This window comes from Bubalus kerabau, chromosome X (assembly GCF_029407905.1).
Source record: "Bubalus kerabau isolate K-KA32 ecotype Philippines breed swamp buffalo chromosome X, PCC_UOA_SB_1v2, whole genome shotgun sequence".
In the NCBI taxonomy this organism is placed as follows: Eukaryota; Metazoa; Chordata; class Mammalia; order Artiodactyla; family Bovidae; genus Bubalus; species Bubalus kerabau.
This window is the reverse complement of record NC_073647.1, coordinates 85,727,155-86,015,512: the sequence shown is the minus strand read 5'-3', so window position 1 is coordinate 86,015,512 and position 288,358 is coordinate 85,727,155. Positions and strand designations below refer to the sequence as shown.

The 288,358-nt window shown below is 38.3% G+C and overlaps 2 protein-coding genes and 1 non-coding gene across 6 annotated transcripts; 1 reads left to right on the top strand and 2 right to left on the bottom strand.

The window, feature by feature from the left end:
- Positions 1-31,586: 31,586 nt before the first annotated feature.
- LOC129640543 (U6 spliceosomal RNA) lies at positions 31,587-31,696 on the bottom strand. Its single transcript, XR_008708899.1, has one exon. It is a non-coding gene; the product is annotated as a U6 spliceosomal RNA (small nuclear RNA).
- Positions 31,697-51,084: 19,388 nt separating this feature from the next.
- Positions 51,085-61,014, bottom strand: HMGN5 (high mobility group nucleosome binding domain 5). The gene is made up of 6 exons (XM_055563360.1): positions 60,865-61,014; positions 58,384-58,413; positions 57,806-57,835; positions 57,471-57,524; positions 54,928-55,062; positions 51,085-52,327 (listed from the first exon to the last, which is right to left on the bottom strand). The coding sequence occupies exons 1-6, from the start codon at positions 60,877-60,879 to the stop codon at positions 51,683-51,685; spliced, it is 909 nt and encodes a 302-aa protein (XP_055419335.1). The 5' UTR covers positions 60,880-61,014; the 3' UTR covers positions 51,085-51,682.
- Positions 61,015-151,466: 90,452 nt separating this feature from the next.
- Positions 151,467-278,962, top strand: SH3BGRL (SH3 domain binding glutamate rich protein like). Of its 4 annotated transcripts, none has more exons than XM_055563548.1 (5): positions 151,467-151,735; positions 201,218-201,403; positions 267,303-267,488; positions 270,284-270,364; positions 273,339-273,380. In XM_055563548.1, the coding sequence occupies exons 1-5, from the start codon at positions 151,691-151,693 to the stop codon at positions 273,363-273,365; spliced, it is 525 nt and encodes a 174-aa protein (XP_055419523.1). In that variant the 5' UTR covers positions 151,467-151,690; the 3' UTR covers positions 273,366-273,380. The 4 variants fall into 4 exon arrangements, with proteins under 4 accessions (XP_055419523.1, XP_055419524.1, XP_055419522.1 ...); XM_055563547.1 differs by lacking the exon at positions 273,339-273,380 and adding an exon at positions 277,649-278,962 and having other exon boundaries at positions 151,473-151,735; XM_055563549.1 differs by lacking the exons at positions 270,284-270,364; positions 273,339-273,380 and adding an exon at positions 277,649-278,962.
- Positions 278,963-288,358: the final 9,396 nt, after the last annotated feature.

The window sequence follows — 288,358 nt, the reverse complement described above, 5'->3', positions numbered from 1 at the left end:
AGAGATGAGAGTAGACGCCTTAGAAGAGGCAATAATGCATATTGGGACTGATTTACAGGCTTTAAAAGTGAAAATGGCTTTGTCTTGCCACGCTGATTACCGGTGGATATGCGTGACATCTTTAAAGGTAAACGGGACAGATTATGAATGGGAAAAAATCAAAAATCATATCTCAGGTGTTTGGAACAGCCCTGACATTGGCCTGGACTTAGGGAAACTTCATAATCAAATCTAGACCCTGAAACACTCTCGACTGGATTTTACCGCAGCTAATGACTTTTTTCACACCTTCTCTAACTTTCATTTCAGGAAAAAACATTCTGTCTAATATCCTTAGATACATCGCTGCTGGTGCTTTAATTTTGCTTCTCATATTCATTCTTCCTTGTATTGTCAGGATTCTTCGGCAGAACATTCAGAAGCTCGCGACTGAGCTGCCTCTGGCTGTTTTAAGAAATAAAAAAGGGGGAGATGCTGGGAGCCGGCACATTGCATATTGAGTGAGGATCTGGAATAGCTCAACTGGAATTCTATCACTTCCGGGAGCCAGCGTGAGGCACTCCGCCCATGACAAAGGTCATGAGGAAGGAGGCTCGGCTTACGCAAAGGCGGGATCGAGCCTCAGGAGTCCCCCTGGAAATTCTCGAGCATCTACCCCCAAAACCAGAGTCTGCCTACTTTCTGCTTTGTGCTTTCACCTACACCTCTGACTTTACGGGGGGCTGTCCCCCACTACCTCTCTCTGAAAAAAGAGTTAGCTCACAGCTCCAGTTAATAATTCCTGGGTGTGACAGTGTTTAACCTACAAACTCCTTTGGAAATCCTCTAGCCTGCCTGAATGGGTTTTTCCGGCCACATGTGATTGTTCAGAGCCTCCCAACTGTGAGAGGCAGGAGATGTTCTAAACTGCCTAAACACAGATTCCTTTGAGTAGTTAAAAGATTGATTAGAAAATGTATTGGTGAAGGGTTTTTCACTTGTTGGGCCAATGTTTGCTGCTAAGTCTCCATACTCCTACTGTGTCCTTGGCAGTGTATTGATTGATATAATGGGTGTATAGAAATGTAAAATGCAGCTTTGTTCAATGCTTTTTGGAAGGCTGGCGCCTGACTTTGGAATAATCACCTTTAGAGAAAGATAAGTTTCTTAAAATGTTAACAGGCCTCCGGGCCAGAAGATGATGTCTATCACCTGAACTTTTGCATATGATAAGTTTACAGGAAAAAAGCCTGGCTTGCTGCATGACTCTACCCCTTCCCCCATTATCCTCTATGCATAACTTAAGGTATAAAAACTACTTTGGAAAATAAAGTGCGGGCCTTGTTCACTGAAACTTGGTCTCCCCATGTCACTATCTCTCCCAAATTCCGGCTGAGCGTCCATCTGGAGCGTGGATGTCCTCTGCGACCATTTATTTGCCTGGGCTTCTAAGACCCACTCGAGAAGGTGTCTAAGGTGGGGCACCTTCCGCTATTCGAGAGGGCGCCTGCGGCCTCCGTGGTCAGAGCTAACCTGGTGTCACGGGTTATATTGATTTTCCGCGTAAACCAAGCCACTCAGCTTCTTTTCTCCACTGAATTTTCCTACTGAGCTATCCTTATTTCAGCCGCTTTTCTCCACTGAATTTCCTCACTGAGCTATCCTTATTCTATTACTCTTTATATCTTTGATGAATAAATAATTAAATAAGTCGCCGACGCCGTCCCCGCTTCGAATACCCTGGATCAGCCGGGGCTGGACCCCGGCAACCACCTTCCTTTTGATTTGAATATATACTATGATAATCATAGTTTCAGTGAGGGACAGGGAAGTCTGGCACACTGCAGTTCATGGGATTTTGAAGATTCAGACAAAACTTGGAAACTGAGCAATAACAAAGCTTAATTTGACCCCACAGGGTCAGACACTCTCCTGCCTGATAAGAAAGGGGAGGTGATGTAAGCCTGAAGTATACTCAAAGAAGGTGGTCTTTTCTCCCTTCCCTACTTTCCTTTGATTATAAAACTGTAGCCCACTTAATCCTCAGGGCAGAGCCCCCTCTACTGCCCACTTGCATCTCCCACAAGCATCCTTTATTAGTAAATCTACTTCTTGCCTATCACTTTGCCTCTCACTGAATTCTTTCTATGCTGAGACACAAAGAACCTGAGCTTCAGTAAGTCCAGACACCACGTGAGTGATTTTAGTTAGAAGACTGTGTGTTCAAGTCCCAATCAGGATTTGTTGGGTTTTAGTCCTGGTCACATGAGTTCAAGTCCCAATCAGTGTTTTAACTGGGTTTGACTTCTGACTGACTGGATTCGAGTCTCAATCTGAGTTTTGGCCAGGTTTAAGTCCCAATATGAGGTGCAGTTTCAGGTGCACATACCAGTCATGGATTGTCCTGTTCCTCTGACTCTCCCAGGCTGCAATTGCACAAGTGTCTCTACTAGTTTGGGGTTTCAGGGATTGACTTGTCTGTTTACCTGTGGATCCTCTGGATAGTATCCTAGTGAAAATTCTCTGTGATAACCATGTCACTATAGTGATCCTCTGCTGGGGTTGTGTGCCTGGAGCCCTTTGTGATTCAATCCTTGAAATTTAGGATGAGAAAGTCACACCCCTGGGTTCTGAAAACTGCACCTGGTATAATTGAGGAACATGGAACTGGAATTTAGGGATCATAAGTCTCAATGTGAGGTGGCACCTGACAGGGATGACTCACTTTTTGAAATGGTTCTGTCCTGCAAGCACTAGCATTCTGGACCTATGGTAGAAGGGGTAGTCCAAAAGATCTCTAAAATGCCCTGGGGATAATTTTCCATTGTCTTGAACAATAAGTCCTAGATTCTGTCTGTGTGCATGCTAGGTTGCTTCAGTCATGTCCGACTCTTTGCAACCCTATGGACTGTAGCCAGCCAGGCTCTTCTGTCCATGGGATTCTCCAGGCAAGAATACTAGAGTGGGTTGTCATAACTGCCTCCAAGGGATCTTCCCAACCCAGTGATCTAACCCACTTCTCTTATGTCTCCTGCATTGACAGGTGGGTTCTTTACCACTAGCATCACCTGGGAAGCCTGGATTCTGTTTAGAAAGCAAATCAATCTACATTATCTTGATGAATAGCTCCTAGTTTCCATTGAAATGATCAATCTGTACCAATCTCTTCATTAAATTTGGCACACCCCTTGTGTTCTCTGTGAACAAACTTTCTTATTTCTTTCAATAGGAATAGATCCAGAATTTTCCAATTTTTAAAGTCAACTTCCTTTTTGATTAACAATTCCACCTTCTAATAGTTTATGTCTTCTCAAATTATATTATAAACATTCAAGAGAAACCAGACTCCCCTTCAACACTTTGATTAAAATTCCTTCAGTTAAATATTCAATTTCATTGATCAGAATTTCTACCTTCCACAACATACTAGGACATGAACAAAATTCAGCCTAGCTCTTTGCCACTTTATGACAAAGATTGCCTTTCCTCCATTTTCCAATAACATATTATTCATTTTCATCTGAAACCTCATCAGAATGCCCTTTACTATCTATTTTTATGCCAACATTTATTTACTACCATTCAGGTATTCTCTAAGAAGACTGAAGATTTCTTTATAGCTATCTTACTCTGCATGTGAGCCATCATGAGAATTATCTTTAACAGTTCATACGGGGATGACAGAGGATGAGATGTTTAGATTGCATCACTGACTCGATGGACATGAATTTGAGAAAGCTACAGGAGTTGCTGATGGACAGGGAAGCATGGTGTGCTGCAGTCTATGGGATCACAAAGAGTCCGACACGACTGAGTGACTGAACTGAACTGAACAGTCCATTTATGGCAATGTAGACTTTTCTTAGCATGTACAGCTAGCCCTCAGTGGGGGAACCCTCAAATGTGGAACCTGAAAAAAAATTTTTTTTAATCCAGAAATTTCCAAAATGCAAAACTTGAGTATAGCATATGCCAGCAACTACTTACGTTGTATTAAGTACTATAAGTAATCTAGAGGTGATTTAAAGTATATGGGAGGATATGCACAGTTCAGTTCAGTTCAGTCGCTCAGTCGTGTCTGACTCTTTGCGAACCCATGAGTTGCAGCACGCCAGGCCTCCCTGTCAATCACCAACTCCCGGAGTTCATCCAAACTCTTGTCCATTGAGTCAGTGATGCCATCCAGCCTTCTCATCCTCTGTCGTCCCCTTCTCCTCCTGCCCCTAATCCCTCCCAGCATCAGAGTCTTCCAGTGAGTCAACTCTTTGCATGAGGTGGCCAAAGTACTGGAGTTTCAGCTTTAGCATCAGGTTATATGCAAATACCATGCCACTTGAACATTTTTGGATTTTGGTATCTGCAGGGTGTTCTTGAACCAATTCCACAGATGTCAAGGATGGATGTACCTCAAAATTCTTAGAGCCTCTGCCCATCTCTCAGTTTCAAAGACACTTGCACATTTTTAGGCATTTGTTATAGCAGTATCCCCACTTCTCAGCACCAATTTTCTGTCTTAGCCTATTCAGGCTGCTATAACAAAATGTCACAGACTGAGTAGCTTGTAAACAATGGAAATTTATTTCTTACACTTTTGGAGACTGGAAGCCCAAGATCAAGGTATTATCATGGTTGCAGTCCAGTAAAAGCTGTAAACAAAAAGTGTTGCCCACCATTCCAATTTCTTTAAACATCAAGTCATTAGTGACTGCAGTTGCCCACTGACAGTATACCCTCAGGGGAATTCAGGGTGGAAAAAACAAGACTATGCATCATGTGGTTTTAGACATATGGACCCCTAAATACTTAAGATGAGTATCTAGTGGAGCATTTCAATGTTCACAGATTCTTGCATCTTCCCATACATAGAAAAGAACTAAAATTATTAACTAAGGGTCACAAGGATCACTGGCATCTGATCCTTGTGACTAAGAATAATACTAAGCATACCAAGATGTATGCTTTGATAGACTAAGCCTACCAAGATGCATGCTTGATTATGTGTATTGGTTTGGCCAAAAAGTTACTTCTGGTTTTATACCAGCTTATGGAAAACCCAGAGGAACTTTTTGGCCAACCAAATATTTCCCAATCCCCCAGCCCAAAATTTTATATATTACTTGCTCCTACCCTACTTCTGTGAAAGAGTTCCTTGGAACTAACTGAAAGACTCTCCCAGGCTATATTTTTCTGTAAGTCCCCAAATAAAACTGAAATGTACAGCTCTCATGTGATTTTCTTTTCCAGTTGACAATTTTGGAGACCATGAAGGGACCCAGAACAGGCTTTTGACCTCTATCTGAACTCTACAAGGACTCACATATCAGTATGCATTCTTTGTACCTGCCCACCTCCTCACTGAGTCTGGAAAAATTTGGGTAAGTCTATCATGGTCTTGGGTCTCCCAATTATTGGTTAAAGATTCTAAGCTTTATTTGGTGATAAATAAAAGATAACTTACTCTTCAGTTGAGAGACATTGAAAAGACTTGTTCAGATAAAATACATTGAATGGTTTGGACTAGGTGATTAGATAGGAGACTGGCTTAGTACCTTTCCTCAATTTGACTACCTTAATAGAACTTGTTAAAATAGAAGTGAAGATAACACATGAGAGCTCACTGCTCCAAAGAAAAGGGACTCAGCTCCGCCTGGCCAGTTACAGATTTTTCAGGCAACTGAGAAATTTGTGGGAGTGGCAGAAGTGTACTCATACTGTCCAACAGTCCTATAGGGAAACATATTCATTAACTTAAAATGTATCCATCCAGGGATGTACAATACAAAAGCTGGCTACTCAGTGCTTCGAGCACCCATGGTGATTTTAGACTGCTGGAGAGGGAAGCCAAGACATACAAAAAAGCTGAAATGACTCTAGAGTGAGACCTAGAGTAGTTAAGTTCACAAACAGCACAACAGGTCCCCACACAATATTATTAGTAATTTTATTTCAACAAACATTAATATGGGAAATAGAGTTTCTCAAATAGAGAAATGAAGGATACTAGATAACCTCTGACCGGAGAAGGCAATGGCAACCCACTCCAGTACTCTTGCCTGGAGAATCCCAGGGATGGGGGAGCCTGGTGGGCTGCCGTCTATGGGGTCGTACAGAGTCGGACATGAGTGAAGTGACTTAGCAGCAGCAGCAGCAGATAACCTCTGACTAATGCCCCATCTGGGTTTATATATGAACAGAAGTTATACTCGCAAGTACTTACTTAATTGAGACAGATTTTATTTTCTTGGTCTCCAAAATCACTCCAGATTGTGACTGTAGCCTTGAAATTAAAAGACTCTTGTTCCTTGGAAGGAAAGCTATGATAAACATAGACAGTGTATTAAAGAGCAGAGACCACTTTGCTGGCAAAGGTCCATATATTCAAAGCTATGGTTTTTCCAATAGTCATGTATGGATGTGAGAGTTGGACCATAAAGAAAGATGAGCACCAAAGAATTGATGATTTGCATTTGTGGTGCTGGGAAAGACTCTTGAGAGTCCCTTGAACTGCAAGGAGAACAAACCAGTTAATCCTAAAGGAAATCAACCCTGAATATTCATTGGAAGGACTGATGCTGAAGCTGAAGCTCCAATACTTTGGCCATCTAATGTGAAGAGCTGACTCATTGGAAAAGACCTGATGCTGGGAAACATAGAACGCAAAAGAAAGGAAGAAAGGGTTGGCAGAGGATGAGATGGTTAGATAGCATCACTGACTCAATGGACATGAATTTGAGCAAACTCCAGGAAATAGTGGAGGACAGAGGAGTGTGGCATGCTGCAGTCCATGGGATTTCAAAGAGTTGGACATGACTTGGTGAGAGAATGACACCAACTTCCTTGAGAAGTAAAGGAAGTCCTGTCCTGAAGTGGCCAATATGGGGCTCTTTTGACAGTCCAAAACTGTCTTTTGTGTACACAGTTAGAGAAAGCCAGCAGAAGGTATGCATTCTTACCATGTCAGTCAGTCTCCTGGAAATCAGTCTGCAGGATCTGTTGGGAACAGTGTTAAGTTTTTCATCTTTTCTAAAATTAGATTAGTGGGAGAAAATATCTGTAGGACCAACTCCTTGGACTCAGATATTCTTGGTTTGAAATTTGGTAGGGTACACTAGGTTTGTTGGTCCTTTTACTCACAAAATTCATCACTGTTTTTCTTTGTATCTATATTTTGTGTTCTTTGTCATGACGAAGAAAACCATTGGTCTAAATAGATTTTCCTTCTGTCTTGTCATATGTCCAGAGAACATGACTTGACTCAGTCTGCATGAGGCCTTTATCATCTCAACTTTTGTTGTTTCTGCTTGTACAATAAAGATCTCTACTTTCTTAGACTAACTTTGGGAGTGAATTTTCTGCATCTTGTGAGAGCTGCATCCTTTTCACTCTCTTGAGGGACACCACTTGTGGCCTTAGTTAAGCTGTGAAAGGGCTAATTGGTTTGAGCTACTATTAAGATCCTACTTGTCAATCGCTATCCTTTGAATTGGAATGACTTTTAAGTTATTAAAATTTTAGACAGCACTCATCTTAAACAATTGTACCTATTTTAATTTGCATGCAAAACCTCAAAGTCTTCAAAATTTCAAAATAACCTCACTAAACTTCACTTTATTGTGGAAAGCTAATGGAAGATTAAAGATACAAAATGTACCTCAAACAAAAAACAATAGATCCACTCTATCTTCCTTTTATCTGAGTGATTATTCTAGTTATCCTCTGTCTGGATTGCCTTTCAACTCTGAAGAGACTCTTAAACTGTTGCCTTTAGAAACAGGACCACCTGAGATGGGTCTTCTTCAAGTCAAAAGCCAAGCTGAGGGCCATAATTAAATAAAAACATAAATTTTCTTAAGTTTTCAACAGTGGATTTACAATATAAGAGGCCACTAATCTGAGTAAACTTATGACCAAAGCTAATCTTCAGCATTACATAGGAATTTTTTTTGTCTTCTCCCTTAAAATAACTGTAACCAGAGGGAGAGAAAAATATCCCAGCATAGGTGGATGGGTATGTTATTTGGGTGGTCACCCAACCCTTTGGAGAATTAAAAACTGCTGTCTGAAACTACAGACAGTATATTCTTTGACATACATCACAGAAAGATACTCTTTGACCCAGCTCATAGGGTAGTGGAAATAAAAACAAAAATGAACAAGTGGGACCTAATTAAGCTTAAAAGCTTTTGCACAGCAAAGGAAGTTATAAACAAGAGGAAACTCACTTCAGTTCAGTTGCTCAGTCATGTCCAACCCTTTGCGAACCCATGAATTGCAGCACACCAGGCCTCCCTGTCCATCACCAACTCCTGGAGTTCACTCAGACTCACGTCCATCGAGTCAGTGATGCCATCCAGCCATCTCATCCTCTGTCGTCCCCTTCTCCTTCAGCCCCCAATCCCCCCCAGCTTCAGAGTCTTTTCCAAAGAGTCAACTCTTCGCATGAGGTGGCCAAAGTACTGGAGTTTCAGCTTTAGCATCATTCCTTCCAAGAAATCCCAGGGCTGATCTCCTTCAGAATGGGCTGGTTGGATCGTCTTGCAGTCCAAGGGATTCTCAAGAGTCTTCTCCAACATCACAGTTCAAAGGCATCAATTCTTTGGTGCTCAGCCTTCTTCACAGTCCAACTCTCACATCCATATATGACCACAGGAAAAACCATAGCCTTGACTAGACAGACCATTGTTGGAAAAGTAATGTCTCTGCTTTTGAATATGCTATCTAGGTTGGTCATAACTTTCCTTCCAAGGAGTAAGCGTCTTTTAATTTCATGGCTGCAGTCACCATCTGCAGTGATTTTGGAGCCCAGAAAAATAAAGTCTGACACTGTTTCCACTGTTTCCCCATCTATTTCCCATGAAGTGATGGGACTGGATGCCATGATCTTTGTTTTCTAAATGTTGAACTTTAAGCCAACTTTTTCACTCTCCAATTTCACTTTCATCAAGAAGCTTTTTAGTTCCTCTTCACTTTCTGCCATAAGGGTGGTGTCATCTGCATATCTGAGGCTATTGATATTTCTCCCGGCAATCTTGATTCCAGCTTGTGTTTCTTCAAGTCCAGAGTTTCTCATGATGTACTTTGCATATAAGTTAAATAAGCAGGGTGACAATATACGGCATTGACGTACCCCTTTTCCTATTTGGAATCAGTCTGTTGTTCCATGTCCATTTCTAACTCTTGCTTCTTGACCTGCATACAGATTTCTCAAGAGGCAGATCAGGTGGTCTGGTATTCCCATCTCTTTCAGAATTTTCCACAGTTTATTGTGATCCACACAGTCAAAGGCTTTGGCATAGTCAATAAAGCAGAAATAGATATTTTTCTGGAATTCTCTTGCTTTTTCCATGATCTAGCGGATGTTGGCTGTTTGATCTCTGGTTCCTCTGCCTTTTCTAAAACCAGCGTGAACATCAGGAAGTTCACGGTTCACATATTGGTGAAGCCTGGCTTGGAGAATTTTGAGCATTACGTTACTAGCGTGTGAGATGGGTGCAATTGTGCAGTAGTTTGATCATTCTTTGGCATTGCCTTTCTTTGGGATTGGAATGAAAACTGACCTTTTCCAGTCCTGTGGCCACTGCTGAGTTTTCCAAATTTGCTGGCATATTGAGTGCAGCACTTTCACAGCATTGTCTTTCAGGATTTGAAATAGCTCCACTGGAATTCCATCACCTCCACTAGCTTTGTTCGTAGTGATGCTTTCTAAGGCCCACTTGACTTCACATTCCAGGATGTCTGGCTCTAGGTGAGTGATCACACCATCGTGATTATCTGGTTCATGAAGATCTTTTTTGTATAGTTCTTCTGTGTAATCTTGCCATCTCTTCTTAATATCTTCTGCTTCTGTTAGGTCCATAGCATTTCTGTCCTATATCAAGCCCATCTTTGCATGAAGTGTTCCCTTGGTATCTCTAATTTTCTTGAAGAGATCTCTAGTCTTTCCCATTCTGTTGTTTTCCTCTATTTCTTTGCATTGATCGCTGAGGAAGACTTTCTTATCTCTTCTTGCTATTCTTTGAAACTCTGCATTCACATGCTTATATCTTTCCTTTTCTCCTTTGCTTTTCACTTCTCTTCTTTTCACAGCTATTTGTAAGGCCTCCCCAGATATCCATTTTGCTTTTTTGCATTTCTTTTCCATGTGGATGGTCTTGATCCCTGTCTCCTGTTCAATGTCACGAACCTCCATCTATAGTTCATCAGGCACTCTATCTATCAAATCTAGGCCCTTAAATCTATTTCTCACTTCCACTGTATAATCATAAGGGCTTTGATTTAGGTCATACCTGAATGGTCTAGTGGTTTTCCCTACTTTCTTCAATTTAAGTCTGAATTTGGCAATAAGCAGTTCATGGTCTGAGCCACAGTCAGCTCCTGGTCTTATTTTTGCTGACTGTATAGAGCTTCTCCATCTTTGGCTGCAAAGAATATAATCAATCTGATTTCAGTTGACCATCTGGTGATTTCCATGTATAGAGTCTTCTCTTGTGTTGTTGGAAGAGGGTGCTTGCTATGACCAGTGCATTTTCTTGGCAAAACTCTATTAGTCTTTCCGTGCTTCATTCTGTATTCCAAGGCCAAATTTGCCTGTTACTCCAGGTGTTTCTTGACTTCCTACTTTTGCATTCCTGTCCCCTATAATGAAAAGGAACATCTTTTTTGCGTGTTAGTTCTTTAAAAGTTCTTGTAGGTCTTCATAGAACCATTCAACTTCAGCTTCTTCAGCATTACTGGTTGGGGCATAGACTTGGATTACTGTGATATTGAATGGTTTGCCTTGGAAACGAACAGAGATCATTCTGTCGTTTTTGAGATTGCATCCAAGTACTGCATTTCAGACTCTTTTGTTGACCATGATGGCTACTCCATTTCTTCTGAGAGATTCCTGCTTGCAGTAGTAGATATAATGGTCATCTGAATTAAATTCACCCATTCCAGTCCATTTTAGTTCGCTGATTCCTAGAATGTTGGCATTCACTCTTGCTATCTCTTGCTTGACCGCTTCCAATATGCCTTGATTGATGGACCTGACATTCCAGGTTCCTATGCAATATTGCTCTTTACAGCATCAGACCTTGCTTCTATCACCAGTCACATCCACAGCTGGGTATTGTTTTTGCTTTGGCTCCATCCCTTCCTTCTTTTTGGAGTTATTTCTCCACTGATCTCCAGTAGCATACTGGGCACCTACTGACCTGGGGAGTTCCTCTTTCAGTATCCTATCATTTTGCCTTTTCATACTGTTCATGGGGTTCTCAAGGCAAGAATACTGAAGTGGTTTGCCATTCCCTTCTCTAGTGGACCACATTCTGTCAGTTCAGAATGGGAGAAAATAACAGCAAATGAACAAAGGTTTAATCTGCAAAATATGCAAGCAGTTTATGCAGCTCAATACCAGAAAAACAAACAACCCTATCAAAACTGGGAGGAAGGCCTAAACAGACAGTTCTCCATAGGAGACATATAGATGACGAACAAGCACATGAAAGGATGCTCAACATTGCTTATTATTAGAGAAATGCAAATCAAAACTACACTGAGAAATCACCTCACACCGGTCAGAATGGTCATCATCAGAAATCTACACAATAAGTGCTGGAGAGGGTGTCGAGAAGAGGGAGCTCTCTTATGCTATAGGTGGGAATGTAAATTGATACAGCCATTATGGAGAACAGTATGGAGAGTCCTTAAAAAACTAGGGATAATATTACCCCATGACTCAACAATCCTATTCCTAGGATACCCTGAGAAAACCATATTTGAGAAAGACGCATTCCCAAAATTCATTGCAGCACTATTTACAATAACTAGGACATGGAAGCAACCTAGGTGTCCATTGACAGATGAATGGATAAAGATAATAAAGATAATGTGGTACATATACACAATGGAAAATTACTCAGCCATAAAAAAGGAATGCATTTCAGTCAATTCTAGTGAGGTGGATAAACCTAGAGCCTGTTATACAAAATGAAGTAAATCAGAAATAAAAAAACAAATTTTGGGTATTAATGCATATACATGGAATCTATAAAAATGGTACTGATGAACCGATTTGCAGAGTAGGCATAGAAACACAGACATAGAATACAGAAATTGGATACAACAGGTAAATGAGAAAGAAATCAAGCATTAGTCCTTCAGTCATGTCCAACTCTTTGCAACCCCATGGACTGTAGCCCATCAGGCCTCTCTGTCCATGGAATTCTCTAGGAAAGAATACTGGAGTGGGTTACCATTCCCTTCTCCAGGGGTTCTTCCTGACCCAGGGATTGAACCTAGATCTCCTGCATTGTAGGCAGATTCTTTATCAGCTGAGCTACCAGGGAAGCCCTGGTGAAGGAAAGGAGAGAGTTGGACAAATTGAGAGAGTAGCACGGGTGTATATACACTACCATGGGTAAAATAGATAGCCAGTATGAAGCTGCTGTATAGGCACAGGGAGCTAAACCCGGTGCTCTGTTACCACCTAGTGGGATAGGATGGGGTGAGGGGGAGGTTCAGGTGGGAGGGGATATATGTGTACTTGTGGCTGATTCACATTGCTGTATGGCAGAAGCCAACACAATATTGTAATGCAATTATATTCTAATTAAAAATAAAAAGAAACAATTCAAACCTATCAATCTTTTTTTACCACTCCCCAAAACTCTCCAATTTATCTTAAATGACTTCAAAATATTTTTTAAAAATTCTGGCTTAAGGGGGGAAAAGCCCTCTTAGTAGAAACTTGCATTTCTCCTCCTGTGCCTTGGAGATGTAAATTTTCCACCTGGTCTTCTTCAGTACCATTTACCTTGGACACTTTTAAAGGCACATTTCAGGAAAGTGACTCTTACTGAAAGAAAAAACAAAAGGAGGATAGGTCATTTGGAACTTAACTTGTTAGAGCAAATAAAGATCTTATGTATCTTCTCTGTAAATATTGTAAAAATGATTTAGCCATCTTGTGACAGTGATTTGTTTCATCTACCAGAAACCTAATTTGAATTAGACCTCTTTTGTAATCTATGGGTTTTGTATAATCATACCTGACTTATTGCTGAAGTTTGGATTGGAAACTCTGAAATCTCTGTGTCTGTATGTTTGCATGTCTATACTCATGTGTTTGTGTGTTGCAGATGTGTGGTATTGCCAAAGTTAATTTGTAAAAGAGCTTTATTTAGTTGGCTTAAAGAAAATTGAGTGTGCATGGTGGTACACATGCCAATGCTACTCTCTCAGTTCATCCCACCTTCTCCTCATTCATATTTCTATTCCTGCCCTACAAAATGCTTCATTAGTATCATTTTTTCTAGATTCCATATATGAGTGTTAATATACAATATTTGTCTTTCTCTTTCTGACTTCACTCTGTAAAACAGATAGCTAGTGGGAAGCTGCATAAGGAGCTACCTCTGTTCTCTGTGATAAGCTAAAGGGATGGGATGGGGGGCGGCGGTTGGAGGGAGGCTCAAGAGGGAGGATATATTTGTATACATGTAGCTAATTTATGTTGTTGTATAGCAGAAACTAATATAACATTGTAAAGCAATTATACTCCAATTTAAAAAAATAAAAAAGAAAATTGAGTGCTTATATAAATTCTCAGATATATAAAAGAAACAAAGGTGAATTTCAAATTTATATTATTTAAAAAATATCCAGTTAATATTTTTATTGAATTTAGTTTAAATTTCTTAGTTTAATTAATACAGATAAGTCTTCAGAGTCATCAGAATTAATACTCTTACTGTGCCTAGGTTAAGTAGGTTAAGACAAATAAGGTCTTATTATATTTTTGCAAGAAAATTGATTTGATATTATGAAATGGTTATAAGTAAATTAAAAGTGGATTAAGAGATTTTAAGTGAATTCCTTAAGAATAATAATGTTTTATGGTATCTGTACTTAAAAGTAGTTCCACCAAATCTTTTGATAGCTTTAAATTTTAGTGTTTAGCTAAATTAAGTTAAATGATGAAACTTTATTAAATATCTAGATCATTTTCTAATAATAAGATGCTGAAATATTAATTACTGAGCATAGGTTTCCTTTTACAAAGAAACTAAAGTTATATGCTTATATATTAATAAATATGTTTGATACTACACTGACACATTTTCTATAAGAAAGCACATTTTTTAAATTAAAAATACTGTTTGCAATTTTGCCAATCTACAGAGTGCTAATATAAAAGTTAGTTCATAATTGCTTGCTTCTTAGGTTTTGCTAGAAATTAAGGCTTTTAAGAGTTGAGAATTATAATTAAAATACATACTTAAAACCATTAAAATTAACAAGAAAACATATTTATATGTAAGGTTAAAGATGTAAGGAATGGAAACACAATTAGGGAAAGGTAAAGAAAATAATTTTGTTCTTAAGAAAGGTTAAAGGCTTCTCTAGTGGTCTAGTGGTAAAGAATCCACTTGCTAATATAGGGGACACCAGTTCAATCTTTACTCCAGGAAGATCCCACATGTCACGGGGCAACTAAGCCTGTGCACGACTACTACTGAACCCGTGCTCTAGAGCTCACATGGCAAGTCCTTGGTGTGGCTCTTCTGGCCTTGTGAGGCATTTTAAAAGTTCAGTCTGAGATTCCTTATGGCAAATTCCAGCACAGCCAATTTGAAAGAGCCTATATGATCAATTATATTTACAAAAATTATCAGGCCAAGTTTACTGAAGCTAGGCTTATTTTGAAAACAAAATAGCCTGAAATTCGTTACATTTGGTAGAAATGAGAGTAACTTTAGAGAAAGAAAACTGCTTATGTTTTAGTGGATATTGAGTTCTGGTTTTGTTATTTGTCTTTTTATTCATTGCCAAAGACTTCAAGATGGCTCCATGTTGCTATGTTACATTATTGTAAAATTTAATTGAATTATTAAAAGGACATTCTAAGTTTCTGAAGCTTATCACAATAATCTATTTTGGATGAAGATCAGGTGCTCCAAGCTCTACAACCAGGAGATTATACATCCTGGGAAAGACATCATTTAAAGGGCTCTCTCCAACCTAGATGGAAGGGTCCTTATCAGGTACTCTTGACTTGCTCATAAACAGCATGAAAGGGATTGATTTTTACATCCATATTTCCCACTGAAAAGGGGCCCTGACCTGGACTGGTCTATAGACAAGACTGCTGACCACAAAATCACATTATAACAATGCTCAAAAAGAGGAGAAATTATACACACCCTAGGATGAGAAGAAGACAACATCCGAAGTAGACAGCTATCCCAAGATGCCAGCCCTAACCCATATGCTTATTTACAGTATTTTTTAAATTATTATTTCTTGGGCTTCTGCACCCGAATCAAATGTTTTTCTATCATGGGCACAATATTATTCAATTTTTAGAGTGAATTCAATTGTTGGGTTTATGGTCAATTACCTAAATCCTACACTTTGGTGTTATCTTAGTGGATTTCTACTTTCAAAGGCTCTAATTGGATGGCACTTAGGAAGCTTGTTTTGGGACCCCATCACCTGGCCAAACAATCATACTTCTTTGACATAGCTATATATATGAATTTTCTTTAAAGATTACTCAAGCACAATCAAAACAATGAGATAAGTTTAAGTCAAAGAATACAATTTCCTGATTACTAGAAAGGACTCTCAGTTATGGGATGGATTCACATGTCTAAAACCATGCTATGATCCTTTCCCGCCATGTTGGGAGAAACTAAATCATATTAAAGATAATCAGCCTAACAACACAACCTAGAAAAGTAGGCTGACTGCCATATGAACAAGGTCAGTATATCGTTACCAGTTTTAAAAATTGAAATATAGTTGATTTACAACATTGTGTTAGTTTCTGGTATACAGCAAAGTAACTCATATATATATATATATATATATATTGGCTTCTCTGGTGGCTCAGATGGTAAAGAATCTGTCTGCAATGTGGGAGACCTGGGTTTGATCCTTGGGTTGGGAAGATCCACTGGAAGAGGGCATGGCAACCCACTCTAGTATTCTGGCTTGGAGAATCCTATGGACTGAAGAACCTGGTGGACTACATTGTCCATGGGGTCACAAAGACAAAGACAAAAACATATATGTATATATTTTCAGAGCTTCCCTGGTGGCTCAGATGGTAAAGAATCCACCTTCAATGAGGGAGACCTGTGTTTGATCCCTGAGTTGGAAAGATCCCTGGACGAGGGCATGGCAACCCACTCCAGTATTCTTGCCAGGAGAATTCCATGGACAGAGGAGCCTGGTGGGCTACAATCTATGGGATTGCAGAGTCAGACACAACTGAGAAACTAACACACACACACACACACAAACATGTATATTTTCAGATTATTTTCCATTATACATTATTACAAGATATTAAATATAGTTTCTTGTGCTATAGAGTAAATCCTTGTTGATCATATATTTCATGTATAATATTTTGTACCTGTCAAACTCATATTCCTAATTTATACCTCATTTGTACTTTGATAGCCATAAGTTTGCTTTGTTATATCTGTGAGTCTGTTTCTCTTTTGTATACAGAGTCATTTGCATTATATTTTAAATTCAACATACAACTGATATCATATAACATTTTATACTTTGGGTCCGTCCATGTTGCTACAAATGGCAATATTTCATTGTTTTTTATAGCATAAAAACATACCATGTATGATCTTCTTAAGCCAATTATCTGTTGATGGGCACTTGGGTTATTTCCATGTCTTGATTCTTGTAAATGGTGAAGCTATGAAAACTGGAGTGCATGTATCTTTTCAAATTAGAGTTTTCTCTTTTCTGGATATACACCTAAGCATGGAATAGCTGAATCATATGGTAGCTCTATTTTTAGTTTTGGAAGCAACCTCCATACTTTTTTCCATTGTGGTTATATCAGTTTACACTCCCACAGTGTAAACAGTGTAGGAAAAGTTCCCTTTTCTCTACACTCTAACATTTACTATTCGTAGACTTTTTGATGACAGCAATGATTATGAGTGTTTGGCAATACCTCATTGTGGTTTAGATTTGTGTTTCTCTAATAATTAGTGATGCTCAGTATTTCTTTATCTGCCTGTTAATAATATCTATGTCTTCTTTGGAGAAAGGTCTAATTTCAACTCAGTCACTCAGTTGTGTCCAACTCTTTGTGACCCCATGGACTGCAGCATGCCAGGCTTCTCTGTCCATCACCAGCTCTTGGAACTTGCTCAAACTCATTTCTATTGAGTCCATGATGCCATCCAACCATCTCATCCTCTGTAATCCCCTTCTCCTCTTGCCTTCAATCTCTCTCAGCATCAGGGTCTTTTCCAGTGAGCTGGCACTTCGCATCAGGTGGCCAAAGTACTAGAGCTTCAGCTTCAAAATCAGTCCCTCCAATTAATATTCAGGACTGATTTCATTTAGGGTGGACTGGTTTGATCTCCTTGCTGTCCAAGGGACTCTCAAGAGCCTTCTCCAACACCACAGCTCAAAAACATCAATTCTTCAGCCCTCAGTCTTTATGGTCCAACTCTCACATCCATACATGACTACTGGAAAAACCATAGTTTGACTAGAAGGATATTTGTCAGCAAAATAATGTCTCTGCTTTTCAATATGTTGTCTAGGTTTGTAAAAACTTTTCTTCCAAGAGCAGATATCTTTTAATTTCATGACTGCAGTCACCATTGCAGTGATTTTGGAGCCCAAGAAAATAAAATCTGTCACTGTTTCCATTCTTTCTCCATTTGTCTGCCATGAAGTGATGGAGCCAGATGCCATGATCTCAGTTTTTTGAATGTAGAATTTTAAGCCAGCTTTTTCACTCTCCACTTTCACTCTTTAAAGCGGCTCTTTAGTTACCCTTCACATTTTGCCATAAGGGTTGGGTCATCTGCATATCTGATGTTATTGGTATTTCTCCCTGCAATCTTGATTCCAACTTGTGCTTCATCCAGCCTGGCATTTCACATGATGTACTCTGCATATAAGTTAAATAAGCAAGGTGACAATATACAGCCTTGACGTACTCCTTTCCCAGTTTGGAACCAGCCCATTGCTCCATGTCTGCTTCTAACTATTGTTTCATGACCTGCATCCAGGTTTCTCAAGAGGCAGGTATGGTGGTCTGGTATTTTCATCTCTTGAGGAATTTTCCACAGCTTGCTGTAATCCACACAATCAAAGGCTTTAGCATAGTCAATGAATCAGAAGTAGGTGTTCTTCTGGATTTCTCTTGCTTTTTCTATGATTCAATGGATGTTGGCAATTTTATCTCTGGTTCTTCTGCCTTTTCTAAATCCAGCTTGTACATCTGGAAGTTCTCAGTTCATGTACTGGTGAAGCCTAGCTTGGAGAATTTTGAGCATTTGCTTTGCTAGTGTGTGAGATGAGTGAAATTGTGCAATAGTTTGATAATTCTTTAACACTGCCTTTCTTTGCGATTGGAATGAAAACTAAACTTTTCCAGTCCTGTGGCCACTGCTAGGTTTTCCAAATTTGCTGGCATATTGAGTGCAGCACTTTCGCAGCATCATCTCAGGATTTGAAATAGCTCAGCTGGAATTCCATCACCTCCACTAGCTTTGTTCATAGTGATGCTTCCTAAGGCCCACTTGACTTCACACTCCAGAATATCTGGCTCTCATTGAGTGATCACACCATTGTGGTTATCTGGGTCATTAAGATCTTTTAAATATAGTTCTTCTGTGTATTCTTGCCACCTCTTCTTAACATCTTCTGTTTTTGTTAGGTCCATACCATTTCTTTCCTTTATTGTGCCCATCTTTGAATGAAATTTTCCCTTGGTATCTCTAACTTCCTTGAAGAGATATCTAGTCTTTCCCATTCTATTTTTTTCCATCTATTTGTTTTCCTTGATCACTTAGGAAAGCTTTCTTGTCTCTCCTTGCTATTTCTTTGGAACTCTGCATTCAGATTCATATATCTTTCCTTTTCTCCTTTGCATTTTTGCTTCTCTTCTCTCAACTATTTGTAAGGCTTCCTCAGACAGCCATTTTGCCTCTTTGCATTTCTTCTTCTTGGAGATGATTTTGATCATGCCTCCTGTACAGTGTTAAAAACCTCCATCCATAGTTCTTCAGGCACTCTATCAGATCTAATTCCTTGAATCTATTTGTCACTTTCACTGTATAATCTGCAAGGGATTTGATTTAGGTCATACCTGAATGGTCTAGTGGTTTTCCCTACTTTCTTCAATTTAAGTCTGAATTTTGCAATAAGGAGTTCACGATCTGAGCCACAGTCAGCTCCTGGTCTTGTTTTTGCTGACTGTATAGAGCTTCTCCATCTTCAGCTGCAAAGAATATAATCAATCTGATTTCGGTATTGACCATCTGTTGATATCCATGTGTAGATTCATCTCTTGTGTTGTTGGAAGAGGGTGTTTCCTTTGACCAGTGCATTCTCTTTGCAAAACTCTGTTAGCCTTTGCCTTGCTTCATTTTGTACTCAAAGGCCAAACTTTCCTGTTATTCCATGTATGTCTTGACTTCCTACTTTTGCATTTCAGTCCCCTTTGGTGAATCAAAGGATACATTTTTTAGTGTTAGTTCTAGAAGATCTGCTAGGCCTTCATAGAACCATTAAAACTTCGCTTCTTTCCCATTTGTGGATGAGACAAAGACTTGGATTACTGTGATATTGGATGTTTGCCTTGGAAACAAACAAAGATCATTCTGTAACTGTGGTTTCCATTCTTTCTGCCCTCTGATGGATAAGCTTAAGAGGCTTATGGAAGCTGATGGGAGGGAATGGCTGTAGGGGAATCTGGATGTTGTTCTGATGAGCAGTGCCATGCTAAGTAAATCTTTAATCTAATTTTCTGTTGATGAATGGGGCTGAGTTCACTCCCTGTAGTTTGGCCTGGGGTAAAACTATGGTAGGGTTAATGATGGTAGTGGTGACCTCCTTCAGAAGGACTTATGAAAGGTCTCCACTGGAGACTCCTGTACACTCACTGGGGAGTCTGGCTCAGTCTCTTGTGGGGTCACCGCTCCTTTCTCCTGGGTCCTGGTGCACACAAGGTTTTGTTTGCTCCATCCAAGAGTCTGTTTCCCCAGTCCTGTGGAAAGTGAAAGTGAAAGCGAAAGTAGCTCAGTCATGTCCAGCTATTTGCAACCCCATGGACTATACAGTTCATGGAATTCTCCAAGCCAGACTACTGGAGTGGGGAGCTTTTCACTTCTCCAGGGGATCTTCCCAACCCAGGGATAGAACCCAGGTCTCCCACATTGCAGGCAGATTCTTTACCAGCTGTGCCACAAGGGAAGTCCCGTGTAAATTCTGTATATAAATCCAAACTGGCCTTCAATGTAAAATTTCCTAGGAGTTCTCAGTTCTTTTGCCATATCCCCAGGTTAGGGAACCTGCTGTGGACCCTAGAACTTTCACAAAAGTGCAAGAACTTCTTTGGTATGATTGTTTTGCAGTTTGTGGGTTGCCTGCTTGGTGGCTCTATGGTGGAGCTCACATGCTGAACCTCCCAGTTATGCTGAAGCCAGAGCCCCTGTTCCCACGGCAGGTCACTGCTGATCCATGCCCTCCACAGAATACACTCAAACACTCAAAGGCAGGTCTCCCTCAGTCTCTTGTGAAGTCCCTGGATTCTGATGTGCCCCAGGTTTTGTTTGAGCCTTCCAAGTGTCTTTGGCAAGTATAGGGTTTGATTCTAAACATGATTTAGCCAACTATGGGGTTGCAGAGTTGGACACGACTGAAGCGACTTAGCAGCAGCAGCAGAATAAGCAACCATCTTGCTGGGGCTTCTCCTTTGCCCTTGGACATGGGGTATCTTTTTTTGGTGGTATTCAACATTCTCCTGTCAGTGGTTGTTCAGCAGTTACTTACAACTTTGGAATTCTCACAGGAGAATATGAGCACACATCCTTCTACTGTGTCATCTTGTTGTAATAGTTGGAGAAATGTCTATTTAAGTCTTATGTTTATTTTTTTAATTGGGTTTTTTGTTTTTTTAATATTGAGTTGTGTGAACTGTTAGTTTATTTGGGATATTAACCCATTGTTGGTTTCGTTGTTTGCAAATATTTTCTTCATTTCTGTACATTGTCTTTTTGTTTTGTTCATCGTTTCCTTTGATGTGCAAAAACTTTTAAGTTTGAGTCTCATTTTATTTGGCAAAACCAATACAATATTGTAAAGTTAAAAAATAAAATAAAATAATTTAAAAAAGTGAACCTTTTAAATTTTCATTAGGACACAATTGCAAAAAAAATAATTAATTTGTTTATATAATTGGAGGCTAATTACTTTTAAAACTTTTCAATCTTGTCTTGGGGGACTTATCTAAAAAAAATATTGATAGGATTTATGTCTGAGAATGTTTTGCCTATTTCTCTTCCAGGAGCTTTATGTGTCATGTCTTATATTTGTTTCTTTAAACAGTTTTGAGTTTCTTTTTGAATATGGTGTGACAGTGTCCTAATTTCATTGATTTACATGTAGTTGTTCAGCTTTCCCTACACCACTTGTTGAAGAGATTGTCTTTTCTCCCTTGAATAGCATTACCTTTAAATATAAGGGTTGGTATGAAACAGACTGCATCAGATGATTGGGGATATATTGGGCACACTTGATGGATGTTTTTTGCTTCAATACTTATGACTTTATGAGTGCTACTAACTATATTACTTATATGTTGCTTATTTTATAATATTATTGTTCCTTATATTACCTGATGTGCATATGAGCCTCTGGCAAAGGTAATAATGGCTAAAGGTGTTGAGGTAATTGATCATATATATAGCTTTATATATAATTAATTGTAATAGTACAATTCTAGATATGGAAGAATCAACAAGGGGAAACCATTTCTGGATAACAATAGACTAATAAGAGAGATGATCTAGATGTTTTAAAAGTTATTAACATGGCTTATTCCAGAAATACCCCATTGAGTGGCCTATCAAATGATTTCTTGTCTGACCTAGGAATGAGCTTTCTGAGTTCCATGGGACAAATTGGTCATGAAATGCCTCCCAAATTTGGTTGAATTTATGATAAACAGGGGGCACTGTAAACCAAACAGTTTTACCTGCCATTTTAGTTCTATAAGGATAGTGTCATTAGACACCACAGTCACCGACCAATAGTGAACCCTGAAAGGAATTCAGGATGGAAAAAAATAGGATGAAGCATTCTGTGCTTTTGGATATATAGGCCTCTAAATAGCTAAGATGCATATCTGGGGAGGCATTTCAATGCCTTCAGATTCTTGCACCTTCCCATACATGGAAAAGCAGTAAAATCATTAACTGAGATATCTGATAGTCATTGCATTTTATCAAGATATATGCTTCTTGGCTACAGGTATTTCCCAGCCAAAAGACTTTGTGTGTTTACTGACTCCTCTCTTATCTCCTTGATTTGAAGCAGTTCCTCAGAACTGTTTGAGAGGTTTTCTTCCAGGCTATCAGTTCAGTTCCAAGCTATAGTCTTTTTTAAATAGTAGAAATAGGATTTTAATATAATGTTCAAGTCTAGCATTTCCTATTTTTAAGAAATAAATATTTCCCCTCCCCAACTGGTAAACTTTTTTTTTTTTCACCTTTTATACAAATGACTTCTCTGGTGGCTCAGACGATAAAGCATCTGCCTACAATGCAGAAGACCCGGGTTCGATTCCTGGGTGGGGAAGATCCCCTGGAGAAGGAAATGGCAACCCACTCCAGTACTCTCGCATGGAAAATCCCATGGATGAAGGAGTCTGGTGGGCTACAGTCCGTGGGGTCTCAAAGAGTCAGACATGACTAAGCAACTTCCCTTTCTTTTTTTCTTTCCCTTTGTACAAATAGTCAACCCCTTAGCCTCCCCCCAAACTCTCCTTTCCTACTAACTCCCATTGTAGTCTTGTCAAGCCCAGGATGCAGTTGTAAATGCCACTTGAAGTGTCATGAGATCTGACATCAGTGGGACTTGGTTGAGACTGTCTTCACTCACCAGTTAAGAGTGTGGACTGTGAAGGGAGTCTCTTTCTCTCCTCTATTGGGGGAGGACTGGAGTGGGCAGTGGACAAGACTCCCTCACTTTCTGTTGGCCTTGATAAAGGAATCTTTGGTGCAACCTGAGAAAGGCCAGAGTGGTCAGGGGAGAGAACTGCGTGGTCAGACTCAGTGGATGAGTGGGTGCCCTGAGGTGTCTACAGGCACAAGTGGCAGTGACCCACACCTGGAAAGGCGTGAGGGAAGTGTACAGAGGACAGCGGCCAGTGGCATGCAGGGCTCCATATCCACTGGCAGCACTCCTTGGAAAAAGTCAGCTAGCCCTCTGGTTCCAGAGAGCAGAAGGCACCTAAGGCAGTGAGAGGTCCATGGGAGACCAGGTAGCCCATTGACAGGCAGGCATCAACTCCAGCAGCAGGAGAGGTTCAGAATGAAACTAGAGTTGGCAGATGGCCTGGGCTGGCAGGTTGAGCAGAGGTGCTTGCCTGGCCTGGGCCACTAGTCTGTAAGTGCTTAGTTGCCCCACCAGACAGACCCTGGAAAGGACTGCTCTGTGGCTGGCCAGCTAATGATAAATCAGAAGATGCCCTTTGCAATCTTGACTCTCTTCTGCTTCATGCAGGGGAGGGGAAGCCTGGCTCCATGCCTGACCTTTGCACCCTTGGTGAAGTTTCATTTCTTTAAGACAAAGTCATGGTTATGAGTAGAGTTCATGTCTTAGAACACATTGGCATTGTCAGGGAGCTTCAGCTTTCGATCATCCTAAATAACCCGCACCTGCTCCTAGTCTCCTGGCTCATCCTAATCCAGATTGTATTTGTCCATTGCTTTGCAGTTTGTCTTGGCTGGTCACCTGGATGCTTTTGTACATATTGCCACTGTCCATCTCCAGGCTAACCTGGATGATGCAGGGGTCACCGACGTGCTGGTTGTAGAGGGGCAGAGAGGAGCCGTAGCTGTAGACCCTTGACACAGAGCACTTGTGGTTGCTTGTGATGGCCATGGGCATCGTGGAGGCTTAGAAGAAGGATGTGCTGCTGGAGGCCAAGCTGATACTGGACGTTTCTGAGGACAACTGGGAAGTGAACTCCCAGAACTTCTCCTGGCTGTCCAGGGGCTCTGGGACAAAGCTCATGGTGATCTAACTCTACGTCAGACCTAGAGGAGCCAACTGATTGGACACTAAATCAACAGTGTCCAGGTTACAGTCTTTAGTATGTCCCAAAATACAACTTAATCTTGAAACTCTCACATTGTGTTTCTTTTCTGTTTTGTTTTTTTTTTTTCAGTCAACAGAGCTCTATTTCTAGTTCATAGATAGGGCATTCTTGCCAGTGTCCTCACATGGTGGAAGGGAAAGGCATCTCTCTGATGCTGCTTCTCTGAAGACACTAATCTCACTCATAAGGGCTACATTCTTATGATCTAATTATTTCTCAAAGGCCCTGCCTCTTATATCCTCATATTGGACACTAGGATTTCAACATACAAATTTTGCGAGAATGAAGACTTTCAGACCATAGCACCCTCCACTTTTATTTATAGCTCTAAAAATCTATCTCTAAATACAAAGATGAAATTAAGTAAATGTGTTCCTGAATTCATGCAACTTTAAATGCCTTTGGGTTATATTCTCATGCTTATTTTACTCTTAAAGCTCATTAAAATAGGATGACATATTTAATGAGTTCAAAATTAGAATGCAGTATGGGCAGTATGCTTTTGATGCTGCTCTTTTACCTTCAAGCCTGGGAAAAATAACATCCCAAGGACAGGCATATGCCACATTCTCTGTTCCTGCCTAGAACAGAGCCAGAGCAGTGATAGGAACACTTTGTACTGAGAACAGGGGCTTCCTTCGACTAAACAGTGCCACTGGATATTCTTTGCTCTGCCTCTTGGCCCTTTCCAGTGCAAACCTTTCCTAGCTAATCCCTGGGATTAGTCAGGTGGCCAGAAGCAGGACTGCTTCTTTCTAATGCCAGAATGAATAAGCCAATCAAGGCACAGGGGATTGCAACTGAATGATGCAGAGCCCTTCATTTATGGTGGGAGGGCAACTCAGGGTTCTTTGCCCCTCTAGTTATTTGAAACCTGGAGAAAACTGTATTGTGTCATTCTACTTTCCTGGGAAACATGCCCACCTTTCCAGCCTAGCTCCTGTTATCAGTTCAGTTCAGTTAAGTCACTCAATCATGTCTGAATCTTTGCAACTCCATGGACTGCAGCACACCAGGCATACCTGTCAATCACCAACTCCCCGAGTTTACCCAAACTCATGTCCATTGAGTCGGTGATGCCATTCAGCCATTTCATCCTCTGTCGTCCCCTTCTCCTACTGCCTTCAATCTTTCCCAGCATCAGGGTCTTTTCTTTTTTTTTTTTTTTAAGATTTGTCTCCATATTCTTTCTTTCTTTCTTTATTTTTTTTAATTTTATTTTATTTTTAAACTTTACATAATTGTATTAGTTTTGCCAAATATCAAAATGAATCCGCCACAGGTATACATGTGTTCCCCATCCTGAACCCTCGTCCCTCCTCCCTCCCCATTCCATCCCTCTGGGTCGTCCCAGTGCACCAGCCCCAAGCATCCAGTATCGTGCATCGAACCTGGACTGGCAACTCGTTTCATACATGATATCTTACATGTTTCAATGCCATTCTCCCAAATCTTCCCACCCTCTCCCTCTCCCACAGAGTCCATAAGACTGTTCTATACATCAGTGTCTCTTTTGCTGTCTTGTACACATCAAGGTCTTTTCTAACGAATCAGTTCTTCGCATCCAGTGGACAAAGTATTGAAGTTTCAGCTTCAGCATCAGACCTTCCAATGAATATTCAGGACTGATTTCCTTTAGGAAGGACTGGTTGGATATTTTTGTTGTCTGAGGGTCTCTCAAGAGTCTTCCCCAACATCACTGTTCAAAAGCATCAATTCTTTGGCACTCAGCTTTCTTTATAGTCCAACTCTCACATCCATTCATGACTACTGGAAAAACCATAGCCTTGACTAGATGTATGCTTGTTGGCAAAGTAATGTCTCTGCTTTTTAATATGCTGTCTAGGTTGGTCATAGCTTTTCTTCCAAGGAGCAAGTGCCTTTTAATTTCATGGCTGCAGTCACCATCTGCAGTGATTCTGGAGCCCATAGAAATAAAATCTGCCACACTTTCCACTATTTCCCCATCTATTTGCCTTGAAGTGATGGAACCAGATGCCATGATCTTAGTTTTCTGAATGTTTAGCTTTAAACGAACTTTTTCACTCTCCTCTTTCACTTTCATCAAGAGGCTCTTAAGTTCTTCTTCACTTTCTGCCATAAGGGTGGTGTCATCTGCATATCTGAGGTTATTGATATTTCTCCCAGTAATCTTTATTCCAGCTTGTGCTTCATTAAGCCCAGCATTTCTCATGATGTACTCTGCATACAAGTTAAATAAGCAGGGTGACAATGTACAGCCTTGACGTACTCCTTTCCCAATTTGCAACCAGTCTGTTATTCCATGCCCAGTTTTAACTGTTGCTTCCTGAGCTGCATACAGATTTCTCAAGAGGCAGGTCAGGTGATCTGGTATTCCCATGTCTTTAAGAATTTTCCAGAGTTTGTTGTGGTCCACACAGTCAAATGTTTTGACACAGTCAATAAAGCAGAAGTAGATATTTATCTGGAACTCTTTTGCTTTTTCTATGATCTAACGGATGTTGGCAAATCTCTGGTTCCCTCTACCTTTTATAATTCCAGCTTGGACATCTGGAAGTTGACTGTTCACCTATTGTTGAAGCCTGGCTTGAAGAATTTTGAGAATTACTTTACTAGCATGTGAGATGAGTGCAATTGTCCGGTAGTTTGAGCATTCTTCAGAATAGCCTTTCTTTGGGATTAGAATGAAAGCTCTCCTTTTCCAGTCCTGTGGTCACTTCTGAGGTTTCCAAATTTGCTGGCATATTGAGTGCAGCACTTTCACAGCATTATCATCTAGGATTTGAAGTAGCTCAACTGGAATTCCAACACTTCCAGTAGCTTTGTTCGTAGTGATGCTTCCTAAGACCCACTTGACTTAACATTCCAGGATGTCTGACTCAAGATGAGTGATCACATCATTGTGATTATCTAGGTGGTAAAGATCTTTTTTGTATAGTTCTTCTGTGTATTCTTGCCACCTCTTCTTAATATCTTCTGCTTCTGTTAGGTCCATACCATTTCTGTTCCTTTATGAGCCCACCTTTGCATGAAACATTCCCTTAGTATCCCTAATTTTTTTAAAGAGATCTCTAGTCTTTCCCATTCTATTGTTTTCCTCTATTTCTGTGCATTGATTGCTTAGGAAGGCTTTCTTGTCTCTCCTTGGTATTCTTTGGAACTCTGCATTCAAATGGGTATATCTTTCCTTTTCTCCTTTGCCTTTCACTTCTCTTCTATTGTCAAATATTTGTAAGGCCTCCTCAGACAACCATTTTGCCTTTTTGCATTTTTTCTCCTCAGAGATGGTCTTGATCCCTGCTTCTTGTACAATGTCACAAACCTCCATCCATAATTCTTCAGGCACTCTGTCTGTCAGATCTAATGCCTTGAATCTATTTGGCACTTCTGCTGTATAATCAGAAGGGATTTGATTTAGGTCATACCTGAATGGTCTAGTGGTTTTCCCTACTTTCTTCAATTTAAGTCTGAATTTGGCAATAAGGTGTTCATGGTCTTTGCTACAGTCAGCTTCCAGTCTTGTTTTGGCTGACTGTATAGAACTTCTCCATCTTTGGCTGAAACTAATATAATCAATTTGATTTCAGTATTGACCATTTGGTGATGTTCATGTGGAGAGTCTTCTCTTGTGTTGTTGGAAGAGGGCTTTTGCTATGACCAGTGCATTCTCTTGGCAAAATTCTATTAGCCTTTGCCCTGCTTCATTCTGTACTCCAAGGCCAAATTTACCTGTTACTCTAGGTATTTCTTGACTCCCTACTTTTACATTCCAGTCCCCTATAATGAAAAGGACATCTTTTTTTGGTGTTAGTTCTAGAAGGTCTTGTATGTCTTCATAGAACTGTTCAGCTTCTGCTTCTTCAATATTGCCAGTTGGGGCATGGACTTGGATTACTGTGATATTGAATGGTTTGCCTTGGAAATGAACAGGGTTTATTCTGTCATTTTTGAGATTGCATCCAACTACTGCATTTCAGACTCTTTTGTTGACTATGTTGGCTACTCCATTTCTTCTAAGGAATTTTTGCCCACAGTAGCAGATATAACGGTCATCAGAGTTAAATTCACCCATTCCAGTCCATGTTAGTTTTCTGATTCCTAAAATGTCAATGTTCACTCTTCCCATCTCCTGTTTGACCACTTCCAATTTGCCTTGATTCATGGACTTAACATTTCGGGTTCTATGCAATATTGCTCTTTACAGCATCAGACTTTACTTCCATTACCAGTCACATCCACAGCTTGGTGCTGTTTTTACTTTGGCTCTGTATCTTCATTCTTTCTGGAGTTATTTCTCTACTGATCTCCAGTAGCATATTAGGCACCTACTGACCTAGAGATTTCATCTTTCAGTGGCCTATCTTTTTGACTTTTCATACTGTTCATGGGGTTCTCAAAGCAAGAATACTGAAGTGATTTACCATTCCTTTCTCCAGTGGACCACGTTTTGTCAGAACTCTCCACCATGACCCGTCCATCTTGGGTGGCCCTACATGGCATAGCTCATAGTTTCATTGAGTTAGACAAGTCTGTGTTCCATGTGATCAGATTGGTTAGTTTCCTGTGATTGTGGTTTTCAGTCTGTCTGCCCTCTGATGGAGAAGGGTAAGAGGCTTATGGAAGCTTCCTGATGGGAGAGACTGAGGAGGAAACTGGGTCTTGTTCTGATTGACAGGGCCATGTTCAGTAAATCTTTAATCCAATTTTATGTTGATGGCTGTGTTCCCTCTCTATTATTTACCTGGTCCAAACTATGGTCAAGGTAATGAAGATAATGGCAACCTCCTTCAAAAGGTCCCATGCATGGATTGCTACACTCAGTGACCTCAGCCCTGCAGCAGACCACTGCTGATGCATGCCACTGCCAGAGACTTCTGGACACTTACAGACCAGTCTGGGTCAGTCTTTTGTGGGGTCACTGCTCCTTTCTCCTGGGTCCTGGTGCACATAAGATTCTGTTTGTGCCCACCAAGAGTTTGTTTCCCAGTCCTGTGTAAGTTCTGGTGGCTCTTTGGGGGTGTTAATGGTGACCTCCTCCAAGTAGGCTTATGCCATAGCCAACTCTTCTGCAGCCAGAGCCCCTGTCCCTGTGGCAATCCACTGCTAACCCATACCTCCACAGGAGACACTCAAACACAGTTCTGTCTTAGTCTCCGTGGGGGTCTCTGTGTTCTGGTGTGCACAAGGTTTGTTTGAGCCCTCTGAGCATCTCTGGCGGATATGGGGTTTGATTCTAAACATGATTTCACCCCTCCTACCATCTTGCTGGGGCTTATCTTTTGTTCTTGGATGTGGGGTATCTCCTCACAGTCGCTCATATACTGTTCAGCCACCACTCCAGTGCCTAGCATCTTGCTGGGGCTTCTCTGCCCTTGGACATGGGGTATCTCCTCACAGCTGCTCCCATGCCAGGCACCCAAGCTATATCTCCAATGGACATCCCTGGATATGACTTAGCTCTGTATGTTTGGACTTAAAAGGATAAGCTCAGGCCTTCCTCTTTTAGAATTACACCTCTTACACCACACCCATAGGAAATAGCATGTGCCAGTAAATGAACTCAGACTTTTTCAAAAAACAAAATTAACGTAGAGAATAAATATGTAAGCACACAGAATTTAATGGATATTTTGATATTTCAAACATAGTAAAGGGTTTTTTTTTTGTTTTGTTTTTGATTTTCCTTTTCTGTTTGGATACTTCAAAACCAATTTTCTATAAAAAGTATTAATTTTTCCCAGTTTTATTGAGGAACAATTTACATACATTACTATATAACTTTAGGTAGTATAGCATGTATTAATTTCAAATGTACTCAGATGCTTTCACACTGTGGTGTTGGAGAAGACTCTTGAGAGTCTCTTGGACTGCAAGGAGATCAAACAAGTCAATCCTAAAGGAAATCAATCCTGAATATCCACTGGAAGGACTGATGCTGAAGCTGAAACTCCAATACTTTGGCCACCAGATGCAGAGAAGTGACTCATTGGAAAAGACCCTGATGCTGAGAAAGATTGAAGGCAGGAGGAGAAGGGGATGACAGAGGATGAGATGGTTGGATGGCATCACTGACTCAATAGATATGTGTTTGAGCAAGCTGTGGGAGATAGTTAAGGACAGGAAAGCTTGTCGTGCTGTAGTCCATGGGGTTGCAAAAAGTCAGACACAACTGAGCAACTGAATGGCAACAAAAGCAAACAAACCCATCTTTGACAAATAAATAATTAAAAATATTTTAAATTTGAATGGTGAACAGTTATAGAAAATTGATTTTCTTTATACACATCTAAGCAAAAGTATAAATTTGTATGTGTAGACAGTTGTAAAGAGGTAATACTATTTGAGAACATTTAATACGATTAGCATGTCTCATAGAAAATCTGTAGACTTTCAGAAAACTTTTAGTAAAAGTAATTTTAATCTTTTTTCTTTCCCTTTTATCTCCTCTATAGCCATTTATTAAATGTTTAAGTAAATGACGTAAAAATGAAAAATGATGCTATTGCAGCTGCACCATAGGATGAATAAATTCTGCTGTCAAAGTATGTTATAATGAAGTGATATCATGTGAGTGCTTCAAAGCACATTATCTATACTAGCATCAAATATGAGGAAACTGAAATAAAATACATGGTACCATATGCTTTCATTTTCAAAAATAAAAAATATCAGTCTAATAAAGCATGCACATCATATGTATGCTGAAAAGGACATAATGCTGATAAAATAAATCAAAGATAAATGGAGGGGCATATTGTGTTCATAAATTGGAAGACTCAGCATAGTAAAGATGCCAGTTTTCCCCAGTATAATCTCTAGGTTTAATGTAATGCCTATTAAAATCCCAGCATGTTTCTGTAGATGTTGAAAAGCTGATGCTATAATTTATGCAAAAAGGCAAAGGAATAGTCAATTTTGAAAAGTAGAATAAAATGGGAATAATCACTCTATCTTATGTTAAGTATTATTTATACTGCTATAGTAATCAAAAGAGTATGATATTGGTGGAGGGATAGACATATAGATGAATGGAACAAAATAGAAATCAAGGAGTAGAACTAAAAAGTTATGCCCAGATGATTTTTTTTCTAAGAAAGATGCAAGCGATTTAATGCAAGAATGATAATTTTTTTCACAAATGGTGATAGAATAAATGGACTTCTATAGGCGAAAAAAAAAAAAGATAACCTTGACTTCAACCTTACATTTCATACAAAAATTAGCCTAATTAGTATCATGGATTTAATTATAAAATGTAAAAGTATGAAACTTTTAGAAAAACTATGACACAGTTTTCAGGATCTTGGGCCACGTGGAGTTCTTAGACTTGACATCAAATTAATGCCCTATAAAAGGTAAAATTGATGTTAGACTTCATCATACTTTACAAATTTTGCTCTATGAAATGCTCTGTTAATAGGGTGAAAAGATAAGCTACAGACTGGGAGAAATATTTGCAAACCATATATTCTGAAAGTCCTTATATTTATAATGCTTCACGAATTTGCATGTCATCCTTGCACAGGGGCCATGCTAATCTTCTCTGTATCATTCCAACTTTAGTACATGTGCTGCTGAAGTGAGCAGCACATATACTATGCTATATAGCTCATATACTTTGTATATTTAGAGCAGATAGAGAATTATGTGTGTGTGTTCAGTCACTCAGTTGTGTTCAATTCTTTGTGACCCCGTCCACTATACCCCACCAGGCTTCTCTGTCCATGGAATTCTCCAGGCAAGAATACTGGATTGGCTTGCCATTTCCTATTCCAAGGCATCTTTCCGACTCAGGGATCAAACTCGCTCTTCTGCATTGACACGTGGATTTTTTACCACTGTGTCACCTCTGAAGCTTCACAAAGAACTGCATAAAGTCTCAAATGTCTATTATACAAAGTGAAGTAAATCAGAAAGAGAAAAACACACATATATGGAATCTAGAAAGATGATATTGATGAACCTATTTCCAGGGAATGAAAAAGAGATGCAGACATAAAGAACACACTTACAGACATGAGGGGTGGGGGAGGAAGAAGAGGGTGGAACAAATGGAAAGAATAACACGGAAACATATAAACTGTGTGTGCATGTGTGCAAAATCTTTCCATCATGCCTGACACTTTGCAACCCCATGGTCTGTAACCCACCAGACTCCTTTGTCCATGGGATTCTCCAGGCAAGAATACTGGAGTGGGTTGTAATGTTCTCCTCCAGGGGATCTTCCGGGCCCAGGGATCAAACCCTCATCTTTTATATTTGCAGTACTGGAAGGCAGGTTCTTTACCACAATCACCACCTGGAAAGCCTCTAATATATACAGTACCATATGTAAAATAGATAGCCAATGGGGATTTTCTGTGTGACTCAGGGAACTCAAACCAGGGCTCTATAACAACCTAAAGGAGTGGGATGGGGCAGCAAGTGGGAGGGAGGTTCGAGAGGGAGGCAATATATGTATACCTATGATTCATATTGACGCATGGCAGAAACCAACACAGTGTTTTAAAGCAACTCTCCTTCAATTAAAAATAAATAAAATTTAAAAATCTGTTTAGAAGACATAAAAAGACATTTCATAGAAGGACATAGAGAGATGAAAAATAAGCACATGAGGAGATATTCAACATCATAGAAGAGAATTGTGAATTAAAACTATAATGCAGTATCACTGATTGCATGTCAGGTTGGCCTTAAAAAAACAATGACAACACCAAATTCTTGGAAGAATGTGGACAAACTGGATAACCCATACTTTGTTGGTGGGAATGTAAAATGGTAGATCCACTTTGAAAAACAGTTTGTCAGTTTCTTAAAAAAAATTAAACATGCAACAACCATACAACCCGACAATCACAATCTTGACCATTTGTCCCAGAGAAATAAAAGCCTATGTTCAGTCAAAAATATGTATATGAATATTATGAACAGCTTTGTTCATAATATACAAAAGATGGAAAAATATTAAAATAAGCGCCTTGTTTTTAAATTTTCTATTTAATTTATTTAAACTAAAAAGAAAAGGTTAGCCATTTCTCCCATCTTCCCCTATCACTATCTTTCCCCCACCCACAACCTCTTAAAATTACCAGTCTGTTCTCTGTATCTATAAACTTGCTTTATATAGCTTTTTCCTTCCAAAATAAGAGATATTATATGGTAACTCCTTTTCTCTGTCTGACATTTCACTCAGTATAATGTCCTCCTGATTTATCCATTTTGTTACAAATGGCAGGATTTTCTTCTTTCCTATCAAGTCAAGTCATGTTAGTCATTTGTGTCCTACTCTGCAACCCCATGGATGGTAGCTCATGAGACTTCTCTATTCATGGGATTCTCCAAGCAAGAATACTGGAGCAGGTTGCCATTCCCTTCTCCAGGGGATCTTCACAACAGAGAGATCAAACCTGGATCTCCTGAATTGCAGGCAGATTCTTTATTGTCTGCGTCTCCAGGGAAGCCTTCTTTTCTATGGCTGAATAACATTCCACTGTATGTATGTGGAATTCATCCATTCATCCACTGATAGACACTTAGATGTTTCCATATTTTGGCTACTATAAATAATGTTGCAATGTACATGTAGGTGCATATATATATTTTGAATTAGTGTTTTAATTTTTTTCTGATAAATATCAGAAGTGGAATTGCTGTATGATACGGTAGCTCTATTTTCACTTTTAGAGGAAGTTTCACTAATTATATTTCTATCAAAGGTATACTAGGGTTTCCTTTCACAGGTGTACGAGGGTTTTCTTTTCTCCATAACTTCCTAAAGCTTGTTTTTGTTGTCCTTTTGATAATAGCCATTCTGACAAGTATAAGGATATATCTCATGGTTTTGGTTTGCATTTCCCTGATAATTAGGGAATTTGAGCATTTTCATGTATCTGTTGGCAATCTGTATGCCTTCCTTGGAAAAAATGTCTATTCAGACCTTCTGTCCATTTTCTAATTGGATTGTTTGGGTTTTTTTGGATATTGAGTTGCATGAGTTTTTAATATATTTTGCATATCAGCCTTTATAAAATATATCCTTTGTAAATATTTTTGAACATTCATTAAGTTGCCATTTTGTTTCACTGATAATTTCATTTGCTTTACAAAAGCTTTTTAGTTTGATGTGGGCCATTTATATTTGGTTTTGTAGCTCTTGCCAGAGGAGACAGATCCTCCCCCACATAAAACAAAATAACTATGACTGATGTTAAAGAGTGTACTTCCTTTTAGAAGTTTTATGATTTCAGCCCTTACATTTAAGTTTTTATTTTTAAATAATATGATTATTAAAATCATTTATGCAGCCTTTGTGGTTCCATATAAATTTTAGGATTATTTGTTCCAGATCTGTGAAATGTGCACTTGGTATATTATATTGATAGAGATTTCACTGAATCTGTAGATTGCTTTCGACATTATGAACATTGGAACATTATTAATTCTTCCAATCCTTTAACATGATATATCTTTCCAGTTATTTGTGCTGTCTTCAATTTCTTTCATCGATATCTTATAGTTGTTTTGAGTACAGGTATTTTGACTCCTTGGTTAGATTTATTCTTTTTGATACAAGTGTAAGCAAAATTATTTTACTAATTTCTCTTTCTGATAATTTTTATTAGTGTGTAGAAACATAAGAAATTTTTGTATATTAATACTGCATCCTGTGGCTTTAATGGATTCTTAATTAATTATAAACATTTTTGCTGACGTCTTTGGGACTTTCTACATATAGTATCACATATTGCAAATAGTGACAATTTGTAAGTTGCTTTAATAATTTTGAGGTCATGATTCATTGTTTTCCAGCTTCCAGTGTTGTTGAAAAGTCCTTTGTCATTCTTATTCTTTGTCCCTTTTATGTGAACTGATTGTTAATACTTTTTTGTGTGTACACACACACGTGTGTGCTCATGCAAATAGGCATGCATGCATGTATGCACCTGCACAAAAGCCAGAAATGTGTAAGGAGAGAAGGAAGGGAGAGAAAATGAGAATTGTAAACTTTTAAGCTGTTCTTTTAATCCACAATATTCTAAAATTTCCAAAGGATGTCTTTTGACATTTTTCATTTTTAATTCATTATGATAGGTCATTTAAATCTGGAATTCTTGTCTTAAAAATGTTCTTGCATTTTTCCTTTGATAATTGATGCCCCATCTGTTTTTTATTTTATGACAAACTATCCCCAAACTTAATAGAATAAAGTAAATATTTATTATTATTTATGAAGGTTCTATTAGTTGGCAGAGATCACTCGTTTTTGTTCAGTATGAACAATATTGTTCAGTATGAACGATATATTTAGTTGTCTCTCAGTCGTGTCTGACATTTTGCGACCCCATGGACTGAAGCACGCCAGACTTCCCTGTCCTTCACCATCTCCCGGAATGGGCTCAAACTCATGTCCTTTGAGTCAATGATGCCATCCAACCATCTCAGCCTCTGTTGCCCTGTTCTCCTCCAACCTTTAAACTTTTCCAGCATCAGCGTCTTTTCCAATGAGTCAGCTCTTCGCATCAGATGGCCAAAGTATTGGAGCTTTAGCATCAGTCCTTCCAGTGAATATTCAGGATTGATTTCCTTTAGGATTGACTGGTTTGATTTCCTTACCGTCCATGGGACTCTCAAGAGTCCTCTCTAGCACTAGTTTGAAGCATCAATTCTTTGGTGTTCAGCCTTCTTTATGGTCCAGCTTTCACATCTCCTGGAAAAACCAGAGCTTTGACTATACGGACCTATATTAACAAAGTGATGTCTCTGCTTTTCAATATGCTGTCTAGGTCTGTCATAGCTTTTCTTCCAAGGAGCAAGCGTCTTTTAATTTCATGGCTGTAGTCACCATCCATAGTGATTTTGGAGCCCAAGAAAATAAAGTCTGTCATTTTTTCCATTGTTTCCCCATCTATTTGCCATGAAATGATGGGGCCGGATGCCATGATCTTAACTTTTTGAATGTTAAGTTCTGAGCCAGCTTTTTCACTCTGCAATTTCACCTTCATGAAGAGGCTCTTTAGTTCCTCTGAGTGGTTCTCATTTGTTGTCTTTCATGTGGCTGCAGTCAAATGGCAGTAGTGGCTGGAGTCATCTAAAAACTTTACTGGCTGACTGTCCATGATGACTTCTTCATATATGTTTCTGGTACCTTAGCTGAAATGGCTGAAATAGCTGAGGGTCAGTCAGCATTTCCCTCCATACATGGTCTTCCTCATAGCATGGTTATTTCAAGGTAGTCAGATCTTTCACATGGAGGCTGGATGTCCCCGGAGAGTACATTCCAAAGATGAGTGTTCCAAGACTTAGAAATAAGAACCTGCTCATCTTTTAAAATCAGTGGTTCTCAGCTGCTTTTTTTTTTTTTTTTTTGCCCATACACCAGAGGATATTTGGTTATGTCTGACAATATATTTAGTTGTCAAAAGTGTATGTAGGAGGGAAGATACAACTGGCACTTAGCTAGTAGATGCAAAGGATACTATTAAACAGCCTAAAGTGTACAGCACAGCCTCACATAGCAAAGAATTAATTTCAGATCAGATCAGTCGCTCAGTCGTGTCCGACTCTTTGCGACCCCATGAATCTCAGCACCCCAGGCCTCCATATCCATCACCAACTCCCGGAGTTCACTCAGACTCACGTCCATCAAGTCAATGAGGCCATCCAGCCATCTCATCCTCTATCGTCCCCTTCTCCTCTTGCCCTCAGTCCCTCCCAAGCATCAGAGTCTTTTCCAATGAGTCAACACTTCGCATGAGGTGGCCAAAGAACTGGAGTTTCAGCTTTAGCATCATTCCTTCCAAAGAAATCCCAGGGCTCATCTCCTTCAGAATGGACTGGTTGGATCTCCTTGCAGTCCAAGGGACTCTCAAGAGTCTTCTCCAACACCACAGTTCAAAAGCAGCAATTCTTCAGCACTCAGCCTTCTTCACAGTCCAACTCTCACATCCATACATGACCACAGAAAAAACCATAGCCTTGACTAGCCAGACCTTTGTTGGAAAAGTAATGTCTCTGCTTTTGAATATGCTATCTAGGTTGGTCATAATTTTCCTTCCAAGGAGTAAGCGTCCTTTTTTTTTTTTTTTTTCAAACTTTTATTTTCTTTTAATTTCATGGCTGCAGTCACCAACTGCAGTGATTTTGAAGCCCAGAAAAATAAAGTCTGACACTGTTTCCACTGTTTCCCTATCTATTTCCCATGAAGTGATGGGACCAGATTCCATGATCTTCGTTTTCTGAATGTTGAGCTTTAAGCCAACTTTTTCACTCTCCTCTTTCACTTTTATCAAGAGGCTTTTTAGTTCCTCTTCACTTTCTGCCATAAGGGTGGTGTCATCTGCATATCTGAGGTTATTGATATTTCTCCCAGCAATTTTGATTCCAGCTTGTGTTTCTTTCAGTCCAGCCTTTCTCATGATGTACTCTACATATAAGTTAAATAAACAGGGTGACAATATACAGCCTTGACGTACTCCTTTTCCTATTTGGAACCAGTCTGTTGTTCCATGTCCAGTTCTAACTCTTGCTTCCTGACCTGCATACAGATTTCTAAAGAGGCAGGTCAGGTGGTCTGGTATTACCATCTCTTGAAGAATTTCCCGCAGTCTATTGTGATCCACACAGTCAAAGGCTTTGGCATAGTCAATAAAGCAGAAATTGATGTTTTTCTGAAACTCTCTTGCTTTTTCCATGACCCAGCGGATGTTGGCAATTTGATCTCTGGTTCCTCTGCCTTTTCTAAAACCAGCTTGAACATCTGGAAGTTCACGGTTCACATATTGCTGAAGCCTGGCTTGGAGAATTTTGAGCATTACTTTACTAGTGTGTGAGATGAGTGCAATTGTGCGGTAGTTTAAGCATTCTTTGGCATTGCCTTTCTTTGGGATTGGAATGAAAACAGACCTTTTCCAGTCCTGTGGCCACTGCTGAGTTTTCCAAATTTTGTAGCATATTGAGTGCAGGACTTTCATAGCATCATCTTTCAGGGTTTGGAATAGCTCAACTGGAATTCCATCACCTCCACTAGCTTTGTTCGCAGTGATGCTTTCTAAGGCCCACTTGACTTCACATTCCAGGATGTCTGGTTCTAGGTCAGTGATCACATCATCGTGAATATCTGGGTCGTGAAGATATTTTTTGTACAGTTCTTCTGTGTATTCTTGCTACCTCTTCTTAATATCTTCTGCTTCTGTTAGGTCCATACCATTTCTGTCTTTTATCGAGCCCATCTTTGCATGAAATGTTCCCTTGGTATCTCTAATTTTCTTGAAGAGATCTCTAGTCTTTCCCATTCTGTTGTTTTCCTCTATTTCTTTGCATTGATCACTGAGGAAGGCTTTCTTATCTCTTCTTGCTATTCTTTGGAACTCTGCATTCAGATGTTTATATCTTTCCTTTTCTCCTTTGCTTTTCACTTCTCTTCTTTTCACAGCTATTTGTAAGGCCATTTTTCTTTTTTTCATTTCTTTTCCATGGGGATGGTCTTGATTCCTGTCTCCTGTACAATGTCACAAACCTCAGTCCATATTTCATCAGGCACTCTATCAGATCTAGGCCCTTAAATCTATTTCTCACTTCCACTGTATAATCATAAGGGATTTGATTTAAGTCATATCTGAATGGTCTAGTGGTTTTCCCTACTTTCTTCAATTTAAGTCTGAATTTGGCAATAAGGAGTTCATGATCTGAGCCACAGTCAGCTCCTGGTCTTGTTTTTGCTGACTGTATAGAGCTTCTCCATCTTTGGCTGCAAAGAATATAATCAATCTAATTTGGTGTTGACCATCTGGTGATGTCCATGTGTAGAGTCTTCTCTTGTGTTGTTGGAAGAGGGTGTTTGTTATGACCAGTGCATTTTCTTTGCAAAACTCTATTAGTCTTTGCCCTGCTTCATTCCGTATTCCAAGGCCAAATTTGCCTGTTACTCCAGGTGTTTCTGACTTCCTACTTTGGCATTCCATTCCCCTATAATGAAAATGACATCTTTTTTGGGTGTTAGTTCTAAAAGTGCTTGTAGGTCTTCATAGAACCATTCAACTTCAGCTTCTTCAGTGTTACTGGTTGGGGCATAGACTTGGATTACTGTGATATTGAATGGTTTGCCTTGGAAACGAACAGAGATCATTCTGTCATTTTTGAGATTGCATCCAGGTACTGCATTTCGGACTCTTTTGTTGACTATGATGGCCACTCCATTTCTTCTGAGGGATTCCTGCCTGCAGTAGTAGATATAATGGTCATCTGAGTTAAATTCACCCATTCCAGTCCATTTCAGTTCGCTGATTCCTAGAATGTCGACATTCACTCTTGCCATCTCCTGTTTGACCACTTCCAATTTGCCTTGATTCATGGACCTAACATTCCAGGTTCCTATGCAATATTGCTCTTTACAGCATCAGACATTGCTTCTATCACCAGTCACATCCACAGCTGGGTACTGTTTTTGCTTTGGCTCCATCCCTTTATTCTTTCTGAAGTTATTTCTCCACTGATCTCCAGTAGCATATTGGGCACCTACTGACCTGCATAGCAAAGAATTATTCAAACTCAAATGTCAATAATGCCAAATTTGAGAAATTTTGTCTTAATCTTTATTCTCAGAAGTGGCAAAGTGTCACTTCTGCTACATTCTATTGGTTAAAGCAGCCATAGGCTAGAAGTTTAGTCACTAGAGACTTTGGCACAAAAGGGCTCTGTGTTCAATGACATCAGTTACACCTAAAGATGAAGGGTAAGGTGGTTTTTTAAAACATCACAGCGAATTATTTGAATGTGTACATACTAATCAATGAAATCATTGTATTTAAATTTATGTGTCAAATTTGAGGTATTTTTGGATGAGCTTAACATTAAACTATGAATTTTGAGTTATCAGACTGCCCTTTATAATTAAAATGGACTTGTTCCAATCAGCTGAAGGCCTGAATTGAACAAGAAGACTGTTTTCCCCAGGAAAAAGGATATTCTCTGACTGTCTTTATCTGCACTATTGGCTTTTCTGGTTTTCCAAGCTGCTTGCCTTCACACTGGGATTGCAATGTTGACTCTTAGATCTTGAGCCTATCAGCTCATACTACAGATTTCGACTTACCAGTTCCCATAATCATGTGAGTCAATTCCTTATCTCTCAGTCATTCTCTAATTATATCTATATATCTATATATTCTTTCCTACAGATTCTGTTTCTCTGGAGAACCATGACTAATTCCGAGGCACACAGCGCCCCTTTATCTTGGGTTTTCAGAAAATCTGTAGTCAAACTTATGTATCCAGACAGGAGTTTGAATGATTTGTCTCTAGAGAAACTCACTCAGCTCAAAGAGAATGACATTGGTAGATCTTGCTCACGAAAGGGCCAGACTCCTACAAACCATCTCACAGTGCCATTAGTTGACAAACTCCACCTAACCAGCCTTTTTTAGTGTCTCATTCTTAAATATGTATTACATATTTTAAATCACCAGAAATTTGAGAAAAGACTCTAACATTAAAGGCAGATACCAAAATAAGCCAAAATAAGGAGGAAAGGACCTTGGAGGAAATATAACAACCCAAGGGAAAAAAAAAAATTGTTGTAAAATTGATACCAGAGGACAGTTCAGTCCCTCAGTCGTGTCTGACTCTTTGCCACCCTATGGACTGCAGAACGCCAGGTTTCCCTGTCCATCACCAACTCCCTGAGCTTGCTCAAACTCATGTCTATTGCATCAGTGATGCCATCCGACCATCTCATCCTCTGTCGTCCCCTTCTCCTCCTGCCTTCAATCTTTCCCAGCATCAGGATCTTTTCCACAGTCTTTTACCAGAGGACAGAAAATGTTACACTAAGAAATAAGAACACCATGATATGAACAAAGGAAAGAACAAGAAAATAAAAAAAGAAGTACAAAATTCAATAGCCACATTGAGATATAAGGATATATCTGAAAAAGAGAGAAGCAAAATAAGGGAGAAAGGTTTTAAAAAAAAATAGGAGTGGCAACATGTGGCCAGCTGCTGAAGTCCCCTCCCTGCTGTGTGGTTCCCCTTCAGGGAGTTGCCTCTCAAATCTGTATTTGTCCCATTTCTCTTCTTGCAGAGCTAGCCTGGGTTGGAAGTTCTGTTGAAAATGACCTTTGAGCACCAAAGACACTTGGGTACTTGTACTTTGTACTGTTCTGTGATGACTGGGAAATGCAGATTTCAAGAAATCTGGCTCTTCCTGCTCGAAAAGTGAACCAGACTTAAGACAAACAAATCACCAGGACAGGAGTGGTTCAGTGCTGGAGTCAGACACTCTGTCCTCTAGCTATGCTCTCCACTGGAACCACCAGCACATATCTGGCTAGTGATCTTCCACACACATCCAACCTGCTGTTCACCATTTCTCCAGCACAGTTAGGTAACCTCCAAGATGGCAGCAGTGTCCCGGGGCCCTGCCTTCAACATGTTATTCCATTGTGTAAAGGGGATAGTGTACTCCAAGCTTTTGACCTCATGCCTTACATAGTAAAAAGCATTTGAGTAATTTTGTTGTTCTTGAGAGGGCTGTCTTTTGTTTTTGTTTCCTTTTGATCTTATTTTGACCTTTCCCCTCTTTGTCTTTTCACGTAGACCAGATATTTGAAAGGGCAGATAATGGCTACAGGTGTAACATGCAGCTTGCTTCTACTTTGTTTGGGTGAGCTTTTGCCTTGGATGGGAAATGGAACCTTCATTTCACTAGACCGTCATGGCACCCTCGCCTTTCACCCTTCCCTCCAGTTCAATACCTGTTGTTTCTCCTTTCAAATATGTTATTGTACTAGCTCTTTCCATATGAAAGAATTGTCCTTATTTAAATAAAAAAGTAAAAAGAAAATAGGGTAATCAATTCAGAAGATCCAACATCCATGTAGTAGGAATTCTGGAAACAGAAAATGAGGAAAAAGAGAATTATGGTAGCTAATCTCAAAAACAGCTCCCCAGTGAGCCATGCCTCCTTGTATTCATGTCCTTGTTTACATTTCTCAGATTTGGGCTGATATTTTTTAAATTTCTTTTTGACTAATAAAATGTTGGGAAAATAATACATAGCTTCCCAGGTTAGGTCATTAGAAACCTTGCAACTTGTATCTGGGTCTCTTGGAACACATATTTTCTGGGTAGCTAGCCACCTTGTAAGAAATTAGGCTACTCTGAAATCACCAAGTTGCATAGGTTAAAAAAAAAAAAAATCAAACCATGTGAAAAACCATCCAAGCTGAATTAAAGCTAAAATTCTAGACAGGTGATTGAAGAAACCATCTTAAATATCTATCCAGTTAAGCTTTCAGTTGACTCAAACTTCAATCATTACATGCCTATAGTTACATGAGAAACCTTAAGTGAGGACTCCCTAGCTGAGTTCAATCAACTTATGTGTCTGTTTTGAGTTGACTGGCACCTCTAAACATCCATTAGTACTAACGTCCCCCAGGCCTCAATCATACCACCGTTTAGCCACCTTCAGTTCAGTTCAGTTCAGTTCAGTCGCTCAGTCGTGTCCGACTCTTTGCGACCGCATGAATCACAGCACGCCAGGCCTCCCTGTCCATCACCAACTCCCAGAGTTCACTCAGACTCACATCCATCGAGTCAGTGATGCCATCAAGTCATCTCATCCTCTGTCGTCCCCTTCTCCTCCTGCCCCCAATCCCTCCCAGCATCAGAGTCTTTTCCAATCAGTCAACTCTTTGCATGAGGTGGCCAAAGTACTGGAGTTTCAGCTTTAGCATCATTCCTTCCAAAGATATCCCAGGGCTGATCTCCTTCAGAATGGACTGGTTGGATCTCCTTGCAGTCCAAGGGACTCTCAAGAGTCTTCTCCAACACCACAGTTCAAAAGCATCAATTCTTTGGCACTCAGTCTTCTTCACAGTCCAACTCTCATATCCATACGTGACCACAGGAAAAACCATAGCCTTGACTAGACGGACCTTTGTTGACAAAGTAATGTCTCTGCTTTTGAATATGCTATGTAGGTTGGCCTTAATTTTCCTTCCAAGGAGTAAGCGTCTCTTAATTTCATGGCTGCAGTCACCATCTGCAGTGATTTTGGAGCCCCCCAAAATAAAGTCTGACACTGTTTCCACTGTTTCCCCATCTATTTCCCATGAAGTGATGGGACCAGATGCCATGATCTTTGTTTTCTGAATGTTGAATTTTAAGCCAACTTTTTCACTCTCCTCTTTCACCTTCATCAAGAGACTTTTTAATTCCTCTTCACTTTCTGCCATAAGGGTGGTGTCACAACAAAAAATTGTAATTATATAATTATTAATTTGATTAAAAGTATATTTATTTCCTCAGCTGGATGTAAGATATATGAGGGCAAAGAAGATCCATATTTTCTTCACAAATATAATTGCCATAACCTAATTAACACATAGTAGGTACTTAGAAATATTTATTGACTAAATGAATTAAAGAATCTAAATTGTAACACTGGTGAATGACTTACATTTCTCACTGAATTTTTAAGATTCTTTTTACAAAACAAACAAAAAATCTTATTATGTGGAAGTTGCTTATAAGTTAAGCCTATTTTGAGAGATGGTATAACCTAGATCAAATCCTGGAAACCATTCTGAAGGCTGTCTTCTCACCTTGCTTATAGTTTCCTTTGTTGTGCAGAAGCTTTTAAGATTAATTAGGTCCCATTTGTTTATTTTTGCTTTTATTTCCAACATTCTGGGAGGTGGGTCATAGAGGATCCTGCTGTGATGTATGTTGGAGAGTGTTTTGCCTATGTTCTCCTCTAGGAGTTTTATAGTTTCTGGTCTTATGTTGAGATCTTTAATCCATTTTGAGTTTAACTTTGTGTATGGTGTTAGAAAGCGCTCTAATTTCATTCTTTTACAAGTGGTTTACCAGTTTCCCCAGCACCACTTGTTAAAGAGATTATCTTTAATCCATTGTATATTCTTGCCTCCTTTGTCAAAGATAAGGTGTACATATGTGCGTGGATTTATCTCTGGGCTTTCTATTTTGTTCCATTGATCTATATTTCTGTCTTTGTGCCAGTGCCAAACTGTCTTGATGACTGTGGCTTTGTAGTAGAGCCTGAAGTCAGGCAGGTTGACTCCTCCAGTTCCATTATTCTTTCTCAAGATAGCTTTGGCTATTCGAGGTTTTTTGTATTTCAATACAAATTGTGAAATTATTTGTTCTAGCTCTGTGAAGAATACCATTGGTAGCTTGATAGGGATTGCATTGAATCTATAAATTGCTTTGGGTAGTATACTCGTTTTCACTATATTGATTCTTCCAATCCATGGTGAAAAGACAGCCTTCAGAATGGGAGAAAATAATAGCAAATGAAGCAACAGACAAACAACTAATCTCAAAAATATACAAGCAACTCCTACAGCTCAATTCCAGAAAAATAAATGACCCAATCAAAAAATGGGCCAAAGAACTAAACAGACATTTCTCCAAAGAAGACATACAGATGGCTAACAAACACATGAAAAGATGCTCAACATCACTCATTATCAGAGAAATGCAAATCAAAACCACTACGAGGTACCATTTCACGCCAGTCAGAATGGCTGCAATCCAAAAGTCTACAAGCAATAAATGCTGGACAGGGTGTGGAGAAAAGGGAACCCTCTTACACTGTTGGTGGGAATGCAAACTAGTACAGCCACTACGGAGAACAGTGTGGAGATTTCTTAAAAAACCTGAAATAGAACTGCCTTATGGTCCAGCAATCCCACTGCTGGGCATACACACTGAGGAAACCAGAAGGGAAAGAGACACGTGTACCCAAATGTTCATCACAGCACTGTTTATAATAGACAGGACATGGAAGCAACCTAGATGTCCTTCAGCAGATGAATGGATAAGAAAGCTGTGGTACATATACAAAATGGAGTATTACTCAGCCATTAAAAAGAATACATTTGAATCAGTTCTAATGAAGTGGATGAAACTGGAGCTGATTATATAGAGTGAAGTAAGCCAGAAAGAAAAACACCAATACAGTATACTAACACATATATATGGAATTTAGAAAGATGGTAATAATAATCCTGTATACAAGACAGCAAAAGAGACACTGATGTATAGAACAGTCCTTTGGACTCTGTGAGAGAGGGAGAGGGTGGGATGATTTGGGAGAATGGCATTGAAATATGTATAACATCATATATGAAACAAGTCGCCAGTCCAGGTTCAATGCATGATACTGGATGCTTGGGGCTGGTGCACTGGGGCGACCCAGAGGGATGGTATGGGGAGGGAGGAGGGTTCAGGATGGGAAACACATGTATACCTGTGGCAGATTCATTTTTATATATGGCAAAACCAATACAATATTGTAAAGTTAAATAAAATAAAATTTAAAAAAATCCCAGAAACCATGGATTGCCACAAATAAAACAAATTGATTGACCTTTGTGCTTAGTTTCCTCATATATTAAAATGAAAATAATGATAGCACTTGTCTTGTAGGGTTGTTATATGTAAATATGTTTATATATATATATATATATATATATATATATATATATATATATGTGTGTGTGTGTGTGTGTGTGTGTGTTTGGGCTCCAAAATCACTGCAGATGGTGATTGCAGCCATGAAATTAAAAGATGCTTACTCCTTGGAAGGAAAGTTATGAACAACCTAGATAGCATATTCAAAAGCAGAGACATTACTTTGCCAACAAAGGTCCGTCTAGTCAAGGCTATGGTTTTTCCTGTGGTCATGTATGGATGTGAAAGTTGGACTGTGAAGAAGGCTGAGCGCCAAAGAATTGATGCTTTTGAACTGTGGTGTTGGAGAAGACTATTGAGAGTACCTTGGACAGCAAGGAGATCCAAGCAGTCCATTCTTAAAGAGATAGTCCTGGGTGTTCTTTGGAAGGACTGATGCTGAGGCTGAAACTCCAATACTTTGGCCACCTCATGTGAAGAGTTGACTCATTGGAAAAGACTCTGATGCTGGGAGGGATTGGGGGCAGGAGGAGAAGGGGATGACAGAGGATGAGATGGCTGGATGCCATCACCAACTCGATGGAAGTGAGTTTGAATGAACTCTGGGAGTTGGTGATGGACAGGGAGGCCTGGCGTGCTGCAATTCATGGGGTCACAAAGAGTCGGACACGACTGAGCGACTGAACTGAACTGAACTGAACATATATAACATGCTTTAGAAAGTGCCTGGCACATAGTAAACACTTTTATATGTGTTAAGTGTTTGAAGAAGTTGCTTCCCTCTTGGTCAGAATTCCTAATCTATGTGGAAAAAAACTCCTCAAGCCACTGATACGAAAATATTTCAAAATTATTCATCTCACTCTGTGATTTCCCCTTCCTCTTTCCTTTAGAACACACACACACACACACTTCCCCACTATTTGATCTGGAACCCGATTTCTATAGCCATCAGAGTCAGTGGCTATAGAAATTTATATTATTTAGTAAATTCCATCAAGCCTGGACTGCATAATGCAGTTGCTAAGGATTTAAAGGCATATGTTGTCAAGTAACATACTAAATCATAATTTTGTTTTTTAAAGGATACTTAACTTTTCTGAATTTAATGTTTAATTCTTCTAAAGAAAGGAAAGCAATTTCGGTCTTCAATATGATGTACTTGATATAAATATGTACAATGTTCATGGGAAAAATAACATTTAAAAAATGAGTTTATAAAATTTGTAATAAACAACCAGAGCCAACTGTAGTTACAGAGAAAATATGTGAAAGAAAATGATTGTTACTCTATATAAAGTTGGATTTATTCCTACTTACTATTTTCCAACCTAAGGAAGTGAACATAATTCGAAAGACTATTCAGATTAGGTAAATGAATCATTATTGATAGGTGATAGTCTTAAATCCACTATTTTAAGATAAAAATAATCATTTATTGTGTGAATATCACATTAAAAAGCCTCTTCTGTGTTCTAGAAAAGTACTTTCACACAAGTCATCTACTAACTGCATGGTTTAGATTTAACATAGTTTACACAGGAGGCTCTAAATTATAGCTGATTTGGTGGGTTTCTTCTCTGTTTCTTATATGCTAAGCAATTTGTTTCAACAATTCTGTATTTAATTATGGAAAATGGACACAATAACATCTTGAAGACACATTTTTATATTAGGACCAAAACAATATTATTTGAGGATTTTCAACACCTGATTTTAAAGATAATGTCAAGATTTATCTGAGTGATCTTATTTGGTCATTAATCATATGTTATAATACAGTTTACGAGATTAGACTCCAGCTCCGACATGCCTTTGTTCTATGCTTCCTTTTTCTTATGGAATTTTTTTTATAGTATTAATAATGTTCAGCATCAGTTCAGTTCAGTCGCTCAGTCGTGTCCGACTCTTTGCGACCTTATGAATCGCAGCACGCCAGGCCTCCCTGTCCATCACCAACTCCCGGAGTTCACTCAGACTCACGTCCATCAAGTCAGTGAGGCCATCCAGCCATCTCATCCTCTGTCGTCCCCTTCTCCTCCTGCCCCCAATCCCTCCCAGCATCAGAGTCTTTTCCAATCAGTCAACTCTTTGCATGAGGTGGCCAAAGTACTGGAGTTTCAGCTTTAGCATCATTTCTTTCAAAGAAATCCCAGGGCTGATATCCTTCAGAATGGACTGGTTGGATCTCCTTGCAGCCCAAGGGACTCTCAAGAGTCTTCTCCAACACCACAGTTCAAAAGCATCAATTCTTCGGTGCTCAGCCTTCTTCACAGTCCAACTCTCACATCCATACATGACCACAGGAAAAACCATAGCCTTGACTAGATGGACCTTTGTTGGCAAAGTAATGTCTCTGCTTTTGAATATGCTATCTATATTGGTCATAACTTTCCTTCCAAGGAACATATTAAATATTAAAGGGAAATATTTTTAATTTAACTTTAATTTTTAACACCAAAACCTTTTTGTGTTGGGGTATAGCCAATTAACAATATTGTGATAGCTTCAGGTAAACAGTGAAGGGACTCAGCCATACATATACATGTATCCATTCTCCTCAGTGGAAATATTAAAGGCAATCCTTATGCAGCAGATATGACCCTGAAGATGTGTATAGATAATCTTTTTCTCCTTGGTAGACCAATAAACTGAAACATAATTTCCCATCTAATTACAATATGATTTCAAAGTTTACTCCCATTAAAATATTTTTATTCTGAGGCATGCCCTCAAGCTTATGAATGGGGAAAAGCCTTTAAAGTAACAACAGAAAAGTTTAGATTAAAGCTTCAGCACTATATACTAAGAAAATCAATTATTGTGATGACTCAGTAATATATATTACCAAAAACTTGTGTTTCAAGGTAATACTTAACAAAAGATGCTTCATATTACTAAAGAAACTTCAAGTGTACTTTTTGAACAACTTTTCTCTGTGGGGTTTCCTGAAGATTTTTTTATAGCCTTGTTTGTTTATTTCTCCCCATCTTTAGTAAAGATTGTTCTGTTTTGTAGATTTAAAATTTATATTCACTTTCACTTACAGTCGTGGTGTGCTCTCTCTATAAATTAGTACTCCCTTACTTCATTCCTCCCTCAGACATGTTACTATTGTTCAATCTTTTAGAAGAGAAATTGTGTGAAGCAAAGTTTTGATGATAAAGGGAAAGCAGCATCCAGTTAAAACATCAAAAAAAAAAATACAATACCCAAGGAAGAAAATTTACTTTGGTACCAATATTATAGTATGAAGCAATGATTCTCCTGTATGTATGTGTAATTAGTTGCTCAGTCTTGTCCAACTCTTTGTGACCCCATAGACTGTAGCCTGCCAGGCTCCTCTGTCCATGGGATTCTCCAGACAAGTATACTGGAGTGGGTTGCCATTTCCTACTCCAGGAGATCTTCCTGACTCAGGTACTGAACCTGAATCTCTTGTGTCTCCTGCATTGGCAGGCAGATTCTTTATCTCCAAATAACCTAGGAAGCTCATCCTCCTGTATGAGCACTTTATTATAGTTAAGATAATGTTGTAAGGTGAAGGTGGCTACCATTCTTCTTTATGTAGAGGGTATAATCTCACATGAAAAATTAAGATTGCTCATTACCACAGTTCTGCCAGTCACCGGGGATGAGTTTTTAAAGAGGAACCCAGGATTGTTATTTTTATTTTAACCTTGGCAATAAAGGAGATCAAGGTGCTTAAAATAGCAAATTCTGTGCTAGAAGTTGAACACATTTTTTGTGGTTGCAGTATCTGGCTAGGAAGTGGGGATCTAGGCAAGTTACCTAGATATTTAACCAGCCCCTTTAAGTTTGTTTTGATTACTATAACATTGTTCTGAGACAGGGTAGGAAATGGTGCAGGCCCTGCCAGCCTTGGGAAAGATGTAGAGTCAGAAGCCTATGCTTTGAAAGCTGGACTTCTGAATTTGTGCATTTTCTTTTTTATTCTTAATATTTGTGAAGCCAAGGAAATTAGGCAGGAAAAAAAGACATAAAGACATCCAAGTTGGAAAGAAAGAGGTAAAATAATCTCTATTTGCAGATGACATGATTTTATAAACAGAGGAAACTATAAGGAAGCCAAAAAATACCTGGTAATTCTAATATATAAGTTTAGAAAAAATGCAGATAAGAGATCAATATTAAAAACTCAGTTGTATTTCTATACACTAGCAGTAAACAATACTAAATTGAAATCAAGAAAACAATTCATTATAGCTTCAAAAATGATAAAACACTTAGGAATAAATTTGATCAAGGAAGTGCAAAATGTGTACATGAAGAATTATAAATACTATGGAAAGAAATTGCTCTTGGGTATAGATTCACATTTGCAAGATGAAAAACTTCTGGAGAACTATTTCATAGCATTACAAATAAACTTAGAACCACGAAACTTTAGACTTAAAAAATGAATAAGATGACAAATTTTACATTATTTTATTTTTACCTCAATAAAAATACTGTATTATTTAAAAAAGAAATTAAAGACACCTTAAATAAAAGGAAAGACATCCGTGTTCATGGATTGGAAGGAAATTTTGTTAATATGGCAATGTTCCTCAAATTTATTTTCATACTATTATGATCTCTATCAAATTCCAACTGCCTTTTATTTTGTAGAAACATACATGATGATTCTAAAACTCATAAAAATTATAAGGGACTGGGAACAAAGTCGAAGAACATATACTTTCTAATGTCAAAACTTAATATAATGTTATAGTAGTCAAAAGTGTGGTACTGACATGATGAAAGACATATAGATCAATGGTATAAAATTGAGAGTCCAAAAATAAATCAGTGCACTTATGGTCTATTGATTTTTGAACAGTGCCAGGATCATCCAAAGGGGAAATAGTCTTTTCAAGAAATGGCATTGAAACATGTAAAATATCATGTATGAAACGAGTTGCCAGTCCAGGTTCGATGCACGATACTGGATGCTTGGGGCTGGTGCACTGGGACGACCCAGAGGGATGGAATGGGGAGGGAGGAGGGAGGAGGGTTCAGGATGGGGAACACATGTATACCTGTGGCGGATTCATTTTGATATTTGGCAAAACTAATACAGTTATGTAAAGTTTAAAAATAAAATAAAATTTAAAAAAAAAAAGAAATAGTGCTTGCAAATGAATTAATCTGGGATCCTACTTCACACCATACACAAAATTTAACACAAGATGTATCAAAAGCCTAAATGCAAAAGATAAAATTATAAAACTCTTTATATAGGTATATATCTTTGTGACCTGGAGTTTGGCAACTCCAGATTCTTATATATGTCACCAATTATTTTGGTGATGAAAATATCATGGGATTAGACAGTGGATAGTGATAGTGGTTGCACAACATTGTGAATATATTAAAACCATAGAATCATACATTTTGAAATGTCTGAAATGGTGAATTTTATGCTTATTTTATCTCAGTGAAAATTCTTAAAAATATTTTCATGAACATCACAATAGAAGAAAAAGCATTATAATATTTCACTAACTGCAATTTTGGCGATATAACAAACTACGATCATCTTTGAAGATAATTTTATTAAGATAAATCCAATAAAATGTTGTGAATACACATATTATCAGAACTTCCGTTCTGAAATAAACATTTGTATTTCTTTTAAAAATGGAATTTCACTTGCATTTTTCCCAAGTAATATCACAGTTATATTTGGGAAAGATAATTCTCTTACCATTACATGAAAATAGTTCACTTTCTTTATAAAAACAACCTAGAGAACCACAAGAATTTTTGGGGAAATTTTCTTTTGGGATCTCTCCAATTTTTGAAATTATTACATATAGGAGTAAAATTAAAATTCAAAGATTTAACATATAAATTACAGAAAAGGGTATTCACTGACAAAGCATATTTTGAAAGCATATTTTTTCTATATATTCCACCATTATAATCACAAAGTTTATAGATAATAATTCAATGTTAGGAACTTTGCGACTAATGAACAGTATGAAGATGAAACTAAATTGAAACTAAATTGATGTTAAAGAAAAGCTGTGTCTATAAAATATTTGATAAAAATATTCATCTGTATTAACATTATAACATAGAGGTATATATTACCAAACTATGAAACCATATAGGGCAGCTTTAAGCAATACTCTAAGACTCTTTTTTTCCATCTTCTTTTTTGACCTCTTCTCTTTTGGTTATTTCTTTTCCAATTTCAGCCTTGCTTTCATCTTTTACATCTTCTCCATCTTCTTTTCCATTTTCTTTCTCTTTTCCTTTTTTCTTTTTTTCATCTTCCTTCTCATTTCCACCATCATCCCTTTTTCTATCTTCATCCTTTTTTCCAGCTTCTCCCTTTTTTCCATCTCTTTTATCTTTTCCATCTTCAGATTCTTTGCCATCTTCTCCTTTCCCTTTCCCATCTTCATTCTCTTTTTTATCTGTTTTTTCTTTTTCATCTTCTTCCTCTTTACCATCTTCTCCTTTCCCTTTCCTATCTTTACCCTTTTTTCCATCTCCAGTTTCTTTCTTGTCTTCTTCCTCTTTTCCATCTTCTTCTTTCTCTTTTCTCCCTTCATCTTTTTTTTCATCTTCTTTCCCTTTTCCATCTTTGTCCTCCTCTACATCTTTTCCTTTCACTTCTTCCTTATTTTGATCTCCATCTCCTTTTTGATCTTCTTTTTCATCTTCTTTTCCATCTTTTGCCATTGCCTCTTTCTTTTCTTCTCCTTCTTCTTTGATATCTTCAATTTTTTCTTCTTTTATTTCCTCTATTTCTCTTTCAGGAACTGGTGCCTATAATGAATATAGAACAAAAAACAAGATTATATTTGTAAATATGGAACCAAGACAGAATTATAGCTATCTTATTAAAGAAAGTACTTTCCCTGTGGAAAAGGCCTCCTAAACAACATGTCATAAGGAAGTATTATATGAAATAGGATTAATTAAAGTATCTCTACATAATCATGCACAAATAGATATTTGGAACAATAAATTTGGAAAAACCTATTCATATAAATAATTTTCATTACAAATATGAGGAAACAGTAAATACAGAAAAAAAATGACATTCTCTATCAATAATTCTCAATGAGTGGTATACACATATACAAAATATATTTCTTGAAGAAATAATATATTTTATTTCTATATTGGTGATATTTAGTTTTACTTTGTAAAAAATTAGTTGAAAGTCTTTTAACAGATATCATAGGATCAGTTACAAAGATTTTCCCTATATGCACCGGTATGCTTTATAGATTTGGCATTAAATCCCATTTTCATTGTTTTAACTATAATATTGAAAAATGTGATAAGATAAATATGCAAAGCAAGATCTATTGGAAACATAAACATACTGATTTGCTTTGCAATCTGAAGAGGGAAAAAGACTCATATGATCTCGAAAAGGCATTTACAAATAGCCCATGTACTTACAAAAGGAATAGAGGATCAGTCTATATTTAATAAGACAGTCATTAGATTATCAAGTCATGATCACTGGCATTGTTCTATTAATATCAGTGCTAACCCACTGCTCCCATACCCATTCCTGAAAATTCTCAAATATTAAATTCATTTTCTTTCTTTTTCTCTTATTTACCACTATACTATATGCTGTACACAGAATGTATGTGTCCCTCAAAATTCATATGATGAAACCTAATTTCCAATGTGATGGTATTTGGAAGTGAGGTCAATGGGAGGTGATTAGGTTAGGAGGGTAGAGCCCTCATGAAAGGGATTTATATCCTTATAAAAGAGGCCCCAGAGAGCTCTCTCACTCTTTCTATGGTGTCAGGACACAGCAAGAAGACTGCTATCCATAGACCACGAAGCAGGTCCTCTGTTCAGTTCAGTTCAGTTAAGTCATTCAGTCGTGTCTGACTCTTTGCGACCCCATGAACCGCAGCACACCAGGCTTCCCTGTCCATCACCAACTCCTGGAGGTTACCCAAAATCATGTCCATTGAATCAGTGATATCATCCAACCATTTCATCCTCTGTTGTCCCCTTCTCCTCCTGCCTTCAATCTTTCCCAGCATCAGGGTCTTTTCAAATGAGTCAGCACTTTGCATCAGGTGGCCAAAGTATTGGAGTTTCAGCTTCAACGTCAGTCCTTCCAATGAACAGCCAGGACTGATCTCCTTTAGGATGGACTGGTTGGATCTCCTTGCAGTCCAAGGGACTCTCAAGAGTCTTCTCCAACACCACAGTTCAAAAGCATCAATTCTTCAGCACTCAGCTTTCCTTATAGTTCAGCTCTCACACCCATACATGACCACTGGAAAACCTATAACCTTGACTAGATGGACCTTTGTTGATGAAGTAACGTCTCTGCTTTTTAATATGCTTTCTAGGTTGGTCAAAACTTTCTTTCCAAGGAGTAAGAGTCATAATTTCATGGCTGCAATCACCATCTGCAGTGATTTTGGAGCCCCCAAAAATAAAGTCAGCCACTGTTTCTACTGTTTCCCCATCTATTTGCCATGAAGTGATGGGACTGTATGCCATGATCTTAGTTTTCTGAATGTTGAGCTTTAAGCCAACTTTTTCACTCTTCTCTTTCACTTTCATCAAGAGGCTTTTAGTTCTTCTTCTTCACTTTCTGCAATAAGGGTGGTGTCATTGGCATATCTGAGGTTATTGATATTTCTCCCGGCAGTCTTTATTCCAGCTTGTGTTTCTTCCAGCCCAGCATTTCTCATGATGTACTCTGCATATAAGTTAAATAAGCAGGGTGACAATATACAGCCTTGACGTACTCCTTTTCCTATTTGGAACCAGTCTGTTGGTCCATGTCCAGTTCTAACTGTTGCTTCCTGACCTGCATACAGATTTCTCAAGAGGCAGGTCAGGTGGTCTGGTATTCCCATCTCTTGAAGAATTTTCCACAGTTTATTGTGATCCACATGTCAAAGGCTTTGGCATAGTCAATAAAGCAGAAATAGATATTTTTCTGGAACTCTCTTGCTTTTTTGATGATCCAGCAGATGTTGGCAATTTGATCTCTGGTTCCTCTGCCTTTTCTAAAACCAGCTTGAACATCTGGAAGTTCACAGTTAACCTACTATTGAAGCCGGGCTTGGAGAATTTTGAGCATTACTTTACTAGTGTGTGAGATGAGTGCAATTGTGCAGGTCCTCAGCAGATACCAAAAATGTTGGTACCTTGATCTTGGACTTCCCAGCCTTTAGAACTAAAGGAGAAATAAATTTCTGCTATTTATAAGCCACCCAGTCTGTGGTGTTTTGTTACAGCAGCCTAAACAGACTAAGACACTATGGAGACATACTCATTTAATGTTTCTCAGCTTTTAAACTACAAGGCAAACAAGATTTATTTTAGTTGAACCCATTGTTAAACTTTCAAATGGACAAATTGGAATATACCTCTATAATTTTGGCCCCTCCATTTTCAGCAGTTTCATTGTTGTGTTCTTTAACAACTTCTTTCTTGGTTTCAGCTATGGTTTTGGCACTTGCATCTGTGTTTTTTCCCATCATATCATTTTTGGTCTTCATTTTCTGTCCAGCAATGCACAAAAAATAAAAAGATAAACACACAATTTAATTGGTATGTTGATTAAATGGCACAATTATTTTACCAACTGTTGTAACAGTTTATGGAAAAGCTTTAAAATACTTTCAGTGCCATTATAAACTTGAAATGGCATTAAAACAAATACTATTCCTCTTATATAAATCAAAGTTTCTCTCAGATGAAAAGCAACAAGTTAGAATGCTTACCAGTAGCTGCTGCTGCTGCTGCTAAGTCACTTCAGTCCTGTCCGACTCTGTGAGACCCCATAGATGGCAGCCCACCAGGCTCCCCTGTCCCTGGGATTCTCCACGCAAGAACACTGGAGTGGGTTGCCATTTCCTTCTCCAATGCATGAAAGTGAAAAGTGAAAGTGAAGTCGCTCAGTCGTGTCTGACTCTGAGCGACCCCATGGACTGCAGCCTACCAGTCTCCTCCATTCATAGGATTTTCCAGGCAAGAGTAGGGTACTCAGGGCCAATTGCCAGCATCGGGTTAAAATTTGATAAATTAATTATCTTTGATTAGAGGGGACCAGTTTATCCCTGTCATGTCTAATAATTAGCAACAGGGTTTTTGATTGCAGAGCCTCCATTCGTAATAATTATGAAAAATACTAACTTAGGGACAGCACCAATTTAAAGACATTTAAAAGAGATCACTTGGGGATATTAGTGATACAATATTTAGGGCTACACGTTTTAGAATGATTTGAATCATAATTTCTTTGCAAGAAAGCTCTTTGCCCTACGTGTGTATGTGGTAGAAAGAGCACTGGATTAAGGGGCCAGCAAACATGTGCTTTAAATCTGGATCTGTTTCTTGCTTGATGTGACCTTGAGCAAAAGCATAAATTTCTCTGTGTTTATTTTTTCAAATGTAAGAGAGAGCAATACCACCTACCTACCAGGATGTTGTAAGAAGCAAATGATAAAATATATGTGAAATTACTTTGGAAACTGTAAAATGCAATATAGATATATTATTATCCTTTTAACATATGAGAAACTGAGAGCCAAGGAGGGTGAAGTGTTTTTATATTATGTTTTATTCTAGCACTTTTTTTAAAAGAAGAAATAAACAGTGTTTACTATTTTAACAACTTATAAGTTGAGTATTTAATTTTATAAATAGTGATCTTGAAATGTGAAATAGAGAAAAACCAAATAGAAACTTTCTCTTCTGTTGTCATTTACTGTGATTAATAAAACTATGGCCATAGTTTTAGCAAGGTCTCTTAATCAAGGATTTTAAAGCATTTTATGAATACAACTGTAATGTAGTTTCTTCAATTACAAAATTATGAGATTAGATGATTTCTAACGTTTCTGCTAGCCTTAATGTTTCATGATGTTAAGAATTCAACCCAAAGCCAGTGCTCTATTTCAACCCAGAGGAGTGAGATGGGGAAGGAGGGGGGTTTAAGAGGGAGGGGACATATATCATATATATTCCTATGGCTGATTCATGTTAATGTATGGCAGAAAACAACACTATATCATAATGTAATTGTACTCCAATAAAAATAAAATTAAATTAAAGAATTCCACCTATCCTTAAAACATCAACAATGCCTCAATAAAGAATTCTAAAAAGAAATAAAATCATATTATATTCACAAACATTTACATGTAAATAAAAGTAAATATAGGGGGAAAAGTAAGCTTAATATTGAGGCTATCTCTATTTTTAATATTTTTCTAGCCACAACACCAGAGCATAGAAGCCTATATAAAATCAATTGTGTGCATTTGAAAATAATGTATGTGAAAGCACTTTGCAAATTGTTCAGTATTATCAAATGTTAGTTACTATTATTATCACAAAACATTACTTTGGTTACTACAGTTTATACCTTGTGTTTTCCCAGGAATATTGGTATTGTAACTGTATGAATTCAAAAGCATGTACATTTTATGGCCCTATCCAACTAAATTTTTGTTTTGTCTCTTCCTAGGGAAAATGTTAATATACAATAGACAACCACAGAACACAAATATTTCCTACTCAAAGGGCTGACATGTACCATATGGTATGATGTATAATGTAATATGGGGCTTCCCTGGTGGTTTAGTGGTAAAGTATCTGCCTGCTGATGTTGGAGAGGCAGGTTTGATCCGTGGATTGGGAAGATCCCCTGGAGAAGCAAATGGCAACCCACTCCAGTACTCTTGCCTGGGAAATCCCATGGATAGAGGACCCTGGCGAGCTACAGCCCATGGTATTGCAAAATAGTCGGACACGACCTAGCAACCAAATCACAACAACAACAAATAATGTAATATATGACTAACTGAAAAGAAAACAAAGCAAAATGATCAACTTGTATGCCTTTCCAAAAAACTATTTCTGAAGAAAAGCAAGTTTCTCTCAATATTGCTTGCTGAATACTTACCCTTGGAGTTGATGTTCTTTTGGACTTCAAATCTGGTATAATGGGCACAGGCAACTGAAAAAAAAAAAAAAAAAAGAAGAAGTGCAAATCATGGGGGAAGAAAGAGAAGACATCATAATTGAAGAAAGATCACTAACTGAAATTCAACTTTGTGATTAAAATAAACGAGTGTAGTTCAAACTGAAAACTAGGACAAAAATATTTCCTTGGTGAGAAAGTTTTTCTTAAAACATCAAAAATAAATCTTGTATTAAATGACTCACATTGTCCAGGATCCTCTGAAGTCTAAAATTACATTTTACTATACAGGGAAAATTTTTATAAAGACTACTTACAGCAGACAATCTGGCTGATCTTCTCTTTGGCTATAAATTAAAAATAATTATCAGTTAAGAGAATTATGGATACACAAAACTAGAAATATTTATATTGTGGTGAAAATATTTAGTGTAACACTATATATATGTTGTCATTAACAAGTATTGTGAGCTTGATTAGAATGTATCATTGCACTAATAAAAATACAAGTTTTGATTTTTTCCCTTCTCTGGACCCTTCATATGCTTAAGAAAAAAATTCCAAATTAAATTTCAATTGCTAGGCTAAATTAACACAATGGCTAGTAACAGTATATTTAGAAATGAAAATAAAGCCCTTTCTTGGAAACCGACAAAGCAATTATTTAGTTAAAAGGAAGAAGCTCTCTCCAGATCTTAAACACAATACCATGCCAAGTCCCAAGAAGTTTGGAGTTTTTAATACCTACTATTTATGAGAGATACCACTGGCATACCATATTGGTACTCATATGGTACAAATACACTAACAAGCATTTAGGTTTTAGTTGCTTATGTGTCAATTTTATAAAACAAGTGAATTTTTTCAGACAGACTCTAAAACTAAAGAAACTCACCTCTTGCTTCATATCACCTTGACCTGCAGCCTATACAGGGGAGAAAACCACACAGAATTAAGGTCATTGATATAAATGTATAGATCTGAAAATATTGCCTATAGATTGCAGTCTGCAATGTAACAGCTTATGACTTTTTCCTGAACTTCTGCTCAAGTAGCCACCCGTTATTGCCTAGTAGCATGCTGTCTCAGTTCAGTTCAGTTCAGTTCAGTCGCTCAGTCGTGTCTGATTCTTTGCGACCCCATGAAAGGCAGCACGCCAGGCCTCCCTGTCCATCACCAACTCCTAGAGTTCACCCAGACTCACGTCCATCGAGTCAGTGATGCCATCCAGCCATCTCATCCTCTGTCGTCCCCTTCTCCTCCTGCCCCCAATCCCTCCCAGCATCAGTCTTTTCCAATGAGTCAGCTCTTCACATGAGGTGGCCAAAGTACTGGAGTTTCAGCTTCAGTATCATTCCCTCCAAAGAAATCCCAGGGCTGATCTCCTTCAGAATGGGCTGGTTGGATCTCCTTGCAGTCCAAGGGACTCTCAAGAGTCTTCTCCAACACCACAGTTCAAAAGCATCAATTCTTTGGCGCTCAGCCTTCTTCACAGTCCAACTCTCACATCCATACATGACCACAGGAAAAACCATAGCCTTGACTAGCCGGACCTTTGTTGGCAAAGTAATGTCTCTGCTTTTGAATATGCTATCTAGGTGCAAATGTACACCAAGATGCAAATGAATTCCCAAGACATGTTTATACAACTGATAGTCAATTTCATCCTTTTGTATAAACTATCTCCTAAAAACAAACTTTAATTTTAAAATCCACCTGTTGTAGCCCGTGTTAAAGCCAAACAGGATGAGGGAGGGCGAGCAGAATGTAGGGCGGAGCTTCATGCAATTTTCCCGTCTGTTTAGCCTCATGCTTGAGATATAATTGTACTTATCTGACGCTCGCTTATCGCCTCCACGTTCTGGAGACAAGAACTACAATCCCCACAATGCTTTGCGGCGGAGCGGGGGGGTTACCTCTTTGTTACAACGTCAGTGCATTTTATTGAGAAGCCGGCTGCGGATTTTAAAACTTCCCGCCACTACCTGCTACAAGGTTGCTGTCAGCTCTGTAAAATCGCAAGATCCATCGCACAAGCCTAGAAAAGCGCAGCGGCGGGAATCACAGGAAGGGGGTTGGTGATTAGAAACCATTGCTTTCTGTCCTTTTAGACTGGGAATTACTAAGCTAGTGCATGAGTCATACAGCCTCAGAGCACCGGGGAATTTCAGTCTTATTCCTATTTCTAAAAATAGGGAAGACAAACGAATAGAGAGGAATGATACTTAAAATCATAACGCCTTACAATAGCACAGTATTTTACAATTTTATCAAGCAACAAAACAGCTATCGATTTCACTTCTAAGGGACCCCGCTCCCCAACAAACAAACAAATCAACACCGAATGTGATTTCTTTCTTGTCCAAGGCAGGAGTCATGATTTTTTAAGTGAGGGTTTGCAGGAGACCAGGAGGAGCCTGGTAGGCTGCAGTCCATGGGGTCGCTCAGAGTCGGGCACGACTGAGCGACTTCACTTTCACTTTTCACTTTCATGCATTGGAGAAGGAAATGGCAACCCACTCCAGTGTTCTTGCCTGGAGAATCCCAGGGACAGAGGAGCCTAGTGGGCTGCCGTCTATGGGGTCGCAGAGAGTCAGACACGACTGAAGCGACTTAGCAGCAGCAGGAGCAGCAGCAGCCCTTGAATAGCTCCTATCAATTCTTCGTGTCTAAAGTGAGCAAATCCACGCTACCCCAAGATCAGCAATAGTTTATCTGACGCATTTCTCTTATCATTCTTCCACCTTTAGACAGTGAGCTTGGAGAGTCCCAGACCTCTCGGGCCTAAAGTTGCTATTACAACGGTGAATCTTTACCTTCTTCAGGACAGTTTGAAGTCTGCGCCGCCTGATGGCGCAGGATTACCACTGCAAAGCCATCTGGCTTGACAAGAAGTGGAGGAGGGAAAAAAAAAAAAGAAAGAAAAGAAAAAGAAAACGGGAAGAACAAAGGCAAATACATACGGGAGAAAGCCATGGCCTTCGTTCCCCAAAACGGGATGGTTCCCGGGGGAAAGCTGGAGGCTGAGGAGAAAATTAGTGCCTGAAAGTGTAGTTGGAAGAAGAGTTCTCCAATAGGGTAAGCGGAGGAAAGGGGGTGGGGTAGGAAGCGACAGCACAGCGCTATGGCTGTTTGTAATTCAGCGCGGAGACACCTCTCAAGCGATTCTTTCCCTTAAACAAAACAAGCCAAAAGTGAACTACTAGTTGCGTGAAAGACCATCCTCAACCTTATACTAACCGATATTTGCCCTTCCCTCCCCTTAGGCACCTCACAAAATCGAACTAGAAGCCAAAATGCTTTTTTAAAAAGTCTGCCGATTAGGAAATATATATTTCATTCGCTAATACCCCTTCTATCTTCCTATTTCACTTACCTTTCTTTTGGGCATTGTTGTAGCTCTCTATAGATCTTAGCAGTCAGCAGAAAAAAAGCTGAAAGCAGTCTCTACACGACCGCTCAGAGAGCAACTGAGTTTTCAATGAACTAATTAAAGTACGACCTGTACTTGCTTCCCCCCTCCCCGCCCCCCCAAAAAAACAAACCTCTCGTTATTGGCAACATTAAACGCACCAAGATACAACCAAGCTACGTGAATGGTTAGCAGAAGTGGGAGCCAAATTGGAGTGACAGGCTGTCAGACCAATAAGGGGAGTGACCAGCCCAGGGGGCGTGGCCCACCGACTCTCGAAGCCCTCGAAGGCTGCCTGCTCCAACTGCTGGTGGGGTAGAGGAACACCTTGACTTAGTGGACACAAAGGTCTGAAGCATAAAGCTGGTGGGAAAGCTGGGATTGTCCTTATTGGTTCTCTTTTCTTTTTTTTCCTTTATGTAGTAATAACAGGAGAAAGTCACTACACTTGCTTTCTCCACGGTCTACAAAAGTTTCTTCCTGGAAGGAAAGTGCTTTTCAGACAGGACTGGGCCTAGGCTCCAGTCTTTCCATTCTACCTTTGGCAGGAGGATATAGATGACATGAGAGGAGTACTCGTTCAGAAAGTAGAAAAGAGTGGAGCTGTTTCTCAGGTTGTGGGGACTTTGTGCCACACCAGAATTGTGGTCCTGGCAGGATCAGGGTGCCAAAACGGGGCATCTTTCACAGATGGAGAACCTCAAAACTTGGAACTGTAAGAGCAAGAGGAACCTGAAGGTGGGGACATATGATAGATACCACTATCCCACTTGGTGAGAGTTCACCAATAATTCAATGGGACTCTGTGTGAGGTAATAACAAAGACTATCTAAAGGAAAAAGGCTGATACAATGGATTATGAATCCAAAGGTGGCATTTAGTGAAGGAACTCGGGAAGATACCATACATGAAAGTGTTTAGGGCACAGAGGATAAAGCAATTAAAGCACTCACTTCTGGTGCAAATTTAAGGATGTGCCCCAGACTTAGGAGATTAGGATGAGGCCATTGAGCTGAATCATCAAGTGTAGAGTGCATATGTTCTAAGTCGTTTCAGTCATGTCCGACTCTTTCCGACCCTATGGACTGTAGCTCGCCAGGCTTCTCTGTCCATGGGATTCTTCAGGCAAGAATACTGGAGTGGATACCCATGCCCTCCTCCAAGGGATCTTCCTGACCCAGGGATGTAACATGCATTGGGAGGTGAGTTCTTTACCACTAGCACCACTTGGGAAGCCCCACAAGTGTAAGGTAGAATCTTGTTTTTATTTAAAATTGATATTTTGTTTATCATAGAATTAAAAAAAAACACACAAAACTTTAGCTCTTTAAAGTAGTGCATTAAACATTTATCTTTATTATTGAGTTTTGGGGTGCCCCTTGTAATTTGTGCCTGAGTGCCCCCTAACCTCACCCTAGTCCTAGTTATCTTTAGGTGGCTTTCTGCTCTAAAAGAGGCTTTGATTTGCTTTCCAAAGGTAGTTAGTGAGCCCTAAAGTTTGTTAGAATGGGGGTGCAGATTGGTGAATAGGGTCCTTGAAGATAATAATGGGCAAAAATGTAGGATTTTGAACCACTTTCTCAGAATGCCTTGGTTTGGTTTTTAGTAACAGCTAATTGGACTGTGAAGAAAGCTGAGCGCTGAAGAGTTGACGCTTTTGAACTGTGGTATTGGAGAAGACTCTTGAGAGTCCCTTGGACTGCAAGGAGATCCAACCAGTCCATTCTGAAGGAGATCAGCCCTGAGTGTTCTTTGGAAGGAATGATGCTAAAGCTGAAACTCCAGTACGTTGGCCACCTGATGTGAAGAGTTGACTCATTGGAAAAGACTCTGATGCTGGGAGGGATTGGGGGCAGGAGGAGAAGGGGACGACAGAGGATGAGATGGCTGGATGGCATCACTGACTCGATGGACGTGAGTTTGAGTGAACTCCAGGAGTTGGTGATGGACAGGGAGGCCTGGTGTGCTGCAATTCATGGGGTCGCAAAGAGTCGGACACGACTGAGCGACTGAACTGAACTAAACTGAACTGGGTTTAACTATGTTCCAACAACAGCTGATATCCCTATGCTGAAAGGTTGATCAAAAAAGGAAATTAACCTTTTGAACAGTTACTTAAAAGAAGAAATCCATTTGTGTTCGTGTGGATTAAAAGTTAGAATCATCAATTTAAAAAAGAAATATTCATAGCTGCTATAGAATACCAAACAATCCCTTCAAACTAAAATGCAGCCTAAGAGAAGAACTGATCATTTTTACCATTGCCCATTCTTCCCCAGCACCTACAGTGTGGAATTAAACAGATCAGGTAGTAAAGACTGACTGCAGCTCAGTTTCTCTCCTCCAACCTCAATGTGTTCTGATTCAAGTATGTAAATCAGAAAGACATTTAAATTTTTCCTTTCCCCACAGTTATTGGGATCATCCCTAGATTCTCTAGATGCCTCTTTTTTTCTTTTTCTTTTAAAAAAAATTATTTATTTTAATTGGAGGATAATTACTTTACAATATTGCAGTGGTTTTTGGTGAAGGCATTTTTGGGTGAACCTAGATATGTTTCAATCATTTTATTTACCAAAAGTTAGAATGTAACACAAAATTTGGGTTCAGTATAAGGATTGCTTCATAAGGATAAGGAGAAGCATGAAAGGAGTAAAAAATGTGTCAACACTGGAACACATTCAACAAATTTGCATTTAGCATTATTTTGTGAGTTGAATTTTCTATTTATGGACTAGCCTATGAAACTCTGAGGTATGCAAAGTTGCATCACGGTTTCTGCCCTTAAAAATTTAGGATAAAGCAAGCAGATGCACACATATTTATAAATCAAAAAGTTGCTTGTATCATGTGAGTGGTACAATCTAAATTTAATAATAAAACAGAAGGAAACTATCATTTAGGACTGAGATCATTGGAGAAGTTTTTTGTTGAGGAGGTAGTATTTGACTTGGCTCTGAACTATTCGATAAACTGTTACAGCAAATGCAGAGGCAGGAAAACTGTGTGCTTGTTTGGGGAACAGAATGCCTAGTCCAAGTGAATTGAAACAAATGATCATGAGGAATCTTGGGAGGCAAGGCTTAGTTTGAAGGCAAAGGAAAAATGTGCAGGTCAGTGGACTCTAAGATTCCTCTTAAGTTTGTCAGCAATTTTTCTTTTTGGTCAATTTCCCTTTCTTCTGGTCTAACCTGTTGCATCTGTGGTTTGTATCTTATCCGATTGAAAAAATAGTCATGCATGCATTAGAAAATTTTCTAAGGTTGAAATATTTCTCTAATTTCTGAACACCACCCTCATGTTCTTCTTTTCAATCATTAACTATGATAGTCTTTTGTAGAAACCAATCTGTCCAAGGCTTTTTTCCTTTGCTATATTATTACCTCCGATTGAAGTCCTATTCTCTTATACCTTTGCTTATCAAATGTCTATCAAGTAGTTCAGACCCAAGTAAAATTACCACTTCTTTGACAAAAGTCTTCTCCAAACATTTCAGTCATAAAATATTCTACCTTCTTGTTAAACTATAGACTTTAAATTGTATCACTCATATGACTCAAGCAAGCTTTGGTATTTTCCACCAACCACTATCATACAACTTCATATTGACTTAAAATTGTATATATTTATTTTTCCTTGCATAAATATTTTGTAAGCACTCTGCACTCTCTCTCTCTCTCTCTCTATATATATATATATATATATATATATATATATCCTGAAGAATTCCCTAACTTTAAAACTATTTTTCTAAAATTGAGAAATTGTTCCTTAAGTAAATTTTTTTTTAAGTGAAAGTTGCTCAGTCATGTCCAACTCTTCGTGACCCCATGAAATTCTCCAGGCCAGAATACTGGAGTGGATAGCCTTTCCATCCAGGGAGTCTTCCCAACCCAGGGATTGAACCCAGGTCTCCTGCATTGCAGGTGGATTCTTTACCAGTTGAGTCACAAGGGAAGCCCAACAATACTGGAGTAGGTAGTCTATCCCTTATCCAGAGGATCTTCCTGACCCAGGAATTGAACCAGAGTCTCCTGCATTGCAGGCAGATTCGTTACTAACTGAGCCATCAGGGAACCCCTAAGTAAAATTTTTATGTTTATATAATTGTCAAAGTAAGAATTTTATTGGCTCATTTTAAAAAATACATTTGCTTATTTCTCTTTTTAAATTAGTTATTTATGATAAGAGTGTTCTCTGTACACTTGAGAAAAAAATGATAGATAACTAATAAAAATCTATATAGCACAAGGAACTCTACTCAGTGCTCTGTTGTGACCTAAATGTGAAGGAAATCCAAAAACGAGGGAATATATGTATACATATAGCTGATTTACTTTGCTGTACAGCAGAAGTGCAGTAGGCATGCTTAATACCCAGGGGAAATTAGAGAGTCCTGTGGAGAATTGTCCAGCAATCAACCTTCATTGTCATTAATAAACAATTTGTTTTGAAAATTTTCAAATGACAGGAGGAGAAGGGGACGACAGAGGATGAGATGGCTGGATGGCATCACTGACTCGATGGACATGAGTCTGAGTGAACTCCGGGAGTTGGTGATGGACAGGGAGGCCTGGCATGCAACGATTCATGGGGTCACAAAGAGTCAGACAGGACTGAGTGACTGAACTAAACTGATCTACTGTACTTTGTGGTTTTGGTATTGTTAATATCTACTCATTTGAAAAAAACCCTGATGCTGGGAAAGATTGAAGGCGGGAGGAGAAGGGGATGACAGAGGATGAGATGGTTGGATGGTATTACCAACTCAAAGGGCATGAGTTTGAGTAAACTCCGGGAGTTGGTGATGGACAGGGAGGCCTGGCATGCTGCAGTCCATGGGGTCGCAAAGAGTCAGACACGAATGAGCAAATGAAATGAACTGAATATCTATTTTTGCATGAAATATGAGACTTTTAAAATCTTAAAAATTTTCTGATAGTTTAGCATCAGCCTTGTCTTACAAAAACATAGATATTAATCCATAGCTTATAAACTACTAAGATGTATATTGGGACACTTCTACAAGGTGTGTGACATCTTTAGTTTAAAACAAGTATATTTTGGTGTTTTATATTTTAATTTACCTTAATGTTCCAAGCTTCTTCCATCTCATTAGAAAGCTCACTTATGCTGGTTATCCTTATAAAAATAATTTATAAAAAATTAATAGGAAATTTCCTCGTGGCCAAGTGGTTAAGGCTAGGTGCCTCAATTTCAATCCCTGGCCAGTGAACTAAAATTCCACAAGCCACGCAGAGTGTTCCCCTTCTCCAAAAAAATAATTAATAAAAAATAGTTGATAAATATCCTATGCTGTCCAGTTGAGATTAGAGCCTATTTTCAGTAAAAGTCAGTTAAGAAAGAGTGCAAGGAAGAATAGAGAAAATAAGATCCACTGAAGAAGAATCATTAAGAAATAATCTTTAAAGAGTCATTTTGAGGAGATTATTTATACATGTCTGTCTTCTTAAATTCTAAGGACCTGGAGGAAAACATTTACTGCAAGGTTTTCCCTATTACTTATTTTTCAAGGAATCATCCTTTTTGTTTGTTTGTTCCTATCCTGTTTTTGTTCAATCTGTTTGTTAAACAATAGCTGACATGCTTCACATATTTCCCATTTACTTAAAACCTGGGAAATTTTAACTTATACTGAAGTGAGTAACCATTCAAGCAAATGGAAAGGCTCAATTTTTATAATTTTAGTGACAATAGTATAAATCTACACTTACATGTATATTTATTATTGTAAGTAAACTAAGTATATCTTTCGAGTTTCTTCCCTTGGTTTCAGTGTTAAATTGTCTAAATGCAAATAAGAAGATATTAAAAAAAATGCCAATAGTTTATTTGTTGGATTATATTTTGTTTAATCTCTTTCATGTATAGTATTCATTGCTGATTCAAATTAAAGGGAAAATAGAATTACTCCCTCAGTCTCCTTTTGTTTTTATGTTCTAGTTTACTTCTAAATTCATTGTAATTGTCACTCAGCACTTGATTTCTCCTGGATAAGGCCCACACTGGAGATTTTTAGAAAGTAATACATGCTATTTTGCTTCATTAGGCATGTTTTATTCTGTGAAAAACATTATTTGTGTAGCTCTTAAATACAAACATTATTTTGTAAGTTTATGCTAACTTTTGCCCATTAAAGTAGCATCCTATTGTATTTAATCATCTTAATTTTATATTTAAAATATTTGTGGCAGGATAATTTCTTTAAACATTAATTTGTATATATATTTTTTCAATTCAAGAATTTAACCAAATTTTGTGTTTCTTCCCCTCAGCCAGTGACTGATGGCTATGATTTGAGAACTACACTGGCTAAGTTCTTGGAATTGTAGAACTTGTTTATCAAAGGGAAGTTGTTGCTTAGTCTCTAAGTCTTGTTCAACTCTCTTGTGACCTCATGAACTGTAGCCTGCCAGGATCCTCTGTCCATTGGATTTTCTAGACAAGAATATTGGAGTGGGTTGCCATTTCCTTCTATAGGAGATCTTCCTGATCCAGGGATCGAATCCCTGTTTTGCAGGCAAATTCTTTATCATTGAGCCACCTGGGAAGTCCCTTATCAAAGGGAAGAACATGTCCCAAAGAGTAGAAGAGAAAAAAAGAGCCATACTGTAGGAGACTTTGAACTTTTCTCAAGGCAGAGGCAGTGATAAGAAATGCGATAGTGAGACCAGACACTATTTGCACATAGTGTCCCAGAATGAAATGTGGCTCTGGAATGCCAAATTAGGTAGTGGAAATACTGTAAGAGGCATATTTCTGATAATAACTGGAATAGAAGTGCCTCGGAGACAGGTAGCAAACATCAGCACTGGAGAGAAGCACTACTTTATAAGCTCACCAACACAAACACATGCCCACTTCTTTTATCTTGGCCGGCACTTAGTGTCTTAAAATGTATTAATTTTCCATATCTTTAGCTATGAATGAAGAACATCTTTATATATGTTTGATGGTCATTTGTATTTTTGTGTGTGAATATTTGACCGTATCCTTTATTTTTCTATTTGATTTTTCTCTTTCATCTTTTGAACTTTTTATAGTGGTAGGTTTATTCCAAACAAAAGATTTAAGTTTTTTATGTAGTCTTATCACTTTTTCTATATAACTTATTGGCTATATTTTTAAAACTTCACCATGCCAAAATTATAAACTTATCCATTTATACTTCTGTCTAGAATTATATAGTTTCACTTTTTATATTTGAATATTTATTCAGTCCTCTGGACTTTACTTTTTTAAAAGAGTGATTGGGGATACAGTTTAGTTTTTCCCAAAATATAAGTCAGTTGTGTCAGCATAGAACTTATCATCTATAAGTGAAGAAACTGAGGTCTAGAACAATGAAGCAACTCATCTAAGATTTTTAAGTAAGTTGAGAATATAAATCAGGTTTTCGACTTCAACTTTGGGCCTATAATTTTTCAAAGTACACTGATTTATTGTCACCTCTTCTGCTTAATTAAGTACTTTCCTGGTTTGACAGTGTTGTGATTTAGTCTAACCTGGTAGAAACTAGATGAAAAACCTTCTTAATTATAAACAATTATTTTCTTGCCACCAGGAGTGTGAATTAGAAAATGATTTATTTCCTTGTATAAGGAAGATCTATACCAGGAACTTCAGGGAGAGAGACCAACTGTGCTTTAGATTAGTTCTTGACATAAGTTGGAAAGGTAATAATCACTACACTATCATGAGAGGGATTGAGGTGGGAATGAGAGCAGGATGAGAGGGGGAACTTCTTTATATTTTTCTCTTGGGTCAGACCTTCTTGAGTCACTACTTAGAGATTATTAGTAAGATATTTCCTAGTTTTCTCTGCTGCTGCTAAGTCACTTCAGTCGTGTCCGATTCTGTGCGACCCCAGAGACGGCAGCCCACCAGGCTCCGCCGTCCCTGGGATTCTCCAGGCAAGAACACTGGAGTGAGTTGCCATTTCCTTCTCCAATGCATGAAGTGAAAAGTGAAAATGAAGTCACTCAGTCGTGTCCGACTCTTCGTGACCCCATGAACTGCAGCCTACCAGGCTTCTCCGTCCACGGGATTTTCCAGGCAAGAGTACTGGAGTGGGGTGCCATCACCTTCTCCGTAGTTTTCTCTAGATAAAATTAATAATGCCAGCTACTATTTATTGGAAGCTTACTATGTGCCAGGTGTTGTTTAGTCGCTAAGTCATGTCCAACTTTTTTTCAACCCTATGGACTATAGCCCACCAGACTCCTCTGTCCATGGGATTTCCCAGGTGAGAGTACTAGAATGGATTGCCATTTCCTACTCTGGGGCATCTTCCAGATCCAGGGATAGAACCCCCAACTCCTGCATTGGAAGGTGGATTCTTTACCAATGAGCCACCAGGAAGAGTTTGTATATGTGTCAGGTACTATTAGGCTTTATATGAATTATCTCTGGTCCTCAGTTTACACGTGATACAGTTAGCAATTGTTGAATTGCCAGAATTCAAACTCATATAAGCTTGACTCTGGAGCCTGTTCTCTTTTATTTACATTTCAGTTCTTTCAACCTTTATTTTATCCAGTAGTTCTGCTTTTGAATCATAATTCAGAAATTCATCACTATAAGAAAACTCAGCATAAAAAATTTTCTAATGTAATTAATTTGATAGAGAATTAATTATGTTTGGTTTCCTGTCTTGCAGTTTTAAATTTCCAGTTCTCTTTGAGACACAGTGCTACCTTAGCCCCAACTGTGAAATAGCTGCTAGACCAATGCTCATAGAATGTAATTATCCTGACCACAGCTCTAATCCACATTCATTCATTCCACAAATATTAACTGAGTACTTCCCAGGGCCCAGCCATTGCATTAGGCACTGAGGGGCACTGAGGATACAAAGATTTTGCTCTGTCCTTAAGGAACTCCCAATCTATTACAGAGATAGGTGTGCCTACAAAAATTACAATATAATCTGAGATGTGATAATGTGCAAAATAAGGCATCAGAGTAAGAAGCAAAGGGAGGTAAAGACAATACAAGAGAGATGGTATTCTAAGTAAAGAATTACTAATAATTCTGCATATTTTTACTTATCTTAAACAAGTAATACTTGGTACAATACTGACATGCTAATTATTTATTTTTCATAGCACACTTAAATAAATATTAGAATACTTGCCAATGTATTCCCCCAAAATTTTCTTGTGGACTACCTGTGGTACTGTGTCCACACTTTGAGAAGCATTCCTCTATTAGAAGCACTTGAATTGTTGCCAGAGGTCAGTGCATATGCCTGGGATTTTTATATGATTGGACAATATTCAATGAACATTGGGCTATGCATTTTTCAGGCAGTGCTGAATGGGGAGTTTCTTTTTTCTTGCTTGACTAGATAGACGTGAGACTCCACTTTGAGTAAGCCAGGTAAACCCCTACAAAGTAACTTGCTGGAATTGAGGAGGACTATATAAGCGCCTAGTTAAAACAGAAAATATGATCTTTATCAGCTACTATTTTAGGCAAGCAAGGGCAGGTGTGAAATAGTTCAGTTTTCTTGCATACCTTGTGGACTAGTTAAGACTGGCAACATATGATGAACATACATATACCAAATAATTTCACTGACATGAAAAATTAAAATCATATTATTTTAACTTAATAATTCTGTTTTTTTTGTTGTTGCTAACTCACTTCAACGTTTCAATTAAAAATTTAATTGGAGGTTAATTACAATATTGTATTGGTTTTGCCATAAAAATATTTCAATTAAAATTTTAAATACAAAAAGAGTTGTGATTTTACTAAACTGAATTTCCATTACAATTGCTTTATTACAATGAGCATGAAAATAACTGCTCATTTTCAATGAGTACCAAAATGGATGAATCTATTGATGTTGAATCCTTGAATAAATTTACATCTGGTAAACAAAAGTTACACCAAAAAAAAAAAACAACAAAAATGTTTATGCATATTACAAAACTTTATTTCTTTTTTCTTTTTCTTTTTTAAAATTAATTAATTAATTTTTTTTTTTTTTACTTTACAATATTGTATTGGTTTTGCCATACATTGACATGAATCCACAATGGATGTACATGTGTTCCCCATCTTGAACCCCCCTCCCACCTCCCTCCCCATACCATCCCTCTGGGTCATCCCAGTGCACCAGGCCCAAGCACCCTGTATCATGCATCGAACCTGGAATGGCAATTTGTTTCACATATGATATTATACGTTTCAATGCCATTCTCCCAAATCATCCTGCCCTCTCCCTCTCCCACAGAGTCCAAAAGACTGTTCTATACATCTGTGTCTCTTTTGCTGTCTTGCATACAGGGTTACTGTCACCATCTTTCTAAATTCCATATATATATATATGTGTTAGTATACTGTATTGGGATGGTGGAGCCTGGTGGGCTGCCGTCTATGGAGTCGGACAGAGTCAGACATGACTGAAGCAACTTAGCAGCAGCAGCACCAGCAGCATACTGTATTGGTGTTTTTCTTTCTGGCTTACTTCACTCTGTATAATAGGCTCCAGTTTCATCCACCCTATTAGAACTGATTCAAATGTATTCTTTTTAATGGCTGGGTAATATTCCATTGTGTATATGTACCACAGATCTCTTATCCATTCGTCTGCTGATGGACATCTAGGTTGCTTCCATGTCCTGGCTATTATAAACAGAGATGAACATTGGGGTACATGTGTCTCTTTCAATTCTGGGTGCCTTGGTGTGTATGCCCAGCAGTGGGATTGCTGGGTCATATAGCAATTCCATTTCCAGCTTTTTAAGGCATCTCCACACTGTTCTCCATAATGGCTATACTAGTTTGCATTCCCACCTACAGTGTAAGAGGGTTCCCTTTTCTCCACACCTTCTCCAGCATTTATTGCTTATAAACTTTTGGATCGCAGCCATTCTGACTGGCGTGAAATGGTACCTCATTGTGGTTTTGATTTGCATTTCTCTGATAATGAGTGATGTTGAGCATCTTTCATGTGTTTGTTAGCCAACTGCATGTCTTCTTTGGAGAAATGTCTGTTTAGTTCTTTGGCCACTTTTTGATTGGGTCGTTTGTTTTTCTGGAATTGAGCTGCAGAAATTGATTGTATATTTTTGAGATTAATTCTTTGTCCATTACTTCATTTGCTATTTTTTTCTCCCATTCTGAAGGCCGTCTTTTCACCTTGCTTATAGTTTCCTTTGTTGTGCAGAAGCTTTTAATTTTAATTAGGTCCCATTTGTTTATTTTTGCTTTTATTTCCAATATTCTGGGAGGTGGGTCATAGAGGATCCTGCTGTGATTTATGTGGGAGAGTGTTTTGCCTATGTTTTCCTCTAGGAGTTTTACAGTTTTTTGTCTTACATTTAGATCTTTAATCTACTTTGAGTTTACTTTTGTGTATGGTGTTAGAAAGTGATCTAGTTTCATTCTTTTACATGTGGTTGACCAATTTTCTCGAACCACTTGTTGAAGAGATTGTCTTTTCTCCATTGTATATTCTTGCCTCTTTTGTCAAAGATAAGGTGTCCATAGGTGCATGGATTTATCTTTGGGCTTTCTGTTTTGTTCCATTAATCTATATTTCTGTCTTTGTGCCAATACCATACTGTCTTGATGACTGTGGCTTTGTAGTAGAGACAGGCAGGCAGGCTGATTCCTCCAGTTCCATTCTTCTTTCTCAAGATAGCTTTGGCTATTCGAGATTTTTTGTTTTTCCATGAAAATTGTGAAATTATTTGTTCTAGTTCTCTGAAAAATACCGTGGGTAGCTTGATAGGGATTGCATTGAATCTATAGATTGCTTTAGGTGGTATACTCATTTTCACTATATTGATTCTTCCAATACATGAACATGGTATATTTCTCCATCTATTTGTGTCCTCTTTGATTTCTTTCATCAGTGTTTTATTGTTTTCTATATATACGTCTTTTGTTTCTTTAGGTAGGTATATTCCTAAGTATTTTATTCTTTTTGTTGCAATGGTGAATGGAATTGTTTCCTTAATTTCTCTTTCTGTTTTCTCATTGTTAGTGTATAGGAATGCAAGGGGTTTCTGTATGTTGATTTTATATCCTGCAACTTTACTATATTCCTTGATTAGCTCTATTAAGTTTCTGGTGGAGTCTTTAGGGTTTTCTATGTAGAAGATCATGTCATCTTGAAACAGTGAGAGTTTTACTTCTTCTTTTCCAATATGAATTCCTTTTATTTCTTTTTCTGTTCTGACTGCTGTGGCCAAAACTTTGAAAACTATGTTGAATGGTAGTGGTGAGAGTGGGCACCCTTGTCTTGTTCCTGACTTTAGGGGAAATGCTTTCAATTTTTCACCATTGAGGAAAACTTTAATATAAATGTAGCAGCTGACTAAATATTGAACTTTAGCCTTCATGCTATGCTGTATTGCCATTTCTCAATTGTGTCATTGGGCTCTTTGCTTACAATTACTAATTGCAACCAGTTTAGGACTTTCACATTGAGTTTCAACACTATCATTTGGTTTCATATTGAACTTGAATATTTCAATGAGTTTTAGATTTAACATTTGGCTTCTTTAATATTTTAAGTTTGCTATGGTCAAATTCCAAATTTTATTATTAGATTTACTGTTTTAATTAAGTATCTTTATTGAAATGTAATTCAAATACTATAAAATTCATCCAAAGTAAAGTGTACAAGTCAATGTATTTGTATATTAACAGAGTTGTGAAACTATCACCAGAATCACTTTTAGAATATTTAAATAACCTCCAAAACAGCATTTGTACACATTATCAGACACTCTCCATTCTCCCCTGATCCTCTTCCAAATTGGTCTGCATATTTAATACAATTTTTTAATTCATGTAAAAATTAAAGGGAGTCAGTATAGCTAAAGTAAAGAATAAAGTTGGAAGACTCACAGTTCCTAATTTCTAAACTTATTACAAAGCAACATTAAGACAGTGGCATGCTGTGTGCTGTGCTTAGCCTCTCAGTTGTGTCCAACTCTTTGCGACCCCATGTATCCCACCAGGTTCCTGTGTCCATGGGGATTATCCAGGCAAGAATACTGGAGTGGCCTGTCATGCTCTCCTCCAGGGGTTCTTCCCAACCCAGGAAATGAACCCAGGTCTCCCATATTGCAGGCAGATTCTTTCCCATCGGAGCCACCAGTGAAGCCCAGAGAGCGGCATAAGGATAAACATATAGATCAATGGAATCAATTTAGGAGCGCAGAAAATAACCATTATATATGTAATTAACTGATTTTTCAACAAGGGTGCAAAAAAGATCAGTAGGAAAAAAAGTCTTTTAAACAAATGGCATTAGAAAGAGTGGTTATCCACATGCAAGTGAATTAGACTTCTTCACACCATACACAAAAATTAACTCAAAATGGATCATATACAATGTGAGAGATAAAACAATAATACTCTTACAATAAAACATAGGAGTAAGCATTTGTGACCCTGGGTTAGGCAATGGTTTCTTAGATGTGACACACACACACATACACAAACAAACAAATAACAAACGAAGAACAGATAAATTAGATTCATCAATATTAAAATATTTTGTACTGTGAATGGTATTATTAAGAAAGTGACTAGGCAACCCACAAAATGAGAGAAAATATTTGCAAATCATATACCTCATAAAAGACTTTTATCCAGATTATAAAAAGAACTTGTAACAGAATCAATAATAAAAGACAAATAACTCAATTTAAAAATGAACTAATGACCTGATATGACTTAACAATTCCACTTCTAGATATATATCAAAGAAAAATAAAAACATACATCTACACAAAGTCTTGTACATGAATATTTACAACAGCATTGTACATTATCGCCAGCAAGTAGAGAAAACCCAAATGTCCACTGACTGATACATAAGTAAAATGTACTATATTCATACAATGGAATATTGCTCAGAAATAGAAAATAATGAAGTAATGATACATGCTACAATATGAATAAACCTTGAAAATAGTACAGGCCTACTTCACAGATGCTACAAGTTTAATTTCAGACTATCACAATAAAGTGAATATTGCAATAAAAGGAAGTCACATGATTTTTTTTTGGTTCCCCAGTGCATATAAAAGTTAGGTTTATACTCTAGTCTTAACTGTGCAATAGCATTATGTTTAAAAAATACATACCATAATTTTAAAATAGTTTATTGCTAAAATATGCTAACCTTTATCTAGCCTTCAGTGAATTGTAATCTTTGTGCAATGGTAACATCAAAATTTTATCACAGATCACCATAACAAATACAGTAATAATGAGAAAGTTTGAAATGTTGAGAGAAATACCAAAATGTGATACAGAAACACAAAGTGAGCAAATGCTGTAGAAAATGGTGCTGATATGCTTGCTCAATGCAGAGATGCCACAAGACTTCAATTTGTAAAAAAAAAAAAAAAAAAAAAAGCAATATCTGTGAAACACAATAAAGTGAAGCTCAATAAACCTCAAAGGTATGCCTGTTTATTAAGCAGAAAAAAAAAAAAGAAAGAAAGAAAAAAAAAGCTGCAGATGGTATGATTCCTTTTATGTGAAATGTCCAGAAAAGCAAATCTATGGAGACAGCAAATGAATATATTGGTGACTCCTGGGTTTGGTAGAGGTGGAGGGAGTTTTGAGGGATGGAGAGTGACCAGTAATGAGTACAAGGTTTCCTTCTAGAGGAACAAAAATATTCTAAAATTGATTGTGATGGTTGTCACACAACCCTGTTGTACTAAAAAGTATTGAATTGTACACTTTGAATGAATGAATTATATGGTATCTTAGTGAATGATATGTGGATATAGTGAATGATATGTATCTTAAAGTTCTAAAGGTATACATGCATAGCATAGATTATTTTTTCTTCTTGAATTTTATAAATAGAGCAAAATTATCTTGATAATATCAGCAAATATTCAAGACAATGATATTTTAAATATGGGGAAAGTAAAGGAGGTTCAATGGAAATACAATTTTCACACTTCAAAGTGCTAAAATGTTGAAACCAGTGGATTATAAGTCACATATGCATATTGCATTACACAGAGTAACCTCTATGAAGACTATACAAAGTTATACACTCAGAAACACTATAAATAATTTAAGATAGAATCACCATGGCAAAACCCACCACAATATTGTAAAGTAATTAACCTCTAATTAAAATATTTTTTTTTAATATTCGAGTAATAAACAAGGGAAGAAAAAAGAAACAGGAATGACAGTGTTGGGCTGCACTCCACAGGTCTACAAGGCCTGTACTTGGCCAGATTCAAAACCAAAGAAAGAGTCAGCAACAGAGATATCAATAGTTTAGTGGATAGGGGGATCTTACATGTCTGAAGGAAGGTCTTGGAGTGACACCTCACCTTGTGTGGAGACAGCAGGCATGTCGTGGTGGAATTCTTTGTTCCCAGGGGCAGGAGGAAGTTACCAGTTATAGGAAGAATTAGTGTCATATTGGCTTATCAGTTACTGGGGAAACTAGCAGAGGAACATGTTTCTCACAGCACTTTTGGTAAGATGATCACTAGCTGGGGCCTGGAGCATATTTATAGGGAGGCCAGTAATGTGGGTAGGGTGTGGATTAAGCAAGCACTGGTTGAGCAGGGAATTACACACAACAAGAGAACATCTTGAGTGGCTTGACCATACACAGACAGCCAGAGGTAACAAACAGAAAACAAATAATAAAATGGCAGACTTAAGCTCTAACATATCCATGATAACAGAAAACGTAAGTGGTCTGAATAAAAGACAGAGATTGGCAGAACAGGTTTTAAAAATGACCCAATTATATGCTGTTAATATGAGACTCACTTCAAATTCAATGACATGAGTTGATGGAAAGTAAAAGTGTAGGAAAAGGTATACCATGCAAAGGTTACTTTTAAAAAGCTGGAATTAGTCATTAACATCCAATAAAGTAGACCTCAGAATAAAAAAATTACAAGAGACAGGAGACATTAGATAGTGACACAAGGATAAATCCACCAGGAAGACATAATGATCCTAAATGTCTATTCATCAAACAACAGAACCTCAAAATAAATACATGAAGCAAAAACTGATAGAGTTGTGGGGAGGAGAGACCAACCCACAGGTATAGTTGGGGATTCCAATATGTCCCTCCTAGCACCTGATAGAACTGCTAGAAAAAAAAATCATCAAGGATATAGATCTAAACAGTACAATCCATTAACAGCATCTAATTGGTATATATTGAGCACTCCACCCAACAACATTAGATAAAACATTTTTCCAAGCCTCTACTAAACAATCAGTATACAGACTGTATCCAGGGCCATAAAACAAACCTTAACAAATGTAAAAGAGTTGAAATGATACATTTATGTTCTCTGACCATAATGAAATTAAATTAAAAGTCAATAACAGAAAGACAACAGGAACATTTCCAAATACTTGAAAATTAAACAATACATTACCACATAATCCATTAGTAAAAGAGAAACTCTGTTGTTTAGTCACTAAGTTGTGTCTGACTCTGCGACTCCATGGAATGCAGCACACCAGGCTTCCTTGTCCTTCACTATCTTCTGGAGTTTGCTCAAGCTCATGTCTTTGAGTTAATGATGCCATCCGACCATCTCATCCTCTGTTTCCCCTCTCTCCTTCTGCTCTCAATCTTTCCCAGCATCAGGGTCTTTTTCAATGAGTCAGCAGATGGCCAAAGTATTGCAGCTTCAGCATCAGTCCTTCCAATGAATATTCAGGGTTGATTTCCTCTAGGATTGACTGGTTTGATTTACTTGCTGTCCAAGGACTCTCAAGAGTCTTCTCTAGTGCTACAGATCAAGAGCATAAATTCTCTCTAGGGAAATTAAAAATAGAAATACTTAGAACTAGGTGAAAATAAAAATAAACATAAGAAAGCATAGAGAATGCAATTAAGTAATACTGAGATAAATGCATAGTACTAAATGTTTATAATAAACAAGAAGAGAGGTCTCAAATCAATAATCTAGGTTCTTTAAGAAACTAGAAAAAAAAGAACAAAAAAACTAAAGCATACAGAAGGAATGAAATAATAAAGATAAAAGTAAAATTAAAAATAGGAAAGCATTAAAGAAAAATCAATGAAATAAAAACCGATTTCCTAAAATATCAATAAAATTGATAAACCTCTGTCAAAAGTGTTAAATAATAGAAAAGACACAAATCACCAATATTAGAAATAAAGCAGGAAATATCACTACAGATCATTTAACTGTTAAAAGGGTGGTAGGGAAGACCGAACAGCTTTGCATTCATAAATTGCACAACTTAGAAGAAATAGAACAGATTCTTGAAAACTACAAAATAAAAAAATCTCAACCAAGCTGAAATAGTTCTTTCTACAAAATATTTAAAGAACAAGTAATATCAATTCTACACATTTCCCCCCCAAAATTCAAAGAAGAATGGACAGTTCCCAACAAAAATATGAGGCCAGTATCCTGTTGCTACCCATACAAAGACAGTGTAACATTAAAAAGAATGACAGATAAATATATCTCATGAACTTAGATGTAAAAATCCCCAATAAAATATCAGTAAACTGAATTTAACAAGGTATAAAAGAATTACACACCATGACCAAGTGTGCTTTATTCCAGATGTGCAAGACTGCTTCAACATTTGGAAATCAATTAAAGTGATCCATCATAGCAACAGTCTAAAGAAGAAATATCATTTGATCATATCAGTGTATCCAGAAGATATATTTGGCAAAATTCAACACTTATTGATGATAAAAACTGTCAGCAGTTAGCAATAGAGGGGAAATTGGCTCAACTTGAAAAAGAACATCTACAAATATTTTTGAGCTAATAGTATACTTAATGGTGAAAAACTGAATGCTTTCCCCCTAAGAATGGGAAGGGTGTCTGCTTTTATCTCTTGATATTTTACAGGAAGTTTTGTCCAGTACAATGAGGCTAAGAGATTAAAGGTACACAAATTGTAAAGAAAAGAATAAAACCACCTCTATGTGTAGGTGACATAATTATTACACAGAAATTCCACTGCACTCTACAAAACAACAAACAAAAATACTAAAACCTCAAAAGCTAATGAGTTCAGCAAGATTGGAAGATACAAGATCAACACAGAAAAATCAATTGCAAGTCTATATACTAATAATGAACAGGTGGAAACCAAAATTAAAAGCACAATACTATTTAAAATTGTTGCAAAGTAAATGAAATATTTACATATATACTCAATATGTACAGGTTCTCTATGCTTAAAACAACAAAATGATGATGAAAGAAATCAAAGGAGGCATAAATAAATGAAAAAAACATAACATGTTCATGGAATGGAACATTCAATACAGTAAAGCTATCAATTCTCTCCAAATTGATCTACACATTTAATGTAATTTCCTATTAAAATTCCAAGTTTTTTTGGAGACATAGAGAACTTATTCTAGAATTAATATGGAAATGCACAAGTCCAGAATAGCTAAAACAATTTTTAAAAATAAGAATCATTCTTGTGATTTTAAGGTTTACTATATAGCCATTAAATGTTTGCTGCTGTTGCTGCTGCTAAGTCACTTCAGTCGTGTCCGATTCTGTGCGACCCCAGAGACGGCAGCCCACCAGGCTCTGCCGCCCCTGGGGTTCTCCAGGCAAGAACACTGGAGTGGGTTGCCATTTCCTTCTCCAATGCATGAAAGTGAAAAGTGAAAGTGAAGTCGCTCAGTCGTGCCCGACTCCCAGCGACCCCATGGACTGCAGCGCACCAGGCTCCTCCGTCCATGGGATTTTCCAGGCAAGAGTACTGGAGTGGGGTGCCATTGCCTTCTCCAATTAAATGTTTACTATATATTAATTAAAATAGTGTGGTATTGGCAGAAGAATAGACATAAAAATAAATTCATATTGTCAACTGACTTATGACAAGGGTACAAAATAAAATTCAATGAAGGAAGAGTAGTCTTTTCAACAAATGGTACTGGAACAACTGGATATCAATAGCAAATAAAACAAAACCCAATCTTAAACTCACACCTTACTTATTTAAAACATTAACTCAGAATGGATCTTTGACTTAAATATAAAAAAAAATAAAACTGTAAAATTTTTAGTAAAACTTTAGAATATCTTCATGATCTAGGGCTCGACAAAAAGTTTTAATATTCAACACTAAAAGCATGACCCATAATAGGAAGATGTTAAAAATCATGGTTCATCAAAATTAAAATTTTTTATCTGTGAAAGAAACTGTGAGGATGGTGAAGAGACGTGCTAGAAATGAGGAGAAAATATTTGCAAATCACTTATATAATAAAAGTCTAGTATTTCTATATAAGTAACTCTCAAAACTTAACAAAGCAATAATAAAACCACAACGGATTTGTCAAGAAAAATTAGAAAGTGCACAAAAGGCATGAACATTTATTTCATCAAAGAGGATAACCAGGTTAAAAGCATAGGAAAAATGTTCAATATTATTAGGCATCAGAGAAGTTCAAATTAAATCACAAGTTGATATCAATATATACCTACAAGAAAAGCTAAAATAAAAATAATGACATTAACAAATTTTGGTAAGAATGTGAAGAAATTTGATTGTTTAAACCTTGTTAGTAGGAATGTAAAATGATACACTGCTTTGGAAAACAATGTAGCTCATTCTTATAAAAGTTAGTATACAATTCTTTTTTTAAAAAATATTTATTTATTTTAATTGGAGGCTAATTATTTTATAATATTATAGTGGTTTTTGCCATACACTGACATGAATCACCCATGGATATACATGTGTCCCCCATCCTGAACCACCCAACACCTCCCTACCCATCCCATCCCTCAGGGTCGTCCCACTGCACCAGCCCCAAGCACCCTGTCTCATGCATCAATCTGGACTGGACATCTATTTCGCATATGGTAATATATATGTTTCAATGCTATTCTCTCAAATCATCCCACCCTTGCCTTCTCCCACAGAGTCCAAAAGTCTATTCTTTATCTCTGTGTCTCTTTTGCTGTCTAGCATATAGGGTCATCATCACCATTTTTCTAAATTCCATATATATCCGTTAATATACTGTATTGGTGCTTTTCTTTCTGACTTACTTCACTCTGTATAATAGGCTCCAGTTTCATTCACCTCATTAGAACTGATTCAAATGCATTCTTTTCAATAGCTGAGTAATATTCCATTGTGTATACCTACCACAGCTTTCTCATCCATTCATCTGCCAATGGATATCTAGGTTGCTTCCATGTCCTAGCTATTGTAAACAGTGCTGCGATGAACATTGGGGTACACATATCTCTTTCAATTCTGGTTTCCTCGGTGTGTATGCCCAGCAGTGGGATTGCTGTGTTGTATGGCAGTTGTATTACTAGTTTTTTTTAAGGAATCTCCACACTGTTCTACATAGTGGCTATACTAGTTTGCATTCCCACCAAGAGTAGAAGAGGGTTCCCTTTTCTCTGCACCTTCTCCAGCATTTATTGTTTGTAGACTTTTGGATAGCAGCCATTCTGACTAGCGTAAGATGGTACCTCATTGTGGCTTTGATTTGTATTTCTCTGATAATGAGTGATGTTGAGCATCTTTTCATGTGTTTGGTAGCCATCTCTATGTCTTCTTTTGAGAAATGTCTGTTTATTTCTTTGGCCCATTTTTTGATTGGGTCATTTATTTCTCTGGTATTAAGCTGCATGGCCTGCTTGTATATTTTTGAGATTAATTCTTTGTCAGTTGCTTCATTTGCTACTATTTTCTCCCATTCTGAAGGCTTTCTTTTCACCTTGCTTATAGTTTCCTTTGTTGTGCAGAAGCTTTTAAGTTTAATTAGGTCCCATTTGTTTATTTTTGCTTTTATTTCCATTACTCTGGGAGGTGGGTCATAGAGGATCATGTTGTGATTTATGTCAGAGAGAGTTTTGTCTATGTTTTCCTCTAGAAGTTTTATAGTTTCTGGTCTTACATTTAGATCTTTAATCCACTTTGAGTTTATTTTTGTGTATGGTGTTAGAAACTGTTCTAGTTTCATTTTTTTTTATAAGTGTTTGACCAGTTTTCCCAACACCACTTGATAAAGAGATTGTCATTTCTCCATGGTATATTCTTGCCTCCTTTGTAAAAAATAAAGTGTCCATAGGTGTGTGGATGTATCTCTGGGCTTTCTGTTTTGTTCCATTGATCTATATTTCTGTCTTCGTGCCAGGACCATACTGTCTTGATGACTGTGGCTTTGTAGTAGAGCCTGAAGTCAGGCAGGTTGACTCCTCCTGTTACATTCTTCTTCTTCAAGATTGCTTTGGCTCTTCGAGGTTTTATGTAATTCCAAACAAATTGTGAAATTATTTGTTCTAGCTCTGTGAAAAAATACCGTTGGTAGCTTGATAGGGATTGCATTGAATCTATAGATTGCTTTGGGTGGTATACTCATTTTCACTATATTGATTCTTCTGGTCCATGATCATGGTATATTTCTCCATCTATTTGTGTCCTCTTTGATTTCTTTCATCAGTGTTTTATCGCTTTCTATATATAGGTCTTTTGTTTCTTTAGATGAATCTATTCCTAAGTATTTTATTATTTTAATTGCAGTGGTGAATGGAATTGTTTCCTTAATTTCTTTTTCTGTTTTCTCATTGTTAGTGTATAGTAATGCAAGGGATTTCTCTGTGTTAATTTTTATCTTGCAACTTTACTATATTCATTGCTTAGCTCTAGTAATTTTCAGGTGGAGTCTTTAGGGTTTTCTATGTAGAGGATCATGTCATCTGGAAACAGTGAGAGTTTTACATCTTCTTTTCCCATCTGGATTCATTTTATTCCTTTTTCTGCTCTGATTGCTGTGGCTAAAACTTCCAAAACTATGTTGAATAGTGGTGGTGAGAGTGGCCACCCTTGTCTTGTTCCTGACTTTAGGGGAAATGCTTTCAGTGTTTCACCACTGAGGATAAAGTTTGCTGTGAGTTTATTGTATATGGCTTTTATTATGTTGAGGTTTGTTCCTTCTATTCCTGCTTTCTGGAAGGTTTTTATCATAAATGGATGTAGAATTTTGTCAAAAGATTTCTCTGCATATATTGAGATAATCATATGCATTTTATCTTTTACTTTGTTAATGTGGTGATTGATTTGTGAATATTGAAGAATCCTTGTATCCCTGGGATAAAGCCCACTTGGTCATGATGTATGATCTTTTTAATATGTTGTTGGATTCTGTTTGCTAGAATTTTGTTGAGGATTTTTGCATCTGTGTTCATCGGTGATATTGACCTGTAGTTTTCTTTTTTTGTGGCATCTTTGTCTGGTTTTGGTATTAGAGTGATGGTGGCCTCATAGAATGAATTTGGAAGTTTTTCTTCCTTTGCCATTTTCTGTAAGAGTTTGAGTAGGATAGGTATTAGCTCTTCTCTAAATTTTTTGTAGAATTCACCTGTGAAGCCATCTGGTCCAGGGATTTCGTTCATTTTAAGATTTTAAATTACACTTTTTATTTCCATGCTTGTGATTGGTCTTTTAAGGTTTTCTACTTCTTCCTGATTCAGTTTTGGAAGGTTATACTTTTCTAAGAATTTGTCCATTTCTTCCAAGTTTCCCAATTTATTGGCATATAGTTGCTATTAGTAGTCTCTTATGAAAGTGGAGAGTGAAAGAGTTGGCTTAAAGCTCAACATTCAGAAAATGAAGATCATGGCATCCGGTCCCATCACTTCATGGGAAATAGATGGGAGAACAGTGGAAACAGTGTCAGACTTTATTTTCAGGGGGCTCCAAAATCACTGCAGATGGTGACTGCAGCCATGAAATTAAAAGACACTTACTCCTTGGAAGGAAAGTTATGACCAACCTAGACAGGGAAAGCAGAGACATTACTTTGCCAACAAAGGTCTGTCTAGTCAAGGCTATGGTTTTTCCTGTGGTCATGTATGGATGTTAGAGTTGGACTGTGAAGAAGGCTGAGAGCTGAAGAATTAATGCTTTTGAACTGTGGTGTTGGAGAACACTCTTGAGATTGTCTTGGACTGCAAGGAGATCCAACCAGTCCATTCTGAAGGAGATGAGCCCTGGGATTTCTTTGGAAGGAATGATGCTAAAGCTGAAACTCCAGTACTTTGGCCACCTCATGCGAAGTGTTGACTCATTGGAAAAGACTCTGATGCTGGGAGGGATTGGGGGCAGGAGGAGAAGGGGACGACAGAGGATGAGATGGCTGGATGGCATCACTGACTCAATGGACGTGAGTCTGAGTGAACTCCGGGAGTTGGTGATGGACAGGGAGGCCTGCCGTGCTGCGATTCATGGGGTCGCATAGAGTCGGACATGACTGAGCGACTGAACTGAACTGAATGATCCTTTATATTTCTTTGTTAGCTCTTGTGATTTCTCCATTTTCATTTCTTTTTTTTTTTTTTTCCATTTTCATTTCTAATTCTCTTGATTTGATTCTTCTCCTTTTTTTTCTCGATGAGTCTGGCTTATGGTTTGTCAATTTTATTTACCTTCTCAAAGAACGAGCTTTTAGTTTTGTTGATTTTTGCTATAGTGTCCTTTGTTTCTTTTTCATTTTATTTCTGCTCTAATTTTTAGGATTTCTTTGCTTCTACTAATCCTTGGGTTCTTAATTTCTTCTTTTTCTAGTTGCTTTAGGTGTAAAGTTAGTTTGTTTATTTGGTTTTTCTCTTGTTTCTTGAGGTAAGCTAGTATTGCTATGAACCTTCCCCTTTGAACTGCTTTTACTGTATCCCATAGGTTTTGGGTTGTCGTGTTTTCATTTTCATTTGTTTTTATGTGTATTTTCCTTTCTTTTTTGACTTCTTTTGTGATTTTTAGTTATTCAGAAGCATGTTGTTTAGCCTCCATATGTTTGTATTTTTAATAGTTTTTTTTTTTTTCTGTAGTTGACATCTAATCTTGCTGCATTGTGATCAGAAAAGATGCTTAACATGATTTCAATTTTTTTGAATTTACTAAGGCTAGATTTATGGCCCAGGATGTGATCTATGCTGGAGAATGTTTCATGTGCACTTGAGAAAAAAAGTGAAATTCATTATTTTGAGTTGAAATGTCCTATAGATATCATTTACATCTAACTGGTTCATTGTATCATTTAAAATTTGTGTTTCCTGGCTAATTTTCTGTTTAGTTGACCTATCCATAGGTGTGAGCAGGGTATTAAAGTCTCCCACTATTATTGTGTTACTGTTAATGTCCCCTTTCATACTTGTTAGCTTTTGCCTTACATATCGTGGTGCTCCTATGTTGGGTGCATATATATTTATAATTGTTATATCTTCTTCTTGGATTGATCCTTGATCATCATGCAGTGTCTTTATTTGTTTCTTTTCATGGCCTTTATTTCAAAGTCTATTTTCTCTGATATGAATATTGCTACTCCTGCTTTCTTTCATTCTCCATTTGCATGAAATATCCACTTTCAGTCTGTAATCATCCCTTTTTTTGAACTGGGTCTCTTGTAGACAGTATATATAGGGATTTTGTTTTTGTATCCATTCAACCAGTCTTTGTCTTTTGGTTGGGACATTCAACCCACTTACATTTAAGGTAATGATTGACAAGTATGATCCCATTCCAGTGTTTTGCCTGGAGAATCCCAGGGACGGGGGAGCCTAGTGGGCTGCCGTCTATGGGGTCGCACAGAGTCAGACACAACTGAAGCGACTTAGCAGCAGCAGCATGATCCCATTGCCATTTACTTTGCTGTTTTGGGTTCAAGTTTATAAACCATTTCTGTGTTTCCTCTCTAGAGAAGATCCTTTAACATTTGTTGAAGAGCTGGTTTGGTGGTGCTGAATTCTCTGAGCTTTTGCTTGTCTGTAAAGCTTTTTATTTCTCCTTTATATTGGAATGAGATACTTGCTGGATACAGTAGTATGGGCTGTAGGCTTTTCTCTTTCTTCCCTTTAAGTATGTTCTGCCATTCCCTTTCAGCCTGAAGAGTTTCTATTGAAAGATCAGCTGTTATCCTTATGGGAATTCCCTTATGTGTTATTTGTTGCTTTTCCCTTACTGCTTTTAATATTTTTTCTTTGTGTTTGATCTTTGTAATTTGATTAATATGTGTCTTGGATTTATCCTCTTTGGGAATCTCTGGGCATCTTGGACTTGGGTGACTATTTCCTTCCCCATTTATGGAAGTTTTCAACTATTATCTCCTCAAGTATGGCCTTTCTCATGGCCTTTCTTTTTGTCTTTTTCTTCTGGGTGTTTAACATTGTCTGGATCATGGAAAAAGCAAGAGAGTTCCAAAAAACATCTATTTCTGCTTTATTGACTATGCCAAAGCCTTTGACTGTGTGGATCACAATAAACTGTGGAAAATTCTGAAAGAGATGGGAATACCACCTGACCTGCCTCTTGAGAAACCTATATGCAGGTCAGGAAGCAACAGTTAGAACTGGACATGGAACAACACCCTGGTGCCAAATAGGAAAAGGAGTGTGTCAAGGCTGTATATTGTCACCCTGCTTATTTAACTTATATGCAGAGTACACCATGAGAAATGCTGGACTGGAAGAAACACAAACTGGAATCAAGAGTGCAGGGAGAAATATCAATAACCTCAGATATGCAGATGGCACCACCCTTATAGCAGAAAGTGAAGAGGAACTAAAGAGCCTCTTGATGAAAGTGAAAGAGGAGAGTGAAAAAGTTGGCTTATAGCTCAACATTCAGAAAACGAAAATCATGGCATCCGATCCCATCACTTCATGGGAAATAGATGCAGAAACAGTGGAAACAGTGTCAGACTTTATTTTTTGGGCTCCAAAATCACTGCAGATGGTGACTGCAGCCATGAAATTAAAAGACGCTTACTCCTTAAAAGGAAAGTTATGACCAGCCTAGATAGCATGTTAAAAAGCAGAGACATTACTTTGCCAACAAAGGTCCATCTAGTCAAGGCTATGGTTTTTCCTGTGGTCATGTATGGATGTGAAAGTTGGACTGTGAAGAAAGCTGAGCAGCGAAGAATTGATGTTTTTGAACTGTGGTGTTAGAGAAGGCTCTTGAGAGTTCCTTGAACTTCAAGGAGATCCAACCAGTCCATTCCAAAGGAGATCAGTCCTGGGTGCTCTTTGGAAGGAATGATGCTAAAGCTGAAACTCCAGTACTTTGGCCACCTCATGTGAAGAGTTGACTCATTGGAAAAGACTCTGATGCTGGGAGGGATTGAGGGCAGGAGGATAAGGGGATGACAGAGGATGAGATGGCTGGATGGCATCACCGACTCGATGGGCGTGAGTTTCAGTGAACTCCAGGAGTTGGTGATGGACAGGGAGGCCTGGTGTGCTGCAATTCATGGGGTCACCAAGAGTCGGACACAACTGAATGACTGAACTGAACTGAACTGAACATTGTCCCTGAGGTTGTCCTCATTTCTTTTAATTCTTTTTTTCCTCTCTGCTTAATTTATTTGCACCATTCTATCTTCCACCTCATATATCCTATCTTCTGTCTCGGCTATTCTACTGTTGCTTCCCTCCAGAGTGCTTTTGATCTCAATCGTTTCATTATTCATTATTGATTCACTCTTTTTTATTTCTTCTAGGTCCTTGTTAGCCATTTCTTGCATCTTCTCAACCCTTGTCTCTAGTCTATTTATCTGTAACTCCATTTTGTTTTCAACGTTTTGGATCATCTTTACTATCATTATTATGAATTCTTTTTCAGGTAGACTCCCTATCTCCTCCTCTTTTGTTTGGTTTGGTGTGCATTTATCATGCTTCTTTACCTGCTGAATATTTATATGCCTTTTCATTTTGTTTAGATTTCTGTGTTTGGGGTGGCCTTTCTGTAGGTGGAAGTGTGCAGTTCCTCTTTATTGTGGAGGTTGCTCCCTGTGGGTGGGGTTGAGTGAGTGACTTATCAAGGTTTCCTGATTAGGGAAGCTTGAGTCTGTGTCCTGTGGGTGGAGCTGGACCTCTTCTCTCTGGAGTGCAGTGAATGGTCCAGTAGTGAGTTCTGGGCTGTCTATGGGTTTGGTGTGATTTTAGGCAACCTGTATTTTAATGCTAATAGCTGTGTTCCTGCATTGCTCCAGAATTAGCATGGTATGTCTTGCTCTGGAACTTGTTGAATCTTGGGCGGGGCTTGGTTTCAGTGTAGATATGGAGGCTTTTGGATGAGCTCTTTTTGGTTAATGTTCCCTGGAGTCAGGAGTTTTCTGGTATTCTCAAGTTTTGGATTTTAGCCCCCTACCTCTGGCTTTCAGTCTTTTTCTTATAGTGGCCTCCAGACTTCTCCATCCATACAGCACAGATGATAAAACATATAGGTTATTGGTGAAAAGATTCTCCACAGTGAGGGACACCCAGAGAGGTTTAGAGAATTACATGAATAAGAGAAGAAGGAGGAGGGATACAGAGGTGACCAGGAGGAGAAGAGGGAGAATCAAAAGGGGAGAGACCAATCTACCCTGTAATCAGTTCCCTAAGTGTTCTCCACAGCCCAGAAGAGTTAGAGAGATTCACAGAGTTAAGTAGAGAAGAGAAGGGTTATGGAGGAGATAGAGGTGACCTGGGGGAGAAAAGGGAGCATCAAAAGGGGAGAGAGCAATCAAGCTGGTAATTACACCCAGAAGTAAAAATGGGTACTGAAGATTAGATTTTTTTTTTTTTTGAAGATTAGATTCTTAAAGGTACAAAATTGATAACAAATACTAAAAAGCAAAGATTAAAAATCTAGAGTAAAGGTTAGAGTCTCTAAAATACAATTTAAAAAATACAAAACAAAATCAATCACAAAATCATTTAAAAAATATATATATATATATATATATATATATATATATGAAATTTGCTTTAAAAATAGGGTCTCTCTCTCTCTTTTTTTTTTTTTTTTTGCAAGGTAATGCTGCTGCTGCTGCTGCTAAGTCACTTCATTCGTGTCCGACTCTGTGCGACCCCATAGACGGCAGCCTACCAAGCTCCACCACCCGGTTATAGTAGGTTATACAAATGAAAATTAAAGGAGTAATAAAGAACTTAAAAACAATTTTTAAAAATGATAATAGTAAAAAAAATATATCTATTAATTTCTCTGGAGCTGTTGATGGTAGTGTGGCATCAGTTAGGTTTCAGATAGTTCCTTGTTCCAGCTAATACTTCTTCTCAAGGTCTATAGGCCCCTTCCAATGCTTAGTCAATGTTAACTACAGGGTTTTAATCTGCTGCATCTGGCACTTCCAGAGCAGTTTCCTCTTTGTTTATTTTGGCTTACTCTGTTTGCAAGTCTCTTCAGTGTCTAATTTCTTCCCTGATACAAGGGGCCAAAAGTGATCAGTTATTTAGGCTCACTTGCTCAGTTATGTTGTGTAAAGGGAGGAACCTTGGAAACTAGTATCACTGGCATGTGTGGGGAGTGTTCGCAGTGTACGGACCACACTGGGTTTTCCCTAGCTTACGGTGGTGTGTGATTTCCAGGTCTACACTGCTCAGGCTCCAGGTTGCTCTGCAGGGCAGCTGTCCAAAGCAGGCCCTGAATTTTGTGCACTTCCCAGGTCTAAGCTACTCCAGTTCAGGTTCTCAGGTACTCCACAAAGGCACAGACATGGTTGGGCATGTGTTTTGTGCCCTTCCCAGGTTCAAGCAGCTCAGGCTACCAGGTTCTTTGCAAGTGCACTGTCCCAGGTGGGCTGTGCATCTTAATCACCTCCCTGGTCCCAGGCTCTTGGTTTCCCAGATGCGCCATGAGAGCACCATCTCAAGTGTGCCATGTGTCTCTCTCCTCTGGGGAGCTGATCTCAGACTGTGACCATCCTGGCAAGTGTCAACCATCCAGGATCCCAGGAAGACTTGGTTAGCAACTGGGAGCCTGCTCACAGTTTGATGGAGGATGCCGTGTCTGGGGCCAAGATTGCCCCTTTCCTTCTGGCTCTAGCTGTCACTAGCCTGCCTCTCTGCCTCTGGTCGAGGGAGGGGCTGGTCTGCAGCTGGCTAGCTCTCCTTTGGTGTTCACTTAATCCTTTGTTCTGTGAGCAGTCCAGGTTGCACTTTAGGTTAGAGCTCTTTTGGGGAAAGTTCTCTCTCTCTCTCTTTTTATTTCTCTCTCTGGCTATCCCACAGTTTGGGTTGCTATCTCACGTTAGCTCCCTCAGATTGTCCTCAGGGCAATCAGGCTCAGTCCTTACCCTAAGCATGCAAGCTGTGCCTTCCTGTCCAGCCCCCACTCGCTGGTGGTAGAAGCAAGTGTCTGGGCTACTTCCCCACTGGCAATTGTGGTTAGGTACGTATTTTGTGTGTGTGTGTGTGTGTGTGTGTGTGTGTGTGTTTTTCCCCGCTCCTGGTTATGTTGCCCTCTGAGATTCTAAAACTCCCCACAGACCCACCAGTGAGAGAGTATCCTACTGTTTGGAAACTTCTCCTTCACTACTGCCTCACCAGGATGGATCTCTGTCCCTAACTCTTTTGTCTCTCTTTTTGTCTGTTAAATTTTGTCCTACCTCCTTTCAAAGAGAATGTGCTGCCTTTCTGGGTACCTGGTGTCCTCTACCAGCATTCAGAAGTTGTTTTGTGGAAGTTGCTCAGCATTCAGATGATCTTTTGATGAATTTGTGGTGAAGAAAGTGGTCTCCCCATCCTATTCCTCCACCATCTTAGGACCGCCCCAGTATACAATTCTTGTCTGGAAAATTCCATGGACAGAAGAGCCTGGTGGGCTACATCCCATGAGATTGCCAAGAGTCATACACAAGTGAACAATTGAGCACAAACAATATACATACAGTTAACCTGAAACTCAGCAATTGCACTCCAAGACATTTGTCCCTGAAAAATTAAAACTAATATTAACCTGTAAATGTGTGCAGAAATGTTAAGAGTAGCTTTATTCATAATTGCCCAAACCAATAAAAACCTAGATGTCCTTTAATGTGTTATAGTTAAAACTGTGGAACAGCTATATCAGGGAATACGATGCAAAAATATAAAGGAAGTATTGCTAAGTGCAACAATCTGAATGAAACTCTAGAGAATGAATATGAGTGAAAAAGTCAACACCCAGTTACATACTTTATGAATCCTTTTATATAACAGTATTGAAATGACAATATTTTAGAAATAAAGAACTGATTAGTGATTTCAGGGATTAAAGACAGAGTAATGGGAAGGAAGGAGGTGGAGTATGGTTGTAAATACACAGCACTTTGGATCCTTGTGGTAATTGTTCTGTATGTAAACTTAGTCAAGGATACATAAACCTACACATGTGATAAAACTGCATATAACAACCTACATGACCATCAACAGATGAATGCATAAAGAAGTTGTGGTACATATATATAATGGAAGATTATTCAACCATAAAAAAGGAACAAATTTGAGTCAGTTCTAGTGAGACAGATGAATCTAGAGCCTGTTATACATAGTGAAGTAAGTCAGAAAGAGCAATACACATATATGGAATCTAGAAAGATGGTACTGATGAACCTATTTGAAGGGTGGGAATAGAGTCCCAGACATAAAGAACAGACTTGTGGACACAGTGGGGGAAAGAGAGGGTGGGACAAATTGAGAGAGTAGCATCAAAACATATACATTACCATATGTAAATAGCTAGCTAATGGGAAGGTGCTGCATAACATAATTTGGTACTCTGTGACAACCTAGAGGGGTGGGATGTAGTAGGGCGTGGGAAGGAGGTTCAGGAGGGCAGGGACATATGTATACTTGTGGCTGATTCATGTTGATGTATGTCAGAAACCAACACAAAACTGTGAAGCAATTATCATCCAATTAAAAATAAAATTTAAAAACCTGCATATAACTTAATAAATATACAAATTTGTTGTTCTTTTTCAGTTGCTTAGTCATGTCTGACTCTTTGTGACCCCATTGACTACAGGACACCAGGCTTCCCTGTCCTTCACCATCTCCTGGAGTTTGCTCAAGCTCATGTCCATTGAGTTATGATGCCATCTAACCATCTCATCTTATGTCTCCCCTTCTCCTCCAGCCCTCAATCTTTCCCAGAATCAGGGTCCTTTCCAATGAGTCAGCTCTTCACATTAGGTGGTCAAAGTATTGGAGCTTCAGCTTCAGCGTCAGTCCTTCCAAAGAATATTCAGGGCTGATTTCCTTTCTGATTCACTGATTTGATCTCCTTGCAGTCCAAGGGACTATCAAGAGTCTTCTCCAGCACCACAGTTTGAAAGTATCGATTCTCTGCTGCTTAGCCTTTTTTATGGTCCAACTCTCACAACCATACATGACTACTGGAAAAACCATAGCTTGAATACACATGCACAAATAAGTGCATGAAATGTGAATAAAATCAGTGGATTGTATCATGTCAATATTCTGGTTGTGCTATTGTAATATACTTTTGAAAGATGTCATTGGGGGAAACTGAGTTTCTTACAACTCCATAAGAATCTATAATTGTCTCAATAAAAATTTCAATTAAAGAAACAGATAGTGGATTATAATTTGCTGACCCCTCCTAGAAAGAATATATAATGCCATTTTTCCAGAAAGTAATGGTCATGGTAGTTTTTGAATGAATGATACCCTTCTGCAATAAATTTGCCTCCAATATAGTATTGGAAGCAGACATTTGTATAATGTGGATGTGTTCTATATCAGGGTAGCTTAGAGTGTAGCCAGAAGTAAACAGGACTAACATATCAGCAACAGGGAGCATCATGCTGACTTATTTGTTATTTAAGCACAATGATTGAGGCCTCAGCTCAAAGTTTATAGCAGAATTAAAATCCCCAATTCTGGTGGGCTCTTCTGTCTAGAGTTATTCCTCCTGTGAAACACAAGGTTTGCTTATTCAGCTTCCTCCAGTATTATAACTTTCTCAGGATAGACCTATGATTTACATTAATCTCCTATCCCTTTTCCCTGCTTTATTTATTTCCATAGAACTTATTATTTTCTAATATACTATTAATTTGCTTACTTATTTTATTTTCCATCTTCCATTCTAAAATGTAGGCCTCATAGGGCAAAGATTTTTGTCCGATTTTTTTCACCACTGTATACCAAGTGACTATCTCAGAGTAAGTCCATAAGAATTACTTATCAATAAGTGAACAAATAGGGTATCTTCCCTGAATTTGTTCAGAGAAAACTTCATAGTAAATTGATTTGTTGTTGGACACTTTAGTTGTCAATGTTATTGATAAAGTCAGCACACCTGAAAAACTTGTCATCTTCAGTGTTGTCAGTATCAAAGATGAAGCTTATAATTCAGGGTGCTCCTGATGATAGTTCAGTTATGAACCTAGCTCAATTGAGCTCAAGTGTAAACACTGGTCAATTAATCCCATGTAAATGCATACCCTAAAAGTTCTAATGGGTAATGGGTCTCTCCTAGCAGCAGACGCCTTTTTCAGGTGCCCATTAAGTCTGGTGGAAGCTGGGAGTGAGTCTGGGCCTGCTGGACCATGTTTGAGTTCCTCAATGCCGTGAAATTTGTCATTATGTGACTCTGTCGGCAGGTTATTATATAGGCAGCTAAGATTCCCCTGACTTAAGATAAAACTATAGGGAGGAAACTAGCTGATTTTTGTCATTGGATAACTGCAGCATATCTTGCGGGTGGGCCAGGTGCACACACACAGAGTGGCTGACTTTTCTGTAACAAGATACCTCATGCTGGTGTGTTTACTCAGTCATGGCTGTTGCTAGACTGAACCAGGATGGCTAGGAGGTAGGTCTAAGTATCCAAGTAGCCTTTTAGCTATACACACAAGTCCAAGCTACCAGCCTTGCCTATCTAAATTAGTTGTTCAAATAAAAGTGTGGAAAGCTTTTCTTGGAATGACATGTTTATGGCAGCATCATTCCATAGCAATCCTTTCCAGCAGCTGGAACCCTTGCACAGTGTCTATCTAGTGCTTTTAAAGTATGGGCTTCTCCTCATGAGCAGGAAGTTACATACCATTCAGAGTTCTAATACTAATGCAAAATAGATCTGGCATAGGAAGTGAATTTTCTGAAGGTGCAGAATGACCCATTTTTATCTCTTCTGTCAGCAGGCTATCTAAAATGTTCTGCTTTGCTTAGAAGTATGAGGACAGAGTGTCCATGGAGTTATGTAAGGAATTTCATCAATTGACCCAGATTAAAACTAAGGTTCTTTAAAGGTACTAAATGCCTGAACAATTATGCAGATGTGGTGCCCTTGTATGTAAGACTAAGACCTTTTATTACAGAGCCAATTGTTTTATAATAGTTTTCTTCCAAAAGATTAATGAAAGAACTTCAGGATTGCTGCCATTTCATCTATGTCTATATGTGTAGGTGCTTCTGGAGAATTGGGTTTCATAATATGATGGTCATCTCTTACACTTGAAGCCTTGGAGAATCCAGAGGGGCTTGGTGATAGGATAAATTGAAGGTGACCTGAGCCAGAGGGAAAACTCGAATAGTAGTCAAAGTAGTAAATAAAAATTCTAGGGTAATTTTGCTCTCTTGGTTACTATTTAACTCACCTGTGAAATTCTATCATTTTAAAAATAGTTTAAAAATAAATATATAATAAAGGCACTGCTCTTAATATATGAATTAAAAGTAGTACTTTTCCTTTGCTTTAAAATATATTCCTACACAGTATTTCCCTTGTGGCTTAGAGTGTAAAGCATCCGCATGCAATGCAGGATCAGATCAGATCAGATCAGTCGCTCAGTCGTGTCCGACTCTTTGCGACCCCATGAATCGCAGCACGCCAGGCCTCCCTGTCCATCACCAACTCCCGGAGTTCACTGAGACTCACGTCCATCGAGTCAGTGATGCCATCCAGCCATCTCATCCTCTGTCGTCCCCTTCTCCTCCTGCCCCCAATCCCTCCCAGCATCAGAGTCTTTTCCAATGAGTCAACTCTTCACATGAGGTGGCCAAAGTACTGGAGTTTCAGCTTTAGCATCATTTCTTCCAAAGAAATCCCAGGGCTGATCTCCTTCAGAATGGACTGGTTGGACCTCCTTGCAGTCCAAGGGACTCTCAAGAGTCTTCTCCAACACCACAGTTCAAAAGCATCAATTCTTCGGCGCTCAGCCTTCTTCACAGTCCAACTCTCACATCCATACATGACCACAGGAAAAACCATAGCCTTGACTAGACGAACCTTTGTTGGCAAAGTAATGTCTCTGCTTTTGAATATGCTGTCTAGGTTGGTCATAACTTTCCTTCCAAGGAGTAAGCGTCTTTTAATTTCATGGCTGCAGTCACCATCTGCAGTGATTTAAACCCAGGTTAAATCCTTGAGTCAGGAAAAGCCCCTGGAGAAGGAAGTGGCAACCCACTCCAGTACTCTTGCCTGGAAAATCCCATGGATGGAGGAGGCTGGGAGGCTGCAGTCCATGGGGTTGCAAAGAGTCGGACACAACTGAACAACTACACTTTTTTTTTTGACACAGTATTAATTTCTGAGATGTGAAATATAGATATAATTTGTTGTGAATTTTAGTGTTGCTTTGTCATTCGAATATATTTTATGAAAACATATTCCTTGAGGAAATGTATAGAATTGTCGAAATTGATATTTCTAGTTATGAAGATATTGCAATTACAGAAAAAGTGCTTCTGATACAATATTAGGTGAAGAGGGTCGATTCAAAATTGTATTTGCAATGTGACCTCAACCCTCAATCTTATACCAACTATGATAAGGATGTCTTAGGAGTTTTAGTACTTGTTGGGTTTTCTTAGATTCAGAGACACTTGTGATAAATTGAAGGGTATCATTCTAGATACAAGCTCAATAGAAATTCCATAAAGTTCACTATCAGTGTTTTAGGAAAACCATGTGGTAATGTTCAGAATCATTTAAGTTGTGTATAGTTTTTGAACTGACATCTTCAACCAATTATTCTGTACAATGGGCTCCCAGTTCAAGCTACAACTTTGATATTCTTTATAGAGTGCCTCACACAAGGCTATGTGTAACCATCTGCATTAATTCATATCTGATGAGTTATTTTGGTTGATGGCTATAAATTTTCCATGGTGAATGATCTCTTGAGGTTAAGTGGCCATATCATCCAGCTTTACATGAAAATATGACATGGATGTTTCGTACTTGGATTGCCACCAGAACAGTGCCTAATGTTTCAGAGATGAGCTGCACTTTGATTGGTCTGATTATTCCAAGTTATAATGATGGAACCCTTGAACACAGGATAATAGGTGCCTTTAGAGTTATTTCTCTAGATAAAAAGAAGTCTCCCAGTAGCCATATGGAGAAGCCACTTTTAAGAGTTCTGGTCAGCAGACTCTGCGGAGCCCCCAGTCAATAGCCAAGATCAACTGCTAGTTATGTAAATGAATGAGCCTTCAAATGGTTTTATCCTCCAGTCTTTGAGTATTCCAACTGAGGTCTTAAACATTTTTTAACAAAAGCATGACATTATTGTTCTGTCCTTTCCAAATCCCAAATCCCTAGGAGTCAGTGAGAATAATAAAATGTTGTTTTGTGTCTCCAAGGTTGAGAAATTCTACAGGCCAGAATACTGGTGTGGGTAGCTGTTACCTTCTCCAAGGGATCTTCCCAACCCAGGAATTGAACCCAGGTCTCCCGCATTACAGGCGGATTGTTTACCAGCTGAGCCACCAGGGAAGCCCCAGCAAGAGTTAACTATTAATATAATAAAAGTTGACACCTGAAAGTGGAGTGCTGCTGTAACAAAAAATAAACAAAAACATGTGGCATTGGCTTTAGGACAAAGTAGCAAATGGAAGATACAAATTTCTTGGAGAGAGTGGTAGAAAAATCATAAAGGGCCCTAAGGGGCTTATTGGTAAACATATAAAGCATAAGTTGATATAAAAGGAGCTCTTCTTATGTATTGATATTAGCATAAAGTCAGTAATGCTCTTCTAAGGTAACATGGAAAATAGGAAATATATTGAATACCTAATAAACTTGATGATCTATCCATATATAGAGTTATACAGGCAAAATGTTCAAAGTGCCTTCTGCCTTTTTCCCTGAATATAAAACATGTGGAAGGAAAGATGTGAGCTAAATAATTAACTTTTATTATAAAGAATACAAGACAGTGAATTTGAGAACAATACTGTCCCCCACCCCCACCCCCCTGAGCTTCTCCAGTGGTTCTCAAATTAGAAAAAGGCTTTAGGCCAAGATTGAGAGTGTTAACTGTTGTTAAAACCTCAAAAAGATGTAAGGCGGTTCTTCCTAGAATCTTCCAGACAAAGGCATTCTAAGGATATTAAGGTCATGCCTTACAGATCCTTTTTGCTGAACAATATGACATCTAAGAATTTTAAGGTAGTTATCTCATAGCAGTTTTAGAAAGAGTCAAAGTTGGAGAAATCTCTTTTAGTTATGGCTTTTGTCTAATGGAGTGGATTATAAATTAGTACACAAAAAGCCCACAGATTTTCAATGAATTTTATCAACTTGGATTGAAAGGGATCAGATCAGATCAGTCACTCAGTCGTGTCCGACTCTTTGTGACCCCATGAATCGCAGCACGCCAGGCCTCCCTGTCCATCACCAACTCCCGGAGTTCACTCAGACTCATGTCCATCGAGTCAGTGATGCCATCCAGCCATCTCATCCTCTGTCGTCCCCTTCTCCTCCTACCCCCAATCCCTCCAAGCATCAGAGTATTTTCCAAAGAGTCAACACTTCGCATGAGGTGGCCAAAGTACTGGAGTTTCAACTTTAGCATCATTCCTTCCAAAGAAATCCCAGGGCTGATCTCCTTCAGAATGGACTGGTTGGATCTCCTTGCAGTCCAAGGGACTCTCAAGAGTCTTCTCCAACACCACAGTTCAAAAGCATCAGTTCTTCAGCACTCAGCCTTCTTCACAGTCCAACCCCCACATCCATACATGACCACAGGAAAAACCATAGCCTTGACTAGACAGACCTTTATTGGCAAAGTAATGTCTCTGCTTTTGAATATGCTATCTGGTTGGTCATAACTTTCCTTCCAAGGAGTAAGTGTCTTTAATTTCATGGCTGCAGTCACAATCTGCAGTGATTTTGGAGCCCCAAAAATGAAAGTCTGACACTGTTTCCACTGTTTCCCCAACTATTTCCCATGAAGTGGTGGGACCGGATGCCATGATCTTCATTTTCTGAATGTTGAGCTTTAAGCCAACTTTTTCACTCTCCACTTTCACCTTATCAAGAGGCTTTTGAGTTCCTCTTCACTTTCTGCCATAAGGGTGGTGTCATCTGAATATCTGAGGTTATTGATATTTCTCCTGGCAATCTTGATTCCAGCTCGTGTTTCTTCCAGTCCAGCAATTCTCATGATGTACTCTGCATATAAGTTAAATAAGCAGGGTGACAATATACTGCCTTGATGCACTCCTTTTCCTATTTGGAAACCAGTCTGTTGTTCCATGTCCAGTTCTAACTGTTGCTTCCTGACCTGCATACAAATTTCTCAAGAGGCAGGTCAGGTGGTCTGGTATTCCCATTTCTTGAAGAATTTTCCAGTTTATTGTGATCCACACAGTCAAAGGCTTTGGCATAGTCAATAAAGCAGAAATAGATGTTTTTCTAGAACTCTCTTGCTTTTTCTATGATCCAGCGGATGTTGGCAATTTGATCTCTGGTTCCTCTGCCTTTTCTAAAACCAGCTTTAACATCAGGAAGTTCACAGTTCATGTATTGCTGAAGCCTGGCTTGGATAATTTTGAGCATTACCTTACTAGCATGTGAGATGAGTGCAATTGTGCAGTAGTTTGAGCATTCTTTGGCATTGCCTTTCTTTGGGATTGGAATGAAAACTGACCTTTTCCAGTCCTGTGGCCACTGCTGAGTTTTCCAAATTTGCTGGCATATTGAGTGCAGCACTTTCACAGCATCATCTTTCAGGATTTGGAATAGCCCTACTGGAATTCTATCACCTCCACTAGCTTTGTTTGTAGTGATGCTTTCTAAGGTCCACTTGACTTCACATTCCAGGATGTCTGGCTCTAGGTCAGTGATCACACCATCGTGATTCTCTGGGTCATGAAGATCTTTTTTGTACAGTTCTTCTGTGTATTCCTGCCACCTCTTCTTAATATCTTCTGCTTCTGTTATGTCCATACCATTTCTGTCCTATATCAAGCCCATCTTTGCATGAAGTGTTCCCTTGGTATCTCTAATTTTCTTGAAGAGATCTCTAGTCTTTCCCATTCTGTTGTTTTCCTCTATTTCTTTGCATTGATCGCTGAGGAAGGCTTTCTTATCTATTCTTGCTATTCTTTAGAACTCGGCATTCAGATGTTTATATCTTTCCTTTTCTCCTTTGCTTTTTGCTTCTCTTCTTTTCACAGCTATTTGTAAGGCCTCCTGAGACAGCCATTTTTCTTTTTTGCATTTCTTTTCCATGGGGATGGTCTTGATCCCTGTCTCCTGTACAATGTCATGAATCTCAGTCCATAGTTCATCAGGCACTCTATCTATCAGATCTATACCCTTAAATCTATTTCTCACTTCCACTGTATAATCATAAGGGATTTGATTTAGGTCATACCTGAATGGTCTAGTGGTTTTCCCTACTTTCTTCAATTTAAGTCTGAATTTGGCAATAAGGAGTTCATGGTCTGAGCCACAGTCAGCTCCTGGTCTTGTTTTTGCTGACTGTATAGAGCTTCTCCATCTTTGGCTGCAACGAATATAATCAATCTGATTTTGGTCTTGACCATCTGGTGATGTCCATGTATAGAGTCTTCTCTTGTGTTGTTGGAAGAGGGTGTTTGTTATGACCAGTGCATTTTCTTGGCAAAACTCTATTAGTCTTTGCCCTGCTTTATTCTGTATTCCAAGGCCAAATTTGCCTGTTACTTCAGGTGTTTCTTGACTTCCTACTTTTTCATTCCATTCCCCTATAATGAAAAGGACATCTTTTTTGGATGTTAGTTCTAAAAGTTCTTGTAGGTCTTCATAGAATCATTCAACTTCAGCTTCTTCAGTGTTACTGGTTGGGGCATAGACTTGGATTACTGTGATATTGAATGGTTTGCCTTGGAAACAAACAGATATCATTCTGTCGTTTTTGAGATTGCATCCAAGTACTGCATTTCAGATTCTTTTGTTGACCATGATGGCCACTCCATTTCTTCTGAGGGATTCCTGCCTGCAGTAGTAGATATAATGGTCATCTGAGTTAAATTCACCCATTCCAGTCCATTTCAGTTCGCTGATTCCTAGAATTTCGACATTCACTCTTGCCATCTCTTGTTGGACCACTTCCAATTTGCCTTGATTCATGGACCTGACATTCCAGGTACCTATGCAATATTGCTCTTTACAGCATCGGACCTTGCTTCTCTCACCAGTCACATCCACAGCTGGGTATTCATTTTGCTTTGGCCCCATCCCTTCATTCTTTCTGGAGTTATTTCTCCACTGATCTCCAGTAGCATATTGGGCACCTACTTACCTGGGGAGTTTGTCTTTCAGTATCCTATCATTTTGCCTTCTCATACTGTTCATGGAGTTCTCAAGGCAAGAATACTGAAGTGGTTTGCCATTCCCTTCTCCAGTGGACCACATTCTGTCAGATCTCTCCACCATGACCTGCCCATCTTGGGTTGCCCCACAGGCATGGCTTAATTTCATTGAGTTAGAGAAGGCTGTGGTCCTAGTGTGATTAGACTGTCTAGTTTTCTTTGAGTATGGTTTCAGTGTGTCTGCCCTTTGATGCCCTCTTGCAACACCTACTGTCTTACTTGGGTTTCTCTTACCTTGGGCATGGGGTATCTCTTCACGGCTGCTCCAGCAAAGCGCAGCCAATGCTCCTTACCTTGGATGAGGGGTATCTCCTCACTGCTGCCCTTCCTGACCTTCAACGTGGGGTAGCTCCTCTAGGCCCTCCTGTGCCCGTGCAGCCATGGTGTGGGTTTGGTCCTTCCAGCCACTGCCCCTGGCTTCGGGCTTAGGCGGGTGGGGTATCTCCTCCCAGCCACCGCCCCTGACTTCGGACGCGGGGTAACTCCTCTTCTCCACCCCCCTGACCTAGAAAGTGGGGTAGCTCCTTTCGGCTGTTCCTGCACAGTCACAGTCTGGCACTCTCGGCCACTGCCCCTGACCTTGGACGTGGGGTAACTCCTCTTGGCCGCTGTCCTTCGGGCATGGGGTCCTCCCGGCTTCTGCCCCTGACCTCGGACCTGGGGTAGCTCCTCTCGGCCGTGCTTTAGCGAGCCCGTCACAGCCGCAGTACAAAACAAAGTCTTTTGGACTCCATAAGGAAACAGGCTGAGAAAGCTACTCGACTGCAGACATGAGTTTTTTTTTTTTTTTTTTTTTTTAATGAAACAAGGAAAGATAGCTCAGAGGATTGAACTAAGCAACCAGAGGGTAGAATGAGAAGTGATAGAGAGAAACTTCCAAGCAGTATGACAAAAGAAGGAACTGGCAACATGTTCACATACAGATTTCAGAGTTGCTAAGGACTGGTGATTACTACATTCTTTTCATTTCTCCCTTCTTTCATTTCCTTCAGAGTGTCTATTATGATTACACTAGGCTTGCCCTACAATTTTATGTTGTGTTTGTGCAGTTTATAACTTGTAAATTTAGTATGCATATTTTCATTTCAAGAGATACTCAAGGAACTATACCTCCCCAAAAAACAAAATCTGAGGATCTTCGCCTATACTTGGACCCGATTTCAAAAACAAAATCTTATAGTTAAATTTCTGTCATAATGGGATTAGATTTGAAGGAGAGGATTGTGTATTTTGCATGTGGGAAAGATGTTATTTGCTATAACCAGTGGGCAAATTGTGGCAGGTTTTATTTTCCAAAATTGACTCAATATGGCACATACTGAAACTGTTTCAGATTGGGACTTGAACTCACAAGGCCATGACTCAAACCTGGCCAAAGCCCTGTCTGAGACTTGAACCCACATGGCTGGGACTTGAACCCAGCCAAAACCCAGTTTGGGACTCAAACCTATATGGCTGGAACTCAAACCCAGCCAAAACTCATGGTCCTTAAACTGAGATCACAGATCTGATTTCAGGACCTAATGAAGTTCAGATTCTTGATGCCTCATAACAGAAAGAATTCACTGAGATACAAAGTGATAGGTAAGAAGTGGATTTTATTTAGAGAGGAACACACTCCACAGATAAAGTGTGAGCCATCACAGAGGGAACATGTGGGCTAGAAATGTGGTGTGATTAGCTTTTATGCACTGGGTAATTTCATAGGCTAATGAGTAGGAAGATTATTTCAACCATTTTGGGAAAGGGATGGAAATTTCCAGGATTTGGGCTACTGCCCACATTTTGGTCTTTGATGATTGGCCTTGGAACTGTCTTGGTGCTTCTGGGTTTGTCATTTAGTTTGCTGATGTGTTACAATGAGCTTATACTGAAGATCTAGGTCTAGTCGAAGTCAACTTCTCTGCCATCTTGGACCTATTTTATTCTAATCAGTTTATGTTGTGTCCTTGGTTTTTTTCAAAGGTTATGCCCTGCCCCCTTCCTTCCTGTTTCAATACTACAGGCTCTTCTTAAAATGTGACTTTGGCATTTCTTCCACCAAAAGCTGAGGGTCTATGTTTCCTCCCATTCAACCTGAGCAGGCTTGTAAGTGTAGCATAAGTGATGCTATGTGACTTGTCACTTGCAAGGCTAGAATATTAAAGGTGATAGAGCTTCAACTTGGGACACTTGCTCGTGGAACCCAACCACTGTGTAGTGATGAAACCTAAGCCAATATACGGAAAGGTCGCTCATTCTGGCAGGCAACCCCACGTGAGATCAGAGCACACAGTTAGTGTCAATTGCCAAGCATGGAAGCGGGTGAGGCTTCAGATGGTGTTAGCCCTCAGCCTTTGACTTTTCTCAGCTGAGGCCTCAGACACTATGGAGAAAAGACAACCCATCCTTGATGTATCTTTTCCAAATTCCTAACTAACAGAATCTGTGTGCATAATACATAAGTTGTTGCATATCATTAAATTGGGTGGTGTGTTACACAGCAACAGGACTGGAACAGAACCAATCAATAGCCAGTACTCTTTATTCCTTAAACTGGTTCTAGCCAGGCAGGTAGAATGTTCTACCAGAAAGTTGTGTCTAAGCAACTTCATCTCTAGACTTTTGAAATGTGTTTTAAAAATTTTAGTCTGGAAATAGTAAAGCTATGAAAAACTAATTACTACTTGGATTAGGAGTTTGTTAGAGATATATTTCGGAGAAGACAATGGCACCCCACTCTGGTACTCTTGCCTGGAAAATCCCATGGATGGAGGAGCCTCGTGGGCTGCAGTCCACGGGGTCGCTAAGAGTCAGACACGACCGAGCGACTTCACTTTTCACTTTTCACTTCATGCATTGGAGAAGGAAATGGCAACCCACTCCAGTGTTCTTGCCTGGAGAATCCAGGGACCGGGGAGCCTGGTGGGCTGCCATTTATGGGGTCGCATAGAGTTGGACATGACTGAAGTGACTGAGCAGCAGCAGCAGAGATATATGATATATTTGTGGACTGTATTAAATATATCAAACAAGTTACACTTCTTCAATCTTTCTACACTCCTAACACACCTGAGAGATGAATCCCTTTCTTATAAGTAATGATGTCCCATCAAAGCAGTGACTTTTAGATGTAAGTGTAGGAAGTATTGGAGAAGGAAATGGCAACCCACTCCAGTGTTCTTGCCTGGAGAATCCCAGGGGCAGGGTAGCCTGGTGGGCTGCCATCTATGGGGTCGCACAGAGTCGAACACGACTGAAGTGATGCAGCAGCAGCAGTAGGAAGTATGTATCATAATATACAAGAGGCAAGAAGAAGGGATGTGTAGTTTTAAAAAGTCTCTGACCCCTAAAGATTCTTATAAGTTCTCCTTTTGAGATTCGATTATTTGTACCCTAATATCCCTGTGAGATCTGAGACAGGTTTCCATTTCTTAGAAGTCAGGGACATTCTGGCTGGCAAAGGAAACTATTAGGAACTGAAATTAGTTTACAAGTGTCCTTGGGTTGCCACATAAGGCTCTGAAGATTCATATTTGTTTAAAAGATTCATATGTGTTTAAAAATTGCCCTTTGGCTGGTATAAAATTTCAGAGCTACAGATAGTGTTTCCATACAACGAATGCTATTTTAAAGTGAAGCAGAAAACCCGTCATTAAGTGTTGCTGGGCTCTATCAGTGGGTCCTCTCCCCCTATGATAACAGGGTTATTTCAAAAGTTATAACATTTTATCATCAAATTTTAGTTCAGTGAATTTATTATATGGTCTGACTCATATCAATATGTTGCCTGATGGGAGTCAAACTCAGTCCAAGATAACAAGAGCAAAGACACTGAAACAGAAAGACAATTGTTTGAGTTGATTTCTCTTCCCTGGCATTTTCAAACAGGGCCCATTACTTCACCCTTACTCCCAATACTGTGTAGCTGTGTTGTCCCATATTTGTTATATTTTGTCAATCGAGGAACTGAGATTTCTTTGTCCATTTATCTTAACCTGGTTCTATAATGTTATTTATTTCATTATGAATGTGTCTCATTCTTTTTAATGTGACATTCTTTCTCCTTCCTTTTGTGCAAGGTTGATGTCTCTATAATTTCCAGATCACTCTGTTATTTATTTCACTGTTCAAAGCAAACAACACATTTGTAGGAAAACTAAAGTCACATGAAACACTGAGCAAAGATGCTGGAGTAGGGAAAGGGAGAGACTGGGGGGAATCTAGATTTCCTCTTAATACTAGAAGTGGTGATTGAAGTTCTCAGATAAACAAAGGTTTTAAAGAAGGAGAGATGTTCAGAATCCTTGTTTCATTAAAAAGAGACATTATACAATAAGCTCCTTTAAGGTATGGAGTTTTTTCACTTTTTTTAATTGATGTATCCAAGTGTTTTCATTAGCTCCTGGCATATAATAGGTGCTTAATATAAGGAGCAGTGGCTACACTTTGCTAGAGCAGCTGTGAAGAGACACCCCAGGTCCAAGGTAAGAGAAACCCAAGTAAGATGGTAGGTGTTGTGAGAGGCATCAGAGGGCAGACACACAAACCATAATCACAGAAAACTAGTCAATCTAATCACACGGACAACAGCCTTGCCTAAATCAATGAAACTACGCCATGCTGTGTGGAGCCACCCAAATGGGCGCATCATGGTGGAGAGGTCTGACAGAATGTGGTCCACTGGAGAAGGGAATGGCAAATCACTTCAGTATTCTTGCCTTGAAAACCCCATGAACAGTATGAAAAGGCAAAATGATAGGATACTGAAAGAGGAACTCCCCAGGTCAGTAGGTGCCCAATATGCTGCTGGAGATCAGTGGAGAAATAACTCCAGAAAGAATGAAGGGATGGAGCCAAAGCAAAAACAATACCCAGCTGTGGATGTGACTGGTGAGAGAAGCAAGGTCCGATGCTGTAAAGAGCAATATTGCATAGGTACCTGGAATGTCAGGTCCATGAATCAAGGCAAATTGGAAGTGGTCCAACAAGAGATGGCAAGAGTGAATGTCGACATTCTATGATTCAGTGAACTAAAATGGACTGGAATGGGTGAATTTAACTCAAATGACCATTATATCTACTACTATGAGCAGGAATCCCTTAGAAGAAATGGAGTAGCCATAGTGGTCAACAAAAGAATCTGAAGTGCAGTACTTGGATGCAATCTCAAAAATGACAGAATGATCTCTGTTCATTTTGAAGGCAAACCATTCAATATCACAGTAATCCAAGACTATGCCCCAAACAGTAACGCTGAAGAAGCTGAAGTTAAACGGTTCTATGAAGACCTACAAGACCTTTTAGAACTAACACCCAAAAAAGATGTCATTTTCATTACAGGGGAATGGAATGAAGAAGTAGGAAGTCAAGAAAAACCTGGAGTAACAGGCAACTTTGGCCTTGGAATACAGAATGGAGCAGGGCAAAGGCTAATAGAGTTTTGCCAAGAGAACACGCTGGTCATAACAAACACCCTCTTTCAGCAACACAAGAGAAGACTCTATACATGGACATCACCAGATGGTCAAGACCAAAATCAGATTGATTATATTCTTTGCAGCCAAAGATGGAGAAGCTCTATACAGTCAAAACAAAACAAAACAAAACAAAAAAACAAAACCAGACCAGGAGCTGACTGTGGTTCAGATCATGAACTCCTTATTGCCAAATTCAGACTTACATTGAAGAAAGTAGGGAAAACCACTATACCATTCAGGTATGACCTAAATCAAATTCCTTATGATTATACAGTGGAAGTGAGAAATATATTTTAAGGGACAAGATCTGATAGAGTACCTGATGAACTATGGACTGAGGTTCATGACATTGTACAGGATACAGGGACCAACATCCCCATGGGAAAGTAATGCAAAAAAGCAAAATGGCTGTCTGGGGAGGCCTTACAAATAGCTGTGAAAAGAAGAGAAGTGAAAAGCAAAGGAAAAGAGGAAAGATACAAGCATCTGAATACAGAGTTACAAAAGATAGCAGGGAGAGATAAGAAAGCATTCCTCCGCAATCAATGCAAAGAAAGAGGAAATCAACAGAATGGGAAGGACTAGAGATCTCTTCAAGAATTTTAGAGATCCATGGGAACATTTCATGCAAAGATGGGCTCAATACGGGACAGAAATGGTATGGATCTAACAGAAGCAGAAAATATTAAGAAGAGGTGGCAAGAATACACAGAAGAACTATACAAAAAAGATCTTCATGACCCAGATAATCACGATGGTGTGATCACTCACCTAGAGCCAGACATTCTGGAATGTGAAGTCAAGTGGACCTTAGAAAGCATCACTACGAACAAAGCTAGTGAAGGTGATGGAATTCCAGTGGAGCTATTTCAAATCCTGAAAGATGATGCTGTGAAAGTGCTGCACTCAATATGCCAGCAAATTTGGAAAACTCAGCAGTGGCCACAGGACTGGAAAAGGTCAGTTTTCATTCCAATCCCAAAGAAAGGCAATGCCAAAGAATGCTCAAACTACTGCACAATTGCACTCATCTCACACGCTAGTAAAGTAATGCTCAAAATTCTCCAAGCCAGGCTTCAGCAATACGTCAACCGTGAACTTCCAGATGTTCAAGCTTGTTTTAGAAAAGGCAGAGGAACCAAAGATCAAATTGCCAACATTCGCTGGATCATGGAAAAAGCAAGAGATTTCCAGAAAAACATCTATTTCTGCTTTATTGCCTATGCCAAATCCTTTGACTCTGGAACACAATAAACTGTGGAAAATTCCGAAAGAGATGGGAATACCAGACCACCTGATCTGCCTCTTGAGAAACCTATATGCAGGTCAGGAAGCAACAGTTAGAACTGGACATGGAACAACAGACTGGTTTCCAAATAGGAAAAGGAGTGCATCAAGGCTGTATATTGTCACCCTGCTTAATTATTTAGCTTTTATGCAGAGTACATCATGAGAAATGCTGGGTTGGTAGAAGCACAAGCTGGAATCAAGATTGCTGGGAGAAATATCAATAACCTCAGATATGCAGATGACACCACCCTTATGGCAGAAAGTGAAGAGGAACTCAAAAGCCTCTTGATGAAAGTGAAAGAGAAGAGTGAAAAAGTTGGCTTAAAACTCAACATTTACAAAACTAAGATCATGGCATCTGGTCTCATCACTTCATGGGAAATAGATGGTGAAACAGTGGAAACAGTGTCAGACTTTATTTTTTTTGGACTCCAAATTCCCTGCAGATGGTGACTGTAGCCATGAAATTAAAAGATGCTTACTCCTTGGAAGGAAAGTTATGACCAACCTATATAGCGTATTCAAAAGCAGAGACATTACTTTGCCAACAAAGGTCCGTATAGTCAAGGCTATGGTTTTTCCTGTGGTCATGTAAGAGTTGGACTCTGAAGAAAGCTGGGTGCCAAAGAATTAATGCTTTTGAAGTGTGGTATTGAAGAAGGCTCTTGAGAGTCCCTTGGACTGCAAGGAGATCCAAACAGTCCATTCTAAAAGAGATCAATCCTGGGTGTTCTTTTGAAGGAATGATGCTAAAACTAAAACTCCAATACTTTGGCAACCTCATGCGAAAAGTTGACTCATTGGAAAAGACTCTGATGCTAGGAAAGATTGGGGGCAGGAGGAGAAGGGGACGACAGTGGATGAAATGGCTGGATGGCATCACTGACTCAATGGAAAAGAATTTGGGTGAACTCTGGGCATTGGTGATGGACAAGAAGGCCTGGCGTGCTGCATTTCATGGGGTTGCAAAGAGTCGGACTTGACTGAGCGACTGAACTGAACTGAACTGATAGACATTTATTGAATAATTAAATGCGACTACCCTTCTCTCTGGGAAGCAGCCTGATAGATTGGAAAGATCACTGTCTCTGAATTTATCTAACACTGAATGTTGGATTTACCTAAGAATTCAGTTACAGACTACTTTCTCTTTTAAATGTATATTTTTTCTTTAGCTGTTATCATCTACTCCTGTGACTTCAGTTACCGTCTGTAAGCTGATGATGCCCACATTTCTATTTCTAATCTCTTCCAACTTGACATCTCTGCTTCATTGACCCACAGACATCTGAAACTCATTATATTTAAACTTGCACTCATTATTTTTCCCCCATATAAGCTATTGAAATGAGTTGAATCAATCCTGCAGTGGTGCACATGACATTGATTGAGTCCAATTTTAGTCTTTAATACATTACAGCATGTTATTTTCAGCAGCAGACTGATGGTACATCCTTAAGAAAATTCTCCTTACTTATCTTACATGCACCAGCTCACCAGAATTAGAGAGAAATAGAAAAATAAACAACTCTCAATTCCTCTTCCTTCTGCCTATTATCCTAGATAATTTCAAGTTTAAGACTTTAGTTAATTTTGAGTTTGAGATCTATTCAAGCACTGAGACATAGAATAAGAGGTTGAGAAGGAAGATCAGGATTAGATAGTATAGTCTCCATGTGAATGAAAGTGTATGTAAAAGGAATAGATCATTGTAGCTTTGAATGACACAGGAAATGTTAGATCAAATATTAGGGTCAGTACAGGATTTCTTAACATTAGTATCAGCACTACTGACACCTTGGGCCAAATAATTCTATGCTGGGTGGGTAAATCAGAGAGCTCTTCCCTGTGTATGCTTACTGGAACCCCTGGCCTCTATTTATTAGACAGCAGTAACACCGTCCCCACAATTTTAACAACCCAAAATTTCTTCAGACATTGCTAAATGTCCCCTGAGTGACAAAATTTTCCCCCAATTGATAGCCATTGATCTAGGAGAATTGCTTTACCAGAGATTGATGATCTGAGAAATATTTTGAATCTGCATGGGTTATCACACAATTACTATAACTAAATACAAGATTACAATATGGCTTGTTGGGAAGCCAGTAAATTACTCTGTTATATTTGTGAAACATAAATCATAGAATTTCAATAATTAATAAAGGGAAATATCTTTATCAGTTTAAAAGACTACTTCAGAGAAAAGCGAGTTTCCGACACCTCTCAGCACCTAACGGAAAGGAAGTCGATTGCATGAACTAAAAAGAAATATTGTGATCCTAAATGACAGCACTGCCTTTATCAGGTACTGGAAGAACATAGACACTGGCTATTTAAAGAATCAAGCCACTATAGAATAAATTTGAAAAAAATCTCTGCACTTAGATGCTCAGTCATTTCCGATTCTTTGCAACCCCATGGACTGTATGTAACCTGTCAGGCTCCTCTGTCCATGGGAATTCTCCAGGCAAGAATACTGGGGTGTGTTGCCATGTCCTTCTCCAGAGGATCTTCCCAACCCAGGGATCGAAGCCGGGTCTCCTGCATTGCAGGAGAAGCCCATCTGAGATACCAGAGAAGCACAGGTATTAATTCTATGATAATTCTATTCAAGAGGGACCCATGAAAAGAAGAATCTCAGATAATTTCAGGCAAGGGCTCATATATTCCTGCCCTTAGTCCAGCTTCATGAGCAACAAGATTCCAAATGGTCATTCTTGAATCATTGGTGGCACTAATATCTAAGATACCATATAATTCCTTGATCTTCATTGTTTCCAATCTCTTGCTTATTTTCAAGAAGGGATTCAATGACACTTTCAGATTAGATGTTACTGGCTGTAAATACACAGTGGTTTTCCTAAATTAAAATCTAAAGGTTTAAATCTATGCTTACAAGATTTGCAAAACAAGACACGCCATCTCATATACTCAACTTAAGGGAAATGGAAACTGTTTATCCCCCATTAGGCCTTTTTGGAATTCCCAGAGTACCTGGTAGTCTGTTTTCGCAAACATGTCTGAAAACTTGTTCTTGCCTCCAGAGAGTATCTATAGTCCCTGTCAGCTATGTTGTCCTTGTTGTTGTTGTTCAGTTGCTCAGTCATGTCCAAATCTTTGCAACCCCGTGGACTGCAGTGTGCCTGACTGCCCTATCTTTCACTATCTCCTGGAGTTTTCTCAAACTCATGTCCACTTAGCTGATGATGCCATCCAACCATCTCATCCTCTGTTGTCCCTTTCTCCTACTGCTCTCAATCTTTCCAGCAACAGGGTCCTACATAAATATTTTCTGACTCAATTTATGGGGTAGTGGATAGATACAGAGGATGATGAGCTAAGAGAAAGAGAAAAGGCCTCTTCAAATAAAAGTCCTTTCTGTGACCTGAAATAGATTTAATGGCTATATCCACAACCGTATATGCATACATATGCAACATATATAATAAAAGTTTCACACTAGAATTATTTTTCTAAGTGACACATATTGTTTTATTTTTCTTTTTACTCCCTCCTGTTCTACTTCATATTATAAAAAAAAAAGTTGCTCATAACTGGATGACTTGATTTCACTATTTAATGGGTTATGATCTGCAGACTGAAAACTATTCTTTTAGGGTGACTAGATTTACTAAGAAGAAAACTGAAAGGCAAAGGAGAAAAGGAAAGATATATCCGTCTGACTGCAGACTTCCAAAGAATAGCAAGGAGAAATAAGAAGCCTTCCTAAATGACCAATGCAAAGAAACAGAGGAAAACAACAGAATGGAAAAGACTAGAGATCTCTTCATGAAAACTAGAGATACCAAGGGAATATTTCATGCAAAGATGGGCATAATAAAGGACAGAAATGATAAGGACCTAACAGAAGCAGAAGATATTAAGAAGAGGTGGCAATAATACAAAGAAGGCCTATAATAAAAGGTCTTCAGTTCAGTTCACTCAGTCATATCCGACTCTTTGCAACCCCATGGACTGTAGCATGCCAGGATTTCCTATCCAACACCAACTCCTGGAGCTTACTCAAACTCATGTCTATCGAGTCAGTGATACCATCCAACCATCTAATCCTCTGTCATCCCCTTCTCCTCCCACCTTCAATCTTTCCCAGCATTGGGTTCTTTTCCCATGAGTCAGTTCTTTGAATCAGGTGGCCAGAATATTGGAGTTTCAGCTTCAGCATCAGCCCTTCCAGTGAATATTCAGGACTGATTTCCTTTAGGATTGACTTGTTGGATCTTCTTGAAATCCAAGGGACTCTCAAGGGCTTTCTCCAACACCACAGTTCAAAAGCATTAATTCTTTGGTGCTCAGATTTTTTTATAGTCCAACTCTCACATCTATACATGCTACTGAAAAAAAAAAATAACTTTGACTAGGCATACATTTGTCAGCAATGTCTCTGCTTTTTAATATGCTGTCTAGGTTGCTCACAGCTTTTCTGCCAAGAAGCAAGTGTCTTTTAATTTCATGGCTTCCAGTTGAGCTACTTCAAATCCAAAACGGTCTTAATGACCCAGAAAAGCACCATGGAGTGATCACTCATCTAGAGCTAGACATCTTAGAGTGTGAAGTCAAGTGGGCCTTAGGAAGCATCACTATGAGCAAAACTAGTAGAGCTGATAAAATTCTAGCTGAACTATTTAAAATACCAGAAGGTGGTGCTATTTTATTTTTTTATTTTATTTTTTAACTTTACAATATCGTATTGGTTTTGCCATATATCAAAATGAATCCACCACAGATATACATGTGTTCCCCATCCCGAACCCTCCTCCCTCCCCATACCATCCCTCTGGGTCGCCCCAGTGCACCAGCCCCAAGCATCCAGTATTGTGCATCGAACCTGGACTGGTGACTCTTTTCATATATGATATTATACATGTTTCAATGACATTCTCCCAAATCATCCCACCCTCTCCCTCTCCCACAGAGTCCAAAAGACTGTTCTATACATCAGTGTCTCTTTTGCTGTCTCGTATACAGGGTTATTGTTACCATCTTTCTAAATTCCATATATATGCGTTAGTATACTGTATTGGTGTTTTTCTTTCTGGCTTACTTCACTCTGTATAATAGGCTCCAGTTTCATCCACCTTACTAGAACTGATTCAAATGTATTATCTTTAATGGCTGAGTAATACTCCATTGTGTATATGTACCATAGCTATCTTATCCATTCATCTGCTGATGGATATCTAGGTTGCTATTAAAGTGCTGCATTCAATATGTCAACAAATTTGGAAAACTCAGCAGTGGCCACAGGACTGGAAAAGGTCAGTTTTCAATTCAATCCCAAAGAGGGACAGTGTCAAAGAATGTTCAAACTGCCACACAATTTCACTCATTTCAAATGCTAGCAAAATAATGCTCAAAATCCTTCAAGCTAGGCTTCAACAGTACCTGAAAAAAGAACTTCCAGATGTTCAAGCTGGATTTCGAAAAGGCAGAGGAAACAGAGATAAAATTACCAACATCCATTGGATCACAGAAAAAGCAAGAGAATTTCAGAAAAGCATCTAATTCTGCTTCATTGACTACACTAGAGCCTTTGACTGTGTGGATCACAACAAACTGGAAAATTCTTAAAGAGATGGGAATACCAAACCACATGACCTGCCTCCTGAGAAATCTGTATGCAGATCAAGAAGCAACAGTTTGAATCAGACATGGAACAATGGACTGATTCCAAATTGGGAAAGGAGTACATCAAGGCTGTATATTGTCACCCTGCTTATTTAACTTATATGCAGAGTACATCATGTGAGATGTTGGCTTGGAAAAAGCACAAGCTAGAATCAAGATTGCTGGGAGAAATATCAATAACCCCAGATATGCAGATGACACCACCTTTATGGCAGAAAGGGAAGAGGAACTAAAAATCCTATTGATGAAGGTGGAAGAGGAGAGTGAAAAAGGTGGCATAAAACTCAACATTCAAAAAAATTAAGATCATGATATTTGGTCCCCTCACTTCATGGCAAATGGATGGGGAAACAATGGAAACAGTGACAGACGTAATTTTCTTGGGCTCTAAAATCATGCAGATGGTGACTGCAGTCATGAAATTAAAAAAGACAATTGTTTTGTGGAAGAAAAGCTATGACACTCCTGGACAGTGTTTTAAAAAGCAGAGGCATTACTTTACCTACAAAGGTCTGTATAGTTAAAACTATGGATTATCCAGTAGTCACACATGGATGTGAGTCTTGAACCATAAAGAAGGGTGAGCACTGAAGGATTGATGCTTTTGAACTGTGGTGTTGGAGAAGACCGTTAAGAGTCCTTTGGACAGCCAGGAGATCAAACTCAGTTCAGTTCAGTCATGTCCGACTCTTTGTGATCCCATGAATTGCAGCACGCCAGGCCTCCCTGTCCATCACCAACTCCCAGAGTTCACTCAAACTCATGTCCATCGGGTCAGTGATGCCATTCAGCCATCTCATCCTCTGTCGTCCCCTTCTCCTGCCCCCAATCCCTCCCAGCATCAGAGTCTTTTCCAATGAGTCAACTCTTTGCATGAGGTGGCCAAAGTACTGGAGTTTCAGCTTCAGCATCATTCCCTGCAGAGAAATCCCAGAGCTGATCTCCTTCAGAATGGACTGGTTGGAACTCCTTGCAGTCCAATGGACTCGCAAGAGTCTTCTCCAACATGAAAGTTCAAAAGCATCAATTCTTCGGTGCTCAGCCTTCTTCACAGTCCAACTCTCACACCCATACATGACCACAGGAAAAACCATAGCCTCAACTAGACGGACCTTTGTCGGCAAATAATGTCTCTGCTTTTGAATATGCTACCTAGGTTGGTCATAACTTTCCTTCCAAGGAGTAAGCGTGTTTTAATTTCATGGCTACAGTCACCATCTGCAGTGATTTTGGAGCCCAGAAAAATAAAGTCTGACACTGTTTCCACTGTTTCACCATCTATTTCCCATGAAGTGATGGGACTGAATGTCATGATCTTCGTTTTCCGAATGTTGAGCTTTAAGCCAACTCTTTCACTCTCCTCTTTCACTTTCATCAAGAGGCTTTTTAGCTCCTCTTCACTTTCTGCCATAAGGGTGGTGTCATCTGCATATCTGAGGTTATTGATATTTCTCCTGGCAATCTTGATTCCAGCTTGTGTTTCTTCCAGTCCAGCGTTTCTCGTGATGTACTCTGCATATAAGGTAAATAAGCAGGGTGACAATATACAGCCTTGACGTACTCCTTGTCCTATTTGGAACCAGTCTGTTGTTCCATGTCCAGTTCTAACTCTTGCTTCCTGAACTGCATACAGATTTCTCACGAGGCAGGTCAGGTGGTCTGGTATTCCCATCTCTTGAAGAATTTTCCACAGTTTCTTGTGATCCACACAGTCAAAGGCTTTGGTATAGTCAATAAAGCAGAAATAGATGTTTTTCTGGAACTTTCTTGCTTTTTCCATGATCCAGCTGATGTTGGCAATTTGATCTCTGGTTCCTCTGCCTTTTCTAAAACCAGCTTGAACATCAGGAAGTTCACGGTTCACGTATTGATGAAGCCTGGCTTGGAGAATTTTGAGTATTACTTTACTACCATGTGAGATGAGTGCAATTGTGCGGTAGTTTGAGCATTCTTTGGCATTGCCTTTCTTTGGGATTGGAATGAAAACTGACCTTTTCCAGTCCTTTGGCCTCTGCTGAGTTTTCCAAGTTTGCTGGCATATTGAGTGCAGCACTTTGACAACATCATCTTTTAGGATTTGAAATAGCTCAACTGGAATTCCATCACCTCCACTAGCTTTGTTTGTAGTGATGCTTTCTAAGGCCCACTTGACTTCACATTCCAGGATGTTTGGCTCTAGGTGAGTGATCACACCATCGTGATTATCTGGGTTGGGAAGATATTTTTTATGCAGTTCTTCTGTGTATTCCTGCCATGTTTTCTTAATATCTTCTTCTTCTGTTAGGTCCATACCATTTCTGTCCTTTATCGAGCCCATCTTTGCATGAAATGTTCCCTTGATATCTCTGATTTTCTTGAAGAGATCTCTAGTCTTTCCCATTCTGTTTGTTTTCCTCTATTTCTTTGCATTGATCACTGAGGAAGGCTTTCTTATCTCTTCTTGCTATTCTTTGGAACTCTGCATTCAGATTATTATATCTTCTCTGATCAAACTAGTTAATCCTAATGGAAATAAATCCTGAATATTCATTGGAGGGACTGATGCTGAAGCTGAAGCTCCAATACTTTGGCCACCTGATGCAAATAACTGACTGATTGGAAAAGACCCTGATTCTGGGAAAGATTGAAGGCAGGAGGAGGAGATGACAGAGGATGAGATGGTTGGATGGCATCACAGACTCAATAGATATGAGTTTGAGCAAGCTCTGGGAGATAGTGAAGGGCAGCGAAGTCTGGCGTGCTGCAGGCCATAGTGTTTCAAAGAGTCGGACATGACTGAGTGACAAAACAGCAAGAAGATTTACTTTAAGAATCATATAATTTGAAAGTAGTCAGTCAGGTATTGATATTATGCCCAGTTTTGCACTGGCATTTGCAAGAAAAATAGAAACACATGGGATTTTTTGCACATTTAATTTTTCTCAGAGGATATCAGAGAATATTAGTGAGGGCATTAGCAAGGACTGTGGTTATTAAGAGAAGGAAATGGCAACCCACTCCAGTGTTCTTGCTTGTAGAATCCCATGGATGGAGAAGCCTCGTAGGCTGCAGTCCGTGGGTTCGAACAGAGTCGGACACGACTGAAGCGACTTAGCAGCAGCAGCGGTAGTAGTTACCAAAAGAGAAAAAACTTAGAACTAATTTTGAACTGAATTTTGTTTTGTGTTGTTACCAATGGTGACTGAAGGCAATATTTCTAATATAAAACTTCTGTATACTAGAAAAGATGTCCAAATTTGATAGTCTATCTGGAAACAATCCATAATGGCAAGCCATAGTGTTAATGGAAAAAAAAAAAAAAGAACGATGTCTTGTTTTTAAAACCAGATAGCAGAACTTGTAGGAAATAGACTCCTGGAAGCCGATTCTTTTAATCATGATGCCTAAAATTAAAAGGCTCTAATAATGGCTATTTAGATTTTATGGAAGACATGCTTCTCTCTATACAAGCTATTATGCAAATTAGCCAGGTGATGGGCACACAAAAATTCGGAACCAGCCCATCATGACTCTCTGGAGATTCACAACCTAAAGTATTTGAGTACTTTGCTGAAAATTCTAGGAGTTGGGTTGTGGTGGTGAAGCACAAATGGTTAAGAGCCAGACATGTCATTCTTAGCAGTTGGCTAGAAAGACTCTAAGAAAAACACCATATTTTTTACCGTTAATTTTTGCATATTTAGCAGGTATTCTGACTGTCCACAAGTGTCTAACTTGGAATGGGTGTTGAGACCAGAAATTAGGTTAAGACTGACCTATCATGTAGCTAAATAAAGTGAGAAACAATAGGAAATTCCCAGATGAAACCTTAGTGTGACTGATAGCAGTGAAAGCAATGCTGAATTGTGGTACCAGGGACTCCAAGATGATAATGAGTACTGTTGTAGACTTTGGTCCCTCCCTGTCCAGTATAAAATGGATGACAGGTGAATATTTACACTCTGTCTAATGAGATTAAAGTTTGAGGCCACTATCTGTATAAAAAGGGCTGGCAGAAAACAGGGTGCATCTAATACAGGGGGAGTCTACAAATATGATCAGTTGCCCACAGGTGAATAGGAAATGATAATTTTCTTCAATCTGTGAGTCCAGTGCTTGGGAACTAAGACAAGAATATGAAACATCTGTCCTTTGCCTAGGAAAAATTCACAGTTGATTGTGTTTAATTTCCATGAGAAACAAGAGAAGCTAAGGTAGAGTGAGCCACAAAATTAGGTTGGAGTGATTGCCATTATAAACAAGGGAATCTGCTTACCTATAACCACAGGTTTTCCAATGAACAGTGGTGAACAGTGGTTTATGAACATGTGGCTCCTCCAGAGAGGTCTCAGCAAGTTTCAGAAGGCATAAATTAGCCAGGGGCCTACTTCTGTAAGGTGGAAGGCATCAGAGCAGAAAGGAAAATGCTAATCTTGAAAAAGAGTATGAATTCACATCAGAGGTAATTTGGAATCTGCATTATAGCCCAGTTTTATACAATCATCTTTGTGTGTGTGTGTGTGTGTGTGTGTGTGTGTGTGTGTGCCCGTGCACCAGGAGAGGATATCATAGAGTTCAGTGTTGTACAGTATGTGATAATCTGAGCCTGTGAGCTAAGCTTAGAGTATTAAAGAATTGATTATTTTACCATCATTGCAAGAATTTATTCTTGAGATATAGATGGTAGCATATACTACAAAATTTTTGCCAGAAACAGAAAGTTGCATGGGGTCTCAGTATATACCCAAGTTTTGTTCCATTTAGGGTTTTGACATGTTTGGACGTACTTAGCGGACCAGTTGAAAAGCAGTTCTAGGAACCAAGCTATCAGAGGGACCAAAGAACATCTTGGAAGATAAAATAACTCACTCACAGGAAAGAAAAAAGTTACCAAACTCAAGATGAGTTCAAAGACAATAGGTCAGCCCCATTAGAAAAAGTGATTACAGTTATAGCAGAGGTGTATATCACTCAGATGGATTAGTCACCGACCCAGCTCACTCAAAGGGACTCATATTTTTGAGTCCTAGAGGGATACCAAACAATAAAAAGAGTGAAAAGTGTAATGAGCTGTTTCACCTCATCACACAACATTACACAACTGTTTCACCTTGACTATACAGTATACATGACACATTAAGTGTTTATTCCTTACTTTGAACTTTCAGGACCAACAGTGTCAGCAACCTGAGGTAAGAGATGGCATCCTCAGTTCATATATCCCTCTCAGGCAAGGGTAGTTAATATGATCAGTCTTACCATAAAAATGTCCAAGAATATCATTAGCAGCAAGACCCTTCAATAGTTACAAGTAAAGTAATGAGTGGTGCCTTCAATCCATGGCAATGAATTCCATAGCTCTTGGGGGACATAGACAAGGACAGGAGACATTACTACAGCAAGAAGAGGAAGAAAATGAAAGGCACCAAGTAGAAGCCAAGAGGACTGGTTCACATGGCATCTGCGAAATGTCCTAAGGACTCTCGAATCTAATTGTGATGCACTGGGCCCTTGAGAAGGGAGAAGTAGAGCAGGTACTAGACTTATTTTTAAAACAAATGAGCCCAGAGTTATAGAAATACTATTTGATGATTGCTTAAAATAACTCTATTTTACATTCATGATGATGTGACCCAGGAAACAAAAGTTATATATGGTTATGTTACTATTCTAGTTAGAAAATAAATATATAACAGAAAAAGAGCTGACTATATTAATAAAATGAGGAAAAATCAGGCAAAATCATTGTAGCTATTAATGTTAATGGCCTAATTTATAAAACTAGAAGTGGATGATCTAGGGGCATAAGGAGTAAAATCAATAATCCCTTAGAAAAAGCAAGATGGTGAAGTAGTAGGAAAATATAGACTTCATCTCTCTCCACAAATGCATCAAGAATACAGACAGAACAATTTTCACAGAGCACCAGTTGAACATTAACAGAAGACCTCGAACATCAGAAAGGACAAGAAATATTCCTGCATAACCAGGTAGGAGAAAAGAAGGGAAAAAGAAGATGAGAGGAAGCAGGATAGGACCCACATCTCTGGGGTGGGGGCAGCTGAAGGAGCAGAGAGATTCCCACATCCAGGGAAATTCTCTCACCAATGGGAAATCAGTTGGGATAGAAGAAAAGCACCTGGAGCTGTCAGAAGAAAGCAAAAGGGCCATTTTGGGGCAGGAAGGACAGAGTGAGACCTACACAGATGACCTGGGCCTGTGTGTTTCAGCCTGGAACACGTGTCTACCTGTGTGCACCGGGCCTGGGTGCTGGATCATGAGCAAACCAAGGGAGAGGACTGCTACTGGCTGTGAGGAGAAAGCCTGAGGGGATTGGGGTGAGGAAATATGCAACAGGAGATGCTCATGGAGGAAACTCAAGCTGCCATAGAAGCAAGGTGCCTTAGTTGAGTGATGCACAGGGATAGAGCCACCACTGCTGCCTCTCTCTTCTTTCTGGCCCCTTCCCCACCCCAGGCACAAGGAAAGGGCTTTACCAGACCTAGTCCTCACACACCTGCTGTCAGCCATTAGGAGGGCCCCCTGCTGGAGCTGCCCACCTTGTGACAGTGGCTAGGAGCTAGGAAAGGCTCCCACCAGGGTCAGATCTCTCATTCTGTGTCACCACCAGGGCCTAGTCTTTTGAGGCTGCTGACCCCCTGTGTACCTGTCCCTGCCAGGGCTCCTGTGACTCCAGCAACTGTGCCACCTCCTCACCCTGTCCTCATTTGGGCAGACCCGAGTGCTCTAGGGCGCTTCAGGAGCAGACACCTATGGGTGGCCAACATGCAGAGGTGAGGTTAAAACCACAGTTGAATCCAGGGGCCATGCAACTAAAGAAGAAAATCTACCAACTTTCCTTGCAGCTATAGAAACTGCATATTGACACCCCCATGACCAACTTTTTGCAACCCCATGGACTGTAGCCTCCATGGACTGCCAGGCTCCTCTGTCCATGAAATTCTCCAGGCAAGAATACTGGGTTGAGTTGTCATGCCCTCCTCAAGTGACCCAGAAGACATAGTGGTGGAAATCTCTGCTGTGGAACAGAAAAAAAAAAAAAAGAAAAGAAAAGAAAGAAAGAAAGAAAATAAATGAGAATAATCCCAGAGACTTTTGGGACAACAGTAAACACCCCAACATTTGAATTATAAGGGCCCCAGAAGAAGAAGACAAAAGGAAAGGGCTTGAGAAAATATTTGATGACATCATTTTGAAAACTTTACTAACATAGGAAAGGAAAAAAAAAAAAAATCATTCAAGTCTGAGAAGTGCAGAGAGTCTGTGCAGAGAGTCCCATAAAAGATAAACCCAGGAGGAATATGCTGAGATATATATTAATTAAATTAATAAAAATTAAATACAAAGGAAAAATTAAAAGCAACAAGAAAACAGCAACAAACAACATACAAGAGAAACCCCATAAGGTTTCAGCTGACTTTTCAGCAAAAACTTTGCAAGCCAGAAGGGAGTGGCAGGATATATTTAAAGAGGTGAAAGAAAAACTTTCAACCAAGAATACTCTAACCAGCAATACTCTTATTCAGATTCAACAGAGAAATCAAAAGCTTTATAAACAAGCGAAAGCTGAGAGTTTAGCACCACCAAACCAGCTTTATAACAATTGCTAAAGGAACTTTTCCAGGCAAAGAACACAGCCTTGATTCATGGAACTAACATTCCAAGTTCCTATGCAATATTGCTCTTTACAGCATCAGACTTTATTTCCATCACCAGTCACATCCACAGCTTGGTGATGTTTTTGCTTTGGTTCTGTCTCTTCATTCTTTCTGGAGTTATTTCTCCACCGATGTCTAGTAGCATATTGGGCACCTACTGACCTGGGAAGTTCATCTTTCAATGTCCTATCTTTTTGCCTTTTCATACTGTTCATGGGGTTTTCAAAGCAAGAATACTGAAGTGGTTTGCCATTCCCTTCTTCAGGGGACCACAGTTTTTCAGAACTCTGCACCATGACATGCACATGGCTTATAGTTTCATTGAGTTAGACAAGGCTGTGTTCCATGTGATCAGATTGGTTAGTTTTCTGTGATTATGATTTTCAGTGTGTCTGCCCTCTGATGCAGAAGGATAAGAGGCTTATGGAAGCTTCCTGATGGGAGAGACTGACTGAGGAGAAACTGGGTCTTGTTCTGATAGGTGGGGCCATGTTCAGTAGAACTTTAACACAATTTTCTGTTGATGGGAGGGGCTATGTTCCCTGTTTGTTATTTACCTGAGGCCAAACTATGGTGGGGGTAATGAAGATAATGGCGACTCCTTCAAAAGGTCCCATGGATGTATGCTACACTCAGTGCCCCCAACTCTGCAGCATGCCACACCGCCTCTACTGGAGCCTCCTGGACACTCATGGGCAAGTCTGGGTCAGTGTCTTGTGGGGTCACTACTTCTTTCTCCTGGGTCCTGGTGCACACGTGGTTTTGTCTGTACACCCCAAAAGTCTTTTTCCCCAGTCCTGTGTAAGTTTTGGCAGTCCTATGCTGGGGTTAATGGAGACCTCCTCCAAGAAGTCTTATGCCATATCCAGGTCTACTTCACCCAGAACCTCTGCCCCTGTGGCAGTCCACTGCTGACCTGTACCTACACAGGAGACACTCAAACACAGCTCTGTCTCATTCTCTGTGGGGTTTCTGGGACCTGGTGCACATAAGGTATGTTTCAGCCCTCTAAGCATCTCTGGTGGGAATGGGGTTGATTCTAAATGAGATTTCGCCCCTCCTACCATCTTACTGGGGCTTCTCCTTTGCCCTTGGACATGGTATATCTCCTCTAAGTCAATACAATGGCACTCAGCCACCACTTCAGCACCTACCTGGGGATTCTCTGCCCTTGGACGTGGGGTATCTCCTTGCTGCCACTTCAGTGCCATCAGCCATCACTCCAGTGCCTGCCATCTTGAAGAAAGTAGGGAAAACCACTAGACCATTCAAGTATGACCTAAATCAAATCCCTACAATTATACAGTGGAAGTGAGAAATAGATTCAAGATCTGATAGACAGAGTGTCTGAAGAAATATGAATGGAGGTTCGTGACACTGTACAGGAGGCAGTGATCAAGACCTTCCTGAAGAAAAAGAAGGGCAAACAGGCAAAATGGCTGTCTGAGGAGGCCTTACAAACAGCAGTGAAAAGAAGAGAAGTGAAAAGCAAGGGAGAAAAGGAAAGATATACCCAATTGAATGCAGAGATCCAAAGAATAGCAAGGATAAGAAAGATTTACTCAGTGGTCAATGGAAAGAAATAAAGGAAAACAATAGAATGGGAAAGCCTAAAGATCACTTCAAGAAAATTAGAGATACCATGGGAACATTTCATGAAAGATGGGCTCGATAAAAGACAGAGATAGTATGGACCTAACAGAAGCAGAAGATATTAAGAAGAGGTGGCAAGAATACACAGAAGAACTGTACAAAAAAGATCTTCATGACCCAGATAATCAGGGTGGTGTGATCACTCACCTAGAGCCAGACATCCTGGAATGTGAAGTCAAGTGGGCCTTAGGAAGCATCACTATGAACAAAACTCAAGGTGGTGATGGAATTCCAGTTGATCTATTTCAAATCTAAAAGATCATGCTGTGAAAATGTTGCACTCAATATGCCAGCAAATTTGGAAAACTCAGCAGTGGCTACAGGACTGGAAAAGGTCAGTTTTCATTCCAATCCCAAAGAAAGGCAATATCAAAGAATGCTCATACTACCATACAATTGCACTCATTTCACATGCAGATAATGCTCAGAATTCTCCAAGCCAGGCTTCAGCAGTACATGAACCATGAAATTCCAGATGTTAAAGCTGGATTTAGGAAAGGCAGAGGAACCAGAGATCAAATTGACAACATCCATTGGATCATCGAAAAAGCAGGAGAGTTCCAGGAAAACATCTACTTCTGCTTTATTGAGGAGAAGGCAATGGGAACCGACTCCAGCACTCTTGCCTGGAAAATCCTATGGACAGAGGAGCCTGGTAAGCTGCAGTCCATGGGGTCTCAAAGAGTTGGGCATAACTGAGTGACTGAACTGAACTGAACTGAACTAAGCTGAACTTATAGAGGGTAGGAAGTGTGGCTGGCATAGGTGGGGAGGGGATAAGAATGGGACTTCTCAATATACACCTTTGCTTATTGCTTTATTTTTTAACCATTTGAGTATATTACATATTCAAAGCAATATACTTAAATAACATTTTAAAGAAGACATTATCTCCTCGGGAAGCCTTCCTCATTTTAAACAAGATTTAGTCTTTTCCTTTGCTGTGTTCCCACACTATTTTTTAAATTAATTAATTTATTTTAATTGGAGGCTAATTACTTTACAATATTGCAGTGGTTTTTGCCATACATTGACATGAATCAGCCATGGGAGTACATGTGTTCCCCATCCTGAAAACCCTTCCACTTCCGTCCCCATCCCATCCCTCAGGGTTTTCCGAGTGCACCGGCCCTGAGTGCCCTGTCTCAGGCATCGAACCTGAACTAGCAATCTATTTCACGTATGCTAATATACATGTTTCAATGCTATTCTCTCAAATTATCCCACCCTCGCCTTCTCCCACACAGTCCAAAAGTCTGTTCTTTATATCTGTGCCTCTTTCGCTGTCTCACATATAGGGTCATTATTACCATCTTTCTAAATTCCATATATATGCGTTAATATACTGTATTGGTGTTTTTCTTTCTGGCTTACTTCACTCTGTATAATAGGCTCCAGTTTCATCCACCTCATTAGAACTGATTCAAAGGCATTCTTTTAAATAGCTGAGTAATATTCCATTGTGTAAATGTACCACAGCTTTCTTATCCATTCATCTGCCGATGGACATCTAGGTTGCTTCCATGGACAGGCTATTGTAAACATTACTGTGATGAACATTGGGGTACACGTGTCTCTTTTAATTCTGGTTTCCTCGGTGTGTATGCCGAGCAGGGGGATTGCTGGGTAGTATGACAGTTCTATTTCCAGTTGTTTTTTTTTTTTTTTTTTAAGGAATCTCCACACTGTTTCCCATAGTGGCTGTTGCATTTCCACCAACAGTGTAAGAGGGTTCCCTTTCTCCACACCCTCTCCAGCATTTATTGCTTGTAGACATTTGGATAGCAGCCATTCTGACTGGCATGAGATGGTACTTCATTGTGATTTTGATTTGCATTTCTCTGATAATGAGCAATGCTGAGCATCTTTTCATGTGTTTTTAGCCATCTGTATATCTTCTTTGGAGAAAAGTCTGTTTAGTTCTTTGGCCCATTTTTTGATTGGGTCGTTTATTTTTCTGGAATTGAGCTGCAGGAGTTGATTGTATGTTTTTGAGATTAATTCTTTGTCAGTTGCTTCGTTTGCTCTTATTTTCTCCCATTCTGAAGGCTGTCTTTTCACCTTGCTTATAGTTTCCTTTGTTGTTCAAAAGCTTTTAATTAGGTTCCATGTGTTTATTTTTACTTTTATTTCCATTACTCTGGGAGGTGGGTCATAGAGGATCCTGCTGTGGTTTATGTTGGAGAGTGTTTTTTCCTGTTTTCCTCTAGGAATTTTATAGTTTCTTGTCTTACATTTAGATCTTTAATATACATTGAGTTTATTTTTGTGTATGGTGTTAGAAAGTGTTCCAGTTTCATTCTTCTACAAATGGTTGACCAGTTTTCCCAGCACCACTTGTTAAAGAGATTGTCTTTTCTCCATTGTATATTCTTGCCTCCTTTGTCAAAGATAAAGTGTCCATAGGTGCATGGATTTATCTCTGGGCTTTCTGTTTTGTTCCATTGACCTATATTTCTGTCTTTGTGTCAGTACCATACTGTCTTGATGACTGTAGCTTTGTAGTATAGTCTTAAGTCAGCCAGGTTGATTCCTCCAGTTCCATTCAAGACTCAAGATTGTTTTGGCTATTCGAGGTTTTTTTATTTCCAAACAAATTGTGAAATTATTTGTTCTAGTTCTGTGAAAAATACCGTGGGTAGCTTGATAGGGATTGCATTGAATCTATAGATTGTTTTGGGTGGTATACTCATTCTCACTATATTGATTCTTCTGGTCTGTGATCATGGTATATTTCTCCATCTATTTGTGTAATTTTTTATTTCTTTCATCAGTGCTTTATCATTTTTTATATATAGGTCTTTTGTTTCTTTAGGTAGATTTAGTCCTAAGTATTTTATGCTTTTCGTTGCAATGGTGAATCGACTCTTCCCCTTAATTTCTCTTTCTGTTTTCTCATTGTTAGTGTATAGCAATGCAAGGGATTTCTGTGTGTTAATTTTATATCCTGCAATTATATTCATTGCTTAGCTATAGTTATTTTCTGGTGGAGTCTTTAGGGTTTTCTATGTAGAGGATCATGTCATCTGCAAACAGTGAGAGCTTTACTTCTTCTTTTCCTATCTGGATTCCTATTATTCCTATTTCTTCTCTGATTGCTGTGGCTAAAATTTCCAAAATATGTTGAATAGTAGTGGTAAGAGTGGACACCCTTGTCTTGTTCCTGACTTTAGGGGAAATGCTTTCAATTTTTCACCATTGAAGATAATGTTTGCTGTGGGTTTATAACTTATGGCTTTTATTATGTTGATGTATGTTCCTTCTATGCCTGCTTTCTGGAGGGTTTTTATCATAAATGAATGTTGAATTTTGTCAAAGGATTTCTCAGCATCTATTGAAATAATCATGTTTTTTTATGTTTCAATTTGTTAATGTGGTGTATCACACTGATTGATTTACTAATAGTGTAGAATCTGTGCATCCCTGGGATAAAGCCCACTTAGTCATGGTGTATGATCGCTTTAATATGTTAACTTTATACCTAAAGCAACTAGAAAAAGAAGAAATGAAGAACCCCAGGGTTAGTAGAAGGAAAGAAATCATAAAAATTAGGGCAGAAAAAAATGAAAAAGAAACAATGGAGACTATAGCAAAAATCAACAAAACTAAAAGCTGGTTCTTTGGGAAGATAATTAAAATAGGCAAACCATTATCTAGATTCATCAAGAAAAAAAAAAAAAAAAACAGAGAAGAATCAAATCAACAGAATTAGAAATGAAATTGGAGAAATTCCAACAGACAAAACAGAAATGCAAAGGATCATGAGAGACTACTATCAGCAACTATATGACAATAAGTTGGACAACTTGGAATAAATGGATGAATTCTTAGAAAAGTATAACCTTCCAAAACTGAACCAGGAAGAAATATAAAATCTTAAATGTGAATGTGGTGTATCACATTGATTGTGTATTGATGGTGTATCACAAACCCTTCACAAGCACAGAAATCGAAACTTTAATTTAAAATCTTCCAACAAACAAAAGCCCATGACCAGATGGCTTCACAGGTGAATTCTACAAAAAGTTTAGAGAAGAGCTAACACCTATCCTACTCAAACTCTTCCAAAAAATTGCAGAGGAAGCTAAACTGTCCAACTCATTCTATGAGGCCACCATTCACCCTAATACCAAAACCAGACAAAGATGCCACCAAAAAAAAAAAAAAATTACAGGCCAGTATCGCTGATGAACTTAGATGTAAAAATCTTCAACAAAATTCTAGCAAACAGAACCCACACTATTTATATGCAATTTTTTATAGCACTTCACAGTTAATACCATAATTTTTATTTTTAGTTAATCCTGCAAAGGTATGAACTTAAGTGTAGAAATCTTTTGTTAATGCATCTTTGTCTCTTTCATGATGTTCACAGTGCCTGACTAGTGATAGCTGCCCAATAAATTGTCTTTTGGATTAATATAACCTTTTCAACTACATCTCTCTTAATGAATTTTTTCATATAGCATCTTGCTTTTGATTTTTATTGTATTTGTCACTCTCTTGTAGTAGAATTATTTATTTAGATGTGTTTGTCTTTATAAGATTGTGAATCCCTGGAGTTATAGTAGATTTTCAATTGGAGTGATGAACTGAGAGACTTTTAAAAATTAAAATTTTTTTAGAAAAATTCTTAAGTTAACAAATGATACCAATACTATCACAATACTTAGTGATATCTAAGATGACCATTCTCCAATAATAGAGTCTTAGTAGTGAAAATAAAAATCTAAACTTCAAAAAAATCTTTGTTCATGGAAGAGAGAAAGGAGAGAGGAGGAGGATAGTCCAATAAGAATTACTTTAAAAATATTTGTTCATTACACTGATGTCTTTATCCCTGGAGACCTCAGACGTCCTAAAGCCCTTTATTCAAGCATATGAAGAAATCTTTTAAGCTGTTTTTAGAACTCCTTTTGGTTTGGATCCCATAATTTCAATGATTAATTTAAAAATTCATTCATTGTATTTATTCATTCAGACTTTAAGGAAGAACAACACTAATAAATTGGGATTAAAATTCCAAGAATGACAGAGATATTACCCTAGAGCACATAAATTACTTGAATGCATGAAAATCCCTTGGCCTAGCTGAAATGTACTTTTTTAAAAAATGCATTCATTCAGCAAATATTCTTTGAACATCTACCATGCTAGACACTATGAAGTATTACAATAGAGATAAAATATGATCTTTGTCCTCAGGGAGGCAGTATGGCATAGTGGTTAAAAACACTATAGTGTTAAACACATAGTGGTTAAACCTATAATTTTTATAATAATTGAAGTATTGCTTCTCTCTTTACTAGTTACATGGCCTTGATCATAAACACTATGCTTAGTTTCCTGTCAAATAGGGACAATAGTAGTTATTTCACAGGATTTTTATAAAGGTTTAAGTGAAATAATGGACATATAGTGCTTTACACAGCGCTTAGCATATAATAACAACTCCAAAAGTGTTTTTCAGTCTTATCACCTAAAAATAGAAGCATTCTTTTCTGTAGTTAACCTTTGCATAATATTAGATTCATCTTCTTTGTTATAGTTTATAACTCCATTCCAAATACAGATAGACTTGGTATTCTACAAGGTACTCTTATCCTAATTCTTGCACTCTAAGAGGCATGAGGGAACAATTTCTTAGAATAGTGACAACAAGGGCTTGGCTTGGTACTTTTTTTTTTTTTTAAAGCAATTTTGCTTCTATTTTTCAACAGTGAGATTGGCATGTGAATTTTTTGTAATGTACTGATTAAGCTTTGGAATGACAAAGATGGCCTTGAAGTGATTGGAAAATATCCTCTCTCCTATCATCTGGAGAAATATTAATAAAATTGGCATTTGAAAAATTCCTTAAATTACTGTGGAATTTGTCAATGAAATCATTTGGACCTGAAGTTAACTTTGTGGGAAGTTTTGTAATTACATATGTAATTTTCTTAATTGTTTTTAGTCCATTCTGTGTACATTTTAGTAAGTGGTGTTTTCTCAGAATTTGACCATCTCATGTCATTTGCTGACATCGAATTATTCATAATGTTCTCAAAATTTATTGGATATGTTGTGATGTCTTTTTTTTTTTTATTTATTTCCGAGATAGGTAGGATATTGTGGGTTCTCTCATTCATTCTCTCTCTCTCTCTTTCTTATTTCAGTCTAACAGTTTAAGAAATATTTAGCTTTTATAAAAGAACCAACTTTTGACCTTGCTGACTCTTGTCTATTTTATGTTTCAGCATTTTCTGCTCTTATTTTTATTATATCCTTCCTTTTTCTTCTCCTTTTCTCTGGGTTTAATTTCATATGCTTTCTTGAGATGGGTGCTTAGATCACAGACATTCAACTTTCTTCTTCTTAGCTATACATTCCCTTCTAAACATGGCTTTAGCTGCACATTGAAAGTTTTAATATGTTGTATTTTCATTATCACTCAGTTCAAAATTTTCTAATTTCAATGGTGGATTTTGTTTAGGAGCATATTACTTAGTTTCTTCAAATATATGAGGATTTGTTTATGTTTCTTTTTGTTATTAATTTCTGCTGCTGCTGCTGCTGCTAAGTCACTTCAGCCGTGCCTGACTCTGTGCGACCCCATGAATCGCAGCACGCCAGGCCTCCCTGTCCATCACTAACTCCCAGAGTTCACCCAAACTCACGTCCATCGAGTCGGTGATGCCATCCAGCCATCTCATCCTCTGTCGTCCCCTTCTCCTCCTGCCCCCGATCCCTTCCAGCCTCAGAGTCTTTTTCAATGAGTCAACTCTTCGCATGAGGTGGCCAAAGTACTGGAGTTTCAGCTTCAGCATCATTCCTTCCAAAGAACACCCAGGGCTGATCTCTTTTAGAATGGACTGGTTGGATCTCCTTGCAGTCCAAGGGACTCTCAAGAGTCTTCTCCAACACCAGAGCTCAAAAGCATCAATTCTTCGGTGTTCAGCTTTCTTCACAGTCCAACTCTCACATCCATACATGACCACTGGAAAAACCATAGCCTTGACTAGACAGACCTTTGTTGGCAAAGTAATATCTCTACTTTTTAATGTGCTATCTGGGTCGGTCATAACTTTCCTTCCAAGGAGTAAGCGTCTTTTAATTTCATGGCTGCAGTGATTTTGGAGCCCCCAAAATAGTCTGGCATTGTTTATACTGTTTCCCCATCTATTTCCCATGAAGTGATGGGACCAGATGCCACAATCTTCGTTTTCTGAATGTTGAGCTTTAAGCCAACTTTTTCACTCTCCTTTTTTTTTTTTAATTTTTTTATTTTATTTTTAAACTTTACATAATTGTATTAGTTTTGCCACACATCAAAATGAATCCTCTTTCACTTTCATCAAGAGGCTTTTTAGTTCCTCTTCACTTTCTGCCATAAGGGTGGTGTCATCTGTATATCTGAGTTTACTGATGGTACAATATATGTAAATGTTTGTAATACCACATGTGCCCTTGGAAAGAACATATATTCTGCAGCAGTTGGGTACAATGTTTTATTTATGGCTATTAGGTCAAGTTTCTAGATTATATTTTTCAAATCATTTATGTCTTTATACTGATTTGGTCTACTTTATCAGTTATGGCAAGAAATCTATGAAAATGTTCCACTATAATTAAGGATTTGTCCATTTCTCCTTATAATTTTTGTTTTGAATAATTTTAGTGCTATGTGACTAGGTACATACAAATTTAGAATAGTTCTATCTTCATTGGTAAATTAAGGCTTATCATGAAATATCCTTTTAACTCTAGCAAATTTTTCCTGAAAGCCTACTTTGCCTGACGTTAATATAGCTATGCCAACTTTCTTGTGGCAGCTTTTGCATCGTATATTTTTCCATCTTTATTCTCAGTCTTCTGGTATTTTTTAACTTAATTTCTGTATCTTGTAACTTTGTTCATATAGGAAGAATACCGTTGAGTTTTATGCTTATCTAGTCAAATAGCTTTTTATCATTTAATTAGATCAGTTACTCTACCTGTAATGTATTTAATATTTGTTATATGTATATGTGTGTGTGTGTGTGTGTGTGTGTGTGTGTTTAATCGTTCAGTCATGTCCAATGCTTTGCAACCCCATGGACTATAGCCCTACAGGTTTCTCTGTCCATGGGGATTATTCAGGGAAGAATACTGGAATGGGTTGCTATGCCCTCCTCCAGGGGATCTTCCCAACTCAGGGATCAAACCCAGATCTCCCACATTGCAGACAGATTGTTTACCATAGGAGCCACCAGGGAAGCCCATGAATACTGGAGTGGGTAGCCTATCTCTTCTCTGGGAGATCTTCCCAACCCAGGAATTGAACCAGGGTATCCTGCATTGCAGGCTGGTTCTTTACTAACTGAGCTACCAGGGAAGCCCACACATGTATGTATGTATGTGTATATATATATATATATATATATATATATATATATATATATATACATACATATTTTTTACATACATAGCTTAAATCACTGCTAGCTGTGCCACCTGTTTCTGTTCTGTTTTCCTCTCCAGTTTTTCCTTCTTTTAAATTGATTTTAGTTATTCAATTTTAATCCTCTATTAGCTTGCTAAGCTTGTGTGCTGTACTAATTAGCTTCAGGTGTATCCAACTCCGTGTGACCTTATGGACTGTAGACTGTCAGGATACTCTGTCCATGAGATTCTCCAGGCAAGAATACTGGAGGGGGTTGCATGTCCTTCTCCAGGGGATCTTTATGACCCAGGGATAGAACCCACATCTCTTATGTTTCTTGAATTGGAAGGCAAGTTCTTTACCACTAGTGCTACCGGTGAAGCCCTTGTTAAACTTATTATAATGTATTCTGTTACTTTTATTGCCTATCCTAGAGATTACCACAGTGTCCTTGGCTTATCTATGTATGTATATATCTATATAAAACACCTTTCTGGATAATATAACTACCTTTGAATCTTTGAACTACATTTATCCAATTTATATTCAAATTTTCTCACATTTTTAAGTTCTTCAAATATTTTAAACTTTACAAATATGTTAAACTCCATAGTCATTATTCATTTCAGATCTACTCAGATATTTACTAATCTCCATGGCTAGTCATTCCATGCTGCATCTCCCAGCTTCCATGCACAATGTTTTTATGTTTCCTGAAATACATCCATTAGTATTTCATTTAGTATGGGACTCTTGGTGAAAAATTCTGTTTTGTTTATTTGAATATATATTTCAAAAAATTTATGTTGACTGTGGCTTCTATGTTTATAGTGCATTCTTTCAGTACATTGGAGATGTATTTCCACTGCGTTTGGTCTCTCTCTCTCTCTCTCTTTTTTTTTTTCCCGGTGATGAGCAGTCAGCAATAGATACTATTGTTGTTTTCTCAATGATAATATGTCTCTTTATTCTTTGGTTACTTTTATGATTTTCTCTTTGTCTTTGGTTTTCAGCTGAATCTTTTCCCTTTTAAACAGGATTGTTTTTGAGTGCTAGACATTATAGATGAAAAAAGTGTAGTAATAATGAGGCTCTCAATGATATTGTCTTATCCCAAAGAGGAGTTACTTCTGCTTTTGGAGGAATTTCAGATTACCTTAATATAATCGAGGTCCCTTTAGGGTCCAGTCAAGCTTTGTTTCCCCTATTTCTGTCGTATAACTCTTTGAAGAAGTAATGACTTCTGAGTTAAGGTCATGAAAGGTAATATAGATTCTGCCTTATTTTCTGGAGCTCTGAGTTGCACTGTAAGAAGATTCACTCCCTGAAGGTGTCATGTCATGAAAAAACATTATCAAATGTTGAAACCACATGGAAATACTATAGTCAACATTTGCAGCTGAGCTTAAGTTATGACTCATCTCAACATAGGCAGTGGATACATTAATAGACAAATCTCTAGATGATTTCAGCCTCCAACCAATAAGTGACTCTTACCCGTCAAGACTTCCCAACTGAGGCCTAAGATACAGTAGAAAAGAGGCAAATAGTAATTTTTATGCCCTGGCTGAATTCCTGAGTCATGGAAACTTTGAGCATGATAAAACTGTTGTTTCATATTTTGGAGTTGTTTATTACACAACAATAGTAAAAGAATGAGTGTTTTGGAGGTTTCAGTGCAATGAGAAAATGAAAATAAATTTTTTAAAGTAGAAGATTGGAATCTTTAATCCAGTTTTCTGCCGATGAAGGACTGATGCTGAACCTGAAGCTCCAATACTTTGGCCACTGATGCGAAGAGCCAACTCATTGGAAAAGACCCTGATGCTGGAAAAGATTGAAGGCAGGAGGAGAAGGGGATAACAGAAGATGAGATGGGCATGAGTTTGAGCAAGCTCTGGGAGATGATGAAGGATAGGGAAGCCTGGCATGCTGCAGTCTATGGCGTTGCTGAGTCGGACACGACTGAGTGACTAAGTAATGGCAACATATAAGATTGGAAAGAAAAAAGAGATGTCATTTTTCCTGGTGATATAACTGTGTAAATAGAAAATACAGATAATTATTAATGTTACCTTTTGAGTTTAACAAAGTTTCTGTATACAAAGCTAGTATACAAAAATCTGTTGTATTTTTATATTGCAGTTACAAACATTCTAACTTTTTAAAAGGAAATAGAAAGGACCACAAACAGGACACAGCGAAGAAGAACAAAGTAGCAGAACTTGCAGTACAAGTTTTCAAGATATTAAAATTGATAGTAATTTAGATACTGTGGTATTGGCACAAGATAGACAAATAGACAAGTGGAACAGAGTAGAGATACCAGAAAGAGACCCATGCGTGTATGGTCACTTGATCTTTGACAAAAGTGGCATTGCGAAGCAGTGGAAAAAATGTTTTTCTCAATTTCTAGTGCTAGAATAATTTGATACCTATTTGGAAAAAAAATTAAATTAGATCTATATCTCTAACCTTACCTGAAAATTAATTCCAGGTGGATTGTGGCTCTAAAAGTAAAAAAAAAAAAAAAAAAAAAAAAGTTTAATAAAGCCTTTATAAATGAATAGGAGAACATATTCATGCCCTCAGGGTTTGGAAAGACTTTTTGAAATTAATGGCATAAAGCCAGTTAACTAGAAAGGAAAATATTGATATATTTAAATAACTCAAATTTAAGAGACATTGTTTGTAAAATGACACTGTTAAATCAGGCTGGAAGACATTATTCATAACATAGATAAGGGACACAAGGCTGTTAGTTGGGACAGAGACAAAGGAAACACAAATTTTAAAAAAGGGCAAAAGTTTTGAACAGATACTACACAAAATAAAGTATCACAATGGTGCCAAATATATGAAAAGGGGCATGACTTCTTATTCTTAGTAATTAGGAAAATGCACAATTAAATAAACATTCCCCACTAATATGGCTAAAAGAGAACTAGAAGGTTCAGAATGAGAACCCCATACTACTCTACATGATGCTAGTCATATCATACTTGGAGCATGATATTCAATTCTGGGGACCATGCTATGCAGAAAAAAAGAAGTTGAGAAACTAAAGCATATTTAGAGGAGAGACCTCTAGAAATCTATCATAGCATATGAAGAATGGTTAGAAAAAGTGTAAATATTAACTTGGAGAGGAGAAGTCCTTCTGTTACAAAGCAGTTCACAAGAATAGAGATAAGTTTATAACTGGAAGTTATTTGTATCAGAGAGACATAAAAGGAAACGATTCTCATGTCAACCTCATAAATTTTTTTCTAGAGTTTGATCTGATCCAAAAATTTAAGCAGGAATGCCTCAGGAATTGTGAGTTCACTGTAACAGGAGGTATTCACAAGCAATGCCTAGGCAACCATTTGATGGGGTTATTAATATTAGGGTGTGGAGGGAGCTAGGGGTTTAGACTGACTTCAGAGGTCCTTTTCAGATTTGTAATTCCAAAAATCTTGGTTTGTGTGTGTGTGTGTGAGAAAGAGTGAGAAAGAGAGAGAGAATGGGGCCTCAGAGTAGATCTCGCTTTGGAAGAAATACTATCTGGGAAATCACCCTGCACCATAACCTCATTGCTGTTCCTTGTTCAGTTGTCTGACTCTTTGTGACCCCATGGACTGCAGTAAGCCAAGCATCCCTGTCCTTCACAATCTCCTGGAGTTTGCTCACACTCATGTCCATTGAGTCAATGATGCCATCCAACCATCTCATCCTCCGTCATCCCCTTCCCCTCCCGCCCTGAATCTTTCCCAGCATCAGGGTCTTTTCCAGTCAGTTGACTCTTCACATCAGGTGGAGCTTCAGCTTCAGCATTAATCCTTCCAGTGAATATTCAGGGTTTATTTACTTTAGGAATGACTAGTTTGATCTCCTTGCATTACATTTCTTCTAATGATAAATGAGTTATCTTCAATGTTGACTCACTACTCTTCTGGAATCAGATATAATAATGAAGAATAAGGGGCCAGTGGCACTTACAGCAGGTATCAAGAGATTTTTAGAAACAGTTATTTCTTTTTTGTGAAGTCCCATTGTGATCTGAGACATTTTTTTGTAAATGCTCAGGGACAATTATTCTAGCCCTCTGCTGGAATTCTGTACAGTGCTGATAAAATTGTCTTGTTTTTCCACACAGAACATTTTTTTCCCATGGATATGTGGCGCCCTCTAGCGGCTACAATTGACATAATGTCTGGTGAAATAAGAATTCTAGACCCAACCGAGACAAATTCTGGCTCCAATTCTAAAGTTGTGTCCTCTAGTTTCATTCTTTTACAAGTGGTTGACCAGTTTTCCCAACACCACTTGTTAAAGAGATTGTTTTTTCTCCATTGTATATTCTTGCCTCCTTTGTCAAAGATAAGGTGTCCATAGGTGCGTGGATTTATCTCTGGGCTTTCTATTCTGTTCCATTGATTTATATTTCTGTCTTTGTACAAGTACCTTACTGTCTTGATGACTGTGGCTTTGTAGTAGAGCCTGAAGTCAGGCAGGTTAATTACTCCAGTTCCATTCTTCTTTCTCAAGATTGCTTTGGCTAGTCGAGGTTTCTTGTATTTCCATACAAATTGTGAAATTATTTTTTCTAGCTCTGTGAAAAATACCATTGGTAGCTTGACAGGGATTGTATTGAATCTATAGATTGCTTTGGGTAGTATACTCATTTTCACTCTATTGAATCTTTCGATCCATGAACACGGTATATTTCTCCAACTATTTGTGTCCTTTTTGATTTCTTTCACCAGTGTTTTATAGTTTTCTATATATAGGTCTTTTGTTTCTTTAGGTAGATATATTCCTAAGTATTTAATTCTTTTCACTGAAATGGTGAATGGAATTGTTTCCTTAATTTCTCTTTCTATTTTCTCATTATTAGTGTATAGGAATGCAAGGGATTTCTGTGTGTTGATTTTATATCCTATCACTTTACTCTATTCATTGATTAGATCTAGCAATTTTCTGGTGGAGTCTTTAGGGTTGTCTATGTAGAGGATCATGTCATCTGAAAACAGTGAGAATTTTATTTCTTCTTTTCCAATTTGGATTTCTTTTACTTATTTTTCTGCTCTGATTGCTGTGGCTATAACTTCCAAAACTATCTTGAATAGTAGTGGTGAAAGTGGGCACCCTGGTTTTGTTCCTGATTTTAGGAGAAATGCTTTCAATTTTTCACCATTGAGAATAATGCTTGCTGTGGGTTTGTCATATATAGCTTTTATTATGTTGAGGTATGTTCCTTCTATGGCTGCTTTCTGAAGGGTTTGTATCATAAACGGATGTTGAATTTTCTAAAATGCTTTCTCTGCATCTATTGAGATAATCATATGGCTTTAATTTTTCAATTTGTTAGTGTGGTGTATTACATTGATTAATTTGTGGATATTGAAGAATCCTTTCATCCCTGGAACACTTTCTAACACCATACACAAAAATAAACTCAAAATGGATTAAAGATCTAAATGTAAGACCAGAAACTATAAAACTCCTAGAGGAGAACATAGGGAAAATACTATCTGACATAAATCACAGCAGAATCCTCTATGACCCACCTCCCAGAATATTGGAAATAAAAGCAAAAATAAACAAATGGGACTTAATTAAAATTAAAAGCTTCTGCACAACAAAGGAAACTATAAACAAGGTGAAAAGACAACCTTCAAAATGGGAGAAAATAATAGCAAATGAAGCAGCTGACAAATAATTAATCTCAAAAATATACAAGCAACTCCTGCAGCTCAATTCCAGAAAAATAAACAACCCGATCAAAAAATGGGCTAAAGACCTAAACAGACATTTCTCCAAAGAAGACGTACAGATGGCTAACAAACACATGGAAAGATGCTCAACATCACTCATTCTCAGAGAAATGCAAATCAAAACCACTATGAGGTACCATTTCACGCCAGCCAGAATGACTGCTATCCAAAAGTCTATAAGCAGTAAATGCTGGAGGGGGTGTGGATAAAATGGAACCCTCTTACACTGTTGGTGGGAATGCAAACTAGTATAGCCACTATGGAGAACAGTGCAGAGATTCCTTAAAAAGCTGGAAATAGAGCTGCCATACAACCCAGCAATCCCACTGCTGGGCATAGACACCAAGGAAACCATAATTGAAAGAGACACATGTACCCCAATGTTCATCGTGGCACTCTTTATAAAGGCTAGGACATTGAAGCAACCCAGATGTCCATCAGCAGACGAATGAATAAGAAAGCTGTGGTACATATATACAATGAAGTGTTACTCAGCAATTAAAAACAATACATTTGAATCAGTTCTAATGAGGTGGATGAAACTGGAGCCTATTATACAGAGTGAAGTAAGCCAGAAAGAAAAACACCAATACAATATACTAACGCATATATATGAAATTTAGAAAGATGGTACCGATAACCCTGTATTGGAGACAGAAAAAGAGACACGGATGTATGAAACTGTCTTTTGGACTCTGTGGGAGAGGGTGAGGGTGGGATGATTTGGGAGAATGGCACTGAAACAAGTATAATATCATATGTGAAACGAATCACCAGTCCAGGTTCAATGCATGATACAGGATGCTCGGGGCTGGTGCACTGGGATGACCCAGAGGGATGGTATAGGGAGGGAGGTGGGAGGGGGTTCAGGATGGGGAACACATGTACACCCGTGGCGGATTCATGTTGATGTATGGCAAAACCAATACAATATTGTAATTAGCCTCCAACAAAAATAAATACATTTATATTAAAAAATAAAAAAAATAAAGTTGTGTCCTTATGTGCTCCAATATTCATTGCAGCACTATTTACAACAGCTAGGACATGGAAGCCACCTAAACGTCCATCAGCAAATGAATGGATAAGGAAGCTGTGGTACCTATACACAAGAGTCCATTACTCAGCTATAAAAAGGAACGTACTTGAGTCAGTTCTAATGAGGTGCATGAAACTGGAGCCCATTATACAGAGTGAAGTAAGTAAGAAAGAGAAAGAGAAATACTGTACATTTAGTTCAGTTCAGTCGCTCAGTCGTATCCGACTCTTTGCGGCCCCATGAATCGCAGCACGCCAGGCCTCCCTATCCATCACCAACTCCCGGAGTTCACTCAGACTCACGTCCATCAAGTCACTGATGCCACCCAGCCATCTCATCCTCTGGCGTCCCCTTCTCCTCCTGCCCCAATCCCTCCCAGCATCCGAGTCTTTTCCAATGGGTCAACTCTTCACATGAGGTGGCCAAAGTACTGGAGTTTCAGCTTCAGCATCAGTCCTTCCAAAGAACACCCAGGGCTGATCTCCTTTAGAATGGACTGGTTGGATCTCCTTGCAGTCCAAGGGACTCTCAAGAGTCTTCTTCAACACCACACTTCAAAAGCATCAATTCTTTGGCGCTCAGATTTCTTCACAGTCCAGCTTTCACATCCATACATGACCACTGGAAAAACCATAGCCTTGACTAGACGGACCTTTGTTGGCAAAGTAATGTCTCTGCCTTTCAATATTCTATTTAGGTTGGTTATAAATTTCCTTCCAAGGAGTAAGCGTCTTTTAATTTCATGGTTGCAATCACCATCTGCACTGATTTTGGAGCCGCAAAAAATCAAGTCTGACACTGTTTCCCCATCTATTTCCCATGAAGTGGTAGGACCAGATGCCATGATCTTTGTTTTCCGAATGTTGAGCTTTAAGCCAACTTTTTCACTCTCCTCTTTCACTTTCATCAATAGGCTTTTTAGTTCCCCTTCAGTTTCTGCCATAAGGGTGGTAGCATCTGCATATATGAGGTTATTGATATTTCTCCCGGCAATCTTGATTCCAGCTTGTGCTTCTTCCAGCCCAGAGTTTCTCATGATGTACTCTGCATATAAGTTAAATAAGCAGGGTGACAATATACAGCCTTGACATACTCCTTTTCCTATTTGGAAACAGTCTGTTGTTCCATGTCCAGTTCTAACTCTTCCTTCCTGACCTGCATACAGATTTCTCAAGAGGCAGATCAGGTGGTCTGGTATTCCCATCTCTTTCAGAATTTTCCACAGTTTATTGTGATCCACACAGTCAAAGGCTTTGACATAGTCAATAAAGCAGAAATAGATGTTTTTCTGGAACTCTCTTGATTTTTCGATGATCCAGCGAATGTTGGCAATTTGATATCTGGTTCCTCTGCCTTTTGTAAAACCAACTTGAACATCTGGAAGTTCACGGTTCATCTACTGCTGAAACAGGGTTTGAAGAATTTTGAGCATTATTTTACTAGCTTGTGAGATGAATGCAATTGTGCGGTAGTTGGAACATTCTTTGGCATTGCCTTTCTTTGGGATTGGAATGAAAACTGACCTTTTCCAGTCCTGTGGCCACTGCTGAGTTTTCCAAATTTGCTGGCATATTGAGCACAGCACTTTCACAGCATCATCTTGCAGGATTTGAAGTAGCTCAACTGGAATTCCATCACCTCCACTAGCTTTGTTTGTAGTGATGCTTTCTAAGGCCCACTTGACTTCACATTCCAGGATGTCTGGCTCTAGGTGAGTGCTCACACCATCATGATTATCTGGGTCGTGAAGATCTTTTTGTACAGTTCTTCTGTGTATTCTTGCCTCCTCTTCTTAATATCTTCTGCTTCTGTTAGGTCCATACCATCTCTGTCCTTTATCGAGCCCATCTTTGCATGAAACTTTCCCATGGTATCTTTAATTTTCTTGAAGAGCTCTCTCATCTTTCCCATTCTGTTGTTTTCCTCTATTTCTTTGCATTGATCACTGAAGTAGGCTTTCTTATCTCTTCTTGCTATTCTTTGGAACTCTGCATTCAGATGCTTATATCTTTCCTTTTCTCCTTTGCTTTTTGCTTCTCTTCTTTTCACAGCTATTTGTAATGCCTCCCCAGACAGCAATACTGTACATTAACACATATAATATAGTGCAGGGTATTCTCTAGTTGCAATGCACAAGGACTACTCTGCAGTTGTGGTGTGCAGGCTTCTTATTGTGGTGACTTCTTTTGTTGTGGAGCATGGTCTCTAGAGCACAGGCTCAGTAGTTGTGGTGCACAGGCTTAGTTGTTCTGTAGCATGAGAGATCTTCCTAGATCAGCATTGAACCTGTGTCTCCTGCACTGGCAGGAGGATTCTTTACCACTGACCCACCAAGGAAACTGCCAGAGAGGCCCTTTTTCTGCCAAGCTCTGCCAAAATTGCAAAATACACATCGTCATTTTTTTGAGCACTACCTCTTATGGTGATTTGTTGAGTAGTAAAATGTAACTGTAACACAAATCAATGTTCTGTTTCTGAAATCTGTGCATGGGGTGGCAAAAAGAGAAGAAATCTGTCAGGTCAATACTTTGAAACTGGAAGATTGTTTTGTCATTGAAGCAGCCTACATCCCAAATTGTTCTTGATCCACGGGAAAAGAAGGAATTTTACTCAGATACTCTCATCTGGGAAGATATCCTACTTGAGTGCACTCTGTTACCTAGTCTCTTCTCTCAGCATTCCATCTTACAAGTGACCCTGTTTCCTTTACCTTAGGGATTTAGAAAAATGGTACTGATAATCTTACATGCAGGGCAGCAAAGGAGACACAGATATAAAGAACAGATTTTTGGACTCAGTGGGAAAGGCGAGGATGGGATGATTTGAGGGAATAGCATTGAAGCATGTACGTTACCATACATAAAATAGATGACCAGGGAAAATTCAATACATGAAGCAGGGTATCCACAGCCACTGCTCTGGGATAACCCAGAGGGATAGGGTGGGGAGGGAGGTGGGCGGGGGTTTCAGGATGGGGAGACACGGGTATACCCGTGGCTGATTCATGTCAATGTATGGCAGAAAACTACAACAATATTGTAAAGTAATTATCCTCCAATTTAAATAAATAAATAAAAAAAAAAAAGTTGTGTCCTGCTGATGCACATAACCATGTAGTGACTGAGACAGACTTAGAAATCCTAAACACAACAATCTGCTATTAACTTATCATATTTCCACTGAAGATATTGCCCTTGCTGCTAACATTTGGAAAGAGCACAGTCCTTCAAAGTGCAGGTGTTTTTTTTTGTTTTTGTTTTTTTTTTATGTTTGCTTTTTTTTTTTTTTTTTGATTTAGATATTTTTGTATTAATGTGTTGTCTGTTAATAGAAGAAAATGTTATAGTCCTAGTCTCTCATCTGCCAGAGCAGGCAGAAAGATGGTGACCAGGGCGTCACTAAATAACATTGTTCGTGAGCCCACCTAACAATCAGTGCTCTTTGAATACCATCAAGAGCCCAGACACTCTTATTTTGGAAACGTTGCTCCACAGTGTATCAAATTATAAAAATTCATATGTACCTCCTACCTAAATATAAATACTAAACAAATAAGATTTTGACTGTTTTAAATTTAAAATTATTCACACCAAGCAACTGGTTAAATTACACTAAACAGTTATTTCTCTGAAACCATTATACATACTTGGGAATTCTACTGATGTAGGAACAAAATCTAAACTCCAAATTATTTTCAAATGAAATGAAATTTTTATGAATACTAAATTTAATATTTAAAAAAGTCAACATGGTAATATTTTGCAGCTATTTCATGAAACATTTCCTAACTCTGATTTTCTAGTCTTCTTTCTGTATTATAGGGTAAATAATAATTTTACCTTCTCAAATGTTATATGTATAACCAATTCACTTTGCTGTAAACTTGAAACTAACATAACATTATAAACAAATACAGGAATAAATAAAACACAAGATAACATTGTAAATCAACTATACCCCAAAACAAATTTCTTAAAAATAAATTAATGAAATTAAATGTTAGAAGACACAACAAAATCTTAAAAACATCGAAGACCTAGACAAGAAAGTGATGAACTATTAGAGTAAGAAAAGGGGAAAATTAAATTCAAAGAGCTCAGTGATGCATTAGCACTGCTTTTGCCCAGAGAGGACATTTGCTGAATAAGATAATGAAGTTTCGAGACAGATAGACTTTCTCTTTTGGCATGGGGAATGAAGATAAATCATCTGGAGACTCCTGACCCTGAGTAGGGTGTGATAGCATAAGTAGTATCCACTTGAGAAAAGGAAAAGAAAGCTGTCCTGAAGAAGTAAGTGTAGTTAAATCATAGAAGAGGGCAACAGAGGATGAAACGGTTGGACGGCACCACTGGCTCAATGGATATGAGTCTGAGCAAACTTGGGGAGATAGTGAAAGACAAGGAAGTCTGGTGTGCTGCAGTCCATGGGGTCGCATAGAGTCAGAAACAACTTAGTGACTGAACAACAACAAAAAGCAAAGAAAGAACATTCAGAGAAAAGTTTTAGATGTGAGAGTTTTCTCATCATAAAACAGAACCTCCAGTGAATACACCAGAAAGGTTTGGGAAGAGGAAAGCATGGGGACTGAAACCTGAAGTAGAATTTCCAAATGAAAGACATCTTTTAGTTCTTATCCTATATTATATGCATGACCCATTTCTACCAGAATTTATTCGACCCCTGTTTGGAACCCTTGCATGTGACAGATATCCTTAATTCCATAGCTTTCATATTCTGTCTGTTCACAAATGCCCATGTCATACACCCAATTCTACCACTCACTATGTACAGCTCACTGAAACTGCCCTATGCCCTCTAACTCGGCAGTTGGCCCAAAAATTCAGGACAGGGAATCAAAATGTTTATTTTTGAGTAGTGTTATACTCATTCTGATGCCACTACCAGTATGACAGCCTGGTGTATCAAAGGAGCTATGGGACAGGGAAGTATTTGTAGGAACTTACCTGCCCTCTCCAGGGCTTCCCTTGTGGCTAAGCTGGTAAAGAATCCGGCTGCAATACGGGAGACCTGGGTTCAATCCCTGGGTTGGGAAGATCCTCTGGAGAAGGGAAAGGCTACCTACTCCAGTATTCTGGCCTGGAGAATTCTATGGACTATATGGGGTTGCAAAGAGTTAGATACGACTGAGCAACTTTCATTTTCACCTGCCCCCTCAGAAAATTTCCAAACATTAAGGACTTACATCAAGAAAATCAGAGAGAAAAGAAGAAAGTAAAACCTGCTAAGAACTGTTCTTAGACTCCATTCTTTACAACGATGGTGTAAGGCCTCTGCTTACACCCTCTTCCACCCCAACCAAATTCTTGTGATTAGGAAAACATCAGATAGTTCTTCAATAAAATCAACATTATGTAAAGTTTAAAAATAAAATAAAATTAATTTTAAAAAATCAACATTCTCTACCACTTTAGATCAGAGCAACATTGAGCCCAAATTATAACAATAGACTGGAGTAACTATTCAGTTGCCAGCAATTCCATCTCTAGGAACTCATTTGAAAAAGGAGTACTAGAGATGTGGGCACAGATTTGTTGATAAGTGTATACTTCAGCCTTAATTACTTAGAATAATTGAAAACAAGCAATATGTTCAGTAATACAAAAATGTTTAAAGCTATTTTGTTATATCTATGAAATGGAATCATGTAAAGCCATTAAAAATCATGTAGAATAATATTTTCTGACATGTACTAAGTTTAAAATATATGTTCTCAGTGATAAAAAGCTATTTACAAAATAGCATATATCTTGTAGTAAGTTTGAAAAATATATTCTCTCTATCTTCCTCCTCACCATTTTCCTCAACCCCTTATGCCCACCCTCATCTGTCTATCTCTGACTAGGTCTAGAAGGGTTACACCACCATATTGAAAATAGTTATCTCCAGAAACTGGGTTTGTGGGTCATTTTTTTTTCAAAGTTTGTTAAGTTTTCTGCACATAGTGTACATTCATTTTATAACTTTTAAAAATATTATTGCATTTAATAATTTCCCATGGCAATTCATCACAAACACTGTGTGAAAACTCGAGTTCATTATTGCTTTAATCAGATCTTAAATTTTCCAGTTCAAGCCACTGCACAATTGCACTCATTTCACATGCTAGCAAGGTAATGCTCAAAATCCTTCAAGCTACATTTCAACAGTATGTGAACTGAGAACTTCCAGTATGTACTGAGAACTTCTAAACTGGATTTAGAAGGCAGAGGAACTGGAGATCAAATTGCCAACATCCATTGGATCATAGAAAAAGAATTCCAGAAAAACATCTACTTCTGCCTCACTGACTAAAGTCTTTGATTGTGTGGATTACAACAAACTGTGGAAAATTCTTAAAGAGATGGGAATACCAGACCACCTTTCCTGCCTCCTTCAAAACCTGCATGCAGGTCAAGAAGTAAGAGTGAGAACTGAATATTTAACGTCAGACTGGTTCCAAATTGGTAAAGAGTACATCAAGGCTGTATGTAGTCACTTTGCTTATTTAACTTATATGCAGAATACATCATGCAAAATGCCAGACTGGAAAAAGCACAAGCTACAATCAAGATTTCTGGGAGAAATATCAATAACCTCAGATATGAAGATGAAACTACCCTTATAGCAGAAAGGGAAGAAGAATTAAAGGGCCTCATGATTAAGGTGAAAGAGAAGAGGGAAAAAGTTGGCTTAAAATTCAACATTCAAAAATAGAAAATCATGGCATCCGGTCCCATCACTTCATAGCAAATAAATGGAGAAACAATGAAAACAGTGACAGACTTTATTTTCTTGAGCTCCAAAATCACTGCAGATGGTGACTGCAGCCATGAAATTAAAAGATGTTTAGTCCTTGGAAGAAAATCTATGAAAAACCTGGACAGCATATTAAAAAGCAGAGACATTACTTTGACAGCAGAGGTCTGTATAGTTAAAGCTGTGGTTTTCCCAGTACTCATGTATGGATGTGAGTGTTGAACCATAAAGAAGGCTGAGCACCGAAGAATTGATGCTTTTGAACTGTGCTGTTGGAAAAGACTCTTTTGTGTCCCTTTGACTGCAAGGAGATCAAACTAGTCAATCCTAAAGGAAATTTGAATATTTATTGGAAAAATTGCTGAAGCTGAAGCTCCAATACTTTGACCACCCGATGTGAAGAGCCGACTCATTAGAAAAGACCCTGATGCTGGGAAAGATTGTAGGCAGGAGGAGAAGGAGATAACAGAAGATGAGATGGTTGCATGGCATCAATGGGCATGAGTTTGAGCAAACTTCGGGAGATGGTGAATGACAGGGAGGCCTGATGTGATGCAGTCCATGGGATCACAGGGGTCAGAAATGACAGAGCGACTGGACTGAACACACAAACGAACCTTTCCAGTCAAATTACATGAACAGATGGTTTGGGACTGCTCTATGAAGGATTTAAGAAATCTGTGTGCATATCACGAAGCAACAGTTAGAACTGGACATGGAACAACAGACTGATTCCAAATCGGGAAAGGACTACATTAAGGCTGTATATTGTCACCCTGCTTATTTAACTTATTTGCAGAGTGCATCATGAGAAACATTGGGCTGGATGAAGCACAAGCTGGAATCAGGATTGCTGGGCAAAATATCAATAACCTCAGATATGTAGATGATACCACCCTTATTGCAGAAAGCGAAGAAGAGATAAAGAGTCTCTTGATGAAAGTGAAAGAGGAGAGTGAAAAAGCTGGCTTAAAACACAACAATCAGGAAACTAAGATCATGGTCTCTGGTCTCATCACTACATGGCAAATAGATGGGGAAACAATGGAAACAGTGACACATTTATTTATTTATTTTTTTGGGGGTGCTCCAAAATCACTGCAGATGGTGAATGCAGGCATGAAGTTAAAAGACACCTGCTCCTTGGAAGAAAAGCTATGATCAGCCTGCTGTTAATTCACTTCAGTTGTGTCTGACTCTGTGCGACACCATAGACACCAACCCACCAGGCTCCCCCGTCCCTGGGATTCTCCAGGTAAGAATACTGGAGTGGGTTACCATTTCCTTCTCCAATGCATGAAAGTGAAAAGTGAAAGTGAAGTCGCTCAGTCGTGTCCAACTCTTTGCGACCCCATGGACTGCAGCCTACCAGGCTCCACCGTCCATAGGATTTTCCAGGCAAGAGTACTGGAGTGGGGTGCCATTGCCTTCTCACAGTTTATTAAAAAGCAGAGACATTACTTTGCTAACAAAGGTCTGTCTAGTCAAAGCTATGGTTTTTCCAGTAGTCAGATATGGATAGGAGAGTTGGACTATAAGGAAGGCTGAGTGCCAAAGAATTGATGCTTTTGAACTGTGGTGTTGGAGAAGACTCTTGAGAGTCCCTCGGACAGCAAGAAGATCCAACTAGTTAATCCTAAAAGAAATCAGTCCTGAATATTCATTAGAAGGACTGATGCTGAAGCTGAAACTCCAATAGTTTGGCCACCTGATGCAAAGAACTGTCTCATTTGAAAAGACCCTGATGCTGGGAAAGATTGAAGGAGGGAGGAGAAAGGGAGATAGATGATGAGATGGTTGCATGGCATCACCAACTCAGTGGACATGAGTTTGAGTAAACTCTGGGAGTTGGTGATGGGCAGGGAGTCCTGGTATGCTGCAGTCTATGGGGTCGCAAAGAGTCAGACACGACTGAGTGACTGAACTGACTGAACTGAAAATGAAGCAAAAATGATCATTCTAGAATATGCAGTCAAGAGATGGTTGCATATAGTAATGATCAGTTCAGTTCAGTAACTCAGTCATGTCCGAAACTTTGTAACCTCATGAACCACAGCATGCCAGGCCTCCCTGCCCATCACCAACTCCCGGAGTTTACCAAACTCATGTCCATTGAGTCAGTGATGCCATCCAACCATCTCATCCTCTGTCATCCCCTTATCCTCCTGCCCTCAATCTTTCCAAGCATCAGGGTCTTTTCAAATGAGTTAGCCCTTTGCATCAGGTGGCCAAAGTATTGGAGTTTCAGCTTCACCATCAGTCTTTCCAATGAATACCCAGGACTGATTACTTGGGTGGACTGGTTGGATCTCCTTTCAGTGCAATGGACTCTCAAGAGTCCAACATCACACCAACACCACAGTTCAAAAGCATCAATTCTTGGGCGCTCAGTTTTCTTTATAGTCCAACTCTTACATCCTTACATGACTATTGGAAAAACCATAGCCTTGACTAGATGGACGTTTGTTGACAAAGTAATGTCTCTGCTTTTTAATACGCTATCTAGGTTGGTCATAACTTTTCTTCCAAGGAGTAAGTGTCTTTTAATTTCATGGCTGCAATCACCATCTGCAGTGATTTTGGAGCCCATAAAAATAAAGTCTGACACTGTTTCTAATGTTTTCCCATCTATTTCCCATGAAGTGATTGGACCAGATGCCATGATCTTTGTTTTCTGAATGTTGAGCTTTAAGCCAACTTTTTCACTATCCTCTTTCACTTTCATCAAGAGGCTTTTTAGTTCTTCTTCACTTTCAGCCGTAAGGGTGGTGTCATCTGCATATCTGAAGTTATTGATATTTCTCCTGGCAATCTTGATTCCAGCTTGTGCTTCTTCCAGCCCAGAGTTTCTCATGATGTACTTTTCATATAAGTTAAATAAGCAGGGTGACAATATATGGCGTTGATGTACTCCTTTTCCTATTTGCAACCAGTCTGTTGTTCCATGTCCAGTTCTAACTGTTGTTTCCTGACCTCGATACAGGTTTCTCAAAAGGCAGGTCAGGTGGTCTGGTATTCCCATCTCTTTCAAAATTTTCCACAGTTTCTTGTGATCCACACAGCCAAAGGCTTTGGCATGGTCAATAAAGCAGAAGTAGATGTTTTTCTGGAAATCTCTTGCTTTTTCCACGATCCAGTGGATGTTGGCAATTTGATCTCTGGTTCCTCTGCCTTTTCTAAAACCAGTTTGAACATCAGGAAGTTCACAGTTCACATATTGCTGAAGCCTGGCTTGGAGAATTTTGAGCATGTGAGATGAGTGCAATTGTGTGGTAGTTTGAACATTCTTTGGCATTGCCTTTCTTTGGGATTGGAATGAAAATGGACCTTTTCCAGTCCTGTGGCCACTGCTGAGCTTTCCAAATTTGCTGGCATATTGAGTGCAACACTTTCACAGCATCATCTTTTAGCATTTGAAATAGCTCTACTGGAATTCTATTAACCTCCACTAGCTTTGTTCGTAGTGATGCTTTCTAAGGCCCACTTGACTTCACATTCCAGGATGTCTGGCTCTAGGTGAGTGATGACACCATTGTGATTATCTGGGTCATGAAGATCTTTTTTGTACAGTTCTTCTGTGTATTGTTGCCATCTCTTCTTAATATCTTCTGCTTCTGTTAGATCCATAATATTTCTGTCCTTTATTGAGTCCATCTTTGCATGAAATATTCCCTTGTTATCTCTAATTTTCTTGAAGAGGTCTCTAGACTTTCCCATTCTATTGTTTTCCTCTATTTCTTTGCATTGATTGTTGAGACAAGCTTTCTTATCTCTCCTTGGTATTCTTTGGAACTCTGCATTCAAATGGGTATATCTTTCCTTTTCTCCTTTGCTTCTTGCTTCTCTTCTTGTCACAGCTATTTGTAAGGCCTCCTCAGACAGCCATTTTGCTTTTTTGCATTCCTTTCAAATTTTGGGGATGGTCTTGATCCCTGTCTCCTGTACAATATCACGAACCTCCATCCATAGTTCTTCAGACACTTTGTCTATCTGATCTAGTCCCTTAAATCTATTTCTCACTTCCTCTGTATAAACAGAAGGAATTTGATTTAGGTCATATCTGAATTGTCTTGTGGTTTTCCCCACTTTCTTCAGTTTATGTCTGAATTTGGCAATAAGGAGTTCACGATCTGAGCCACAGTCAGCTCCCTTGTTTTTACTGTATAGAGTATAGACTGTATAGACTGTATATAGCTTCTCCATCATTTGCTGCAAATAATATAATCAATCTGATTTCAGTGTTGACCATCTGGTGATGTCCATGTGTACAGTCTTCTCTTGTGTTTCTGGAAGAGGGTGTTTGCTATGACCAGTGCATTCTCTTGGCAAAACTCTATTAGCTTATGCCCTGCTTCAGTCTGTACCCCAAGGCCAAGTTTGCCTGTTACTCCAGGTGTTTCTTGACCTCCTACTTTTGCATTCTAGTATAAAAGGTCTTGTGGGTATTCATAGAACTGTTCAACTTCAGCTTCTCCAGCATTACTTGTCGGGACATAGCCTTTGATTACCGTGATACTGAATGGTTTGCCTTGGAAATGAACAGAGATCATCATTCTGTCATTTTTGAGATTGCATCCAAGTATTGCATTTTAGACTCTTTTGTTGACTATAATGGCTTCTCCATTTCTTCTAAGTGATTCCTGCCAACAGTAGTAGATATAATGGTCATTTGAGTTAAATTCACCCATTCCAGTCCATTTTAGTTAGTCGATTCCTAGAATGTTGACGTTCACTCTTGCCATCTCCTGTTTGACCACTTCCAATTTGCCTTGATTCATGGACCTAATGTTCCAGGTTCTTATGCAGTATTGCTATTTACAGCATTGGATCCTGCTTCTATCACCAGTCCCATCCACAACTGGGTGTTGTTTTTGCTTTGGTTCTGTCTCTTCATTCTTTCTTGAGTTATTTCTCCACTGATCTCCAGTAGCATATTGGGCACCTACCGACCTGGGGAGTTCACCTTTTGGTGTCCTATCTTTTTGCCTTTTCATACTGTTCATGGGGTTTTCAAGGCAAGAATACTGAAATGGTTTGCCATTCCCTTCTCCAGTGGACCACATTCTGTCAGACCTATCCACCATGACCTGTATGTCTTGGGTGGCCCCACATGGCATGGCTTAGTTTCATTGTATCTTAGTAAGGATCAAGTATAATATAATCTATAATATTATTCTAGGATAAAATCACTGGTTACCCTGTTTCCCCACATATCCCAAGTACTGTTAATAAGGACCTGCAGATTTTTTTTTTTTATACCAATTTATTGGGAAAGTTTTCACTTAGGTTCATATATCTGTATTTAAAAGACATTAAATACTAGCAATTGTCTTCCCATTTCTCAAAGTTCCTGATAAGACTAACTGGTCTTTGCTAATACTGCCTACCACTCAGTTCTCTGGAGTTACTAATTTTGTCATATGGGTATGTAGAATCATTAGAAGAGTTTTTCTTTCTTTCTACTTTTTTCATCAATTCAAAATAGATTATAGGTTCAAATAGAATATGTGTTGACCACTAAGAGTTGAGGGGTTGATTATGTTATTATATTGCAAATTATGTCCATCATGCCAAATCAAAACTTCAAGGAAGATTTTCATGTTCTGTGGGTGGGAAGCACAGTCACAGTCACCCTGATGCTAACCATGATGAGGGAGGCTAGGTCACTGTTACTTACTTCAGTCTGATCATGTGTATAAAGATTTTTATTTGTATTTATTAAAGATCAGAGTGGGACAGATGGAGAGCACAGAAAAGACAGACTATGTGGGGGAAAGGTGAAGAAAGGGACAAGAAGAGCAAAGGCATGGAAATAGGAGAAGGCAATGGCACCCCACTCCAGTACTCTTGCCTGGAAAATCCCATGGGCGGAGGAGCCTGGTAGGCTGCAGTCCATGGGGTCACTAAGAGTCAGACATGACTGAGCGACTTCACTTTCACTCTTCACTTTCATGCATTGGAGAAGGAAATGGCAACCCACTCCAGTGTTCTTGCCTGGAGAATCCCAGGGACGGGGGAGCCTGATGGGCTGCCATCTATGGGGTCACACAGAGTTGGACATGACTGAAGCGACTTAGCAGCAGTAGCAGCATGGTTATTGTAGTGGGGATTAAACAATGATTATTCAAGGAAGTTGGTTTGGGGAGCAATGGATGAGACTGTATGGATTTTGTAGGGCCAGTTTATGGTGGGAGCTCCTCATAAACAAACACACTTCATGTTTGCTTTGATAGTCAGTGGAAACCTGTCTTAAGTATTTCAGGCCACACTGTTCTTAGTGACACATGAAAATTATGTTTTAGGAAGGAAAATAGCTAACAGTTATTGAGTACTTTCCCTGTTCCACACAATGTATTAAAAATGATATTTAAGAAGGTAACCTTTGGAGTTGGTTGAACTTGAAGTCTGACCTTAACTCTGGAATTTATTAGGTAAATGACTTTAGGAAAATTACTCATTCTCCTGAGTTTCCCTGAGTCTTTATCTGAAAAACTGACGTGATTATATCTACCTCTCAAAGTTGTTGCACGAATCACATAGATTGGAGAAGGGAGAATCTATTAGGATGCTATTACAATTATTGAACCTAGGCAAATATGATAAAGCATTAGAATGGAGAGGGAGGACAAAGTAAAGAAGTAGGACAGGTGACTGACTGTCTCCACTCTCATTCATGTTGCAAGTTCCTTATATCTGTTCATTTGACATAATCTGGGAAGTATAATTATTGTGGTGGGAGATCCTTAGAAACACACTTTACGTTTGTTTTGGTAGTCAATGGAAACCACTCGGGGCATTATCAATTGTTATTGTTTGCTCATTTCCCTAGAGCTACAAATAACCTTTTGCTCTCTCTGTTCACCGTTTCCACATCTCCTGAAAGGTATGATCCAAATTCCCTTTCCATAACCAGTTACAAAGCAAACAAAACAAAAATCATTCACTTTCTTATACTGTATTTTCAATTTCTTCCTCCATTCTTGAGTTTGCCAGTCAATCAGGCTTCCTGAGAATTCTCACGGAAGCAGGATTCCCTAATTTAACAAAAAGCGAAACTCAAAAAGAAAACCAATCCTGCTGTTTCTGGAGTTGTGGCAACCTGATACTTTTCCTAAGCCACAGCACTCAGTCCTTCAGGGTCCAATTCCTGCCGCCAGCTAACACCAAAACTATCACTACAAAATAGCAGTCTTAAAATGCACAAGGCTTTGAGAACTTGGCCTTTCTTACTAATGTCTGGTTTCAACGTAGAACTTCCTCTTCCAGAGGAGAATTTCCTCTTTCAAAGAAAATATCTTATTTGTATACATTTCTGGGCAGGAAGGCGCAGAACTTTGAGTCTCCGTGAGGAAAGGTCCTTCATTGCAATCAAATTTAACTCAACGCTCCTTTCTTTTTCTTTCTCCTTTCCTTATTTTCTCGGATTCAACAGATCTCGCGGTGCTATTCGAGATTCAAAAAAAAAAAAAAAAAAAAAAAGAAATGATGCAAACGAGCCTGTGCCTTCTGGACTTTGGGGCTGGGATTGCAGCGGTCGAAGCGCAGTGAAAGCAGCCAAGGGCGGGGCTCTGGCAAGTTCCCCTTCCACCTTCCCCCACCCTTCTTTTCCAAACTCTGTACGGCCCTTAGCTTGATTCCAGACTTTGCTGCAGCTGCTCTCCAGCCGTTTGCAGGATTCAAAGAACTACAGAAGCTGTTCCCAAGATGGTGATCCGTGTGTATATTGCATCTTCCTCTGGCTCCATGGCGGTAAGGAAGGTGGAAAGCCCATCTTTGTTATTTTTCTACACATCAGTCTCCTGCTGCCCCAGAACCCTTGAATTGCCGCCCCAGAACCCTTGAATTGCATAAGTTAGTCTGGCAGCTTCTTCTTCGGTAGGCACAGGCACTTCCCACCCAACCCCCCGTCTTCCTTTTCTGCTCTTTGTTGCATCGATTTCGTTTTTCCATGGAGTTTAGCTTTCTTTGTCTTACGATGTTAGGGCCACATTTCTTCTTTGAAGGAAAACGAAAGCTTGGGAGTTTTGGGAGATGGTGGTATAGGGTTTTTAGGGTTAGGTGAAGAAATCAAGTCACATACTGGTAAGAATGGGACATTTCACATATGTGTTCAAAGTATGGAGGCAAGAGACAGGGGTGCACATCTGTAAGGGATGTAAAACATGGTCTTACTGATGATGATGAAGTGGAGGCCTACTAAGGCACTGTGATTATATTTCACAGAGACCCCTATAATCAAAGAGTTATATTTTGCCAATGTATAAGAGACAGTTATTTAACTTTGGCCTAAAGAGTCTGTTAGAACTAGGCAGAATGGGAGACATCAGGAACAATGATAAACATTTTTTTTTTTTAAACAATGTGATAAGGGATCTGTTTTTTCCTTCCATATCTTACCTTATTTTGACTTTTTCCTTTTCTTTCAAAAAACATTACTTCGAACAGTTTCTAACTGCTTCAAGTATATTGAGAACTGGAAAGGGAACTAAAAAGTGGCTTTCTTGTGTAGGTGCAGACCCCAGTGACTGCTTCTTCAATTGATAGGACATCCCCCTCTCATTCATGAGCTCTTAATTTAGAATAACAATTTTCAATAGTTTTGGGGAGCAATAGGCTGGCTAAACTAGGGGAAAGCTGAGTGTATATGCATGGTAAATAAAAGTGTCTCTTTCACAATTCGCAAAAAGCAGATTTTTTTGCTTTTTGGGCTCAGGATGTGGGTTTGGGATGCAGAATGTATGAACCCCCTCTCTCTTCTGAGCTTTAGGGCAGCAGCAACAAAAAAAATTCCATGTTTTTTGTTGTTATGTATTTTTGTTTTGTTTACCCCCAAGAGGATTTGGAATAGAACTGAAAGTTGTGTGAAATCACAAGAACTTTGAACCTTCAAGTTGTCTGGCAACTGTATGTGGCTGTATTTAGACAGTTTTGAAATAGAACACTTAAGCTTACATTTTGGAGTAAGTTTAGGTTGAAAACAAAAAGAAAACTTCGTATATTGTTTTTGAACTTCATTTTATGAGCTTCTTGCCTTATTATTTTCCATATATATTAATTATGATATTTGAAATAATGTTTGAGCTGCTCAGAGTCTCAAGTCCAATACAGTAATTGTAAAATTTAGAAGATCAGCTTAATACCTTTAGTTAAATCCCAAATTAGGTTGAACAGATCAGGAAGTTAGTTTTGATGATTGTATTGGATAACATGCAGTTTCAATACTGCTTATTTATTCTTTGCTTTCTTGCTCTTCTACCCCTTCCTAAAAAGCAGATTCAACAAGAAACTCCTTTCAGAATTTCTGTTCAAGTAGAAACAACTATTCCTCTTTCTTTGTTTAGACTTTAGTTTCTTAGGGCCTTAAAATTTACTACTATCTCCTACTATGTCCTTTACCAGATTCCATTGTTGAAGACTATACAAATAAGAAATATTTATGCTTTTTGTGTTTTGTTTCAATTATTTTTCTTATGGGTAATTATAGATTTGTCTGTTGTTGCAGTAATTATAGTTCTTGTAAACCTGTTATCAAAATTCTACAGCATCTTGCCAAAATAAATTTTTGTTCTATTATAATCTAATAGTACTTTTAAATAATATTAAAACAGTGTAAAATTAGTAAGCTTCAGAAGAGTTATTTTATAACATACATGGGGACTCTTCAGTTTGCAATACTAAGGTCTTTCCTTTAAGAATGCTGTCGTGTTGTATTTTAACATATGATTTAGAAATTTTGAGGCAAATATCCTAACAGGAGCTCAGCAATAATTACACAAAGTGAGATGCTTCCATAAGTGACTAAGTATAGTTCTCTGAAGAGCGTTTAAAGGAAAGCTTTTGGTTTTGGATTGTGAAATCTTTGTTTTCTTACTCCTGTTAGTGATTTTAATAAAATTACCAACACTAGATGTTTTATCAAGCAAGAGAGGATCTATGATAATTACAACTTAGTGTGACCTTAACTCAAGAGTACCTATCCTTCACTGTCCAATTAAAACAAGTTTTCAAACTTGTATTCAACTCTGCCCCAATTACAAAGGTGTAGCACTTGCTTCTCAAAAGTTTAGAAATGAAAGTGAATATGTTGGTTTTTATACCATTATAAAATGGTATAAAATTCCTTGATAATAGCCATAATAGTGATAGTAAGTAGGGACATTTAAGTGTGTCAGATACTATCTCATTTTTTCTTATCCTATGATTGTCTCTATTTTTAGGGTAAGGAAATATAGGTTCAGAGAGGTTAAACAACTTTCTCAAGGTCATACAATTAGTAAGCCACAGAGTTTGAATCCAGTACAAGCTGTTTGAATCCAAATGATACATGTTTAAAGAAATACATCCTCCCAGTGATGCATGACAGTTAGGAGACATGCAGATATAAATGTGAACAGAAGGGAGTAAGTCCTGTAAGTGGAATTGCTTGGGCATATACAATCAGGGGGATAGAAAAATGAGGATCTAGTATAGAGGAGGGATAGTATGTCTAAAGGTAAATGTCAATAAGTGTGCTAAATTCACTTAAGGCCAGGGATATAGAGAAGATGCACATTTGGAATTGGTCTTATATAGGAAAAGGATAATATTCAGGTCTTAATACTGTTTTTTAATTTTTTTAGGTACAAACCATTTAATAAGAATGCAACTCCCAAGTTGTCTGTCTATAGGAAGTGATTTCTGCTTTTTCAGAACTGCTCATGCATGTTTTGACTTACTGTAACATAACAGTATATGCCATGCCATTTTTTTTCCTTGAAATTGTAATATACTATAAATTTGCATTTAATGGAAGAGGAATAGTAAGCATAGAGCCTATAATAAACTTAATGAATTTCAATAACTTAACAAAAATCAACCTTGGCCTTTGATCAGGATCTCTAGAGTGATAATAGCATGGAGAATTATAATTGACTTAGAGGTTTCTTCCCATACTTTTCCTCAGGTCCATAATTATCTCCATTTCAGGGTCTCTATGCATTTTAGATGTACTTAGTATAGAAATTTTACGATTGAGTAGATAGATTGTGATAAATTTCTGAGGGTATTATTTATGGACTAACTTTTGTAAAATGATCTCTTTTGTTTTACTGTTAAAACAAACAAGTTGTAGCTTAGATTGTCCATATAGTAAATGAAATCTACATAATTTTCCTTTGTGGCATTATTCTGTGTATGAGTTATAAAAGCTAGTGATTGCCAAAGCATTAGTCACTAGTCAGTATTTTCTTCATTTGGATAATATGGACATAAAACAACAAGCCACAGTTCTTCATCTGTATGATTCTCAAGTGTTCTCAATAATAATTGCATTATGTGAAAGAGTATTTGCTGCTGTTTTTTTTTTCATGGAAAGGCATTTTAAATATAACAGTGTGTGTATTTCAATCCTAAACCTCCAGTTTACCCCCCACCACACAAACTTCCTTACTGTAACCATAAGTTCATTCTCTAAGTCTGTTTTATATTTTGTGAATAGGTTCATTTGTATCATTTGTTTTTAAGATCCCATGTATCAGTGATGATATTTATCTTTCTCTGTCTGACTTCACTTAGTATAATCTCCAAGTCCATCCATATTGCTGCAAATGGCATTGTTTCATTCTTTTTAATGGCTGAGTGATATTTAATCATATATATTTACCACATCTTCTTTATCCATTCATCTTTTGATGGATATTTAGGTTTCCTCCATTTCTTGGCTATTGTAAACAGTGCTGCAAAGAACACTGGGGTGCATGTATCCTTTTGAGCTATGGTTTTCTCTGGATATATGCCCAAGAGTAGGATTGCTGTATCGTATAGTGGCTCTATTTTTAGTTTTTTAAGGAATAGATGTGCTGTTCTCCATACTGACTGTATCAATTTACATTCCCACCACCAGTGTAGGAGGATTCCCTTCTCTCCACAGCCTCTCCAGCATTTATTATTTGTAGACTTTTAAATGATGGCCATTCTGACGGGTGTGAGGTGATAACCTCATTATAGTTTTGATTTGCATTTTACTGCAGATGGTGATTGCAGCCATGAAATTAAGAGACACTTACTCCTTGGAAGGAAAGTTATGACCAAACCAGATAGCATATTAAAAAGCAGAGACGTTACTTTGACAGCAAAGGTCCATCTAGTCAAGGCTATGGTTTTTCCAGTAGTCATGTATTGATGTGACAGTTGGACTGTGAAGAAAGCTGAGCGCCGAAGAATTGATGCTTTTGAACTGTGGTGTTGGAGAAGACTCTTGCAAGTCCCTTGGACTGCAAGGAGATCCAACTAGTCCATTCTAAAGGAGATCAGTCCTGGGTGTTCCTGGAAGGACTGATGCTAAAGCTGAAATTCCAGTACTTTGGCCACCTCATGCGAAGAGTTGACTCATTGGAAAAGATTCTGATGCTGGGAGGGATTGGGGGCAGGAGGAGAAGGGGACGACAGAAGATGAGATGGCTGCATGGCATCACCGACTTGATGGGCATGAGTTTCAGTGAACTCCGGGAGTTGGTAATGGACAGGGAGTGCTGCAGTTCATGGGGTCGCAAAGAGTTGGACATGACTGAGCAACTGAACTGAACTGAACTGAACTGTATAGTTAGTAATGTTGAGTATCTTTTCATGTGACTCTTGGCCATCTGTATGTCTTCTTTGGAGAAATGTCTCTTTAGGTCTGCTGCCCATTTTTGATTGGATTGTTTGTTTTTTTGATACTGAGCTGCATGAACTGTTTGTACATTTTGGAGATTAATCCCTTGTCAGTTGCATTGTTTGCAAATATTTTCTACCATTCTGAAGGTTGTCTTTTCATTTTGTTTATGGTTTACTTTGCTGTGAAAATCTTAATTAGGTCCCACCTGTTTATTTTTGTTTTTATTTCCATTACTCTGGAAGATAGATCAAAAAATGATCTTGCTGTGATTTGTCAAAGAGTGTTCTGCCTATGTTTTCCTCTAAGAATTTTATAGTATCTGGTCTTATATTTGGATCTTTAATTCATTTTGAGTTTATTTTTGTTTATGGTATTAAAGAATGTTCTAATTTCATTTTTTTTTAACATGTAGCTGTTCAGTTTTCCTAGCACTATTTATTGAAGCAACCATCTTTTCTCCATTTTATAGTCTTGTCTTCTTTGTCACAGAAACATTGGACATAGGTGCATGAGTTTATTTCTGGGCTTTCTATTTTGTTCCATTGATGTACATTTCTGTTTTATGCCCGTACCGTAATGCTCTGATGACTGTAGCTTTCTAGTATATCCTAAAGTTAGGAAACCTGATTCTCCAGCTCTGTTGTCTTTTTCAAGATTTTTATTTATTTATTTATTTTTATTTTGGATCTTCTGTCTCTTCATACAAGTTTTAAGATTTTCTGTTCTAGTTCTGTGAAAAATGTCATTCATATTTTGATAGGGATTGGATTGAATCTGTAGATCACCTTGGGTAGTGTAGTCATTTTGAAAATATGATCCTTCCAGTAAAAAAACATGATATATCTTTCCATCTTTCTGTGTTGTCTTCAATTTCTTTCATCTTATAGTTTTCCGAGAACAGGTCTTTTGTCTCCTTAGGTAGGTATCAATTCAGTTCAGTCGCTCAGTTGTATTAGTATATTCCTGGTATATTGTTCTTTTGATGCAATGGTAAATAGGATTGTTTGTTTAATTTCTCTTTCTGATCTTTCATTGTTAGTGTATAGAAATGCAACAGATTTCTGTGTATTAATTTTGTATCCTGCAACTTTACTGAATTCATTCATGAGCTCTAGTAGTTTTCTGGTAACATCTTTAGGATTTTATACATATAGTATCATGTCATATTCAAGAAGTGACAGCTTTATTTCTGCTCTTCTAATTTGGATTCCTTTTATTTCTTTTTTCTTCTCTGATAACCATGGGTAGGACTTCCAAAACTCTGTTGAATAAAAATGACAAGAGTGGGCATCCTTGTCTTGTTTTTGATCTTAGAGGAAATATTTTCAGCTTTTCACTATTGAGTATTATGGTAGCTGTGGATTTGTCATTTATTGCCACTGCTCTTTGTATTTATAAATAGAACGTTAATTTGAAATATGCTGTGGTCTTTGTCATAGCTGCCAAGGTTTGTTTGAATGCTGTGTAAAGATATTCATAAGCTATTTAGAAGAGCAAAATTAGAAATTTCATGAGATGGCCATTTGGGCATGCTTTTTGGATGCCCTGAACCGTGGGAGATGGCAGCTCTCATGAGGCAAATGCAGGAACAATCTAAAAACTGGTGCCTTTAGATTGATGTCCTATATTTAGTGGCTGATTTCCTTAATGTCACAGCAGCAATGGCAAAACCTTTGGAATAATTTTGCCCAATTTAAAGAGGCTCGGGAGACACACTTACCAATGATCATGACTCTTGGGTTTTTGAAATTCAAATGGTTGTAGGAAAGAATGCATTGCAGAAGTTTAGTAAGAATTTCATAATATGGTAGGAGAAAAGGATACAATAAATTTATTTTTAGCTCAAAGACTATTCTGTCAGGGAAAGTGCTTTGATTAATAAACCTTAAGGTCAACCCTCCCCCCAGTGACTCAGTGGTAAAGAATCCACCTGTAATGCAGGAGATGCAGGAGACATGGGTTTGATCCCTGGGTCAGGAGAGATCCCCTGGAGGAGGGCATGGTAGCCCACTCCATTATTCTTGCCTGAAAAATCCCATGGACAGAGGAGCTTGTCAAGCTACAGTCCATGAGGTCTTTAAGGGTCAGACAGGACTAAAGTGACTGAGCACAGCATGGCACCCCCTGGGTTGTGCTGGAAAAGAAAAATAAATTGAAGCCCTAGACATAGTCAAGTCAAATGTTCTGATTTTCTGTAGTTAATCTTTAAATTATTTCCCAAAGTATATATTGTGCTGTGAAGCATATATTTTACAAGAATATTTTCTGCTTTAGGTGAATTATCAAGGGTAAATGTGTTTCATTTCCTACTGATAAAATTAAACAGATTGAGAATCTGTTGATGACTATATGACCATCTGTTTGCATTCAGTTCTGTTGTACTTTGCAGCGTACCAGGAACCCTTCTAAGCCCAGTATTTAATTACTTCCTCCAAAGCAGACCAAGATTAAACAAACATACATTTAGAAAGAGGATGCAGCTCATTTATGATGACTATTTTTATTATTATGAGAGCAAAGCTGACTTTTCACACTTGGCCAATAGAGAATAATTCTAAGCAAAGGGGTTGTTTTCTGGTTCAGTCCCTCACATTTTAGCTTTATTGGTTTGTTGGAAGTGTTTCTGATTGCCAGAACATCAGTCAAAAGTTAAATATAAGTTTAAAAATATCACCACAAATTTATAAACTGTATGTTTAAAAGTATTCAGTAGTGCTGCTAGATTTTTGTTTCATTACTTTTCATTAACCTGGTTAATCAGGATTGGACCCTAGTAATGGTAAAGCCTAACATTTGTTTATGCATTGTGTATGTCAGGCACAGTGCCCAGTGTTTTACATACTTCATTTCAATTAGTTGAATCCTTGTGATAACGTTGGGAAGTAAGTAGTAATATTAGATCTATTTCATGTGACTGAAAGGGATATTGCTAAGACCCAGAAACTAGGTACATTGCTCAAGGTCAAAGAGTTACAAATGGTAGAACTAGGATCAGAACTCAGGTTGTTCTGACTAAACATTCCTAAGCATTGTGTTATTTGTACTCTCTCTTACTGGATAGATACTGAACAGAAATTATGTCAATAGTACATTAAAATCTTTCCATGTGATTGGGAACATATAACTGCCATTTAATAAATATAAGATGCCTGAAAAGAAGGAAAAAGACTGGATGATGCCTAACTAGGCAAATGTGTCATCTATAATCTGCATATGAGAGTTAGGTGTGAGTGGGGAAGATAGGTTAGTAGCAACATTTTCATATACAATTTAGTTCTTTTTTTTTTTTCCTTGAATAAAATTGCTTAACCAAGGACATCTTTTTTAAATAGCATTTGTGGCATGTATAGAATTTTTATGAGTTTGATTCTTTTTAACATAATTAACATGTGGCTTGTAATGATTCTATAAATATAAATTAATCAAGAAAGCAGTACTTCTGTGACTTGTAAACTCTGGTTCTGAACTCTAGTCTTTGAGTTCTGTCCCTTTGGCTTAGTCCTTTTTGGAAATGAGACCCTGTCACAGAGTTGGAGTACAGCCCAACATTTTTGCTGAGGGGATTTCCAGCAGTGACTCAAGACAAAAAGAACTTCACCTTTTTAAAACCGGAGAATAGTCTTCTTAGTTGAGCTACAACATGAGAAAATGTTGTTTCTTTTACTACCACTCAGCCAATTGTTTCACCATAAGTGCAGCATATTTCTCAACACTGAAATTATAACAGTCTCTATATATTGAATAGTGGCTTTATTATTTAAGAAATCATTCTATCCACTGTGATTTAGAAGGAAGATGAGCATAAACAAGTACTTAATATGTTACAAATATGATAAAGCATCTCATTTTTAATTTTAATTTATCATGTAAGTAATTTATCAGCTTTAGTTGATAATAGTAAGAACTATCACTCATTGGGCACTTAAAATATGCCAGGCATAGTGGTAAGAACTTTCGATGCATTGTGTCATTTAATTCTTATGGCAGTTCAGTGGAGTCAGTACTCCCATTATGCTCATTTTTTTTTTTCTTCCCTTTTCCCCCTTTTTTTTTACTGAGATATAGTTGATTTACAATATTATATATATCAGGAATACAACTAGTGATTCACATTTTTTAAAGGTTGTGCTCCATTTATATTTAATACAAAATATTGTATATATTCCTTGTGCTGTACAATATATACTTGTAGCTTATATATTTTATATGTAGTAGTAGTTGGTACCTCTCAATCCTCTATTATTATGACTCTTTTAAGAAGAGGAAACAGACTGAGAGACCTAGCAATGCTAAAGAACCAGCAAACACCCTTCAGATCTGTCTGATTCCAGAGCTCTTAATCTTAATGCTTATGTTACTCTACCTAATGATTGTTATTTATTAATTATCCGGTATGAATGTAGCTCTGAAATTAGTTTAAAAGTCATTGTAAAATTGCTTTTCTTCTGAACTTGGGAAATCACGAAAAATACTTCTTAATTAATTGGTCTATAGCAGTACCAAGAATAATTCTAGTTGCCTGTTCATGTAAAGAACTTAGAATTCTTTAGAGTAGAAATTTAAAGTCATAAAAGCTTATGTGTGTATGATTAGTTAGAATGCAGAACATGTACTTTTATCCCAATATAAGAAAGTTACCTTGTGTAAGACAGTCTAACTAAAAGTATATTAAAACATATTGTTTTTGGGAAAGAATTTTAAGCTTTTAGCTAGAGAATGTAGTTTTATGGTGAGGTATGCCTGATGCCTGGGTAATATGATTAGGGAACTAAACCCACCTTTGCTTCTCATCACCCTCACAAGTGGAATATAAATAACATAAAATTAATAGTATTATGGAAGAAATTTTCTGCAAGTAATTGTCATTGGAAATCTGTTACTAAATATTGTGTAATCTGATCTCACACTTTCAGAATCTTAAGCATAATTGGTCTTGCTCATCAACTAAATATTTCGAACTCAAAAAGCTGTGGTTGTGGTGAAACTTTTTCAATGAGTTTCTACTTAAAATTTTTAGAAATAAAGGTCTTGAATTTAAATATTCTGAGCAATATTGAGAGGACACTCAGGATGGTGGTGGTGATATAGCAAATTGGCCAGGCAACAAGTCAAATATCTGGCGAGTTTTAAAGGGAATATGTAGAAAGTGTGGCAAGATCCATAATAAGGCTGATTCTATATCAGACTTTGGAATTTATGTGATTTTTTAAAAAAAAGTTGTTGAAAGGAAAATCTAAAAATATTATAGGAGAATGTGACTAAACATTTTTTGTCCAGTTGCATTAGGACTTATTGTTACATTCTGAAGTTGAAATTGAAGAATAATTTTTGTTTGGTATATGTTTGTATCCCTTTTGTTTTATGGTTATGATCAGTCTCTGTGTGGAGTCTTAAAAGAGGAGTATGTATATATCTCCCTTGATATTTAGTCTGACTCTACCAAAAAGATGACCTTAGAACTAAAGCTATACATTCCAGGGAATCCTTACACTACCAAAATATCAGGGTCTGTATAGGGGAAGTCCCATCAGTCACATAGCATGTATATACTTTTAAAATTCAGTGACTCTAGATTTCATGAAAAGTTGATGCTTTGAAATACAAAACATCTAGCACAGTATTATTTAAATAATTTATGTCTGGATACCTAAGTAGATTAACTATAAATCAATATATACTTACTTTTTGAAAATCATTTGCTACAGAGATATATTTTATTTTTTCACTGTATAATGTAGTGAGATAGAGGAATATTGGAGTTGTATTTTATAAATCCAGGCATACAGTGCATAAATATCTTATTTCTTGGAATATATAGAGAACATCAAAAATGGGCTACTGCTACAACAATTAGATACTATATTGTGCAACAGCTCATGTTAAGAGATTCTGGGGGAAGAAAAGTACAAAACCTGAACTTCTGGGTTGTCCACATATTTCTCCAAAAACAGTTATAAGGAAAAGTACACAATCTCCTAATAAGTGAGATAGTTTGTTAGTTGCCAAGTCATTTCTGACTTTTTGTGACCCCATGGACTGTAGCCCAACAGGCTCCTCTGTCCATGGAATTCTGCAGGCAATGGAGAATCCTTGCCTGAATGGAGTGGGTAGACCCTCCATTCTCCAGGGGATCTTCCCAACCCAGGGATTGAACCCGGGTCTCCTGCATTGCAGGTAGATTCTTTACCGTCTGTGACACCAGGGAAGCCCAATGAGTGAGATAATTATGACCTAATTCCATACCCACATTTGCAAAAGGGACCACTTTTTAATGTCCTTATAAGACTTCATGAAAATACTTGAAGTTGGAATGGTAGACATTAATTTATATGTCTGGTTTGTTTTAATAAAAATGTATAGCAAGGAGAAGGCAATGGCACCCCACTCCAGTACTCTTGCCTGGAAAATCCATGGACGGAGGAGCCTGGTAGTCTGCAGTCCATGGGGTCGCTAAGAGTCGGACACGACTGAGCGACTTCCCTTTCGCTTTTTACTTTCATGCATTGGAGAAAGAAATGGAAACCCACTCCAGTGTTCTTGCCTGGAGAATCCCAGGGACGGGGAAGCCTGGTGGGCTGCCATCTATGGGGTTGCACAGAGTCGGACACGACTGAAGTGACTTAGCAGCAGCAGCATAGCAATTTTCATTTCATATGATTAGTCATGAGCTCTTATTATATATAAAAGCATATAATAAAAAAGACAGATGCTTGTTGTTGTATATAATAGCATTAAACTTTTTAAAAACATTTTCTCAAGCTACAAAGAGATTGCGTCTACCATAGTAATTGTTTTAAAGTCACATGAACCAAAATAAGTGAGGCAGTCTGGAGATGTCAGTTTTTGAGACTACATAATATGGTCTGCAAATAAGGAGTTGTATGTGATGTGAGGGCTCAAAGGCAGAAGCCTTGCCTGAAAGTTGGCATGCTATCTCACAGGAATCAACATTCTACTTCCCAACGAATGTCCCAAGGTACTTTGTCTACCCTTTTTAGTCACCCTGTTAATGATCTCCTTGAATAACTATTCTGAAAACAACAATAGTTTATTAGTTCAATTCAAGCTTTACTCAATTTTCCTCTCATCACATTGGAGAAGGGTGTGGGAAGTAGATCTTAGGTATAGTTTGCACTTTCTTGTTATATTTGAACATTTTTTTCACAGGCATGATTTTCATGATTATTTTACAGTTCTGTTTAAAGCCAGATGTACCAGTGAAGAAAAGTTAAAGATTTGTGGTAAAACTGCCTATCAGTTACCTTGGAATACTGGAACAAATCATGCTAAGCCCCCTTTTCATTATCTGAAAAATACCTTTTAGACTTCCTAATAATCCCTTCACTTTGGGATCCTGGCCTTGATCTTTTGTGTAAACAGTTATGTCTTACAAAAATCTGAGGTATATTTATATTTATTTATAAATCCCCAATCATCCTATATTTGCTCTCCCTTCCTGTTCTCCTTGGCCCTTTCTTTTTTCCTTTCTAAAGGATTATAGGACTTCCAGCAGTATGGTTTAATGTTTGGTTCAGGGTTTTCTACATATCAATGTCCTGTATTTAGGTAGGGTTTAGTTCATGCCAACTGCTATGTTAAATTTGAAAAGGATCATCTCTTGAGCCAGACTGCCTAGGGAGGGGGCTATTCAGTGTTTGCCATTGGTCAAGCTTATAGCAAAAAGACTAAATGCTGAAATAATCAATATTTCTCTTTTGCTTCCACCAACTCTTTAGATAAAGATACTTTTAGCTCCTCCTTCCCCCTTCCAACATATTTTTAACTCTTCCCATCACAAACATTTGAATCCTATCAAAAATGGTTGCACCAATTACCAAAATTAATAAGCATCAAAATCCAGTTGGGCCTTGTTGTTCCTGTGGATAAATTTTCTCCTAGTACCAGATTGGTCTTAAAATAGCATTATGGGAAATTCCCTGGTTTCCCAGTGGTTAGGACTTCACGCTTTCACTGCAGGGTGCATGGGTTTGGTCTATGGTCAGGGAACAAGTATCCTGCATGCTGTATGTCATATAAAAAATAGTATTATGGCTTTCAAATTTTTGTGACAATGCTTTAGTGTACTAAAGCAACTATATCTCGATAGAAAGGGCATGGTAAAAGTTAATCTATTTTTTTTGGACTGATGTCACTTATTATTATGAAACCTAGAGTAGAACACTGAAAATTCCTTCTTCATTGTGGAAATAAATGGCTTTCAGTCTTTCCCATTTTTCTCAACATCAAACATACTAAAAATAAAATATTAAAAGCATCTGCATAGAAGGGATCATAAGAAGTTACCCAGTCCATACACATAAGGACTGCCTGTGAATTGTCCCAGAAGGATCATAATCAATTTTCTCTTAGTAAAGTCTCCAAAGGAGGAATATATAACCTTCCTTGATAATATGCTATTTCTTGTTGTCCTAGACTTTGGGACTAGGATTGTGGAAATCTGGGTAACTGATGGTTATTTTTTTACCTCTTTTTGTGCAGTGAAGAGAAAGATTAGTTTATTGAAGTTGTGAAAGCAAAAAAAAAGAAAAGCTCTGTACAATACATAGAGATCCACTTGTTATCAATTCAACACATATTTATTGAATACCTGCTGATAAAACATTCAGCTCTGTGAGGGAAAAGGTGTTTGTTCTAAAAGAATGTACAGCCTGCCTTGTTTTGGAAGGCTTAAAATAGGTTTAGTGGCTTTTCTTCCCCCTCTTCTCTTCAGCCCCTCTGGTTATTGTTCATGCCTATAGATTTGTACACTCTTAGTTTAGTTCAGTTCAGTCACTCAGTCGTGTCTGACTCTACAATCCCATGAATTGCAGCACGCCAGGCCTCCCTGTCCATCACCAACTCCCGGAGCTCACTCAGACTCATGTCCATTGAGTCAGTGATGCCATCCAGCCATCTCATCCTCTGTCGTCCCCTTCTCCTCCTGCCCCCAATCCCTCCCAGCATCAGAGTCTTTTCCAATAAGTCAACTCTTCTCATGAGGTGGCCAAAGTACTGGAGTTTCAGCTTTAGCATCATTCCTTCCAAAGAAATCCCAGGGCTGATCTCTTTTAGAATGGACTGGTTGGATCTCCTTGCAGTCCAAGGGACTCTCAAGAGTTTTCTCCAACACCACAGTTCAAAAGCATCAGTTCTTCTGCGCTCAGCCTTCTTCACAGTCCAACTCTCACATCCATACATGACCACTGGAAAAACCATAGCCTTGACTAGACAGACCTTTATTGGCAAAGTAATGTCTCTACTTTTTAATGTGCTATCTGGGTCGGTCATAACTTTCCTTCCAAGGAGTAAGCGTCTTTTAATTGCATGGCTGCAGTCACGATCTGCAGCGATTTTGGAGCCCCCAAAAAATAGTCTGACACTGTTTCCACTGTTTCCCCATCTATTTCCCATGAAGTTATGGGACCAGATGCCATGCTCTTAATTTTCTGAATGTTGATTTTTAAGCCAACTTTTTCACTCTCCTCTTTTGCCTTCATCAAGGGGCTTTTGAGTTCCTCTTCACTTTCTGCCATAAGGGTGGTGTCATCTGCATATCTGAGGTTATTGATATTTCTCCCAGCAATCTTGATTCCAGCTTGTGCTTCTTCCAGCCCAGCGTTTCTCATGATGTACTCTGCATATAAGTTAAATAAGCAGGGTGACACTATACAGCCTTGACGTACTCCTTTTCCTATTTGGAACCAGTCTGTTTTTCCATGTCCAGTTCTAACTGTTGCTTCCTGACCTGCATACAAATTTCTCAAGAGGCAGGTCAGGTGGTCTGGTATTCCCATTTCTTTCAGAATTTTCCACAGTTTATTGTGATCCACACAGTCAAAGGCTTTGGCCTAATCAATAAAGCAGAAATAGATGTTTTCCGGAACTCTCTTGCTTTTTCGATGATCTAGTACACTCTTAAGATCATACCATAAAAGAATATTCCCATATATTGGTTATTTTGTGAGACTTGTGATTTATTGAATTTATGCTAATCTCAAAAGAGCATCAGAGTAAAAAATATTCATGAAAAAATAAACATATTAAAGTGAATAATTCCTAAAGTCCAAGTATTGGGCATTGTTCATTTATAAAAGTTTATGGTGCTATTAATGGAAAAATATGGAATGGCTAATGTAAGACAGTTGCTCATAGTAGACTCTTATGATCCTTGGTATTTCTGTGGAGTCAGTTGTAACTTTTTTCATTTCTAATTTTATTAATTTGCGTCATCTCTCTCTCTTTTTTTTTTTTTTTTTTCTTGATGAGTCTGGCTAAAGGTTTATCAATTTTGTTTATCTTTCCAAAGAACTAGCTTTTAGTTTCATTGATCTTTGGAACTGTTTTCTTCATCTCTATTTCATTTATTTCTGCTCTGATCTTTATGATTTCTTTCCTTCTACTAACTTTAGGTTTCGTTTGTTCTTCTTTCTCTAGTTGTTTTAGGTGTAAGTTAGGTTATTTGAGGTTTTTCTTGTTTCTTCTTCTTGTTCATTTTTTTTTAATATTTTTTTATAATTGCTTTACAATATTGTTTTGGTTTCTGCCATACATCAAGATGAATCAGCCATAGGTATATATATGGCCCCTCCCTCTTGGACCTCCCATTCACCTCCCACCCCATCCCACTCCTCTGGTTTGTTACAGAGCCCTGGTTTGAGTTCCCTGAGTCATACAGTAAATTACCATTGGCTATCTATTTTACATATGGTAGTGCATATGTTCCCATGTTACTGTCTGAATTTGTCCCACCCTCTCCTTCCCCCACCCCCATGACTATAAGTCTTTTCTCTATGTCCGTGTCTCCAGTGCTGCCCTACAAATAGGTTCATCAGTACCATCTATCTCTATTCCACATATACACATACATTTATGATATTTGTTTTCCTCTTTCTGACTTACTTCACTCTGTATAATAGGCTCTAGGTTCATCCACTTTATTGGAACTGACTCAAATATGTTCCCTTTTATGGATGAGGGGCATATATTCCATTGTATATATGTACTGCAGCACCTTTACCCATTCATCTGTTGATGGATTTCTAAGTTGCTTCATGTCCTAACTATTGTAAATAGTGCTGCAGTGAACATTGGGATACATGTGCCTTTTTCAGTTTTGGTTTCCTCAGGGTATATGCCTAGTAGGAGGATTGCTGGGTCATTTGGTAGTTTTACTCTTGGTTTTTTTTAATCGAATCTCCATTCTGTCTTCTATAGTAGCTATATCAGTTCACATTCCCACCAACAATGCAAGAGGTTCCCTTTTCTCCACACCCTCTAGCATTTATTTTTTGTTGATTTTTTCATGATGGCATTCTGACCAGTGTGTACTGATATCTTATTATAGTTTTCATTTGCATTTATCTAATGATGAGTGATCTTGAGCATCTTTTCATGTGTTTATTAACCATCTCTACGTCTTCTTAGGTCTTTCGCCCACTTTTTGATTGGGTTCTTTGTTTTTCTGGTATTGAGTTGTAAGAGTGGCTTTTATATTTTGGAAATAAATCCTTTGTCAGTTGTTTCATTTGCTTTTATTTTCTCACATTCTGAGAGTTGTCTTTTCACCTTGTTTATACTTTTCTTTGCTGTACAAGAGCTTTTAAGTTTAATTAGGTCCCACTTGTTTATTTTTATCTTTATTTCCATTATTCTCAGAGGTGGGTCATAAAGAATCTTGCTGTGATTTATGTCATACAGTGTTCCACCTTTGTTTTCCTCTACCAGTTTTATAGTTTTTGGTCTTACATTTAGGTCTCTAATCCATTTTGAGTTTGTCTTTGTATATATTGTTAGGAAGTGTTCTAATTTCACTCTTTTGCACATAGCTGTCCAGTTTTCCCAGTGCCACTTACTGAAGAGACTGTCTTTTCCCTATTGTATATTCTTGCCTCCTTTGTCATATAGGTGCCCACAGGTGTGTGGATAGAAATCTCTGGGCTTTCTATCTTGTTCCGTTGGTCTATATTTCTGTTTTTGTCCCAGTATTGTACTGTCTTGATAATTGTAGCTTTGTAGTAATTGAAGCTTTCCAGCTTCCTGAAATCAGGAAGGTGGATTCTTCCAGCTCCATTCTTCTTTCTCAAGATTGTTTGCGTATTCGGGGTCTTTTGTGTTTCCATTCGAATTGTGAAAATTTTTGTTCTAGCTCTGTGAAAAATGCCATTGGTTATTTGAAAGACATTGTCTTGAATCTGTAGTTTATATTTGGTAGTAGTCATTTTCACAATATTAATTCCTCCAACCCAGAAACATGGATTATCTCTCCAACGGTTTATGTTGTCTTTGATTTCTTTCATGAGTGTTTTATAGTTTTCTGTATACAACTCTTTTGTCTCCTTAGGTAGGTTTATTCCTAGGTATTTTATTCTTTTTGTTGAAATGGTATTTGATTCCTTAATTTCTCTTTATGATTTCTTTTGTTAGTATATAAGAATGGAAGTGATTTCTGTGTATTTATTTTGTATACTGTGACTTTACTAAATTAACTGATTAGCTCTAAATTCTCTGATAGTATCATTAGGATTTTCTATGTATTGTTTCATGTCGTCTGCAGACAACTGAGAGTTTTATTTCTTCTTTTCCAATCTAGAATCATTTTCATTGCTTTTTCTTCTCTGATTGCCATGGCTAGCCCCTCCAAAACTATGTTGAATAATAGTGGGAAGAGTGGGTGCCTTTATCTTCTTCCTGATTTTAGAGGGAATGCTTTCACTTTTTCACCATTAAGAAAAATGTTTGCTCTGGGTTTGTTATATAGGGCCTTTATTATGTTGAGGTAGGTCCTTCTGTGGCAATTTTTTGAGGAGTTTTCATCATAAATGGGTGCTGAATTTTGTCAAAAGCTTTTTATGCATCTGTTGAGATGATCATATGATTTTTATCTTTCAATTTGTTAATATGGTGTATCACATTGATTCAGTTCAGTCACTCAGTCATGTCCGACTCTTTGAGACTCACTCCATGGACTGCAGCACGCCAGGCTTCCCTGTCCATCACCAACTCCCAGAGTCAACTCAAATTCACGTCCATCATGTCAGTGATGCCATCTAACCATCTCATCCTCTGTCATCCCCTTCTCCTTCTGCCTTCCATCTTTCCCAGTATCAGGGTCTTTTCCAATGAGTCGGTTTTTTGCACCAGGTGGCCGAAGTATTGGAGTTTCAGCTTCAGCATCACTCCTTCCAATAAATATTCAGGACTGATGTCCTTTAGGATTGACTGGTTGAATTTTCCTGCAGTCCAAGGGACTCTGAAGAGTCTTCTCCAACAACACAGTTTAAATACATTAATTCTTTGGCACTCAGCTTTCTTTATAGTCCAACTCTCACATCCATATATGACTACTGGAAAAACCGTAGCTTTGACTAGATGGACCTTTGTTGGTAAAGTAATGTTTCTGCTTTTTAATATGCTGTCTAGGTTGATCATAGCTTTTCTTCCAAGGAAACATTGATTGATTTGTGTATATTGCAGAATCTTTTTATCCCAGGGATAAACTTGACTTCATCATGATATATGGTATTTTTAATGTGCTGTTGGATTTTGTTGGCTAGAATTTTGTTGAGGATTATTGCATATGTGTTCATCAGAGTTATTGGCTTGTAATTTTCCTTTTTGTGTGATGTCTTTGGTTTTGGTATCAGGGTGACAGTGGCCTTGTAGACTGAGTTTGGAAATGTTTCTTCATCTGCAATTTTTTGAAAGAGTTTCAGAAGAATAGGCATTAGCTCTTCTCTAAAATTCAGCTGTGAAGCCATCTGGCCCTGGGCTTTTGTATTTTGGGAGTTTTTTTTTAATTACAATTTTTATTCCATTGCTTGTACTCGACTTGTTCATGATTTCTATTTCTTCCTGGTTCAGTCTTGGAAGGTTGAGTTTTTCTAGGAATCTGTCCATTTCTTCCAGGTTGTCCATTTTGCATTTAGTTGCTCATGATAGTCTTTTATGATTCTTTGTATTTCTGCATTGTCTGTTGTAACCTCTCCATTTTCATTTCTTTTTTCTTTTTTTGTTCATTTGATTCTTCTCCCATTTTTTCTTGATGAGTCTGGCTAATGGTTTGTTAATTTTATCTTCTCAAAGAATCCGCTTTTAGTTTTATTAATCTTTACTATTATTTCCTTCATTTCTTTTTCATTTATTATTGATCTGATCGTCATGATTTCTTTATTCCTACTAACTTCGGATTTTTTTTTTGTTGTTTGTTTTGTTTTGTTTTCCAGTTGTTTTAAATGTAAAGGTAGGTTGTCTATTCAATGTTTTTCTTGTTTCTTGAGGTAGGATTGTCTTGCTATAAATGTCTCTCTTAGAACTGCTTTTGCTGCATCCTAAAGGTTTTGGGTCATTGTGTTTTTGTTGTCATTTGTTTCTAGGAATGTTTTCCAATTCCCTTTTTATTTCTTCAGTATCCTGTTTATTATTTAGAAACATATTATTTAGTCTCCATGTGACTGTTTTTAAGAGATTCCCCCCCCACCCCCGTAATTAATACCTAGTCTCAGCATCATGGTCAGAAAAGATGCTTGAGATGATTTCAATTTTCTTAAATTTACTGAGGCTTAATTTGTGGCCCAAAATGTGGTCTGTCTTGGAGAATGTTCCATGTACACTAGTAAAGAAAGTGTATTCATCTGCATTTTGATGGAATGTCATGAAGATATCAATTAAATCCATCTATACATCTGTGTCTCTTTTGCTGTCTCACATACACGGTTGTCATTACCATCTCTTTGACAAAGGAGGCAAGAATATACAATGGATTAAAGCCAATCTCTTTAACAAGTGGTGCTGGGAACTCTGGTCAACCACTTGTAAAAGAATGAAACTAGAACACTTTCTAACACCATACACAAAAATAAACTCAAAATGGATTAAAGATCTAAACGTAAGACCAGAAACTATAAAACTCCTAGAGGAGAACATAGGCAAAACACTCTCTGACATACATCACAGCAGGATCCTCTATGACCCACCTCCCAGAATATTGGAAATAAAAGCAAAAATAAACAAATGGGACCTAATTAACCTTAAAAGCTTCTGCACATCAAAGGAAACTATTAGCAAGGTGAAAAGACAGCCTTCAGAATGGGAGAAGATAATAGCAAATGAAGCAACTGACAAACAACTAATCTCGAGAATATACAAGCAACTCCTACAGCTCAACTCCAGAAAAATAAATGACCCAATCAAAAAATGGGCCAAAGAACTAAATAGACATTTCTCCAAAGAAGACATACAGATGGCTAACAAACACATGAAAATATGCTCAACATCACTCATTATCAGAGAAATGCAAATCAAAACCACTATGAGGTACCATTTCACACCAGTCAGAATGGCTGCGATCCAAAAGTCTACAAGTAATAAATGCTGGAGAGGGTGTGGAGAAAAGGGAACCCACTTACACTGTTGGTGGGAATGCAAACTAGTACAGCCACTATGGAGAACAGTGTGGAGATTCCTTAAAAAACTGGAAATAGAACTGCCTTATGACCCAGCAATCCCACTGCTGGGCATACACACTGAGGAAACCAGAAGGGAAAGAGACACGTGTACCCCAATGTTCATCGCAGCACTGTTTATAATAGCCAGGACATGGAAGCAACCTAGATGTCCATCGGCAGATGAATGGATAAGAAAGCTGTGGTACATATACACAATGGAGTATTACTCAGCCATTAAAAAGAATACGTTTGAATCAGTTCTAGTGAGGTGGATGAAACTGGAGCCTATTATACAGAGTGAAGTAAGCCAGAAAGAAAAACACCAATACAGTATACTAATGCATATATATGGAATTTAGAAAGATGGTAACAATAACCCTGTGTACGAGACACCAAAAGAGACACTGATGTATAGAACAGTCTTATGGACTCTGTGGGAGAGGGAAAGGGTGGGAAGATTTGGGAGAATGGCATTGAAACATGTAAAATATCATGTATGAAAGGAGTTGCCAGTCCAGGTTCGATGCACGATGCTGGATGCTTGGGGCTGGTGCACTGGGACAACCCAGAGGGATGGAATGGGGAGGGAGGAGGGAGGAGGGTTCAGGATGGGGAACACATGTATACCTGTGGCGGATTCATTTTGATATTTGGCAAAACTGATACAATTATGTAAATTTAAAAACAAATAAATTCCATATATATGCATTAGTATTGGTTACTGTATTGGTGTTTTTCTTTTTGGCTTACTTAACTCTGTGTAATAGGCTCCAGTTTCATCCGCCTCAAGAATGGCATTAAAACATGTTCAATATCATATAAGAAACAAATCACCAGTCCAGGTTCCAAGCAGGATACAGGAATCTTGGGGCTGGTGCACTGGGATGACCCAGAGGGATGGTATGGGGAGGGAGGTGGATGGGGGTTCAGGATGGGGAACACGTGTACACCTCTGGTGGATGCATGTTGATGTATGGCAAAACCAATACAATATTGTAAAGTAAATAATAATAATAATAATAAAATAAAAAAAAATAAATCCATCTGCTCTAATGTGTCATTTAAGGCTTATGTTTCCTTATTAATTTTGTTTTGATGATCTGTCCATTGGTGTAAATGAGGTGTTAACATCCCCTAATATTATTGTGTTGCTGTCAATTTTCCCTTTTATGTCTGTTAATTTTTGCTTTATGTATTGAGGTGCTTGTATGTAGGATACATAATTACAATTGTTATGTCTTCTTCTTGGATCTCTTGATCATTGTGTACCATCTGTCTTTGTTTCTTACAATGTTCTTTATTTTAAGATCTACTTTGTCTGATATGAGAATTTCCACTCTGGCTTCTTTTTGATTTCCATTTGGATGGAATTTCTTTTTTCATCCTTTTACTTTCAGTCTTTATGTGTCTCTAGGTCTGAAGTGGGTCTCTTGTAGACAGCATATATATGAGTCTTGTTTTTGTATCCATTCAACCAATCTGTGTCTTTTAGTAAGACTGTTTAATCCATTTACATTTAAAGGTATTATACACACACACACACATACACACACACACACACACACACATATTGGCATCTTCTTAATTATTTTGTTTTTGTTTTGTAGGTCTTTTCCTTCTCTTGTCCCTTTCACATTTGTTGCAAAGCTCATTTGTTGTTGCTAAATACTCTTACTTTTTGCTTTTCTGTAAAGCTTTTGATTTCTCCATTGATTTTGAATAAGATCCCTGGCAAGTAATCTTGCCTGTAGATATTCCCCTTTCAGTACATTAAATATATCCTGCCATTTCCTACTGGCCTGCAGAGTTTCTGCTGAAAGATCAGCTGTTAAGCGTATGAGGTTTCCCCTGTATGTTATTTGTTGCTTTTCCCTTGCTGCGTTTGATATTCTCTCTTTGTATTTAATCTTTTTACTTTTATTAACATGTGTCTCAGCATGTTTCTCCTTAGGTTTATCCTGTATGGGATGCTCTGTGCTTCTTGGCCTTGATTAACTCTTTCCTTTCCCATGTTGGGGACATTTTCAAATATAATCTCTTCAAAAATTTTCTCAGACCCTTTCTTTTTCTCTTCTTCTTCTGGGATCTCTATATTTCAAATATTGGTGTGTTTAGTATTATTCCATAGATCTCTGAGACTATCTTCAATTCTTTTCATTCATTTTCCATTATTTTCTCTTCAGCAATTATTTCCACCATTCTATCTTCCAGCTCACTTATCTGTTCTTCTGCATCAGTTATTCTGCTATTGATTCCTTCTAGAGTATTTTTAATTTTTAGTAATTGTGTTGTTTGTCTCTATTCATTCTTTCTTTTTTCTAGATTCTTGTTAAACATCTTAATTGATTCTTATATTTCCTCCATTCTATTTTCAAAGTTTTGGACCATTTTTTACTATCATTATTCTGAATTATTTTTCACATAGTTTGCCTCTTTCCTCTTCTTAATAAGATCTTGTGGATTTCTACCTTGTTTAATTTTTCTTTTGTGTAATATTTGTTTAATATTTCTCTGTCTTTTCATTTTTTTCCAACTAACTGTGTTTGAGATCTTCTTTTTCTAGGCTTTATGGTCATATGGCTTCATCCTTTCAGTTTCTGCTCTCAATGGGTAAAGTTGGTCCAGTGGTTTGTGTAGGCTTCTTTTTGGGAGTGATTTGTGCCTGCATTCTGGTGGGAGGAGGTAAGTTATTATTATTATTATTTTTTTTTTTTCCTCTCTGTTGGGCAGGTTTCTGTCAGGTGGTTGGTTTTGGTGTTTTTGTTAGTATACTGTCTGCTGATGATTATGTTTATGTTTTTGTTTTTCTTGTTGTTTGGGTGAGGTGTCCTGCACTGGATGCTGCTGGCAGTTGGTGATGCCAGGTCGTGTATATAGGTGGAGACCTTTGTGGGAGTTCTCACTAATTAGTACTCCCTGGGGTTAGAAGTTCTCTGGAAGTCTAGGGTCCTGAACTCAGTACTCCCACTTCAAATGCTCACGTCATATCTCTTTCTGGGGACTGAGATTCCACAAATTGTTATAGAATTAAAGTGGATTAAACAGACACACAACAGACATAAACAAAATAAGAAGAAGCAAAAGATGAACTGAAGTAAATGGTAAATTTAAAATCAAATACTAACAAAATACACTAGCACACAAGCTGTGGTGCACTTAGTTTCTCAGTCGTGTCTGATGCTTTGTGACCCCATGGCATGTAGCCTTCAAGGCTCCTTTGTCCATGGGGATTCTTCAGGCCAGAATACTGGAGTGGGTAGCCTTTCCCTTCTCTAGGGTATCTTCCCAAACCAGGGAGCAAACTGAAGTCTCCCACATTATAGGTGGATTCTTTACCATCTGAGCCACCAAGGAAGCCCAAGAATACAGGAGTGGGTAGCCTATCCCTTCTCCAGGGATCTTTCCTGACCCAGGAATTGAACCAGAGTCTCCTGCATTACAGGCGGATTCTATGCCAGCTGACACACACATACACACAAACAAACAAAGCCACAACAATCCGAAGAAAAGAAAGTACAAGAATGTGACTTGAGAAGCAAAGGAAACCAAAAATTATATCAACCAATTAAAAACAGAACTAACTAAAATGCAAACCAGGAAACAAAACAAAAGTGGAGTGCCAACTGAAGAATTAAGCAAAGAAAACAAACATGTTGAAAAAGATAAATAGAAGAAAATAAAAGTAAAAGAATCTAGAAAAGCAAAGTTAAATAGAAGTGTATAAAAAGATTTATATATATTAAACAATAACTATAGCAGGAAAAGAATAACAAGAAAAACAATCAAAAAACAAAACAAAGGAAAAACCCCACAGAACTGCAAAAGGCCAACATAGAGGTAGCAGTATATAAAGGGAGTAAAAAGATTGTTTAAAAAAATAAAATTCCAAAAGATTAAATAGTTAATAGTAATAATGAAATTAACAACCTCAGCAACAGATGAAAAGAAATAGAATAACAATAATTGTGCAGAGCCAATTACAGAACAAATAAAAAAATAATGATAATATATGTTTTTCTCAGATTTCAGGTGTCAACATCGTATCCCTCATTGTGAGTCACAGTCCATCTTTGCCTCCCTAGGATGCCCTCCAATACTGGGCTGGTCTCCTGACTTGCTATGGGGACAGCTCAGACTCAAATATGGCCTTTCTCCTGCATATTGTTGCCTCCAATGTCCACAGCTGCCAGAACTAGTGTGTTTTCTTTTGTGGGAGCTCTCATTGTCCTTTTATATATTCCATAGATACAGAGTCTGCTTAGTTTCTCATGTGGATTTAACCTGTAGCTTGTACAACTGGTGAGAAGGTTTTCAATCCTCTTCCTCAGCTACACTGCCCCTGGGGTTCAATTGTGGTTTTATTTCCACCTCTGCATGTGGATCGTCCACAGGAGTTTGCTCTTGAAGCTGCCCTGGAGGGCTTGGTCTGCCCTGATGAGGACTGCATGTGGAGGTGGTGCAGCTGCTTAGATCACAGGGACCCTGGTAATACCAGATATACAGGAGATATGGTGTTCTTAGGGTTTTTTCCCTAACCTCTGGCAAGTCTTGCCCAGTGAAGATTGAGCATGGAAGTGGTGCATTTGCTTCTATTGCAGGGATCCTGGGTGGCACCAAGTGTGTAGGGATGCTGGCCGTCTCAGCCAGAGAAGGTATGGTGCTATTACAGTCTTTTTCTAGCCTCTGGCAGTTGGCATTCAAAAGGCCTTTGTGGCTGGTCCTTTTCTGTTACCTGGCCTGACAGGCATTTAAAGGGCCCACCTGGCTCAGGTCCTTCTCTGTTGCTTGGAGCATCAGGAAATTAATGCCCCCCCCCACCCCCACCCTGCTTGGGAACTTCTCTATTGCTTGGCATGTTAAACACTTGAAGGGCCACTCTCTCTGGGGTCTTTCTCTATTGGTCAGTGCTGGCATGTGGGGTGATAGAGGCTACAGTGATGGCTCCACACCCTGTGCATGATTCAGCATTATTGCCTTATGTCTATGGCTGTTCTGATTTCTTCCAACTCATTCCCCATCATGATCTCCTCCCTCATGTCCCCTAGGGCCTTCTTCCCAAAGTCAACAGCAGACCTCGCCCTGGGATTGCTCTCCAATTCCTATGCTCGAGCTCCCAGCCCCCGCACATTCCAGGGTATTTACATCCCTGTTCAGGGTTCATAGAGCTGTGGCTAGGATAGTCTGTGTGGTTCTCATTCCATTCAGACTGTCACAGATCAGCTGATGCACTTTCCAGCAGCTTCAAATACTTCTTCAGGTTCCCAGACAATTGCCCCAATGTGGGAATCTGACCCCTGCTTCAATTTCCCCGCCCCCTGGGTGCAGGTCGAGTCCTGACTAGCTCACTCTCCTCTTTTTCATCTGCTTCCTTTGTCCTACTGAATTTTTCGTGAATCTATAAATTTCTTTCAAGTGGTCAGGGACTGCTGCCCACTCGCAGCTGGTATTCTATGAGATCTTCTGTGTCTGAAGATGTATTCCTAATGCATCTGTGGAGAGAGATGTACTCCACATCCACCTACTCTTCCACCATCTTGTCTTCCTTTTCTTGTTTTGTGAGGTGAGATTGTAGTGCTATAAACTTCCCTCTTAGAAGTGCTTTTTGTAGATTACCATGTCCATAGATTGGAAGAACCAATACTGTCAAAATGACTATACTACCCAAGGCAACCTACAGAGACAATGAAATCCATATCAAATTACCAATGCCATTTTTCATAGAACTAGAACAAAACACCTAAAAATTTGTATGGAGACAAAAATGAACTGGTATAGCCAAAGCAATCTTGAGAAAGAAAACAGAGCTGGAGGAATCAGGCTCCCTGACTTCACACTGTACTGCAGATCTACGGTCATCAAAACAATGTGGTACTGGGAAAAAAAAAAGAAATATAGATGAATGGAACAGGACGGAAAACTCAGAAATAAGCCCATGTACCTATGATCAATTCATCTATGACAAAGAAGGCATGACTATACAATGTTGGAAAGAGTGTCTTTAACAAATGGTGCTTGGAAAACTGGACAACTACTGTAAAAAAAAAAAAAAAAAAGATTAGATTATTATTTAATTCCATACACAAAAATAAGCTTGAAATAGATTAAAGACCTCAATATGAGCCTGGGCACTGTAAAACTCCTAGAGGAAAACATAGGCAGAACACTCTGTGACATGAATCACAGCAATATATTTTTCAATCCATTTCTCAGAATAATGGAAATAAAAAACAAACAAATGGGAGCTACTTAATCTCAAAAGCTTTTGCACAGCAAAAGAAACAATAAACAATACAAAAAGACAACCCACAGATTGGGAGAGAATATTTGCAAATGATGTGAGTGACCAATAAAGGATTGGTCTCCAAAATTTACAGACATCTTATGATGCTTAACAGCATCAAAATAAACAACCCACCTAAAAAACGTGCAGAAGACCTAAATAGACATTTCTCCAAAGAAGACCTCCAGATGGCCAGTAGGCACATAAAAAGATGTTCAACATTGCTAATTATTAGATAAATGCAAATCAAAACTACAATGGGCTATCACTTCACAGCAGGCAGAATGGCTATCAGAAAATCTACAATAAATGCTGGAAAGGGTGTGGAGAGAAGGGGACCCTTTTATTTTGTTGGTGGGAATGTAAATTGGTATAGCCACTCCGAAGAACAGTATGGAAATTCCTTAAAAACCTAAAGATAGAGCTACCATATGACACTGCAATCCCACTCTTGAGCACATATCTGGAAAATAACATGATACAAACAGATAAATGCACCCCCAGTGTTCATTGCAACACTGTTTACAGTAACCATGATGTGGTAGCAACCTAAATGTCCATAGACAGAGAAACAGATAAAGAAGATGTGGTGCATCCAGTTCAGTTCAGTCGCTCAGTCATGTCCAACTCTTTGCGACCCCATGAATTGCAGCATGCCAGGCCTCCCTCTCCATCACTAACTCCTGGAGTTCACTCAAACTCACACCCATCGAGTTGGTGATGCCATCCAGCCATCTCATCCTCTGTCGTCCCCTTCTCCTCCTGCCCCCAATCCCTCCCAGCATCAGAGTCTTTTCCAATGAGTCAACTCTTTGCATGAGGTGGCCAAAGTATTGGAGTTTCAGCTTTAGCATCAGTCCTTCCAATGAACACCCAGGACCGATCTCCTTTAGGATGAACTGGTTGGACTTCCTTGCAGTCCAAGGGACTCTCAAGAGTCTTCTCCAACACCACAGTTCAAAAGCATCAATTCTTTGGTGCTCAGCCTTCTTCACAGTCCAACTCTCACATCCATGCATGACCACTGGGAAAACCATAGCCTTCACTAGATGGACCTTTGCTGGCAAAGTAGTATCTCTGCTTTTGAATATGCTATCTAGGTTGGTCATAACTTTCCTTCCAAGGAGTAAGCGTCTTTTAATTTCATGGCTGTAATCACCATCTGTAGTGATTTTGGAGCCCTCCAAAAATAAATTCTGACACTGTTTCCACTGTTTCCCCATCTGTTTCCCATGAAGTGATGGGACCAGATGCCATAATCTTCATTTTCTGAATGTTGATTTTTAAGCCAACTTTTTCACTCTCCTCTTTCACTTTCATCAAGAGGCTTTTTAGTTCCTCTTCACTTTCTGCCATAAGGGTGGTTTCATCTGCATATATCAGGTTATTGGTATTTCTTCCGACAATCTTGACTCCAGCTTGTGCTTCTTGCACCCCAGCGTTTCTCATGATGTACTCTGTGTATAAGTTAAATAAGCAGGGTGAAAATATACAATGGGATATTATTCAGCTACTAAAAAGAATGAAATTATGCCATTTGCAGCAACTTGGATGGACCTGGGGATTCTCCTACTGAGTGAAGTATGTGAGACAGAGAAGGAGAAATATATGACATCCCTTATATGTGGAATCTAAAAATGAATTATATAAATGAACTTACAAAACATAAACACACTCATAGACTTTAAGAACGAGATTATGGTTCCTTGGGGGAATGATGGGGGAAGGGATAATTAGGGAGTTTGGTTTGGACATGTACACACTGGTATATTTAGAATAGGTAACCACCAGGGACCTACTGTATAGCTCATGGAACTATACTCAATATTTTTTAACCCCCTGGATGGAAGGGGAGTTTGGGGTAGAATGGATACATGTATATGTGTGGCTGTGTCCCTTCTCTGTTCCCCTTTAACTATAGCAACATTGTTTGTTATTTGGCTATACCCCAATACAAAATAAACAAGTTTTTAATAAATAAATAAATAATTTAAAAAAGAGTAAGAAAACGCAATGATCCTAGTTGGACTGTTAGCCAAAATGTGGGTCACTACCAATTGTATTGTGGTGCTTCCCTGGTGGCTCAGATGGTAAAGAATTCATTGTAGTGCAGGAGACCCAGGTTCAATTCCTGGGTCAGGAAGATCCCCTGGATAAGGAAATGGCAACCCACTCCAGTATTCTTGCCTGGAGAATCCCATGGACAGAGGAGCCTGGTGGGCTATGGTCCATGGGGTTACAAAGAGTTGGACACAACTGAGCGACTAACACACCAACTGTATTGTAAATAAAATCAAGCCATAGAAATAAGTACCTTACCTAAGTATGACAGCAATTTAATTTTTCTTTTGAAAAAAAAAAAAAATTCTTTTTAAAATTAGGCCTTTGTCACATTTTTAGGCACCTGCATTCAGCCCACGGTTCTTGTGGATATTCTTTAGTAAAACTTATGTATTTATAAGGAGAAGGCAATGGCGACCCACTCCAGTACTCTTGCCTGGAAAGTCCCATGGACGGAGCAGCCTGGTAGGCTGCAGTCCATGGGGTGGCAAAGAGTCAGACACGACTGAGCGACTTCACTTTCACTTTTCACTTTCATGATTGGAGAAGGAAATGGCAACCCACTCCAGTGTTCTTGCCTGGAGAATCCCAGGGACAGGGGAGCCTTGTGGGCTGCCGTCTATGGGGTCGCACAGAGTCAGACACAACTGAAGCGACTTAGCAGCAGCAGCAGCAACATGTATCTATAAACATCTGAACTTTTGCTTCTATCAAGTTTTTTCTCCATAATGAATGAGGTTATGATGACAATATTAATCTTGAGAAATAGGAGCGCATGACTTAGGAATCTTAGCATCCATCTGGTAATTATATATTTCTGAGAACTACAGGATAAATCCCAGCTGACTTAAACTGACACTCTATGTTTTACCGAAAGAAGAATTATTGTCTCAACTGTTTCTCCCTCTGCAGTCCATTCCACTGAAGATCATCATATTAACCTTCTTAAATATATTTTAGTCTTCTCCAGAAGATACCCTCAACCTAGGTTGCATGAGTGTTTGCTAAGTAACTCAGTCGTATCCGACTCTTTGCAATCCTATGGATTATAACCTGTCAGGCTCCTCTGTCCATGGGATTCTTCAGGCAAGAATACTGAAGTAATTTGCCATGCCCTCCTCCAGGGAATCTTCATGACCCAGGGATTGAACTTGCATCTCTTGTCTCCTGCATTGCAGACGGATTCTTTATCACTAGCAGCACCTGGAAAACCCTCAACCTAGGTTAGGTGTTTTCATAATCTAGTAGCACCTTGTGCACACTTTTATATCATTGCATATTTTATTATAATTTTCTGTTTTTATCTGTCTTTCTCACTAGACTGTGAACTCCTTGGACTTGGGGTCTTTGTTTTGTGCACCTCTATTGTGTTCTCAGGCTGTTGCACAGTGCCCAGTCCCCAGAACTATGTAATGAATACATGCTTATGGACTTAGAGCAGGCATGAATGAATGTATGCATGAAAAAATCTCTTGATTTATCCCAAACAATATCTGTGAAATCATGGATTTAATGTTCTAATTGTCTATTTTTCTATTATACATTAGCATAAACATATACAGTTAAAGAAACATCTTTAATCATGTACTTTAAGTCATCTTATGTGCCATCAATGGAAAGCTCTGCAGTAGAGGCACAGTTTGGTCTAGACACTAGTTACTACTTCCTGCATATGCCAGGTTTATAGCCTCACCTCTGTGCCTTTAGTCCCAGTATTTCCTCCACCTGAGTTATCCTTTTCCTATTCCACAGGCCTTGGTCATACCCATCTACCCATCTTACCCTAGTGAAGTCTTTTCTGGCCACTTAAAGTAAGGCACTTCTCTCTATCACTAAACTCCTTTAGCATTTACTGTCTATTTATTTCATAAGGGATGGTCATCATATTGTTAGTTATATTCTAGGTACTTCATTAAACCCTCTGAGGATAGAGACTCTATCATGTATGTCTTCAATCCTTAGCCCAGAAGAGATATTTTGTAAATGTTTGTTGATCAATTACTTTTCTTAGTGATGTTGTTGCCTCAATAAAACAAGCAACATTAGTGTAAAATTTTATGTGGAAGGAATTGTATCTATTGGTGAAATCTAATTCGAGATCTGTAGAATTTTTTAGATGAACTAGGCTTAGCCCAGTCTGTCCAACAATTTATTCACTACAAGCATCTTTTTTTTTTCTTAACAGCCTTTTACATATTGACCTTCTCCATTGATGCTTCTATTAATTCTTCGAATAGATTGTTTCATTGTCAGAAAACTCTGTTAATGTATACTAATAACTATTAATACTAACTCCTAAGTTAGTAAATACAGGTTCTAGATTTCCAAATCCTAATTTCTGGAACCTGTGAATACTGCTTTATATGGGAAGAGGGACCTTGTCTCCAAGATTTGGTTAAGGATCTTAAGATGGAGAGATCATCTTGGTTTATCTAGGTGGGCACTAAATGCACTAGGTTGGTACAAAAGTAATTGTGGTTTTAGACTGTGAATTTAAGATCGTCATAACTAGGCTCAAACACATCTTTATTAATCAAAATAGAAACCATTACAATTAACACATTTTTGCTAAAGAGATATAAGTTTGTTTATTCCTATAGCATAAAAATCTGTGCTTCAGGATTCCACAAACTCTTAGAAAGCATTTTCTGCCTCCTGATGGTTGTGGAAGCAGTTTTCTTGCAAAAAGTTTTGAGATGCTTGAAGAAGTGGTAGTTGTTTGGCAAGAAGTCAGGTGAATATGGCAGATGAGGTAAAACTTAATAGCCCAATTTGTTCAACTTTTGAAGCGTTGGTTGTATGATGTGCAGTCAGGTATTGTCATGGAAAAAAATTGGGCCCATTCTGTTGACCAATGCTGGCTGCAGGTGTTGCAAATTTTGGTGTTATCAATTTTCTGATCATACTTCTTAGATGTAATATGATAGTGTAGACAGCTGTAGTGGATCAGATCAGCAACAGACCACCAAATAGTGACCATGACCTTTTTTGGTGCAAGTTTTGCTTTGGGAAGTGCTTTGGAGCTTCTTGGTCCAACCGCTGAGCTGGTTGTCACTGGTTGTTGTATAGAATCCACTTTTTGTCATATGTCACAATCAGATCAAGAAACAGTTCATTGTTGTTGGATAGAATGAGAGAAGACAATACTTCAAAATGATGATTTTTTTTTTTTTTTTTTGGATTTGCAGTCAGCTTGTAAGGCACTCACTTTTAACTTTCTTACTTTTCCAATTTACTTCCATTGCTGAACAACCATAGAATAGTCGACATTGAGTTCTTTAGCATCTTCTCATGTAGTTGCAAGAGGATCAGCATTGCTGATTCTCTCAATTGCTTATTGTCAACTTCCAATTGCTGGCCACTACACTCCTCATCTTTAAAGCTTTTTTCGTCTTCTTTGCAAAATTTCCTGAATCACCACTGCACTGTACATTCATTAGAAGTTACTGGGTCAAAGGCATTGTTGATGTTGTGAGTTGTGTCTGCTGTTTTACAACCTATTTTGAACTCAAATGAAACAATTACTCAAATTTGCTTTTAGTCTAATATCATTTTTATAGCCTAAAATAAATATAAAATAAACAGCAGGCAATAAGATGTTAGCAAAAAATCATAAAACAGGAAATGTGCATAAATTGATGTATACCATAACCACAGTTAAAAATGTATTCTAATATCAAATGGCAAAGTTCAGCAATGCAAAGCCGGAATTACTTTTCCGTCAACCTAATAATTGCAAGGGTCTTTATAAGAGGATAGCAGAGAAGGATTCAATGGCAAAAGAGGAAGTAGGAGATTTAATGATGGAAATAGGTTGGGAGCGAAGCAAGGAAGAGGTCATGAGTCAAGAAATGCAGGTGGCCTCTAGAAACTAAAAGAGGCAAGGAAAATAGAATACCTCTAGAGCCCTCGGAAGGAACCCGCACTGACACCATCTTGATTTTAGTTCCATGAAACTAATTTCAAACTCTGACCTCAAGAATTATAAGTGAATAAATCTGTGTTGTTTTAAGCCACTAAATTTGTGGTAATTTGTTATCCATGACAATAAGAAATTAATCGAATTTCCAGCACTGCCATTGATAAGTCATATATTCTTGGCCAAGTCACTTACCACTTTTGTTTCTCTTAGGTAAAGTTGAGTTTAACATTGCCTTTATTACAGATCATTCATACCTATTGTGAGGAAATTTATAAATTTATTCCTTAAATGAATGTTTTGGGCTTCTTTAAAATTAATTTTTATTGAAGTATAGTTACCTTACAGTAAAAACTATCACAACATTGCTTTGGACCTTTTATATAAGAGATACCATCATGAAAAGTGGAGAGACAAAGACCAACTTGGAGTAATTGGTTGTTAGATTCCCTACACCAGTTAAAAACATGGTGCAAATTTTTAGATATTACATTGATTTTATTTTTATTTTTCTAGCATAATGTGATAATAATAAAATATATTACATTGATTTTAAAGTACCACATTTCATTTTGATCTGAAGGAAATTGCCAGAGCTATTGCTAAAGCAGTCAATTAGTATCTCATTTAAGAGTTCTGTTTTACTTTTCTTCTTAAAAGCAAGCAAAATGTTTTCTTCTGTACATTTCCCACCACCAAATTCCCTTACTCTGCTGGTCTATTTCAAAACAGAGAGCTTGTCTTATTGCTTGCAAAACCCTTGGGACTCGAATCTATCTGGATAATGTACAAAAATTCTTGAACAAGCCATCAGATGAGACTGTTGACAAGTTCCTAGCTTGAAGGAAATCAGTTGTCTAATGTTTTCACTTTTGCTTTAGAGATTAGTTATGTTTCATTTGCTGTCTTGATAAGTCTCTAAAAGCCACACTGATTTCATTTGCTTTTTAAGCAAATAGAGGCTTGACAGTACAGTGGCAAAATTCCTAAAACTTTCTGTAAGTTTAAAGTGGTGATAGCATTTTTGACACTACTATTATCAGCATAATATCCCTGAGTGCTTTCATCCCTATAAGGTGTGGTCCAAAGTGACTCTTGACACATGAAGAAAAGCTTGTGGATTCCTGTATTTGTACTTTTGCCAGATGGGTTGAAAGTCTGATTTTTCTCACTTGCCTTAATATCAAAAGTATACTAGGAGTCTTCTGTGGTTACTTTCCTCCAAATCAGATTATGGGTTCCTTGAAGTTGCTCATTAGCTCACACTAGGTTGAAGAGTTTGTACTTCTAACATCAACAGTTTCATTCATGTAAACTGAGTGGAGAACACTTTTATTTAGAGTGGCCACTAGAACATATAATTTTTTATATAACACTATTCAGATAAAGCAAAGGGTTACTCTTCCAACTAGTTCCTAGAGGAGGTAGAGATTCAGGGAGAATTGCACATCCCTTACCCTACCTTGATCCTCTGATTGTTAAAGACTTCTTGGAATGACAACATGGCAGAGTAGAAAGTGTCCTTAGAAATTAGCAATTTCAAATTCCTTTATATATATATATATATATATATATATATATATATATATATATATGCATGTATGCTAAATTACTTCAGTCGTGTCTGACTCTGTGTAACTCTATGTATTGTAGCCTGCCAGGCTACTCTGTCCATGGGATTCACACATATATATGAAGAACTGCAATTCAGCTCAGAGACTAGATTCCAGGTCACCTAACTACCAGATAAACGCTCTTTAGAACAATATGTTGATATGTTAAAGTAAGGCAAATATGTTCACTAGTTGGTGGTCTGGTGGTTCTTTAGGAAGAGAAGCCAGAAAAACCATGTTGAATTGCCCTTGGAAATTTTTCATGTAGAAATAGATTTAAATATTATTTTAGTAGAAGCCTGTGAACACAAGTATTATTCACTCTTGATCTTTTAGGAAAGCAGTTTTCTGCCAACAAGAATGATACATTTCATCAGACATATATCTAAAAAGATAGACTTGCAGATTAGGCTCTATTTGTAATTTGGAGTCAAGCTAATACTTATCACTAACTCCTTTTATCATTTTGAAACAGCTATGAAGCGTAGTGTCATTAGCCTTTTCTTTTTAATGAGGAGAGTTGAATTTCACTTTGTATATATTGTTAGCCTTTGAAGGTATCAGTATCCATCTTTTGTCGTTTTTAGAACAGGAAAATAGGTTATAGTTTTGGACATTTCCTTTTATTAATCTTTTCTATCTGGACCTAAGGATCTAAAAACAGTAGTAAATTGTACTAAAGGATTCTGTCCTCTATTAGAGAGCAATCAACTTGTGACTATAGCAGATTATAAAGGGAACTCCTATTACTAACTCTTACCAAGTGCTAGCAGTTATCAGTTTAACTTAATTGCTATGTGTAAAATGGTGTTGTGTTGTTGGTTTTTGTGATGAACTAGTTAAATTTTTGCTGAAAAGTTAAATATTGTTTTTATTTAGTTGTTAAGTCGTGTCCAACTCTCTGCAACCACATGGACTGTAGCCTACCAGGCTCCTCTGTCCATGGGGTTTCCCAGGCAAGAATACTGGAGTGGGCTGCCATTTCCTTCTCCAAAGTTAAGTATAGGTAAGTTCAAAAGAGAATATCCAGTTGTGCAAAATTAAAGTGTTAGCAGTTTTTTAAATGACTTTTCATTTAAATTTTAGAATAACATTATGGTATTATATATATACATGTATATGTATATATATAATGTATATCTTGGGAGGGGAGAAGGGCTAGAGATTTAATTCAGTCACCAATGGCCAATGATTTAATCAATCATGAATACATAAAATCTCCATAAAAACTCCTAAATGGCAAGGTTTCACAACCTTATTAGCTTCCATAGGTTATAGCAGTAATATCTCTATGATAAACTTTCAGAGCATTATGCTATATGGAACTCAGTTAGATAAAGACAAATGCCAAGCTGTTAGAAGGATCCCAGTTGTAAAAATGGCAGCTTTGAGTATAAGATTGCGGTAGCAATATTCTCTGGGCATGAGCAAATGAAATTAAATGAGAGAATGCATGTGGTACTTAGCATAGTACTGGGCACAAGTTCAGTTCAGTTCAGTAACTCAGTCCTGTCCAACTCCTAGTGACTCCATGGACTATTTCTCTGTCCATCTGCTTCCCTGTCCACTTTCCTGTCCATCACCAACTCCAGGAATTACTCAAACTCATGTACATTGAGTCAATGATGCCATCCAACCATTTCACCCTTTGTCATCCCCTTCTCCTTCTGCCTTCAATCTTTCCCAGTATCAGGGTCTTTTCCAGTGAGTCAGTTCTTCACATCAGGTAGCCAAGTATTGGGGTTTCAGCTTCAACATCATTCCTTCCAATGAATACTCAAGAATGATTTCCTTTAGGATTGACTGGTTGACCTACTTGCTGTCCAAGGGACTCTCAAGAGTCTTCTCCAACACCACAGTTCAAAAGCATCAGTTCTTCGACGCTCTGCTTTCTTTATGGTTCAACTTTCACATCCATACATGACTATTGGAGAAACCATAGCTTTGACTAGACAGACCTTTGTTGACAAAGTAGTAGGTGCTTAATATATGTGTATGTTCATATATATCTATGTGGTTAAAAATGATTGTTTTTGTTTAGTTGCTAAATTGTATCTGACTCTTTTACAACCCCATGGGCTGTAGCCCACCAGACTCCTCTGTCCTTGGGATTTCCCATGCAAAAATACTGGAGTGGATTGCCATTTTCTTCTCCATATGATCTTCTCGACCCAGGGATTGAACATGTGACGCCTGCTTGTAAAATAATGACCCAATATTTTATTCTTCTTTAGACTTTCAGAGTAAAATCCTCAATAAGCCTGTGAACAAGAATCTGAGTCTATATTTGTCTGACTCATTTCATTTACCTTCTCACTATTCTGGCCCTGGCAGATCATGTCTTTACTTAAAATTTTGGTATTTTGTTCATTATATAATTTTGCATTGATTTTTATCTTAAAAAAATGATTTAAAATGTTATTTATCTTGATTATTGAGCTTTTTTGGGCCCCTTAAATTTTCACTTGAGATGAGCATCTCACTTCCTTCAAGCCTGTCCAGTTTTACTTGAAACAACTGGAGAATGTCATATAACAATAGAGATATGTGAGGAGCCTCCCTGGTGGCTCAGTGGTAAAGAATCCGCCTGCCAGTGCAGGGAACACTGGTTCTGTTCCTGGTCCAGGAAGGTCACACATGCCAAGGAACAACTATTCTGTAGGCCACAACTGTTGAGTCTGTGCTCTAGAGTCCAACAGCCACAACTACTGAACCCACATGCCTTAGAGCTCTTGGTCCACAACAAGAGAAGCCTCTGCAGTGAGAAGCCCTTGCACTGCAACTAGAGAAAATGCCCACACGGCAAGGAAGACCCAGAACAACCAAAAATAAAAATTAAAAAAAAAAATAATAAACAATGGAGACTCATGATAGTGGGATTCAGCTTTTTCAGAGTATAACTATGGAAATCCACCACAACATTAGTTGAATATTTGGTATCCATTGATTTAAAAATAAATAATAACAAAAATACCATGAATTTGGTAGCACTTTGAAATGAATTTGTATTTTAATTTATAAAACAGTATCTATACATACTAGAAAAAAGTTGTACACTTCAAAACATTTTCTTGGTCTCTAGAAACTGCCTTGTATACTTAGAGATTTGTAGGGTCTTTGCAATAGCTATTCTTCCCTTACACTCTCCCTCCACACAGTGATCTCTGGATCACAGATCAGAAACTACTGCTATAAGAATTCAGATTAAAGAGAAATCAATGTGCCTAAAATATATTCTAGGGAAGGTAAAGCTTGAGTCTGAAGAATGAGTAGGAGGAAAAAAGGACATGAGTATGGAAAGACTTCCTATTTATTGAATGCCTTTGAGGATTCAGGCTCAAAGCCAAGAACTTTACATTCATCTTCTCGTTTAGCCCTATGTCTCTAAGAAACAGGTGTATTATGCCCATTTCACATAGAGGAAAACTTAATCTCAAAGTGCTTGAATAACTAGGCCTAGGTCATATAGGCAGCAAATTTGCTGAGCTAGTTTCTGTACACAAGATTTTACATTATCATTAATCTAAAAAGAAGGTCAGATGTCAGATACTGTTATTGCTGGTAAAGAAAGGGTGAATTTAAACTGGTAAACCTGAAGTCCATAGAAATTATAGAAATTGTTTGCTTTTGTACTATCTCAGTTGGCAGGCCCAACTTAATTACCTCTGTTTTTGAACATCCTGTTGAAAAAGCTTGCATTGTTCTAGTTTGTCATTCAACAGATTATTTAATCTTTTGTTGACTTTACTATTAATGTTTAATTCTGCTGCCTGGGCTCATTCTGTGGTCCAGAATAGTCTGTTTTCTACAGGTGATCTGCAGCAGGATACAAAAACACCAGTGGTCTTGTGATTGACTCTTTCTAAATTCCTCAAATTGCATGTGAAGAAGTAGCTTCTCATTACAAATCAGTTCAGTTCAGTTCAGTCGTTCAATCGTGTCCCACCCTTTGCAACCCCATGAAGTGTGACACGCCAGGCCTCCCTGTCCATCACCAACTCCCAGAGCCTCCCCAAACTCATTGAGTTGGTGATGCCATCCACCCATCTCATCCTCTGTCATCCACTTCTCCTTCTGCCCTCAATCCTTCCCAGCATCAGGGCCTTTTCAAATGACTCCGCCCTTTGCATCAGGTGGCCAAAGTATTGGAGTTTCAGCTTCAACATCAGTCCTTCCAAAGAAAACCCAGGATGATCTCCTTTAGGATGAAATGGTTGGATCTCCTTTTGGTCCAAGGGACTCGCAAGAGTCTTCTCCAACAGCACAGTTCAGAAGCATCAATTCTTCGGCTCTCAGCTTTCTTTATAGTCCAACTCTCACATCCATACATGACTACTGGAAAAACCATAGCCTTGACTAGACGGACTTTTCTTGGCAATGTCTCTGCTTTTTAATATGCTGTCGAGGTTGTTCATAACTTTCCTTCCAAGGAGTAAGCGTCTTTTAATTTCATGACTGCAATCACCATCTGCAGTGATTTTGGAGCCTAAAAAGACAAAGTCAGCTACTGCTTCCACTGTTTCCCCATCTATTTGCCATGAAGTGATGGGACCAGATGCCATGATCTTAGATTTCTGATTGTTGAGCTTTAAGCCAACATTTTCACTGTCCTCTTTCACTTTCATCAAGAGGCTTTTTAGTTCCTCTTCACTTTCTGCCATAAGGGTGGTGTCATCTGCATATCTGAGGTTATTGATATTTCTCCTGGCAATCTTGATTCCAGCTTGTGCTTCCTCCAGCCCAGCGTTTCTCATGATGTGTTAAATAAGCAGGGTGACAATATACAACCTTGGCATACTCCTTTTCCTATTTGAAAGCAGTCTGTTATTCCACGTCCAGTTCTAACTGTTGCTTCCTGATCTGCATACAGGTTTCTCAAGAGGCAGGTCAGGTGGTCTGCTATTCCCACCTCTTTCAGAATTTTCCACAGTTTATTGTGATCCACACAAAGGCTTTGGCATAGTCAATAAAGCAGAAATAGACGTTTTTCTGGAACTCTCTTGCTTTTTTGATGATCCAGCAGGTGTTGGCAATTTGACCTCTGGTTCCTCTGCCTTTTTTAAATACCAGCTTGAACAAATAGATTCCACCAAAGTAGAAATACCTTAACTTGCTAACTAGCAAAAAATAATAAAGCACACATTATAAAATCAGTTCTGCATTTTGTATAAGGAAATGGTTTTCCTCACTTTCTCTTTAGTTGTCTTTGGTTAATTTTACAAAGTGCATTTATGGATAGTTCAATGCAACTTTTTTTTTTTTTTTTTTAAGACTTCTATTGGGGGCGGTCCTAAGATGGCAGAGGAATAGGATGGGGAAACCATTTTCTCCCCCACAAATTCATCAAAAGAACATTTGAATGCTGAGCAAATTCCATAAAACAACTTCTGAACGCTGACAGAGGACACCAGACACCCAGAAAGGCAGCCCCTTGTCTTTGAAAGGAGGTAGGACAAAATATAAAAGATAAAAAGAGAGACAAAAGAGTTACAGATGGAGACCTGCCCTGGGAAGGGAGTCTTAAAAGAGGAGAAGTTTCCAAACACCACAAAACCCTCTCACCAGAGGATCTGTGGGGAATTTTGGAATCTCAGAGGGCTACAAAACTGGGAGGAAAAATAAATAAATAAAACCTACAGATGACGTGCCTAATGGCAACTCCCAGCAGTGAAGTAGCCCAGACACTCGCATCTGCCACCAGCAAGCGGGGGCTGAACAGGGAGGCGTGGGCTGCATTGCTTAGGGTAAGGACTGGGTCTGAATGCCTTTAGGGCAATCTGAGTGAGCTAACATGAGATAGCAACCCAAACTCTGGGATAGTCAGAGAGAGAGAGAGAGAGTGAGAGAGAGAGAGAGAGAGAGAGAGAGAGATCTATGCCATGAAAAGCCCTAACCTAAGACACTGCCGGTTGGCTCACAGAACAAAGGACTGAGAGAATACCAGAGGAGAGCTAGCTGGTCATGGACTGACCCATCCTCTGCTGGAGGCAGGCGGGCAGCAGTCAGAGCTGAAAAGGGGCAATCTCGGCCCCAGAGATGGCATCATCTACCAAACTGCAAGCAGGCTCTCAGTTGTTAACCAAGAGTTTCTGGGATTCTGGATGGTTGACATCTGCCAGGAGGGTTAAAGCCAGAAATCAGCTCCCCAGAAGAGACACACGGCACACCTGAGGTGGCGTACCTGCTGTACACCCAGGAAACTGAGCGGCTTGGACAGGGAGGCAATAAGATACACCCTCCACCTGGGGAGAGTGTGCTAGTCAGGCACCTTGTCACCTGAGCTGCTCGGACCTAGGAAGGGGACAAAACGCATGCCCAACCAAGTCTGCACCTTTGTGGAGTACATGAGAACCTGAACCTGAGTGGCTTAGACCTGGGAAGTGCACACAACCCAGGGCCCACCTCAGGCAGTTCCCCTACAGAGCAACCTGGAGCCTGAGCAGTGTAGACTAGGAAGGCACACACGCTGTGAGCGGGGGAAAACCCAATGTGGCTGAAACACTGTGAGTATTCCCCACACACGCCAGTGATATTTGTTTGCAGTGTTCCTCCCTCCCCACACCACAACTGAACAAATGAGCCTAAATAAGTGACCACCTTAGTCGCCTTGTGTTAGGGCAGTGATTACACACTGAAGAGACCTGCAAACAGGAGAAGCCAAAATAAACAGAGAACCGCTTTGGAAGTGACAAGTACAACGGATTACAACCCTGTAGTTAGCACCGACTACATTGGAAGGGGCCTATACATCTTGAGAAGTATAAGCTGGAACAAGGAACTATCTGAAACTGAACTGACCCCACACTACCCTCAACAGCTCCAGAGAAATTCCTAGATATATTTTTTACAATTATCAATTTTAAATTAAAAAAACAAAAACAAAAACAAAAAACAAGACAAAACAACTTTTTTTCTTTTTTTTTTTTTTTTACTTTTAAGTTCCCTGTTACTCTTTTAATTTTTATTTTTATAACCTACTATTTCTTTGGGGGGGGAAATGACCCCATTTTTTAAGCAAACTTCATATATATTTCTTATAATTTTTTTGTGATTTTTTTTTTAATATTGTATTTTTGAGTGTCTAACCTCTACTCTAGATTTTTAATCTTTGCTTTTTGGTATTTGTTATCAATTTTGTACCTTTAAGAATCCAATCTTCAGTACTCATTTTTACTTAAGAGTGTGATTATTGGCTTGATTACTCTCTCCCCCTTTTGACTCTCCTTTTTCTCCACCAGGTTGCCTCTATCTCCTCCCTCCCCTTTCTCTTCTCTGCCCAATTCTGTGAATCTCTTTGTGTGTTACTAGCTATGGAGAACACTTAGGGAACTGATTACTGGCTAGATTTGTCTCTCTCCTTTTGATTCCCCCTTTTCTCCTCCTGGCCACCTCTATCTCCTTCCTCCCTCTTCTCTTCTTTATGTAAGTCCATGAACCTGTCTGAGTGTTCCAGACTGTGGAGAGCACATAGGGAATTGATTACTGGCTAGATTCCTCTTCCCCTTTTGATTTCCCCTCTTCTCCTCCTGGTCACCTCTATCTCCCTCCTCCTCCTTCTCTTCTACATGTAACTCTGTGAAACTCTGTGGATTTCCCTCACTGTGGATAATCTTTTCACCATTAACCTAGATGTTTTATCATCAGTGTTGTATGGATGGAGAAGTCTTGAGGCTACTGTAAGAACAAGACTGAAAACCATAGGCAGGAGGCTTAAGTCCAAAACCTGAGAACACCAGAGAATTCATGTATCCAGGGAACATTAATGGATAAGAGCTCATCCAAAAGTCTTCATACCTACACTGAAACCAAGCACCACTCAAGAGCTAACAAGTTCCAGAGCAACACATACCACGCAAATTCTCCAGCAATGCAGAAACATAGCCCTGAGCTTCAATATACAGGTTGCCCAAAGTCACAAAAAAAAAACCCATAGACATCTCAAAACTCACTACTGGACGCTTCATTGCACTACAAAAAGAAGAAATCCAGCTACACCCACCAGAACACCAATGCAAGCCTTCCTAACCAGGAAACTTTGATAAGCCACTCATCCAACCACACTCACAGGAAGGAACCTCCACAATAAAGAGGAACCACAAACTGCCAGAATACAGAAGGGCCATCCCAAACACATCAATCTCAACAAGATGAAAAGGCAGATAAAAAAAAAAAAAAAAGGCAGATAAATACTCAGCAGGTAATGGAACATGATAAATGCCCACCAATCCAAATAAAAGAGGAGGAGATAGGGAGTCTACCTGAAAAAGAATTCAGAATAATAATAGTAAAAATGATCCAAAATCTTGAAAACAAAATGGAGTTACAGATAAATATCCTGGAGACAAGGATTGAGAAGATGCAAGAAATGTTTAAGAAGGACCTAGAAGAAATAGAAAAGAGTCAGTCAATAACGAATAATGCAATAAATGAGATCAAAAATACTTTGGAGGGAACCAACAATAAAATAATGGGGACAGAAGACAAGATAAGTGAGGTAGAAGATATAATGGTAGAAATAAATGAAACAGAGAGGAAAAAAGAAAAAAATAATTAAAAGAAATGAGGACAACCTCAGAGACATTTGTGACAATGTTAAATGATACAAAATTCGAATCATAGGAGTACCAGAAGAAGAAGACAAAAAGGAAGGCCATGAGAAAATACTTGAGGAGATAATAGTTGACTACTACTGCTGCTAAGTCGCCTCAGACGTGTCCGACTCTGTGTGGCCCCATAGACGGCAGCCCACCAGGCTCCCCCATCCCTGGGACTCTCCAGGCAAGAACACTGGAGTGGGTTGCCATTTCCTTCTCCAATGCATGAAAGTGAACAGTAAAAGTGAAGTCACTCAGTCGTGTCTGACTCTTAGCGACCCCATGGACTGTAGCCCACCAGGCTCCTCCATCCATGGGATTTTCCAGGCAAGAGTACTGGAGTGGGGGTGCCATTGCCTTCTCCAGATAATAGTTGAAAACTTCCCTAAAATGGAGAAGGAAATAGTCACCCACGTCCAAGAAACCCAGAGTGTCCCAAACAGGATAAACCCAAGGTGAAACACCCCAAGAAACATATTAATGAAATTAACAAAGATCAAACATAAAGAACAAATATATCTGATCTTTCAATAGAAACTCTTCAGGCCAGAAGGGGATGGCAGGACATACTTAAAGTGATGAAAGAGAAAAACCTACAACCCAGATTATTGTACCTAGCAAGGATGTCTTTCAAATATGAAGGATAAATCAAAACGTTTACAGACAAGCAAAAGCTGAGAGAATTCAGCACCACCAAACCAGCTCTTCAACAAATGCTAAGGGATCTTCTCTAGACAGGAAACACAGAAAGGGTGTATAAACTAGAACCCAAAATGACAAAGTAAATAGCGATGGGATCATACTTATCAATAATTACCTTAAATGTAAATTGGTTGAATGCCCCAACCAAAAGACAAAGACTGGCTGAATAGATACAAAAACAAGACCCCTATATATGCTGTCTACAGGAGAACCATCTCAAAACAAGGGACACATACAGACTGAAAGTGAAGGGCTGAAAAAATATGTTTCATGCAAATGGAGACCAAAAGAAAGCAGGAGTAGCAATACTCATATCAGAGAAAATAGACTTTAAAATAAAGGCTGTGAAAAGAGACAAAAAAGTACACTACATAATGATCAAAGGATCAATCCAAGAAGAAGATATAACAATTATAAATATATATGCACCCAGTATAGGAGCACCACAATATGTAAGGCAAATGCTAACAAGTATGAAAGGAGATATTAACAGTAACACAATAATAGTGGGAGACTTTAATACCCCACTCACACCTATGGATAGATCAAGTAAAGAGAAAATGAACAAGCAAGCACAAACTTTAAATGATACAATGGACCAGTTAGACCTAATTGATATCTATAGGACATTTCACCCTGAAACAATGAATTTCACCTTTCTCTTAAGTGCACAAGGAACCTTCTCCAGGATAGATCACATCCTGGGACATAAACCTAGCCTTGGTAAATTCAAAAAAATTTGAAATCACTCCAAGCATCTTTCCTGATCACATGCAGTAAGATTAGATGTCAATTACAGGGAAAAGCTATTAAAAATTCCAAGATATGGAGGTTGAACAACACACTTCTGAATAACCAACAAATCACAGAAGAAATCAAAATATGCGTAGAGGAGAATTAAAATGAAAGTACAACAACCCAGAACCTATGGGACACTGTAAAAGTAGTACTAAGGGGAAGGTTCATAGCAATACAGGCCTACTTCAAGAAACAAGAAAAAAGTCTAATAAATAACCTAACTCTACACCTAAAGGAACTATAAAAGGAAGAAATGAAGAGCCCCAGGGTTAGTAGAAGGAAAGGAATCTTAAAAATTAGGGAAGAAATAAATGCAAAAGAAGCAAAAGAGACCATAGCAAAAATCAACAAAGCTAAAAGCTGGTTTTTTGAGAAGATAAACAAAATTCAGAAACCACTAGCCAGACTCATCAAGAAACAAAAGGAGAAGAATCAAATCAGCAAAATTGGAAACGAAAATGGAGAAATCATGACAGACATCACAGAAATACAAAGGATCATAAGAGACTACTGTTAGCAATTATATGCCAAACACAGAAATACAAAGGATCATAAGAGACTACTATCAGCAATTATATGCCAAACAATGAACAACTTGGAAGAAATGGACAAATTCTTAGAAAATTATAACTTTCCAAAACTGAAGCAGTAAGAAATAGAAAATCTTGACAAACCCATCATAAGCACGGAAATTGAAACTGTAATCATAAATTTTATAACAAACAAAGCTCAGGGCCAGATGGCTTCACAGCTGAATTCTACCAAAAATTTAGAGAGGAGCCAACACCTATCCCACTCAAACTCTTCTAGAAAATGGCAGAGGAAGGTAAACTTCCAAACTCATTCTATGAGGCCATCATCACCCTAATACAAAAACCAGACACAGATGCCACAAAAAAAGAAAACTAAAGGCCAGTATCACTGATGAACATAGATGCAAAAATCCTTAACAAAATTCTAGCAATCAGAATCCAACAACATATTAGAAAGATCATACATCATGACCAAGTGGGCTTTATCCCAGGGAATGCAAGGATACTTTAATATCTGCAAATCAATCAATGTAATACACCATATTAACAAATTGAAAGATAAAGACCATACGATTATCTCAATAGATGCAGAGAAAGCCTTTGACAAAATTCAACATCCATTTATGATAAAACCCTCCAGAAAGCAGGAATAGAAGGAACATACCTCAACATAATAAAAGCTATATATGACAAACTCACAGCAAACATTATCCTCAATGGTGAATAATTGAAAGTATTTCCCCCAAAGTCAGGAACAAGACAAGGGTGCCCACTCTAACCACTCCTATTCCACATAGTTTTGGAAGTTTTGGCCACAGCAATCAGAGCAGAAAAGGAAATAAAAGGAATCCAAATTGGAAAAGAAGAAGTAAAACTCTCACTGTTTGCAGATGACATGATCCTCTACATAGAAAACCCTAAAGACTCCACCAGAAAATTACTAGAGCTAATCAATGAATATAGTAAAGTTGCAGGATATAAAATCAACACACAGAAATCACTTGCATCTCTATACACTAACAATGAGAAAACAGAAAGAGAAATTCAGGAAACAACTCGTTCATCATTGCAACGAAAATAATAAAATACTTAGGAAGAGATTCACTTAAAGAAACAAAAGACCTGTATATAAAAAACAAAACAAAACAAAACAAAACAACAACAACAACAAAAAAAAAAAAAAACAAACAAACACTGATGAAAGAAATCGAAGAGGACACAAATAGATGGAGAAATATACCATGTTCATGGATTAGAAGAAGCAATATAGTGAAAATGAGTATACTATCCAAAGCAATCTATAGAATCAATGCAGGTACTATCAAGCTACCAACGGTATTTTTCACAGAGCTAGAACAAATAACTTCACAATTTGTATGGAAATACAAAAAACCTCGAATAGCCAAAGCAATCTTGAGAAAGAAGAATGGAACTGAAGGAATCAACCTGCCTGACTTCAGGCTCTACTACAAAGCCACAGTCATCAAGACAGTATGGCACTGGCACAAAGTCAGAAATATAGATCAATGGAACAAAATAGAAAGCCCAGAGATAAATCCATGCACCTATGGACACCTTATCTTTGACAAAGGAGGCAAGACTATACAATGGAGAAAAGACAATCTCTTTACAAGTGGTGCTGGGAAAACTGGTCAACAATTTATAAAAGAATGAAACTAGAAGACTTTCTAACACCATACACAAAAATAAACTCAAAATGGATTAAAGACCTAAATGTAAGACCAGAAACTATAAAACTTATAGAGGAAAACACTCTCTGACATAAATCACAGCAGGATCCTCTATGACCCACCTCCCAGAGTAATGGAAATATAAGAAAAGTAAACAAAAAACCTAATTAAACTTATAAGCTTTTGCACAACAAAGGAAACTATAACCAAGGTGAAAAGACAGCCTCCAGAATGGGATAAGGTAATCGCAAATGAAGCAACGGACAAAGAATAATCTCAAAATATACAAGCAACACCTGCAAATCAATTCCAGAAAAATAAATGATGCAATCAAAAAATGGACCAAAGAACTAAACAGAAATTTCTGTGAAGAAGACATACAGATGGCTAACAAACACATGAAAAGGTCCTCAACATCACTCATTATCAAAGAAATGCAAATCAAAACCACAATGAGGTACCATATCATGCCTGTCAGAATGGCTGCAATCCAAATGTCTACAAGCAATAAATGCTGGAGAGGATGTGTTGGTGGAAATGCAAACTAGTACAGCCACTATGGAGAACAGTGTGGAGACTGCTAAAAAAATAAAATCAAAATAAAAACTGCAAATAGAGCTGCAATATGACCGAGCAATCCAACTGCTTGGCATACAAACCAAGGAAACCAGAATTGAAGGAGACATGAGTACCTCAATGTTCATCGCAACACTGTTTATAATAGCAAGGACATGGAAGCAGCCTAGATGTTGATCAGCACACAAATTGATAAGACTGCTGGTTCACTTCAGTTCAGTTCAGTCGCTCAGTCGTGTCTGACACTTTGTGACCCCAAGAATTGCAGCATGCCAGGCCCCCTGTCCATCACCAACTCCCAGAGTTCACCCAAACTCTTGTCCATCGAGTCGGTAATACCATCCAGCCATCTCATCCTCTGTTGTCCCCTTCTCCTCATGCCCCCATATCTCCCAGCATCAGAGTCTTTTCCAATGAGTCAACTCTTCACATGAGGTGGCCAAAGTACTGGAGTTTCAGCTTCAGCATCAGTCCTTCCAAAGAACACACAGGACTGATCTCCTTTAGAATGGACAGGTTGGATTTCTTTGCAGTCCAAGGGACTCTCAAGAGTCTTCTCCAGCACCACAGTTGAAAAGCATCAATTCCTTGGTGCTCAGCTTTCTTCACAGTCCAAGTTCCACATCCATACACGGCCACTGGAAAAACCATAGCCTTGACTAGATAGAACTTTGTTGGCAAAGTAATGTCTCTGCTTTTCAATATGCTATCTAAGTTCGTCACAACTTTCCTTCCAAGGAGTAAGGGTCTTTTAATTTCATGGCTGCAATAACCATCTGCAGTGACTATGGAGCCCTCAAAAATTAAGTCTGACACTGTTTTTACTGTTTCCCATCTATTTCCCACGAAGTGATGGGACCAGATGCCTTTATCTTAGTTTTCTGAATGTTGAGCTTTAAGCCAACTTTTTCACTCTCCTATTTCACTTTCATCAAGAAGCTTTTTAGTTCCTCTTCACTTTCTGCCCTAAGGGTGGTGTCATCTGCATATCTGAGGTTATTTATATTTCTCCAAGCAATCTTGATTCCAGCTTGTGCTTCTTGCAGCCCAGCGTTTCTCATGATGTACTCTGCATATAAGTTAAATAAGCATGTGACGGTATACAGCCTTGACGAACTCATTTTCCTATTTGGAGCCAGTCTGTTGTTTCATGTCCAGTTCTAACTGTTGCTTCCTGACGTGCATATAGGTTTCTCAAGAGGCAGGTCAGGTGGTCTGGTATTCCCATCTCTTTCAGATTTTTCCACAGTTTATTGTGAGCCACACAGTCAAAGGCTTTGACATAGTCAAAAAAAGCAGAAATAGATGTCTTTCTGGAACTGTCTTGCTTTTTCCATGATCCAGCAGATGTTGGCAATTCGATCTCTGGTTCCTCTGCCTTTTCTAAAACCAGCTTGAACATCAGGAAGTTCACAGTTCACGTATTGCTGAAGCCTGGCTTGGAGAAATTTGAGCTTTACTTTACTAGCGTGTTAGATGAGTGCAATTGTTTGGTAGTTTGAGCATTCTTTGGCATTGCGTTTGGGATTGGAATGAAAACTGATCTTTTCCAATCCCATGGCCACTGCTGAGTTCTCCAAATTTGCTGGCATATTATGTGCAGCACTTTCACAGCATCATCTTGCAGGATTTGAAGTAGCTCAACTGAAATTCCATCACCTCCACTAGCTTTGTTCGTAGTGACGCTTTCTAAGGCCCATTTGACTTCACATTCCAGGATGTCTGGCTCTAGGTGAGTGATCACAGCATCATGATTATCTGGGTCATGAAAATCTTTTCTGTACAGTTCTTCTGTGTATTCTTGCCACCTCTTCTTAATATCTTCTGCTTCTGTTAGGTCCATACCATTTCTGTCCTTTATTGAGCCTATCTTTGCATGAACTATTCCCTTGGTATCTCTAATTTTCTTGAAGAGATCTCTAGTCTTTCTCATTCTGTTGTTTTCCTCTATTTCTTTGCATTGATCACTGAGGAAGGCTTTCTTATCTCTCCTTGGTATTCTTTGGAACTCTGCATTCTGTTGCTTATATCTTTCCTTTTCTCCTTTGCTTTTAACTTCTCTTCTTTTCACAGCTATTTGTAAGGCCTCCCCAGACAGCCATTTTCCTTTTTTTCATTTCTTTTCCATGGAGATGGTCTTGTTCACTGTTTCTTGTTCAATGTCACGAACCTCCGTCCATAGTTCTTCAGGCACTGTATCTATCAGATCTAGTCCCTTAAATATATCTCTTACTTCCACTGTATAATCATATGGAATTTGATTTAGGTCATACCTGAATGGTCTAGTGGTTTTCCCTACTTTTTTCAATTTAAGTGTGAATTGACAATAAGTAGTTCATGATCTGAGCCACAGTCATCTCTCGGTCTTGTTTTTGCTGACTGTATAGAGCCTATCCATCTTTGGCTGCAAAGAATATAATCATTCTGATTTCGGTGTTGCCCAACTGGTGATGTCCATGTGTAGATCGTTCAAGGTCAGGAGGGGCCGCTGTGAGGAGATTCCCCTCGTCCATGGTAAGGAGCAGCATCTGCACTTTGCTGGAGCAGCCATGAAGAGATACCTCATGTCCAAGGTAAGAGAAACCCAACTATATGGTAGGTGTTACAAGAGGCATCAGAGGGCACACACACAAAGCATAATCACAGAAAACTAGTCAGTTTAATCACACGGACCACAGCCTTGTCTAACTCAGTGAAACTAAGCCATGCCATGTGGGACCACCCAAGACGGGCAGGTCATGGTGGAGCGGTTTGACAGAATGTGGTCCACTGGAGAAGAGAATGGCAAACCGCTTCAGTATTCTTGCCTTGAGAACCCCATGAACAGTATGAAAAGGCAAAATGATAGGATACTGAAAGAGGAACTCCCCAGGTCAGTAGGTGCCCAATATGCTACTGGAGATCAGTGGAGAAAGAACTCCAGAAAGAATGAAGGGATGGAGCCAAAGCAAAAACAATACCCACTTGTGGATGGGACTGGTGAAAGAAGCAAGGTCCAATGTTGTAAGTCAATATTGCATAGGAACCTGGAATGTCAGGTTCATGAGTCAAGGCAAATTGGAAGTGGTAAAACAGGAGATGGCGAGAATGCATGTCGACATTGTAGGAATCAGAGAACGAAAACAGACTGGAATGGGTGAATTTAACTCAGATGACCATTATATCTACTACTGCGGGCAGGGATTCCTTAGAAGAATTGGAGTAGCCATCATGTCAACAAAAGAGTCCGAAATGCTGTACTTGGATGCAATCTCATAAACAACAGAATGATCTCTGTTCGTTTCCAAGGCAAACCATTCAATATCACAGTAATCCAACTCTATGCTCCAGTAATGCTGAAAAAGCTGAAGTTGAAAAGTTCTATGAAGACCTACAAGACCTTTTAGAACTAACACCCAAAAAATATGTCCTTTTCATTATAGGGGACTGGAGTGCAAATGTAGGAAGTCAAGAAACACCTGGGGTAACAGGCAAATTTGTCCTTGGTATACGGAATGAAGCAGGGCAAAGCCTAATAGAGCTTTGCCAAGAGAACACACTGGTCATAGCAAACACCCTCTTCCAACAACAAAAGAGAAGACTCTATACATGGACATCACCAGATGGTCAATGCTGTGGTTCATGTACCCAATGAAATATTAGTCAACCATTAAAAAGAATACAGTTGAATCAGTTCTAATGAGGTGGATGAAACTGGAGCCTATTTTCCAGAGTTCAGTAAGTCAGAAAGAAAAATACCAATACAGTATACTAACACATATACATGGGATTTAGAAAGATGGTATTGATAACCTTATATGCGAGTTAGCAAAAGAGATGGATATGTATAGAACAGTCTTTTGGACTCTGTGGGAGAAGGTGAGGGTGGGATGATTTGACAGAATAGCATTGTAACAGACATATTATCATATGTGAAACAGATTGCCAATCCAGGTTTGATGCATGAGACAGTGTTTTCAGGGCTGGTGCACTGGGATGAACCAGAGGGATGGGATGCGGAGGGACGTGGGAGGAGGCTTCAGGATGTTGAACAGAGGTACAGCCATGGCTGATTCATGTCAATGGATGGCAAAAACCACTACAATATTGTAAAGTAATTAGCCTCCAATTAAATACATTTAACAAATAGGAAAAAAAGATATTTCAATTATTCTTTTCTTCCAATGTTGTTCAGATTGTTTTATATCCAAAGATAGCCAGTAGATGTGATTGCTGATTATATTAAGATTTATATTAGGGCAAAATGTTCTCCATCGAGGTTTTTTTCCCACCTGTGACATGGAAGAACTTTTCTTTTGTGAGAGTATGCATGATATTTAACATAGGAATAGATCTTACGGAAATTTCATTTTTTTAGATGAGACTTAACTGGAATTATTCATGTTTTTACTCCCCAAACCTGTCTCTGTCTAAAATTATTAAAGCTTTCAGGATCTTGAGTCACACAAATAGTTGGTCATGACTGCAAAGGTTGGTAGTAGGGCCTTACCAGGCCTGTTTTAATAACAGAAAGGATTTTAATTCTGGACTTTGGACTTTAAAATTTTTGTGTCCATGTATGATTCATGCCAGTAGTTACTGCAGATGTTTTTGAGCTGACAAGTAGTGATGAAACATCTGGGTTTCCATGGGCTACAAAATTCTGATGTCATGTAGTGGCTTAAATCACCAAGGTTTAAACCTTGGAGGTTGTCTTGAGTAGGTTACTTAACATTTTCCTTTCAGAGACTCTGTTTTTTTTTTTTTTTTTTTTCCTCAAACAAATATAATGCTATCAACCTTACAGATTTCTTTTGAAGATTAAGAACAAATGTGATATGCTTCATACTCTGCCTAGTACTCAGTGGACACTTGATAAAACATAAGAGGTGACAACGACAAAGATGATGATGTTTAACTTTAATGAAGTAAACATATAAATATGAGCTTAATTAAGGTTTTGGGATCTAGTATGCCTGGCAAGGGAGTCTTCCCTTGTGGCTCAGAGGTTAAAGCGTCTGCCTGGAATGCGGGAGACCCGGGTTTGATTCCTGGGTCGGGAAGATCCCCTGGAGAAAGAAATGACAACCCACTCCAGTACTCTTGCCTGGAGAATTCCATGGACTGAGGAACCTGGTAGGCTACAGTCCATGGAGTTGCAAAGAGTCAGACACGACTGAGTGACTTCACTACTATGCCTGGCAGAGACCACTACCAAACTGTCTCAGAAAGGTAGTTGTCCTTATCCTTTGGGAAGTTTAAAGGAGTTTCTAATTTTAAAAACTCTTCCTTTGGAAAAATGGGGCAAAGAGGACAGAGGTTAGGAAAGAGGTTAGGGAATTTATCTTTTTAATGCTTCAGCTTACTCAGTAGTTGGGTATCTCTGAAAGGATGATGTAGAAATAGGGACAGAAATAAATAGTGCCCCAAACAAATTGAGCAACATTAGTTCACTAATTCTTATGTATGACTGACTTACACACTGCCCTCTTGCACCTAGAAGGGTGTTTTTTAATGCAGATGCTTTTTAATGTTTTTTTTTTTATGATTTTTTTTTAATAATGTTTTTTAATCCCTTGGCCCAGGTCTAGAACTCCTGAATTATATTCCAAATCACATTAAGGTTTGAAAATCCACTAGTACAGAGAAATCAGGTTGATGTGGGCTCAGATCTCTGTTTTGTCACCAATTAACTATATTTATGGCTTCCATCCTTCTCAAGTGTCACTGCCATCTCTACTCTTAGCTCCCTCTTCCCCTTCTTTTCTCCTTGTTATTGTATAACCTACCCAACCACACAAACTCTTAAGACAGTTGTGTACTATTAATAGTTATCTTTTTCCCTGAGATCACTGAGATGTTATCATTTTACCTCTACTTACTGAACTTGTACAGTTTTCTAGCTGAACAACTATTTTTGTCTGTTTACTTCTCATTCTCAATCGTTGGTCCTGACATGGCTGCCAGTTTTCCTGTCCAGTTTCTATGTGGTTTGAGTTACTATCCTGACCAGTCTGATGCTGAGTGTTTGTTACTTTTCTATTAGTCAACCCAATTTGCAGGCTTTATAGTCAACATAATTGAAGGGCACAGACTCAGATGTAAAGACCCTATCATCACTCAATACTTTCTTAGACCCCAGTGCTGATAATATCCCATAGCTTATTCTGTAGAAAAGACTACATCTATGTGGTATGGGAGAAATGGATTAAGAATTTGCATTTGAACTAGATCTCAGAAAATAAGCAATGTTTTCATTATCAGAGAAAAGGAAAGATCATTCCTGAGAGAGGCAAGAGCAAAATATGACTAGGGGACTGGTGAGCAACTCAGTGTTAGGTGTTCAATAAACATTTCATTGTTTCTCAAAGTGTAGTATGGGCATCACCTGCTTCGGAAAACTCACAAGATGCTGTTCAGAATTTCATTTGTGGATGTTGTTAGTATATTGGATTAGGATCTTTGCAAATATGACTCAAGAAACTGCTGTACTTTTAACAATAAGTACAGCATCAAAAACATCAAGTAGCTAGGTATAACTAAAACTATGGGGCAAAGAACTAGAGAAGATAAAGCCAGGTATTTTTTAAAGTGATACATTACATAATTGGGATAATTAATGCTAACTTTCTAAAAGAGGTGAAAGTGTTTGAAATTAGTCTTGGTCCATGTAACCAATCAACATAATGCTTAGGATTTAGGAGAAACAGAAAGAAACTGATCTGAAGTCCAGTAAGTGTGTGTGTGTGTGTGTAAAAGAGAGACAGAGGAGGGAGGCAAGAGAGAAAGAGAGTAAATAGGATAGTACTGCAAAGAATTACTGATATGGCCTTGAAGTACTAGGGAAACTCCAATAAGAAATCAGACACAACTTGGAGACTTTGAGACCATGCAGATTAGATAGTGAAAGAAAAGTCAAATGATTTTATTGAATCATATACTTATTTCATTAAATTTATAAAGTTCTTTCACGTATATTTGGAATAATACTCATAATCCATAAGTGTAAGCACTCATGTCACTCTATTGGGCATTAGGAAGTAGAGGCCTAGAAATTTAAACTTGCTTATGATTACATATCTAGTAGGTAGAATAGGCAAATTATTAACCAAGTGTTCTGACTCAAAGGCCAGTATCATTGCCAATACAACAATATTGCCGCTCTCACTTCTGGAGATAATAATAACAAGTAATAACAATGACTAACATTGATTGAATCCTGTGTGTCAGACATTGTTTAACACATTTTATATATATTAACTCATTTTGGTCCTCTTTTTTATTGAGTACTTTTTGTCTGTCAAAGATTGGTTTCCCATCCTGACTTCTAAAATCCTTATATCAAGCGTATGCACCTTTCCTATACAGATCCTTACAATGTATGAAGCAGATTGAAGTAAAAAGAAAAAAAAAAAAAAAAGAGGAGGGGAGAAAGACCAAGAAAAAGGTGTGGAAGGACACATAAATTTCAGGACTGGACAAGTCAGGTTTTTTTGACCTGTATTCATGAAGCGATCTCTGCCAATCAGTTCTGAGACAGTAGATAAGTTATAGTTCAGTTCCGTTCAGTTCAGTCACTCAGTCGTGTCCGACTCTTTGCGACCCCATGAATTGCAGCACGCCAGGCCTCCCTGTCCATCACCAACTCCCGGAGTTCACTCAGACTCACGTCCATCGAGTCAGTGATGCCATCCAGCCATCTCATCCTCTGTCGTCCCCTTCTCCTCCTGCCCCCAATCCCTCCCAGCATCAGAGTCTTTTCCAATGAGTCAACTCTTCACATGAGGTGGCCAAAGTACTGGAGTTTAAGCTTCAGCATCATTCCTTCCAAAGAACACCCAGGGCTGATCTCCTTTAGAATGGACTGGTTGGATCTCCCTGCTGTCCAAGGGACTCTCAAGAGTCTTCTCCAACATCACACTTCAAAAGCATCAATTCTTTGGCACTTAGCCTTCTTCACAGTCCAACTGTCACATCCATACATGACCACTGGAAAAACCATAGCCTTGACTAGACAAAACTTTGTTGGCAAAGTAATGTCTCTGCTTTTGAATATGCTATCTAGGTTGGTCATAACTTTCCTTCCAAGGAGTAAGCGTCTTTTAATTTCATGGCTGCAATAACCATCTGCAGTGATTTTGGAGCCCAAAAAAATAAAGTCTGATACTGTTTCCACTGTTTCCCCATCTATTTCCCATGAAGTGATGGGACTGAATGCCACGATCTTCCTTTTCTGAATGTTCGGCTTTAAGCCAACTTTTTCACTCTCCACTTTCACTTTCAGCAAGAGGCTTTTGAGTTCCTTTTCACTTTCTGCCATAAGGGTGGTGTCATCTGCATATCTGAGATTATTGATATTTCTCCCGGCAATCTTGATTCCAGTTTGTGTTTCTTCCAGTCCAGCGTTTCTCATGATGTACTCTGCATATAAATTAAATAAGCAGGGTGACACTATACAGCCTTGACGTACTCCTTTTCCTATTTGGGACCAGTCTGTTGTTCCATGTCCAGTTCTAACTGTTGCTTCCTGACCTGCATACAAATTTCTCAAGAGGCAGGTCAGGTGGTCTGGTATTCCCATCTCTTGAAGAATTTTCCACAGTTTATTGTGATCCACGCAGTCAAAGGCTTTGGCATAGTCCATAAAGCAGAAATAGATGTTTTTCTGGAACTCTCTTGCTTTTCCATGATCCAGCGGATGTTGGCAATTTGATCTCTGGTTCCTCTGCCTTTTCTAAAACCAGCTTGAACACCTAGAAGTTCATGGTTCACATATTGCTGACGCCTGGCTTGGAGAATTTTGAGTATTACTTTACTAGCATGTGAGATGAGTGCAATTGTGCGGTATTTTGAGCATTCTTTGGCATTACTTTTCTTTGGGATTGGAATAAAAACTGACCTTTTCCAGTCCTGTGGCAACTGCTGAGTTTTCCAAATTTGCTGGCATATTGAGTGCAGCACTTTCACAGCATCATCTTTCAGGATTTGAAATAGCTCAACTGGAATTCCATCCCCTCCACTAGCTTTGTTCATAATGATGCTTTCTAAGGCCCACTTGACCTCACATTCCAGGATATCTGGCTCTAGGTCAGTGATCACACCATCGTCATTATTTTGGTTATGAAGATAGATAAGTAATAAGGCAGCACTTAATTTTAAAATGTTGATCAACATGAGAATCTTAACTGAGCTTCATCTTTTATGAGCCTTGAGATGTTATGCCTATATGCAGCACATAATTTCATGCCTGTAGCCCAAAGATGTATTTTATATCTTTGATTTTTTTACCTTCTCAAAAAAAGCAAAGAGCAAAAACCAGTTATATGTATATAACAATCATTGAACTTAAACCAATTCTAGAGATGTCTTCTAGTGACTTATACATCAACATTTGGTTAACAGCTTAGAGGACATTTTAGGAGTTAGGGAGAGGAAATTAAAATCCTGGGATACTAGCAAGGCATTTTTTTTTTTTTTTTAATTATTTTATTTTTGGCTGTGCTGGGTCTTTATTGCTGCGTGGGCTTTTGCTGGTTGTGGCGAGTGAGGGCTACTCTCTAGTTGCTTGTGTGGTGGCATTGGCATCTCACTGCAGTGGCTTCTCTTGTGGAGCACAGGCTCTAAGCATACAGACTCAGTAGTTGTGACACATGGGCTTAGTTGCTTCATGGCATGTGGGATCTTCCCAGACCAGGGATCGAACCCATGTCTCCTGTGTTGGCAGGTAGATTCTTAACCACTGGACGACTGGGGAATCCCCTAACAAGGCATTTTTACGTATTTCTTTCCTTTTCCTGCCACTTTTCTGGCTGAGTTCTTAGGCCTGAAAGTTCATATATTGTATTTTTTTTTTCAGCTCTTTTTCTTCTTACTTAGAATTGGACCAAAACAGACTTTGATTAAAATATGAGAATACTGCTAGTAACTGATTTTACAATGGTTACAGTGTCAATAGCATAAATCCAGTTAGTATTCTCAGGACAGGAGAACCACCACAGTGATTCACTATCTTTTAAATAAGGTCTTGAAAAAATATTTATTGAAGACCATCAGTGTATAATGCATTCTGTTTGGTATACAAACATATATTAGATATATGACCAGCCCTTGAGGGGATTATAATCTAGTAGGGGTAACAAGACTTATACGTTAATGTGTGTGTGTGTGTGTGTGTGTGTGTTTTTTTCAGAAAATTTTTTTCCTGCTTTCACATGATAAAAGCTCTATAAAGACAGAAGCACTTATATCAAGTTAACTGTGAGAGTAGAAAGCAAAAGAAAAGCACAGTGAATTGATTTACCAATTCTTCATTCCTTATTGTGAATAATCATCTTATATTTATAATAACCTAAAACCTCTTCACTTGCAAAGATAGCATTTACTGAATATATTATCTTGTTTGGCTGTACCAAAGTAGGTTTTTACAAAATTCAAATAGTGGTATCTGTTATCATTATCATGGATTGTTTATCTCCCCAAAATAGAAGTCTTCTAGCTCAATTTATTTAAAAATTAACTCTCATCTTTATTCCCTGCCATTCCTCTCACCATTCTTACCTTCTTAGATATACTGCCACCCTGATATATAATATGCATACATATAAAAGATCTTCTGTCACAATATCTTGTGTTTGCCAGTCTTCCCATGTTATTATCAGGATCATTTTTTAATTAAATGAGATAATTTGTCTTCAAAAGCCTAGTCCATTAATTAGCACATAATTAGTTCCCTTGCACTTGTCCCTTTTATGTCCTGGAAGTCACTTTTCATACTGATTTTTTGATAAATGATATAATTTATCAGGTAATCACTGTCTGAAATTATTTTGTTTATTAATTTGTTTTCCTATTATTCAATTATAAGCTGTTTCCTGTCATTAAGTTATAAACTCTGTGGGAGCAAAACCTTCCTTTTCAGTCCTGTTTATTGCTCTTTCTCTGAAGCCTAAAACAAGTGCCAGGAATCTACTAGACTCAGCTCAATAAGCACTTGTTAGGTGAGTGATTGATTAAGTGAATCTTACTCCTTAAACTTTCCCAACAAATCCATCAGTGAAACCTATCAGTTTTTCTTTTAATGATATCTCTTAGATTCTCCTCTGCATTTTTACAGCTCATACATTCCAACTGACCCTGAATCCTTTAAACTAAGCAATAATTTCTTACCCGTAGTCTGTTTTCAACCAATCCTGCATACTACTGCTCTTCTGATTTTTCCTTAAGCACTTTTTCCTTCACCTCATTTCATGGCTTAACCTTCTCCAAATGCTTCTTGGTTCAAATGTAAGTAATGGATGTGAAAGCTTAAAGTGCTATATGAGGCTTGTCTTTCTGTTGATTATTGGATTGTAAGATTTACCAGCAATTATTTCCACCCTGTCTCTTTCACTGTTATTTCTTTTCTAAAACACCTATGGACCTTATACTCTATTCAACCTGATATCCTGATGGAAGCTCTGCAGCCTCCTCTGAAAGACTTGACACATACATTTTTTCGAGGATTCACAGATCCTAAGATCTACGTTAAGAATCTATTTCATAATTTTAATCTCACAATTAAACGTTCCATTAAATAACATCTTGTATTGCTGTAAAGTTTCACATGCCTATGATCTCCTTTCTTATGTAGAATTTTTGTCTTCTCTTGTAGTCCTCAGAGAATGTATGTAATAAAATGCTGGGCCTAGAAAAAGCACTTCATAAATACTTGCTGACCTGACATTCAGACCCATATCCATTTATTTCCATAAAAAAAAAGCTAATAATAATTCAGCCAAAGGATTGAGAGAAACCAGTAAGTAACTATGAAATAGTAGTTAAGAAGAATATCTGTGAACTGAAATTTTAATCATAAAACTAATACTACAAGGTAGCAGAAGGGAATGTGGGGAGTAGTCAGTGAACTGTTCTGATTGTCTTGGTGATTATATGACTATGCATTTGTCAAAATCCATAGATATGTATACTAAGAGAGTTAACTTCACAGTGTATAATTTAAAATACTTTTAATATAGTAGAGGTTTTTGTTTTGTTTTGGCTATGCAGCTTGTGGGATCTTAGTCTCCCCCAACCAGGTCAGTAGGTGCCCAATATGCTACTGGAGATCAGTGGAGAAAAAACTCCAGTAAGAATGAATGGATGGAGCCAAAGCAAAAACAATGCCCAGCTGTGGATATGACTGGTGATAGAAGCAAGGTCCGATGCTGTAAAGAGCAATATTGCATAGGAATCTGGAATGTCAGGTCCATGAATCAAGGCAAATTGGAAGCGGTCAGACTGGAGATGGCAAGAGTGAACATCGACATTCTAGGAATCAGTGAACCAAAATGGACTGGAATGGGTGAATTTAATTCAGATGACCATTATATCTACTACTGTGGGCAGGGATTCCTTAGAAGAATTGGAGTAGCCATCATGGTCAACAAAAGAGTCTGAAATGCAGTACTTGGATGGAATCTCATAAACGACAGAATGATCTCTGTTCGTTTCCAAGGCAAGCCATTCAATATCACAGGAATCCAAATCTATACCCCAACCAGCAACACTGAAGAAGCTGAAGTTGAAAGGTTCTATGAAGACCTACAAGACCTTTTAGAACTAACACCCAAAAAAGATGTCTTTTTCATTATAGGGGACTGGAATACAAAAGTAGAAAGTCAAGAAACACCTGGAGTAACAGGCAAATTTGGCCTTGGAATACGGAATGAGCAGGACACAGGCTGTTACAGTTTTGCCAAGAGAACTCACTGGTCATAGTAAACACCCTCTTCCAACAACACAGTAAAAGACTCTACACATGGACATCACCGGATGGTCAACACCGAAATCAGATTGATTATATTCTTTGCAGCCAAAGATGGAGAAGCTCTATACAGTCAGCAAAAACAAGACTGGGAGCTGACTGTGACTCAGATCATGAGCTCCTTATTGCCAAATCCAGACTTAAATTGAAGAAAGTAGGGGAAAACCACTAGACCATTCAGGTATGACCTAAATCAAATGTGTTATGATTATACAGTGGAAGTGAGAAGCAGATTTAAGGGCCTAGATCTGATAGATAGAGTGTTTGATGAGCTATGGACTGAGGTTCATGACATTGTACAGGAGACAGGGATCAAGACCATCCCCATGGAAAACAAATGCAAAAAAGCAAAATGGCTGTCTGGGGAGGCCTTACAAATAGCTTTGAAAAGAAGAGAAGTTAAAAGCAAAGGAGAAAAGGAAAGATATAAGCATCTGAATGCAGAGTTCCAAAGAATAGCAAGAAGAGATTAGAAAGCCTTCCTCAGCGATCAATGCAAAGAAATAGAGGAAAACAACAGAATGAGAAAGACTAGAGATGTCTTCAAGAAAATTAGAGACACCAAGGGAACATTTCATGCAAAGATGTGCTCGATAAAGGACAGAAATGGTATGGACCTAACAGAAGCAGAAGATATTAAGAAGAGGTGGCAAGAATACACAGAAGAACTGTACAAAAAAAAGATCTTCATGACCCAGATAAACATAATGGTATGATCACTCACCTAGAGCCAGACATCCTGGAATGTGAATTCAAGTGGACCTTAGAAAGCATCACTATGAACAAAGCTAGTGGAGGGGATGGAATTCCAGTGGAGCTATTTCAAATCCTGAAAGATGATGCTGTGAAAGTGCTGTGCTCAATATGCCAGCAAATTTGGAAAACTCAGCAGTTGCCACAGGACTGGAAAAGATCAGTTTTTATTCCAATCCTAAGAAAGGCAATGCCAAAAAATGCTCAAACTGTCACACAATTGCACTCATCTCACATGCTAGTAAAGTAATGCTCAAAATTCTCCAAGCCAGGCTTCAGAAATATGTGATCCGTGAACTTCTAGGTGTTCAAGCTGGTTTTAAAAAAGGCACAGGAACCAGAGATCAAATTGCCAACATCCGCTGGCTCATGGAAAAGCAAGAGAGTTCCAGAAAAACATCTATTTCTGCTTTATTGACTATGCCAAAGCCTTTGACTGCGTGGATCACAATAAACTGTGGAAAATACTTCAAGAGATGGGAATACCAGACCACCTGACCTGCCTCTTGAGAAATTTGTATGCAGGTCAGGAAGCAACAGTTAGAACTGGACATGGAACAACAGACTGGTCCCAAATAGGAAAAGGAGTACGTCAAGGCTAGATATTGTCACCCTGCTTATTTAACTAATATTCAGAGTACATCATGAGAATCGTTGTGCTGCAAGAAACACAAACTGGAATCAAGATTGCTAGGAGAAATATGAATAACCTCAGATATGCAGATGACACCACCCTTATGGCAGAAAGTGAAGAGGAACTCAAAAACCTCTTGCTGAAAGTGAAAGTGGAGAGTGAAAAAGTTGGCTTAAAACCGAACATTCAGAAAATGAAGATCATGGCAACTGGTCCCATCACTTCATGGGAAATAGATGGGGAAACAGTGGAAACAGTGTCAGACTTTCATTTTTTGGTCTCCAAAATCACTGCAGATGGTGACTGCAGTCATGAAATTAAAAGACGCTTACTCCTTGGAAGGAAAGCTATGACCAACCTAGACAGCACATTAAAAAGCAGAGACATTACTTTGTCAACAAAGGTCCGTCTAGTAAGGCTATGGTTTTTCCAGTGATCATGTATGGATGTGAGAGTTGGACTGTGAAGAAGGCTGAGCACCGAAGAATTGATGCTTTTGAACTGTGGTTTTGGAGAAGACTTTTGAGAGTCCCTTGGACTGCAAGGAGATCCAACCAGTCCATTCTGAAGGAGATCAGCCCTGGGATTTCTTTGGAAGGAATGATGCTAAAGCTGAAACTCCAGTACTTTGGCCACCTCATGCGAAGAGTTGACTCATTGGAAAAGACTCTGATGCTGGGAGGGATTAAGGGCAGAAGGAGAAGGGGACGACAGAGTTTGAGATGGCTGGATGCCATCACAAACTCGATGGACGTGAATTTGAGTGAACTCTGGGAGTTGGTGATGGACAGGGAGGCCTGGCGTGCTGCAATTCATGGGGTCGCAAAGAGTTGGACATGTCTGAGCGACTGAACTGAACTGAACTGAGATAGAATGATGAACGAGATACATAAAATTTCAACCTTTAGAGACAAGTTACCATATACCAGTCAGTGTTAGGTGAATATTATTTCTTTTGCATGTAATGTTCTGTGCAATAGATCTGGGAGGTGAGTATTATTACTCTCCACTAGAGGAATTTAAGAGTCAGAGATTAATCAACTTGCTCCATCACACAGATTATAAGTGAAGGATCTGAGATCCAAATCCAAGTCATTTGGGTTATGTATGAATTTTCTATGTTGTTTAAGAAATTATTGTGAATATAATAACTTAGTACACATTTATTATATCACAGTGCCTAAAAGTCAGGACTCCAGGTGTACCTTAGATAGGTCCTAAAATGCTACATCAAGGTATCAACCAAGAAAGGTTTCTAATTTGGAGACTCCACTGTAAAAGAATCCATCTTCAAACTCATGTGGTGGTGGTTGTTCAGTTGCTCATTCTGTCTGACTCTGCAAATCCATGGAATACAGCATGCCAGGCTTCCTTGTCCTGAACCATTTTCTGGAGTTTGCTCAAACTCATGTCCATTGAGTTGGTGATGCCATCCAACCATCTTATCCTCTATTGTCCCTTTCTCCTCATGCCTTCAATCTTTCCCAGCATCAGGGTCTTTTTCAGTGAGTTGGCTCGTCGCATCAGGTGGCCAAAGTATTGGAGCTTCAGCTTCAGCATCAGTCCCTTCAATGAATATTCAGGACTGATTTCCTTTAGAATTGACAGGTTTGATCTCTTTGCTGTTCAAGGGACTTTCAACAGACTTTTCCAGAAGCATAGTTCGAAGGCATCAGTTCTTTGGTGCTAAGCCTTTTTATTGTCCACCTCTCACATCTATACATGACTACTGGAAAAACCATAGCTTTGACTATACAAACCATTGTAGGCAAAGTAATGTCTCTGCTTTTTAATATGCTGTCTAAGTTTGTCATAGCTTTTCTTCCAAGGAGCAAGCGTCTTTTATTTTCATGGCTGCAGTCACTGTCCATAGTGATTTTGGAGCCCCCCAAAATAAAGTATTTTACTGTTTCCATTGTTTTCCCATCTATTTGCCATGAAGTGATGGGACCATATGCCATGATCTTAGTTTTTTGCATGTTGAATTTTAAGCCAGCTTTTTCACTCTCCTTATTTCACCTTCATCAAGAACCACTTTAGTTGCTTTTTGCTTTCTGCCATACAGGTGGTTTCATCTGCATATCTGAATTTATTGATATTTCTTCCAGCAATCTTAATTGTAGCTTATGCTTCATCCAACCTGGAATTTCATATGATGTACTCTGCATGTATGTTAAATAATCAGGGTGACAATATACAGCCTTGACATACTCTTTCCCTATTTGGAACCAATCTGTTCCTCCATGTCCAGTTCTAACTGTTGCTTCTTGACCTTCATACAGGTTTCAAAGCAGGCAGGTAAGGTGCTCTGTTATTCCCATCTCTTTAAAATTTTTCCACAGTTTGTTGTGATCTATACAGTTAAAGGCTTTAGTGTAGTCAATGAAGCAGAAGTAGATGTTTTTCTGGAATTCTCTAGCTTTTTCTATGATCCATTGGATGTTCGCAATTTGATCCCTGGTTCCTCTGCCTTTTCTAAATCTAGCTTGTACATCTGGAAGTTCTCGGTTCACATACAGTTGAAGCCTAGCTTGGAGAATTTTGAGCATTCCTTTGCTAGCATGTGAAATGAGTGCTACTGTGCAGTAGTTTGAACATTCTTTGGCATTTCACTTCTTTGGGATTGGAATGATAACTGACCTATTCCTTTCCTGTGGCCACTGCTGAGTTTTCCAAATTTGCTGGCATATTGAGTGCAGCACTTTCACAGCATCATCTTTCAGGATTTGAAATAGCTCAACTGAAATTCCATGACCTCCACTAGCTTTGTTCGTAGTGATGCTTCCTAAGGCCCACTTGACTTCACATTCCAGCATGTCTGGCTCTAGATGAGTCATCCCACCATTGTGGTTATCTAGGTCATGAAGATCTTTTTTGTACAGTTCTTCTGTGTATTCTTGCCACCCCTTCTTAATATCTTCTGCTTCTGTTAGATCCATCCAATTTCTGTCCTTTATTGTGCCCATGTTTGCATGAATTATTCCCTTGGTATCTCTAATTTTCTTGAAGAGATCTCTAGTCTTTTCTATTCTATTGTTTTCCTCTATTTCTTTGTATTGTTTACTCATCAAGGCTTTCTGATCTCTCCTTGCTAGTATCTGGAAGTCTTCAGTCAGATGGGTAAATCTTTCCTTTTCTCCTTTGCCTTTTGGTGCTCTTCTTTTCTTAGCAATTTGCAAAGCCTCCTCAGACAGCCACTTTGCCTTTTTGCATTTCTTTTTCTTTGGGATGGTTTTGATCACCACTTTCTGTACAGTTTTCCTAACTTCCATCCATAGTTCTTCAGGCACTCTGTTAATCAGATCTAATCCTTTGAATCCACTTGTCACTTCCACTGTGTAATTATAAAGGATTTAATTTGAATCATGCCTGAATGGCCTAGTGGTTTTCCGTATGTTCTTCAATTTAAGTCTGTGTTAGTTGGTAAAATTTATTTCCTTGCAGATATTGTACTCAGGACAGCTTCTTCGTAGCCAACAAAGGACAGAGAAACTCTTCTGAGTCAGCTAGAAAAATAAAGCCCTGTGTAGCAGTGTTATAACATCATCATTAGAGTGATGTCCCATCACCTTTGGCATATTCTATTGACTGGAAGCAAGTAACATTGCCTGTCCACACTATAGAGGAAGAAATTCTGTAAAGAAGTAAATACCAGGAGGTGAGGATCATGGGGGCCATAAGTTCCATAGACAATGGTCTTTCCACTATGTTGTGTTGATTCTACTATGAGTTCAGTATACATGAACGGATTTTTTTTTTTGAAATATTAAAAAAAAAATGTAAAGCTGTGTTACACCACTGGAAAAGTTTAGTAGGGGGAATTCCCATAATCTCATAATTCCAGCACAGTTTAATTAGTCACATGAGCAGGGAGATACAGACTCACTCCTGATCTAAGTGGTCATAATAATTGTATTTGGATCACTGTCTAGATTTTAAAATACATATATAGTTCTCTTTTTCACAGTTGGAATCATAGTAAAAACATAGTTCTCTAGATTTCTTTTACTTTTTACATCATAACTATTTTTCCTTGCTGCTACATAATTGCTGCTGGTCAGTTTTAATGTGTTCATAGCAGTCTTTCAAGTGATTACACCACTGATTGATTAATCAGGTATGAATGATTGGATATGCAGGTAACTTTCAATTCTCTGCCGTTAAAAACAAACCAATAAATTACTACAACAATAAAAACACATCAAAACAATGCATAATCTCATCAGGCACACAATTCTACTGGCTTTTTGGTTTATTTACTTGTTTTAATATAAATTTATTTATTTTAATTGGAGGCTAATTACTTTACAATATTTTATTGGTTTTGCCATACATCAACATGAATCTGCCACAGGTGTACATGTGTTCCCCGTCCCACCTCCCTCCCCATACCATCCATCTGAGTCAGCCCAGTGCACCAGCCCCGAGCATCCTGTATCATGCATTGAACCTGGACTGGTGATTCATTTCACATATGATATTATACATGTTCAATGCCATTCTCCAAAGTCATCCCACTCTCGCCCTCTCCCACAGTCCACAAGACTGTTGTATACATCTGTGTCTCTTTTGCTGTCTTGCATACAGGGTTATCGGTACCCTCTTTCTAAATTCTATATATATACATTAGTATACTGTATTGCTGTTTTTCTTTCTGGCTTACTTCACTCTGTATAATAGGCTCGAGTTTCATCCACCTCATTAGAACTGATTCAAATGTATTCTTTTTAATGGCAGAGTAATACTCCACTGTGTATATGTACCACAGATCTCTTATCCATGTGTCTGCTGATGGACATCTAAGTTGCTTCCATGTCCTGTCTATTATAAACAGTGCTGTGATGAACATTGGGGTACACGTGTCTCTTTCAATTCTGGTTTCCTTGGTGTGTATGCCCAGCAGTGGTATTGCTGGGTCATAAGACAGTTCTGTTTCCAGTTTTTTAAGGAATCTCCACACTCTTCTCCATAGTGGCTGAATTAGTCTGCATTCCCACCAACAGTGTAAGAGGGTTCCCTTTTCTCCACACCTCTTCAGCATTTATTGCTTGTAGACTTTTGGAGGAGAAGGCAATGGGACCCCACTCCAGTACTTTTGCCTGGAAAATCCATGGATGGAGGGGCCTGGTAGGCTGCAGTCCATGGGGTCACTAAGAGTTGGACACGACTGAGTGACGTCACTTTCACTTTCATGCATTGGAGAAGGAAATGACAACACACTCTGGTGTTCTTGCCTGGAGAATCCCAGGAACGGGGGAGCCTGGTGGGCTGCTGTCTATGGGGTCGGACAGAGTTGGCCACGACTGAAGCAACTTAGCAGCAGCAGCAGCAGCAGAGTTTTGGATAGCAGCCATTCTGACTGGCATGAAACAGTATCTCATTGTGGTTTTGATTTGCATTTCTCTGAGAATGAGTGATGTTGAGGATCTTTTCATGTGTTTGTTAGCCATCTGTATGTCTTCTTTGGAGAACTGTCTATTTAGTTCTTAGGCCTATTTTTTTATTCGGTCATTTATTTTTCAGAAATTGAGCTTCAGGAGTTGCTTGTGTATTTTTGAGATGAATTCTTTGTCAGTTGCTTCATTTGCTATTATTTTCTCCCGTTCTGAAGGCTGTCTTTTCACCTTGTTTATAGTTTCTTTTGTTGTGCAGAAGCTTTTACTTTTAATTAGGTCCCATTTGTTTATTTTTGCTTTCATTTCCAATATTCTGGGAGGTGGGTCATAGAGGATCCTGCTGTGATTTATGTCGGAGAGTGTTTTGCCTATGTTCTCCTCTAGTTGTTGTATAGTTTCCGGTCTTACATTTAGATCTTTAATCCATTTTGAGTTTATTTTTGTGTATGGTGTTAGGAAGTGTTCTAGTTTCATTCTTTTACAAGTGGTTGACCAGTTTTCCCTGCACCACTTGTTAAAGAGATTGTCTTTTCTCCGTTGTATATTCTTGCCTCCTTTGTCAAAGACAGGGTGTCCATAGGTGCGTGGATTTATCTCTGGGCTTTCTATTTTGTTCCATTGATCTATATTTCTGTATTTGTGCAAGTACCATACTGTCTTGGTGACTGTGGCTTTGTAGTAGAGCCTGAAGTCAAGCAGACTGATTCCTCCAGTTCCATTCTTCTTTCTCAAGATTGCTTTGGCTATTCGAGGTTTTTTTGTATTTCAATACAAATTGTGAAATTATTTGTTCTAGCTCTGTGAAAAATACTCTTGGTAGCTTGATAAGGATTGCATTGAATCTATAGATTTCTTTGGGTAGTATATTCATTTTCACTATATTGATTTTTCTGATCCATGAACATGGTATCGTTCTCCATCTATGAGTGTCCTTTTTGATTTCTTTCACCAGTGTTTTACAGTTTTCCCTATATATAGGTTTTTTGTTTCTTTAGGTAGATATATTCCTAAGTATTTTATTATTTTCATTGCAATGGTGAATGGAATTGTTTCTTTAATTTCTCTTTCTATTTTCTCGTTATTAGTGTATAGGAGTGCAAGGGATTTCTGTGTGTTGATTTTATATCCTGCAACTTTACTATATTCATTGATTAGGCCTAGTAATTTTCTGGTGGAAACTTTAGGGTTTTCTATATAGAGGATCACGTCATCTGCAAACAGTGAGAGTTTTATTTCTTCTTTTCTAATCTGGATTCCTTTTATTTCTTTTTCTGCTCTGATTGCTGTGGCCAAAACTTCCAAAACTATGTTGAATAGTAGTTGTGAGAGTGGGCACCCTTGTCTTGTTCCTGACTTTAGGGGAAATGCTTTCAATTTTTCACCATTGAGGATAATGTTTGCTGTGGGCTTGTTATATATAGCTTTTATTATGTTGAGATATGTTCCTTCTATGACTGCTTTCTGGAGGGTTTTTATCATAAATGGATGTTGAATTTTGTAAAAGGCTTTCTCTACATCTATTGAGATAATCATATGGCTTTTATTTTTCAATTTGTTAATGTGGTGTATTACATTGATTGATTTGTGGATATTGAACAATCCTTGCATTCCTGGCATAAAGCCCATTTGGTCATGATGTATGATCTTTCTAATATGTTGTTGGATTCTGATTGCTAGAATTTTGCTAATGATTTTTGGATGTATGTTCATCAATGATATTGGCCTGTAGTTTTCTTTTCTTTTTTTTTCTTTTTTTTTTTTTTTTTTTTGTGGAATCTTTGTCAGGTTTTGGTATTAGGGTGATGGTGACCTCATAGAATGAGTTTGGAAGTTTACCTTCCTCTGCAATTTTCTGGAAGAGTTTGAGTAGGATTGGTGTTAGCTCCTCTCTAAATTTTTGGTAGAATTCACCTGTGAAGCTATCTGGACCTGAGCGTTTTTTTAAGTCGAAGATTTCTGATTACAGTTTCAATTTCCGTGCTTCTGATGGGTCTGTTAAGAGTTTCTATTTCTTCCTGGTCGAGTTTTGGAAAGTTGTACTTTTTTAAGAATTCCTTCATTTCTTCCAAGTTGTCCATTTTATTGGCATATAATTGCTGATAGTAGTCTCTTATGATCTTTTGTATTTCTATGTTGTCTGTTGTGATTTCTCCATTTTCATTTCTAATTTTATTGATTTGATTTTTCTCCCTTTGTTTCTTGATCAGTCTGGCTAATGGTTGTCGATTTTATTTCTTCTCACAAAGAATCAGCTTTTGGCTTTATTGATTTTTGCTATGGTCTCTTTGGGGACGACAGAGGATGACATGGCTGGATGGCATCACTGACTCGATGGATGTGAGTCTGAGTGAAATCCAGGAGTTGGTGATGGGCAAGGAGGCCTGGCGTGCAGTGATTCATGGGGTCGCAAAGAGTCGGACATGACTGAGTGACTGAACTGAACTGAACTTTTGTTTCTTTTGCATTTATTTCTGCCCTAATTTTTAAGATTTCTTTCCGTCTACTAACCCTGGGGTTCTTTATTTCGTCCTTTTCTAGTTGCTTTAGGTGTAGAGTTAGGTTACTTATTTGACATTTTTCTTCTTTCTTGAGGTATACCTGTATTGCTATGAACCTTCCCTTTCAGTTCAGTGGCTCATTCGTGTCCGACTCTTTGTGACCCCATGAATTGCAGCACGCCAGGCCTCCCTGTCCATCATCAACACCCAGAGTTCACTCAGACTCATGTCCATTGCGTCGGTGATGCCATCCAGCCATCTCATCCACTGTCGTCCCCTTCTCCTGCCCACAAGCATCAGAGTCGTTTCCAATGAGTCAACACTTCAGATGAGGTGGCCAAAGTACTGGAGTTTCAGCTTTAGCATCATTCCTTCCAAAGAAATCCCAGGGCTGATCTCCTTCAGAATGGACTGGTTGGATCTCCTTGCAGTCCAAGGGACTCTCAAGAGTCTTCTCCAACACCACAGTTCAAAAGCATCAATTCTTCGGCGCTCAGCCTTCTTCACAGTGCAACTCTCACATCCATACATGACCACTGGAAAAATCATAGCCTTGACTAGAACGACCTTTGTTGGCAGAGTAATCTCTCTGCTTTTGAGTATGCTATCTAGATTAGTCATAACTTTCCTTCCAAGGAGTAAGTGTCTTTTAATTTCATGGCTGCAGTCACCATCTGTAGTGATTTTGGAGCCCCCAAAAATAATGTCTGATACTGTTTCCACTGTTTCCCCATCTATTTCCCATGAAGTGATGGGGCCAGATGCCATGATCTTCGTTTTCTGAAGGATCGGGTTTAAGCCAACTTTTCCACTCTCCTCTTTCACTTTCAGCAAGAGGCGTTTTAGATCCTCTTTACTTTCTGCCATAAGGGTGGTGTCATCTGCATATCTGAGGTTATTGATATTTCTCCTGACAATCTTCATTCCAGCTTGTGCTTCTTCCAGTCCAGCGTTTCTCATGATGTACTCTGCATATAAGTTAAATAAGCAGGGTGACAATATACAGCCTTGACGTACTCCTTTTCCTCTTTGGAACCAGTCTGTTGTTCCATGTCCAGTTTTAACTGTTGCTTCCTGACCTGCATACAGATTTCTCAAGTGGCAGGTCAGGTAGTCTGGTATTCCCATCTCTTTCGGAATTTTCCACAGTTTACTGCGATCCATACAGTCAAAGGCTTTGCTATAGTCAATAAAGCATAAATAGATGTTTTTCTGGAACTCTCTTGCTTTTTCCATGATCCAGCGGATGTTGGCAATTTGATCTCTGGTTCCTGTGCCTTTTCTAAAACCATCTTGAACATCAGGACGTTCACGGTTCATGTATTGCTGAAGCCTGGCTTGGAGAATTTTGAACATTACTTTACTAGCATATGAGATGAGTGCATTTGTGCAGTAGTTTGAGCATTCTTTGGCATTGCCTTTCTTTATGATTGGAATAAAAACGGACCTTTTCCAGTCCTGTGGCAACTGCGGAGTTTTCCAAATTTGCTGGCATATTGAGCACAGCACTTTCACAGCATCATCTTTCAGGATTTGAAATAGCTCCACTGGAATTCCATCCCCTCCACTAGCTTTGTTCATAGTGATGCTTTCTAAGGTCCACTTGACTTCACATTCCAGGATGTCTGGCTCTAGGTCAGTGACCACACCATTGTGATTATCTGGGTCATGAAGCTCTTTTTTGTACAGTTATTCTGTGTATTCTTGCCACCTCTTCTTAATGTCTTCTGCTTCTGTTGTAGGTCCATACCATTTCTGTCCTTTATCATGACCATCTTTGCATGAAATATCCCCTTGGCATCTCTAATTATCTGGAAGACATCTCTAGTCTTTCCCATTCTGTTGTTTCCTTCTATTTCTTTACATTGATCCCTGAGGAAGACTTTTTAAACTCTTCTTGCTATTCTTTGGAACTCTGCACTCAGATGCTTATATCTTTCCTTTTCTCCTTTGCTTTTCACTTCTCTTCTTTTCACAGCTATTTGTAAGGCCTACCCAGACAGCCATTTTGCTTTTTTGCATTTCTTTTCATGGGGATGGTCTTGATCCCTGTCTCCTGTACAATGTCACGAACCTTAGTCCATAGTTCATCAGGCACTCTATCTATCAGATCTAGGCCCTTAAATCTGTTTCTCACTTCCACTGTATAATCATAAGGCATTTGATTTAGGTCATACCTGAATGGTCTAGTGGTTTTCCCTACTTTCTTCAATTTAATTCTGGATTTGGCAATAAGGAGCTCATGATCTGAGTCACAGTCAGCTCCCAGTCTTGTTTTTGCTGACTGTATAGAGCTTCTCCATCTTTGGCTGCAAAGAATATAATCAATCTGATTTCAGTGTTGACCATCTGTTGATGTCCATGTGTAGAGTCTTCTCTTTTGTTGTTGGAAGAGGGTGTTTGCTATGACCAGTGAGTTCTCTTGGCAAAACTGTAAAAGCCTTTGCCCTGCTCATTCTGTATTCCAAGGCCAAATTTGCCTGTTACTCTAGGTATTTCTTGACTTCCTACTTTTGTATTTCAGTCCCCTATAATGAAAAGGACATCTTTTTTGGGTGTTAGTTCTAAAAGGTCTTGTAGGTCTTCATAGAACCGTTCAACTTCAGTTTCTTCAGCGTTACTGGTTGGGGCATAGACTTGGATTCCTGTGATAATGAATGATTTGCCTTGGAAACGTACAGAGATCATTCTGTCGTTTTGGAGATTGCATCCAACTACTGCATTTTGGATTCTTTTGTTGACCATGATGGCTACTCCATTTGTTATGAGGGATTCCTGCCCGCAGTAGTAGATATAATTGTCATCTGGGTTAAATTCACCTATTCCTGTCCATTTTAGTTCGCTGATTCCTAGAATGTCGACATTCACTCTTGCCATGTCTTGTTTGACCACTTCCAATTTGCCTTGATTCATGGACCTGACATTCCAGGTTCCTATGCAATATTGCTCTTTACAGCATCGGACCTTGCTTCTATCACCAGTCATATCCACGGCTGGGTATTCATTTTGCTTTGGCTCCATCCCTTCATTCTTTCTGGAGTTTTTTCTCCACTGATCTCCAGTAGCATATTGGGCACCTACTGACCTGGGGATTTCCTCTTTCAGTATCCTATCATTTTGCCTTTTCATACTGTTAATGGGGTTCTCAAGGCAAGAGTACTGAAGTGGTTTGCCATTCATTCCTTTCTCCTGTGGACCACATTATGTCAGATCTCTCCACCATGACCCGCCCATCTTGGGTTGGCCCACAGGCATGGCTGTTTCTTTGATTTAGAGAAGGCTGAGGTCCTAGTGTGATTAGATTAACTAGTTTTCTGTGAGTATGGTTTCAGTGTGTCTGCCCCCTGATGCCCTCTTGCAACACCTACCATCTTACTTGGGTTTCTCTTACCTTGGGCGTGGGGTATCTCTTCACAGCTGCTCCAGCAAAGTGCAGCCGCTGCTCCTTACCTTGGACGAGGTGTATCTCCTCACTGCTGCCCTTCCTGACCTTCAACGTGGGATAGCTCCTCTAGGCCCTTTTGCGCCCAGGCAGCTACTGCTCCTTGCACGTGGGGTAGCTCCTCCCGGCCGCCGCCCCTGTCCTCGGCCGTGGGGTAGCTGCTCCAAGCCGCTGCCCCTGACCTTGGACGTGGGGTAGCTCCTCTTGGCTGCCACCCTTCGGGCATGGGGTCCTTCCAGCTTCTGCCCCTGACCTCGGACGTGGGGTAGCTCCTCTCAGCGGCGCTTAGTGTGCCAGTTGCAGCCACCCATGCTTCGAGTGCCAGTCGCAGCTGCCCGCGCTTAGTGCGCCCTTCGCAGCCACCCGCGCTTATGCTTTTACAGTGTCCCACAGGTTTTGGATTGTTGTGTTTTCATTTTCTTTCGTTTGTATGCATATTTTGATTTTTTTAAATTTCTTTTTTGATTTGTTGGTTATTCAGCAGTGTGTTGTTCAGCCTGCGTATGTTGGAATTTTTAATAGTTTTTTTTTTTTTTTTTCCCTGTAATTGAGATCTAATCTTACTGCCTTGTGGTCAGAAAAGATGCTTGGAAAGATTTCAATTTTTTTGAATTTACCAGGGCTAGATTTATGGCCCAGGATGTTATCTATCCTGGAGAAGGTTCCATGTGTGGTTGAGAAAAAGCTGAAATTCATTGTTTTGGAGTGAACTGTCCTATAGATATCAATTAGGTCTAACTGGTCTATTGTATCATTTAAGGTTTGTGTTTCCTTGTTAATTTTCTGTTTAGTTGATCGATCCATAGGTGTGAGTGGGGTGTTAAAGTCTCCCACTATTATTGTGTTATTGTTAATTTCCCCTTTCAGACACGTTAGCATTTGTCTTACATATTGCGGTGCTCCTATGTTGGTTGCATATATATTTATAAATATTATATATTCTTCTTGGATTGATCCTTTGATCATTATGTAGTGTCCTTCTTTGTCTCCTTTCACAGTCTTTGTTTTAAAGTTTATTTTATCTGAGTATTGCTACTCCTGCTTTCTTTTCATCTCTATTTGTGTGAAATATATTTTCCCAGCCCTTCACTTTCAGTCTGTATGTGTCCCTTGTTTTGAGGTGGGTGTATTGTAGACAACATATATAGGGGTCTTGTTTTTGTATCCATTCAGCCAGTCTTTGTCTTTTGGTTGGGGCATTCAACCCATTTACATTTAAGGTTATTGTTGATAAGTATGATCCCATTGCCACTTACTTTATTGTTTTGGGTTGGAGTTTATACACCCTTTTTGTGTTTCCTGTCTAGAGAAGTTCCTTTAGCATTTGTTGGAGAGCTGGTTTGGTGGTGCTGAATTCTCTCAGCTTTTGCTTGTCTGTAAAGCTTTTGATTTCTCCTTCATATTTGAATGAGATCCTAGCCGGCTACAGTAATCTGGGCTGTAGGGTTTTTTTTGTTTGTTTGTTTGTTTGTTTTTTCCATCACTTCAAGTATGTCCTGCCATTCCCTCCTGGCCTGAAGAGTTTCTATTGGAAGCTCAGTTGTCATCCTTATGGGAATCCCCTTATGTGTTATTTGTTGTTTTTCCCTTGCTGCTTTTAATATTTGTTCTTTGTGTTTGATCTTTGTTAATTTGATTAATATGTGTCTTGGGGTGTTTCGCCTTCAGTTTATCCTGTTTGGGACTCTCTGGGTTTCTTTGACTTGGGTGATTATTTCCTTCCCCATTTTAGGGAAGTTTTCAACTATTATCATCTCAAGTATTTTCTCATGGTCTTTCTTTTTGTCTTCTTCTTCTGGGACTCCTATAATTCAAATGTTGGGGCATTTAACATTGTCCCAGAGGTCTCTGAGATTGACCTCATTTTATTTCGTTTTTCTTTTTTCCTCTCTGATTCATGAATTTCTACCATTCTATCTTCTACCTCACTAATCCTATCTTCTGCCTCCATTATTCTACTATTTGTTCCCTCCAGGGTGTTTTTATATCATTTATTGCATTATTCATTATATATTGACTCTTTTTTATTTCTTCTAGGTCTTTGTTAAACCTTTATTGCATCTTCTCAATCCTTGTCTCCAAGCTATTTATCTGTGATTCCATTTTGTTTTCAAGATTTTGGATCATTTTCACTATCATTATTTGGAATTCTTTATCAGGTAGATTCCCTATATCTTCCTCTTTTGTTTGGTTTGGTGGGCCTTTATCCTGTTCCTTTACCTGCTGGGTATTCCTCTGTCTCTCCATCTTGTTTATATTGCTGTGTTTGGGGTGGCCTTTCTGTTCTGGCAGTTTGTGGTTCCTCTTTATTGTGGAGTTTCCTCGCTGTGGATGGGGTTGTATGGGTGGCTTATCAAAGTTTCCTGGTTAGGGAAGCTTTTGTCGGTGTTCTGGTGGGTGGAGCTGGACTTCTCTCTGGAATGTAATGAAGTGTTCAGTAATGATTTATGAGATGTCAGTGGTTTTGGAGTGACTTTCGGCAGCCTGTATATTGAAGCTCAGGGCTATGTTCCTGTGTTGCTGGAGAATTTGCATTGTATGTCTTGCTCTGGAACTTGTTGGCTCTTGGGTGGTGTTTGGTTTCAGTGTAGGTATGGAGTCATTTGATGAGCTCCTGTCGATTAATGTTCCCTTGAATCAGGATTTATCTGGTGTCCCCACAATTTTGACTTAAGCCTCCTGCTTCTGGTTTTTGGTCTTATTTTTACAGTAGCCTCAAGACTTCTCCATCTGTACAGTACCGTTGATAAACCATCTAGGTTAAAGATGAAAAGTTTCTCCACAGTGAGGGACACACAGAGAGGTTCACAGACTTTCATGGAGAAGAGAAGAGGGAGGAGGGAGATAGAGGTGACCAGGATGAGATGAGGTGGAATCAAAAGAGGAGAGAGCAAGCTAGCCAGTAATCACTTCCTTATGTGCATTCCACAGTCTGGACCGATCAGAGATATTCATGGAGTTATACAGAGAAGAGAAGAGGGAGGAAGGAGACAGAGGTGGCCAGGAAGATAAAGAGGGGAATCAATAGGAGAGAGACAGATCTAGCCAGTAATCAGTTCCCTAAGTGTTCTCCACCATCCAGAACACACAAAGAGATTCACATAGTTGGATAGAGAAGAGAAGGGGGAGGGAGGAGATAGAGGCTACCTGGTGGAGAAAAAGGAGAGTCCAAAGTTGGAGAGAGCAGTCAAGCCAGTAATCTTGCCCTCAAATAAAAATGGGTACTGAAGATTGGGTTCATAAAGGTACAAAATTGATAAAAAATACCAAAAAGCAAAGATTAAAAATCTAGAGTAGACATTGCATTTTCAAAAATACAATATTAATGAAAAAGAGAAAAAAAAAACAAAGTCACAAAAGTTGTAATATATATATATATATATATACATATATATATATATATATATATATGTATATATATGAAGTTTGCTTTAAAAAATAGGGTATCCTTTTTTTTTTTTTTTTTGCAAAGTAATAGTAGGTTATAAAAATGAAAATTAAAGGAGTAATAGAGAATGTAAAAACAAATTTAAAAATTAAAAAAATAAAGAATGATAGTAAAAATAGTAAAAATATATCTAGGACTTTCTCTGGTGTTTTTGTGGGCAGTGTGGGGTCAGTTCATTTTTAAATAGTTCCTTGATCCACCTTATATTTCTCAAGATCTATAGGCCCCTTCCTATGTAGTCAGTACTATCTACAGGGTTTTAGTCTATTGCACCTGTCTCTGCTAAGGAGGGTCCCTCTGTTTTAGCTTCTGTTTGCTGGTCTCTTCAGTGTCTAATTTCTGCCCTGGCACAAGGGGGCGGTGGTGGACACTTTTTTTAGTCTCACTTGTTCAGTCGTGCTGTGGGGAAGGAGCAACGCTGTAAAATAACACTGGCGTGTGTTCACAGTTTCTTGTCCACACTGGGTTTTGACCCCACTCATGGTGTGTGTGCTTTCCCTGTATACACTGCTTAGGCTCTAGATTGCTCTGCTGGCACCTGTCTGAGGCCAGCCCTGGGTTGTATGCACTTCCCAGGTCTAAGCCACTCAGGTTCAGGTGTTCGGGTAGTCCTCAGAGGTACAGATTCAGTTTGGCCTGCTTTTTGTGCCCTTCCCAGGACTGAGCAGCTCAGGTGACCAGGTGTTTGGCGAGCATGGTCGCTGCAACTTATCACCTCCCCCGTCCCTGCTGCTCGGTTTTCTGGGTGTACAACTGGCTCACCTTCTCAGGAAGATGTTTACCGTCCAGAATCCCAAGAAGTCTTGGTTAGCAATGAAGCCTGCTTGCAGTTTGGTAGATAATGCCTCTCTGGGGCGGTGATTGCCCCCTTCTGGCTCTGGCTGCCCTCGCCTGCCTATCTCCAGAGGGAGAAGAGCTCTGCTCAGTCCTTTGTTCTGTGAGCAGGCCTGATGGTGTCTTAGGTTAGGGCTTTTCACGTAGCTCTAGTCAGTTCTTTGTTCTGTCAGCGGGCCTGGCAGTGTCTTAGGTTATGGCTTTTTGCATAGTAGTTATCCCACAATCTGGTTTGCTATCCTAAGTTAGTTCCCTCAGATTGCATTCAGGCTGGGTCCTTATTCTAAGCAATGCAGCCCACCCATCCCTGCCCAGCCCCCACTTGCTAATGGCAAATGCAGGTGTCTGCGCTGCTTCTCTGCTGGGGGAGTTACTGTTGGACACATAATCTGTGGGTTTTAATTATTTATTTATTTTTCATCCAGGTTATGTTGCCTTCTGTGGTTCCAAGGCTCGCCACAGACTTGGCAGTGAGAGTGTTTCCTGGTGTCTGGAAACTTCTCTCTTTTTTTAAGACCCCCTTCCTGGGACGGAGCTCTGTTCCTACCTCTTTGGCTCTCTTTTTATCTTTTATATTTTTTCCTACCTCCTTTTGAAGACAATGGGCTGCTTTTTTGGGTGCCTGATGTCCTCTGCCAGCATTCAGAAGTTGTTTTCTAGAATTTTCTCAGCTTTCAAATGTTCTTTTGATGAATTTGTGGGGGAGAAAGTGGTTTCCTCGTCCTATTCCTCCGCCATCTTAGGACCGCCCCCCCCCCCGGATTTTTTACTTAAAATAGCAATCCAGAAGTGAAGCTTCTGAATCAAAGAACATGCATGCTTACATCTGTTGACATACACTCTCAAAATGCTTTTTGGTTTTATTTGACCTTGACTGAATTAACAGCTTTCAAAATTACGAAGGTATATTAATAATGCTAGTCAGAACTCTATGATTATTATTGCCCATCATGGGGTTTTGATAGTGAGAAGTAAGGGAAATTGTCTTCTCTTTATGTTCTATTCTTTGATTTAAATAAGGATAAGGGTTCCCTCAGGACTCGTACTGTCAAATGATGTCTTATATATGGGTAGTTTTCTTAGTCATAGTGTAGGACAGTGTCTTCCTTGCAATAGGGCAGACAGCATTCTCTTGGGTATTTTTCTATAGGCAGTTGGACTAATTTATTTATTTAGGTGCAATACCTTGTTGTTTAATTCAGCTGTACATTTCACAGTAACCCTTTCCTGCAGTAGAAAAGGAAAAAAGAAAAAGGCAGAAATGGTGTAATACATGGTTGACTGGTTCATGTTTGTCATCCAGTCAATGCTAATAAAAATAGATTAATTGCTTATTACTTTTTTTGTGATTCAAGAACTGATGGTTTAGAGTTGGTGGTTGTAGGTGTTTTTTTTTTTTTTTTTTTTTTTTAAATATCTGTTTTGAGCTGGAGAATTTAAGTACCATATTTGGTTATCATATGCCTGCCCTATTACCTTACATTAGCCTGTTGGAGGATTTGTGTATTTTTGCTTATCCTTGTATGGCTACCTGGAAAATCTGTCTGGCTGGAATTAGAAGCCCTGTAGCATTTGCAGGAAGTGTGGCTTTAGGAGAAAGCTGTGGTTTGTGTAATTAGGTTTTCTCACTGCCAGAATTTGTTTCATAGAAAGGTGGTGATTTGGAGAACAATCTTTGTTGACTATAAAATCACCAGCATTTTATATCCTTTCATTGTATATCTCTTCATATACCAAATTCCTTTACTTCTGTTATTACAGAGTTCTCCTAAAAAGGAATGAAATCTGTAATAGTAACTCACTGTACTGAGTTAATAATGATAGTGATTAAGGCAGGGAAGTGTAAACTGTAATAAATTGGTCTGTGTACTTTTAATTCTTAGTACAAACTTAATCTGAAATTTTATGGACCATAAAACCCACCTGTATTAGACTAGTACTTGAAACAAATGTTTAGCTTTGATATTTGATTGTGTTGTAACAATGTGATTTGTTTCAAGGAAGGCTTTTGCTTTCAGGCCCGCCTAAAGCTGCCAGAACAACCTAAAGTACCTGTTACCCTATTTTCCCTTCAGCACTCATTTTCTGTAGGCACATTTGGTCACAAGACACTGACTGATACTTTTTTAGAAACACTTTGTACTGTTTAACTTCATATTTTATTTGTATGGACATTTTTAAATGAACATAATCTTTTTTCTTTTGATATAGGCTATGGAATTCATGTGAATCATTGATTCTTCACTATAACTTTTTCTTACCAAGTCTTAAATTTCCAGGAGGCTTTTATTGTTTGTGGCATGTTTCTCTGTTTCACTATCATAGAACTTCAGAATGGGGAAGGACTGAAGACATCATCTAGAAAAATCTACCCTGTGTATGAACCCTTAAAATAATCAACAGGTTTTCTTGCTCTTACTTTGAAATTAAGAAGGATAGAAAAGAATTATGAGCCATTTATGTACTCATGGGGATGTCATTAAGTAGATAGACAGCCTAATTAGCATGACATAACAAGTGTGGTAAAGCATTATTTTGTTATTCATTATGCTTAGTGTTTAACTTGTGCCTTTTACTTTGATAGATCTTGGGCAAGTGTCTGTTTAGGAAAAAGTTTCTAATCCATTGAATATTAGTTTCTTCATTTGTTAATCTGGAATGAAAATAATAGCAGCTCATAAGTTTTTGTGGTAAATAATGTAAGCATGTATAGTGCCAGGTCCATAAAAAATATTTAGTCAATAATAATTATTGTATTATCATTGAGAGTAAGATTAAATTTGGTACAAAGCAGAAAGGGATTTTTGCATATAAAATTTTACAGTCCATTGTTAGCACACCCTAAGCTGAAACTCCAGCACTTTGGCCACCTCATGCGAAGAGTTGACTCATTGGAAAAGACTCTGATGCTGGGAGGGATTGGGGGCAGGAGGAGAAGGGGATGACAGAGGATGAGATGGCTGGATGGCATCACTGACTCGATGGACATGAGTCTGAGTGAACTCCGGGAGTTTGTGATGGACAGGGAGGCCTGGCGTGCTGCGATTCATGTGGTTGCAAAGAGTTGGACACTACTGAGCGACTGAACTGAACTGAACTGAACTGAAAGCAGGATCTGTGTCCCTTTATTTCCCTTTATAAGCACACTCCTAATTTACCTATTTCTCTGCAGCAGAAAGGACGCCAGATTTTGATTAAGGGTTGGCTAGATTCCATGGCTTAAATTGTCTGCTAGTATGAAATTCACAATCTTGTAATTATAGTTTTTAAGTTCCACGAGACCATAAATAATATCTGTATTTTATTTTATTTTTACTGGTACTAAGGTAAGAACAATGGCCTTAAGGTCCAGTGGGTACTTAGGAACTGTATTTTTTTTTTTTTTTTGGCACAGAAAGATATCTTTCTTTATTTATCCAGTACTACTGAAAAATAATTCACATACAACACAATACATTTAAGGTATACAGCATAATGTTTAACTTACATAATCATGAAGTTATTACTACAATATACAAAAAAGATCTTCATTACTCCAGATAACCACGATGGTGTGATCACTCAAATAGAGCCAGACATCCTGGAATGTGAAGTCAAGTGGGCCTTATGAAGCATCACTATGAACAAAGCTAGTGGTGGTGATGGAATTCCAGTTGAGATCTTTCAAATCCTAAAAGATGATGTTGTGAAAGTGCTGCACTCAATATGTCAGCAAATTTGGAAAACTCAGCAGTGGCTACAGGACAGGAAAAGGTCAGTTTTCATTCCAACCCCAAAGAAAGGCAATGCTAAAGAATGTTCAAACTACTGCACAATTGCACACATTTCAAACACTAGCAAAGTAACGCTCAAAATTCTCCAACCCAGGCTTCAACAATACATGAACCGTGAACTTCTAGATGTTCAAGACGGATTTAGAAAATTCAGAGGAGCCAGAGATCAAATTGCCAATATCCATTGGATCATCGAAAAAGGAAGAGTTCCAGAAAAACATCTACTTCTGCTTTATTGACTATGCCAAAGCCTTTGACTGGTGGATCACAACAAATTTGAAAATTCTTAAAGAGATGGGAATACCAGATCACCTTGCCTGCATCCTGAGAAATCTGTATGCAGGTCAAGAAGCAACAGAACTGGACATGGAAAAACAGACTGATTCCAAATTGGGAAAGGAGTACGTTAAGGCTGTATATTGTCACTCTGCTTATTTAGCTTACATGCAGAGCACATCAAATGAAATGCCAGCCTGGATGAAGCCCAAGCTGGAATCAAGATTGCCAGGAGAAATATCAATAACCTCAGATATGCAGATGACACCACACCTATGGCAGAAAGCAAAGAACTAAAGAGCCTCTTGATGAAAGTGAAATGTGAGAGTGAAGAAGTTGGCTTAAAACTCAACATTCAGAAAACTAAGATCATGGCAACCAATTCCATCACGTCATGGCAAATAGATGGGGAAACAATGGAAACAGTGACAGACTTTTTTTGAGGTGGGGGGTGGGGCTCCAAAATTACTGCAAATGGTGACTGCAGCCATGAAATTAAAGGACGCTTGCTCATTGGAAGAAAAGCTAAGACAAACCTGGAGAGCATATTAAAAAAAACAGAGACATTACTTTGCCAAAAATGTCCATCTAGTCAAATCTGTGGTTTTTCCAGTAGTCATGTATGGATGTGAGAGTTAAACTGTAAAGAAAGCTGAGCACTGAAGAATTGTTGCCTTTGAACTGTGGTGTTGGAGAAGACTCTTGAGAGTCCCTTGGACATCAAGGAGATCCAACCAGTCCATCCTAAAGGAAATCAGTCCTGAATATTTATTGGAAGGACTGATGCTGAAGCTGAAACTCCAGTACTTTGCCTACCTGATGCAAAGAACTGACTCATTAGAAAAGACCCTGATGCTGTGAAAGATTGAAGATAGGAGGAGAAGGGGGCCACAGAGAATGAAATAGTGGCTCATTGACTCGATGGACAGGAATTTGAGCAAGCTCAAATTGGTGTTGGTGATGGACAAGGAAGCCTGGCATGCTGAAGTCCATGGGGTCTCAAAGAGTCAGACAGGATTGAACAACTTAATTGAACTGATCACTACAATAAGTTTAGTGAATATCCGTAATCTCATATGGAATCAAAATTAATGAAACAGAAAAAAAAAAAAATGATTTCTCTGAGAAGAGAACTCTTGAAATTTAATGTCTTAACAAATTTCACATATAATATATAGCTGTGTTATTCATATTTCTTAGCTGTATTACATTATGTTCCTAGTACTCATTTATCTTACAACTGGAAGTTTCTACATTTTAACTGCTGCTCCTGGCAAGTCACTTCAGTCGTGCCTGACTCTGTGCAACCCCATAGACGGCAGCCCAACAGGCTCCCCCGTCCCTGAGATTCTCCAGGAAGACCACTGAAGTGGGTTGCCATTTCCATCTCCAATGCATGCAAATGAAAAGTGAAAGTGAAGTCGCTCAGTCGTGTCTGACCCTCAGCGACCCCATGGACTGCAGCCTTCCAGGCTCCTCCGTCCATGGGATTTTTCCAGGCAAGAGTACTGGAGTGGGGTGCCTTTGCCTTCTCCGACTTTTTGATTACCTTTAGGCTTCAGCAATATGTGAACCGTGAACTTCCTGATGTTGAAGCTGGTTTTACAAAAAGGCAGAGGAACCAGAGATCAAATTGCCAACATCCACTGCATCATGGAAAAAGACAGCTCCAGAAAAACATCTATTTCTGCTTTATTGACTAGGCCAAAGCCTTTGACTGTGTGGATCACAATAGACTGTGGGAAATTCTGAAAGAGATGGGAATACCAGACCACCTGATCTGCCTCTTGAGAAATTTGTACGCAGGTCAGGAAGCAACAGTTAGAACTGGACGTGGAACAACAGACTGGTTCCAAATAGGAAAAGGAGTACCTCAAGGCTGTATATTGTCACTCTGATTATTTAACTTATATGCAGAGTACATCATGAGAAATGCTGGACTGGAAAAAACACAAGCTGGAATCAAGATTGCTGGGAGAAATATCAATAACCTCAGATATGCAGATGACACCACCTTTATGGCAGAAAGTGAAGAGGAACTCAAAAACCTCTTGATGAAAGTGAAAGAGGAGAGTGAAAAAGTTGGCTTAAAGCTCAACATTCAGAAAACGAAGATCATGGCATCCGATCCCATCACTTCATGGGAAGTAGATGGGGAAACAGTGGAAACAGTGTCAGACTTTATTTTTCTGGGCTCCAAAATCACTGCATATGGTGACTGCAGCCATGAAATTAAAAGACACTTACTCCTTGGAAAGAAAGTTATGACCAACCTAGATAGCATATTCAAAAGCAGAGACTTTACTTTGCCAACAAAGGTTCGTCTAGTCAAGGCTATGGTTTTTCCTGTGGTCATGTATGGATGTGAGAGTTGGACTGTGAAGAAGGCTGAGCACCGAAGAATTGATGCTTTTGATCTGTGGTGTTGGAGAAGAGTCTTGAGAGTCCCTTGGACTGCAAGGAGATCCAACCAGTCCATTCTGAAGGAGATTAGCCCTGGGATTTCTTTGGAAGGAATGATGCTAAAGCTGAAACTCCAGTACTTTGGCCACCTTCTGCAAAGAGTTGACTCATTGGAAAAGACTCTGATGCTGGGAGGGATTGGGGGCAGGAGGAGAAGGGGACGACAAAGGATGAGATGGCTGGATAGCATCACTGACTCGATGGACGTGAGTTTGTGTGAACTCCGGGAGTTGGTGATGGACAGGGAGGCCTGGCGTGCTGCGAATCTTGGGGTTGCAGAGTCAGACACGACTGAGCGACTGATCTGATCTGATCTGATCCATTTCTTCCTCCTTCCCACCTCTGCCTCTGGTAAACACAGATCGGATCTCATTTTCTGTGTTAGTTTGTTTAGTTTTGAAGTATAATTGACCTATGACACTATATTAGTTCCTAGTATGCAGCACAGTAATTCAGTATTTCTATACGTTTCAAAATGATCACCATGATGATAAGTCTAGATACTCTCTGTCACTATACGAAGATACTACATAATAATTGACTATATTCCCCACAATGTACTTTTCAAACCCTTAATTCTTTTATTTTGTAACTGAATTTTCCTACCTCTTAATCTCCCACACCTATTTCTCTCCTCCCCCAGCTTTCCCTCCTCTCTGCCTCTTTGTTCTCTTTATCTGTGACTATTTCTTTCATTATGTTTGTTTGTTTGTTTTTTAGATTGGATATTTTTAATGAAATCATATAGCATTTGAGTTTTTCTGTCTGACTTATTTCATTTAGCACAATACCTTCTAGGTTCATTCATGTTGTTACACATGGCAAGATTGCATTTTTTCTTATGGTTGAGTACTATTCCAGTGTGTATATATGTCACATCATTTTTATCCATTCATCTATTGATGGACACTTAGGTTGTTTCCATCTCCTGACAATTATAAATAATGCTTCACTGAGTATGGGGGGTGTATATCTTTTAAAATTAATGCCTTCATTTTTTTTGGCTAAGCATCCAAGAATGCAATTGCTGGATTATATGTGCTGTGCTGTGCTGTGCTGTGCTTAGTCTCTTAGTCGTATCCAACTCTTTGTGATTCTGTGGAGTCACGCCAGGGTCCTCTGTTCATGTAATTCTCCAGGCAAGAATACTGCAGTGGATTGCCATGCCCTCCTCCAGAGGATCTTCCCAACTCAGGGATCGAACCCAGGTCTCCCGCCTTGCAGGCGGATTCTTTACTGAGTGACCAGGGAAGCCATGGTAGTTCTATTTTTAATTTTTTAAGAAAACTCACAATTATTTTGAGTAGTGACAGCACCAATTTATATTCCCAAAGTTATTTGCATGAGATTTCCCTTTCTGCACATCCTTGCCAATACTTGTTATTTGTGGTCTTTTGGATAATAACCATTCTAACAGGTGTGAGGTGATATTGGTTTTGATTTCCCTGATAATTAGTGATGTTGAGCATCTTTCCATGTGCCTGTCTATGTGTATGTTTCTTCTTGGGAGAAATTGTCTATTCAGGTCGTCTGCTGATTTTTAATCAGCTTTTCTTTTTTTGATGTTGAGGTGTTTCAGTTTATTGTATATTTTATATATTAACACTTTACTGGCTATACTCTTTATAATCTCCCATTAAGTAGGCATATTTTCATTTTGTTTAGTTTCCTTCACTGTGCAAGAAGCTTTTTAGTTTAACTTAGTCCCATTTGTTTATTTTTGCTTTTCTTTCCCTTGCCTGAAGAGACATATCCAAAAAATTCTGCTAAGGCTGATGTCAAAGAGCATATTGCCTATACTTTCTCATAGAAGTTTTATGGTTTCAAGTCTTACATTTAAGCCTTTAATCCATTTTGAGTTTATTTTTATATATGATGTGAGAAAATAGTTTGGTTTCCTTCTTTTGCATGTAGTTGTACAGTTTTACCAGCACCATTTATTGAAGAGGCTTTCTTTTCCCCCGTTGTATATTGTTGCCTTTTTATGCTAGGTTAATAGACCGTTTAATGTGTTCCTTTCTGGTCTCTCAATTTGGTTCCAAAAATCAATCTGTCTGCTTTTGTACTGGTACCATACTCTTTTCATTACTGTCGCTTTATAGTATAGTATGAAATCAGAGGTTTTGGTACCTCCAGCTTTGTTCTTCTTTCCCAATATTGTTTTGGCTATTTGGGTTCTTTTGTTCCCATAGAAATTATAGAATTATTTGTTTTAGTTCTGTGAAAAATACCATTAGTATTTTGGTAGGGACTGTACTGAGTATTTAGATCACTTTAGATAGTATCTTCATTTTAACAATACTAATTCTTCCAATCTGTGGACACACTGTATCTTTCCATCTGTTTTGTCATCTTCAATTTCTTTTATCAGTGTCATAGTTTTCTGAGCATAGGTCTTTTATCTTCTTACTTAGGTTTATTAGTTTTTTTTTTTTGTTTGTTTGTTTTTTGATGTGATGTAAATGGGATTGCTTTCTTAATTTTTCAGATATTTTGCCTTTAATGTATAAAAGTATAATAGATTTCTACATATTAGTTTTGTGTCCTGCAACTTTACCATCTTCACTGATGAGTTCTAGAAGTTTTATGGTGACATCTGTAGAATTGTCTATATGTAGTATCATGCCATCTGTAAACAGTGACAATTTTGCTACTTTCTTACCAATGTGGATTCTCATTTGTTTTAATTAATTCATTTTAAAGGATAATTATTTTACAATATTGTGATGGTTTTTGCCATACATTGAAATGAATCAGCCATGGATGCACATGTGTCCCCCCATCCTGAAACCCCTCCCACCTCCCTCCCTATCCCATCACTCAGGGTTGTCTCAGAGCAGGGCTTTGAGTGCCCTGCTTCATGGATTGAACTTCCACTGGTCATCTATTTTACATATGATAATATATATGATTCCATGCTATTCTTTCAAATCATTCCACCCTTGTCTTCTCCCACATAATCCAAAAGTCTTGTTCTTTTCATCTGTATCTCTTTTGCTGTCTTGCATATAGGATCATCATAACTGTCTTTCTAAATTCCATACATATGCATTAATATTCTGTATTGGTGTTTCTCTTTCTGACTTACTTCACTTTGTATAATAGGCTCCAATTTGATACACCTCAATAGAACTGACTCAAATGCATTCTTTTTTTTTTTAATAGCTGAATAATACTACATTGTGTACATGTACCACACTTCCTTATCCATTTGTCTGCCGATGGACATCTAGGTTGCTTCCATGTCCTGGCTATTGTAAACAGTATTGCAATGAACCCTGGGGTACATGTGTCTCTTTCAGTTCTGGTTTCCTTGGTCTGTATGTCCAGTAGTGGGATTGCTAGGTCATATAGCAGTTCTGTTTCCAGTTTTTTAAGGAATGTTCTCCATAGTGGCTGTACAAGTTTACATTCCCACTAACAGTGTAAGAGGGTTCCCTTTTCTCTACACCATCTCCAGCATTTATTGTATGTTGACTTTTTGATGGTGACCATTCTGACTGGTGTGAGATGATACCCCATTGCGGTTTTGATTTGCATTTCTCTAATAATGAGTGATGATGAGCATCTTTTCATGTGTTTATTAGCCATCTGTATGTTTTCTTTGGAGAAATGTCTGTTTAGTTCTTTGGCCCATTTTTTGACTGGGTTGTTTGTTTTTCTGGTATTGAGCTGCAAGAGCTTCTTGTATATATTGGAGATTAATTCTTTGTTGTTTCATTTGCTATTATTTTCTCCCATTCCGAAGGCTGTCTTCACCTTGCTTATAGTTTACTTCATTGTGCAAAAGCTTTTAAGTTTAATTAAGTCCCATTTGTTTATTTTTATTTCCATTGCTCTGGAAGGTGGGTATTAGAGGATCTTGCTGTGAGAGAGTGTTCTGCCTATGTTTTCCTCTAAGAGGTTAATAGTTTCTGGTTTTACATTTAAATCTTTAATCCATTTTGAGTTAATTTTTGTGTATGGTGTTAGAAAGTGTTCTAGTTTCATTCTTCTACAGATGGTTGACCAGTTTTTCCAGCACTGCTTGTTAAAGAGTTTGTCTTTTCTCCATTGTATATTTTTGCCTCCTTTGTCACAAATAAGGTATTAATAGGTGTGTGGGCTTATCTCTGGGCTTTCCATTTTGTTTCATTGATCTATAATTCTGTCTTTCTTCCAGTACCATACTGTCTTGATGACTGTAGACTTGTCATATAGTCTGAAGTCAAGCAGGTGGATTCCTCCAGTTCCATTATTCTTTCTCAAGACTGGTTTGGCTATTTTAGTTTTTTTGTGTCTTTCCAAACAAATTGTGAAATTTCTTGTTCTAGTTCTCTGGACAATTGTTAGCTTGATAGGGATTTCATTGAATCTATCAATTGCTTTGGGTAGTATACTCATTTTCACTGTATTGATTCTCCCAATCCATGAACATGATGTATTTTTCTCCATCTATTTGTGTCATCTTTGATTCTTTTATCATGTTTTATAGTTTTCTATATATGGGTCTTTTTTTTTTTTTTCTTTCTTTAGGTAAATTTTTTCCTAAATATTTTATTTTATTTTTTTTGTAGCAATGGAAAATAACATTGTTTGCTTTATTTCTCTTTCTGTTTTTTTTTCATTTTTAGTGTATAGGAATGTGAGGGATTTCTGTGTATTACTTTTATATCCTGCAAATTTACTATATTCTTTGATTAGCTCTCATAATTTTCTGGTGGTTTCTTTAGGGTATTTTATATAGAGGATCATGTCATCTGCAAACAGTGAGTTTTTCTTTTCCAATCTGGATTCTTTTATTATTTTTTTCTTCCATGATTGTTGTGACTAGGACTTCGAATACTATGTTGATTAGTAGTGCTTAGAGTGGGCACCCTTGTCTTCTTCCTGCTTTTACAGGACATGCTTTCAATTTTTTACCATTCAGGATAATGTTGGCTGTTTCCTTTGTTGTATATAGCTTTTATTATGTTGAGGTTGTTCCTTCTATGCCTGCTTTATGGAGAGTTATGTGTTTTGTTTTTTGTTTGTTTGTTTGTTTGTTTTATCATAAATGGATGTTGAACTTTGTCAGAGTCTTTCTCTACCTCTATTGGGATAATCATATGGTTTTTATCTTTCAATTTGTTAATATGATGTATCACATTGATTGATTTGTGAATATTGAAGACTCCTTGCATCCCTGGGATAAAGTCCACCTGGTCATGATGTATGATCTTTTTAATATGTTGTTGGATTGTGTTTTCTAGAATTTTGTTGAGGATTTTTGCATCTATGTTCATAATTGGTATTGGCCTGTAGTTTTGTCTTTTTGTGGCATCTTTGTCTGGTTTGGTTATCAGGGTGATGGTGGCCTCAAAGAGTGAGTTTGTGAGTTTACCTTCCTCTGAAATTTACTGGAAGAGTTTGAGAAGGCTAGGTGTTAGATCTTCTCTAAAGTTTTTGGTAGGATTCACTTGTGAAGCCATCTGGTCCTGGTTTGTTTTGTTGTTGTTGTTGTTGTTGTTGTTGTTGTTTTTTCTCTTGGAAGGTTTTTGAGTGCAGTTTGGATTTCCATGATTGTGACTTGTCTCTTTGGATTTTCTATTTCTTCCTGGTTCAGACTTGGAGGTTTATGCTTTTCTAAGAATTTGTCTATTTCTTCCAAGTTGTCCTTTTTTTTTGGCACATAGTTGCTGATAGTAGTCTCTTATGATCCTTTGTATTTCTCTGTTGTTTGTTGTAATTTCTCCATTTTCATTTCTAATTTTGTTGATTTGATTCTTCTCCCTTTTTTTATTGATGAGTTTCAATAATGGTTTGTCTCTTTTTTTAATCTTCTCAAAGAATCAGCTTTTAGTTTTGTTGATCTTTGTTGTAGTCTCCTTCATTTTTCATTTATTTCTGCTCTGATTTTTATGACTTCTTTCAAACTTCTACTAACTTTGGAATTCTTTATTTTTTTCTTTTTCTAGTTACTTCAAGTGTCAAGTTAGGTTGTTTATTTGATATTTCTCTGGTATTACACAAGATTTGTATTATATTGAACCTCCCTCTTAGCACTGCTTTAACTGAGTCCCATAGGTTTTGGGTTGTCATGTTTTCATTTTCATTTGTTTCTATGCATATTTTCATTTCCTTTTTGATTTCTTCTCTGATCTATTGGTTACTCAGAAGCGTTTTGTTTAGCCTCCATACATTGATAGTTTTCTTCCTGTAGTTGACATGTAGTCTTGCCACTTTGTGATTAAAAAAAAAAAAAAAAAATTGCTTGCAATGACTTCAGTTTTTTTTTAAATTTACCAAGCCTAGGTTTATGGCTCAGGATGTAATCTGTCCTAGAGAATGCTCCATATGCACTTGAGAAAAAGATCAAATTCATTGTTTTGGCGTGATATGTTCTGTAGATATCAATTTGGTCTACCTGTTCCATTGTATCACTTAAAGCTTGTGTTTCCTTGCTAATTTTCTGTTTGGTTGATGTATCCATAGGTGTGAGTGGTCTATTAAAATCCCCAACTACTGTGTTACTGTTGAATTTCCTCTTTCATACTTGTTAGCATTTGCCTTACATTTTGAGTTGCTCCTATGTTGGGTGCATATATTTTTATAATTGTTATATCTTCTTGGATTGATTCTTTAGTTATTATGTACTGTCCTTCTTTGTCTCTTACAACGGTCTTTATTTCAAGGTGTATTTTATCAGATATGATTATTGCTACTCCTGCTTTCTTTTGGTCTCCATTTGCATGAAATATGTCTATACATCCCTCACTTTCAGTCTCTATATGGCCCTAGGTTTGAGGTGAGACTCTTGTAGACAGCATATATAGGGGTCTTGTTTTTATATCCGTTTGGCCAGTTTTGTCTTTTGGTTGGGATATTTAACCCATTTGTACTTAAGGTAATTATTGATAAGTATGATCCCACTAACATTTACTTTGTTGTTTTGTGTCTGTTTTCATAAACCTTTTCTGTTTTTCCTGTCTAGTGAAGATCCTTTAGCAGCTGTTGAAGAGCTGGTGTGGTGATGCTGTATTCGCTCAGATTTTCTTGTCTGTAAAGCTTTTGATTTCTCCTTCATATCTGAATGCCATCCTTGCTGGGTAGAACAATCTTTGTTCTAAGTTTTTCTCATTCATTACTTTAAGTATGCACTGCCATTCCCTTCTGGCCTGAAGGGTTTTTGTTGTAAGATCAACTGGTTTCCTTATGGGGATCCCCTTGTGTCTTATTGGTTGCTTTCCCTTGCTGCTTTTAATATTTGCTCTTTGTGTTTAATTTTCGTTAGTTTGATTAATATGTGTCTTGGGGTGTTTTGCCTTAGGTTTATCCTGTTTGGGACTCTCTGCGTTTCTTGGACTTGGGTGGCTATTTCCTTCCCCATTTTAGGGAATTTTCAACTATTATCTCCTCAAGAGTTTTCTCATGCCCTTTCTTTTTGTGTTCTACTTTTGGGACATCTATGATTTGAACTGGGCTTCCCTCAGAGCTCCATTCGGTAAAGATTATGCCTGCAATGTGGGAGACCTGGGTTTGTTTCCTGGATAGGGAAGATCCCCTGGAGAAGGAAATGGCCATCCACTCCAGTATTCTTGCCTGGAAAATCCCATGGACAGAGGAGCCTGGTGGACTACAGTTCATGTGGTCACAAGAGTCGGACATGACCTGGTGACTAAACCACTACCACCATGATTTGAATGTTGGGGCACTTAACGTTGTCCCAGAGGTCTCTGAGGTTGTCCTCATTTCTTTTAATTCTTTTTTATTTTTATACTCTGTGTTTCATTTATTTCCACCATTCTATCTTTCACCTCACTTAGCCTCTCTTCTGCCTCAGTTATTCTACTGTTGTTTCCCTCCAGAGTGCTTTTAATCTCAGTTATTACATTGTTCATTTTTGATTGACTCTTCTTTATTTCTTCTAAATCTTTTTTAAACATTTCTTGCATCTTCTCAATCCTTATCTCTAGTCTATTTATCTGTAACTCCATTTTGTTTTCAAAATTTTGCATCATCTTTGCTATCATTATTCTGAATTCTTTTTCAGGTAGACTTCTTTTCTCCTACTCTTTTGTTTGGTTTTGTGGGGTTTTATCATGTTCGTTCACTTACTGAATATCTCTCTGCCTTTTCATCTTGTATTACTGCGTTTGGTGTGCCCTTCCTCCAGGCTCTAAGGTCTTGATTCCACTGAATTGCGGAGTCTGCTTCCTATGGGTAGAGTTGGACCAGTGATTTGTAAAGGTTTCCTCATTGGGGGATCTTGTGTCTATATTCTGGTAGGGTGGAGTGGATCTCTTCTTTCTGGAGTGCAATGAAATGTTCATTAGTGAGTACTGGTGTGTCTATGTGTTTTGTATGGCTCTGGGCAGCCTGTCTTTTAATGTTCAGGGTTGTGTTCCTGTTTTGCTAGAGAATTACCATGCTGTGTCTTGATTAGGACTTGTTGGCTCATGCTTGGAGCTTGATTTCAGTGTAGTTGTAAAGACTTTTGGATAAGCTCTTGTCTGTTTATGTTCCCTGGCATCAGAAGTTCTCCAAAGTTCTTAAGTTCTGGAGTTGAGCCTCATGCCTCTGGGTTTTGGTCCTCCTTTTACAGTAGCCTCAATACTTCTCCATCCATACAGCACAGAAGATAAACCCCCTAGGTCAATGGTGAACCAACTTTCCACTGCCAGGAACACTGAGAGAGATTTATAGTTATATAGAGAAGAGAAGAGGGTGGAGGGAGATAGAGGTGACCAGGAGGAGAAAATGAAGAGTGAAAAGGGGAGACAGCAATAAACCCAGTAATCAAATCACTAAGTGAAAATGGATATTGAAGATTAGATTATTAAAGGTACAAAATTTATAACAAATATCAAAATTAAAGAATTAAAACCTAGAATAGATGTTAGACTCTAAAAAATAAAATATAAAAAATTCAAAACAAAATCGATCATTAATATTAAAAAATATTCATATCGAATTTGTCAAATTTGTCTAAAAAATAGGGCTTTTTTTTTTTTTTTTTTTTAGAAAGGCGATAATAGGCTATGTGGTTCGTGCACTGGGATGACTCAGAGGGATGGTATGGGGAGGGAGGAGGGTTCAGGATGGGGAACACGTGTATACCTGTGGTGGATTCATGTTGATATATGGCAAAACCAATACAATATTGTAAAGTTAAAAAATTAAAAAAAAAGAATGAAAGTTAAAGGAGTAATAAAGAACTAAAATTTTTAAGAACTTAAGTGATAATAGTCCAAATATACCTAGGAATTTCTTTAGAGCGGTTGTGGGCAGTTTGGTGTCAATTCAGTTTTAGATAGTCCCTTCTTCCTGCTTGTACTTGTTCTCAAGGTCTTGAATTGCCCCCTTAAATGCAGTCTCAGCATTAACTGCAGGGTTTTAATATGTTGCACTTGTCACCTCCAGGGTGGTGTACCCTTCTTTGTTTATTTTGGTTTCCTCTCTTTGTAAGTCTCTTCTGTGTTTTTTTCCCCACCCTGGTGCAATGGGGCCGCCGTGGCCACTTACTTAGGCTCAGTTGTTCAGTTGTGCTGTGGAGAGGGAGGAACGCTGCAAACAAATGCCACTGGCATGTGTGGGGAGTACTTGCAGTGGTGGACTACACTTGGTTTGCCACAGCCTGAGGTGGCATGTATTTCCTGGGTTCACACTGCTCAGGCTCCAGGATGCTCTGCAAGGGAACTGTCCCAAGTGAGCCCTGTGTTTTGTGCACTTCCCAGGTCCAAGCTGCTCAGGCTCTTGGGTGGTCCCCAAGGGCACAGACCCAGAAGGGGTCTGAGTTTTGTGCCCTTTCCAGGTCCAAGCTGCTCAGGTGACTGGGTGCTTGGTGAGCTCACTGTCCCAGGTGGGCCATGCATCTTACCCACCTCCCTAATCTCAGCAGCTCGGTTTACTGGGTACACCAGGAGCACACAGTCCCACAAGTGCTGTGTATTTCCTCTGGGAGCTTATCTCAGGTCGTGACACTCCTTCTGGATGTGAACAGTCTAGGATTTTCTGAAGACATGGTTAGCAACTGGCAGCCTGCTCACAGTTTGGTGGGAGATTCAGTCTCTGGGTCTGAGATTGCAGCAGCCCCTTGCCTTTCATCTCTGGTTGTGGCACACCTGCCTCTGTGCCTTCAGGGAAGGAGGGCCATAAATGGCAGCCAGCTTGCTCTCCTTTGGAATTCGCTAAGGTACAATCCTTTGTTCTCTGAGTGTGCTGGGGTCACCATGCAGCTTTGGAAACTTTCCCGGGAACGGTCCTTTCTTTTTTTGGTCTCTCTGTCAATCTCACAGTTCGGGTTGCTATGTCACATTAGGTCCCTCAGATCATCCTCAGGACATTCAAACCCAGTCCTTCCCCTAAGGACTGATGATGCAACCCACATCTCCCTGCCAATCCCCCAAATGCTGGTGGTGGATGTGAGCCTCTGGGCTGCTTCTCTGCTGGCATTTGTGGTTGGGCACATATTCTGTTCCCCCCTACCCCCAGTCATGTTGCCCTCTGAGATTCCAAAACTCCCCACAGAGATACCTGGAGAGTTTCCTACTGTGTGGAAACTTCTCCTCCTTCACGACCCACTCCCCAGGATGGGTCTCTTGTCCCTAAATCGTTTGTCTCTCTTTTCATATTTTGTGTTTTGCCATACCTCCTTTCAAAGAGATTGGGCTGCCTTTCTGGATGCCTGGTGTTCTTCTCCAGCATTCAGAAGTTGTTTTGTGGAAGTTGCTCAGCATTCAAATGATCTTTTGATGAATTTTTTGGGAAAAAGTGGTCTTCCTGTTCTGTTGTGCCACCATCTTGGGACCCCCTCCCACCTTCAGTGTGGATTCTTTTTACTCCCTTTTCTTTTCTTTTCTTTTCTTTTTTGTCTTACTGTTGTCACTAGGATTGCTAATCGTATGTTGAATAATTGTGGTGAGAATGGGCATGATATCTGTCTTGTTCCTGATCTAGGAGGAAGTGCTTTCAACTTTTCTCCATTGAATATAATGTCATATGTAGACATGTTATATATGGCCTTTATTATATTGAAGTAGGTTCCCTCTGGGGTCTTCACAGGTGGCACAGTGGTAAAGAATCCACCTCTCATTGCAGGAAATGTAACAGATGTGTGTTCAATCCCTGGGTCGAGAAGATCTCTTGAAGTAGGAAATTACCTTGATGAAACCCACTCAAGTATTCTTGCCTGGAAGATTCCATGGTCAGAGGAGCCTGGCAGGCTATAATCCACGGGGACACAAAGGGTTTGACATGACTGAGCACACAGGCCATTCCAAGTTCCCTCGATGCCAACTTGCTGGAGGGTTTTTATTATAAATGGATGTTGGATTTTATCAAAAGGTTTTTTGCATCTGTTGAGATGATCATATTGTTTTTATTCTTCAATCTGTTAACATGGTGTCTCACATTAATTGATTTCATGTGTTGAAGAATACTTGCATCACTGGGGTAAATCCTACTTGATCATGGTATATGATCCTCTTAATGTGTTGTTGGGTTCTGTTTACTTATATGATGAGGATTTCTGTGTCTATGTTCACCAGTGATTTGGGCCTATAATTTTGTTTTTTCCTGTGTGATACATTTGTTTGGTTTTGGTAACCATGTGAGACTGGCCTCATAGAATGAGTTTGGAAATTCCTTCCTATGCAGGTATTTAGAACAATTTTAAAAGGATAGGTTTTAGCTCTTGTACATAGGTTTGGTAGAATTCACATATAAAGTCATCTAGTCCTGGATTTTTTTTTTATTGTTGTTGATAGTATTTTAAATTATGGATTAAATTTCATTACTGTTTTTCTCTGTGTTCATATTTCCTGATTCAGTCTTGCGAGATTCTACATTTTTAGAACATGTTCATTTATTCTAAGCTGTCCATTTTATTGGCTTATAATTGTTCATAGGAATCTCTTATGATCCTTACATTTCTGTGGTATTGCTTGTAACCTTTCCTCAGTTATTTCTGACTTTGATTTGGGCCTTCTCCTTTTTCTTGATTTCTTGTTTTTCAGTTGCTCAGCCATGTCCCACTATTTTGCAACCCTATGGACTTCAGCATGCCAGGTTTCTCTGTCCTTTACCATTTCTAAGAGCTTGCTCAAACTCCTGTCCATTGAGTCAGGGGTGCCATCCAACCATCCCATCCTCTGTCATCCCTTTCCCCTCCTGCACTCAATCTTTCCCAGCATCAGGGTCCTTTCCAATAATTTGGCTCTTCACATCAGGTGGCCAAAGTATTGGAGCTTTGGTTTCAGCATCAGTCCCTCCAATGAGTATTCAGGATTGATTTCCTTTAAGATTGACTGGTTTGATATCCTTTCTGTCCAAGGAACTCTCAAGAGTCTTCTCCAACACCACAGTTCAAAAGGATCAATTCTTCGGTGCTCAGCCTTCTTTATAGTCCAAATCTCACATCCATACATAACTACTGGAAAAACGATACCTTTGACAATATTGACTTTTGTCGACAAAGTAATGTCTTTGCTTTTTAATGCACAGTCTAGTTGGGCACAGCTTTTCTTCCAAGGAGCAAGTGTTTCTTAATTTCATGGCTGCACTCATCATCTGCAGTGATTTTGCTGCCCAAGCAAATAAAGTATGTCACGATTTCCATTGTTTCCCCATGTATTTGCCATGAAGTGATGGGACCACATGCCATTTTTCTTAGTTTTTTAAATATTGAGTATTTTTTTTTCTTTATTTACTTTTTTACTGAAGGAGAGTTGCTTTACAGAATTCTGTTGTTTTCTGTCAAACCTCAACATGAATCAGCCATAGGTGTACATATGCTGCTGCTGCTGCTGCTAAGTCGCATCAGTGGTATCCGACTCTGTGCAACCCCATAGGTGGCAGCCCACCAGGCTCCCCCATCTCTGGAATTCTCCAGGCAAGAATATTAGAATGGGTTGCCGCTTCCTTCTCCAATGCATGAAAGTGAAAAGTGAAAGTGAAGTCGCTCAGTCGTGTCTGACTCCTAGCGACCCCATGGACTGCAGCCTACCAGGCTCCTCCATCCATGGGATTTTCCATGCAAGAGTACTGGAGTGGGGTGCCATCGCCTTTTCTGATATGTGTACATACATCTCCTCCTTTTTGAATCTCCCCCTATCTCCCTCCATATCCCACCCCTCTAGGTTGATACAGAGCTCCTGTTTGAGTTTTCTGAGCCATACAGCAAATTCCTGTTGGCTATCTATTTTAATATGGTAATGTAAGTTTCTGGGTTACTTTCCATACTTCTCAACCTCTCTTCCCCTCTCCCCATGTACATAAGTCTATTCTCTATATCTGTTTCTCCGTTGCTGTTCTGTAAGTAAATTCTTCAGAACCATTTTTCTACTTTCTGTATATATGTGTTAAAATACAATATTTCTCTTTCTCTTTCTGACTTACTTCAGTCTGTATAATAGGTTCTCACTTCATCCACCTTATTAGAACTAACTCAAATATGTTCCTTTTATGGCTGAGTAATATTCCATTGTGTATATGTACCACAACTTCTTTATCCATTCATCTGTCAATGGACATCTAGGTTGCTTCCATGTTCTAGCTATTGTAAATAGTACCTCAGTGAACAATAGGATGCATGTGTCTTTCAATTTTGGTTTCTTCAGGGTGTATACCTAGGAGTGGGATTGCTGGTTTTATTTATTTATGGTGGTTTTATTCCTAGTTTTTAAGGAATCTCCATACTGTCTTCCATAGTGGCTGTATCAATTTACATTCCACCAATAGCACAAGAATGTTCCCTTTTCTCCACACTCTATGCAGCATTTATTGTTTGTAGACTTTTTGATCATGGCCATTCAGACCAGACTGAGGTGATATTTGTAGTTTGATTTGCATTTCTCTAATAATGAGCAATGTTGACCATCTTTCCATGTGTTTGTTAGCCATCTGTATGTCTTCTTTGGAGAAATATCTATTTAGGTCTTTTTCCCACTTTTTTATTAGATTGTTTGTTTTTCTGACATAGAGTTGTATGAGCTCTTTGTATATTTAGGAAATTAATCCTTTGTCAGTTGTTTCATTTGCGATTACTTTCTCCCATTCTGAGGGTTGTCTTTTCACCTTGCTTATTATAATTTCTTTTGCTGTGCAAAAGCTTTTAAGTTTCATCAAGCTTCACTCGTTTTCTTTTGTTTTTGTTTCCATTACTCTAGGAGGTGGGTCATAGAGGCTCTTGCTTTGATTTATATCATTAAGTGTTTTGCCTATATTTTCCTCTAAGAGTTCTATAGTTTCTGGTCTTACATTTGGGTTTTTAATCCATTTTGAGTTTATCTTTTTGTATGTTGTTAGAAAGTGTTCTAATTTCTTTCCTTTACATGTAGCTGTCCAGTTTTCCCAGCACCATTTATTAAAGAGGCTGTCTTTACCCAATTTTATATTATTGCCTTCTCTGTCAGAAATAAGGTACCTATAGGTGCATGGGTTTATTTCTGAGCTTTCTATCTTGTTCCATTGATCTATATTTATTTTTATTTTTATTTTTTTTTTGCCAGTACCATACTGTCTTGATGACTGTAGCTTGTAGTATAGTCTAAAGTCAAGAAGGTTTATTTCTTCATTCTCAAGACTGCTTTGGCTTTTGTGTTTCCATATGAATTTTGATTTTTTTTTTTGTCCTAGTTCTGTCAAAAATGTTATTGGTAATTTTATAGGAATCACATTGAATGTGTAGATTGCATTTGATAGTATAGTCATTTTGATGATATTGATTCTTCCTACCAAGGAATATGGAATATCTCTCCATCTGTTTATGTCGTCTTTGATTTCTTTCATTAGTGTCTTATAATTTTCTGTGTACAATTATTTTGTCTCCTTAGGTAACTTTATTCCTAGATATTTAATTGTTTTTGTTGCAATGATGAATGGGATTGATTCTTTAGTTTCTCTTTCAGATTTTTCATTGTTAGCATATAGAAATGCAAGTGACTTCTGTGTATTGGTTTTGTATCCTGCAACTTTGCTAAATTCACTAATTAGCTCTAATAATTTTCTGATACTATCTTTAGGGTTTTCTATGTACAGTATCATGTCATCTGCAAACAGTGAGAGCTTTACTTCTTTTTCATTCTGGGTTCCTTTTATTTCTTTTTCTTCTCCGATTGCTATAGCTAGGATTTCTAGAACTATGTTGAATAATAGTGGTGAAAGTGGGAACCCTTTTCTTTTTCCTCTTGGGGGGAATGCTTTCAGTTTTTCAACGTTGAGAATAATGTTTGCTGTAAGCTTATCATATATGGCTGTTGATATTTTGACGCAACTTCCTTCTATGCCCATTTTTTCAAGAATTTTAATCATAAATGGGTGCTCAATTTTGTCAAAGCCATTTTCTGCATCTATTGAGATTATTGTATGGTTTTTATCTTTCATTTTGTTTAAATGGTGTATCACATTGATTGATTTGTGTATATTGAAGAATCCTTGCATCCCTGGAATAAACCCAATTTGATCATGGTGTATGAGCTTTATGATGTGTTGCTGAATTATGTTTGCTAAAGTTTTGTTGAGGATTTTGGCAGCTATGTTCATCAGTGAAATTGGCCTGTAGTTTTCTCTTTTTGTGTGTTGTCTTTGTCTGGCTTTGGTATCAGGGTAATTTTGGCCTCATAGAATTAGTTTGGAAGTGTTCCTTCCTCTGCAATTTTTTGAAAGAGTTTTAGAAGGATAGGCATTAGCTATTCTCTAAATGTTTGATAGAATTCTCCTGTGAAGCCATCTGGTCCTGGACTTCTTTTGTGTGTGAAATTTTTGATCACAGCTTCAATTTCAGTGCTTGTAATTTGGTTTTTCATAATTTCCATTTCTTTCTTTTTCAGTCATGTAAGATTGAGCTTTTCTAAGAATTTGTCTATTTCTCCCAGGTTATCCATTTTATTGCCATATTGTTGTTCATAATAGTCTCATAATCTTTTGTATTTCTGCATTGTCTGTTGTAACCTCTCCTTTTTCATTTCTAATTTTGTTGATTTGATCCTTCTCTTTTTCTTGATGAGTCTGGCTAAAGGTTTGTCAATTTTATCTTCTCAAAGAACTAGCTTTTAGTTTTATTAAGCTTTACTATTGTTTCTTTCATTTCCTTTTCACTTATTTCTGCTTGGATCTTTATGATTTATTTCCTTCTACTAATTTTGTCATTTTTTTGTTCTTCTTTTTCTGGTTAGGTGTAAAGATAGGTTATCTATTCGATGTTTTTCTTGTTTCCTGAGGTAGGAATGTATTGCTATAAACTTCCCTCTTAGAACTGCTTTTACTGCATCCCATAGGTTTTGAGCTCTCATGTTTTCATTGTCATTTGTTCCTAGAAATGTTTTAATTTCCCTTTTGATTTCTTCACTAACCTGTTGGTTATTTACAAATGTGTTGTTTAATCTCCATGTGTCTGAGTTACTTACAGTTTTTTTTTTTTGTTTTTTTTTTTCTTGTAATTAATATCTAGTCTCATACCATTGTGGTTAGAGAAGATGCTTGATACAATTTCAACTTTCTGAAATTTACTGAGCTTTGATTTGTTACCCACGATGTGGTTTATCCTGGAGAATGTTCCATGTGCATTTGAGAAGAAGTTGTATTCTGCATTTATATGGAATGTCCTGAAGACATTAATGAGATCCATCTCAGCTTATGCATCATTTAAGACTTGTGGTTCCTTATTAATTTTCTGTTTTGATGACCTGTCCATTGGTATGAATGCAGTTTTAAAGTCTCCTACTATTATTGTGTTACTGTTAATTTTTTTTTCCTTTTATATTTGTTAGTGATTGTCTTATGTATTGAGGTGCTCATGTGTTTGGTGCATAGATATTTACAATTGCTATGTCTTCCTCTTGGATCAATCCCTTGATCATTATGTAGTATCCTTCCTTATCTTTTGTAAACTTCTTTATTTTAAGGTCTCTTTTGTCTGATATGAGGATTGCTACTCCAGCTTTCCTTTACTTCCCATTGGCATGGAGTATATTTTTCCATCCTCTCACTTTCAGTCTATATGTGTCTTTAGGTCTGAAGTGGGTTTCTTGTAGGCGGCAAGTACATGAGTCTTGTTTTTGTATCCATTCAGCCAGTCTGTGTCCTTTGATTGGAGCATGTAATCCATTTACATTTAAAGTAATTATTGATGTATATATTTCTATTGCCATTTTCTTAATTGTTTGGGACTGTTTTTTTTTTTTCTTCTTCTTCTTCTTCTTCTCTTGTGTTTCTTGACTATATAATCCCTTCAACGTTTCTTTTAAAACATTTGTTGTAATCCCATTTGTTGGTCATCTTGAATTCACTTAACTTTTGCTTGTCTGAAAAGCTTATTTGTCCATCAATTTTGAATGAGACTAAAGGGGAATCCTGGGTGGAGTCCTAACTCTGTAGTTCAGTACCTCAGGCATTTGATGGGCCACCCTCTCCATTGTTCAGCTGCCAATGCTGGAGTGTGGGGAGAGAGAGGCTATGGTCATGGCTCCACCCCCCACACGTGACTCAGCAGTATTGCCTTGCTTCCATGGCTTCCTGGCTCTCCTCCACAGGCATTTTCCACCACAGTCTCCTCCCTCACATCCCCTCTATCTGTCTTTCCACAGTCAACAGCAACCCTCATCTTGGGATTGTTCCACAATCCCTCACCTCCAGCTCCTAGCTGCTGCGCCTTCCAGAGGACTCGTGTCCCTGTCTATGATATGTATGGCTGCGGCAAGGAGTGTCTGTTTTCATTCCATTTAGGCTGCCACAGATCAGCTGTTTCACTCTCAGCCTTAAATATTTCTCCTCTGACACAGACAATTGCCCCAATGTGGGGATCGGATCTCTGATTCAGTTTCCCCACCTGCCAAGTGTAGGTCCAGACCTACTAACACTCTTGCTTTCCCCCCTAGTTCCTTAATTTTACCCAGTTTTGCGTAGCTGTATAGATTATTTTCTGCTCCTTAGGTACTCCTGTCCATTCTCAGCTGGTGTTCTGCATGCACTTCTGTGTCTGAAGGTGTATTCCTGATGTATCCATGGAGAGATACATCCACGTCCACCTCCTCCTCCACCATCTTGTTCTCCAAATATTGAGTTTTAAACTAGCTTTTCCACTCTCTTATTTCACCTTCATCAATATTTAGTTTCTCTTCGCTTTTTGCCATAAAGGAGATGTCATCTGCATATCTGGGGTTATTGATATTTTCCCCAGCTACCTTGATTCCTGTTTGAGCTTCACATGATGGACTCTGTATATAAGTTAAATAAGCAGTGTGACAGTTTACAGCCTTGACATACTCCATTCCCAATTTTGAATCAGTCCATTGTTCCATGTCTGGTTACAGCTGTTGCTTCTTGACCTGCATACAAGTTTCTAGGAAGCAAAAAATGTGGTCTTCCCTTTCTTTTGGTGGTTTTCCCTTTCTGATGTTTTGAAAGTCTTCATCTTTTGAAGAATTTCCCACCATTTGTTTTGATCCACACAGTACAAAGCTTTAGCTTAGTCAATGTAGAAGAAATTGATGTTTTTATGGAAATCTCTTGGTTTTCCTCTGATCTAATGGATGTTGGCAATATGATCTCTGCTTCCTCTGCCTTTTCTAAATCAAGCTTGAACATCTGGAAGTTCTTGGTTCACCTACTATTGAAGCCTAGCTTAGGGAATTTTGAGCATTACTTTACTAGCATGTGAAATGCGTGCAATTGTGTGGTAGTTTGAACATTCTTTGGCATTGCGTTCCTTTGGGAATGGAATGAAAACTGACCTTTTGGAGTCTTGTGGCCACTGCTGAGTTTTCCAAATTTGCTGGCATATTGAGTGCAACACTTTAATAGTATCATCTTTCAGGATTTGAAATAGCTCAGCTGGAATTCCATCATCTCCAGTAGCTTTGTTAGTAGTGTTTCCTAAGGCTCCCTTGACTTAGCACTCAAAAATGTCTGGCATTAGGTGAGTGATTACCCCATCGTGGTCATCTGGGTCACTAAAATCTTCTTTGTGTAGTTCTTCTGTGTATTCTTGCCACCTCTTCTTAATATCTTCTGCTTCTGTTACATCCATACTGTTTCTGTCCTCTTTTGTGCCCATCGTTGCATGAAATATTCCCTTGGTATCTCTAATTTTCTTGATGTGATCTCTAGTCTTTCCCATTGTGTTGTTTTCCTCTATTTCTTTGCATTGATTGCTGAAGAAGGCTTTCTTATCTCTCTTTGTTATTCTTTGGAACTCTGCAGTTAGATGGGTATATCTTTCCTTTTCTCCTTTGCTTCTCTTTTCTCAGCTATTTGTAAGGCTTTCTCATATGATTGTTTTACTTTCTTGCATTTCTTTTTCTTGGGGATGGTTTTGATCTCACCTTCTGTACAATGTTACAAACGTCCTTCTGTAGTTGTTCAGGCACTCTGTCTATCAGATGTAATCCCTTGAATCTATTTTTCACTTCCACTATATAATCCTAAGGGATTTATTTTAGGTCATAACTGAATGGCGTAGTTGTTCTGAATTTTGCAATAAAGATTTCATTATGTGAGTCACAGTCAGCTCCCGGTCTTGTTTTTGCTGATTGTACAGGACTGCTCCAGCTACAAATAATATAATCAATCTGATTTCTGTATTGACTATCTGTTGATGTCCATGTGTACAGTTGTCTCTTGTGTTGTTGTAAGAGGATGTTTGCTATGACCAGTGCATTCTTTTGGCAAAACTCTGTTAGCCTCTGCCCTACTTCCTTTTGTACTTCAAGGGAAAACTTTCCTGAGTCTGGCATAAAATTTATTATTTTGTTTGTTTTCAGAGAATCAGCTGTTAGTCTCTTTGTTGCTTTTTCTCCCCCCGCCCCGCCCCCATGCCCAGCATTTGATTGGTTTCTGCTCTGCTCTTCATTATTTCTCTTTTTATACTATCTTTTGCCTTTGTTCTTCTTTTTCTAGTTCCTTTTGGTGTAAGTTTAGACTGTTATCTGAATTTTTTCTCTTTATCTAGATTGCTGTAGACTTCTCTTTGAACCGTTTTCACCACATCCCATAGGTTTAAGACCATTGTGGTTTCTTTTTCATTTGTCTCTAGATATTTTTTCACTGCCATTTTGATTTATTCCGTGACCAATTGTTTAGTAGCCTCCATGTGTTTGTCTTTTTTTTTTTTTTTGCATCTTTTTTTTTCCCTTAACTTTTGTTTCTTGTCACATAGTACTGTGATTAAAAAAAAATGATTGGTATGATTTCAGTCTTCTTAAATTTACCAAGATTTTCTGTGGCCTTGCATGTGATCTATTCTGGAGACTGTTATATGTTCACTTAAAAGAATGTGTTTTCTATTGCTTTTGGATGGACTGTTTTTTATATATGTCTATTAAGCTCATCTGCTCTATTGTGTCCTTTAAGGCCAGTTCTTTCTTATTGATTTTCAGTCTGGATTATCTGTCCACTGATACAAATGTGGTGTTAAAGTCTAATACTATTATTGTGTTACTGTCAATTTCTCCCTTTCAGTTCATTTCAGTTCAGTTGCTCAGTCGTGTCTGACTCTTTGTGACCCCATGAATCGCAGCACGCCAGGCCTTCCTGTCCATCACCAACTCCTGGAGTTCACCCAGACTCACGTCCATCGACTCAGTGATGTCATCCAGCCATCTCATCCTCTGTCATCCCCTTCTCCTCCTGCCCCCAATCCCTCCCAGCATCAGAGTCTTTTCCAATGAGTCAACTCTTCGCATGAGGTGGCCAAAGTACTGGAGTTTCAGCTTTAGCATCATTCCTTCTAAAGCAAAACTAATACAATTATGTAAAGTTTAAAAATAAAATAAAATTTAAAAAAGAAAGAAAAAAAAAAGAAATCCCAGAGCTGATCTTCAGAATGGACTGGTTGGATCTCCTTACAGTCCAAGGGACTCACAAGAGTCTTCTCCAGCACCACAGTTCAAAAGCATCAATTCTTCAGCCCTCAGCCTTCTTCACAGTCCAACTCTCACATCCATATATGACCACAGGAAAAACCATAGCCTTGACTAGACAGACCTTTGTTGGCAAAGTAATGTCTCTGCTTTTGAATATGCTGTCTAGGTTGGTCATAACTTTCCTTCCAAGGAGTAAGTGTCTTTTAATTTCATGGCTGCAGTCACCATCTGCAGTGATTTTGGAGGCCCCCAAAATAAAGTCTGACACTGTTTCCACTGTTTCCCCATCTATTTCCCATGAAGTGGTGGGACCGGATGCCATGATCTTCCTTTTCTGAATGTTTGGCTTTAAGCCAATTTTTTCACTCTCCACTTTCACTTTCAGCAAGAGGCTTTTGAGTTCCTCTTCACTTTCTGCCATAAGGGTGGTGTCATCTGTAATCTGAGGTTATTGATATTTCTCCCAGCAATCTTATTTCCAGCTTGTGCTTCTTCCAGTCCAGGGTTTCTCATGATGTACTCTGTGTATAAGTTAAATAAGCAGGGTGACAATTTCTCCCTTTATTTACTGTTAATATTTGCCTTAGACATAGAGGCGCTCCTTTGTTGTGTGCATATATATTTACAATCATTGTATCTTCTTCTTATATTAATCCATTTATGATTATGCAGTATTTTTCATTCTCTCTTCTTACAGTCTGTGCTTTAAAGTCTGTTTTTTCTCTGTAAAAGGGAACCCATGTACACTGTTGGTGAAAATGTAAGTTGGTAAAGTCACTATGGAAAGCAGTATGGAGGTTTCTTTAAAAACTAAAAATAAAACTACTACATGACTCAGCAATTCCAGTCCTGGGTATATGTCCAAAACAGCCAAAACACTAATTCAAAAAAAATACCACACCGCAATGTTCATAGCAGCAGTATTTACATGATATGGAAGGAATCTCAGTGTTCATCAACAGATTAATGGATAAAGAATATGTGTTATATATGTACACTAGAATCTTATTCAAGCATAAAAAGAATGAAATTTTACCATTTTCAGCAATATAAATGGACTTGACTGGTTTGATCTTGCTGTCCAAGTCACTCTCAAATGTCTTCTTTAGCACCTCAGTTTGAAAGCATCAGTTCTTTGGTGCTCAGCCTTCCTTTATGGTCCAACTCTCACATTCATACATGACTACTGGAAAAAACATATCTTCAACTAGATGGACCTTTGTTGGCAGAATAATGTCTCTGCTTTTTAATACACTGTCTAGGTTTGTCATAGCTTTCCTTCCTAAGAAGAATTATCTTTTAATTTCATGACTACACTCACCGTCCACAATGATTTTGGAGCCGAAGAAAATAAAATCTGTCACTGTTTTCACTTTTTTGCCATCTGTTTACCATGAAATGATTGGACTGGATGCCATGATCTTAGTTTTTTGAATGCTGAGTTTTAAGTCAGCTTTTTCACTCTCGTCTTTCACCCTCATCAAGAGGCTCTTTAGTTGCTCTTCACTTTCTGCCATTAATGTGGTATCCTCTGCATATCTGAGGTCGATATTTCTCCCCACAGTCTTGATTCCAACTTGTGATTCATCCAGCCCAGCATTTCGCATGATGTACTCTGTGTACAAGTTACATAAGTAGAGTGACAATATACAGCCTTGATGTATTCCTTTTCTAATTTTGAACTAATCTGTTGTTCCATGTCTGGTTCTAACTGTTGCTTCTTGAACTACACACAGGATCTCAGGAAACAGGTAAGGTGGTCTGGTATCTCTTTAAGAATTTTCCACAGTTTGTTGTGATTCACACAGTCAAAGGCTTAAGTGTAGTCACTGAAGCAGAGATAGATGTTTTTGTTGTTGCTGTTGTTTTTGTTGTTGTTGTTGTTTTTTTTTTTTTTTTTTTTTTCTGGAATTCCCTTGCTTTCTCCATGATCCAACAAATGTTGACAATTTGATCTCTGGTTCCTCTGTCTTTTCTAAATCCAACTTGTACATCTGGAAGTTCTTGGTTCATGTACTTCTGAAGCTTAGCTAGAAGGATTTTGAGCATTACCTTGCTAGCATGCTTAATGAACACAGCTGAAGTGTAGTTTGTACGGTCTTTGGATTGCCTTTCTTTGGGATTGGAATGAAAACTGACCTTTTCTAGGTCTTTGGCACAATAAACTCAGGCAAGAATAAAGGCAGCTTGATCTGCTATAAGGTGGCTGAGTAATGCATATTTTTATAGTGGTAGATAAAACATTATGTAGAAACTTTAAAGTTAAGCAGTAGGGGGTAAGGTTGAAATTGGCCACAGGGAACCAGTGTAGCAGCAGTAGGATTACAGTATATATTTTGATTCTGTGGCTTTCAGTCTTTGGTCAAATTAGTCTATTATTTATTAACCTGCTAATACTTCTCTAGACAGAGGAGCCCAGTGAGCTGTAGTCCATGGGGTCACAAAGAGTTGGACATGACTTAGCAACCAAACAACAACAGACATTTCTCTTGGCATGTACCTTTGATAAGACTATGTGGGTTTGAAGTTACCTGCAAGAGGTGAAAGTATAGCCACCTTCATTTTCTGGATTAAAAGAGCTTTTCTTGACTAAATTAAGTTTCAGTTCTGAATTATCTCATCTTTATAAGCCTTCTCTTATCTGAAACTTTTCTCTGTAGATACTCTTTCTTTTAGTCCCTCTGTCTCTTACTGACTTAGTTAAAGCTTTTTTTTTTTTTTTTTTTACTTTCAAGTGAGTAGTTTATTGTATTATGATCATTTTGCTGTATGAAATGATTGTTGGACTTTTTTAAAGTGGTGGGTACATTGCTTATTTAAAAAATAATAAAGAACGGGAAGCATCTGATGCTCTTGCCCTTTCTTATCTGTTTCTTCGTAAATTTAAAATACAGAAATATGCCCTGCATACCAACTTCACCCACTCAGAACCATTAAGTGACGAAATGCTTGGCAAAGGGGAGACATGAGCTACATTGTTCTCAGTGCAGTCAACAAGAAATCAGAGGCCTCATTACATTCCATTCAGTTCTCCTCTGTGCATGCTGCCTATGTACAAGCAAGCCAGCCCACAAATTGGTGGACTTGGGAATTCAGTGGGGTCAATTTAGACTGGTCAAGTGAAAAGAGACCATAATACCTGGAAAATCAATTACACTAAATGAGGCTATTTGGAAGATAACATATCTCAGGTTTGTTGTCTTTCTATTCTGTATCCCATAGTTTAGAAGGAACTGTCTCATATGTGTCAGTCCTATTTCCCCAGCAAGATTGTGAATTATATTATGTACTGCTTGTAGTGAAAAAGAACAGGGCTTTGCAGCCAGATAGCTTTAGATTTGTAATTTGGTACATGCAATTAATAGGTCATTCTTCTCAGGCAGGTCTGTCAACCTTTCTAAATCTCAGTTTCCATTGTTGTAAAATGAATAATCATACTAACCTTTCAGAATTGTGAGGATTTCAAGAGCAATGTATACATAGCCTCACAAAGAATTTGATACTCAGCAAACACTCAACAAGCCTTAGTCTTCCTTTCTCCTTAAAGGTCTTTATCTGGCACAAAGCTTAACTCAATAATAACATACAGTAAGGCTTGGAAATTTTGTTTTCAGATTACCTTGGGAGGGCATTGCTGATGCATTTTTGTGTAACCTTCTTTTAGAGTTTAAGTAGGGACGATTCTAGGCAAAATTCTAAGGCACACAAAGAAACTTCACTGTTTCCTTACCTACTTCTCTCCAGGCAGTCCCTTCTTCCACTCAAACATGCACACTTCCTTCCCATTCTAAGTCAGTAATGATAAAGTTTCAGGCATCAGAAGATTGAATTGCACTGAGTCAAATTGAATCAAATTGGTGCTCCTTATTTCACAACTTCCTGGATCTACACATGGAGCAGTGTCTGAAGGAATTGGAGAGACATCACAGTTCCTTCTGACTCTAGAGAAAAACTTCAGATAGGAAAGGGCTGAATAGATGAGATTATTCAGAACTGATCAAGAAAAGTCTTTGTGACTGTACTGTCTTTACTGTGACCACCTTGCTGCTAAGTCACTTCAGTTGTATCTGACTCTGTGCAACCCCATAGATGGCAGCCCACCAGGCTCCCCCGTCCCTGGGATTCTCCAGACAAGAACACTGGAGTGGGTTGCCATTTCCTTCTCCAATGCATGAAAATGAAAAGTGAAAGTGAAGTCGCTCAGTTGTATCCAACTCTTAGCGACCCCATGGACTGCAGCCTACCAGGCTCCTCCATCCATAGGATTTTCTAGGCAAGAGTACTGGAGTGGGGTGCCATTGCCTTCTCCAGTGACCACCTTAAGACATAGCAATAGCTATTTTTGAGAAAGTACCTTTAAATATCTACCTTTTCGTCTTTTCACACAAGGCTCTAATTCTGAAATTACTTGGGCCTTAACATCTCTTTAGACATAATGTGGTAGAAGTGCAACTAAAACAGAAAGTAGTAACAGCATTTTGGGATGGCAGGCAGCAATAAAACAGCAAACCTTGCATTGTGCTCTTATGCTGCCACATCATGGAATATCTGTCAGGAGAACTCTAGAGAGCTAGGGGTAGAGGTGGGAGATCAACAAGAAAATTCTAAATAGTCTTAACCTAGATTTGTTGCAGACTTGTTGGTAAAGAGATATGAATTACAAGTTTTTCATGGCTGATTGTGAGCAAAGCATTTTTTTTAAATATTGCAAAACAGGCAAGCTGAAAGCAAATGTCTCTTGCTGTGGTTGCACCATTAGATTAAGCGGTAAGAAGCCAGTGGCTTAAGGACTCATTACAGTATTCTCTTAAAAATGCATGCAGATCTCTTTGGTTACCAAATGACTACACAGTGGCAATGCTGCTGTGGTCTATAGCCAAACAGACTGGGGATTCAGATTTGATTTTCCTTTTGGGTATATTTGGTAAGTAGATTAGTAAAAGACTAAAAAAAAAAAAAAAAAAAAGGCTTTAAATTCTATTTGTTCATGCTTCCTTCACCCCACTCTTAAATGCTTATTAGGCACTGGCTAAGCCAATATAAGCTTATTATTTCTCTACAAATTAGAGCAGCTTCTGTTATGACAGATTTGAAACAAATAGAACCAATTGAAGGGAGTCTATATATCTGAATTTATTTTTGCATAAGTTGACTGGGTCACAAATTGTGAATTGTATAAAAAAGACAAAATGCATACATACATAAGTGTTTATTCATTAAGAATTTAATAATAGAAATTTCGAGCATCCATTTAGAAAGTATACAGGTTTATTTTATAATACTGTACTTTCATTGTTCTAGTGCAATATGCCATAATAGTTGTGAGCTCATTTTTCACAGCTGGTTGTTTATATTAAGCTTTACTAAACACATTATGCTTTCAGTAAGCATGAGACTGCATTCAGTATAGATGGATATGTATGTAGCATTTGTGAAGTCATTATTAAGCTTAGTCTAAGTGGCATCACTCATAGCAATAAACACTTACTTTCTCTTCTATGTTCCTTCCACTCATTTGCTTTGTCATTCACTTGACTCCTCTCACCTAAACACTTTGTATGGTTGTTTTACTTTCATATTTAAATACCATTGTTGTAATTAAAATTTTTAATATATTTATGTCTAATCCTTCCCACTAGATTGTAATTTTAGGAGGGAATCTGCTATTTTTCTTTAGACATTTGAGAGAACCTCATAAATTTCTTACACACTTAAAAGGCACCCAAGAAATATTGTTGAATAGGTATGAAATACAGTGTCAGACAATCATTTTAAATTTTAGTGCATCACAGTTGGAATCTCTGTCGATCTTCACTTTAAAGTGTCAGCTGAGAAAATATGTCAGGTTATTTATAAAACAAGACAAAATCTCATCTTGATTAAATGTTTTATTGTAGGTCAGCACTGTCATGAAAAAGACTCTTGTTTTCCCATTAGAAGCATGATTATTGAAGCTTTGTTCTTCCTTTGGAATTTGAACATTCACTCTGATACTTTCTAAAGCAGAAACCTTATCAGTTTCCCTCTTTAAAAAAAAAAAAAAAAAAAAAAAAAAAAAAAACTTGACCTTTGGCTGACAGACATGAAACTTACTGAGGAGAGCTGGAGACACGTTTTTTCGTGTAGGCAGCAGTTTTTCAGCAGCCCTGCTCTGTGTCTTTGGTGGGATGGATACCCTAAATCTCAAACCCTGACAGGTAAGCATTCTTTGGGTGGAAGTGGGGAGTGTGGTTTCCTCTTTGAAAAAGATTGATCTAAATTCCTGAACAGTGCCACTGTCTACTTGCAGATACATTTGTGTGTTGAAAAGGATATCAGTAACATTTTAACTCCAAAGTATTTTTTCCTGTAGGAACTTTAAATTTTATTCCTTAGGGAAACTTTGTGATACCCATTCCTAATTGTTCTGAACAATTGTTTCTAATTGTTCTAGCAATGTATGGCTTTCAGTCACATCTGTCCAAAGCCACTTTGTAGGGATATATTTTAGTGAGCATGTACCTATAGGCACTAACTCTTTAGATATAAATCATCCCTTGTAGGAAGTAAAATTGATATTTGAAAATGGACTTACAGATATATCAAGTTAAGAAACATTTTTTACATTTCCTGAAGATTCAAACCTGGATAAATGTTCATATTGCTAGGGCAGAATCTACTTTAAAAAGTATTATAGCCCATTTTTTTCAGCCCTTTGAAGATGTGGAATACTCTAGGAGGCGTGTGTACTTACTTGTTAGGCAGTTCCAGAAGATGGAAGAAATACTTGTGATCCAGAGCTAATGGTTAGAGGGTAAAGACATCACTGAAGCTGTACTATAATGACCACTGATACCAGGCCTGGCTACCGCCTTAACTCAGTACATAGAGAACAGTGTTCTCAACATATTAAACATTCAATAATGTGAGAAAGGCCTCAAACAGTTATTTATCTGAAGGGTTCTCTGCTTTCTGTCTCACATAAGCATGACAGGTGACAGTCATCGAGGGCCATGTATAATTCTTAGCATGTTAGATATAACAGTAACTCTTAATTCACTAAAAATATCTGTTGGAATGGCAAATGCCTCAAAGTACCATATTTATGGGATATCTGTAGATAAGTAGATATGTATATCTACTTAAATTTGTAAATATGCAAATCATGAACAAATTACTTGACACACTCCACACAAACTGAACACCCCCTTTAGCATCATGGAGATAAAAACCCACTAATTTAACTGAGCCTTCTATCACTTCTATTACTGACTTTTACATGGATTATCCTCAAAATTCAATGGAAACAGTGACAGACTTTATTTTCTTGGGCTCCAAAATCACTGCAGACAATGACTGCAGCCATGAAATTAAAATATGTTTGCTTCTTGAAAGGAAAACTATGACAAACCTGGACAGTGTATTAAAAAGCAGACATCACTTTGCCGACACAGGTTCATATAGTCAAAGTTATGGTTTTCCCATTAGTTATGTATGGATGTGAGAAATGGACCATAAAGAAGGCTGAGTGCAGAAGAATTGATGCTTTTGAACTGTGGTGTTGGAGAAGACTCTTGAGATTCCTTTGAACTGCAAGGAAATCAAACCAGTCAATCCTAAAGGAAATCAGTTCTGAATATTCATTGGAAGGACTGATGCTGAAGCTGTAGCTCCGATACTTCGGCCACCTGTTGTGAAGAGCTGACTCATTTGAAAAGACCCTGATGCTGGGAAAGATTGAAGGCAGGAGGAGAAGGGGACGACAGAGAACAAGATGATTGGATGGTATAACCGACTCTATGGACATGAGTTTGAGCAGGCTCCAGGAGATGGTGAGGGATGGGGAAGCCTGGCGTGCTGAAGCCCATGGGGTCACAAAGAGTCAGAGTCACACACGACTGAGTGACTGAACAAGAACAATCCTCAAAATTCAAAAGGTGGTGTGCTTAGTTGCTCAGTCATGTCTGACTCTTTTCAATCCCATGGATTGTAGCCCACCAGGCTCCTCTGTCCATGGTATTCTCCAGGCAAGATTACTGGAGTGGGCATCCATTCCCTTCTCTAGAGGATCTTCCTGATCCAGGGTGTAGTATTGTTACATTTATAAATTAAAGTTTGATTTTATAAGTTAATAAGGAAATATGATTCCTATTAGAAAAATTGGCTACAAATTTTGCTGGATTGTAAGTGATCTTTCAAAGAAGGCAATGGCACCCCACTCTAGTACTCTTGCCTGGAAAATCCCATGGATGGAGGAGCCTGGTAGGCTGCAGTCCATGGGGTCACAAAGAGTCGGACACGACTGCACAACTTCACTTTCATTTTTCACCTTCATGCTTTGGAGAAGGAAATGGCAACCCACTCCAGTGTTCTTGCCTGGAGAATCCCAGGGACGGGGGAGCCTGGTGGGCCACTGTCTATGGGGTTGCACAGAGTCAGACATGACTGAAGTGACTTAGCAGCAGCAGCAGCAGTAGCAGCAGTAAGTGATCTTTAAAGGAGGACATTCTGTGCTCTGATCTAAATATCTTGTCGAGATTTCAGTTCCTATTGGGAGAAGTTGAGAATTTTTTTTTTTTTCCTGGAGTTGTGTGAGGAGAGATAAAATTACCTGTAGTCACAAACAAGTTAGAAGAACAGAATATGACCTCTGTTTACGCATGTATGTATGTGTGTGTGGGGATACAAATCTAAAGAAAATTTGACTTTATGAAAGTTTCTTTTTATTTTGCATTTTGATTTCCATTAAAAAGATTTTTTCTTTTGATTTTGTATTTTTGATGCTCCTGCTCCATGAGTCTTTTTAGTGTAGTTCCATGAAAAAATATTTATTGATTGTGCTCAGCAGCTCAGAAATGTTTGCTAAGTTTTAAATTTGGGTAAATTACTATAGATGTGTGATCAAGGTTCTAAAAGAAATGCATATCAGGGAATAAACCTAAAAATATTAATTTTATTATTTTAAAGCCTTCTAGGAACGATTAGGGCCGGAGAAGGCAATGACAACCCACTCTAGTACTCTTGCCTGGAAAATCCCATGGACAGAGAGGCCTGGTGGGCTGCAGTCCATGGGGTCGCTAGGAGTCGGACACAGCTGAGTGACTTCACTTTATTTTTTCACTTTCATGCATTGGAGAAGGAAATGGCAACCCACTCCAGTGTTCTTGTCTGGAGAATCCCAGGGACGGGGGAGCCTGGTGGGCTGCCATCTATGAGTCAGTCACGACTGAAGTGACTTAGCAGCAGCAGGAACAATTAGGAGACAAAATAAGTGTATTATCTCTAAGATTCCTTAGTATTACATGTTAAGGCTAATGAATGGTACAGGTACATTTCAAACTTATAAAAGCAGGCTTAGATCTTCTTACATCTTCTTCAGTTTCTATTCTAAATGATGAAAATTGAGTCATAGAGGCTTGAAACATTCTTAAGGTAAGATTCATTTCTGTTAGCTATGTGATGCTTATTTTTTTTTTTTTTTCACTTTCTTTTTTTTTTTTTTTTATTTTTTTTTATTTTTAAACTTTACATAACTGTATTAGATTTGCCAAATATCAAAATAAATCCGCCACAGGTTTACATGTGTTCCCCATCCTGAACCCTCCTCCCTCCTCCCTCCCCATTCCATCCCTCTGGGTCGTCCCAGTGCACCAGCCCCAAGCATCCAGTATCGTGCATCGAACCTGGACTGGCAACTCATTTCATACATGATATTTTACATGTTTCAATGCCATTCTCCCAAATCTTCCCACCCTCTCCCTCTCCCACAGAGTCCATAAGACTGTTCTATACATCGGTGTCTCTTTTGCTGTCTCGTACATAGGGTTATTGTTACCATCTTTCTAAATTCCATATATATGCGTTAGTATACTGTATTGGTGTTTTTCTTTCTGGCTTACTTCACTCTGTATAATAGGCTCCAGTTTCATCCACCTCATTAGAACTGATTCAAATGTATTCTTTTTAATGGCTGAATAATACTCCATTGTGTATATGTACCACAGCTTTCTTATCCATTCATCTGCTGATGGACATCTAGGTTGCTTCCATGTCCTGGCTATTATAAACAGTGCTGCGATGAACATTGGGGTACACGTGTCTCTTTCCCTTCTGGTTTTCTCAGTGTGTATGCCCAGCAGTGGGATTGCTGGATCATAAGGCATGTCTATTTCCAGTTTTTTAAGGAATCTCCACACTGTTCTCCATAGTGGCTGTACTAGTTTGCATTCCCACCAACAGTGTAAGAGGGTTCCCTTTTCTCCACACCCTCTCCAGCATTTATTACTTGTAGACTTTTGGATTGCAGCCATTCTGACTGGTGTGAAATGGTACCTCATAGTGGTTTTGATTTGCATTTCTCTGATAATGAGTGATGTTGAGCATCTTTTCATGTGTTTGTTAGCCATCTGTATGTCTTCTTTGGAGAAATGTCTATTTAGTTCTTTGGCCCATTTTTTGATTGGGTCATTTATTTTTCTGGAGTTGAGCTGTAGGAGTTGCTTGTATATTCTCGAGATTAGTTGTTTGTCAGTTGCTTCATTTGCTATTATCTTCTCCCATTCTGAAGGCTGTCTTTTCACCTTGCTAATAGTTTCCTTTGATGTGCAGAAGCTTTTAAGGTTAATTAGGTCCCATTTGTTTATTTTTGCTTTTATTTCCAATATTCTGGGAGGTGGGTCATAGAGGATCCTGCTGTGATGTATGTCAGAGAGTGTTTTGCCTATGTTCTCCTCTAGGAGTTTTATAGTTTCTGGTCTTACGTTTAGATCTTTAATCCATTTTGAGTTTATTTTTGTGTATGGTGTTAGAAAGTGTTCTAGTTTCATTCTTTTGCAAGTGGTTGAGCAGAGTTCCCAGCACCACTTGTTAAAGAGATTGTCTTTAAGCCATTGTATATTCTTGCCTCCTTTGTCGAAGATAAGGTGTCCATATGTGCGTGGATTTATCTCTGGGCTTTCTATTTTGTTCCATTGATCTATAAGACAGGAATTAGACAGGTCATATGGGATGACTTCCAACAAGGGCTAAAATTAAGAGAGGTTTGTAAATACTTTTTAGTTAATTGCTTTTTATATTATTGATATGCATCAGCTAGCTTTTATTCTACATGATTAGATGTGGTAATTTCAGAGGAAAAAGAAAATCAGGTTGATAAAAGGATCTGTGAACTGAAAGCTCTTCAATCCTCTTATGAGACATAACTGAGAACACATTAATAAAGAGGGAAAACCACATATGTTCTGAAAAGCCACAAATCTTGATCTATGTATGAATTCATTTCTACTAGTTCATTAACACACTTTTATTAAATTTGAAAAATAAAAACAATAAAAGTTGTTTGTTCAACAATATAATTTCTTGTCCTTTGGGTCTTAGATTAAGAAAAAACAGCAAGATGTGCTTGGTTTCTTAGAAGCTAACAAAATTGGATTTGAAGAAAAAGATATTGCAGCCAATGAAGAAAATCGGAAGTGGATGAGAGAAAATGTACCTGAAAACAATCGACCAGCCACAGGATACCCCCTACCACCTCAGATTTTCAATGAAAGCCAGTACCGTGGGGTAAGGAACCAATTAAAATTCTTGTTTTTTTTTTTTTTTTTTTTTTCAAATGTATTGCCTCAAACCCATTCTCTTTCTTTTACTTCCACCCCAAATCTCCATACAGTCATTTCTCCTGCTTATCCTTTGCATCCATCTTAGACACCTAGGGGTGTTTTGCCTTCTCAGTTCAGTCACTCAGTCATGTCCGACTCTTTGCAACCCCAAGAACTGCAGCATACCAGGCCTACCTGTCCATTGCCAACTCCCAGAATTTATTCAAACTCATGTCCCTTGAGTTGGTAATACTGTCTCATCCTCTGTAAGCCCCTTCTCTTCCTGCCTTCAATCTTTCCCAGCATCAGGGTCTTTTCAAATAAGTCATTTCTTCGCATCAGGTGGCCAAAGTATTGGAGTGTCAGCTTCAGCATCCGTCCTTTCAATGAATATTCAGGACTGATTTCCTTTAGGATGGAATGGTTGGATCTCCTTGCTGTCCAAGGGATTCTCAAGAGTCTTCTCCAACACCACAGTTCAAAAGCATCAATTATTTGGCGCTCATCTTTCATTATAGTCCACCTTTCACATCCATACATGACTACTGGAAAAACTATAGCTTTGACTAGATGGACCTTTGTTGGCAAAGTAATGTCTCTGCTTTTTAATATTCTGTCTAGGTTGGTCATAACTTTTCTTCCAAGGAGCAAGCGTCTTTTAATTTCATGGCTGCAGTCACCATCTGCAGTGATTTTTGGAGCCCCGCCCCCCAAAAAAAAAAGTCTGTCACTGTTTCCACTGTTTCCCCATCTATTTGCCATGAAGTGATGGGATTGGATGCTATGATCTTAGTTTTATGAATGTTGAGTTTTAAGACAACTTTTTCACTCTCCTGTTTCACTTTCATCAAGAGGCTCTTTAGTTCTTCACTTTCTGCCATAAGGGTAGTTTCATTTGCATATCGGAGGTTATTGACATTTCTCCCAGCAATCTTGATTCCAGCTTGTGCTTCATCTAGCCTAGCATTTCTCATGATGTACTCTGCATGTAAGTTAAATAAGCAGGGTGACAATATGCAGCCTTGATGTACTCCTTTCCCTATTTTGCCTGCTGCTGCTGCTGCTACTGCTAAGTCTCTTCAGTCGTGTCTGACTCTGTGTGACCCCATAGACAGCAGCCCACCAGGCTCCCCTGTCCCTGGGATTCTCCAGGCAAGAACATTGGAGTGGGTTGCCATTTCCTTCTCCAATGCATGAAAGTGAAAAGTGAAAGTGAAGTCGCTCAGTCGTATCCGACTCTTAGCGACCCCATGGACTGCAGCCCACCAGGCTCCTCCATCCATGGGATTTTCCAGGCAAGAGTACTGGAGTGGGGTGCCATTTGCCTTCTACTTGGAGGCAAATGTATGAGTCGTTCACCAAAAGGTTATTGGTGAATATGTAAGTACAGACCAGAGCATGATATTGTTTTAGTATGTTCATGAAGAAGCTGCTGTAAAGAGGTGAGCTGTTTTACTTATTTAGTTTGAAATTAGTTTAAAAAGAGGAATACCTTATTTTCTACTTAAAAGTAGTAAAGCTTTTATTTTGGTATCATTAATGAATTTTCTTTAAATTTTTAACTTATGTATGGATTAGGGAAACAAAAGTAATTTTTACTTTGTGATTGATGTTTTCAAGTATGCCATCTTGGTTGTTGATGACAAGTCAACAAGGAAAGTTATGACCAACCGAGACAGCACATTAAAAAGCAGAGACATTACTTTGCCAACAAAGGTCCATCTAGTCAAGGCTATGGTTTTTCCAGTAGTAATGTACGGATATGAGAATTGGACTATAAAGAAAGCTGAGCACCGAAGAATTGATGCTTTTGAACTGTGGTGTTGGAGAAGACTCTTGAGAGTTCCTTGGACTGCAAGGACATGCCACCAGTCCATCCTAAAGGAGATCAGTCCTAGGTGTTCATTGGTAGGACTGATGTTGAAGCTGAAACTCCAATACTTTGGCCACCTGATGTGAAGAACTGACTCATTTGAAAAGACCCTGATTCTGGGAAAGATTGAGGGCAGGAGGAGAAGGGGATGACAAAGAATGAGTTGTTTGGGTGGCATCACCAACTCAGTGGACATGGGTTTGGGTGGACTCCGGGAGTTGGTGATGGACAGGGAGGCCTGACATGCTACGGTTCACGGGGTCACAAAGAGTTGGATACGACTGAGTCACTGAACTGAACTGAACTTCCCTTTCAGTCTTATTTCACGAAAATCTCATACCCTTCCTCCAAACACAACACAGATTTATTATTCTTATGGCCATGGGCATGCCTAGCTAATATCTGGTCTTCCATTAGTTCTGAAGACATCTCTACCTTTTAAAATTATTGTTAGTTTTTATTATTTTATTTATTTTATAATTATTTATTTTTGTTTTATTTGCATAAATAATGCAGGAGAAATAGTGGTGAACTGGAACAACAGTTTCCTACCAAAAATAAGCAACCTGTTACTGGCATATAGTTGGCTACTTTGGGCTGTGAAGAAAGCTACTTCCCCTGAGGCAGACTTATGTTCCATGCATTATGAAGTAAGAGACCAATTTCTGGTCTCACAGAACAGCATATCTTTTAACCCACATTAACTGGGGTCCAATAAGCCTTGCCTCTTTACTGCTCTTTACAGAATTCTAGCATTATGGAAGTTAACTAACCTGTCTGCCCCCAAAGATGTTAAGCAGTCAGATCATTTTAAATTAATTTCCTCTTTTCCTTCCAACCAACAAAGGTTGCATATTGCTAATTCTTCATGCCTTCTTTTTATCAAGGATTATGATGCCTTCTTTGAAGCCAGAGAAAATAATGCAGTGTATGCCTTTTTAGGTTTGACAGCCCCACCTGGTTCAAAGGTATGATTCAGTTTTCCTTTTCTTTGTAGGCCACTTTATTGTTGTTTTTCGTTTGTTTGTTTGTTTGTTTTTTTCCAATCAGTAAAGTTTCCTTTATTAAGTACTCAGATTAAGCCAGAGGCAGTACAGCATAGCTAAAAGGAAATGCCCCTGCTCTGCATGCACTTAATCCCTAGCATGGTAAACAGATGTGCATAATCAAATACATTATGTATGTGGATAAGAGGTAGGCAGAGTGACTTTCCTGTCAAGCTGCCCAAGAAAGCAAATTTCTCACTGACCCATTCACAAATAAGTGGTTGGAAATTTTAAAGACTCCATTATCCCAGTTGTCATGTATGGGTCTACATAGACAGAAATCATCTTAGTTCATAGTAATCTTCTTGGCAGTATCTATTGTTTTTGTGTAAAAGCAAATGCCATAGTCATCTATTCAAATTTTAACTAAGAGCATCTGAGTCTCAAAACTGGTCACTAAATTGCTGGCTGAATTTGGAAATTTCCCCCTGCCAATGACAAAATTTTTTGAATGGCAGAGTTCCCAGGGGAGACCATATAAAGAAAAAAGTTGATAATTAAATTGCCAATTTGAAGAAAAGTCTCAAAGCAATGGACTTTAAATATGCCTTTGCTTTTTACCATATTTCTTCTCCACAAAGGCTAGTTTAATAAAAATGTGTGTCCCCTGCTGGCATTTTACATTTTGCTCTTAGAAGTTAATTTTATGTTAAACAGATTCTTCAAACTCCAGCTCCTTCTCCAATTTTCTATCTGTATTATTGTCTATGTTTTCACTAGAGACCATTTACAGGCATTTTTGAGTTACTACGAAATTCTGTTCCCTTGCCAAACTTTGTTTTACCATGGATAAAATGTATTATTTTAGGCTTTATATAATTCAAATTGTAGGAAATCTTAGGTAGGGCATTTTTCTTTAAACAAGTTGTGTGCATGCTAAGTCTCTTCAGTCATGTCCAACTTTTTTGTGACCCTATAGACTGCAGGCTGAAGAAGGCAATGGCACCCCACTCCAGTACTTTTGCCTGGAAAATCCCATGGATGGTGGAGCCTGGTAGGCTGCAGTCCATGGGGTCGCTAAGAGTCAGACACGACCGAGTGACTTCACTTTCATTTTTCACTTTCATGCATTGGAGAAGGAAATGGCAACCCACTCCAATGTTCTTGCCTGGAGAATCCCTGGGACAGGGGAGCCTGGTGGGCTGCCGTCTATGGGGTCACACAGAGTTGGACACGACTGAAGTGATTTAGCATAGCATAGCAAAGCATAGACTGTAGGCTGCCAGACTCCTCTTCTCATGAGATTCTCCAGGCAGGAATACTGGAGTGGGTTGCCATGCTGTCTTCCAAGGGATCTTCCCAACCCAGTGATTGAACCTGCATCTCTTACATCTCTTGCCTTGGCAGGAGGGTTCTTTAACACTAGTGCCACCTTGGGAAGCCCTTAAACAAGTTAGTAAAACCCAAATTGTCTCTGATTTCAGTGCATATATTAGAGAAAGTATGAAAGGAAGGATAGTCCATTTTCTATGACTGATGACTTTCAGTGAAAAGTGCAAGTTATTCATTCATTTATTCATTCAGTAAATATTTACTGAGTGTCAATTATTGACTTGATATTGATGGTAGGGCAAATACAGAGAATACAGCATAATCTCTATCTTTAAAGTGTTTATAACCTAGAGAGGGACATGTATGCAGATAATTATACAATGAATATGTCTACAAATAATTATGATATACTGTGGTAAATTCTATATGACTGGTATGAATAAAGTTTAGTAGGAATCCAGAAGAAATAATCATAAATTACTATTAAGGAGTTTGGGGAAGATTTCACAGAGGAATTGTCATTTGAGCTATTAGGGATTCCAAAATACTGAAGTAACACTAAGCGTCTTTCACAGAGGTTGCAGCAGGAACCACTGCAGTTGGATATAGCTGCACCTGATGGTATATTTGGGGAGCAGCAGTGTGGTGTAGCATGAACCTAGTATCAGTTCAGTGCAGTTCAGTCGCTCAGTCGTGTCCAGCTCTTTGTGACCCCATGAATCGCAGCACGCCAGGCCTCCCTGTCCATCACCAACTCCCGGAGTTCACCCAGACTCACGTCCATCGACTCAGTGATGCCATCCAGCCATCTCATCCTCTGTCGTCCCCTTCTCCTCCTGCCCCCAATCCCCCCCAGCATCACAGTCTTTTCCAGTGAGTCAACTCTTTGCATGAGGTGGCCAAAGTACTGGAGTTTCAGCTTTAGCATCATTCCTTCCAAAGATATCCCAGAGCTGATCTCCTTCAGAATGGACTGGTTTAATCTCCTTGCAGTCCAAGGGACTCGCAAGAGTCTTCTCCAACACCACAGTTCAAAAGCATCAATTCTTTGGAGCTCAGCCTTCTTCACAGTCCAACTCTCACATCCATATATGACCACAGGAAAAACCATAGCCTTGACTAGACAGACCTTTGTTGGCAAAGTAATGTCTCTGCTTTTGAAAATGCTGTCTAGGTTGGTCATAACTTTCCTTCCAAGGAGTAAGCGTCTTTTAATTTCATGGCTGCAGTCACCATCAGCAGTGATTTTGGAGCCCAAAAAAATAAAGTCTGACACTGTTTCCACTGTTTCCCCATCTATTTCCCATGAAGTGATGGGACCAGATGCCATGATCTTCATTTTCTGAATGTTCGGCTTTAAGCCAGCTTTTTCACTCTCCACTTTCACTTTCATCAAGAGGCTTTTTAGTTCCTCTTCACTTTCTGCCATAAGGGTGGTGTCATCTGTATATCTGAGGTTACTTATATTTCTCCCGGCAATCTTGATTCCAGCTTGTGTTTCTTCCAGTCCAGCATTAATAGGACATATTAAATAAAATAAGATGCAATAGGAGGTGAGATTGGCTAGGAAGGTTGGGACCAGATTATGAATGCTATGCTAAATACTTTCAACTTCATCTTCTAGGCATGTAAAAACCGTGGTGTGGAATGAGGGAAGGCAATGAGGTGATTATATCTGTATTTTAAGATGTGATTTGATCTTTGTGTTAAGAAAATAAATTTGGCAGCTCTGTGGATTGTGAAACATTGAATAAATAAGATATTAGAATTGGGCTGACCCATTAGAGGGTACGTTAAGAGTCCAGAAGAGAATACCTAAAGTGGGACAGCATCTATGGAAAAGAAAAGATGGATTTAAGAGGCACAGAAAAATCACTTGTGATAGAATTTGGCAGTTTACTAGATTCTTATGTATGAAAAGAATTGGGAAGGATTGAAGCAATCTCTAAGGCTTTTAACCTGGGTGATTGGGAAATAAAGCAAAAGTCATGGAGGAAACAGAAAAGTGAGTGATCCAAGGGAGGGGTTAGTCTTGGAAAGGAAAGGGTATGCAGTTTTCTTCTGAGACTGGAAAGAATGAGGAAAGAAAGATGAAAATAGAAGTTTTAATGTGCAAGGGAGTTTAGGGAAGTTCATATTTGAAAATGTTTTATCTTTAGTATGAGGTAGGAAGAAAAATCATCTGCTATGAAGGATGGGAAATTCATTGAGAATTGAAAGTATTCACTTGTTGAAAATAATAATAATAAGCTAAAGAATAGGCTAAAACCATGGATGGAATGATGGCTTAGCAAGATGAAAGGCCCAGATGAAGTTAGAACTGATGAGCCCATTATGAAGCCAGTCAACTTATTTATAGTGTTTTTTCCATCCTTGTTTAACCCTAGAAGTAGGAATAGAGTAAATGAACAGCGGATATTATCAAGGATTGAACTAGAGGGAGCTGATAGATTGGGATAACAAAAAGCTGTCCAGAATTGACAGTGGAGTTGAGGGTAGATTGGTAATAGGGAGACTTTAAATGTTAGTATTTAATAGGTTTTCTCAAGATTAAAAGTGATAAATTTTATATCAGAAGAGTTTTCCCCTTTATTTTTTTTAATTTAATTTTATTTTATTTTTAAACTTTACATAATTGTATTAGTTTTGCCAAATATCAAAATGAATCCACCACAGGTATACATGTGTTCCCCATCCTGAACCCTCCTCCCTCCTCCCTCCCCATTCCATCCCTCTGGGTCGTCCCAGTGCATGTATGAAATGAGTTGCCAGTCCAGGTTCGATGCATGATACTGGATGCTTCGGGCTGGTGCACTGAGTTTTCCCCTTTAATTTAACAAGACAATAAGTCTTCCAGAAAGAACTGGCTGAAAAGAAAGTATAGAAAATAAGAGATACAGCTAAGTAACCCGCATTGGAAAAGTGCAGTCATAATAAAAGAAATATGATAAAAGTAGATACAGTACTCATCTGTGAAGTTAACACATATAAAAGAGTGACAATGTTCAATGCTGAGAAGGGTGCATTGAAACATATTCTCTCAAATATTACTGATGATGGTATAAATTGGTACTACTGTTTGAAAACCAAAATGGCAAATATATATATTAGGGACCTAAAAAATGTTTACAATTCTTCATCCAGTAATTTTGCTGGGTATTAAAGCCTATTGAAATAATTTTATACATGGAAAAGGCTTTATGAATAAAAAAATAAAAATGTTATTTATATCTTAAAAAATTTGTAAACAAGTTAAATATCTAAAAATAGGATCAACAAAAATGGTTTATCCACTTAATAAACTCATGTTGTCGTTAAAAAATGATAGTTTCTGAAAAGATACATTATAGTGAGCTACAGAATTCTTTTTATTGTATAAGTAACATTCTAATTACATTTAAAATATATTTATAGGGCAAAAGAGATTAGAATCATAACTAATAATATGCCTATTTTTCCCTTTCTTTTCCAAATAATTAAAATACATTCTCTTTATATTTAAAAATTATTAAAAGCCAGTGCACTGGAAAACTTGTTATTTAAACGTACCCAGTAGCAAATAGTTCCATAAAGCAAGGAATCCTATTTAAGAAAATTATTTTTTTTTATTCTTTTGAATATTGGATGCATTTCAACATAGTGTATAAAGATATTTACTATTTACTTTTTTTTGCTATTTACTATTTTATTAATACAAACTCTAATTTCTTAGCACTAGCATTTCTTACATTTCAGTAGAGTTGATAGTTTTTATATGGAATAAAATAACTGATATATTTTTGCTAAAATATAAAAATCCAGTGATGTGGAAAAGCCATGTTCACTAACATGTTGAAGGACCAAAACATGCTGGTTAAAGAAGTATTCTCATTGACTTTGAACCACCTGACTCTAGGGAGAAGCCATGAAAATCTGCCTCTACTGTGAGATTTAAAACATTCCCATTTCTACTAAATCTATTCCGTTTTACTACATCTCCAAGGGAAACTGTATGTTAATAACATTTAGCTGTGGTGTTGGTCTTGTTACTTTCCACTTAATCCAGAAAGTGGAAAGAAGAAAGGTAGGAAAAAAATACGGATATCTGCAATGAACCAAGCACTGAGCTACACATTTCACATTCACCTCATTTTATCTTTATTCCACCCTTAAGAGCTAGGTATCCTCAATTCCATTTTACAGAGAAGGAAACTGATACTCAGATAATTTAAGTAATTTGACCAAGACTACATAATAATTGAGTAGCAGATATGGAATTTGAGCCCAGGATTATATGACTCAAAACCAATGCATTTATAGAATGATGTTTATAGTGGGAGTAGAGGTAAAGAACACATCATATTCCTATTTCTAAAGCTCTCTGGTTGATTAAATAACTCGTGATTCTATAAATACTAGACACTTACTTTTACATAATAATAAAGCTTTTAGCACAATTTACATATTTTAAGAATAAAATATATCTTAAAAAGTAAACAATTTTAATATATAGTTATTTTATATTTAAATATAAGTATAGTGTATTTAATATACTATAATTACAGGTTATATTTAAGTATATATAATATAGTATGTATATTTAAGTATATATAATATAATATACTTATGAGTAAATATAAGTATAGTATATATTTACATACAGTATATTAAATAGTGTGTGTTCTCAAAGACAAATTACAAAGAATTTTTAATTGTCTTTTTTTTGGATTTTTGTGCTAGTAATTTATTCCATTATAAAGGATAACTGAAAGCTACACAGTTTGTGACAAATTACAGTAAAGACTGGTAAGTGTGACTTTAGGGAACTAGGCTGTCTCCAAAATACTAGTTACTCAGGTATTAGGTGATCGTAAGAAGAAGGACATTACATTAGTCACATAATCACATTTTTATACCTTTGCTTCCCCACCTATATATGCTAGGCCATTGAAGGGTTTTGGTATAAAATTCATTGTGCTGTGTGAGGAAATATTTAGAAGCTTGTTTAATAAAATGAAACAAAATACATAACGTGGGTCTAAGACATACTCATTTTGACAGCCAAACACTACCTTAGAAATTTCAAAAGAGCTTAGGGAAGGTGAGTCAATAGTGTATTACATCTGTTTTGTTAAGGATATATTAAGAATGAATTACACTGTATTCTGGTTTCCTTCTATCATTTTTACTTCTTTTTTTTTGGTAGGGGGGTAAAAATGTAGCACCTTTTATTTTTCCTTTCTTCTGGTGTTAGCATCAGAGGCTTATTTTGGAATATTCAATTGCTTCCACTCCTCCTGATAGTCTATTACAGACAGGTGTTTAGGTGCTGATTTTCTAGTATATATGATTTCTACAATTCAAATCTGAGGTTTCTTTCACCAAATTCACTCATGCCACCCATCTTTATTTCCATATATTTTTCCTTGAATTGTATTTTGTGTCGAGTACTATCTTAAGTGCCAGAGCACACCTATAGATCAGAGTTCCTATGGTAGAAGTACTCACTGTCCACAGGAACTGCTATGAAATTTAAAAACAGCATTTTAGCAAATAACACATTTCCTAAGTAACTTAAGCCTTAATTTAACAAAACTCAGCAGACTGGAAACTGTAGATGACAATGTTTTTGAACACTGAATTTTTGTGAAAAATTACTCAAAAAGGAAATTAGCTACTTTTAAATAAAATGGTAACTATAATTGACACAAGTGTAAATCACTCGCTTTTATGGAATTGTAGACAGTTCTCTATTACATCTGTTTCTAGGCAGAAGTTTCTATATTACAGTTTTTTCTATTAAGAATTTTTAAGCCATCTTTTTCTGGGGGCTATTTTTCTGATTTTGAATATTCTTAGTGATTTGAGATAATATAGTTTACTAAAAATACACATGGATGTCTGTTTTATGATATTTAAATCTGTTCTTTTTTTTTTTTTTTTTTTTCATTTCAGGAAGCAGAAGCTCAGGCAAAGCAGCAAGCATGAATCTTAAATATTCTGCCTTAAGCATCCTAAAAAAGGAGTCTCCATTGCTTTTTATAAAATATCAAAATTATCATGGCTTCAAAAGAAATAGGCTTAATGTTAAAATAATTGATTAGTTTGTACTTTCACATGCAAACAGTTAAAATGAGTACATAATTAAAATGTTAACATTGTGATGAGGAAAGTAGGAAATGAACATGAAATTTTAAGTAGGTGTCATGGAATACTATTGTTGTCTGCTAAGGCATTTTATGTACTTCAGTGATTTTAAAAAGCAAGTACCTGTTCCCTTTTTCGGTATTATTATTGCAGTTTAATTATATCTGTATCTCTAAATTGAATAATTTTAAAAGGCGAGTGAGAATTTGTCTCTTGTTCCCAAATTGCCTCATTAATTTTAGTGAACAAAAGTCTGTACCTTTTTAATGTGAAATTATTGTGACTAAAACGTAGTTGCAGATAATGTTTATGATATGTCATACATTGTAATTTCCTGTGGTATTTATAACATTCACATTCCTTTGTAGTTAAAAGTTTAAAAGAGTTCTATGTACTGAATCACAGGTTTTCTAGGCTTCTAAATGTAGCCTTTCATTGCATATTTCAGTGACCAGAACAGATGACCTCCCACACACACACAAAAAGATGTATTCAGTTGAAAAGTTTCTTGCTTAACCACAAAGTTTCTTGCTTTACTTTCATGCAATTATGTTGCTAAGCTGCTTGCCCTGAAGAAATATGCATATGTATGTTATGGAAGTGGGATGGCAAATAAGTTTAAAATGGCATCCTTTTCCAAAGAACTCAGACTTTTAATTAACTTTTAAAATAGATTGGAAATCTTTCCCCTTTTAAAGCAACTTATGATCATGAATGCCACGATCTCTTGACATTTTTGTTTCAGCTTATTGTATGAGTGCATTAATCTAAGCAGAGAATCTTTTCTATGCCTTTATTCCAGTGAATACCATAAGTATCAGACAAAAGGATCAATTTTTTAAATATTAATTTTGAAAATTTCTTAGAAGACAAGAAACATTATGGCCTACATCAGCCAAAAGACATGTATATTGTGCTTTAGTTCCACACTACTATTGTACTTTGGTTCCACATTACTGAAAGCAGACACATTTTACTTTAAATTACTTTATCATATCATTTGATGTATGCAAGTCTGTGCTCTTTGCCAAAATCAACATATAATGAAGACATGGCTTTGTTTACTGAAATTTAAACTTGATGCAATGTTTTAAAATAAACTCAGTACTTTCAAAAACATAATTTTTGTGTTCATAGAGTTTCTAAATAGTGTAATAATAATTTTAGATGGGTAATACACTTTTTAGATAGTGGGAAAGGAGAAAAGAGAAAATCACAGAAAACACGTTGAATACACTTTCTAAATTTCTCATTTAGGGCTCTGAATTTTGCAAGATACACTGGAGTCAAACAAAGAATTATTTTGTGTAGAAAAATATGCTGTGGAGAGCTCTAGAGTAAACAGGGTATTTTGTAATAAATTCTGGAAAATGCTAAAACATTTTTTATCAATATTTTCTCCTGAGCTTTATTAAATGCAGATGATGATACTTGCAGTATTTTATGTGGGCATTTTTGCTTTTCTTTTAGTTTCAAATAATCAGTACTGTCAAAAACAGACATTCTTTAAAAATAGATGACATTTTTGAGATATTTATATCTAGTGATACTGCTGCTACATATATATGTAAAGTAAAATGCTGAATTGAGTCTTTGCAAATTGAAATCTTTCTTTTTGTCAGCTGACTACTATGTGTCCTATAGATATAAAAAAGACAAGTGAAATTCTGAATATTAGGGAGTGCCTTCAAGGCCATGCTGATTTTGGTCACTGCCCCCTGTACAATGTTATGAACCTTCATCCATAGTTCCTCAGACACTCTGCCTACCAGATCTAATCCCTTGAATCTATTTGTCACCTCCACTGTATAATCATAAGGGATTTGATTTGGGACATACCTGAGTGGCCTAGTAATATTTTTCTTACTTTCTTCAATTTAAGTTAGAATTTTGAAATAAGGAGCTCATAATCTGAACCACAGTCAGCTCCAGGACTTGTTTTTGCCAACTGTATAGAGCTTTTCCATCTTTGGCTGCAAACAATATAATCAATCTGATTTCAGTATTCACCATCTGGTAATGTCCATGTGTAGAGCCATATCTTGTGTTGTTGAAAGAGGGTGTTTCCTATACCCAATGTGTTATCTTGGCAAAACTCTGTTAGCCTTTGCCTTGCCTCATTTTGTACTCCAAGGCTAAACTTGCTTATTTCTCCAGATATCTCTTGACTTCCTACTTTTGCATTACAATCCCCTATGATGAAAAGGACATCATTGGGTTTGTGTGTGTGTGTGTGTGTGTGTGTTAATTCTGGAAGATCTTGTAGATCTTCAGAGAACCAATCAACTTCATCTTTTTCAGCATTAATGGTTGGGGCATAGTCTTAGATTATTGTCATGTTGAATGGTCTGCTTCAAAATGAACTAAGATAATTTTGTTTTTGAGATTGCACTCAAATACTGCATTTCAGACTCTTTTATTGACTATGAGGGATATTCCATTTCTTCTAAGGGATTCTCACCCACAGTAGTACATATAGTCATCTGAATTAAGAATAGCAAGGAGAGATAAGAAAGCCTTTCTCAGCGATCAATGCAAAGAAATAGAGGAAAACAATAGAATGGGAAAGACTAAGATCTCTCCAAGAAAATTAGAGATACCAAGGGAATATTTCATGCAAAGATGGGCTCGATGAAGGACAGAAATGGTATGGACCTAACAGAAGCAGAAGATATTAAGAAGAGGTGGCAAGAATACACAGAAGAACTGTACAAAAAAGATCTTCATGACCCAGTTAATTATGATGCTGTGATCACTCACATAGAACCAGACATCCTGAAATGTGAAGTCAAGGGGGCCTTAGGAAGCATCACTACAAACAAAGGTAGTGAAGATGATGGAATTCCAGTTGAGCTCTTTCAAATCCTAAAAGATGATGCTGTGAAAGTGCTGCACTCAATAAGCCAGCAAATTTGGAAAACTCAGCAGTGGCCACAGGACTGGAAAAGGTCAGTTTTCATTCCAATCCCAAAAATAGGCAATGCCAAAGAATGTTGAAACTACTGCACAATTGCACTCATCTCACACGCTAGTAAAGGAATGCTCACAATTCTCCAAGCCAGGCTGCAGCAATATTTGAACCGTGAACTTCCAGATGTTCAAGCTGGTTTTAGAAAAGGTAGAGGAACCAGAGATCAAATTGCCAACATCCGCTGGATCATTGAAAAAGCAAGAGAGTTCCAGAAAAAAAAATCTATTTCTGTTTTATTGACTATGCCAAAGCCTTTGACTGTGTGGATCACAATAAATGTGGAAAATTCTGAAAGAGATGGGAATACCAGACCACCTGATCTGACTCTTGACAAAACTGTATGCAGGTCAGGAAGCAATAGTTAGAACTGGACATGGAACAACAGACTGTTTCCAAATAGGAAAAGGTTGTATATTGCCACCCTGCTTATTTAACTTATATGCAAAGTACATCATGAGAAATGCTGGGCTGGAGGAAGCACAAGCTGGAATCAAGATTGCTGGGAGAAATATAAATAACCTCAGATATGCAGATGACACCACCCTTATGGCAGAAAGTGAAGAGGAACTAAAGAGCCTCTTGATGAAAGTGAAAGAGGAGAGTGAAAAAGTTGGCTTAAAGCTGAACATTCAGAAAACTAAGATCATCGCATCTGGTCCCATCACTTCATGACAAATAGATGGGAAAACAATGGAAGCAGTAGCTGACTTTGTCTTTTTGGGCTCCAAAGTCACTGCAGATGGTGATTGCAACCATGAAATTAAAAGACACTTACTCCTTGGAAAGAAAGTTATGACCAACCTAGATAGCATATTAAAAAGCAGAGACATTACTTTGCCAACAAAGGGCCATCTAGTCAAGGCTATGGTTTTTCCAGCGGTCATGTACGAATGTGAGAATTGGACTGTGAAGAAAGCTGAGTGCTGATGAATTGATGCTTTTCAACTGTGGTGTTGGAGAAGACTCTTGAGAGTCCTTTGGACTGCAAGGAGATCCAACCAGTCCATCCTAAAGGAGATCAGTCCTGGGTGTTCACAGGTAGGACTGATGTTGAAACTGAAACTCCAGTATTTTGGCCACCTTATGTGAAGAGTGGACTCATTTGAAAAGACCCTGATGCTGGGAAAGTTTGAGGGCAGGAGGAGAAGAGGACAACAGAGGATGAGATATTTGAATGGCATCACCGACTCAATGGACATGACTTTGAGTAGACTCCGGGAGTTGGTGTTGGACAGGGAGGCCTGGCGTGCTGCAGTTCATGGAGTCACAAAGTCAGACATGACTGAGTGACTAAACTAAACTGAACTGAATTAAATTTGCTCATTCCCATCCATTTTAGTTCTCTGATTCCTAAGATGTCGATGTTCACTCTAGCCATCTCTTGCTTGACCATGTCCAATTTACCTTGATTCATGGACCTAACATTTCAGTTTCCTAATAGGAAAAGCCATCAGACTTTACTTTCACCACCAGATACATCCTCAACTGAGCATTGTTTCCCCCTTTGCCTGGCTTCTTCATTCTTTCTGGAGCTATTAGTAATTGCCCTCTGCTCTTCTCCAGTAGCATATTGGACACCTCCCAACCTGGTGGGCTCAACTGGTGTCATATCTTTTTGCCTTTTCACACTGTTCATGGGGTTCTCAGGTCAAGAATATTGGAGTAGTTTGCCCTTTCCTCCTCCAGTGGACCACTTTTTGTCTGAACTCTTCACTATGATCCATATGTCTTTGGGTAGCCCTGCATGCTTGGCTCATAGCTTCACTAAGCTATGAAATGGTTAAGTCAGTCAAAACAAACAGGTTTGTTCATGTAGATGGAGCTTGGGAGGAATTATGGATAATTCCATTTCTTTTCACTTTCTCTCATAATAGAGGAAATATATGCAAATCACATATGGTTTTAGTACTCTTGCCTGGAAAATCCCATGGATGGAGGAGGTTGATAGGCTGCAGTCCATGGGGTCACTAGAAGTCAGACACGACTGAGCGACTTCACTTTCACTTTTCACTTTCATGCATTGGAGAAAGAAATGGCAACCCACTCCAGTGTTCTTGCCTGGAGAATCCCAGGGACAGAGGAGCCTGGTGGGCTGCGGTCTCTAGGGTCGCACAGAGTCAGACATGACTGAAGCGACTTAGCAGCAGCAGCAAGCAATAGTAAAATATTAAATGAAGGCATTGGAGAAGACTGTATATTAAATTTATAATAACTAGCTTGAAGTAAAGGTGGGGAAAAACAAATTAAGTATCTGTTGTAGTGACTGACCTTTCAGCAAGTGGTACATAGCCTTTCCAACTCCATTCTACATTTTTTTGTTGTTTCCTACAATGGGTTTGATATGCTCTGAGAAAATAAAAAAAGGAAAAAAAAGCATTCTCGGTCATAAAAAAAAAAAAAAACTTTAAAAATCTTACTTGCTATATTTTATAATATCTAAGTTTTAAAATGCTGCTATGAGTGGTAGTTAAATTAATCATTCAACCCATATTTTTAATCACAAACCATATTTTGTTGTTTAGTTGCTAAGTTGTGTTCAACTCTTGCAATTAATATACAGTAGGCACTTATTATTATTTTTATTTATTTATTTTTTTTTTGGAAGGGGACTTCCCTGATAGTTCAGTTGATAAAGAATCCACCCACAATGCAGGAGACATTTGATTCCTGGGTGAGAAAAATCCGCTGGAGAAGGGATAGGCTACCCACTCCAGTATTCTGGCCTGGAGAATTCCATGGACTGTATAGTCCATGGGGTTACAAAGAGTCTTTCACTTTCAGGCACTTTTTTAGGGGTAAAAATACTAACGTGGATACGACATTATCTCTACTCTTAAGAAACTAATTATTTACTGTGGAATGATGTACAAATTACGAGGTATTTCTAAAGATAGAAAGATAAGGATGATATAGAAAAATAAGAAAGTGGTGCTGAGAGAATTTAGAAGAGATATCTTATTATGTGTTGGTGAATATAAGAGGTGATCAGGCATACTTTCCTATTTGTTGTTTAGTTACTAAGTCATATCCAACTCTTTTGTGACCCCCCCCCAGACTATAGTCTGCCAGGTTTCTCTGTCCATGGGATTTCCCAGACAAGAATACTAGAGTGGGTTGCCCTTTCCTTCTCCAAGGAATCTTCCCAACCCAGGGATCAGACCCATGCTTCCTGCATTGGCAGATGGATTCTCTGTCACTGAGCCACCAGAGAAGCCCATACTTTCCTATAGGAAGTGATATATAAACTATGACTTAAAGGCTAAGAAGGAGTTAGCCAGGTGAAGAAGCAAGGGGAGTGCAGCAGCATGTTCTCTGGCTTAGAGGCACTTGCCATCATGGAACATTAAAGAAACTACAAATACTTCAGCATGGCTAGAGTAGAGATTGTCTATGGTCAGCACACATTTTACTTATGTCAGAGTTCTTGTAATAAGATAAGAAGGTAGTTCAGTTCAGTCACTCAGTCCTGTCCAACTGTTTGTGACCCTATGGGCTGCAGAATTCCAGGCTTCCCTGTCCATCACCAATTCCTGGAGCTTACTCAAACTCATGTCCATTGAGTAGGTGATGCCATCCAACCATCTCATCCTCTGTCGTCCCCTTCTCCTCCTGCCTTCAATCTTCCCCAGCTTCAGAATCTTTTCCAATGAGTCAGTTCATCACATCAGATGGCCAAACTATTGGGGTTTCAAGCTTCAGCACCAGTCCTTCCAATGAACATTCAGGACTGATTTCCTTTAGGATGGACTGGTTGGATCTTTTTGCAGTCCAAGGGACTCTCAAGAGTATAACCCTGTGTACGAGACAGCAAAAGAGACACTGATGTATAGAACAGTCTTATGGACTCTGTGGGAGAGGGAGAGGGTGGGAAGATTTGGGAGAATGGCATTGAAACATGTAAATATCATGTATGAAATGAGTTGCCAGTCCAGGTTCGATGCACGATACTGGATGCTTGGGGCTGGTGCACTGGGATGACCCAGAGGGATGGAATGGGGAGGGAGGAGGGAGGAGGGTTCAGGATGGGGAACACATGTATACCTGTGGCGGATTCATTTTGATATTTGGCAAATCTAATACAGTTATGTAAAGTTTAAAAATAAAATAAAATTAAAAAAAAAAAATCTAAAAAAAAAAAAAAAAAAAAAGATTAAATAGCAGAAAAAAATATTTTTCTATTTGTATATAAAACAATAAAGCAGTAATAAAAACTGAAAAAAAAAAAAAAAAAAGCATCAATTCTTCAGCGCTCAGCTTTCTTTATGGTCCAACTTTCACATCCATACATGATTACTGGAAAAAACATAGCTTTGACTAGATGGACATTTGTTGACAAAGTAATGTTTCTGCTTTTTAATATGCTGTGAAAGTTGTCCATAGCTTTTCTTCCAAGGAGCAAGTGTCTTTTAATGTCATGGCTGCAGTCACCATCTGCAGTGATTTTGAAGCCCTCCAAAATAGTTTGTCACTGTTTCCATTGTTTCCCCATCTATTTGCCATGATGTGATGGGACTGGATGCCATGATCTTAGTTTTGTGACTGTTGAGTTTTAAGTCAACTTTTCCACTCTCCTCTTTCACTTTCATCAAGTGGCTCTTAAGTTCTTCACTTTCTGCCATAAGGGTGGTATCATCTGTGTATCTGAGGTTATTGATATTTCTCCCAGTAATCTTGATTCCAGCTTGTGCTTCATCCAGCACAGCATTTTGCATGATGTACTCTGCATATAAGTTAAATAAGTAGGGTGACAATGTACAGCCTTGACATACTCCTTTCCTGATCTGGACCCAGTCTGTTGTTCCATGTCCAGTTCTAACTACTGCTTCTTGTCCTGCAAACAGATTTCTAAAGAGGCAGGTAAGGTGGTCTGGTATTCCCATCTTTTTGAGAATTTTCTACAGTCTATTGTTAATCACACAGTCAAAGGCTTTGGCATAGTCAATAAAGCAAAGGTAGATGTTTTTATCTGGAACTCTCTTGCTTTTTCAATGATCAAACGGATGTTGGCAATTTGATCTCTAGTTCCTCTGTCTTTTCTAAATCCAGCTAGGAGGGTTCAGAATGGGGAACACGTGTATACCTGTGGTGGATTCATTTTGATATTTGGCAAAACTAATACAGTTATGTAAAGTCTAAAAATAAAATTAAATTAAAAAAATAAAATAAAATAAAAAGAAGCTAGGGAAGAAGCAACTGGGGATGTAGGCAAGTCTTTATTTTTATTATTCTTTGAATCTTCCCCTATTGTCATCATTTGTCAGTGTGCTTTTGTAATAAGTGGTATATGTAATCTTTCTCACTTTAAAAATTAACAAATTAGTTTACTTTTTAAAATATAAATTTATTTATTTTAATTGGAGGCTAATTACTTTACAATATTGTATTGGTTTACTTTTTAGAGCAGTTTTATTTAGGAAGTTTCAATAAAAATTGAACAAAAGGCACAGAGAGTTCTCATACTTTTCCTCATCCCCTAATTTCCAGTATTATTAACATCGTGCATTAATGGAATATATTTTGTTATAATTGATGAACCAGTATTGATAAATTATTATTTACTAAAGTTCATAGTTAACATTAGGCTTCATTCTTTGTGTTTTACAGTTTTATGGATTTTGACAAATTCATAATGTATCCATTATAGCATTATGATATAACATTACATATAGTAACATAATAGTTTCACTGCCTTAAAAGTCCTGTGTTCCACGTATTCATCCCTCCCTCTTTGTCTCATTCATGTCATTTGGTTGTCAATCTGCTCAGAAATTTATTCCATTTTAAATTTAAATTTTTAAATTATTGGACTATAATTGATTTACAATGTCACATTAGTCTCATGTGTACAGCAGAGTTATATATATAGAAAATTTTTTGCATTTTGTAATTTATTCATGTGCTTTGCATTTTACTTGATGTGCTACTTACTTGTTTTTTTTTTTTTTTTAGATGTTACACTCCTTAAGATTAGAAAAGATTTTAAGAGATCACCTAGCCCAGGGATGTTCAATTGCCCAAAAGCTTTCCTGACCCATTTGCTTGTCCATGGAAGATACTGTTAAAGGATTACAGAGATCTTTCCTATTGAGCCTCAGAATTTTTCTAAACACATTACTTTAGAAAGGCAACAACAGTCACCAGATTTTGCACAAGATTTAAAACCTGTTTGATACTTTAATCTAAGTCAACCTCATTTTACCAAAAAGGAAACAGAAATCCAGAAAAATCAGTTGACTTACCCTAGGATGCAAAGCTGAAGGTGAAAGTGAAGTCGCTCAGTCGTGTCCAACTCTTTGCGACCCCATGAACTGTAGCCTACCATGCTCCTCCATCCATGGGATTCTCCAGGCAAGAGTACTGGAGTGGGTTGCCATTTTCTTCTCCAGGGGATCTTCCCGACCCAGCGATCAAACTCCTGCATTCCAGGCAGACGCTTTAACCTCTGAGCCACCAGGGAAGCCCATAGGATGCAAAGCTGTTAACTTGCAAATCAGAAATAAGTTGAGTCTGGGACTTCTTACTCAACCCAGTGATGTTTCTACTTTGCATCTCTTAGAGTCATCTTTAAAAAAGTGACATGACAAAAAAAATATCGTTATAAAGTGCATACTTCAAGATTTTTTTCAAAAACATGCATTTCAGTTTCCAACACTGATCAGTTCTGCTGGTTACAAAGCAATCACTACTTAAGGCTTTTTAAACCTGATATGTACATCTTTTTCTTCAAGGAAAACATGATGTAGATAACCCATATGGAAGACATGTAAATGGAGCTTTTTCTGATTAAAATAAGTGTGTGTTTTTACTATGTGTATTTGGGGAACATGAGTCTGGCTGGCTCTGTTTTCCACCCCCGCACTTTGCCAACCATCAAATAATTCTAGGGAATTCCTCAGGCTCTACCAAGATTAGTTTGAAAGCCATTGCACTAGAGGAACAAGTATTTCTGCCTAAGGAATTATTAATTTTATGTATTCATATTTCCACATCACAGATATCACATCTTTTCTTAGCACAAAGGCTCATAGACTGATGCATCAAGTATCTCCCAAATTATGCACATGAACTAAATGTATAGAACAGATTATTAATGCCTAACCTTTATAATGTACTTGATTTAATAAATAGACTTCATATTAGATGATTAAATCAGATCAGTGCTTCTATAGAAGACTATCTTTATATAAGTAAGGTAAAATTATTGAAATATATCTTGGTTACTTAGAGTACATTGCACACAGTACTTCAATTTTTTAAAAACTAACTTGAAATACATTCTAATCTCGGTATTACAAGTCTGTCATAGAAGGAACAGACCCAGAACAATCCAGTCTCTTTCATACATGGAACCTGAACGAATGCACTTAAAAAAAAAATATATATATATATATAAAAGCCCTATTTTAGGTTTGAGTCATCTATTTCAGTCCATTATAATAATGTCTTTCCAATTGTATTGGTTATGATCTCCAGTGACAGATACATTATTAATTATGATAGTAAATAAATGAGTACATATCTGTATGTGTATGCATCTCTGTCTACAC

What these genes read in the sequence shown, in the direction of transcription:
- HMGN5 (XM_055563360.1), bottom strand. An exon ending in GATCAGCCAGATTGTCTGCT is followed by an intron (nt 57,525 to 57,805) that starts GTAAGTAGTCTT and finishes TTTTTTTTTCAG; the next exon opens with TTGCCTGTGCCCATTATACC. An exon ending in GAGGGGCCAAAATTATAGAG is followed by an intron (nt 52,328 to 54,927) that starts GTATATTCCAAT and finishes TATTCATTATAG; the next exon opens with GCACCAGTTCCTGAAAGAGA.
- SH3BGRL (XM_055563547.1), top strand. Translation starts at nt 151,691, where the DNA reads ATGGTGATCCGTGTGTATATTGCATCTTCCTCTGGCTCCATGGCG. An exon ending in ATGAAAGCCAGTACCGTGGG is followed by an intron (nt 267,489 to 270,283) that starts GTAAGGAACCAA and finishes CTTTTTATCAAG; the next exon opens with GATTATGATGCCTTCTTTGA. An exon ending in CAGCCCCACCTGGTTCAAAG is followed by an intron (nt 270,365 to 277,648) that starts GTATGATTCAGT and finishes TTTTCATTTCAG; the next exon opens with GAAGCAGAAGCTCAGGCAAA.